At 40.6% G+C, this 288358-nt stretch overlaps 3 protein-coding genes and 1 long non-coding RNA gene across 10 annotated transcripts; 2 read left to right on the forward strand and 2 right to left on the reverse strand.

Moving 5' to 3' along the window:
* Window positions 1-467: 467 nt before the first annotated feature.
* On the reverse strand, window positions 468-23841 carry LOC137502209 (uncharacterized). The gene is made up of 2 exons (XR_011018726.1): window positions 23475-23841; window positions 468-1095 (listed from the first exon to the last, which is right to left on the reverse strand). It is a non-coding gene; the product is annotated as an uncharacterized lncRNA (long non-coding RNA).
* A 12321-nt stretch (window positions 23842-36162) lies between these two features.
* LOC136880938 (gustatory and odorant receptor 63a) lies at window positions 36163-154374 on the reverse strand. Of its 6 annotated transcripts, none has more exons than XM_067153471.2 (8): window positions 154267-154374; window positions 109238-109512; window positions 102021-102271; window positions 96206-96463; window positions 55797-56072; window positions 47451-47516; window positions 47288-47377; window positions 36163-40331 (listed from the first exon to the last, which is right to left on the reverse strand). In XM_067153471.2, exons 2-8 carry the CDS (start codon window positions 109503-109505, stop codon window positions 40248-40250), a joined length of 1293 nt encoding a protein of 430 aa, XP_067009572.2. In that variant the 5' UTR covers window positions 109506-109512; window positions 154267-154374; the 3' UTR covers window positions 36163-40247. The 6 variants fall into 6 exon arrangements, with proteins under 6 accessions (XP_067009572.2, XP_067009570.2, XP_067009571.2 ...); XM_067153469.2 differs by lacking the exon at window positions 154267-154374 and adding an exon at window positions 153963-154144; XM_067153470.2 differs by lacking the exon at window positions 154267-154374 and adding an exon at window positions 115580-115694.
* A 76890-nt stretch (window positions 154375-231264) lies between these two features.
* Window positions 231265-262382, forward strand: LOC136881218 (protein CEBPZOS). 2 transcript variants are annotated; one of them, XM_067153944.2, is made up of 4 exons: window positions 231266-231493; window positions 232064-232108; window positions 246357-246557; window positions 262244-262379. In XM_067153944.2, the coding sequence occupies exons 1-3, from the start codon at window positions 231364-231366 to the stop codon at window positions 246452-246454; spliced, it is 273 nt and encodes a 90-aa protein (XP_067010045.1). In that variant the 5' UTR covers window positions 231266-231363; the 3' UTR covers window positions 246455-246557; window positions 262244-262379. The 2 variants fall into 2 exon arrangements, with proteins under 2 accessions (XP_067010046.1, XP_067010045.1); XM_067153945.2 differs by lacking the exon at window positions 246357-246557 and having other exon boundaries at window positions 231265-231493; window positions 262244-262382.
* Window positions 262383-262517: 135 nt separating this feature from the next.
* Window positions 262518-263691, forward strand: Tbcc (Tubulin-binding cofactor C). The gene has a single exon (XM_067153943.2). It carries the CDS (start codon window positions 262520-262522, stop codon window positions 263582-263584), a length of 1065 nt encoding a protein of 354 aa, XP_067010044.2. The 5' UTR covers window positions 262518-262519; the 3' UTR covers window positions 263585-263691.
* The last annotated feature ends 24667 nt before the right edge of the window (window positions 263692-288358 follow it).

Genomic DNA, 288358 nt, shown 5'->3' on the forward strand with positions numbered 1-288358 from the left:
ATTTTAATGTTATTTTTAGTTTAAGATTGTAAATTTAATGGTCAGTTCACATTGTAACTGTAGATATGTATGCCTTTTATCCTGTCCTTTTTTCATTTATAGACTGTGGCGCAATATATGTGATGAAATCCAAGGGGGAAAAGAAACTTTCCTGTTTTTTTATTTCTAAAAGTTGGCAGCTATGTATTTAGCTGCTACTATAAACAGTCACATCGTAACAGTATTTTAATTTATGAACCCTAACTACAAATCACGCGGAGTCTCACAAGTGACGGGTATGTCACACCTACTTTTTAATGTTATGTACTGTCCCCTTTTCCGGGGTCGCTCAGTCGACGGAGCGAAAGTCCCACGGGTGGAACGTTCGCAGGGCCGATTTGGCTATATCAGGACAGTTCTTTAAAAATTTCTTTTTCGCAGGGCATAGGTGATTGGATAGGTAACACTGGCACAATGAAATATGTAACAAAATAACAATAAACATTTATTAATAACAGTCTGGACATCAGGATAAAAAACAAACAATATGAGTACACCTCTGGAATCATTCCAAAGAATATAAAAAAAAGCTTATTTACAAAATGCACTGTACATCTTGGTTTCCTTAAATTACAATTTGAGTATTTCTTGTATTCATTATGCTCAAATGTTTCTTCTCGTATCACTGTTGATTCAATATGACTGTAACATCAAACAAATTAAACTGTATTAGGGAAAATGTGTATTACAATTGGATAATAGGGTATCCAAAACATATCCATTTGCCCATAATACATCACCTTGAAATTGAGCATTCTACCCTTTTTCCAAGTAGTTCACCTCACCAAGTATAATCTCAATCACTTCCCTGTTAATTTCTTTAATTAATGATTTATTTATTTAAAATTTATTTATTTTTTTATTTATTTAAATCTATTGGATTTCTCTCTTCATTCCTATTCCACACTATAATAATAATAATATTATTACCTGGTCATCTCACGTGGGGGTTTAGTTCCAAACTGAGTACGAACTAAGCATAACCCTGCATGAGACACTGGGATGGGGCCCTCAACCCCGACACGGCGCGTCCCAATGGCTAATAGGGGAAGTCTCCTGTAGATATACAGGACAAGTGTGAATAAGACGTAGTCAAATAAGCACTCGTGGATCAACTGAGGAAACTAGAACTGTGGTCAACGGCTTCGATGGCAGAAGAGGACATATGTCTCAATGGCTGAGAGGGCGGAAGAACCAAAAATAAAATCCACCTCGCGTCTGACTCGGATCGAGCGGCGAAGTGGTCAGCGTCTGTTTACCTAGTAGGTATGGCTGTATAGTTACGTTCCAGGAACTAGCAATCCCTGGTCCTAATTCCCCAGTGGAAACACTGGACCATTCTTTGATTATAAGCTATGATGATTCGTGAGAGTAAAATCAGCATTACCCCAGGTGGTAACCAATCCACCCATCATGAGACGGCTACTGGGTATTCGGAATCTGGGGAACCCAGGCAGTCACGAACACAGAGAAAGTCGGAGTTCTCTGGCAAACTAACATCCAAAACCTTCACATACATTGGCATGTTCAATGTAAATACCTTAATCCAACCTGGTAAATTGCACAATCTTGTGACAGAACTAGATCAACAGAAAATCCAGTTACTTGCCCTGCAGGAAACAAGATTCAATGATGAGGACACAAATGATTATGGAAACTACCGGATCTTCAAGAGTAAAACGGACAGGAGAGTTGGTTAGGGAACTCCCTTACTAGGAATGGCCTTCATGGTACATAAAAGTATAGTAGGCTCAGTAAAAGAAGTCACTCCCATCAGCATCCGGCTCATGACAATGCGAATCCAATGTGCTAATAAGAAATATACAATAGTGAACGTACATGCACCCACTAACGCTGACAATAAGAAAGAACCACAAAAAACTGATGCATTCTGGGCTAAACTTGAGAAAATCATGGCGAAGATTCCAAAAGAGGATACAAAAATTTTGCTGGGCGACTGTAACGCACAAATTGGTAAAGAAAAAGAACACCAGAAAACTGTTGGCAAATTCCCCGCTCACAAATTCACTAACAAAAACGTGTTGAGACTCATTGAACTGTGTCAACAAAACAATCTTAAAATCATGTCAACTTAAAATCTCCACGGAAACAGAAGAGCTGGAGGTCTCCTGTTCCAGGTATCGGTGAATTTCAAATCGATCACATTGCCATATCTCATCCCATGCAGAGAGAGGTACACGATGTACAGGTACGCCGAGGAGCAAACGTAGATTCCGATCACTACCTAGTGAGAATAAAGGTAAAATTCACCCCGAAGAAAATTCATCATAAGAGGTCACACATACCGAAGTTTGACACGACACAGATTGGAAACACTAATCTGCAATAAGTGTGGGAAAGGGAACATGCAGGCACCTGGGAGAAATTCTGCAACAAAATCATCCAGAAAGCTCGAGAACAAATTCCCCTGAAAAAATAAATACTAAACACCCTTGGTGGAATTCTGAATGTGAACGTGCCTTGAAGGAACGAAAAGAAGCATTCCAGAAATAAAGCAGCAAGAAATCACCAGAAAACCAAACATATTTCAATGAAACCAGAAAACAAGTAGCCAAAATCATCAGGCAGGTCAAGAGAAAACACTTGAAGCAACAACTGGATTCGATTGAAGATAACTTTCGTAACTACAACGTACGAGATTTCTACAGGGAATTCGGAGGACAAGTCCGTGGGTATGCTCCTCAAAACCTGGCTTTCAAAAGATCAGATGGAAAACTTGCACTCAGTAATCAGGAAAATTGTCAGGGACTAGGAACTTTACTTCGCTGATCTCCTCAACTGTCCAGAGCCCCTTACAAGATTCCATCAAGAACCCCCAAGGCACACTTTCCCAGAATCTCCACAACCGACAGAGGAAGAAATTTGCGGCCACATCCTGAAACTTAAAAACAATAGGACCTCCGGAGAAGATGGCATCATTGCGGAACTTCTGAAAAATCTTGGACCTAACTCCCTCAAGGAACTCACTCAAATCGTTACAGATATCTGGCAATCGGAGAAATTACCTCAGGATTGGAAGTGTGCCCTCATCCACCCATTACACAAAAAGGGAGATAAGACTGACGTGAACAATTACAGGGGCATTTCTCTTCTCCAAGTGACATACAAAATTCTTTCAGCTTGCCTTTTGAAGATAACGCAGGAACAACTTGAAAAAGGTATTGGCGAATATCAAGCAGGCTTCTGCCCTGGTCGCTCGAGTGCAGAACAAATATTCAACTTGAAGGCAACTTTTAAACACACAGCATTGAGGAACAAACCGGTCATCTGCATTTTTGTTGACTTCAGGAAAGCATACGACTCAGTTGATCGACAGTCTCTCTTCGTTATTCTTGAGGAACTGGGGCTTGATTCCAAGACCCTCAACCTCATCAAGGCAACACTGACTGACACTATCTCCAAAGTTAAATTCATGGGGGAGATCTCTGAACCATTCCCGATTAAAACTGGCGTCCGACAAGGTGACGGCTTATCTCCGCTTCTTTTCAACCTCGTCCTAGACAAAGTTATCCGCGAGTGGGAGAAGGCATTGAAAGACATGGGATCCTGGCGCCCCATACGACTAGGACGACCCAAAGACGGTATTGAGATATCATGCCTCGCTTTTGCAGATGACCTTGCCATACTGACAGATGATGTAGTCACAGCCGTTAAACAAATTGAAACCCTTAGTGAATGTGCTGGAAAGGTTGGTCTACAAATTTCCTTCGAAAAGACCAAGTTCTTCTGTTCAAAACTTGACATTCAAAATTTGAACACGACATATGGGCAAATCAGCCAAGTACCACACTTCAAGTACTTGGGAGAAATACTTGAACCAACGGGAGGTGAGAAGACTGCCCAGAAAACTCGCCTACAAAAATTTCAGAAAGCCTACGGTAGTGTTCACAACATATACAATAAAAAGTGCTTGTCACGCCATGCAAAGATCCGACACTATAATACAGTAATGAAGCCCGAAGTCTTATATGTCAGTGAGACCCTTACACTAAATGGGAAAGGTGACCTAGAAAACATTTTAAAAGAAGAAAGAAGAATCCTGAGGAAAATTCTCGGCCCCCGAAAAACAGAAGATGGATATAGACTGAGATCACGCAAAGTGACAGAAGAGCTTTCCAACATTGCAGCAGACATCCGCAAAAGACGTCTGAAATTTAATGGGGACGTTCGCAGACTGCCGGCAAGTAGACTGACACACAAGATTCTCACCTACATACAACATCTAAAAAATATTCCATGGGTACTGGAAGTGAAGAAGGATCTGGAAAAAGCCCATATGGACTCAACTGATACCGCGGACAGAAACCTCTACAGGAAAAAAATTAATGGATGGAAAGTGCAACCAGAGAACGAAGTGAAAAAGAAGACTGGAGCAAAGTGGACAGAAGAACGAAAAAGGATCCACGGAGAAAGGATGAGAGCTGTTTGGCAACTCAGAAAACAGAATCGTTAGAGCTTTGCGTGATCCATTGGGCCCATACGCACATAATAATAATAATAATAATAATAATAATAATAATAAATCATTATTATTGTACAATTTTACAAAATTGTAAATCAGCAAGGATTTAAATAAGCTCCTTAATTATGCTTATTTTTATATCCTAGCTTAGCCTGTCTTGTTCCTAGTTAATTATTGGTAAAATTTTGCTCCTATTCTTGTATTTACGTTACCATTTAACCCTACTCGGTATTCTTAAAATGGTTTTCCACAATTTTATTTTATTCATTCCAATAAATTGCTTTTATAATTTATTATTCTTATGGTTCAATTTCCCCTAATTCTTTGAAGTATCAGACCTCATTCTTTTTCCCTTCTGCTTTGTGTTAAGAGAGGATGATTGCCCATGTGTACTTCCTCCTAAAACAATAATTACCACGTCTACCACTAATCCTTCTCAATTTATTTTTCTTCCAGTCTACTTTGTTCGTCATTTTTGTCACATGCACATTTCTGCTGCTTGAACGCAGTTCTTCACCTGTTTTCTTCGTATCCAGCTTTCCCTTCCTTAAAGAAGTACACTTCATACAAATGATTTTGCAGAAGTTTTCCTAATCTCTGTGTTCAAGTTGTTTATAGGAAGACAGAAAGATGACTTTGTTTACCCTGGCTTCCTCTCTCTGCTGATCCTTGTTCTGATGCTGACCTGTTGTGTTTATCTATTGTGTGCTTCCTCATGTTCCTATCTATTACTTGATCACTGCTTGTTTTACGTTCATATGCTTCCTGGTTTAAATATTTTTCTTTTTCCATAAATGCCTATTTTGCCAGGGCTAATTTTCTTTCCTCTTCCATCATGCATCTGTTGTCTTTACAGATAACAGTACTCCTTTACCTGTTCAATTTTTGACCTTGAAATGGCGTATGGCTTGTAGTGCCGGGAGTGTCCGAGGACAGGTTCGGCTCGCCAGATGCAGGTCTTTTGATTCGACACCCTTAGGCGACCTGCACGTCATGATGAGGATGAAATGATGATGAAGACAACACATACACCCAACCCCCGGGCCAGCGAAATTAACCAATTAAGGTTAAAATTCCCGACCCTGCCGGGAATCGAACTCGGGACCCCTGTGGCCAAAGGCCAGCACGCTAACCATTTAGCCATGGAGCCGGACATTTTTGACCTTGAAGAAGAGGCACAAATATGTGTACGAGCCCTGTTCCTCTCATGAACTTGAATATGACAGGAGTTTCCAGTCTTGGTGTAGAAGAGATGTTGAGAAGATGTTCTCAGTATTGTAGGTGTATGTGATATTATAAAATATAAATAAACTAGAGGACCCCTACTGCTCTGCAGCATTCATTATAAATCGGTCAGATAACTCGTCTTGATATGCCTGTCATAGTCGTACTGTTTTGCCTGCCCTTTTTAATGGTTTTATGATCATTTAATAAGAAGCGCGTTATGGTATGCCGCAGTTTGTAGTCAGAATTCATTCCATTCTGATGTTCATCATGTTTGGTAAAAATCTATCCACATATTCGCTTTTTTATCCTGCAGTTCTTAGTGCTGTGTCTTACAAGGCAATGACATTTTTAATCGCTGTTCTTCTATCTAGAATGATTGTCTTGTGAGCTCATAGGTTAGTCTCGAAGGAGCATTTCTTGCCAGGCAGAGATACATGGCCTTCACTCTTTCTAGTGTAGCTAGGTTATCCTTCGATAGGTGTTCTCAGATAATATCTAAGGCGTAGATCACGATGAGGTCTATTTGTATGTAGACTTCTTTCTCTTAGCAGCATGTAAGTTATTAGGAATGCTCTGCCATCTGTTGAATATATTTAGAAACTGGGAAAGGTTAGAGAATCAAAGAGTATCTAGCAGGTAACAGTATTTTTCTGTGATCAGAGGCTTGACAGGTAGTAATCAAACATGGCCGCATTTAATGGCATTACTAAGGATGAAAATCACATGTCACTTAGTATAGAATGTATTGCGGGTTAGGGTAAGCCTTCATCTGCAATTATTGGAGTGATGATTTAGTGATTTGATATCAGGATTATTTAAAGCTGGCTGAACTTAGAGACCATCAGTGTCTCATGATTCACCGGCAGGTAATTCCGGAGAGAATAAAACAAAAATGAAGCAAATCGGTCCAGTAGAATGGACGAGCGAATTTGCCAAATCTGTTTTTAGTAAACTCTTTTAATACATAGATAATTGTTAAGGTAATAGCGGGAATGAGTGCCTATCGCCTTTGGTCACTCGGAGGATGGTCCTTCAAAAACCCGAATAGAGGTCATGCCTCTATTCTTACAAGGCTTCACCAGACTTGCCCTATGACAATGATGATCGGGGATCTGATGAAGCCTAGCTTTAATTTGAATTATAAATTCACAGTGGTGATACCCACAAGGGAGGAGTGGGCCGCGGACGCTGGGGCCCGTCTTAAGTCTGGGGGCTGTACATGGTACACAGATGGCTCGCGGACGGAGGCGGGCACAGGCGCCGGGGTCTGGGGGCCTAAGACAAGGCTCTCCCTTCCTATGGGTAAATATGCTACTGTTTTCCAGGCTGAAGTATACGCAATACTAGCCTGTGCTTTAAATATATGGAAAATGCCTGGACACAGAAGACACATCACTATATGTAGTGATAGCCAGGCAGCGTTAAAAGCACTATGTGCAGTTAAAACAACATCAAAACTGGTTTGGGAATGCCAAAGGATGTTAGATCAGCTGTGTGAGCTTAGCTCAGTTACCTTATTATGGGTTCCTGGGCACACAGGAATCAGTGGAAATGAAGAAGCTGACAAACTAGCGAAACAGGGCTCAATGGGTTCCTTCACAGGACCAGAGCCCTTCCTGGGAGTGTCACTCCGAAGTGTGAGACTGGCAATATCCCAATGGATAAACCAGTCTCACCTAGATATTTGGAAGAGGTTAACCATAGCAAGACAGGCACGTGAACTTATCAAAGGGCCTAGTCAAAGCTATAAAAAGGTCCTAATGAATTTGAATAGGACCAGAATGAGAATGGTAGTTGGACTGTTAACAGGCCACAATACCTTACAGAGACACCTACACATCATGAAAATCACCCACGATCCGATGTGTAGAAGATGCGGTAAGGAGGAGGAGACCTCCGCGCATGTGTTATGTCAGTGCGAGGCTTTTGCAGGCACTAGACATCGATACCTGGGCTCACATTTTGTGAGCCTGGAGGACATCAGGAACGCCAAAATCCGGACACTGGTATCCTTTATAGGAGCACTAGGTCTGGACTAGGCAAACCCGTTCAAGGGGCACAAAGGGTCTTCATAGACCTACGTGTGGAGCTCTGCGAAAACAGGGCTCACCCATCTCTTATCTATCTATCTATACATAGATAATTATAATAGTAATATTGATGCATTTTCATTATCAGTGATTCTACTCATTACTGAGCATTGTGATTTAATTTCCTCCCTTAATATCACATCCCTGAGGGGGCATCACCAAGGAGAGCAGTCCTCAGCTGAAGAGGTATCTACTTGCTGTTCGTCCATATCCTCTGCCTTCTACTTTGCTTTGTAAATTGTAAATTTTCTAAATTTTGCTCTTCCTTGCTCAAAGAACTGGAGGTAGCTTTCACTCACATGCAATGTGTAGTTGTTCTGCTCTTCTCTCAGTCCATGATATTTGTAGCATCATCCATAGTCTAAGCCTCATGGTTGTACAAAAACATGGAGATCGCCAGAGATTCAAACAGATGTACCCTCATAGTTTTTTATATTGCCCAGGTCTGTCAGTTCTTGGTTTGACAATGGCTACTCTACCTAGCACAAAACATCTTTTTTAGTCTTCTATTTGCAATTTCTCGCACCACTGATGACTGAACCAAGGTATACAAAATCGCTGACAATCTGCAAGCCCTTGAAGCATCCTGTAAGTTGAGTTTGAGCTTGCCAGTCACTTGGAATTAGTCCGGTCTTTGTCATAAAAATATTTAGACTGTAATTTAGGTTAACATTTATCATTCTTATCAATAGTAACAATAATAATAGTATTGCCTCAGCTACCGTGATGCAGACCTTCAGAAGTGGTGCTGTCTGGCAATGAAAGTATAATTTTATTGGATAGGATACTAATGACCAAGTTAATTAAATTTAATGTTGTTGAGTGACACTAATGCGCCTTTAACAATGCGTCTTTAACAATGACATGGACTGCCATGATTTTTTACTGTCCAACCATATCAAGATTTTTGACCGTCCAAAAATTAACCTCAGCCGGGACTGAATCTGTGAACTTGTGATCATGAGTCGGACACAGTATCATTGACCCACTGAGGAACCAACAAGTCGGTAAGCTCTTCTTCCCTGTTAGCAATGGGAAAGTGTAAGTTGGTGATTTTCCAGCCGCCAAACGAAATTCCACTAAACTCAGCCATTAAGTGCTCTTCTGATGACGCAGATGTTACACAGTTGAGGCGATGTATATACAGGCTTTTCTTACACCTTTTGATACACTGAAAATTTCAATGAGATCACCCTCTACCTTAATGATTGCAGACTTTAATTAGCTGCCTATTAAGTACACCCAATATGGGACTTTAAATAATACTCTCTGTTCGTCCAATCCCTCTTCAGTTATTCCAGGAGGACCTATGTTAGTCACTCACAATCCAAAATAAGCTGATAATCCAAGTAGTTCACACTTTTGAAAATGAAACAAAAAGAACTCTGAAGAGAAACTTTTATCAAATATTAAGCATGGTTAAAATTTCTATCAGTATGTCTCTGGGAAAGTAATATTTAAATACGCGCATCATTATCGAGCAAGTAACGAACACAGACAAAGTGCGCTCTCTTAGCACAACAAAGTAATACAGATGCTCCATTCTTATTACAAGCATTCACATTGGCATTTTTTCTGACCAACTGCTTAACGACATTGAAATGACCTTCTTGTGCAGCCACTATGAGTGCTGTTTGGCCCTTATCGTCTTTAATTTCTATGTCGATATTGTGATTCAGAAGTAAACGGACACAACCAAATTGTCCTCTTTCAGCCGCTTCATGAAGAGCAGAGGCATTGTTGATATCTGTAACATTGACATCCGCTCCTGCATCAAGCAGGATGCGCATGCAGTCCTCGAATCCCTCCCGTGCTACCAAGTGAAGCGCTGTGCTGCCATCAGCATTCGTTGCATGAATATCAGCCCCATTATCGAGCAGCAGTTTTAGACATTTAGCATGGCCATTTAAAGAGGCTATTAAATGAGCTGTATAGCCTCGTATACAATCTTTGTTGTTTACTATAGCTCCTGACGATAACAACAACTTTACACAGTCATAAAACCCTTTACTAGCAGCAAGCTGAAGGGGTGTTACATTCTTTGTGTTGAGATCATTGACATTAGCTCCAACTTTAAGTAGTAAAGCCATGCATTCATAATGACCTTCTTCAGCAGCAGTATGCAGTGGTGTTCCCCCGAAATTTAATTCGCTCTTACATCGAGGATTTCCACCGTAAGTTAAGAGCAGCTCTAAAATTACAATATTATTTTTAAGGACAGCGATGTGAATCGGAGTGCTACCCATCATGTCTCGTTTGTTGGGATTGGCGCCTACTTTTAAGAGTCTCTCCACATTATAATTGTCTCCACAAATGACTGCTATTGCCAATGGATTGTCATTTAGTGCTGACATAGAGAACATCTCCATCTGAAAAAAATGAATATATAGTTATTAGCAAGAAAATTAACTCTGTAAAGAAACCCTCTCAGTTTCCGACTAAACATTTGGTAAAATCCTTCATTGTTTAATCCATACTATACAAGTAATAGTAATGTAAAGTATGCTCACAGGACAAAAAAATTAGTCATCCCTGGAGAAATCATTACAAGCATCATTTAATACCATGAAACTCTACCTCTGGACTTGATTTTATACCGCCTGGATTTGGTTAGGAAGCGAGTCCACGAGGTTGTGCAGGTACGTCGCATCCAGGTTAAGCTACTTGTTGAGGATTTGATCGCGCAATTCCACTAAATTGCGGGGATGCTGATGTCGGTGTTTTACCTGCTGTTCCAACCTGTCCCACAGATTCAATGAGGTTCAAGTCAGGTGACTTTGCAAGCCAACCCAGATGTAATATGGAGGGGGAAGGTTCATAAAACCATGTGCCCACCGCAATGAACTTTGCTGTTGTCGTCTTGAAAAATCGAGGCATCAATACTATACTCACCATGCAGATGTTGACTGAAAGGCAACACTTGATCATCCAGAATGTTTGAAATGATTTGTTTGGCCTTTGGTGCACTTGGTTATGTGCATCATTGGAATACAGGCAAAAGAATGATTTGTTAGACCACATTACGTTTTGCTAGTCAGCTACTCTCCACATTCAATGATTTCCAGCCCACTGAAGACGCGTAGCTTTATGCGCCTGTGTGAGCAATCTGACTGCAGCAATTCCTGTCGGGTGATTCACAAGCAGTGGAACGTGTCTTCAGACACATTACAAGCCAGATAAATACTACTATAGACAACTGAACACCCTTCCTTGCTCCACAGCTACTTAAAGAACTCTGTTGCTCTTATCTTAACATACCTTTTATTTCTACTTCATTATAAAGATTGAGCTGTTTATCGCTCCACCAGTTCATGGTCGTCAGTGAACAGCAAGACTTCAACATGCAGGTCACTCTCGACAATGAACCCATCGCTAGGATTCACCAATACCAGTATCTAGGATGTTACCTCAACCAGAAATGGGACTGCAGCCAAGAAATACGGGTCCGCATTCAACATGCGAGAAGCATCTTCATGCAGATGAAGAAACTGCTTAACAACCTCAACCTACAACTAAACCTAAGGCTCCGTCTGGTCCGTGCCTTCATCTTTCCCACGTTACTTTATGGAATGGAAGGCTGGACACTTACTCAAGCCCTCTGTAAAAGACTGGAAGCATTCGAAATGTGGGTGTACAGACGGATCCTTTGCATTTCGTGGACAGACAGAATCCAGAATTCCAAGGTGTTGGATCAACTTGAAAAGAAGGCGGAAGCTGGAATACTTCAGCCATATAATGCGGAATGATAAATACAGAATCCTGCCAGCTTGTTATACAGGGAAGGATAGAAGGATGTAGGAGTCCTGGTAGACGACGAACTCTATTGATGAAGAGCCTCATAGACTGGTATGGGTTGGACACAATGTCTCTGTTCCGTGTCGCTGCATCCGAATTCAAGATCACCATGTTGAACACCAACCTTCGCTAGAAGATGGCACATTAAGAAGAAGAAGAAGAATCGCTCCACCCTCAACAGGTTTTAGGCGCATTGACTCAGCGCTCCGGAGAGTGTAATCTTGTGTGAACTTGTGACAAGCAGCACGATACTGTGGTTTTAACAAAGGACATTCTTATAATTTTATGTTAGACTGTGAAGAGTGACATAAAGAGGCAATCATGTTTGGCCGTGCCTATGGCCATTCGGTGCGTGAAGTTGCTGGACTGGTTGGTGTTTCGCAGCGGACCGTTCAATGCGTCTACAAGTAGTGGTGTAATACATGTGGCGACAAAACAAGACGTCAGAATTTTAAATACAAAGTATGTTACAAGTGTTATTTTAATATCCACCTATTCAATACAAAGAGATCTAGTAAATTAAGAATTAAATCTTATCAAAAAAGGTTACAAGTGACATGTTTTGCCCATTTTTAGGGCATCGTCAGCCTCAAACTCAAACCTGTAAGGTGAATAATCAAGATCCTGATTGTGCTTACAAATCGTAAAAAGAGGATATTGATTGATGATTGATGTTTGTTGTTTAAAGGGGCCTAACATCGAGGTCATCGGTGCCTAATGTTATGAAATGAGATGACAAATTAAAAACCCAAAATCCTCCACTGACCAGAATTCAAACCGTGAGGACGAAGAATGAATGGATATGAATTTAAAACGACCAGTGGATCTGACACACAGTGCCTCACATGCACAGAAACTTGCACAAAACAATAGTATTACGGGCTAAGGGACTGCTTCTATAGCACGATGCTGAATCGATTATGCTTGTTGTCGAAACGGGTCCAAAATCCAGGTCATCGGCCCCTCATATTGGTATTTATCACTAGAAAAGTAGAACCATGGTATTTGTCATGTTGTAGTACTAATCAAGAGTAGCGTAGACTCGCGGTATTCCACACATTATGGTACTACTCGCAGGTAATGAAATTCGCACATGTATTACAAACCTGCTGTGTTTCGCACTAGTCCCGTGCTCAAACGCACGCACACTGCCTCTACGTGAGCATAATGCAGTAGCGATCAGTGAGACATTGATGTTTCAAGCGGACAGTGTACGTCAACATGGGTAGATGTCAGGACGTGAAGAGTGGCATAAAGAGGCAATTGTGTTTGGCCGTGCTATGGCCATTCGGTGCGTGAAGTTGACAGGCAGTGCAAACCTATGGTGTTCATCACCTAAGTGTACTTACCACAGGGACTCGTACTATCCCGTGGTGTTCCTCATACAGTGGATACTAATCTACCCATGTTGACGTACACTGTCCGCTTGAAACATCAATGTCTCGCTGATCGCTACTGCATTATGCTCACGTAGAGGCAGTATGCGTGCATTTGAGCATGGGACTAGTTTGCTGCGCCATCTGTAGAGACTTAACAATCCATCTGTGCTTGCTCACTAGGGTGATTAATTTTTTGTCCGGTGAGTCTCTGGCAATGAAAAAGATGAACCAGCAATTAATAAATTCATTTATTTCAGAAACAATACAACAAAATAATAATAATGTATTAGAGAGGAACTAGAAGGATAAACAGCTATAATAAGGGCCTATCTAAACATATCCGACTGCCAATTATCCCTGTCGTCGTGTTATCATTAGCTGACTTGTTTGCTAAATTCATTTCCTGGGAAGTTCCTTCAATTTTTCCTTACTTCCACAACCATTCTGAACTCTTCCTCCTCCTCAATCTTATTATTTCTCTGTTATAAGACAGTGATTTTTATCATTCCTTACCAAATTGCTTTAAGGGGGGGATGAAACTGGAAATGTAAGCTTTTCGTTAAAAAATCATTACAACCATAGTTATTGAATTAGTGGCATGAAACTTGGTGTGTGTATAGATAAATAATAATTGTAATAAATGAAAAAATATAATGGGAAACCTAGATGTAAGGCATGTAGATGAATATATAATATTTTACAGGTCATACCATTGCCTTCTGTCCCATCTCACAACATTATCAAGGTCATTTTGCAGTTGCTCACAATCTTGTAACTTATTTATTACTTTGTACAGAATATCATCATCTGCAAAAGGCCTTCTCTCTGATTCCAATTCTTTACACACATCATTGATATATATAAGAAAACGTAAAGGTCCAATAATACTGCCTTGAAGAATATCAATGTAGGTGTTTGAATGTCCTTCTTGGAACCTGTTTCTGCCTTAAAGTACCTATACATATTTTTCCATTGTACACTAAAATTAGTATGACTGCCAATAATGCTTGCCATTAAGTTATCCTTAGCTGACTTCTTTGCTAGATTCAATTTCCTAGTAAGTTCTGAAAGCCATAACAGGAATTCTAGTCATGCAATTCTTTTGACTTTTTTTTTTTTTTTTTTAGTGTATGAAACTATCACTACACTGTGAATACTGGAATATAATAAATTACATATGCATATTAGATTTTAATTTAAATTTTTAACTTATCATTGCAAAAATAAGGTATTTTTCATCATATTATACGCTATAGAGTAACCATTACAATTATAGTTCTGTATGTTCTACAATGTGTAATGAACAACTCCTTAAAAAAAAAAAATCATAGCTCTGGGATTTATAGTTTTAGATAAAAGGCTTCACATTCTGCAAAAAATGTATATTAGAGAAAAATGCTTTTAAAAATTTGGTCACCATATTCAAATATGTAAAATGCTTAGCCTTTTCTCAAAAAGTTATAAATCCCAGAGCTATGATTTTTTTTCAGCAGTTTAAATTTAAATTATTACACTATGCAGATTACAGAAAATATGTTTCCAAAAAATCTATTTTTGGTACCAAATTCAACACTTCCCCCCTGCCTTAAACATATCCCATAGACTGTTTACATTTTCATTTACCACTTTCCACTGATCATAATTACTTTTCAAAATCTCCATAATGCCTGTCATATCAACCATACAGTACTATCTAATATTCCTACTTTTACATGCTTCCTCTGTTACTTTTTTTTAACTACGACTAAAACAGCTTTGTGATCACTTATCAGCTGTCACTTAGTTTCTCTACAGAGCTCGTCTGGTTATAATATCAGCACCACATGTAAAATATTCTTCCCTTTAGTTGATTCCATCCCTTTCTGTTTAAATTACCTAGTACAGTCATTAAGTTCTGAGACTTGACGCCTGGAGGATAGGCACCCACAAGACTCTGTATGTTGCACACAATGCCACATTACATGGCGTACACTACACAGAACCACATCCACCCTCAAAATAGTCGCTGTTGGCCGTTATGCATGTTTGCCAACGTTGGTATAGCTGCTGGAAGCACCGTTGAAAGCAGTTGGCAGGAAGGTCCCGTATGGCTTCTCTTGTGGCCATCATGACCTCTTCGGACGACTGAAATCTGCGCCCACATAGTGCTTTCAGGGCGAGGAAAAAGGCAAGAATCGCATGGTGCGAGATCAGGTGAGTACGGAGGGTGTGGCAAAACTGTCACCTGTTGCCTTGCAAGTTCCTCTTGGGCAAGGACAAAGCGATGTGCAGGGGCGTTGTCGTGTAGCAACAGCCAGTTCTTTGTACGCCAAAGCCCAGGTTGCTTACGGCGAATTGCATCGCATAAACAGCCAAGGATCTCCTTGTAGCGGGTTTTATTTACAGTTGCACCGTCTGGGAGGAATTACATTTGAATCAAAAAACAGTTCCAGCATCACCTTGCTTTTTGACCTGTCTTGTTGTGATTTTTTCTGTCGTGGTGATGATGGCGTTTTCCAGGTGGCGGATTGTCGTTTCAGTTGCAGATCTTAAAGGAAACGCCATGTTTCGTCTCCAGTTATTATCCGGAAACACGAGACATGTTGAGGTCATCCATCAGAATTTTGTGGCAAGAACCATGGCTGGCCCCTATTGCTGCTGCGAGATCGTCTACCGCTTGGGAGTGGTTAGCACGCACCAACATTGCAACTTCTTGGATTCTGCGTTCCATTCGAACTGTTTGTGGTCAACCAGTACGCACATCATCTTCTAAACTGTCCTGTCCTTGCACAAAACATCGGTGCAACCTAAACACAACACTGCAACTCAATGCGTCCTCACCGTAAACCTGCTGCATCGTTTCAAACGTTTTGGCAGCAGTTTTGCTTAATTTCTGGCAGAACTTGATGTTTTCCCATTACTCAAACTGCGACATGTCAAGGTCCGACTGGCGCATTCAAATCACAGCCGCAACAACTGCTTTCAATGCATGGACTCAACTGTCTCTTGCAGAGACGAGAGACTGACATGGTACCATACGACGGCGCTACCTATGCGCTATAGTGCACCGCATTGCCATCATGCATTCAGTCTCAGAACTTAATGACTGTACTATGTATTTACCATTAATTTTTGTTTGTCATGCATTCACATTACCTTCCCAGTTAACATTTATGCAAATGAGATCACCTGTTACAATCACATTCTTTCTCTCTGTGTTGTTTACCACATAGCTGGTTATCTTATCAAATAATTCTGTGTGAGCATCACCATCTACAGGTCTGTTCACACCAAAAACATCAAGTTTATTATTATCTTTAGAGATGAGCTTTACAGCTAGAATTTAATCTTAAAGAGAGGGAGAGAGATTTATTAAAGAAATAAATCATCTGTCCTCCAATGAGGGTGACCATTTGGATCTGGAATACAGTTTCAATTTCAATTGAGTTTAAAAATGTGATCGTTAATGCTGTTATCTTCTTCTTTTTTTCCAGGGTTAGTGGGGGGGGGGGATGTTAGTCACGTTCTCAGGTATAGATGGAAATGAATGATTTACAGAGGGTCCCTCAGTATCTGTATTACTATTTTTTTCATAGCTTACAAATTCTTCTCTCACTAGTATGAATACTCTCCCTCTTATGAAATCCATCCTGTCTCTATGATAAACACTGCAGTTCCAGATAAATGTTTCTGCATCCATAACATCACTTCTGAGGCATTACATTATCTGGTAATATTATTCCATTTCTTTCTTTCTTTCTTTCTTTCTTTCTTTCTTTCTTTCTTTCTTTCTTTCATTTTGGCCAACTGTGGACCATGTTAATTCGATTTCAGCTGCTTCTGGGCTGTGATCTGCACCCAGTAATCCTTCATTCTTTCACTCTGCAACCTCCTCCTCTCTTCCGTCCATGGTGTTTGGGTCCGCAAACTAACTTTTTCTTGGAAACTCTTTGTGTTCTTTATTTATTTATGTATTTATTTATTTGCTTGTTTGTTTACTTATTGAAAGAATCAACAACTTCCCACAGTTACGCGTTGCTGTAATTCACCGAGTTTAGCGTACCAAGATTCAGACATTTTTACCTTACAGATATATAGTGGTATGGTTTTTAAAAATATGGAGGTCCAGACGAATGGGATTTCAGGATGTTTACAGGTCCACGTATGGTGTTGGTAACTGTACTTTCAATGCAGAACAAAACTAGCTAGCGGACCTACTTGAAGTGCCAGGGCATGTTTTCATGGCAGTATATAGTGAAGGGGAAGCTTGTGACAGATGGGATAATGAGGTACAACCACTTGCTTATGGACAAGGAATGTACTTCTCACTGACAGAGACATCCAGTAGGCAGATAAATATCACAGGAAGGAAGCGGCTCGCTCTTCATCTTGCTACCTCACAGTCTCAAGAACTAATTTTGTTCTCCAGATTTTAATAAAATTTGTACAGTAGGTCAAACTGTCGAGACACCAAACTCAGCTGATTAAACAGTGCAATGCCTGACATCAGATTGCCCTGCTCACCAATACTGTTAAAACAGAACCCATGTACTTTTAAGCAGAATATCTTGTTCTGTTCTGTTTGAGTAGTTCTGAACCAGCTACTGCTTCTAATATCCATTTCCTACTGATATCCTATTTTTAAAGGCTCTCAGTGAAAATTAGAGGTGATGGGGAAAGGTTGACTATGCCTTCTTGAAGACAACGTTTGTAAATTCAGTATTTAAGCATTTAAAGTACACACAATATTGTATTTGATTAAATACGTGAACAACTGACAGTAGGATGTGGTATGATTTAGTTGCCAAAACCTAGGCTGGTGGCGTGCTTGATGGTGCTAGTTCTTCTACTTGTTCTCCACCTGTACGGCTGTACGGTTAGGGGCGCGCAGCTGTGAGCTTGCATTCGGGAGATAGTGGGTTCGAACCCCACTGTCAGCAGCCTTGAAGATGGTTTTCCATGGTTTCCCATTTTCACACAAGGCAAATGCTGGGGCTGTACCTCAATTGAGGCCGCTTCCTTCCCACTGCTAGCCCTCTCCTATCCCATTGTCACCATAAGACCCATCTGTGTTGATGAGACGAAAAGTGGAGTGTAAAAAAAAAAGAAAAACAACTGTGTGTTCTGGTTCAAGGTAAAAAGAAATTCAGAGTCATGTGCAGATTAAGCAACACACTGTGCAAAGCCCATTTGAACTCGCCTAACAAGCAATCTGATTGACTAACTTCAGCAGCTGATGAAATGATAACGGTGCAAGATATCGAATTATTTCTTGCAAATTATTTGAGTATGACCAGCCCTCTAATGCTCATGTACCCGGTTCACGTTGTTTCCAGCCATCCTGTACATTGCTAATGAGTGGGTAAAAGCCTATAGAGGATAAGGCATCGAGGAAGACCAGAAGTATTTCTGCAGAACAAACGAGGCGGCTACGGCAGCACCGCAAACCTGAGCCTGCAATCTGACGTCTTTTGAAAACAAACATTTCCAACTCCTCGCATCATTCACCATTGTTCAGTAACATTTTTGACAATTGCTAAAAATTATGCAAATAAAAATTTTAATTAATAAATAAGCACACTGATGCTTTTACACCGTTTTATTACTTCTACGTACAACACAAAACAGAAATTTCGCATCAATAGCTCTGCAGATATACCATGTACAACCTATCATCTTGCTTTTTCGTGTTCAATTTTTTGCTAGTGATTTAACATAACAGGGAAGACTTCCGGTGACATGAAGGTGGGAAAGATAGCAAATGTAGCCTTTAATAGCTCTAGCAGTTGTTAGCTGTGGAAAACCATCTTAAGGGCTGTTAACAATGGGATTCAAACCCACCATCTCCCAAATGCAAGCCTACAGGTACGCAACCCAAAATGTGCAGCCAATTCGCTCGGATAAAAGATTACTACAGAATTTCCACGGTCATGTTTGTAACGTGTCATTTAAGAACTGAAGCCTCAAAAGTAAGGAGAGCTGACATACTTACAAATTATTACTAGAGCCCTGCGCAGATATACAAAATAGCATTCGCAAATGGTTATCCGCGGACATTATAAATATTTACCTACAGTATTTCACACCCAAGATATTGAAACAGATCTGTTAACATAATACAATAGGCTTGACAACTGGCACCACAACCCCTACAGTCACAGATTTAGGAGGGATTTTCTCTTGTGACAACTATCGACGTATCGACCTCTGTTCCTTTCTTCCACTAATTGCGGGCAAAAACCAGTTAGGCTTAGGTCAGATTTACGGCTTTATGATCTCAAGGCTCTATATACTGTATCACCATTCTCCAATACCAATGTTAAGGGACACCCAACTACAAGCAAAAGTAAGAGTATACCTGAGTGAAAATCAATAATCATCATTATTTAAAAATTAGCAGCAAAATTATCCGCACTGGCATACAGTTTGTATCCACCAAGACTCTAACTTCGCAGATATCTGCATCTGTGCAGGGCTTTAATTATAACTTCAGTCTTGAGGATTCTGAGTTTACCTCCCTAGCAAACTTTTCTTTGTTTTCCTTGACAACATTTGAGTGTCCCTTTTTTGCCTTTTGGGCTTATTGGTGTCATCCTGAGTAACAACAGACTGCTATTTATCCCCTGCTAGGTAATTTTCGCATAATTTTCTGGCATCAGTGAACCGTTCTTTAACGTGCCTTGCTTTCAAAGCATATCCACCGAGCTCAATAGCTGCAGTCCCTTACATGCGGCCAGTATCCAATAATCGGGAGATAGTGGGTTCGAACCCCACTGTTGGCAGCCCTGAGGATGGTTTTCCGTGGTTTTCCATTTGCACACCAGACTGTACCTTAATTAAGGCCACGACCGCTTCCTTCCCAGTCCTAGCCTTTTCCTGTCTCATCGTCGCCATAAGACCTATCTGTGTTGGTATGACGTAAAGCCATTAGTAAAGCATATCCACGTGCCTTATGCTGCTTTACCAGGTTCACATATTCTTTAATTATACGGTGGACTGTATATTTAGATGTGCTTGTGTGGCTGGTAAGGTGTCTTTGAGTTGGTGGATTTTCCTTCAGGACAGCAGCCTTCACCTTCTTAATGATGTCCGGAGTCCTGGAGGCTCAAATTCTCTTCTGCAGCAGTTTTCGCGAAGTTATTGTTTCTGGCGGGAAACCATTCTGATGTAATTTTGTCACATTGCCTACAGAGGACTTCCTAGTGTTGGTTTTGCCATATATCTGCAATTCGGCAGGCCATGATATGACTGTACGTGGCACTACTCTAAAATCACATTGACCAGACAGGAAAAGAAATCAACATACAGCTGCTTCCAGGAGCAGCACATGTGCTCAAGGTCACGTCCTGTGTTAAGTGGGGCAACCCTCCGTATTTCAGAAGCATTCCTATTTTCCTCTGACCGGGCAAGTTGGCCGTGCGGTTAAGGGTCCGTAGCTGTGAGCTTTCATCCGGGAGATAGTGGGTTCGAACCCCACTGTCGGCAGCCCTGAAAATGGTTTTCTGTGATTTCCCATTTTCACACCAGGCAAATGCTGGGTACAGTCTCAGCATGTCTGGTTTGAAAATGGAGAACCACGGAAAACCATCTCCAGGGATGACGACAGTGGTATTTGAACTCCTGAGTGCACCACAACTTTTCTGATGTTTGATTCTCATGTTGTTATGACAGGTTACATAAAAGCAAACTTAGTTGATTATCATGTAAGTATAGGAAAGAAACAAACAAGTCATTTTATTTGAACGGTAAGCATCCCCTCCTATAGTTGGAACAAAGATTCGTGTGAGTTTGTGCATCGTGTGTGACAGGTTCTCTCATCACGCGATCAGTGGCGGTGTTATGTTGAAGTCGAGAGGGAAATATTATCCTGTTGTAGGTGTTAGTAATTGTCTTAAGTCATGTGTGAAACATTCTCCATTTGCAGTACTGATAAACAAGTCTTCAAAAATTATGAGTCGAGGAAGAATGTTGAGTAATAAGCACTGTTACAAACTCCAACTAACTCAAATGTTAGAAGACGTATTGTATTATTCTTGCATTCATATTGCATCTGTCAGAAAGTTCTATATTAATAACAATGTTATTAGTTTTACGTCCCAATGACTACTTTTTATGGTTTTTGCAGATGCCAAGGTGCCGGAATTTTGTCTCACAGCAGTTCTTTTACATGCCAGTAAATCTACGGCTGACGTATCTGAGCACCTTCAAATACCACCGAACTGAGCCAGGATTGAACCGGCCAGCGCGATCCATTTGGCCCAGCACTCTTGTGAATATTACGTACTGACAAGTGACTGAACTAATGACTAATTTTTGTTCAGTAGTAATTTGTTTCTGTAATATACAGCTTATCATTTAATTTTTTATATTAAAAATGCATAACGCATACTTTGCGTATCATTTTAGTAATTCATTTCACTCTTACGCCCCGCAAAATTGTGGAAGATATATTTATTTTAAATGAAGTTTAATGTGAGAGAAAGCCTCACGTGCGACAACTTGTGTTGCAATACGACTACTAACCACTCATGGGTTAAACTGAAGCAGGTCTCTTCGAGGAACTGCCTCCTTCGTAAACTGGGAGGGGCTAACTGGGGCACCCATTCCCAAATGTTACGAACAACAGCACTGGCCTTATGCTATTCAGCAGGAGAATATGCGTGTCCTGTGTGGTATAAGTCAGCTCATACAAAATAGGTTGATGTTGCCTTAAACGAGAGTTACAGGTTATTTTCAGGTTGTTTGAGACCAACTCAAATCAATGAAGTGAACTATCTGGCTGGAATTGCTCCATCTGATATCAGAAGAGAAGTGGCTGCCAACAATGAAAGGAGAAACTCATCTACTATGATCTCACACCCACTCTATGGATACTGTTACAAGCAATAGTACAAAAGCACGAGTTGCCATATGGAAGGAGATAAGTACAGTAGTTAATTTGAATGGATGGAACCGAAGGAAGTGGCATTTTCTGACCAAGAGAGTTCTACATGATTGTGGCGAATTTCAAACAACACATCTCTTATGTTATCCGTTGTGCCCATCCAGATGTGCAATGAGTGATTTGACTCAAGCTAATTCAAGCGCTCTCGAAATGGTTAAGTTTTGGGCGGGAACTGTTTGAAGTCACTTAATGAACACATTTGTGCACTTGTGTCCATTTGTTTGTTTTTGTGTTTCATATTTTGTACTTCTGACATACAGTAAATAAATAAACCACCTCTATTTATCTTTGCTTATGTTTGTTCTGTTTTTCTGTACTTATCTGGCATTCTTCTTATCCTACATTTCCCATACGAGTACTCAAGGTCTGTCAAGGTGACTCCTCAATATGTATTGATGCTCGCCTCCTGCTGAAGCAGAAACAAGCTCCTCGGGGGCTGAGAAGAACTGGACTGATGAGGAGAGAGCCTATCAATTTGAAGATGTCGAGATTGTCCTCGCCTCCCATTTCTGTTGCCCCCTCTGCCCTTAGGTTCGTCCTATTGTGTGTGTTCTTTTCTTATTGCCCCTCTCTCAGATTGACCTTGTGTAAGTCAGTGCTTTTCCTGTTAAGTGTTTGTAGCAAAAGTTAATTTGAGGCTTGAATATTCTACAAAATGATTTCCTTTACAAGATTGGTTCTGGAAAATATTCAGAGCTGCAAGTGGCCTTCCAAAATCCTCAATTTCAAGTTTGTTTCCTAATGGAAGACTTGAGAAAATTTTGTTTCGTGGGGAACCATAACAATGTTACCTGCGATTGTACACACATTTTAGACTGTTACTATAACAAGTATATGTAAAAGATACTTGAATCCTGCAGAGGGCTATTTTAGAAGCTTTTGCTGGTTCACTCAGCAGAATGAACCACTCGGCTAAGCTGAATATAGCTCCCTTAGGCTCTAAGCGAAGGAAGTTCAATAACCAGCAATACGGTATCCTTCCAGATTTTACCATTAGGAAATTAAGTATGGTACCCGTACTGTACTTAGGGTGTTCTGTGAGCAACTGAATGTAAAGAGAAGGCAGGCCTCTAGTAACTGCTATTGCTAACCAGTTATGTATATAGAGTAGGGAATGATATTAAGGGACCACCCTAAGACATTCGACTCTTAACTTGGTATGCCTATTTAGTACTATTTACCTGAGGTATTCTGGCCTTGTGTGCAATAACAGAAAACAGGAGTGTTGAGTCCCGAAAATCGTACAAACCTTCGGGTCGAAGATATTGAGTGGTATTCATGTTTCTTGATAAGACTTGATACAATGCAAAAAAAAAAAAAAATTGTTTGAAGGATGAGAAGTTAGGGATTGAAATACCTAGGTAACTAACCAAGGGGGGTGTTCAATAAATTTCTAATTTCTTTGCAATCATTTAAGAAAAGGCTGCCCTAAATGCAGATCAGTAGTGGTTGAATAAATTATTAGAAAACATTCAGCATGTTCGCTCACAATATTCACAGTCTTATTGCTGATATTCGTAACCTATTTGATAACTTACTTGAATGTTGAGGAGTAGAACGGGGTAGAAATACCAGCTTCTGTCGAAGTCTTCTCAGCCTGACAGTTTGATACTTTGATTCCCTAATTGGTCAAGAATAACGGTATTCCGTAAGGTCAGGGTCTCGGCGAGGGGCTTCCCGGTTATGGCCCGTATCAAAAATCGTTATTTCTGATGTAGTATGGAATTTGTTCATCACAGTGGGCGTGGTAATAAAGAAAGAACTGTCATTGGGTAAATTCCATGAAATGAGAATATAAAACATGAAATACAGGAGAATGAAAATAATTGCATTGATTCAACAAGTTTACATTATCTTATTCGCATGATTGTACTTGATAGACGTTGAATTATTTGGACACTTCTATAAAATACAAGAAAGATGATTAATATGAATCGACACGCTCGAAGAATTACGTCGCTTTGAGTCGATTATATCCGTCTCGATTGCAAAGAGTCTTATTCATTACACCGCGGTCCCGCCATAGATCGAGCAATACCGACTACAATATGATCAGACCGTAATACATATATCGATACGTGACAAAATGACCGCCATTGATCCAAGCAGGACCGACTCAAATCCTCAGACCTTAATGCTACTCTCGATCGTTCAAAGATGGCGAATCGAGTAGCCGGAATTGTTGGAAATCTGGGTTTGTTTTGGTTTGTTGTTATCGTATGTAGTCTGTGTATTTTTATGAAAGTTGACGATAAATGTTAGGTTTTATTGTAGAATGTAATTGTACGAGTGTACCTGTATGGGTCAGTGGACACATGCGATCTGTAATTATACGCAGTAATGTGAGAATATGCTTCCAGCAAGATATAGCAGATATCTTGGATTCAGGAGGTCAAATGGACTGTATCGCGATTGGCCTGTCTAAAGCATTTGATAGGGTGGATCATAGGAGACTACTGGCAAAAATGAGTGCAATTGGACTAGACAAAAGAGTGACTGAAGGGGTTGCTATATTTCTAGAAAATAGATCTCAGAGAATTAGAGTAGGTGAAGCTTTATCTGACCCTGTAGAAATTAAGAGGTGAATTCCTCAAGGCAGTATTATCGGACCTTTATGTTTTCTTATATATACAAATGATATGAGTAAAGGAGTGGAATCGGAGGTAAGGCTTTTTGTGGATGATGTTATTCTCTATAGAGTGATAAATAAGTTACAAGATTGTGAGCAACTGCAACGTGACCTCGAAAATGTTGTGAGATGGACAGCAGGCAATGGTATGTTGATAAACGGGGTTAAAAGGCAGGTTGTGAGTTTCACAAATAGGAAAAGTCCTCTCAGTTTTAATTACTGCGTTGATGGGGTGAAAGTTCCTCTTGGGGATCATTGTAAGTATCTGGGTGTTAATATACGGAAAGATCTTCATTGGGGGTAATCACATAAATGGGATTGTAAATAAAGGGTACAGATCTCTGCACATGGTTATGAGGGTGTTTAGGGGTTGTAGTAAGGATGTAAAGGAGAGGGCATATAAGTCTCTGGTAAGACCCCAACTAGAGTATGGTTCCAGTGTACCGGACCCTCACCAGGATTACCTGATTCAAGAACTGGAAAAAAATCCAAAGAAAAGCAGCTCGATTTGTTCTGAGTGATTTCCGACAAAAGAGTAGCGTTACAAAAATGTTGCAATGTTTGGGTTGGGAAGAATTGAGAGAAAGAAGAAGAGCTGCTCGACTAAGTGGTATGTTCCGAGCTGTCAGCGGAGAGATGGCGTGGAATGACATTAGTAGACGAATAAGTTTGAATGGTGTTTATAAAAGTAGGAAAGATCACAATATGAAGATAAAGTTGGAATTCAAGAGGACAAACTGGGGCAAATATTCATTTATAGGAAGGGGAGTTAGGGATTGGAATAACTTACCAAGGAAGATGTTCCATAAATTTCAAATTTCTTTGAAATCATTTAGGAAAAGGCTAGGAAAATAACAGATAGGGAATCTGCCACCTGGGCGACTGCCCTAAATGCAGATGAGTATTGATTGATTGAATGATTGATTGATTGATTGTTTTAATCGTGTTTTCACCCAGAACGTAAGTGCACTAGGTGGACCAGGTTTTAGTCTAACTATGGCAATGCCTCTCATACAACTATTCTTAAGTTTCCTACGGAATAGAACATTAAGATAGAAATGGATTAGGAATATACATCGTGATTATTTTGAAGTCCATGGCAAAACTGTAGCATACATACATCATTTTGAGAATAAGTCTGAGGTTAGAGAAGCCATTTCTCTTCTTCCAAACTATTCGTGTTCCTCGAAAAATTTAATTTAGATAGAATATAACTGATATGTGATATTCCGTCAGTGTCTATGTGCTTCAAAGTGTCGAGTGATTTAGATGCAAGTTTATTTTACAATAATCTGTGTTTGCCTGCGGAAATGTTTGGTTGTATCTTGGAGTATAATAAAACCTATAAGTGTGACAGGTGGAGCAATCTGTATACTGTTACACAAAAGAAATAGTGACTTAGAGGGATCATCTGGTTTTGTAACGTAGGGTTTTACACTGCCAACAGCCTTCCGATTCATGTTGTGATTAACTGTTATCAAGAAAACTGTGCCGGACTGAAGCTCGTGAATGTGGTTAAATATCAATGTTTAGTCAATAGTTCCTGCATTAATGTTCTTTAATAGGTAAAAACCTATTATATCTTTAGTGTCTGAACGTTTCGTTACTTCACTGTGTGAAGTGCTGTTATGCCATATGTCAATATTATGTTAACATTACCAGGGCCGTTCGTTGGGTTAACAATCATTACGGGTGTACTTGGGCTGAGTAACTAAGACGGTTAAGGCGCTCGCCTTCTGACCCCAAGTGGCAGATTCAATCCTCGCTCAGTCCGGTGGTATTGGAAGGTGCTCAAATACGTCAGCCTCGTGTCGATAGATTTACTGGCATGTAAACGAACTACGGCAGGACTAAGTTTCGGCACTTCGACGTCTCCGAAAACCGTAACAAATGTAGTTAGTGGGACGTAATAACATTATTATTTCGGGTGTACTTCCTATTCGTTGGGTGCTGAATTTAAGAAATTGTCCACCACTTCAACAGTAAAGCAACAAAGTGTTTCACAGTTCTCATGAGAGAGAATAAATCGAGGAATTTCGTACCTTAATTAATTTTGAGTCCGCCTCTGTGGTGTAGTGGTTAGTGTGTTTAGTTGCCACCCCCGGAGGCCCGGGTTCGATTCCCGGCTCTGCCACGAAATTTGAAAAGTGGTACGAGGGCTGGAACGGGGTCCACTCCTCCTCGGGAGGTCAACTGAGTAGAGGTGGGTTCGATTCCCCTCTCAGCCATCCTGGAAGTGGTTTTCCACTTCTCCAGGCAAATGCCGGGATGGTACCTAACTTAAGGCCACGGCCACTTCCTTCCCCCTTCCTGGTCTATCCTCCAATCTTCCCATCCCCCATCAAGGCCCCTGTTCAGCATAGCACGTGAGGCCTCCTGGGCGAGGTACTGGTCATCCACCCCTGTTGTATTCCACGACCCAATGTCTCACGCTCCAGGACACTGCCCTTGAGACGGTAGACGTGGGATTCTTCGCTGAGTCCGAGGGAAAACCAAACCTGGAGGGTAAGCAGATTAAGAAAGAAAGAAAGAAAGAAATTTATTTTGAAACATTCAAAATGATGTTAGAAGTATCATTTTGACAGTTTTATCATGTTTTCCTTCTATCCAGCGAAGTGAAATGTAAGAAAAAGCGTTATTTAACGAATTGAAATTTATATATAATCAGCGTGTGTTGGTCTCTTTTCTAGTAGAATATATGTGATTCTTGTTTGCGAAGTGTTTTCATAAGTGTAAAATTGATTTTCCCTATGATATTACATTTATCATGTTAATTTACCGCCGTGTATATAATATATACGTGATATTTTCGTGTTACCCAATATCAGCAATCCGGCTACTTCGACCGCCATGTTCTTTTTATATTACGATCTGAGGATTGGAGTCGGTCTTGGTCCAAGACCAACTCCTCAGAGCTCAAGGCACGTGTCGATTAGTGACAACATGGCAGTAGGTGCGGGGCAAGCGTAGGTTTAATGTGACCGTGGATACGGGTTTAACGTAATAATTGTGAAATAGGTAATTTCACCGCCTTCATAATGTACAGGCCGTACGGTACAAAGCGCGCCAAACCCATCAGCTGATCGATTAGAGCGGCTAAACGAATGTTATGAGATGCATTTCCGAATACAATAGTGATTGCGAGCATTCTTTGTATAATTGTGGCTATTGAAAGGCAGACCTTTATTTTTAAGTTTATTGCCTGCTTGTTCTCTATATTTATCACATCAGCATTTACGTAAACAGCTCTTATCGAGATAATGAGACCACATCGTTTTTAGGTTAGGTGTATTAATTTTACGTGGTGAATAAGGTAAACTCAACGGACGTAATGCTTCTCGTGGAATTTATCCAATGAATTGTTACTGTATAGCATGTTTTTGTGGACCCGGCGAGTTGGCCCTGCGCTTAGGAGCGTGCAGCTGTGAGCTTGCCTCCGGGAAATAGTGGGTTCGAGCCCCACTGTCTGCAGTCCTGAAGATAGTTTTCCGTGGTTTCCCATTTTAACACCAGGAAAATGCTGGGGCTCTCCCTTAATTAAGGTCACGGCCACTTCCTTCCCACTCGTAGGCCTTTCCTATACTATCGCCGTTATAAGACCTACCTGTGTCGGTGCGAAAGCCAATTGTAAAAAGTTTTTGTGGAAATATACAATGTCTGACAGTAACCCAGATGATCAGTAACCAAGTTAACCTACATTTATGTTATTTTTTGGATTAGATAATTCGAGAAGGTGCGAAGGAAAAGTAGAAACCAGTCTAAAATGTAGAACTAAATGCAGTTTATAAACTCCAACCTTCTATTACATGATTACGGCATTATTATACATACACTTTAAACAATTTAAATTAAACTATTGCTGGTAGACAATATTTAGTTGTAACAAACAATGCAAATTAATTCCTTGAAGAATAGTGCCAGAAGTTCCAAGAAAAAAAACCAAGAAAGCTGCGCTCTGTGTATGATCATCTGGAGGTATGGTGGCAAAGCTTTGTTGTTTTTATTTATTTTTACGTTCATTGTCTCCATATTTTTATTAATGCACAATAATTATGAATTGTTGGGTAGATGGTGGAGTAAATCATTGACCACTTTGGTCACATGTTAAGCCTACTACTTCTAGAATTACCTAGACCTAACTTAAGAGATATGAAGCGATTACAGGTGTTAAAGCTCTCATCTGTTATATGAATACAACATTTGGGAATATTTCTTAATTATAAGGCACAGCCGTATCATGTGCTTGCATTGTGCGGGTCGGACGGAGGAAACCGTTCGCCTCTTTGCTTGACGTCATCCGAGTTACAGTACGGCCTGTATATCTCGAATGCAGTGGTATTTCGAGTCCGCGTGTGATTGTACTTCGTGACTATCAGTACTAATAAAGAGGCATTTGTGTCGCCAGTTGATTTTACGTGGAATCTTAAAATACCTGTAGGCTATTATTTCGTGTTTGAACGTACTACCGTATAGGTTATGTGTTTGTTTACCATTATGTTTCATTGTTGATGTTATAATTATTGGTGTCTTCTTTGAATGCAGTGTGCATATATTCGGCTAACATGGATCGATCGTGTTGTATACCTCACTGTAGGTCAAATTACGGAAATTCTTCGGATTTGTCCGCTCTCACCGAAGGATAAAGTCTTCGAGAGAAATGGATTCGGTGCATTGATAGCGAAAATTTTCCTGTAAATATGAAATTGTTGTGTGCATCAAACATTTTAACTCTAAGTTTATAATAATAATAATTTCATGTGGCTATTTCTAGCCGAGTGCAGCCCTTGTAAGGCAGACCCTCCGATGTGGGTGGGCGGCATCTGCCATGTGTAAGTAACTGGGTGTTGCTGTGGTGGGGGATAGCGTTGTGTGTGGTTTCCGAGTTGCAGGGATGGTGGGGATAGCACAAACCCCCCAGCTCCCGGGCCACTGGAATTAACCAATGGTGGTTAAAATCCCCGACCCGGCCGGGACCCTCTGAACCGAAGGCCTAGACGCTGACCATTCAGCCAACGAGTCGGACGTCTAAGTTTGTTGTCCGCAAATATATATTTCTCGTCGGGAATAATGAACCTATTCGCATCCCTAGCAAATATCTTAACTTGTCACTTGAGACCTACCTATTCAACAATCAGCTTTCCCATATCACATATCACTGCCACTGAGAGACGAAGAAGCGTCTAAACATTGGTGTGAATAAGTTAAGACAGATAATTTCCAATCTTTTACGACAAAAATGTGACTCCATTCAAAGTGATTGCGAAAGATTATAGTGTTCTCAAGACATACTATCGAAATTCATCGATATGAAAGTGACGAGTGTCCTAGAAGTGCACATTTATTTTACAATTATTGCTTTACTAGCAGAAAAATTTACTTTGATATTAGGATTTTAAGGACAAGACGACCTGAAGTGTGACAGACAAAATGCGGAAACTCTGATAACTCATCTTGATAGTTATGAAGACAGTAGTATTGAAATGAGTGATAGTCTTTATTTTGGAGAACTCCCTGAAAAATGAAGCCCTTGCTTTTGCCTTGTGTTAGCCTTTGTAAGTAACGATAATAATTCAATTGATGTGTGGAAGTGTGGTATTCCTTCGACAACAATTATAAAGGAGTGTGTAAAAATTCTGGCCAGTATTTTTATCAACAATTATACGAATATATCAAATGAAAAGAAAATATCAAAATAAATTGCCACGAAACTTCAAAAGGAGGGAACCAAGAGGAATTGTTTGTCGGATGTGTGTCGTGTTAGTTTTAGTCAATTTCAATATTTTGGTGAATGATGCATAATAGGCATGCTGTTATAGTGTTAATAACCGGAAAACTAATTATTTGCTTGGTGTTGTGTCAATTTATTCTTAAGTCCGTATTCATGTCTTAACTGAAATTTGTTTAAGTATTGATAAGTTGAAGTTTGTTGTAATACTTTTTTTCTTTTGCCAGTCATTCAAAGTCGCACTAACATATCAGAGGTTTTCGGCGACGTAACGATGGGAAAGTTAGTGGCCGCCCCCCCCCCAAGCATTTGTCTGGTGTGAAAATGGGAAACCACAGGACTGCCGCCTGTGTGATTCGAACCCTTCCATCTTCTGAATGCAAGCTCACAGCTACTCAGCTCTGACCACGCGACATACTCAAATGCTTTTCAAATCCGCTTAAAGCATCTTACTCTCCTAGATACCGAGCGAGTTAGCCGTGAGGTTATGGTCGCGCAGCTGGATCTACCCTCTGTTGAGGTTCCTTTTCGACCTTTGGTTCTGTTCAGATTCCATCGCTTCCATCGCTGTGTTTATATCGAGGCCTTCCTTGAGTAGTTGACGTGATTTCGCGCTGGGTTGGCCTCTTGTCTCTTTTGTGGTGGTGTTGCAATCAAAGACCTGGGCTGCGGTCTTGTGCGGCCAGTTGTTTAATTGTCCTTTTCTTCGGTTGTTAGTACGCCACACTTTTATCAATTTAACTATTACGTCCATCACATGCCGTAGCACAATTCATTGCCCGTAAGGAATATACGAGAAATAATCACTTGCCTCATTACCACAGAATCTCATTAACTCAGTCTATGAACTTCTTGGCAGATATCGCTAAAGGTCCTAGGGAAGAAAAGCACTGTACTATCTTGGGGTAAAGTGAGAATTACAACATGAAGAGAATTAAAACACTTACCTTCATAAGCTTCCTCTCGCAGGTTAAACTGGCCATCAGGATGATTGGAAGCATCATGTCTTTTTCTCTTTCGCTGCTATGGAGACGGATTCCTAAGATCCGTTGTAACTGGTTCGCAAGCTCAACAATGGTCTTCTCTGAATCTTGATCTCTGTTACTGGCAGGGATGGAAATGGGGATTCCTTTGCATACCTCTCATCCAAGAAGTTCATCCAACTCCTAAATATTGTTTAGTGATCTGTTACAACGTCAAACTGCGAGGGCTTCTGATAAGCAGATAGTCACTGGGAACAATTGGCTGGGCTTTCGAATTCACCAAATTATTTTCTCATCGTTCTCAAGATAGGAATGACCCCTTACTGGGAAAGTTACTGTTTTTTTTATCACGTCCAGTATGTTGAAGAGAAACTGGAAGAAAGTGAAGATTTTCTGTTGTCCACTATACGACTCATAGAACATAATCAGGTGCTTTATATTAGAGCAGTTGTACATGAAGCGATTCAACTTCTCTTTTCGCTTTCATGCTCCTGATACACATGAAAAACGGTCTGGGAAGTGGACAGTACGTGGACGTTATACGCAAACACAGATAAGTGTCTCTCGTAGTAGACAATTTGTTGAGATGTTAGAAACAGCCAAATTTCTCACAGTCGAAGCAAATCGCCTCAAATTCACGTTGACTTTTTGATTTCTCCTTATGTCTTATTTTTATTAAATAATATGCTTCTGTTTTGTTTAGCTTATCTCCTGCTGCTCGTTCATTCATCGCGAGAAGAATACAATGAGCTGCCCCTTCCCCTGCAGGAATGTCGATGAGCCCCTTCTTTCCCTGTACGCTCGTTCTTTCTTCAGCTCATTTCTCTGGAGGGAGCTCTTTCTTTCACAGATAGAGTTGCTTACTAGGAAGTTCAAATGAACATCAGCAGACGGAGTGTGGATGGCCTTTTTTTTTTTCTCCAAAAAATGCATTGAGCCCCTTCTTTCCCTCTAACCTTCATATGTTGGGTATTGCTTGGAAATGGCCTTCTATGGTGCTCTTCTTCGCCAGTGGACCTACTGTTTGCTTGTGTAGAGTTCCAGTATGGCCTTTGATCCACATAAGATTAAATTACTTTCCGTTTTCCTTTGCTTGGTGTTAAATAATGGCACTCAGCGCTGTGTTGATGCCGAGAAAAAAGGTGTTCGCTGCTTGTACAAGTCTGAGAAATGAGATTGCACAACGCAGCATTCCGCAGCACACGCTCCATTTAAATTGAACGTGTTGCGCACAGTATGCAACGTGCAAACTTGCTAATTTAAGCTTGCAGACCTTAGAAAACCCTGACACCGAGTTCGATAGCTGCAGTCTCTTAAATGCGGCCAGCCCTGAAGATGGTTTTCCGTGGTTTCCCATTTTCATACCGGGCTAATGCTTTATCTCTACCTTAAATAAGGTCATGGCTGCTTCCTTTCTACTCTTAGCCATTTACTGTCCCATCGTCGCCATAAGAGCTATGTGTCGATGCGATGTAAAGAAATAAAAATAACATATTTGCAACATTGTTATAGGACTGTCGTATTGGTTCTATTATGTCAGTGTACTTGTTTAGGATGGTCAAAAAACAGTGGCAAGCGCTTCACCAGTATGGCTCGCTATTGGAATTACCACTTCACCATTTGTAAATCCGACATACCTAAGAATTACAACCAGCTGAGCAATATGAAACATGTCTGATGTCGAACCTACGCTCTATGAAAATTATTTGGTTTCCTTGTTTTCCTCTGTAATAAATGTACTAGTCTTATCACCCATTATTTCGATTAGCTCGTCGCAAACACTGGAGGACAGATAAGAGGGTTTCCGTCGACCCTGGTTGCCATATTTCGCTAAGTTAAATTTTAAAGAATGTTCATACTATGCGATCAAATGTAATATTTACAAGTAGATCACATTTTGCTGAGAACGAAGGAAAGCTAACACGTGCAATGGGAAGAACGTAATCACTGATACTACTCTTTGCAGAATTTTGAACCAGTATCGTTCTTTTTTGAATTGAATTTCGAAAGAGCTGTCGATTCGACGATCTTGTGTATGTCGTGTACTGATCAGTTTGTACAAATGTACAAGGCGTTCTTCCCGTCGGAGAATTCCTAGAAACAATGAGTGCGACTTTTACTGGCCCGTCAAACAGGACGCCTCTATTTTCTTTTTACAATTTGCTTTACGTCGTACATAAACAGGACGCCTGGAAAGCAGTACGGTACACATTTCACGTGTATGGATAATACGTAAGCTGCTTTATTTTGATCTGTTCACCACTTAAATGATTTTGAAAGATAATGGAACGTGAAAAGTCTATTTTATGATCTTTATAATGCTTTCTTGAAGCCGAGAAATCACTATAAAAATTTTGACATTCAACCCGACTTCTATTACACCAAACATCCTGGACTTTGCTAGTAATGATCCATTATCATTTTCTGTTCTCTTCTTGTCTAGGTTTCAGCAAAGTAACTGGACGTCCGGTTAGATTTTTCCGTCGCTTCTCATACTCATTCTCAATAGTCTTCTTGGAGAGAAGGTCTATCACCATCACTTCGTCGACACACGCATTTGAGTGGACCTCGGTTTGATCCTCCATAGACTTGCGAGTGAAACCGAGCTGGAAAAGATTGAGAGTCTCTTTCTTTCTTTTCTTTGCGCTTCTTTAGTCTCTCTTCTTTTCGGAATTTGTTAGAAGTGACCCGTAAATGACGTGAGGAAGAGGTGATTTGAGTGATATTGGGACTGGAGATATGTACGGAGGTGACCCCAGTGGATGGAGGGTGTCATTCGTCCCGCTGTAGTCAGTTATGACCAGATGTCTCCAAGATTTTATAAGAAATTACGAAATCACAGTATTCAATTTGAGAGTGAAATATATCACACTCCTTCACTTCGTTCGTCAGCGTCATCTAACTCATTTGCAGTTTTGAGGATTGAAGAAAAATGTAGTGTTGTTGAGTGTGCTTAGTTCTGGCCGATTTATCTTCTATCCACCTTTCTTTATTTTTTCCTAAAAAGTAATGAATGTGTACATATTGACAAGGAGATTAGGCTATAATATCGCACGCAGTCGGCGAATAGCAGCACATTTCATAGGTTTACATAGTCTTGATTTTAATTCTTCTATATAAGTAAAATTACTTCTCGGGGTTGTTACTGCGCCCCCGGCAAGCGTAAAGGAAGGGTCTCTTCTGTCTGCTACTTCAGGAATCGTTTAACATCATTTTTCTGTTTCCTAAACGTGCGTAAATGGTACCGAAGCACCACATTAATTTCTATCATTCTTGTATTACTTACCTTAAGTAATTACCCTGCCATTACAAGGACCAATGGTTGAAATTACAATAAATTCCATGTTAAGAATATGTAATGTCTCCGACTGAAGTCTTTCCAGTACAGAAGGTCGTTCAGGATCTCTGGTAACGAGTTTTAAGGCCGCTGGCGGCGCTGTTATCAACTTGAGCACGTCAAAACCGGGAGTGATAATTCACTTCAGTACTGAGATCGTGTGTGTAGAGTTTCGTGGCATTAGCTGCAACGATACCGAAGCGGATTGAATCTTGCTGGGAAGGCTACATAACAGCCCTTTCTGATGCTGAATATAGCTATTTTGCAATCCAAGAGATGTGCAAGTAGATTGATTCCTTGATAAAAGAACGGGATCAGTGCTGTATTGAATAAAAAAGGCAAAGGCCGACTGGGTTTAATTTCAGAGGGGAATGAACAGGCAAATCCACGACCAGCCAGTACACCAGAAGTGGTGAGGAAAGTGAAAGCCCTTGTCTCAGTTAGTAACCCTGCCCCCGCCCGCCACCAAAGGACTATCGCATGTAAGTTGGGGATGTCTGTTTCAACAGTTAACACCATAATCAACAAGGACCTGCAATTAGAAAAGCGCCATACACGCCGAGTTCACAAGCTGTAGTCTCGTCACATTTCGGAACGTCGCACTACCGCAATAAAGTTGCATGAAGGCTATCTGGCAGGAGACAGATGGAAACATGTGGTGACATTAGACGAAGCTTATGTGTACCTTAGTGACTGTAACAAACCCCGGACGATTTACTACCGCCCTAGAGACCACACAAATTATGAATCATTGTATAAAGAATGCCACGAAAGTTTTCCAAGGGGTTTCATGATCACCACTGGATACTACAATGGCAAGCTAACCATTCGCCGTGTCGCTAATAATATGAAAGTGAACTCTACATACTATCAGCAAGTATGGGAGGGCGAAAAATCAGGTATGAGTATATCAAGATGAAGCATCCATCGTTCGGCTGGTCTGTTCTTAGAGAGAATGGAGATGGAAACGGGAATTCGTGCAATTCCTTTTACTGACATTCCGGTGAAGACACCCGATGGGTCACCCATGGACTTCTATGCATTTCGACTCCCAAAAAGGCCTTAGCAAATAGACGTCCACGCACTATCGATGGCCTCTGGAAAGCTTGTCAGGAAGAGTGGGATAAGATGAAACATGTTAGCTTTGCAGAAATGTCTGCTGCAATAGAAATTACGTTGTCAGGCTGTAGCTAGAAATGCTGGCTTTCCAACTGAGCATGATCGTTGGTAGAGACATGGCTTTCCATAAGCTATTTACTTTCAAACATCGTCCCCAGAGATCCCGAACGACCTTCTATACATTCAGCAGTGTTACAATTGATGACAATGGACTTTATGAAGGGGAGTTAGGGATTGGAATAACTTACCAAGGGAGATGTTCAATAAATTTTCAATTTCTTTTCAATAATTTAAGAAAAGGCTAGGAAAACAGCAGATAGGGTATCTGTCCTAAATGCAGATCAGTAGTGAATGTTTGAATGAACTAACATACCCTACCGGTACTTTAAAAAAGTATTTTATTAAGGAGAAAATTAAGGAATGTAGTAACCTTAAATTCTTATCAATCAACAATGAATGGAAGCGTTCAACCAGTTTCACTACAGACACATTCCTCAGATTAAGATGGAGCTCTTTACCGGTTGAGAAAATCTGAGATAAACGCTCCAATAGTACAAGTATTCACTTTGATAAAGAACTTATGGGCAGGAAACAAGTATCAACTAAGGACTGAAATGATGATGGACTAACCAGGGCTACGTTCTAGGAATAGTTTAAAGAGGACTTGTGTGTTGCAGGAAATACTCAGCAGAAAGATACAGCAGTGATTTAAAGGAAGCTCAACTAAATATTGTCTTCAGTGTTTTATAACATATGCCAGTTTCATAATATGAATAGTATTTTAAATATAAGAAAACGACGCCGGTAATAATGTGCCGTGAAGCGCATAAAAATAGTACTTTATTTATTCATACAACCAGTAAAGCACGTGCAGTACTTACCGGTACTGTCGGATTCAAAATTATTTAGACTCGAATTTAAACCTCTATAAATATTAAATCACTGGGCCGATATGAACTTAAAATACATTGAGAGTTATCTCATTTTGTTCTACGTTTAGAAGTGGTATAGAATAGTTTTTCATTGTCTAGTGCTCCAGATATTTTGATGGGATCGGAAAAAATCCAGTTTTTCGAACCTCTGTATACGCATCACCATTTTAAAAGCTCGTACAAAAGATCTTGTCGTGTGATTGTAATCAAATGTTAATATAACGTAGCCTCTAGTGTTCTTAACACGTTTCTGAAGTTATAGACTTTTATCTGTATTAATACAAAATTGTTGTTAACTTCCCGAAGGAATGGTTTATCTGTACCGAGAACTCGGATGAATTCATACTAAGCATCATTAGAAGCACTCCAATTAGTGTTTTTATAAACAAAAATACAGAAACTTGGATCGTGCGTTGATTTTATACGAACTTACAATAATAACAACATATAATAGAAAAAAGGAATGCTTGCCATTCAGTTAACACAGCAATGTTCGGCTCCACGGCTATATGGTTAGCGTTCTGGCCTTTGGTCAGAGGGGTCCCAGGTTCGATTCCCGGTATTCCGGGTCGGGAATTTTAACCATCATTGGTTAATTTCGCCGGCTCGAGGGCTGGGTGTATGTGTCGTCTTCATCATCATTTCATCCTCATCACGACGCGCAGGTCGCCTACGGGAGTCAAATCAAAAGACCTGCACCTGGCGAGCCGAACATGTCCTCAGACACTCCCGGCACTAAAAGCCATACGCCATTTCATTTCAACACAGCAATATATATTACATATTATGGTAACTTACAGGTGGTTTATCCTCACCAGGGCAGCGACGATGAATGCTACCAGTTTCTGACACACACACTGGAGCTTTTGTGGGGAGCAATTCACTGGAAACGACGAACCTGGACTTCTTTCAAAACGTGTCATGATGCTGCTACTATTGAAGAAGCACTTGGGCGGTAAGTGACTCAACGACGATACGGCCATTCATCGTGCCGCCATGACGTGACTTCAGGAACTGTACGCATAATTCTCTTTGAAGTTACCTTGTAATTACATGACGATGAGGAAGGGGAGATCTGAGTGATATAGGTAGTGGTAGATTCTACTGGAAAGAGAGGGGGAGTCTGCCAGTGAATGGAGGTTACCAGAGATCCCCCTGTCCCCAAGATTTTATAGGACACTCCGAGATACCCCGATTTTGGCGGATGATATTTTAATGTTGAAAACATTTCTTTAGCAGACAAATTAGGAGTCCCCGTACCATGAAAAATGTAAAATTAACCAATTTCCTCAATTGTGCCGAAAGTTGAAGGGCTAAAGGGCATGGAAAGTTTCAAATTATGAGCCTTGCATAGCTCTATCAAACTAAAAATACATATTTAGAAATCACTTCCGGCCTAAATGCAATTTCGGAAAAACATCCTAAATCTCTTGTTTATTTACTCGTTTCCTTTTTTATCCAAATCTTAGCCAAATTTACATAATTCTTTCTGTATTGTGCTCCTTTGTTCAGCACCCTCAGGCGTTTTTTTATTTTTTTTGAAAAATGTCCACATCGAATGCAGTTACAAGGGCTTAATTGAATCTCTGCATTGACTCACATTAGCGCTCGTACTGGTGCTTCAGTGAAACAATGCATTGACTCACATTAGCGCTTGTAACTGTAGAAAATAGCAAACTGCTAATCTCATCGACCGGATAACAAGGAAAGGATATTAATTTTTAGGAATGAATAAAAAATATATCCTCACACTTGATTATACTGTATTTTATTTACCTAAAATTCGCAGCTCATATCCCCAGGACGTTTCCAACACCAAATTGCTTGCCTGATGGGCTAGAATTGTGAATTTTGTCATAAAACACGGTATAACACAGTCTTTTTCGTTTATACGCTTTTGTATGTTCAAGATCAGGGGACATTCTGGATCACAAATATTTATTTTTCTTTTTGCACTAACACATCGAAGGTGTTCGAAGACTCAAGGCTAGGATTGGGAAGTTAGCGGCTGTGGCCTTACTTTAGGTGTAGCCTCAACAATTGCGTGGTGTGAACACGGGAATACACAGAAATCCATCTTCAGGGCTTCCGACGATGGGATTCGAACCCACATCTCCCAAACGCAAGCTCACAGCTACGGGACTGTATGCGCACAGCTAACTCGCTCGGTAAATACACTTCTAATCAAGGCGGAATTACCGTATTGATCATTATGTAAGTCTGGAATTGTTGGTGCAGACCTGCACTATTAGTGGTACAATCATTGTGTGTATGATTGAAGTTTGATTTTGAGTTCGGATGTCTAGAACGTGTCTAGCTAGATTTACATCATGCGAAATTCAATAAGACTCGAATTCTACTGCACGCTGCAGAGGAGCGCGTTATTACCTGCATTACATACCGTATTTGAGATACGGCACGAAGAACATAGATGAAGCCAAACTTTTGAACGACGAAGTGAAATTTGATCGCAGCTATAGTCAGTCTTCTTGTGTAGAAGTAATTCATCTTCGTGGTATTCATTCATTGGCGAGTATGACATTTGTCATTCCAGTCTATCAGTGTTGCCGACTATAGATTTGCCAATGCTAAAAGAGAACCACAAGCTCTGATGCAATGCTGTCACTTCCAGTCTACCAAAGCTCATTGTTGTTTTAGAACCTGGCGATCAGTTTTCCTTTGATTTTCTTAATCTTTTCAGAATGTCTTTTACCGGACTCATGCCTCCAGTATTGTTGCTGTAAATGTTGTGGGTCCCACTGGAAAAGACAATCTACCAAAAATTGTGGTAGAAGTTTAACCGATTTACGCATAACCCGGCTGCAGCAGTCTCCAGTTGTCGTAGATCCTATGCCACAGGATCGGGCTTCGAATCTGATCAAGATCATGTGATTGTTGTCGTCCATTGAGAATTCACGTTAAAAGAACTATCTTCCAAGGGACAATAACAGAAGATCCTGACACATAACAAAGGTCTACGGAGATTTGAGAGTTGCCATGGGAGCAGAATTGTCTGATCTAGGAGCTCTTAGTGAAAAACTGGCACTATGGCAGTGAGTGTGGGTTCACCGTTTTCCTCAAAAGTCGGTTATAGAGCGACGCTTTTGCTGCACTTTGACTGAGCAATCCTATCTTGAGCCTACTCTGCTCACCCCTTATGGGGAGAGGACTGGGAAAGGTCAGCCTAACCTCTATTCGACTGGACAGCAGCATCCGTATGCAATCGGAAATTAACAAAGAAAATGCGTTTTCCTACATGGAACGTTCGAACTCTGATAGACACTAACACCGACACTCAGCCGCAATGTCGAACAGCAATTGTGGCTTGTGAATTGACACTGATGTATCTACTCTGAGTGGAACTACACAGGCATTAGGGAATCATCTCAAGGAGCAAGGTGATGGATACACTTTCTTTTGGAAAGGGAGAAATACTTAATAAATTAAGCAAATGCTCCAATCTTCTCTTATATTTAGTCCTATTTTGTCCCACTAGCTCCGGAGAACACGATGCTTATAAAGGGACAATTACCGTTGAAAGTTTGACTTGATTTATATTCGCTTCCTCCGGCTCGACAACACAGCTCTAGCTGTTGGGAGAACAAGGTACATCGGTCCCCATTCTGAACTGCAGCAGCACCACTAGGTATGTCACCATAGTGGAGAAGAACTGAAATCAAAAGAACAAAGTCACAGTCAATAGACAATTCCTCTGCCGACAGTGAAATGTTTGGGAAATTGTACATGGTCTGATATTCGTAAGAAAGAACATGTCCGACTTGGCGGGAGAGAATAGAATGGCCGTTCACTTGGTTCTTATGAATTGTTAGCGTGCTTCTTGTACCACTTGATCACTTCGTAGTTACAATGCTACAATTTGAAAAAAATACTATCGATATAGAAAGAAATACCATCAGTTCGTCATGTGATCTATTACTCGTACTACTTCATCAGTCTTGTTTAGAGTGCGTAGCCGGGCTGAGTGGCTCAGACGGTTGAGGCGCTTCTGACCCCAACTTGGGAGATTCTATCCTGGCTCAGTCCAGTAGTACTTCAATATGCTCAAATACGTCAGCTTCGTGACGGTAGATTTACTGGCATGTGAAAGAACGCCTGTGGGACTAAATTCTGGCAGCTTGGCGTATCCGAAAACAGTAAAACAGGTACTTAGCGGGACGTAAAGCAAATAACATTATTACTGAGTGCGTGTGCTGTTGCTGCTACTTTTATTATTGTTGATAAGTAACATTTGATCCAACTTTTCTTAGTGGTTAACATATATTTCTGTTACCCTTGGAGTAAGACTTGATCGTAGCCTAACGTGCAAGAACCACTGTTAAAACAAAGCAGAAGGCTCCTGCACGTAATAACATAACCTCACTGGACAAAAAAACAATAGTCATCCTAGTGCGCACACACATATGGATCGTTAAGTTTGTATAGATGGCGCATCGAACGGTCCCGTGCTCAACCACACGAGCACTACCTCTACGTGAGCATACCGCAGTAATGATCAATGAGATATTGATGTTTCAAGCGGACAGTGTATGTCAACATGGGTAGATGTAAGGATGAGACAGAGTGGTAAAAAGGGGCAATCATGTTTGGTTGTGCCCATGGTAATACAGTGCGTGAAGTTGCTGGATTTGTTGGCGTTTCGCAGCGGACTGTTCAATGTGTCTACAAGCCGTGGTGTACTATACATGGGCACGAAATATGGCGTCAGAATTATGGTCGCAGAAAGATCCTGACTGAAAGGGGCCGGAGACGCGTTTCACACCTTGTGAATCAAAATTGCGGGTGATTGCTGCAGTCAGTGAGAAAAGGTCCACTCCAACCTGTTGGCGAGATAACATTGCGATGGGAACTGCATGCAAGAGGCTACGCTCACACAGGCACATACAGCTGCGAGCCTTCAATGGGACAGAAATCATCGAACATGAACGGTAGCTGACTGGCGGAACGTAATGTGGTGTGAGGGATCACGTTCTTGCCTGTATTCCAATTACGCACGTCGTTGAGTGCACCGAAGCCCAAATGAGTTATAGGCTGCCTCAGACCAACACCACTTGGCAAAGTTCAACGACAGGCTGAAATAGCTCCACCCAATTAGAAAGAAAGTAACAGCATATCATGAGAAAAACTAGGCTATTACAACTGAAAAGCACCCTCTGTCTGGATAAATTCTACCACATGCGAGACTAAACTCTCGAAACAGTTTTATCCCCAATACTCAGGTTCTTCACAAAAGGTCAGTAAAAGCCAAACATAGAACTTTGGGGAAACCAAATTACGCAGCTGCGTGTATGGTTTACAAACGGTTTCAAACATAGATGGGATGTTCCAGAGTAAATTTTCAGAAACGAGGATATTGGGCGATTCTGCACTATGTAAATGTGAATAAACCCAAACTATGAACCAGCCCTTTGGCTCCTGCAACCTGCACCCAGGAAGATTCAACTGATGGTACAGATAAATAGTGCAGTACTGGGCTGTCGTTGTGCAATTCAGTGCATCATTCTCCGATTTGGATTATATTTCATATGGTTTTCTATTGTACAAAATACGTTCCTCTTTCATGCGATGTCTTTGGTGTATCAGTGTGTTGCAATGTAGCTTGAATATTTGCACGAATAAATAAGGAAGGTTGTCGTTATAATAAGGTAATGATGACTGTTCATTGAGGGACGTACACAATTCTTCCTTAGTGCCGAGATCTTCCTTTGGCCTACATCTAAAAAAAATAGAAAATCTTTTAAAGACAATGGGCCGTAGGCATTGTATAAAAGGTTTGGAAACCCTACTGTTACTATCTGCGCACTTTTTAGCGATAGATTTGTGTACTGGTTTGATGAGTAAGGAGGGAGCGCTTCCGGTTCCGGTAGTACTGCCAACTGAATGGAAATGAAATCTGAATTGAATCGATAATATGATCGCTCGATATGAATTTTCTAAATTTTTGTTATTTTAAGCCAACAACTGTGTCACACACACACTATATAACATTATATAACATTTCCCGATGCGAATCGTATTCTTAGAGTGAATTCGATAGCTTGGCTTTGCTGTGTAAATAACAAGAGTACTAGTACGTAAAGTGTACGCCAGACGTCGCACTGCGATGCATAAGCGATTCATAGTTTGTGTTTCAAAGATTGCCAGTACGAGTCTCGAAGATTGCCGAGGTCGACCGCTTCAGCACTATGGTGTAAATCTATCGCTAAAAAGTGCGCAGATAGTACTTACCCCGGTGTTCAGAATAGTGTGACCTGACACTGTTCCAGCGTCCACAGCACGGAAAACGAGTTAACTTGTCCATTATTGTTTATTTATTTCGTATGGCATGAGGATACATTGTTACAATTTGGTTATTAACTATATTTATACATTTGAGCTCATCAATATCTGCATTGCTGCTAAAGCTGAATGTCCAGTTTTGTTAGCCAACTCACAGCTTCATCACTGGCCTCGTGGATATCCTTTATTGTCCCACTGAATCTTCGGAGTGGGCACTCTGTGACGATATGTTGAACGGTCTGAGGCACATCAGAGCAGTCGCAATAAGGATCGCTGGTAATCTTCCACTTGTGTTTCCAGAAGTTGCATCTGCCATGTTGAGTTCTGATCCGATTAAGTGATGACCAGATTTTTCTGGGTAAGTTGAAACCAGGAGGTTGCATAACTGGATCCGAAATTAGACCTAATCTGTCAGGGTTTGAAGCTGCCCACCCATAGCGCCAGGCAGTGTTAGTATGAAATTCATCTTGAACTAGCCTCTTTCCTAGTAACCAAGGTTTCCTAGATTTCAGTCTGAGATCTTCACGTAGGCAGTCTTGATGTATTGGTAGAAGAGGATTGTCACAGCATTTAACCCATTCTTTCTTCAGTGCCATTTGTCTTCGGAGATGAGGAGGTGGAATATTTGAAAGAACTGGTAACCACTCCAAAGGTGTGGATTGGATGGTTCCTGATATAGCCCCCATTGTATCGTTTAACTGAGTATCTATCATCTTTGTATGGGCACTGTTGAGCCATACTGGGCAGCACTATTCGGCTACTGGGTATACTAACGCAAGTGCTGTAGTTCGGAGGGTGGATGCAGATGGGCCCCAGCTTGTTCCTGTGAGTTTGTGCAGGATGTTATTGCGGGTTTTGATCTTGGCAGATGTTTTGCGTACATGTTCGCTGTAAGTCAAAGATCGATCCAAGGTAACGCCTAGATATTTTGGATGAGGATTGAACTTCAGTATATGACCTCTGAATTGAACCTGAGGGGCATAATTAGCTTGTCTGTTGCTCAAATGAAAGCAGCTGACCTCTGTTTTTGTTATGTTTGGTTTCAGTCGCCAGGTTTTAAAATAATTATCAATTCTGCAGAGATCTTTAGTGAGTGTGGTTTCTGCTCCAGCAAAATCACTAGACTGGGCTGCCAAACAGATGTCGTCAGCGTATATAAACTTCCTAGCATTAGTTGAAGGTAGATCTGCTGTATATACGTTGAAGAGTAATGGGGCCAATACCGATCCCTGTGGTAATCCGTCACTCAGTTTGTAAGTTTTACTTATGTTGCCATGTAGGTGTACTTCAATCATTCTATTAGCCAACATATTATTCAGCAGGGTGGCAAGCGTCTTACAAGGGATTAACTTCAGGAATTTGAGGATCATTCCTTTTCGCCAGACTGTGTCATATGCTGATGACAGATCTACGAACACTGCTACGGTCTTCTTTCGATCTTGAAATCCCCTCTCAATATGGGTGGTTAGGCCTAACACCTGGTCGGTACAGCTGCGGCTTGGTCTGAAGCCAGCTTGTTCAAGTGGTATGTGCTCTAGGATTTTGGCTGAGATTCTATCGTATATTACTCTCTCCAGTAGTTTGTAGCAGACACTTAAAAGGGCTATGGGTCTGTAATCTTCTGCATTGTCTCCACTTTTCCCTGGTTTAAGGATTGCTACTATTTTTGTTCTTTTGAGTATTGATGGTAGTTGTCCAACATGTAAGATATTGCTGTAAAATTTGGCAAGCCATTCGGTTGTTCGGGGGCCACAATGTATAAGGAATTCTGGGTATATTCCATCCAATCCGGCTGCTTTTCCTGACTTTATTTCTTTTAGCGCAGTTGAGATCTCAGCAGCTGTGAAATCAGAGGAAAACTGCTTTGGCCTGGGTTATCCTCGATTTTAGCTCTTGTTGAATTCTTTTTGACTCTTTCTTATTTGTGCCGACTGGTTTTCTTGTCAGGTTAACTAATCTGTTTGCCACCTCGTTTGGTTTTATCTTAGAGCTCTTGGGACCGAATTTGGGAGTGCTGTTGCCAAGTTTCCTTAGAAGTGACCATGCTTTTCGACTGGAATGTTGAAAACTCATATTTTCCATGAGATTGAACCATTTTTCTTTTCTAGATGAATCTAGAGACTGGATCAGTTCATCTGCAATTTCAGGGTCACTGCTGAGCATATATTCCTCGTATAGTTCTTTGCATTTTGGGTTCCATCCAGGAATATAATCCTTCCTGTATCCTCTTGGGATATGCTTTTTCGCGATGGCGGATGTTAGTTTGACAAAGCGCTCGTAATTTCCTGTTGTAGGAGGAATCCACTGTACATTATGTTCCAGTTCGCTGGTGAATTTAGACCAGTTGGCTTTGGAAAAATTCCAGCGGGGAAGTGGGACTGATCTGATGGCAGGTATTTCCAGGCCGACTTTGACAAGCACTGGTCTGTGTTGGCTTCGGGGAAAGTTGTTCAGAATTTTCCTAGTACAGTGTAGAGGTCTTCCAAGAGAGTCTTTTGATACAAAGCACAGATCAGGGTTATAGTCCTTATTCCATCTGGTAGAGTGGAAGGAGCCCTTTTCTTTGGCATCAAACAATAGAAAAAGATCTTCGGCATCAGCCCATCCGGACACATCTTGTCCCTCTTTGTTGGTATAGTTATAACCCCATTTAGTGTTCTGACTGTTAAAATCTCCAAGGATTACGGCTGGGTGCTGTATATTCAGGATGGTCTCGTTTAGGCTCCAAGGTTGACAAGGTGGTTTGTAGATGTTTACAATTTCTGTGTTTGCAATCTTTGTTTTAGAGCAAAACATGTTATCAGTATTTGTGCTTATTATTTCAGCTTCCTCTACATCATTTTTACATATGTTGCTGTTCCGTACTGTTTATGAAACGTTGCATTGAGCAGATTGTATCCGGGAATCCTACATCTGGCATAAAGCTGGTCCTGGTTTTCACAATGGGTCTCTTGCAATAGAACAATATCCACCTTGTGATCAGTCAGTATTTTTGTTAGATAGTCACTTTTTGGTCGACTTGCTCCTTCGATATTGAGCTGCAGAATGTTTAAAGTAGAATCATGATTTTCAGTGGGGCTCTGAAAAGGGCCATTTACGATTTTAATCATTTTTCTCATATTGAGTTAATGAATCCTCTGAATTGCTGGGATATCCACAAAGAAGAGTCCATTATTGTAAATAGTAATAATAATTTCGTGTGGCTATTACTAGCCGATTGCAGCCATTGTAAGTCAGACCCTCCGATGTTATTGTGGTGGGGAATAGTGTTATGTGTGGTGTGTGAGTTGCAGGGATGTTGGGGACATCACAAACACCCGGCCCCGGGCCATTGGAATTAACTAATTAAGGTTAAAATCCCCGACCCGGCCGGGAATCGAACCCGGGACCCTCTGAACCGAAGGTCAGTACGCTGACCATTCAGCCAACGAGTTGGACATTGTAAATAGTAATTTAATAAAATACGCTACCTTTCTGATCAGAAATTGCAGTGTTATGGGCCCTGACAACCTACCAGAATAAGTTAGAGGTATACTGTATAAGAGATCACGAATGCAATACCCCTCAAATTATAGGTCCTATTTCCAGAGTTAAGAGTCTGACTGTTGAGTTGGAAAGTGTTGATTTACAGATAATATACAACCGCCACCAAACATTATTATCAAGTGTAGGCTGTGTCACGCCCCTCTTGCGGACTCCCGCTTTGAATGTCATGATTCAATCTCTAAAGAATTATTATTGCATAATACTAAAGCGCACACGAGAACATGATAAAAATACTTTTAAAGTCTAACGCGAGACTAAAACTGAGTTGTAATTTTAAAGTCTAACGCGAGATTAAAACTGAGTTGTAATTTCAAATATTTCGCATTACTTTTCCTCAAAAACTAACTACGATAAACAGTTTACGTAGGAAATGTAAATCACGGCGGAAATATTTAACGCGGAACAGTTTAATTCAATCCAAGGAAGTACAAAGCATAATTACAAAACAAGTAAAACAATCCGTACATAACTCAATGACAATCACTACTACAATGCAATAATAATAATAATAATAATAATAATAATAATAATAATAATAATAATAATAATAATAACGGAATATATGACGCGAAACAGAATAATTCAATGCAGGGAAATACAAAGCATAATTACAAAACAAACAAAAGAACCAGTACATAACTCGGTGACAATCACTACTGCAATGCTAACAAAAGTAAGTAACGGAACATATGACGCGGAACAGAATAATTCAATGCAGAAAATCACAATGCTCCAGATTCTCCTTCCACTTCGTTCCTTTGCATGAAAGATGCGGTTACGTACCGAAGAAAGGAAGCCCCGGTTGACTTGAACATATCCCGCAAAGCTCATGGTTGGTGGGTTGAGCGCGATGATCTGGACCAGAGCATCCATCTGGAACATGTGACATGTGGTTCACTGGTCTGCACACAGGGAACACTATTTGTTAGGTAAACAACATTCTCACCTGCTGCTGCGTCTTCTTGTTCGCGTTCTTCAAGTCCAGTAACTGCTGCAGACATACTTCACCAACCTGGAAACAACACACACGGATAAGCTAAGAGAAAAAACTGACGGTTAGTTTTTGTTATGCTATACAGATCCCATTCGTGTTGTAGAACTATTTTCTTTAGTTTTTTCTTATATCTACTGATGAACAATCTGTTCCTCTTCGAGGTCGAGAGAATACAATGTTGACAGCACGACTCAATGTCCTGCACAATACTAGTTGTTCATGGAAACCCTTGTACACAGAACAACTGAAAGTCAAACTTTTGATGGTATAAAAGTTGCCTCTGGGTAGAAAGATGATCTAGAAGTGGGGGCGGGAACGTACATTTCCCAAAGTGGTCATCGGCAGATTTCAACAAAAATCACAGCGTTTTCGTGCGGTCAGAAACGCACACGTTGATATGTCAGAAGTTGAAAAACCAGTGGCGTATCCTGGAATCTCCACTGAGGCATGCAACTAGTAACCACGCAGTTAACACAATGTATTAAGTAAATTTCAATTCTACTCACCCTAATTACATGTAGGTGAACTCGAGCCAAAGAGTTTTACTGTAAGTTTCTGGATTGAACGTGCGTACACAATTCTTGCTTTCTGTTTTTAAATTTACGAGGGTCCGCCTCTGTGGTGCAGTAGTTAGTGTAATTAGCTGCCACCCCCGGAGGCCCGGGTTCGCTTCCCGGCTCTGCCACGAAATTTGAAAAGTGGTACTAGGGCTGGAACGGGTCCACTCAGCCTCGGGAGGTCAACTGAGTAGAGGTGGGTTCGATTCCCACCTCAGCCATCCTCGAAGTGGTTTTCCGTGGTTTCCCACTTCTCCTCCAGGCAAATGCCGCGATGGTACCTAACTTCAGGCCACGGCCGCTTCCTTCCCTCTTCCTTGTCTATCCCTTCCAATCTTCCCATCCCCCGCAAGGCCCCTGTTCAGCATAGCAGGTGAGGCAGCCTGGCCGAGGTACTGGTCATCCTCCTCAGTTGTATACCCCGACCCAGAGTCTGAAGCTCTAGGACACTGCCCTTGAGGCGGTAGAGGAGGGATCCCTCGCTGAGTCCGAGGGAAAAGCCAACCCTGGAGGGTAAGCAGATTAAGAAGAAGAAGAAGAAGAAGAAGAAATATACGAGGGAAGGTAGAGGTCTCGCGCTTTAACTATTTGCATCTTTCATCAAACGAACGGCCAGTAAATGGCTTTTCAAACTGTTTTACAATTATATCCGTTTTAGACTCATCCATCATTAATACCACATGTGCGCAAAATATAATAAAACACCGAAAACGACGAATAGCACAGGAACAGCACACACAGAATGAACTCACTAATCTGCAAAACACAATGAATTAACTCACTAGTTAGCCACAACACAAGCACTGGAGGTAAGTCACCCCAGTGGCATTGGTCAGTTTCGTCACGATGGGTTCTCGCTGGGGGGTAATCTGTGTGTCCAGTTCGCTGTAAACATGTCGACTTTCTCCAAGTTGCTAACAGATGGCAGAGGGTAGCACGGGTATGGGGTGACAAATTCTGACCAAGTTTCAATTGCAACGACGTCGTTCGGAGGGTTTCAGAACTACGTCTGCCACTGAATGCAATTTTAAGATTGAATGCCTTACGTCCGTAACTCCTCCATTTGCTGTCTCTTTCTTCCGAGAGTGGAGTAGACGGCGAGACTACACCAGCACCACACTTAATCAAGCAACGGAACTAGTACAGCTGCGCGGACCTTTTGAACTTCTGAGAGATGAAATCGTTAATATTTGACCTGAAACAACCTAAAATCGTAAATCAGACAGTTCTTTGTGTTATCATAACGCATGCAATGAATGCCTTGCATTCAAGGAGAATACGCCCCTGTGAGAAACGTTCTTTAGTCCTAATGGCGAGCCGAACGCAGCGGATATCCGACGTTACCTGAGATCGCGTATGCGCTCTGTACCGGACTTGTCCTTTATTTGTTATTCCTTTTGTTTATTGATTTTTGGAAACCTTTATGGGAGCCACGTTTTCAATGCGACGAACAATTTTGTTGATAGACATAACATAGGCTTTTTGAACTTATGCCGTGGCAGAGAGCTTTGCTCTGCGTCTTCAGAAGAAAATCTCGACTGTTCACGAGGAAGACTTCATCAAGAATGAAAGTCTGAATGTAGACGTTCTAATAGAAGTGTAAGAGGTACGTTCATTTGTCACCAGATGGCTCACCGTGCGGCACCATCAGAATCAGTCGGAAAGTGGGTCACATAACAGGTGTACACACATTATGACTGACTCAAGCATTGAATGAAACGTACGAAAACACCGAAACGAGATAACACTGGTGAAGGTCTATAAGCACGGGCCGTGAAAGCATCAATGGTAAAAATGTTGTTGATATTTTTCATTTTTTCAAAATGTTTGAGGCTTTTAACAAACATTAACTTTATAAGTGTTAGGCTCTTTTGTGTGCCGAAACTAACTTTGAGTAAATACTTTTATAAACCATCTGAAAACTTATGGTAACTGTATTACAACTGCAAAAGAAACAATTAGATTAAAATAGAACGACATGTTTCGTTCTTGAAAGAACATCAACAGATTCTATCAAACACACTCAAATATTTAGAAAGAAATATTTATGTTTATTTCTGCTTAATACTTAGGAACTTTAAATAACTTATCTTAATGATGTCCTCCTTTGTCTGTACTCCAAAATTTTAACACGCAGTCCCAGATCAAAGAATATCCCGAGACCTCTAATTTAAATCCTCACTCATTTCTCTGTTTTCAACTTTAGAATTTATGGCCCTTCAGATTTTCGTTCTAAATTTGTGATGTCACATTTACAAATTTTAATTCGGACGAAAATATTTTATTTTATACAACTGTGACACTCTTGCTATTTATATAGACTTATATGTATTGGGATCTTATGTAAACGAAGGAAGCTACAAGTGTATAAAATAAGACCTACCCCTTCGGAACGCTGCAAGCCGATGTTGATGTTAACACGTCAAAGGAGGCCTTCAACGTGCACCACGAGTTCTCTTCATCTGGATCAAGAGTAAGTGCGGTAAATCACCCAAGCAGTGGCGGTTCGATGAGAAATATTTTGTGTAGGCCCAAACTTTTTTTTCTAGGGGCTTTACGTCGCACCGACACAGATAGGTCTTATGGTGACGATGGGATAGGAAAGGCCTAGGAGTTGGAAGGAAGCGGCCGTGGCCTTAATTAAGGTACAGCCCCAGCATTTGCCTGGTGTGAAAATGGGAAACCACGGAAAACCATTTTCAGGGTTGCCGATAGTGGGATTCGAACCTACTATCTCCCGGATGCAAGCTCACAGCCGCGCGCCTCTACGCGCACGGCCAACTCGCCCGGTCCAAACTTATTTACGTGTATGTTCATCTTCGTACAAAATCAAAAGTAGTACTAGTATACTAAAGGTAAAGGCTTCCACTATTCGTAACCTCGGTACGTGATGGGGTAGAGTGGTGAGCACTACGCTCGGCCGCCTTTGCTCCAGGAATTGACCAGGTACTAATTTTTGGTGTAGGCTGAGTGAACCCCAGGGCCATATGCACCTCCGGAAGTGGAAATCTCATTTCTTAAATTTTACGACTTCCTGACGGGGATTCGAACCCACGTCCTTCCGGGCGAACCGAATACGCCTTTACCGCCTCGGCCAGGCAGCCCTCTCTAGTATACTAACAAATAATAATATCCCAGTGTAACGATATATTTATTAAACTAATAATACAAACTAAATCCAAAAACAAGTACGCTCGCTACCAGAGACGCTATTCTCAACGATATGACGTAAAGATCACAGTGACTGGAACCGTTAGTTATAGTGACCTTTGGTAATACATATATATATATATTTTCCATGGATATGTTTTGAGCTGGAAGTCTATCTGAAATTAACGTAGACTGAAAACCGACATCGTGGTAACCACGACAACCAATGTTGAGTTCGTCTTCGTCATCTTCTTCATCGCGTTATTTCCGTGTGCCAGAACACTGCCTTCTACAGGGCGGGCAAAATAAATCTGGCTCGGAAACTTTTTATAAAACTGACGCGGAATTGACCCTCGTTAATGAAGTGCCCATCACATGAAATACTGGAAACCGTGATTTCGAGGCACCAATCGGTTGCTGTTACATATCCGAGCGTGCGCATCCCGCGAGTCATTACGTGTGGGTGAGTGAGAGGAGCAGACGTGTTTAGTGACCAGTTGAGTGCAACTCAGAATGTGCTCAGTATTAAACAGCGTCGAGTGTTATGCGAAGCACCATTCGTGGAAAACCTGTGCGAAACTGTTTCCGCAGGAGTTTGGGTAGAACCTCCAGGCCATGCAAAACTTAGTGGAAAATGGCGTGAAGCGGACTCTGTAGCGAATAAAAACCGAAATCAGCCTATCCGAAAAGAGTTCGAACAGCAGAAAACATTGCTCGAGTGAAGAAAAGCGTGGAACGATGTTTTGCGAAATCTCAACGCCGTTTATCTGTGCAAGTGGAAATTAAGAGATCGTTGTGTCGAAACATGATCTAAAAGGACCTGCATCTGTACCCTTACAAATTTACTGTTGTTCATGCGTGAAAGCGTCCAGACGAACCTTCGCGTGTTGAGTTCTCCCGGAGGTTTCTGAGTGAAGTGGAATGAGGACTTTTCGATCCTCAGCTTTTCATGTCATCAGATGAACCCGTTTCCACCATCCTCTGTGATGTTCGTTAACAAGGGTGAATACCGCATCAGTGCTATTGAAAATATTTTCCGGACCTGTTTTATTTTGCCCACCCGGCAGGTACAAATGGCGCCGTGTTTTAAACAAGTTTCCGCTGTCTTTTTCAAATATTTATGTAGCGTATGGCTTTTAGTGAGCCCACCTGCTGGCCATGATCAATAAGACATCAAGTCTAAACTGACACCGCGGCTAGCCAACAAGCATATGCCCCCACTCCTTATGAACACTTGGAGATATATGGGACTGAGTCCATCACCTCTCCCACCCTACCCGCCAACATTCTGATGGTTATTTTTTTCACCATCGGGAGTCGACCCGGCTGACAACAGTGTCAAACAGCAAAGACTTGACGCCTTAACGATCATTGCCTGGTGGTATTTGCTCAGAACCAAAGAGTGCAGAATATTATTTTCTACTCTTCGATCAAAACTCCGCACTTTTTAATAGCGGTACAATACTAAAGAGCGAGATTTTAAAATAGAAAATCTGTTTTCTGGAAACGGAACAAACAGCGTACGGTTTAAAGGGCGCACCGTACACCTGGCAACCCTATTCTTCAAACTGGTAATGAAAAGAATCTCCACGGTATTCCGCTTTCAACTGGAGCCCATGTGTACTTAGGGCATTAATAAAACATCCCATTGTAGCTAATCATGTAGCTGAGTGAAGACCTCTCCTAGTCCTCCCTTCTTCACTGTCACTTGCATTGTGACCCTGCTTCCCATCCCCTATGTTTGATGATGATGATGATGCTTGTTCTTTGAAGGGACCTAACATCTAGGTCATCGGCCACTAATGGAACGAAATGTAAGGACAATTAAAATCCATAATCCTCCACTGACTAGAATTCAAAACGTGAGGACGAAGAATAAATGGATGGATATGAAGTTAAAGTGGATCCGACTCGCAATGCCCCACATTCCCAGAAACTAGCGTTAAACAATAGTATTACTGACCAAGGGACTGCTTCTAAAGCACAATACTGAATCGATGATGCTTGTAGTCTAAACAGGTCCAAAATCCAAGTCGCTAGGAAAGTAGAACTATGGTATTTGTAACGTTGCGGTACTAATCAAAAGTAGCGAAGATTCCCGGTATTCCACACATTATGGTACTCTCAGAGGTAATGTAATCCGCACATGTAACACAGACCTATGGTGTTTCGCACATTATGTCGCTATTTACAGGCGACGCAAACCAATATACGCAACGCAAACCTATGGTGTTCTTCACATAAGTGGACTAACCACCGGGACTCGCACCATCCTGTGGTGTTCCTCACATAGTGGATACTAATCATAGGCAAGGCAGAACTATGGCTCACCCATGGTGTCGCTCATATAGTGGTACAAATCACAGGTACTGTAAAATGCATCCTGAGCACACACTGTCACTGTTAATCACAAACCTATTGTGTACCTCATGTAGTGGTACTACGCGCAAGAAAAAGCGACCCATGCCGTTCCCTCCGTGGTGGTACTAATTACAAGTAGTATCATGGTTCTAACTTGACCATCCCTTCGTCGCCCCTTTTTGTTGCCTCCTACGACAGGCAGGGCACACCGTGAGTGTATTCTTCATCTGCGTCCCATACCCACAGGGGTTGTGTGTTTGGTCCGCGAGAGATATTTTATTTCCCTCAAGTCCACCGGCAAGCCGGTTAGGACCCACCTATCCGCCACCTGGGACGCGCCACGTGGGAGTATCACCTCTCCCCCTGCTACGCCAGCGTAATAGGTTCGTGGAACCTCTATGTTTAAAATAACCCTAGAAATTATGTTAACGTCCTGAAAACTTAGGGACCCAAGTCTTCCATCAAGTTTATTTTTAAGTTCCAGGAATCTATGGCCACCAAAATGAGCCCTGCTGCAACTGATTTTCCTTCTAGCATCCTTTAGATCTTTCCCACGTTCAGAGGTACAGGGTGAACCAAAACTCGACGGCAAAAATTTAGGAATGGATCCCTCACATATAGAGAAGAAAAGAAAAAAAGGTTATGGCAACATGGGTCCGGAAACGTATACTTACAGATTTATTCAAACTTTGTGACACGAATTAATGTTAGTAATAATTTACATGTCCTGTTTGCTACAAAAAGAATTCGGGACACTGGGTACAATTGTTACATAAGTAATCATGTTGTGAATGAATCTGATGTGAGTCTTAAAATGCCTAAGGTTTCACACATGATATCCGATCATCTTCGCCCTTTCCGACATCTTCAGTTTGATTAACACGTCTGGCATCTGTGATTAGTGATTGTGTTTTGCAGTCTGCTTACGTAAGTAAGTGAAGTTAAGTTAACTAGCCGTAGCCGTATGCGATTTGGTGCATAGTGTGTGTTTTTGCTGGTTAACAGTAGTTGTAGTTTGCAGGCTGCTCTGAAGTGCTCATGTACACGAACGTAGAGCTTGCGAGCATGCATTCATTACATGTATGGTTTGGCGGATGGTAATGCATTGGAGGCACGTCGCTTGTATCAGGAACGACACCCAAGGCGCAGACTGCCGGACCGAAAGACATTTGAAGAAATCCATCGCCACCTCTGTGAACACAGGAGTTTCGCTCGTCCACCAGGAACCGGGGGACGGTCAACCAGTACAACCGTTGTGGAGGAGGAAGCTGTACTCAGCGTTGTGGATGAAAGTTCCGACATCAGCACGAGGAGGTTAGGCTTGCAGAGGAATAGGCCGCACATGACGATCTGGAGACTGCTACGAGAAAACCTGTTGTATCCGTATTATCTACAGCGTGTACAATCTTTGTCTCCTGCAGAGTACCCTCCAAGAGTAATGTTCTGCCGGTGGTTCCTGCAACAATGCAGCATGACGCCTAACTTCGCAGCATCTGTGACATTCACAAGAGACGGAATACCGAATTTCCATAATCAATGATACAAATCCTCATGCAATCATCCAATCTTCTCATCAACGGAGGTTCGCCATTAGCATCTGGGCAGGCAGTGTTGGTGATTCCATGTTGGGACCCTACGTTCCTCCGAATAGGCTTACTGAACAGAACCACACGAATTTATTGCGAACTGCATTGCTAATTACATGGAAAACATGCCACTTGCATCCCATCAACAGAAGTTTTTTTATGCATGATGGTGCTCCCGCACATTTCAGTCTGCCTGCCCGTAGGTAGCTGAATACCCATTTTCCTGAGCGCTGGACAGGTAGAGGAGGAGCGATTGCTTGGCCACCACTCCTGATTTGAAGCTCCTGGATTTTTACCTGTGGGGACACGTTAAGTGCCTCGTGTATGCGACTCTTGTCCCTGATGAAGCAGCTTTACGTGAGCGCATTGTAACAACCTGTCAGGTAGTACGCAATACATCAGGCATTTTTGATGACGTACATTTCCTCTGATACATGCTCAAAGGGTTTCAGCTGCCGTTACAGACGTACGGTGTAAATGTACAAAAAGTTTGAATAAATCTCTAAGTATTCGTTTTCGGACCCATATTGCCATAACATTTTTTTCTTCTCTCTATGTGAGGAATCCATTCCTAAATTTTTGCCGTTGAGTTTTGGTACACCCTGTATATATAAATTAGTCGAATTGCTCCAACGGTCACTTACGTATTGGGAAGACTGGTGTGCAGCGTCGCAGATGACGTACAGGAATATTAAACACATGATGCTGTATGCTCCCATTCCAACGTCCTTCCAGGAGACGCCGTACTGCAGGCCGGCGAAGCAGCCGTACACACAGACGGTGACAAGGGCGGCCCAGATGACACACAACAGACAGAAGGTGTAGCCCATGAACTCCCCTGTCTGGCGGGTGAGTGATGCCAACCGAAGCCACATCCCGCGGTACTCTGCCACGTTACTGCATTCTACGAGCTGTGACTTCTGCAACACCAGATCTTACATGATGTTTACTCTATCGACACAATAAGTGTGTTCTACGATGAAAGGGAGACTCGACTGAAAGTTTACAATATGAAGATAAAGTTGGAATTCAAGAGGACACACTGGGGCAAATATTCGTTTGTACGAAGAGTTAGGGATTGGAATAATAATTTACCAAGGAAAATATTCAATTAATTTCCAAATTCTTTGCAATTATTTAAGAAAAGATTATAGATAGGGAATCTGCCAGCTGGGCGAAAGGTAATCTTTCCGAAATTGCGGCATTTTTAAAAACAATATGGTCTACTTTAAAAAGTCCTAGATGCATTAATTGTTGGCTTATTACTATGAAACTTAGTTGAATACACAAGAAAAGTTAAAGTATAGTATAATTTATAGTTTCTATGCGATCTATATATTTTTAACATTCTTCTTCTCTTGCACCCTGGTTCAATCTGTGTCGATCATATGACCTGGGCGAGCGAAAGGATGTGTTGTGTGTGTATGGAGATGTGTATTAACACAAACACGAACACCCAAATCCCGAGTTAGAGGAATTAAGCAGACACAGTAAAATCCCCATCCCTACCGGGAGTCGAACCCAAGATCCTCTGAATCAAAGGTTACATTCAGTTTAAGAACTTAGACCGCATATTTTAACAATAACATTATTATATGAGGTATTCTTTCTGAAAGTTACCAACACAAATGATGAATGCTTTGTGAGGCCTGTTCATTTGAAGGCAATTAGATTAAAACTGTGGCGCTGGGATCGTTTTGAATTGTAGAAAATGTTTACTTTCGAGTATCGGTAATTTACACTGAATGTACTTAAAAGAAAGGGTTTTTCTGTAATTCAAACTGATTCCAGAGCTTACGTAACTTATCAACGTAGAAGAAAAGATAAAGCCTCTTCACGTCCGGAGCTCCGAATAATAGAGTTTCCACAATATGGTATTCTAAACTCTCTCTCTTCGATACGTCGAAACCTGATGCAGCAACAAACGTGACGCAGCACAGCTCTATCAGCTGTCCTAACAACAAACGGTAAAAATGTCGCGTTGAAAAGATCAAAACGTTTGGAAGAAAACATTTCTTGGCGATCATAAGTGGTGTGCAATTCGCAGTTCTGGTGACGAAGTCTGATGCTTGCTTGTTGTTTAAAGGGGCCTAACATCGAGGTCATCGGCCCGTGACGAAGTCTATTGTATTTCTGCATGTTGTCATGTTATAAGGCAAATATATCAATGTTTATAGTTCGTTATACACCTGAGTAATATATTTGGGAAAATATAATTTGTTAAACACTTAAAACCCTATAAATCTGTCAAAAGTAGATAATACAATTGAGTTCTTTGTTTCAAGTGGGAAATAAATTATTCAGACATGCTATATTCTAATCGTATACTGCTGAATATTTAATCACTTGTATCTCGTTTCGACCCTTCTTTTAGTCAATAAATTCAAAAAAAAGTATCTTTCTTTCTGTTTGGAAAATCTGGTCACCTTAGTCTATACGACAGTTAAAGTTGCCGGCTAGGATAGCCTTTTGGTGTGTGATTTTTCCCATTGCGTCAGAAATTTTCTTGTTGAAAATATGCACTAATTACAAACAGGTCATTTGTTTCTAGAACAAGGAGATATCTGACAGTGTGAATATTTGGTGAGTCAGCCAATGTACACCACTGCTTTGGCCGCCCGTAATCTCCCTGCATTGCAAAGTAATGACACCTGTAGTAGCGTATTATTGTGTCCTTTGTCAAACATATATCCACTAAAATTATAATGTCGGACTGCAATATGTTGGTTGATGAAACACTTCTATATTCCACAGTATGATGGATACAATTCTTATGCCCTGATTCTTTTGAATGGCCTGGATCCTTTCTTTCGAATGGAACTAGGACTTCTTCGCGGTGATAGCATAGTCATATTAAATTTGCTTTCTTTTCCTTGGTATCTTTCAAAACGTTCAATTGACCTTGCTGAAGTTCAGTGTGCTATCAATATCTTGTTAACGGTTATCTTACTAGCTCGCTCTCGTAGAGTCATTGACGGCTATTTTTTTTATCTGAGAGGGGCTTATGATATTCATTTACTGCTGCAAAACTACTTTTCTATCATTTTCCACCACCATTTATCGCAATCCTCTATAATATGCTCTCTGAGCTCAAATACGTTCTCAACATTCAGGAATGTACGACCTCACGAGGCTTGCCTCAAAGTGATATTTTAAGCCCTACTCTTTTTACCTTCTACCGGTGACATAAACTGAGGGCTACCAAGGCTATCGGCGAAGCCCAAACCTCAATTGAGAATGATGGAATTCTAAAGTACATTATAATGTAATCATCTGACACGTTGTTCCATTTATAAAACTTGAAAGCAGTGACAAAAAACGTCACACGTATTTCTGAGAGCAAGGCATCGGAGACTAATATTGCAGCCCAGACTCTCGTCCCCCTCCCCTCGACCCACCTCGTGCGGTTTGCTGACGTATGTCCGATAGGTGCTGGGACCGGGGTGATAGCTGTGCTAGGCTTCGTTCCGTTAGATCGCCACTGCCAACTATCAGCCATGCGTTACTTATCGTATATACTTCACCTCATACTTCTGACTTAATTACATAGATAACAGAGCACTGGTATTTCACTCCCGTTTACTTCTACATCCTTGTAGAAAGACACTGCAGGGCTGCTGTTATTTTTTTATAGGTAGATCTGCTAAAATGAAATGCATTCTTTCAGGTATAGTGTTCTCTTTTGTTGCTTTCAATCGAACCCGTTATCATAGGTCGGACACCACCACTGATCTCCAGGAAGCTAATTAACCAGTGAACGATGGGCACGACCGCTGTAAAATTCAACATGTTTATTTAATATAATAATAATAATAATAATAATAATAATAATAATAATAATAATAATAATAATAATAATAATGAGAAGAAGAAGAATAGTGCATGGCATCTGTATAGACTTGGGAGTTACCTAATGAGGATAAAATGAATGGTGAAGACATCATAATGAGACAATATTAAATAGTGTGAGCCTCCCCTTTATAACCTTTTGGACTGGCCTTGCGGCCTGGAGTATTTGTGTCAATCGGCTTTTCGCCAGCATAACTTTTTTAAGTTACTGTAGACAGCGCGCCATTGTCTGGCCTTGTGTCTGGTTGCGCATAACTGCGCATGCGCCGGCCTACTACCAGAGAGACTTGCTGCTTCCTCGCGTCTGACGCGAGAGCCTGTTCGCTTGAGGCAATCATGGCGAGCGCTTGTGTAATTGTGTGTTGCGCCATGGAGTGGTGGATTACCAGAAAACCTCCTTAATTACTTCATTAACGGGGATTTTCCCCGGTGGAACCAGTTGGAGACCTCCTGCCATTTCTTCTGATCATATTTTAGCATCTATATTTCGTCTGGATACTCGGTAACAAGGTCTGATGCTGGTCGTGTGACTGCATTCTTCGTCAACAATGGCCAGGTTTGAAATTCTCACAATTTCTTCACCACCAAAGGTATGTACCAGTGTTTGAAACATTTTAAACGTCGTCCCGAAGAGGATTTTGATATTTTCGAGGATTTCAGGAAAAAATAATAATAATAATAATAACGATTTGAACTTCGTCGCTAAATTGGTACCTATTTGACGTGTGCAGTTGTGAAAATCTGAAAACCAGTTTCGGCAACTAATCACAGTAATGTGGAAGGTTCACAGTGAACTGAATTGGGATTATTAATTTAAAATTTAAATGAGTTCTTTTTGGCACTTTAAATTGTAACCTTCCTTGTGAACCAAGGTACAGTCTCCAAGGTATCGGGCTTTACTTTCTTCGGCTTTCTGTTTGCTTTCCTGTGTTTTGTTTTCCAATTCGTTTGGTATGTTTTCTTCTCCCCTCCCCCTTCTGGGGTTTTTGGTGAATTAAAATTTTCTCTTGCCTGTTTTTCTCCTTGTTTTTGGAGGCGTTGCTTTGTTTTGTGGTTACCTTGGCAACGGTTTTGTGTGGGTATTGTTGTCGGGTCTTAATGTTGTCTGGCGCATGGAGCCTGTGCGGATCTTGAATTATATATTTCTGAGTTGAGTGTATCGTTTACTGTTTTAAATGTTAATTTATTAATTTTGACCACCCTTTAAGGTTGTGTTACCATTTTCTTGCCCCGGGTGGTGTGTATTTTTACGTAAAATTCTATATGTCTTGGAAACTGTCCTTGGTGGAAACTGAACGTTTTTAATTTTGGTAATTATGAGAAGCGGCCGCGTTGAAGATCCATTTATTGAAAACTTGTTAACTGAGTATGTTTTTTAATTAATTAACTATCCGTGATCGATCACATTTTATTTCAAGGTAGTATTTATGTAAGGAAGTCAATTGGTTTTCCGTTGTTTTCTGATCACATTTTATTTCAATGTAGTATTTATGTAAGGAAGTCAATTGGTTTTCCGTTGTTTTCTGATCACATTTTATTTCAAGGTAGTATTTATGTAAGGAAGTCAATTGGTATTTCCGTTGTTTTCTGATCACATTTTATTAGGTACGGAGGTCATCCTTTTCTTTTCTTGGTTGTTTTCATAAAAATTTCAATTTATTATCTGTTAAAGAGTATTTATTTACCATTAATTGCTAATTAATAATGAATTAATTTTTCTTTTAAACCATACCTGGGTATATTCTGATTTATTTTATTTATTGTTAATTACTTTTCCACTTTTCAACTTTACGTTGAATTTATTTACATTTTGGCTTTACTTCTTAAAATAAACATAGGTTTTATCAACTTAATGATTTGGTTTGTTACCTACAATTTGCCCTTCAATTAAAATTCTTTAACTTCATTTGAGTGCTGGTTTTCATTCGCCACGTTCGGTGGAGCACTGTCACCGATTTTCTTGTGTATTTACTTCCACGGCCTTAAGTCGTCTTCCTCCTCTGCTCCCGGTAAGTGTGGTAACTACATCCTTTGTTTTTTTCTATGGTTTCTCATTTTTTGTGCTTGAACCTTTGTTGTCGTCCTTCTTGTGCCCATCATTCTCCCTCGTGTTCGCTATAACTCCCATTTTGGGGCGGACACGCTAGCAACCTTCTCACCAAGGGTCTCTATCTATCTCTCTCTCTCTCTCTCTTCCTCTCTCTCCCTGTCCTTTTCCTCTCTCTTCTACTATCACCCTGGTGGGTAAGGTTATTGACCTTCATCATCCCTAGGTCGTACCGGGGACCTAGAGGGTGGTGAACGGTGAGGACAAACACCCAGTCCCCAAGCCAGGGGAATTAACAGTGTGAAGGGGTTGAGTCTGAAAATTGAACCAGGGCTATTAGACCAAAGGCAAGCATTCTATCCATTTAGCCACAAAGCCGGACTTTAATTTGCTAAACCTTAGGCTAACATCTCCACTGATCAGTTATTAAGTATTGGCAGTAGCAGAGGCCAGGGCAGTAGCTTGCGAAGCAGCCTTGACAACACAGCAGGCTTGTCCGTTGGCTGTTTGCTGCAGCTCAACCACCGAAAAGGGGTAACCTAAGCCTAGTGGTAGCCCACGTCTGGATATCAGCATACACCACTGCCTTCTACAGTTATTTTTCATTAGATAATATTATAAGCGTCAGGCTCATTTTTATAATTTGCGGATGATCTAGTGGCAGATTTGAGTCATTCGTCCATCGACAGCATATGCAACGCCTTGAATACTACCTTACCGCAAATGGTTGACCGGCTACGAGAATATGGGTTAGAAGTGGCACATGAAAAATGCAAGGCTCTGTGTTTTTCTCGAGCCCACCTACCAACTACCCACCGTTCATCAAAATGGCTTTTCCATCCCGATAACTACAACTTCAAAATATTTAGGTATACTGTTGGATAGGAAACGGTTATGGAACGGCACATAAGCGACTTAGAGACCAAAATGTTCCCTAAAAACCCTGTTTACTTCTCTAACGGGGAGAAATAGGGGATCAGACTCCAGTACGTTATTAATTTTGTACAGGAATATCATTCGCTCTGTAGGGGATTATGGATTTATGTTTTTGGATATGGTGGCAAAAAACGACGATAGCCAAACTTGATTCAATTTAAACCCAATGTATTAAAATTATCCTGTGAGTCCTGCATTCTTCACCAAACAACGCCATACTAATTGAAGTAGCTGAATTCCGTCTCCAATTTAGAAGGAATTTTATCGCTTCTAAATACATGATTATGTTCGGTTGCGTCTCACCCCATACTTCCTAAACTAACTCTTTTATTGCGACGTTATCATGAACTGACCATCCCGGTACGCCGCTACCCGGCGCTACTTTGGGCATTCAAAACCTTTTCGAAGTTACACACCTCGATCATTCAATTGCAATCCAATTCTGAAAATCTACACACTTTTCGTGCTATTTTTTAAACACTCCGTTAATACTTCCTCCTGTGGTCACAAAAAAGCCATTTCTTCCTAGTGCCTCACCTGTTCCGCCTACAACCATTCGATTATCATGTTCCAACGATATCCATTACTTGGGTCTAGTCCTTTGCACCGATGGCTCCAAACACACGAATCCACTAGGAGTTGGAGCGACTGTAATACGCGCTGGAATTAAATACAGTATTTCCAAGTCATTGGTCCTACCATCGTCGCGTTCTCTTTCAATGCTGACGTTTTTGCCATCGACAACCTCTTTTAACAATAAAGTATTCACATTTAAAGCAAGCATACATTGCAACCGATTCCTTTAGTGCGTTACGTTAGAATGAGAGATTTGCTTTTATATCCACTTATTGGGACCTACTGTAACATTAATTTGGGTCCCCGGTCATTCAAACATCACAGGTAATTGTTAGGCCGATACCTTAGCTAACCCAGCAGCTAATGGACACGGGGTACCCATTAATTTGGCTGTACCATACACTCGTTTTTGGGACTCTTGTAAATCGCATATTTGGCAAATGTGGCAATCGGATTGGAGTGGACATGCGATGGAGAAGGGTCATCACTTGTATAAGATACTACCAACGATTTTAAAAACTTGGATTTTATTTCACTACCGATAATACACTAGACGTCATATCATCATTCGTTTCGAATAAAAATGGTGGAGTCAAACGTGTGTAAATGTGGAACAGAAATATGTACGATTATTCACATTATTTTTCGATGTCCCTTGCTCAAACCGATTCGCAAACGTATTCTAAATCCACTCCTAGTTAAAAAATTCCCTCTTCCTATTCAAATCTCTTGTCCGGTAATGGGCCCTACACCTCATATTGCTGAATCCCTCTCTATGTTTTGTCGGAAGCTAATATTATAATTTAAGGCCTCTTTCCCTATATGTTGATCAGGTCTTGTTTTGTTGCTGTAGATGGCCGCCGTGATGGATCACACTGGCGTGAAGATTAGAACTTTGTATCCCAGTGTATTTTAATCCCTAGGATTTTGTCTTCTTTGTTTCCTTTTCTCGGTACAATACATGTTATCCATGTTTATCTTATTATTCACTGCTTATATCTTTCACTCACAATTACATAACATCCTGCATAGATTTGAACCCAAGTGATAATACGATTAGCGATTGGGTATAACCAAGACTAACTACAATTACATCAGACCCTAATGCAGAAAAAAACATGGCGGACATCGGCGTGCGATATGAGAGGTTGAGGGAAAGGTTATGCATGTTTATTCCGAGTCACCTAAAGAAAATATCACAAGTCGAACCTCATGAAATGCAACTCACTAACTCAAAATATGAATAATTAAACACCATAAGTAGCGTTATCGCGTATTGTAAGTCTAAATGAAATTTCAGAGGGTAAAAACGAAGGGAGAATTATTGTATCAGTGTCAGGTTGAAACACAGAGTATAAAAATATTTCACATATGAAACTCCGGTCAGCAAATACGATATATAGATGTCAACAAAGTACATTATTAACCTTACATGAAATACTATGTAACACCACCATTAATCACAGCCCATTATGTAAAACACGCAAACAAATTTCCCCAACAAAATTTCAACCCTCCAAAATCCACCTGTATTGTTGAGTAGGTACAAGCGATATTTGTATGATAAACTTGACCGTCTAAAGCACTCGTCACCTTAAAACTCATCAGAATTGATGGCATAATTGTATTTTATATAAAAAAGAACATAATCCTCACGTTAACTCACGGGAAATGGGGTTAGTTTTAGTTTACGCATGTTCACTGTAAAACGTTAAAAATTAATTAAGTTACATCATTCTTGCACCACCGTTTAAGATTAATTTAGTCTCTAAATCATAAATCTTGGTCACGATTTTCCGGATCTTTCTGGGACTGATTTAATTTTCTTTGTAGTAAGGTACGTTGGCTGATAGGGTAAATGCTAGGATAGGCATCATTAGTTTTAACTTCGGAAGTTTGCACGGCACTGGAATTAGATCACCACCTTCTATAGGTATATGTCTTCCCTCAGAATACATTTGATTTTAAAAATGATAAAATCATTAATGCACACAACATTATTAGTCCTATGATTCGTTTCGAAGTTTTCCTTACGAATGCTCTTAACCCAATTTTGCCTTAATACTAGGTCTATTGGAAACGGGAACACTGAGCTCTTACTTACATCCAGGCACACAGCACATTGAACTATAAACATATTGCATAGGTAACTAAAAATAAAGAAAGTACTTTCGGAGAAGAACCCGAGAAACAAAATTAACCTAATCACCACCGACATTGTTGGAATAAATAAGCTCTTTGAGAACAAACAGCTTCTTACGACACTGAAGAGGATCTACAGGGTGAAGCGTAATTCACGCACTCGGGCGTCGCAGCGCGACTCCTCACATGCCAGCAATAAAAAAATGTCTCTTACAAAATTTCGTCTTGCGAGTATATCCGGCAGATAAACGACGTTGAAGAGTAGCAATCTGGCAACACTGTAACCACATGTAGGGTAACTACCTCTGTCAGAAGAAGTTAGTCGTACTGTACAGTTGGTGCAGTGGGTAGAGGTTTGGTTTAGCATGCAGGAGGTCGAGTGGTCGATCCTGGGTTGAGGCGTATGTTTTTTATTTCGTAAATGTAGACCAGGTGGTATGGTATCTGGCATCTTAATCGTCAACAGCGATTGCAGTGGGTCCTCTAGAAACCATTTGCCCTTACATTCTACGATCCTAGAAATGGACGAACAATCGTTTTCATTGGTCAGCTTTGAAAGGCGCCCTTTCCACGCCGTGGGCGTGAATTTATTCGCACCACTTCATCTACTAGATGTGAAACCTGTTTTCTTTGTACCCTCCTCCAATGGTCCCATAGATTAGTACCAACTATTATACTTGCCTCGTTCAGGTCCATTACATTTCGTTAGGGCCTTACGTTACGTTACGTTGTTTCAGCGTTACAAAATGTTGTAAATGTAGGATACATGTGACCTCAGAAACGGTGTCTTACTGTATTACAGTAGGTAATGTCAGATGGAAATTAGCAAACAAAAAATGCGCCTCAACCCGGGATCGAACCATCGACCTCCTCCATGCTAACCCAAAACTCTACCCACTTCACCAACTGTACAGTACGGCTAACTACTGCTGACTGCGGCATTTACCCTACACGTGATTACAGTGTTGCCAGATTGCTACTCTTCAACGTCGTTTTTCTGCCGGATATACTCGCAAGACGAAATTTTGTAAGAGACATTTTTTTTATTGCTAGCATGTGAGGAGTCGCGATGCAACGCCCGAGTGCGCGAATTACGCTTCACCCTGTATAATCTTCTTAAGACTATAAATAAATATCATGTACGATTAATAATATTCAAATTTCCATAAATATTTGGTAACAACACGGCTTACACAAATCAAAACAAACGCATGCTAGCACTCCAGCTGCCGCCATTATGGACAGTTTCGATAGGTCGGTTAAGGTCTGAGATATTGTAGTTCGTCTTGGTATAACCAAGACCGACTACAACATATCGGATCTTAATGCTACTATCGATTGGGAGGAAAATGGCGCCTTTGGGCGAACGTTTGAGACATGAGGTTGGTACATATCTGTGTTTAAATTCTGTTAAAGAGTGTTATTTTGATCGAGTTATTGAAGTATGAAGCATATGCTGTATTTGGTAAAATGGTAATCTATAACGGTTTATTAGTATGGTGTATTGTTGATTAAACTGCAGGAAGTTCTTGATTCACAAATATTAGCTTCTGGATTATTTATAGACTTAAGAAAAGCCTTTGACACAGTTGATCACGAGATCATGGTCAGAAAACTGGAAGGCGCAGGAGTAAGAGGTGTAGCGTTGAACTGGTCTAAGGATTATCTCAGTGATCGATCACAATTCGTCTCATATAAAAATGCTAAAAGTTTATGTCTTCTTATATCAATTGGAATTCCTCAGGGATCAGTACTGGGTCCAATTTTATTTCTAATATTTGTGAATGATATATGCTCCCTAAAAATACAAGGACAATTATCTCTTTTTGCAGATGATACAAATATTTTCTATGTTGGTACCTCTGCTAAAGAACTTGAGGTAAAAATGCAGTATGACATTAGATTACTACAAACTTAGCTTTCAAACAATAGACTATCCATTAATCTTAGCAAGACCAACTACATGATTTTTCACAAGCCCACATGTGCAACTCCTCTTGATCTTACATTAACATTCTTCGATAATCCTTTACCAAGAGTACAATTTACTAAATTTCTAGGTTTAAAAATAGATGAAATGCTTGACTGGAACGAGAAAGTTAAAACCATATGCAAAAAAAACTCCAGCAATTGGAGTGCTTCACAGACTAAGATATAAATTCAACCATAAGTTTTTAAAATCTATTTATCAGGCTCTCATTGAAAGTCACCTGACTTACATGATTCATGTTTGGGGATGTTGCAATAAGGAACTCTTTGAGAAAGTTGCCATTTTTCAAAAAAGAGCACTAAAAATACTTTTTAATTTACCACCCTTAACACCTAAAGATTATTTGTTTAAGAAATGCAGACTTCTACCACTCCACATTTTACGTGATAGAGCTTCAGCTATAATGGTATATAAAATTAAGCATAAATTGGTTCATACAAACACTATCTGTATTATAAATTCTGACATACACTCATATAACACTCGAGGAACAAAGAGAGTCCATACCGAATTTGTAAAAACTAGTATGGTTGTAACTCCTTATGGCACTACTCTGCGAAGGTGTACAATGCTCTTCCAAAACATATACAACAGGCAACAACAATTTCAAAATTTAAACAAAAAATGAAGAATCAATGGACAAAAGAAAGTGAGCAGTAAATCTTACAACCAAGTAATGTACAGTGGTATTATATATTTGTATTTATATTTGTAAGACTGTAACGTATTTAGAAATAAGCTATATTGTATTGTCAATATTTTGTAACTCTGCCAATATCTTGTATTGCGCCATAAGAGCCTCGGCTCAGGTGCCCTTTCTTGAGTAAATAATAATAATAATAATAATAATAATAATAATAATAATAATAATAATAATAATAATAATAATAATAATAATAATAATAATAATAATACCGTATATGATTGTATTTTAGTGTAAAATATTATTTATATTGCCGTGCTGTAGCTTTTCACAAAATGGGTCGTTCCTGCTGCATTCGTGGTTGTAGATCGAATTATACCGTTGCTGAAGCTTTTAAATTCCCTGAAGCTAAATCTTTACGGAAGAAATGGATAAGGAATATTCATTAGTAAAATTTGGAAGTCAAAGACCAACCTATCGTATGTGTGTATCCAAAATTTGTGGTTGGGGAAATCTCTTTCCAACCGAAAATAGTGAGTCTATTCGTTTTTGTTTTCTTATTCAGTCGGTGTAATTTCATGAAATTTGACGATAAATATCAGTTTATTTGTAGAATATAAGTGCGTGAGTGTATTCATATGGGTCAGTGGTCACTTGAATCTGTAATTTATCGGAGTCATGTGAGAATGTGTTTGTTTGGATCGTGTTGTGAACCGAATATAAATTGAATTATGACAATGCCTCTCATAAACTATTCTTTAGTTTCCTAAGGAATAAAACAGTAAGAGGGAAGTGGATTAAGAACATAAATCGTGAATATTTTTACAAAACAGTAATGTGCATATGTCATCTGAGAGTAAGTCTGAGGTTAGGGAAGACTTTTTTCGAATTCTAAATGGTGGACCTATTCGTATTCCTCGAAAAATAAATTCATTCAGATAGATGATAATTGATACAATGATGTTCTATCAGTGTTTTATGTGCTTTAAAGTGTCGCATGATTTATATTTTGCAAGAATCTGTGCTTGCCTGCGGAAACATATGGCTGGATCTTGGAGTATAGCAATCTGTTCAGTTACACAGAAGAAATAGTGACTTGCAGGGATAGCTTCGTTTGTAACGTAGGGGTTTTATTGTAATAATACCTTCCGATTCATGCTGTGGATATATGTTATCAAGCAGTCTACATCAAACTGAAGCTCGTTCATGTAGGTTAAAGACATCATTGTTTAGAGTCAATAGAGTGTTTATACTCATATTCTTCAATGGGGAAAATCCTATTATATCTTTAGTGTCTGAACGTTTCATTACTACATTTACCATCATTGTTGGAAGTGCTGCTATACCATACATCAACATATGTTTTAAGAGTTTCCGGTAAGGAAGGCTTAACATCACCAGGGCCGTTCAATGGGCTGGCGTAATCATTTTGGGTGTACTTCCCTTTCATTGAGTGCTGAACATTTGAAATTGACCACCACTTCGAAACTAAGGCAACACGTTATGTTTCATAGTTCTCATGAGAGTGAAGAAATTGAGGAATATCGCGCCTTAAATTATTTTAAACATTCAAAATGATGTTATAAATAGCATTTTAACAGTTTTATAGTGTATTACCATCTATCCAGCGAAGTGAAATCTAAGAGAAAACGTTATTTGACTAAGTGAATTTATAAATAATAGGCTTGTTGTTCTCTTTTGCTGTTTAAGTTATTTGTTCATGTATTCTAGCAGAATATGTGTGATTCTGGTTGATTATATGTGAAGAGTAGTTGTTGGTGAAGCGTTTTCATAGGTGCAACAGTGATTTTCCCTACGATGTTACATTTATCATGTTAAGTTACCACCGTTGGCAAAATATGCACATGATCTTTTCGTAATTTCTGGCGGATTGAACCAGACATTGTGTAGCTCTTTTAGCGGTATTAACACAAGTAATTTAATGTGACGCCGGGCTGAGCGGCTCAGACGGTTGAAGCTCTGGCCTTCTGACCCCAACTTGGCGGGTTTGATCGCGGCACGGTCCGGTAGTACTTGAAGGTGCTCAAATACGTCAGCCTCGTGTCGGTAGATTTACTGGCAGGTAAAAGAACTCCTGCGGGGCTAAATTCCGGCATCTCCGAAAACCATGAGTTGTATTATCGTCGAAATGAAGTTATTGCGTGCTACCCTAGCCTTCATCAGTCGGCAGCTACTGCGCCCAAGACGTCCACCATCTTGGTTTTGATATTACGGTCTGATATATTGTAGTCGGTCTTGGTATAACGCACCAGCGAAGCCCAATAAACATACGAAGAAGACGAAGAAGTTCCGCGCACATTTTTGGTGAAGTCATTTCTGATAGGCTCTGTCACATTCTACTGCCATTTATGATTGTTCGACTTTCTGTTCGCATTCTGTGGATTTCTCTGTGCTTGCGTCAGGCATGGTGTCAGAAGTATCCAATCTAATAGGCTAAGATAAGATAAGATGGCTGCCACTCTCCTGTTTTCACACTTGAAATTTCCTCAGTATAATTATATATACTGTATTGTTAGACACTATACATAACTAATATTACCGTAAGTGTAAACCTATTTCTTCTTTAGGTTAACACTGTATATTTTTAAATTCAGTGACTGTCTTTCACAAATTCGTGACCTAACTGAACACGCAATACGAACCAGTCTTTCTTCTTAAAACAATTGAAGCTGTAGGAAAAACTGAACACTGAACAGCCAATCCGAGGAACTACCAGAAAACAACTAAATTCATTTCAAGAGACTTAGTCACACACTAAAAAATGGACAGGCTTAAGAATGATATAAAGACCAAATTCCTAAAAGAATTGGCAATTCATGAAGCTAAGATACAAATACTTAAGCAAAAACAAAAGGCAGCACTTAAAGCTAGGTTGAAAATAGAAGCTGCACAAAGAAAGGTAAACTTGGCAAAGAAATTCCAAATACTTCTTGATAGGTCAAACACATCGCAATGGACTATTCCTCCCAAGACAGTTCCAAAACCACCAATAGTAAAGAAACCTCCACCTATATACATGTACAGAAGAAGTATGCAGGCCATAAAGAAGGAAAGGAAGCGACAAAAACTACGAGTAAAAACAGAAATGAAGCAGAGAATAACGTACTTGAAAGAAACGAAGAAAATTATAAATATGTTACGAAGAGGTATAAATGATCTACTTTACAAAAATCTTGAAAAACAACAACGGGATTACAAAACTTTTCATCATAAAAAGAAGAATTATTGCAAAGGTGTGAAGCGTTCTATGAAGACAGGAAGAGACCGAAAGTTTTACTGGTTCAACAACAACAAATTTGCAGCTTTCAGTAAAGGAGCTTTAGATACCCAACAACGAAACGAATGTAACTTCAGACAAATGCACCAGCAACTGAAATACAAGCTTCAAAACAGAAATTTTCTTGAAGAACACAAAGGCAAGTAAAAATCAAAGTTACAAAAGTAAATTTGAATCAAAACTCAAAAATGAAGCACAGATACAAGTGACATCTTTAGATATAAAAGAAGGGTTTCCTTTTTCTTTGCAGCGTAAAAGGACAACGTGCGAGAAACAGAATGCTAGTCATGAAATGTACAATTGTTCATTTGTACCCCAATAAATTATCAATACGCCTCGATATGCTCAAATGTTTGCGCTATTGTTTTTTGCTTTTTGTGTAATTTCGCGTTATATTGTTATAACTTCTTAAACGTGTCTTGTAATGTACATTATAGTACCGAGCGAGTTATCCGTGCGGCTAGGGGCGCGCAGCTGTGAGCTTGCATCCGGGAGATAGTGAGTTCGAACCCCACTGTCAGCAGCCCTGAAGATGGTTTTCCATGGTTTCCATCGTCGCCATAAGACCTATCTGTGACGGTGCGACGTAAAGCAAATCGTGAAAAAAAGGACAGTATAGTTCACTATATTTTACACAAAATGACTCTTCACTTAAATCGGTTAGCGCGTGTTCGCTACGCACTTTCAAAGTAACTCTGGGGGTTTAATATTGCAAATCGTAAAGCTTATGGATCTCCTCAAGAAAGCTGCAAAAGTACATTGCTAATCATACAACAATAATTTCAATAAACTATACACTCACCTGTGCAGACTGCTTATATATGAAGTCTATTCTTCTCTCTTTCATCCCCCTGTGGGTGGGAGCGACATAATAACACACACGGCCTGTCGTAAGAGGCGACTAAAAGGGACCACAAGTGCTCTCAACTTGGGAGCGTGGGTTGGCGACCACGGGACCTGCTGAGTCCTGGCATTGCTTCCGCTTCCTCGTACCTTACTTTCATCTATCCTATCCAACCTCCCTTCGTCAACTCTTGTTCTTTCCGACCCCGATGGTATTAGGTATCGAGTCTTTAATTTTCACGCCCTTCGTGGCTCTCGTCTTGCTTTGGCCGATACCTTCATTTTTCAAAGTGTTGGATCCCTTCCATTTTTCTCTCTGATTAGTGTTATGTAGAAGATGGTTGCCTAATTGTACTTCCTCTTAAAACAATAATCAGCACCACCACCACTACCACCACCATCACCACTCTCTCTTTCACTGCAGCAAATTCGTTAAAACCCACTATTGTCGCGGCCACAAAATTAGGCGGGTCAGAGATATTACTCTGTTGCCAAGGTTATGTAGCGACTGGCGAAGAAATGTCTAACTGAATACATCATTTCGGAGTGCGAGGCAAGTTGTTCTCTCTCAAGCTTCTGATGTTACTTCATACAATGTTTCGAGACAAATTATACTACAAGCTTCAGAAAAGACTGCTGATTCCAGTGGTATAACTATTTTCCATATAAACCACTTTAAATAATTATGAAAAATAAAATCTTGAACGAGTAAGTTTAAATCCGTAGAATCATGTATTGAAAATTTCAGTAAGCAGCCAAGTTTTTATTTCTTCAGCCAATAACATTTTGTCTATGGGAAAAATGTAAAAAATCGCCTGACTTATATTTTTTATCTGAAACATATTTCCGTGAGTCTTGTAATTTTCCTGGAAAATGGCCCGGAAAGCGATCATGTAAATGTCGCTAGCTGAGGCAGTTCGGGGCGCGCGCATCAGCACAGGCTGTAAATACTTTCGGATTACATATTAATCCGTATCAGTTTTGTTACATTATAAATATTTGAATACTGTATATTGTACCGAGTAATATAGGAAAAGAACTACTTTAAAGAATAGGTTTACATTAATTTACAATGAAGTAAGAATCGGTTTCTGGCTTCAAGGCAGTCACTGTCATCACTCATTTCGCTATCTGTCGAGTCGTCTTTTACACATGATGAATGGCTCCTGAATTGAAGCGCTTTTCCCAATCTGCAGCAGTCACAAGGTCGATGGCTTCTGACGTGAGTTTTTCTACGCCCTTTATTTTGAATGTCTTGTTCCTCTCTGTCACTTCTCTCTTGACTTGAGCCCAAATCAATTCACATTCACTATCCATCTTTAACTGCACTCAACAGCTGCTTGACAGGGAATGACTCGGATAAGGTGGCCTGGAGCGGATGGGCTTCAGATTGACAGCACTGCACGATCAGCGTTGCCAATCCGTGCTCAGGGGTAAGCGACTCTCGACCATCTGTCGCTTCGCCGTTCCCATATCTGACGACAGCGCAGTTTTCCTCACCCGCCTAATTTGGTGGCCGCGACAATACATCCCTGACTAATTCCTACTCAATCGAGAGCACTGCAAGAGCAGTCAGTCCTTCCTCAGTCATTATCGTACGTAAGAAAGTCTCTATCCCCTTCGTTGTTGAAAAACAACGTTCAGATCCCGATATAGTCATCGGCATTGTTACAGTGAGTTTCAGGAATTTTATGATTTCACGAAATGTGGTCCCTTAGTTATGCTGAAGCAGAAATGGAAGATGATGTACAGCACCAGACACAAATGGAAAATAAACTCTCATATACAGTATAGAATTTCCAGTTCAGTTTTAAGTTCATTTTGCTCAATAAAAGGACAAGCTTCACACACTTTATTCAACATAACAAATGAGAATTACCTTTCATAATTTTCAAAACTATCAGCATGAAACAAGTTCACCGCAAGATGATTGGTGAACTGAAAATGTTCCCTGGCCTGGAGAAAAATTCTTTCGCAAATTTCCTTGGCTGCTACCTTTTTGGAGATGCACGTATCTGCGTGTGGTGGCCTTACTGGATGGAACACTGAATCACATGCATTGGAAAGCGAGTACATTTTACTATTCCTAACTTTTGGATGACACATCAAAGTTAGAAATTGCTTTTTTAATTTCAACTGGGTCTGATATTCTCTTTTGCAACTGGTTGTATAGAATGTCAATATGTGACATTATTAAAACAAATACAGACAGCCAAAACTGAAACGTATGATGTCTTTTAAGGTGCTATCACCATGCCTGTAATATTGTTGTACCTTGTCAAGACGTTATTTCAGTTTCTTCAAGGCATTCAATGAGAGACTGTGTATTTTCATAAACTACTTCCACCTGGTCTTGAGAGAACGTGGCACTCTTATACCTACTGTGGTGTCCAAAATTGCTATTCGTTGTGGAGAGTTTGAGAAAAAATTAAATATATCACTGAGATATGAGAAATATATACGAATGTCTGTATTGTGACTAGTTATCTGAGCCAGTGTTAGATTCAAGGCATGCGCCTAGCAGTGAATACATGAAACATAATTAAAATCTTCCTTCAACAAAGCTTGAACTCCTGAATGGCTTGACTTGACTTATTTCCTGTTGGTCCCTCTGGATCATAGGGCCTTGGCGAAATTTCTCCACACAGTCCGGTTCCTGGCCATTCTCTTCACTTCACTCCAGGTCTTGTCAACCTCTGCAATTTCCTTTTCGATCGTCCTCTTCTAGGTCTTCTTGGGCCGACCTCGCTTTCTGGAGCCTTAAGGGTTCCAGTCCAGCGCTGCCCTCTCAACGGCTCCATCCGGCTTCCTTAATGTGTGTCCAATCCAGCGCCATTTCCTCTCCTTGATCCGGATGTCAATCGGCTGCTGATTGGTCATGGTCCAAAGATCTTCATTCAAGATTATGTCCGGCAATCTCACATTTGTTATGCGACGCAGACATCTATTAATGAACACCTGTAGCTGGTTATTGATCTGTTTTGTAACTTTCCACGTTTCACAGCCGTATAGAAGAATCGACTTTACATTGCTGTTGAAGAGGCGAAGCCTAGTCTTCCTGGAGATGTTTCTATTCTTCCACGTGGGGTAGAACTGGACAAACGCACCATTTGCCTTCCGGATACGGCTTTGAACATCTTCTTCTGCTCCCCCATCCATTGTAACTATACTTCCAAGGTAGAGGAAGGACTCAACTTGCTGAATTCCCTTTCCATTTACTGTCAAGCTGGTCATGACATCCAAATTAATCCTCATCTCTTTAGTCTTGCTTGTGTTGATCATGAGACCTGCACGTTCCGCTTCCTTCTGCAACCTATTCAGTTTATCTTCTATGTCCCTGTACCGCTGTGCCATAAGACAAATGTCATCTGCGAAGTCAAGATCTTCAAGCCTGTCTCTCATCCCCCATTAAACACCCCTCTTCTGTCCTCCTATTACCTTCTTCATCACACTGTCTAGGACCAGCAGGAACAGAGTGGAGAAAGAACACACCCCTGTCTCACTCCAGACTTGACGTTTATCTTTTCTGTTAGTTTCCCTTCATGAAGAACCTGACACTCATACCCCTCGTACATCTCTTTCATGATCTTGATAATTTTGATGGAATTCTGTATTCCTTGAGAGTCTTCCACACGATTCTTTGGTTTACAGAATCAAAGGCTTTCTCGAAGTCCACAAATGCGAGATAGAGGATATTCCGCCATTGCACACTCTGTTATATGATAATTCGGAGTGTATTTATAAGATCCACACAGCTGCGATGTTGCCAAAATCCCGCCTGTTCCTTTCAAAGCCTTCTTTCTATTGAATCCTTTATGCGATTCAGGATGACTCGTGACAGCACTTTGCTTGGAATGGAGAGCAAGGTGATACCCCTCCAGTTGTTGCAGTTTGTTATATCCCCTTTTTTCAGTAACTTGACTATCAGCCCCTTCTTCCAGTCAGTCGGTATTTCCTCCTCTTTCCATATCTTCTCCAGCAGTGGGTGCAGCAATTTAATTGTAGTATCAAGGTCTGCTTTCAGTATTTCCACTGGAATGTTGTCCAGACCAGGTGCCTTCCCATTTTTCATTTGTTTCAATGCTGTCCGTATCTCACCCTGGGTTGGAGGGTCAAGGCTGATGCCTGGATCCCCTTCTGCTTCTTCTTCATCTCCTCCTTGCTGCTCATTTTCTAGTCCAACATCTCTATTAAAAACCTCCGCAAAGTGTTCCCTCCATCTACTCAGCTGTTCGCACGTAGTGAGGATCACGCCTGTCTTGCTCTTCACAGGCCTAGTTTTATTAAAACCTTTCTTCGAAAGCATCTTTGTGATGACATAAAGCTCCCTTATATCCCCCTATTTGGCGCCTGTTCTGCTTTCTCTGCCTGTTCATCAATCCACTTCCTGTGATCCTTTCGCACACTCCTCTTTACTTCCCTATCTGCTATTAAATACTCAGCTTGTGTTTGAGTCTTCTGCTGTCTGGTTTTGTGTATATTTAGCTTGGTCTTTATCTCCTTCGTCTTGTCCCAGGTCTGATCAGATATCCATTCCTTCCGCAGGTAGTTTTTGTACCCGAGCTGCTTCTCACTTGTTTCCACATAGATGTTCTTTACCTCGTTTCATACAGTCTCCACATCCTTCTCTGTCTCAGGATCCAACACCTCGAATTTGATGCTAAGTTCCAGTTGAAATTGTTCCAATGTCTGCTTATTCTTTAGCTTACCAGCAGCAAACTTCTTGTGCTGAGTGATGAACTTTTCGTGGACTGCCACGATCTTTATACAAAAGTTGGCGACAACAAGATGATGGCCACTGCCAATGTCCTCTCCTCTCTTGTTCCTAACATCTTCCAAACTCCTTCTGAACCTCCTGCTCACCGCAATGTGATCAATTTGGTTTTCCGTGACTTGATCAGGAGACACCCACGTGACCTTATGATACCGCCTATGTGGGAACACCGTGCAACCTATCACCAAGTCTTGGCTGGCGCAATATTCCATAAACTTTTCCCCATTTTCATTCATCTCGCTAAGACCGTGTATACCTACGATCTGTTCCAATTCTTCGTTTTTTGAGACAACCTTCGCGTTGAAGTCTCCCATAACTATGAGAATATCCTTCTTACTGTTTTTCATTGTGGCATCTTGCAACATTTGGTAGAATTCTTCCTTTTTCTCCAAATCCGATTGTTCTGTAGGTGCATAGGATTGGATAATAGCCACATTTCTGATCTTGGTCTTGAACCTAGCAGTCAGAAGCCTACTGGAAATCAGCTTCGACTCCATAAGACTTCTCATTGCATTTCTACTGAGCAGCAACCCCACTCCATACCTGTGCTCTTCATCCTCACTACCAGAATATAGAAATGTAATTCCATCTGTTGTCTGTATCTCACCAAATCCTGGCAACCTTACCTCACTCAATCCCAGAATATTCAGCCCGTAGTTCTTCATTTCCTGTGTCACTTGTTTCAGTCTGCCTTTCTCCCTCAAGGTCCTCACATTCCAGAAACCACTTTTCGTTATCCTCTTCATGCCAAAGGTCGTCATCAGGTAATCTGCCTGGTTTTGTAATTTCGCTTCAGTTTCTATAATCAGATTATTTAAGAAGAGCGAGTGATTAACCCACTGCTTCCGAGTGCCTTGACGGGGCTGTCATCTTAAGCCTGAGGCATCAGGCTGATTTTCTGTTGGGGTTTCTTCCCTTAGTCTTTGAAGCTCCCACTTCTATTGCAAGGCAGCAGTTCCTATTCTATTTACCCAGAATAGGAGGGTTGCCCCTTCCGCCAGTTCCACCGTTCTGAAGTCCCTCTTCTCCGCCTTCACTACTATTGAGGTCTTTACCATAACCCTGGCAAGGAACACTTACATGGGACTACCAGTTGGATCAGCTGGACCAAGGTTTTTTAAAGAGGTGTTACTCCTCTATCACTCGCCCTTTGTCCTGACTTGTGACAGGCAGAGCCTAGCTTCCCAAACATTGGGTCCAGGTTGGTGGGACCTGAATGGCGACCACTCATTGAACTATATTTGCCCCATCACAGCTTTGTGAAATTATTTTACTGGAGTTGTCTATAATTCCCAGGGGCTGCTTGGCTGAGGCGGTAAAGGCGTGCTCGGTTTGCCCGGAAGGACGTGGGTTCGAATCCCCGTCAGAAAGTCGTAACATTTAAGAAATGAGATTTCCACTTCTGGAGGTACATATGGCCCTAAGGTGCACTCAACCTTCACAAAAAATGAGTACCAGGTTAATCCCTGGGGACAAATGCGCCCGGGCGTAGAGCTAACCACTTTACCCCATCACGTGCCAAGTTAACAATGGTGGAAGCCTTTACCTTCCGCTCCTCCAAGGGCCTTCATGGCCTGTACAGAGGTGACTTTGCTTTATTATAATTCCCATCAAAACATCTTTTATACACTTAGCTAATGATACTGCATCATAGTCAGAGGAGTTTTAAAAATCCAGTATATTCCTACATGTTTCCAAGAAGGAAAATTTAATATCAAAACAAATAATAACCGGGAAACTGCCGCGATATCAGTTGCTCCATCCGGAATGACGGACATGAATTTCGCTCCGGATACTTCCCCTTTTCACCCTTGGCTTTGACAATATGAAAGTGGCTGAGTTATGAGCGATGTTACTAATGCCTTTCCTTATGCAGCCAGTCCCTGCTATGAAAGATGTGAAAATGTCGCTCATCGGGTCGGTTGGTGCACGCATTTCAGTGGGTTTGGCAGACTGATATGCAATAGCAACTTCTAGTTCAGTGAGGAAAACAACGGGAAACTACCTTACTCATCAGTTCCCTAGTACGCCTCTTCAGTGACACCTAGGCCATCTATGACAGCTAATGGTGGACCTGATGAGGATCCAACCAGCTTTCGGGCTGAATAAGCAACATACAACATACGTACAAATTCATCTGTCATTTATTCAGACTCATCATAAAGAAATTTAACAAGGTAGCAAAATATTTACAAAAACGGAAGCCTTTTTGAGTCTTAGACAATAAATAGAAGATAAGTTCTTGTTATACAATTTTTAAAAATAACTAATGAAAAACCTGTCTGTGACAACATTTATGTGACGTGCTTATTTTATCTTCTGAGTGTTTTCGTCCCAAACAATAAGCATGGAAAACAAAACAGATTATTTGCAATTTCACATCCACAGAATCATTCATTTCTACACACTTCATAAGCAGTTTGGCACCACCTGTTTTTTTTTTTTTTGGTGAACCATGTTCGCTCCAAGAGTTGTTCCATGGCAAATAGGCATCCGAATGACGTGTAACTCTACTTGTTAGTGGACGTTGAGGTAATAGACGCAGTCTCAGGACAGTTCAGAAGACTGTCACCTGTGGACACAACATAACAACAGCGCTGAGCAGTATGCAAACAAGCCTCGACGAGTCATAACCACTTTTGACTGTACGTGCATAGTGATATTGCATTAGCAAAGCCTCTCTGTGAGGGCAATTGCTGACCTGGTTGTCAGGACATACAGTCGCTATCGTGTGACACAAAATGTTGAAGATCTTCCTTGAAGTGGTCGTCCGCAGTCAACAACAGCAGCTTACAACCGTTACGTGCAAATCCTGCCTCACAGGAACCCGTCAGACACCGCAACAGAAATTGCGCAATGTCTTACGGCTGGCAATTGTGTCTACACAGACAATAAGAAATCATCTCCATAGGGACCACCTACACTCAAGAGTTCCTAGGTGAGTACCTGCACGTACACCACAACACCGTGTTGCCAGGTACAGATGGACAAGGAAGCATTTGGACTGGACTCTGGAAGAATGGTGGCGGGTCCTCTTTAAGGTGCCCATACACTTGGGAGTAAATACTGGCGAGAAACTCTCGACAGCAGTTACTCACCAATGGACACAGTGCCGAGAGCAACTATCGGAAATTCCCTCGCAACTCTCCGAGAGCTAACTTGTCTCAACGTGCTTGCTAGTCGATACGTGCTCCCCGGCCCTCTCCAAATACGAACTGTGTTTGAATTGTGGCGAAGCTATCGAGAGCTTGGTTACATTTTCAGTTGCAAGATGGCTAAAAATTGGTCACCGGAGGAAAAAAAACCCTCTTAATTGAAAGGTATGAAAGTCAAGAAATTTTGTGGAATGTGAAATGTACCGATTACCATGACAGAGTGAAAAAGAAAACATAAAACTTTAGAGGAAATAGGAGTGAAGTTTTCGTATTCCGGAGCTGAAGTTGAAAGGAAACTTCACAACTTAAGGAATCAGGTAAGACTGTTTAATAAAGTTGAATTAAGAGTAAATTGTTAGTTTATATTTTATTATAATCACATCAATTTTCATGAAAATAAATATATTATAATGATTATAGCCTGGTCATTATTATAATAACAAGTACAGTATATAATATATATACAATATTTAAATTAGTAATAATGTGATGCTCTCTATTGTTAAGGTACCTCACCCCCCTGTGGGTGGGGGCGGTAGAATAACACCCACGGTATCCCCTGCCTGTCGTAACAGGCGACTAAAAGGGGCCCCAGGGGCTCTGAACTTTGGAGCGTGGGTTGGCGACCACAGGGCCCTTAGCTGAGTCCTGGCATTGCTTCCACTTACTTGTGCCAGGCTTCTCACTTTCATCTATCCTATGCTTCTCACTTTCATCTATCCTATCCGACCTCCCTTGGTCAACTCTTGTTCTTTTCCGACCCCGACGCTATTAGGTTTGCGAGGGCTAGGGAGTCTTTCATTTTCACGCCCTTTGTGGCCCTTGTCTTCCTTTGGCCGATACCTTCATTTTTCAAAGTGTCAGACCCCTTCCATTTTTCCTCTCTGATTAGTATATAAGTAATAATAATAATAACGTAAACGTTTCCACCTTTTCAATACTACAATATATTCACAAAATTACAAATTATACGGTACTAGTTTCGACCCATCTAGGGGTCATCATCAGCCGTATTGGAGCAAAGATCATTTGTGGCGAAATCCTAAGACAATGTTATTTTAAAGAATAACAAGTGAAATGAGATGTTATGGTAATAGTTAATAATACAAGGAATATACATACTAAGGTTTTTAACAAAGAATAAAGTATAAATGGGGTGTTGTAAAAATTATAATCATGGAAATCAGTAAGTTCTTGTATTGAAATGAAATATGGCTTAGGAAGAGGGCTTAAGGTGGGGCTGAAGGGTGCGGGAGAAAGTGTAATTGTCTTGGAAAAGTACCTTTGATTAAATTTAGGATTGAGTTTAGGTTGGTTGCATTATTGTTTCTGAGGAAAGTGATAAATAGATCGAAGAGTATGTTGGGTTTCTCTGAGATTTCATTGAGATTGTGACTGGCATTAAAGTATTGGTCTAGGTGTATGTAGTAATTTTCCATTATGTTCAGTAAAGGGCCCTTGTTTGCTAATACGAGGATGTCCATGTCTTGTTCAATATTGGTGAAATTATGGTTATAATCTTGCATGTGTTGGCCGATGGCTGAAAACTTGTTGTATTTTATTGCGTTAGTGTGCTCGTGGTATCTGATAATGAAGTTTCTCCCGGTTTGCCCGATGTAGGTTTTTTTACAGGTGGTACATTTGATCCTATAAACTCCTGATTTTAAAAAACTGTTCAATAAGAACATGAATGTTTTATACAATACTTCACACATCAACAAGACCAGCAGTTTTTTAAAATCAGGAGTTTATAGGATCAAATGTACCACCTGTAAAAATACCTACATCGGGCAAACCGGGAGAAACTTCATTATCAGATACCATGAGCACACTAACGCAATAAAATACAACAAGTTTTCAGCCATCGGCCAACACATGCAAGATTATAACCATAATTTCACCAATATTGAACAAGACATGGACATCCTCGTATTAGCAAACAAGGGCCCTTTACTGAACATAATGGAAAATTACTACATACACCTAGACCAATACTTTAATGCCAGTCACAATCTCAATGAAATCTCAGAGAAACCCAACATACTCTTCGATCTATTTATCACTTTCCTCAGAAACAATAATGCAACCAACCTAAACTCAATCCTAAATTTAATCAAAGGTACTTTTCCAAGACAATTACACTTTCTCCCGCACCCTTCAGCCCCACCTTAAGCCCTCTTCCTAAGCCATATTTCATTTCAATACAAGAACTTACTGATTTCCATGATTATAATTTTTACAACACCCCATTTATACTTTATTCTTTGTTAAAAACCTTAGTATGTATATTCCTTGTATTATTAACTATTACCATAACATCTCATTTCACTTGTTATTCTTTAAAATAACATTGTCTTAGGATTTCGCCACAAATGATCTTTGCTCCAATACGGCTGATGATGACCCCTAGATGGGTCGAAACTAGTACCGTATAATTTGTAATTTTGTGAATATATTGTAGTATTGAAAAGGTGGAAACGTTTACGTTATTATTATTATTACTTATATATTATTCTCAGTTCAATACGGACCAAAAACATGAAATTCATAACCATCTCTGATTAGTGTTATATAGAGGATGGTTGCCTAGTTGTACTGCCTCTTAAAACAATAATCACCACCACCACTAAGGTATCTCAAGTACTGAAAAAAATGAAAAACAGAAAGAGCGGTAGAGGGACAGATGACAACCAAAGTAGTTGGTCTTATTTCAATGCTCTGAAGTTCGTCACTCCGGGACTTATTCCCTGTTCAACACAATCAAATTTGGTAAGTTCATATTCTAAGAAGTTCCCTCTTCAACACTAGTTTCTTATTCTCTGTTGTGGGTTGCGATGTGTCTATACTGCCAGTCCACTTCACCCTCAGTAGTCATAAAATAGTTTTTAAATTCATCTCTCACATCCTTTTTTGAAGTTGTATAGTTATTTCTTTTACCCCATTCTAGCGGAAAAAGTGTATTTCCAGGGTTATCTTCATCACGCCAAACTCCAGATATCACATCTCAATTTACCGCATCTTCTGAATCAATCATTCCATTTCCTAAATAGGCTGACTCATTTACTTTCAGTAGGAGATTATGAAGGGCACATATTGACGACACAACGTCTTAAACAGTATTCAGATCCAAGAGCATAGGATTTCTTAGTACTCGAAATCTGTTTGCTAAAACTCCGAAACTGTTTTCCACAGTTCTACGGGCCCTTGACAGGTGATAATTAAAAATTCGGTTGGGTACTGGTTGATCACGAAAGGGATAAGGTTTCAAAAGATATGTTTTCATTGCAAATGCATCATCACCAAAAAGACAGTATGGCACTGACATATTTCTTCCTGGAAGTGGTTCAGAACAGGGTAAATGTAGTGCCTTTTGTTCCAATTTATCGAAAAAACTGCTGTTAGAAAGTACACTTCCATCAGAAATTCGGCCATTACAACCGCTGTCTATGTAAATAAATTTATAATTGGCATCTGCGATTGCCAACAAAACAATACTGTGCGTTCTTTGTAGTTGTAAAACAGGCTCCCACTGTTATTAGGAGCTTGTATAACTACATGCTTCCCGTCCAAAACACCCAGGCAATGAGGGAAATTCCATCGTCTTTCAAAATCTTCTGCAAATTTAAGCCACCCATTCGTGTTTTGTGGAAACTCTAAAGATAGAATAATAATCTGCTCAGTCAATGAATAACTAGGAAGATAGAATAATAATCTGCTTAGTCAATCAATGAATAACTAGGAAGATAAGCTGCCTCTGTGGATCAGTGGTAGACTGTCGGCCTCCGGATCCCAAGATAGCGGGTTCAAACCCGGCAGAGGTAGTCGGATTTTTGAAGGGCGGAAAAAAGTCCATTTGACACTCCATGTCGTACGGCAAAATTAATTAAATCTCAGCCGTAGGCGCTCAAGAGAGTTTCCTTTTACTCGGTCTGCCATCTAGTGGGCCTAGAGTAAAACGGAACGTCGAAATTGACGAGCAGACAGCCAGATGGCGTCAACTTGAAATGTCTGCGCACGCTAGCTGAGGCCATACGATTATTATTATTATTATTATTATTATTATTATTATTATTATTATTATTATTATTATTATTATTATTATTATTACTACTACTACTAGGAAAATGTATTAATACATTACTGTTATAATATTATGATAAAAGTAAATAATAATAACAATAATAATAATAAACAATAATAGTTGATAGAAAAGAGTGTGAGGGATTGTTTCAAGGAACATGTTGCACAAGGACTAAATGAAAAGGCTGAAGGAAACACAATAGAGGAAGAGTGGAGAGTCATGAAAAATGAAGTCAGTAGGGCTGCTGAAGAAATGTTAGGAAGGAAGAAAAGATCAACTAAGAATCAGTGGATGACTCAGGAGATACTAGACCTGATTGATGAATGACGAAAATACAAGAATGCTAGAAATGAAGAGGGCAGAAAAGAATACAGGCGATTAAAGAATCAAGTGGATAGAAAGTGCAAGGTAGCTAAGGAAGAATGGCTGAAGGAGAAGTGCAAGGATGTCGAAGGCTGTATGGTCCTGGGAAAGGTAGATGCTGCATACAGGAAAATCAAGGAAACCTTTGGAGAAAGGAAATCTAGGTGTATGAATATTAAGAGCTCAGATGGAAAGCCACTTCTAGGGAAAGAAGACAAAGCAGAAAGATGGCAGGAGCATATCCAACAGTTGTATCAAGGTAAAGATGTAGATAATTTGGTTCTGGAACATGAAGAGGCTGTTGATGCTGATGAAATGGGAGACCCAATTTTGAGGTCAGAGTTTGACAGAGCTGTGAGTGACCTAAATAGGAACAAGGCACCTGGAATTGATGATATTCCCTCTGAATTACTGACTGCCTTAGGAGAAACCAGCATGGCAAGGTTATTTCATTTAGTGTGCAAGACGCATGAGACAGGAGAAGTCCCATCCGATTTTCGGAAGAATGTTGTTATACCTATTCCCAAGAAAGCCGGTGCTGACAGGTGTGAAAACTACCGCACCATTAGTTTAGTATCTCATGTCTGCAAAATTTTAACACGTATTATTTACAGAAGAATGGAAAAACAAGTTGAAGCTGAGTTGGGAGAAGATCAATTTGGCTTCAGAAGAAATGTAGGAACACGTGAAGCAATCCTGACTTTACGTCTGATCTTAGAGGATCGAATCAAGAAGGACAAGCCCACGTACATGGCATTTGTAGATCTAGAAAAGGCATTCGATAATGTTGATTGGACCAAGCTATTTATGATTCTGAAGATGATAGGGATCAGATACCGAGAACGAAGAATTATCTACAATCTGTATAAAAATCAGTCTGCAGTGATAAAAATCGAGGGCTTTGAAAAAGAAGCAGCAATCCAGAAAGGAGTGAGGCAAGGCTGCAGTTTGTCCCCTCTCCTTTTCAATGTTTACACAGAACAGGCAATAAAGGAAATCAAAGAGAAATTTGGAAAGGGAATCACGGTCCAAGGAGAGGAAATCAAAACCTTGAGGTTTGCCGATGATATTGTTATTTTATCTGAGACTGCAGAAGATCTCGAGAAGTTGCTGAATGGTATGGATGAAGTCTTGGGTAAGGAGTACAAGATGAAAATAAATAAGTCCAAAACAAAAGTAATGAAGTGCAGTCGAACGAAGGCAGGTTATGTAGGAAATATTAGATTAGGAAACGAAGTCTTAAAGGAAGTAGATGAATATTGTTACTTGGGTAGTAAAATAACTAACGATGGCAGAAGTAAGGAGGACATAAAATGCAGACTAGCACAAGCAAGGAAGAGCTTTCTTAAGAAAAGAAATTTGCTTACTTCAAACATTGATATCGGAATTAAAAAGATGTTTTTGAAGACTTTCGTGTGGAGCGTGGCATTGTATGGAAGTGAAACATGGACGATAAATAGCTCAGAAAGAAAGAGAATAGAAGCTTCTGAAATGTGGTGTTACAGAAGAATGCTGAAGGTGAGATGGATAGATCGAATCACGAATGAAGAGATACTGAATCGAATTGGTGAGAGGAGATCGATTTGGCTGAATTTGACGAGAAGAAGAGATAGAATGATAGGACACATCTTAAGACACCTAGGACTTGTTCAGTTGGTTTGTGAAGGAAGTGTAGGTGGTAAGAACGGTAGGGGTAGACCAAGGTATGAATATGACAGGCAGATTAGAGCAGATGTAGGATGCAATAGTTACTAGAAATGAAAAGATTAGCACAGGATAGGGTGGATGGGAGAGCTGCATCAAACCAGTCTATGGACTGATGACTCAAACAACAACAGTTGATTTTATTGTTTTATGATTAGATTTGTTTTTAATTTGGTAATTTGGCATTTAATTTTAGGTGGAGAGTTCTTCAAATTCCAACAGAGACATACCAAAGGATGGAGAAATTTTTGAAACTTCGGAAAAGCTTTTCGAATACGAGGAGACTACTCGAAATGTAGCAAAAAGGAAAACAACTTGGAAGTCGTCTAAAAGGAAATGTGAGAAGGAAGATGACATTGCAATAAAAACTGCATTAGACATACGGGCAAAAGGAGCACCAGACGAATACGACAGATTTGGGGAATAAGTTGCTTTAGAACTACGCACTCTTTGAAATGAGTATGTTAGAAGGAAGTTGAAAAATGAAATAAGAAAAGCCATAGTTCGTGCGGCAGATGAGGATGAAGAAGCAACGTGTTCATTCTCTTCAGTGAGTGCCAGCAACAGCACTTCACCAGGATATCTCATCTCCTCCTGCATTACCACTGACTTCTGAGTCGAATTCAGCAAGAGATTATATTAATACTTTTAATTTGGCAGATCTGTAATGCAAAATTATGTACACCATATTTCTTTCCATCCTCTACGAAGTAAAAACTTATGTACAGTATGCCTAAAATTGTACTTTTCGGTTTCTTTACCTTGAATTATCAGTTGTTTTTACTAGAACTATTGTAATTACATTCACGAATAAATAAGATTACATAAGGATATTATTTCATAAGTGATTTCTTTACCTGTAAGTATTTACCTTTGAGGGCACTGTAGATAGCGGAAGCAACCTCTTTTACTATTCTTCCTATCGTACATACAGGGATACGGACAATATACCGAAGACTGCTAAAAGAATCACCTGAAAAGAATTGCATTGTATACAGTAAACAATTAGCATGAATAGAATGCACCTTGATATAAATACAAATAATTCAAATAAACTTACCTGTGGCAAAAATCTTAGAGTAACCACCACGTGATCACGCACTGATATAGCTTTTTTCATTTTAGTGCCCTTCTTGAAGATTACCAGTCCCACAGATTCGGTAATAAACTCAACTTCAGAGCTCGTCAATCAACAAAAGATTAGAAACTGCTGTGAGTCTTCCATTTGTAATTTCCGAATTAGCATATGACCGGCACCTAGAGCACTTCTCCTTTCAATCCATGGCTTAACCCAGCACCTTTTTCCTTTAGATTTTTTTACATAGAATAATCACAGCTGCTGAGACTTGTGGTGTACTAGTGTGATTACATTTCAACTACTCTCCACTCTCTACAGGTGGACAAGTGGACAGGGTGTGACGAGAACTTGTGAAAGCTATCTTGGCGAGGGACTCGCTGGGTAATCTTGATAGTTATCCCGGCCAAAATTAACTCTCAAATGGACAACAACCTGAGAGCGGATATCGAGAGTTACTCTCCCAGCTAATTTCAACTGGAAACCCACCCTTATGGATGAATGCCAAATGTGTTTGATGCCAGACAATCGTCGGGAAGGGTTTGGAGAGGGCGAGGTAACGCCAGATGAGTCCTCCATCAGGGAGGCGGATCCGTCATGTTTTGGGGTGGCTTTATGAACGGACGTCGGATGCCACTCATCGTCGTATAGGGCAATACGACTGGTACACAATATCGGAACAGAATCCTCGAGTCCATTGTTCAACCATACCGATAACATTCGGCGACAGATCAATTCTGCAAGATGACAACGCGCGCACGCACTACTCCGATATTGTGAACCTCTTCCTCAGGGAGGCCCACATCCATCGGATGGTCTGATCTGTGGTGTCTCCGGACATGAATACCATTGAACATGACTGGGATATGCTGAAACAGGCAGTACGACGACGAACAAATCTACCTCTTACCCTGGCCGACCTCCGAAGGACTGCTGCAGATGTATGGGACAGGATCGACCAGGACAGCCTCAACCGCCTTGCAGACAGTATAACACGACAGGTCCGATCATGCTTCACTGCATGGGGTGAAGTAACACCATACAGAGAGGTAGAATCAGATCCCCATGTTTGATAGGTGGACGCACGTTGCTGAAGAATAGTGTTTGTGTTGCGCCTGTCATTGATTTTTCTTTTTCATCAATCGTGTCATGCTTGACATAAAGTGTGTATGTGCATCCCGTACATTCCCTTGGGTCATCAGCAACCTAGAAACCGGGAAAACTCCAGGTGGTGCAAAAAGTTTTTGAGGTGTGTATTATATTTGGAGTGTACAGACCGGGAAAGGGTAGCACTGATACGGATTCAGAATTATTTGATAAGATAATCAGCTATGTGGGAAACGACAAGGAAAGAAATGTGATTGAAGTGGGAGATCTGAATTTACCAGATGTCAATTGGAAAGGAAATGCGAACGACAGGAAGCATGACCAACAAATGGCAAATAAGTTAATATGGGAAGGACAGCTGATTCAGAAAGTGATGAAACCAACCAGAGCAAAAAATATCCTGGATGTGGTGCTGATAAAACCAGATGAGCTCTATAGAGAAACTGAAGTAATAGATGGTATTAGTGATCATGAAATTGTTTTTGTCGTAGTTAAAAATAAATGTGATAGAAAGGAAGGTCTTAAAAGTAGGACTATTAGGCAGTACCATATGGCTGATAAAGCAGGCATGAGGCAGTTTCTAAAAAGTAACTACCGGGCGAGTTGGCCGTGCGCGTAGAGGCGCGCGGCTGTGAGCTTGCATCCGGGAGATAGTAGGTTCGAATCCCACTATCCGCAGCCCTGAAGATGGTTTTCCGTGGTTTCCCATTTTCACACCAGGCAAATGCTGGGGCTGTACCTTAATTAAGGCCACGGCCGCTTCCTTCCAACTCCTAGGCCTTTCCTATCCCATCGTCACCATAAGACCTATCTGTGTCGGTGCGACGTAAAGCCCCTACAAAAAAAAAAAAAAAAAAGAAAGTAACTATGATTGGTGGAAAATGGTAAATAAAAATGTAAACAGACTCTGGAATGGGTTTAAAGCAATTGTTGAGAAATGTGAAAGCAGTTTTGTACCTTTACGGATGGTAAGGAATGGTAAAGACCCACCTTATTATAATAGAGAAATAAAGAGACTAAGAAGGAGGTGCGACTGGAAAGAAATAGAGTTAGAAATGGCTGTGGAAGTAAGGAGAAATTGCAGGAACTTACTAGAAAACTGAATCTAGCAAAGAAGGCAGCTAAGGATAACATGATGGCAAGTATAATTGGCAGTCATACAAATTTTAGCGAAAAATGGAAGGGTATGCATAGGTATTTTAAGGCAGAAACAGGCTCCAAGAAGGACATTCCAGGAATAATTAATGAACAAGGGGAGTGTGTATGTGAGGAACTTCAAAAGGCAGAAGTATTCAGTCAGCAGTATGTAAAGATTTTTGGTTACAAGGATAATGTCCAGATAGAGGAGGAGACTAAGGCTAAAGAAGTATTGAAATTTACATATGATAACAATGACATTTACAATAAGATACAAAAGTTGAAAACTAGAAATCGGCTGGAATTGATAAGATTTCTGGGGATATACTAAAGACAATGGGTTGGGATATAGTACCATATCTGAAGTACTTATTTGATTATTGTTTGGTCAGAGGAGCTATACAAGATGAATGGAGAGTTGCTATAGTAGCCCATGTGTATAAAGGAAAGGGTGATAGACATAAAGCTGAAAATTACAGGCCAGTAAGTTTGACATGCATTGTATGTTGTAACGCTCTTTGTACTTGATAGTGTCTTTGCTTACTATCAACTTGCTAGAAATAGCGTTGTAATTGAGATTTGTTTTCAGGAGAGTGCCCTTGATCAGGATACTAGACAACAAGACATCAAAGTATTCAGAACTGGCAGTACACAAGCGCGCAGAGTGCCGAGAAGCATGCAACACGAGAATATAACAGTTCAATACATCGTGTCAACATTACCGTAAACAGTGCAATTCAGAGCTCCATACATGTGCATAAAGAAGTTAAAGGGCCGCTACCCAAGAGAATTGCCGTGGTAGGTGCACGTAAAAACAGAAGTAATAGGGGAAAGGAACTCGTGAAAGAGAATTTTGGAAAACAAGTTTGAAAATAACAAATATATTATACCAATCTCAAAGGGGTGACATATTATCTTTACATCAGAACAAATAGTATGAACCAGCATATGGCGTAATAAAAGCATTAAAGTTTGATTTTAAAACATGTAGGTGATACAAAATTTGATTACATCGTCATAATCGAATTCCTAAGCACCAGTCACTACAATCTTTGGACATATGTTCCAACACTTCAATTAGGGGAAAGAGAAAAAAGGGGGAGGGAACCTATAGATTCTGAAATCATTTTCTTTGCATTATATTACACAATACGCTAGAAGGGAGGTACATAAAATAAAGTTTCAGGCTCGTGCCAGTAGAATACAAAGTTGGTAGTGTCATACACTTGCTAGATAAGCTCACAAATTGACACAATGTTTACAATAGGACATCAAAAAATGTAACCTCATGCCAAAATATTCTAGAGATTCAGAATAGAAATAAACTAATCTCCAATCCAGGGAGTGATCCTTTTGGTAGATTAGAGAAAAAAAAAAAAAAAGGAATTCTAACAAGTGATCCCAGAAGGGATTAAAACACACATGCATGCGCAGAAGCGACAATAAAATTGAAGCTAACCGATGAACATACAAATTAAATTAGCAGACCACATCTTTTGAGCAAGCACCATTTTTAAGCAAAGTTAACAGATAGATGGGATAAGAAAATAAAACAAGGAAATAAGAAACGGAGGAATGGGATAGGATAAGGATCAAGCCGCCAAGTCCCCAGCACTAACAGACGCGATGCAAAAGTTCATCTCAGAAGGTAGGAATGTGTATGGGCTAGAATTTTAGAACAGCTGTCCAGTACACCATTTACACCACATTTTAGGAATATAAATGTCCAAAAGGCAGAACATTTGCACTGCACGAATACTCAGATGTGTCCTGAAGGGACCAAAGTTCAATTTTCATTACTACGGCGAAGCCCAAGTATAGCAAGGTAGGGCACGTTAAATGATAGAAAGAAACGGAGTCTGCTCACCCTTGACAGAAGTCCAGCACTAAGTTTATAAGTAAAATGGACACGGTCCAGCCGTGTACAGAGTTCCAGCTCCCACTGTCTTTAACAAGGTTATACCACAACTGACCTGCCGAATGAACGACACAAGGACATATATATATGCCAGAGGGGTAGATCGAGAACATACTATAGGCATGACGTCAGAGTGGATGCGCCATGCAGGCAAGCAGTGACAGCAGTAGTACAAGCAGCCGGGAAGCCGACAGTTCGTAACAGCAGACGGAGAAAAGAGCACCAATTCGAAGGGGAGAATTTTTTTTTATATAAGGTAAGCACAAACAGCTCGCAACATAATGTAAGCTTTGGGAAGGCATTCTTTCTGATTATATTAGACATGTTTGTAAAATTAATAACTGGTTCGATAGAGAGCAGTTCGGTTTTAGGAAAGGTTATTATTCCACTGAAGCTCAACTTGTAGGATTCCAGCAAGATATAGCAGATATCTTGGATTCAGGAGGTCAAATGGACTGTATCACGATTGACCTGTCTAAAGCATTTGATAGGGTGGATCATGGGAGACTACTGGCAAAACTGAGTGCAATTGGACTAGACAAAAGAGTGACTGAATGGGTTGCTATATTTCTAGAAAATAGATCTCAGAGAATTAGAGTAGGTGAAACTTTATCTGACCCTGTAATAATTAAGAGGGGAATTCCTCAAGGCAGTATTATCGGACCTTTATGTTTTCTTATATATATAAATGATATGAGTAAAGAAGTGGAATCAGAGGCAAGGCGTTTTGCGGATGATGTTATTCTCTATAGAGTAATCAATAAGTTACAAGATTGTGAACACCGGGCGAGTTGGCCGTGCGCGTAGAGGCGCGCGGCTGTGAGTTTGCATCCGGGAGATAGTAGGTTCGAATCCCACTATCGGCAGCCCTGAAGATGGTTTTCCGTGGTTTCCCATTTTCACACCAGGCAAATGCTGGGGCTGTACCTTAATTAAGGCCACGGCCGCTTCCTTCCAACTCCTAGGCCTTTCCTATCCCATCGTCGCCATAAGACCTATCTGTGTCGGTGCGACGTAAAGCCCCTAGCAAAAAAAAAAAAAAAAAAAAAAAAAAAAAAAAAAAAAAAAAAAAAAAAAAAAGATTGTGAACAACTGCAACGTGACCTCGATAATGTTGTGAGATGGGCAGCAGGCAATGGTATGTTGATAAACGGGGTTAAAAGTGAGGTTGTGAGTTTCACAAATAGGAAAAGTCCTCTTAGTTTTAATTACTGTGTTGATGGGGTGAAAGTTCCTTTTGGGGATTATTGTAAGTATCTAGGTGTTAATATAAGAAAAGATCTTCATTGAGGTAATCACATAAATGGGATTGTAAATAAAGGGTACAGATCTCTGCACATGGTTATGAGGGTGTTTAGCGGTTGTAGTAACAATGTAAAGGAGAGGGCATATAAGTCTCTGGTAAGGCCCCAACTAGAGTATGGTTCCAGTGTATGGGACCCTCACCAGGATTACCTGATTCAAGAACTGAAAAAAATCCAAAGAAAAGCAGCTCCATTTGTTTTGGGTGATTTCCGACAAAAGAGTAGCGTTACAAAAATGTTGCAATGTTTGGGTTGGGAAGAATTGGGAGAAAGAAGAAGAGCTGCTCAACTAAGTGGTATGTTACAAGTAACTATTCTCATTTTGGTTCTGTTAATTTACTACTGTTTTTTTTTTTTTTTTTTTAAGCACACTTTGGTGCAATATCGTTGTTTTAGATGTTATTGTATAATATTTTATAAAATCATTGTCCAACATTTTACCCTATAATTTATAAGATTAGAAAGACTCCATATGTATTATATTTAAGATTGATATAGGCTGATGATGCCCGTAAAGGAGGGTGAAACATGTACCATTGACTTTTATGTATTATGTATAAATTTTAACCATATGAAATAGTGGATTATATTGTATTGTATTGAACAGGTGGACTTATAAATATTGTAATAATATTTGAGACATAAGTGGTATGTTCCGAGCTGTCAGCGGAGAGATGGCGTGGAATGACGTTAGTAGATGAATAAGTTTGAGTGGCGTTTATAAAAGTAGGAAAGATCACAATATGAAGATAGTTGGAATTCAAGAGGACAAATTGGGGCAAATATTTGTTTATAGGAAGGGGAGTGAGGGATTGGAAGAACTTACGAAGGGTGATGTTCAATAAATTTCCAATTTCTTTGAAATCATTTAGGAAAAGGCTAGGAAAACAACAGATAGGGAATCTGCTGTGTGTACTGTACCTGGCAGATCCCAGGGCAACAGCCTCTGTCGGCGTTGCCACAGAGAGTTCGAAACTCTTTCACACGTCTTGGGAGCCTGTCCACATGGTGAATTACTACGCACCCCACGTCATAATTTAGCCAGATCAATGATAGCTAATGCTTTTAGAGGACAAGGTTATAATGTCTATGAAGAAGTACACGGTCTCTCCAACAGAGGAAGCAACCGACGCATTGACATTATTGCTTTTAAGCCATCCTGTTCTGAAGGTTTCATCATCGATCCAACAATTAGATTTGAGACCAACGAAAACGAGCCGGAAGAGGTCGATGCAGAAAAAAGAAGAATTTATGAAGAAACGGCGGACTTCTACAAGTGAAAATATAAGCTCTCATCCATTTCTGTAATCGGTTTGATGTTAGGTGCTCGAGGAACCATACCTACATTTTTTTGTCAACTTCTGCAATTCCTTTGGGCTAAATAGAGATTTTATCTATAACATCGCCATTACCACACTCAATAAGTCCATCATGATCTTCAAGAACCATGCTTGCAGACATCAAATAAATGTTTGACATGCCTCACTCAACTGCCTACATTTAACATCATACGATCACATTATCTATTGTATCCACATCCATTATTGTTGTGAAGGTACTTTTTGTCTTTGGGCAACCTGCAGCTGTTGCAGGAAGATTGTATAATAATAAATAAATTGATGATTTGATAAATATCTATATAGAATTTTCGTGTTACTACTTTGTTTTTGTTTTTCTAATTATTGGAAGCACTGGCGTAGGTCTACCGACAGCTTTTATTCCAATTTTGTTTTCAAGAGATAAGGATGAGAAGTTTGTCTTCATAGTAGTCCGCACGCTTTTAATATTACTAGGCGTACTCATTGATTTTAAGTTTGCTTATAACTACTTAAAAATCATACACATACCACAAACTAAAAACAACTCTACTCAGAATGTGCGCACCATCACAATACCATCAATATGAAGTCACAATCGCCAAAAACTTAATGCAACTCTAGTCAGAATAAACTCACCCTCACAACACCATCAAACATTGGAATGGAAACTGTGCCAGAATGCAGATTCCCTTTATAAATAGAAACTTTATTACTGGTTGATAAGATAATGGAAACTTGAGATTATGTCTATTAAATGACCACTTTGTTTTGGACAATACACGGTAGGGGTAGTATTCTCGATTTCGGCGGGACAAACCATACAATGTACATAATGTAGCACTTTATTAACCTGCTGTATCTACCAACAGTTCCTAACGTATTATTTAACTTTGTTGCTTAATGCCGTGGCATTATTATAGCTATACATGTCCTCTGTTATTCAAAATATTGCTCTGGCAGTTGGAACACCATACTAGACCAATAGCGGTCAGAAAGAACCTCGCAACATGGAACTTGATCTCTAGACAGATATTGGAACTCACTCTGGCCAGGTGCCTTACAAAGTTCATGCGCGTGCTCAGTGTTCTGATATTCAACACAATAAGCTGAACCAAACAAGCTATAAAAGAAGACTACTTTCCAGCTCGTTGGCTCCATGTCACGAGTTGCCTCCTGTACCCCATGCCTACCTCTGAGCAACTCGTCTTGACCTAGCTTAACCCCCCCGACCACCACCACCACCACCACCAACAACAAACTCACGCATGTCTATGGGAGTTCAGTCATGGATATGTTCCTGCATTGTTCCTGCTGTGTGATGTCAACAGCCTCAAATCACAAGTTCTTCGGACGCGTATTTCAAATGTGTTTCCGGCCAGGGGACTGAATCAATAAATATATATAACACTGTATAAGCACAGAGAATGGAGGTTCATAGCTCCAGTGCTGTGTGGGAGAAACCGCCACTGCTGGGAACCTTAGAGAAGTGCGTCGATTCCTCGTCGTAATTTAGAATATTTTCGAGAACCGTTGTTACTGGTTGACGTGTACTCTCTTGCTCTATGTAGAATATACACTAAGTGGTCAAAAGTCATGGGAAGACACTGATGTGAGGATGATAACGAGTTGCTCCCCTGCGAGCCCTCAAAATGGCAGCAATACACAAAGGCATCGATTCTACAAGGTATTGGAATCGTTCTGGAGGAATCTGAACTCGCGCATCTTGCACCACAGAGCGGTAACATGGCGTATTGTCCTGTTGAAACACGGCATCTCCATCAGGATACTCCAGGGACAGAAAGGAATGCAAATGGTCCGACAGAATGTCTACATAATGTCAGTGCTCCCTGCAGCCAAACAGCATAATTGCAACCATGAGAACGCCGCCCAGACCAGAACTAGGCCACCTCCCACCTGGACACAACCTTGTTGACACGCAGGATCCATAGCTTCATAGGGTACACACCACATTCTCACGCACCCATTAGCTCGATACAACTGGAACCAGGATTCATCGGACCATACCCCACGCCCCACTGTTCCATGGTCCGTTGCCAATGTTCGCAGGCCCATGCACGTCGTTCAGCTCTGTGTCGAGGTGTCAGCAAAGGGACATGAGCTGGTCGTCGGCTGGTGAAGCCTATGTAGTGCAGTCGTCTCCTTACAGACCTGGTAGAAATGGATTCCTGATTCCCAACATGTAACTGGGCGGTGATCTGACTCACAGTAGCCCGTCGACGTCCAGTATGGTTCTGCGGAGGCAACGTGATGTACATTCATTAAACAACTGTGGTCTTCCCGTGCGGCGGTTTATGCGGGTGGTAATATTCTGTCTGAGATATTTAAGATCCACCCTCGACACTGTTGACCTCGGAAACCCGAATTTGCGTGTAACCTCCGCAATGCTATGACCCATGTGTCCCACGTTCAAAGTCAGTTAACTCGTGACGTGTTGCCATCTTCACGACACTGGTGTCTGTGACAGACTGCTCGGCTATACCGCAGCTAGCCGCAACGCTCAGGAGTCATACACGGCATATTTTCTAATGGGAGACTCCTTCCGGTCACTTTTGGCCACTCAGTGTATGTGCTGCTTAAAACCTTCACTATGCTCATCTCGCTCAGCTTTTCAAACTGAGATCCTGATTTATAAAACTTATTCACGTAAAAGAAAAATGAGGATCATTGCTGATCTGAGCGCCATCTGCCTTTGGTTCTACCTTATCACTGTTACTACTAACGAGAATTCTTTGATTTGGAATTTCTGTTCTGTGAACTATTGCGAGACTTACCCCCGTGAAGTGGCATGTCAGAATATTCCCCACTTGGCACAGGGCAGCACAAACCAGGTACCAGAATGCTCCGTGCAGGTGGACCACACTTAGCAGGTAGCTATAGAAGGCCGTGATGAATATGGGCATCTCTGGGATCATGTACCTCTCCGACACGACCACACACGTGGAGAAGACGGGCATGATGACTGCTAGAGTCATTGCTTTCCGGCGTATGTTGAGCACCATAGGGGCGTGAATGGCGTGCTGGAACTGGATCTGCAATGAGATGTTGAAACATTACACTCCACATTGCCTTTTCTAAAAACAAGCAAGCTTTTCATCCACTTCGGCAGAATTACTTCGAATAGTGTGTGGAATAGTACTTGTAATAATCAGACCACAAATAAAGGATGAAGATGAACTGCTCGCTTTTGTCGGTTTTTCTCCACAATGTACAAAGGAACATCATCTTGCCGTTCTCGCTCATGTGGCCAGCATCTACCACACTAGTTGCTGTCATGCACGACTGCAGTGGCCAGTGTCTGTGGGACAAGTTGACTCATGTAAAAACGTATTCACTGTGATATATTCAATCACAATTAAAAACATGGACAATATTAACAAATTATGAGGTCATTACTCTCTCGTGTGTTTGAAAAATGGAGGGTGGTATCGGACGGTCAATCTTTTTAACAAGCAGTTTTTTTTGGGGGGCTGAGTGGCTCAGATGGTTAATGTGCTGGCCGTCTAACCCCAACTTGGCAGGTTTGATTCTGGCTCAGTCCGGTGGTATTTGAAGGTGCTCAAATACGACAGCCTCGTGTCGGTAAATTTACTGGCACGTAAAAGAACTCCTGCCGGACTAAATTCTGGCACCTCGGCATCTCCGAAGACCGTAAAAGTAGTTAGTGGGACATAAAGCAAATAACATTATTATTATTATTATTATTATTATTATTATTATTATTATTATTATTATTATTATTATTATTATTATTATTATTATTATTAAAGAGTTTTTTCACATTCAAAATACAAACTAATTAACGCTTAGCCATTCTGCAAATATCACACTCAATGGTGTTGAAGATTCTTGATGGACTAAACAAATATTTTGTCATAAGATCATTTAATTTACCAAAACATTTGTCCACTTGCTCCTTGTTGAAGCCTACTGCTCACTGCAAGCTAGTAGACTCAGATGTCCTCAAACGGAGATATTGGTGCCTCTTCATAAAATCATAATAAAGTCCTTTCCTGCCATGATTTTAGTTTCATTCAACCTATGTTCGACTCTCAATTCCTCAGCAAATTGATACACAAGTTTTAAAAATTCTGTTTTGCTGAGTGGCATGAGCTGGCTGTCCAGAGTGTTGATATACTGAGAATGTTCTCTAATAAATAAGTCCCACTATTCGCCGTACACACTTTTATTGGAATCTCTCTACCAGCACCTAACGTGCTTTTTGGAACAGAGAAACGTTGACTGGGCTCTATAATACTCATTTTATTATCCCAGCCACTATTCACGGCTATTATCATATTGCTTTCTTCCCATTGCCCGTGTATCTTCCCCATGTTTACCTAAAACAAAGGATAGTAATATCAGCAACCTGGAAGGAACTGCAACCTATGATGTCCGATACTACCCGAATTACTCCCTTAAACAACAGGAACTGAACAAGAACGTTTGAAAATAAACTGATGCTAAACCCGCAATATTACAGAGTAAGGAATACCGTTTCTGCTAATGCACTTAAAATTCAATACAACTTATCCTTGTTGCTGCTACTTCTTGGTAAAAATACATCCGTGCCGGCCGAAAATAAAACACCACTCATAAACGACCCTGCCTGTTGACTGAATAGGATGTACTCTCCCTTCAAACATGCAGGCGGACCTGTGAGTAACTAAACAAGTTCTGCCACATGTTGCTGTCAAAGACATCTGTGATTGTTGGACACCAGCCGCCGTCTGATACCTCCCGATCCTCCCCTACTCCTCTTAACATTTCTCTGATCGTGTGTAATACTAGAAAATCATTTATAGTTCTCAGTATATGGTACAAAACTTATCCTTAAAAGGGGCATGATAGTAGAGTGGCATTGTCTCTGACTTCTCGCCAAGGCAGCTGCTGTTAAAATTGCGGCTATCATCGCCATAAGACCTATCTGTGTCGGTGCGACTCAAAAAAGAAAAAAAGGCGGTCAACTATATGAATAGTCATTTCCCTGTGGTTTGGATTTCACGTAAAACTAGAAGATTACTTCTTTCTTTTTTGCTCTTCCTTTAATAATAGTCTGCCGGGGACTGTCAATTATCTACTTCACAGTTATGATTGTTTTCATCATCATCATCATCATCATCATCATCTGTATATTTAAAACACTGGACTGATTTTTGTTATGTTTCATTTGAGAGATCAGATGAATGGATGGATCTGGTGAGGCACTCGGATGAGAGCTTCTGGTTTGTAGATTTGCACACTGTCTTTAAAACAAATTTAATATGCAGCGCTGAAGGTTGTTTCTAATTTTCACACTAAGCAAATGTTGTACTTTAATTAAGGCCATGGCTAATTCCTCACCAATTATAGCCCTTTCCTATCCCATCGTCACCGTAAGACCTGTGGGTAGTGGTGCGACTAAAAAAAAAAATCCAGTATATCTCAGACGTGCAGCAGATTTTGTGAACTCTTTACTCTCCCCCACTCCGGTAGATGCTAAGAAAGTCACTTGATCTGGGAGCATAGTTTGTCTTCTGTTGCTGTGGCTGCAGTTTGTTGTAATTATCATCGAAACCCAAAGAATTGCATCTATACTAGGTGTTGCCATTATATCCCTCTGACAGTCGCATGTTAGCCTTGCACATCCTCATGTAACGTTCATGTCAACCCAGCAGCATAATCATCTGTTACCCAAGGGGATCGGCTTGACAACTTGGTTTACACCATTTTATATTATTTTTAATATGACCCAATTTGATTTTGATAAGGGAGTATTGGATTAACAAGGACACATTGACGTCATATCGCAACAGTGCTCAGTGGGAGTCAGTTGAGGGATGTTCCATCATTTGACGCTTTATATAATATATAACTAACATTTATTAAGTTAAAACCAGTTTTGATTCCCTTGGTATCATCATCAGTTCACAGTAAATAAATGAAAAGGATCTTAACATAATCAACATGAAATCTGCCTTTAAACACACTTAAAATGGTTGGCATGGGTTATATGACGTAAAAACACATTACAATTTAAAGAATGTCCTAGGGTCCAGGTCGCAAATAATTGTAGTATGTTTGTACAATGTTGAGCAGAGTTTTAAGATAGTCTATAAAAACTTGAAGTTGAGGAATACTATAGTTCTTATTTGTTACTGTGGGTATAAAAACATGTTAAAAATGTTCATATATTCGTAGTCGAATTGTCGAAGAAGAATTAAAAACATACATGTATATATATATCATCATTATAGACCGTATGCCTTCCAGGGTTCAGTCTGCAAGCCTCTGTGAATTTACTAAACGTCACCACAATCCTCTATTTGCCACTACTACTGTGACCTCATTTAATTCTATACCAATTATCTTTAAATCGTTAGAAACTGAATCTAACCATCATCGTCTTGGTCTCCCTCTATTTCTCTTACCCTCCATAACAGAGTCCTTCTCCTAGGTAACCTATCTCCCTCCGATTCGCCTCACATGACCACACCACCGAAGCCGGTTTATGCATACAGCTTCATTCAGGGAGTTCACTCCTAACTTAGCCTTTATCTCCTCATTCTGAGTACCCTCCTGCCATTGATTCCACCTGTTTGTACCAGCAATCATTCTCGCTACTTTCATCTCTGTTATTTCTAACTTATGAATAAGATATTCTGAGTCCACCCAGCTTTCACTGCAGTAAAGCAAAGTTGGTCTGAAAACAGATCAATGTAAAGATAGTTTTGTCCGGGAGCTGACTTCCTTCTTACAGAATATTGCTGATCACAACTGTGAGCTCACTGCATTAGCTTTACAGCACCTAGATTCAATCTCACGTACTATATTACCATCCTAGGCAGAAAACACATCCTAAATACTTGAAATTACCTACCTGTTCCAGCTTTGTTATCACCAATCTGACATTCAATTGTGCTGAATTTCTTACCTACTGACATCAATTTAGTCCTTGAGAAGTGAATTTTCATACCGTACTCATTGTACCTAATTTCAAGTTTCAAGAAATTAGATTACAGGCTTTTGGCACAATCTACCATTAAGACCAAGTCATCAGCATAGGCCAAACTGCTTACATTTCCACCTAACTGAATCCCTTCCTGCCACTTTATACCTTTCAGGAGATGATCCATGTAAACTAAGAACAACAAAGGTGAAAGATTACAGCCTTGTCTAACCCCTGTAAGTACTCTGAACCAAGAACTCATTCTACCATCAATTCTCACTGCAGCCCAATTGTTTACATAAATGCCTTTGATTGATTTTAATAATCTACCCTTAATCCCATAGTCACCCAGTAAGGTGAACATCTTTTCCCTCGGTACCCTGCCATATGCTTTCTGTAGATCTACGAAACATAAACACAACTGTCTAATCCTCTCGTAGCATTTTTCAATTACCTGGCGCATACTGAAAATCTGATCCTGACAGTCCCTCTGTGGTCTGAAACCACAGGTTTTCATGCAACTTCCTCTCAAGCACTGATCGCACCCTCCCTTCCAAGATGCCAGTGAATACTTTGCCTGGTATACTAATCAATGCTTTTTTCTTTTTTTTTTTGCTATTTGCTTTACGTTGCACTGACACAGATATGTCTTATGGCAATGATGGGATAAGAAAGGTCTAGGAATTGGAAAGAAGCAGCCGTGGCCTTAATTAAGGTACAGCCCCGGCATTTGCCTGGTGTGAAAATGGGAAACCACGGAAAACCATCTTCAGGGCTGCCGACAGTGGGGCTCGAACCCACTATCTCCCGATTACTGGATACTGGCCTCACTTAAGCGACTGCAGCTATCGAGCTCGGTACTAATCAATGAGATACCTCGATAGTTGTTGCAATTCTTCCCGTTCCGTTGCTTATAGATAGGTTCAATTACTGCTTTTGTCCAATCTGAAGGAAACTAATCCACGTGATGACACCATGCAAGTCAGAAGGGAAAGCTTAGCTATAACAAATAGCTTCAGATACTTTGGATCTTGCCTGCAGAGTGGCTGTTGAATTAACAGGGAATTGCGAGCTCGGATAAATGGAACTTGGATGCGGTGGAGTGATGTCACTGGCGTACTTTGTGCCTAAAGTCGAATATATACCAAGCCATAGTACATCCAGCTCCGCTGTGTGCTGCTGAATGCCATGGAGATGCAAATGATCCGCTGCTCGATGGGCATCTCTTTAATCCACTACATTGGGAATGACACAATTCATCAGCAAATGGGCATCGCGCCAATTATGGAGAAAATGCGGGAAAGGCGCATCTGTTGGTATGGCCATGTCCTACGTGCACCACCTGGCAGAGTTGCCAACCTCGTGTTCCACTTTAACCTCAGCGGAGTGCGCCCACCTGAAAAAAACCAACACGCTGGCTAGATGCGGTAAAAGATGATATGAGGGTTGTTGGCTTGAGACCAAACGATGTCCACGACCGTGCAAAATGGCTTTTTAAGGATTCGAAAAGAGGACCCTGCACTTGTGGGACAACGCTAGGTAGAAGATGATTGTTAGTACTGACGTTCTCAGATGGCCCTAACTAGACATTGCACTCAATTCCTTGTACGTGAATGCGTTTGCACCAACATTTATGACTTCCTGTAACAAGAGAAGCTCACCTGTAACTGTCCCCAGTTGGTGAGGTAGTCGACAACCTTGTAGGCTTCGCGCCAATGGCACGGCGCCAGTACAAGCTGAGGGAGCATGTTCACCATAAACATGATGGCAAACACCTGATCGTCGAAATGCTTGCTGTCTTTGATGATGTTATAGCGGTCAACTGTCACCAGGTATACCACAGCACCCATAGCCAGGTACACGGCCAGGGAGTAGACGAAGGCAAACGAGGCGAAACAGAATGTAGCAGCACCTGGAGAAAGGATGTACTGTATATCAGTCTTTGATCACTCTCGATTCCCTCCAGGACAAAAATTATAAATATCCCAATTCCTTCCTCACCAAAAGGAGTAGGCAAGATTTTAAAACGCCCGGCTTCAGGGTACGAAATCAGAAATAAATGGTGGAGGGAAGAAGGATCGTAGGGTTTAACTACTAGTGTTTACTTCAGGCAGTACCCGGCGGGGCAGGGGATATATAATTCCCCAGTAAGTAAATCACCCCTCCCCCCAGATCTTTTTGTTTGAATTTTGTTGTTATAAAAAGAATGATTAAAAATTGGAAAGTTATTCCACTTGTGCACTCCTTAAGTGCATATTGTCCTATTGGCTACCTATTGGGAACACATCTTCTCTAAGAAGTACAGGAGTGGTGCAAGCTCACAACACAACACACTACACTACCAACCACCACAGAAACACGCAATAGTGATTACATACCTCCATATAGGGTTGGCGTCAGGAAAGGCAACCGGCCTTAAAACAGAGCCAAATCCACATTGCGACACAGTTCGCACCCGCGACCCCACAGGTGTGGGAAAAGCGTTAGAAAAAGAAGAAGAAAGAAGAAAAATGCTGATGTTTCTATAAAAATATTCATAGTAAAGAACATTAATTTCAGTTACATGTGTTCTACATTTTTCTCACTATTATATAATGAAAGAACCCCGCCACCTCCACCGGGCAATTTAAGTGGGGAGGAACCTTTGAGAAAAATCATTGGTGGGAGGAAAACCCTCCTCTCCCCCGCACTCCACCCCGTGGTTTCACATCCTGATAATGATATTGTTCTTTACGTCCCACCAATTACTTTTGACGGTTTTTGGAGACGCCGAGGTGCCGGAATTTTGTCCCGCAGGAATTCTCTTCGTGCCCGTAAATCTTCCGATACAGGGCTGACGTATTTAAGCACTTTCAAATATCAGCGGATTGAGGTGGGATCGAACCTGCCAAGTTAGGCTCAGAAGGCCAGCACCGCAACTGCCTGAACCACTCAGTCTGGCGATTTTGCACCCTGCTGGCTCCCTTCCATAAAGCACCTTTTTCTTCTACTATACTAGAGTATGTAATATACTGTTGGCTGAAAACAGCCATAGATAATAAAGTCACAAATCGAAGTGATCGCATAATATTTGGCGCTCTGATTAAGTTAAAGGGAGCGAGGAGGGGGATGTTCATTTGTTATGTTACAGGGTATAACGAAAATTTTAGGCAAAATTTCAGAAATGATTTCTACAGATGTCGAGAATATAAGTATGTTATATAAACGTGGGCCAGGAAATGCTTATTTCTGAATTATACAACTTTACTATAGTCTGAAATTTAAACAAGCTGACACAATTTTTTACTTTGTTTAATAATTACCAAGATGTGTACACAAATGTTACATTCTTCAAATAATATGTAAAAAATATGTAATATTACTAAGAATATGTAAAAGTATGTTAAATGAAATACAGGAGGAAAGCAGGCGCACCATCTCGCCATTTAGGACCTAAGAATAATGGTATAAAAATTAACTGTCTAGCCTTTGCTGATGATATGGCACATATAGCCAAAAACATACCAGATGCACAAGAGCAACTTGATATTCTACAAGAACAAGCAGCAAAAATCGGACTTCAAATATCATACGAAGAAACTAAATATATAACTGACATCAAAAGTGTACCACAAGAACTTATCATTGGTACTAACAAAATCTTAAGGGTGAATGAATTCAAATACTTAGGTGAATGGATTACATAACAATGTAATGAAAGAAAATCCATAACTTCAAGAATTCGAAAGATGGGAACTGGTTTCCAGCTAACAAGAACCATTTACAATAAACAATGACTTTCATAGAAGAGTAAGATGCAACATTTTAATACAGTAGTTAAACCAGAAGCACTCTATGCTGTGGAAATTCTCAACCTACAACAAAAGGGATTAAAGGAACCATTAGAAATTAAAGAACAAAAAATCATGAGAAATATCTTAGGAGTCATAAACGGAACCCATTACCCTAAACCTAATAGTGAAATATACAAGCATATTTCCGAAATGACAGATGAAATTCAAATGCGAAGAATCCAATTGGCAGGGCATTTGGAACTAATGAACCCTAACAGACTTTCACATCAAATGTACAAATTTCTACAAAACAAGGCCACTAGACCAAAGTTGTACAAATTATTAGAGAAGGACGTCACTGAATTATGATCACCAAATCTACAAGATCGAAAGGAAATACAAAACTTCATGCAAACGTGGGGATTTGAGGAACAAGAAAAGAAACTTACACGATCAGCATGGTCGGAGGACCGGAGATGTGCACAATCATTGAAGATGAAGAACTACTGGGCAAAAGAAGAAGGCCAAAAACGTTGATTCCGCGTGGTCCTAGGTGACCCATTCTCAAAAAAAGAAGAAGAAACACAGGTATGACCATATCAGAATCAGAATTGTTAGACATCTTCATTTCCAGTTGTCTACAAGGAGGAGTGGAAAATGTTATTACGTAAGAATCCCAGCCCTAGTAATCACCGTAGTGGAGTATATTAGAATCACACTTGCAGGTGGGTACCTTACAATCTAAGCATTTCCTTATCAGAGGAGTTGTAATCCAATTTTTCTTATCTGCATTTGAGAAAATCTTTCTTTAAATGTTGCCATATAACTTCATCTCACCTTATCCCCAACCCTGTATCAAGAAATAGGACTAGGGGTCAGATACACACACATTCTGTATTGCACTGTGCAGTGCGTAGACCATGGAAGGTGTAGGCAAGGATTTGATTCTGTTGGGGAACTAAAAATGTTGTTTCAGAAAATTCTAAAGGATGGTATTGCAAGGTGGGCATGTGTACTGAAAACCAGTAAGCGCAATTTAAGAACTAATTTAGACGATGAAGTGATCATGGAAGAAATCGGCCAGCATAGCCATGATAACACCCCTTGACAGTCCGCAGTCTGTGTAAAATATAACGGAAAATTATGTGCCTGGATTACACTTACACTTCCACTTCCACATCTCATTTTTTCGGCTGGGTGGCGCTCTTCTCATCAGCTACTCAGTCGGCCCAAGAATAATCCATAGGCAGATGCCTCGTTGGCTGTCGCCTCCCCGCTCCACCATGTTTTATACCTGCCTTATCAAGGATGTGGACACCACTTTCGACGACCAATTCATTCGCCTCGAACTTCGCCAGTCCACGATGTTCACCGGCTCCGAAGAGGACCCAATAAACAATTTTCACCGCATGTTCTGGCCTTCTTCCTCTATCCAGATGCCATGGCAGCCCTGATCACCAATGGCGCGACCATCTACGGCAGACTGCATGAAGTGGTCCCTACTCCCGAGGACCTCAAACAGGCACGGCGCCATCATCCTAAACCCATCTCCACTGGTCATGTCCGTCACCCTCGCACACCCCAAGAGTCTCCTGCGCCCCCCACCGTCATAACATCCACACTCATCACTATTACTACTACTACCACTACCACTACCACTACCCTCATCACCTCTGCCAATACTACCCTGTTCACTTTTACTCTTAATCCTACGCCTAGCCACCTCTCCCCTATCATGTCCACACCCGTCATCTCCCTATCTGCCACTTTACCCAGTCCCCAGCAGCCCCCTACCAACCTCACAGTTGCCACTGTCGCAGCTCAGACACTCTCCCAAGGGCAAGAAGACGCCTCACCTACAGCCCAACAGCAGTTACCAACCCAGAGCTGTGTCATCCGTGGCATTGACCCTGCCATCACCGAACGGACCATACTGACTGAACTCCAACTGGCAGGCGTCCCGGCCCGTCATGCGTATTGTATATTCAACACCAACGGCCCAACATACATGATTTGCCTCGAACTCTCATCTGCAGCCGATGTAGACCGCCTGATCACCAACGGCGTCCATCTCCACGGGCGAACCTACCGAGTGGAACACTCTTGCTCCCCACCCCATATTGTACGCTCCCCTCTTCCTAACCCTCCTCACAGCCCCCCATCCGCCCTGCCACCCACCCCACCTCTGCAACCTGTCAACCTATCTGCTATGCAACCCACATACTCCTTGCCGCCTCTCCCGATATTGGACCTTCTTCGCCTTCATGCCACCTCATTAACAAACATCACAACCGCCCTCTACTATCACCTGTCGCAACACTACCCTAATTCCTCGCACTTCACATCGAACCCGCAAACTTGTCCCAGCACCATACATGTACAACTCTAATTTGTAATTCTATGTACTCCTTCTCTTTCTAGTATGCGCGCCCGAGATACGCAAACCAATGTGCATTCTTTTTCAATAAACAGGGACCTAGTGGGGGTTTAATGCTTGGGGGGTTGCAATGGCGGGTCTCTCCCCTGGGGTCCCCTTGTAGTTGCCTAACCCCTGCGCCAACTTCACGTACTTCTCCCATGATGTATGTACAACACATACTTTTCAATGTGTGCTTCGTTACTCCAAATATTTCTCCTTCTACGGTCAAAGAGCTGCTCGTTCAACTGAAGGCCCGCCTGCCACTGCGGTGGCAGGAATGAAATAACTTATTTCGCTTCACTTCGCCTGGATTAGGGCAACACTTCTCGCAACGATCGCTGATCGCACCACACGTCGCTAAGGTGGATTACTCCATACCCAACATCACTTCTTTCTTTCGGCCAGGTGACGCTGCATCTTTACTTACGCACCCAGCCGCGTCAAAAAAGCATATAGGCTGACGCCAAGTAGGAAGTCGGCCTTCCCTTCACCACCATGCCCAACTGCATCCTTCACGACATCGAGCTCACCTACTCGGGCGAAGAACTTCTCGACTACTTCCGCAAGAACAACTACCGACCGCCAACGTATCTCGGGTACAGGAAGATTGCCTTCCCACTCGTCGGTTCCTCGTTCAAGTTCCAACAGAAGAAGCTGTACAAGAACTGCTCCAAGATGGTGTGTACTTCGACCTCTCTCTACGCATCGTGTGGAACATTGCCCATCATATTTTGACAACGCTTTTGAGCCCCTCGCCGCACCCATACTACCCTAAGGACTCCCGCCTCTTCTGACATCGCTCTCTTCCTACGAACCCCCTGCACCACCACCACTTCTACCATCACAATTACCACCAACACTTCTGTCCATGCTTCCTTTACTATTACTCGAACTACGACCGTTATGCCCCATTCCTCCCCACTCATGACGTTTCCTTTCCCCATCCCACCCTCCCTTACTCAACAACATGCAACAAACCAGCAGCCAGCTGAGGAAACTGCCGCCGTTCAAGATACAGCGTGCTCACCGCCGACAAATCAGCATACCATCTACAGATGTGTTGTTTGCGGCGTGGATCCAAATCTCCGAACTGAGGTTATCGCCCACGAACTTTGCCTGGCACGGATCCTCGTGCGGAGAGCGTTCAGAATCCAAAACGCCGACGGACCCACATATCTCGTGCGCCTCCAACTTCCGACGTCTGCAGACAATTAACGCCTCATCGCTCATGGAATCCATCTCCACGGTTGCTACCATCGAGTAGAACATTCCCGCTCACCTCCCCAACCTTTGACTCGACCTACATCACCACATCAGCGTCCCTGGCCTGCCCCCCCTCCTCCTCCTCCTCCTCCTCCTCCTCTTACTCCCAATATGCGGTTTCATCCACCCTCACCCAATTACTTTTCTCCACCTCAGCCCTCATCAGACATTCTTTGCCTACTGCTCACATTCCTTCTAAACTTCTCGTCCTTCTACCACAACTTTGCACTTCACCTTTTCAACACCACCCTCGTACTCTTCTCTGAATTTTCAATCCTTGCACACATCCTCTTAAATAATAATATCCACGCGCACACCTCGTCATTCCTTACTTCGAAATACCCACCTCCTTCTTCCCTCACCTCTACCCGACCCGCCCGCATCTCTTGGCCAGAGAAAAGGCGTAACCCTCTAGGTGGCCCGCCCCACCCCTTCAGGGTGGGGAATGAAAACATTTGAGCAAGCAAGCCTGGATTACGAATATTACAAATCAGATTACAATAAAATACGAAAACATCGAACTGTATACTTTCTGGAGAGGGAATCAGAATCTGATATCTTGGATGGAATCGACATTACCCGTTGATCTCTTTTGAGAAAAACAAGTTTTGAAATCAAACAAGCCCTCACTCCAATCAAGCTGTGCTGGCAGAGAACAAGTTTATGAACATGGTTTGGATTTTGGTTTCCATCAATAAATTACTGAATGTGTGCGACATGCCATGGTGTTTTTGTTTTTTGTTTTGCAAGGTGCTTTACGTCGTACCGACACAGACATGTCTTTTGGCGACGATGGGACAGGAAATAGCTGGGAGTAAAAAGGAAGCAGCCGTGGTCTTAATTAAGGTACAGCCCCAGCATTTGTCTGGTGTGAAAATGGGAAACCACTGAAAACCATCTTTAGGGCTCCCGACAGTGGGGTTCGAAACCACTATCTCCCGAATACCGGATACTGGCCACACTTAAGTGACTGGAGCTATCGAGCTCGGTACCGTGTATCTTGAAATACACAGACCACGTATCGCCATCGTTCACTCGACTACCATGGCCTCGTTTGACGGGCAACACACCTACAAGGCACTTCACAAAATGTATTATACTACCTGAGAATTTTGTGTAAATACCTTTCTTCATAATGACAGGAATACTCGATCCTACGACACTGTTTGTTAGCCCTCTAAAAGTCCCCTTCTCTATTGTCCGGAAGGAATTAGTTAGTTAGGTCGGGGACCTCCTGGCTGAGCTAAGGCATGTGATGGCCTTTCCTCATCTGGTAGGTGATGTAGGGGGAACCCGTTTTAAGAGTAAGAGTGTGGGAGAGCTGTGTGCATAATATTCAACAATTACTTGCCATTCTCAGATATTAGAGGTACCAGATAGCTTTAATCTCTGTGAAGCAAAGGCGTCACTGATTTGTCCTCACCTTTATTCGGTTTGCTGATGGGGAACAGTCCTAGGATCCTCAGTAGGTACCAAATGGGCTTGATCTCGTCAAAGAACAGATCCGGGTTTTCGTGGTCCACTTCCGAGTACACTGAGTTGTTGAACAGCCTGTGTGGTTCCTCGTCGCGCGGTCGGACTTGCAGAACTCGGGCTCGGGAGACGTGAAACACACCCTCAGCTGGCATCTCCCCCTCCTCCTCCTCCTCCTGGGTCTCACGGTACTCCTGCTTCAGGTTGAGGAAAGACATGGGTCCACTGTAACAGCAGATCCAGGCTAAGTTCATTGACTGTGTTAGTTCCTCAGAGATTTTACCCGTGCATTAAATAAGCAGCTTACAATATGTCGTATTGAGTAGGAAAAATGGAAAATTATTCATCTCTGTATGGGGGTAATAATAACAACGAGGCATGTAACCATGTATGTACGTAACACAAATTTTGACCCACAGGTACAGAACAGCATGGAGTCAAAGTCAATTAAGGGCGACAATAATTATAATTTTAGTATATTGTTATGTTTCTTTTAATATTTGTGCAGTTTAGTTAATGTTCTTTACGTATTGTATATTTTCTAATTAGTAGTATTTGTGTTCATTGATATGTTCTCCGTAGTGTATTCATTTCTAATTAGGTTTGTTTGTTTGTTTGTCTGTTGGTGTGTTTGTTTTGGCTCAAATAGGTATGTGCCTTATATATTGTTTTTGGGTTTAAGTCCCAGTAACTACTTTTACGGGTTTCAGAGACGCCGAGGTGCAGGAATTTGTCCCACAGCAATTCTTTTACGTGCCAGTAGATCTACCGACACGAGGCTGGCGTATTTGAGCACCTTCAAATACCACCGGACTGAGCCGGGATCGAACCTGCCAAGTTGGGGTCAGAATGTCAGCGCCTCAACCGTCTGACTCACTTAGCCCGGCTTACTGTATATATTAATTGCATGTGGGTTGAATGAGAACATTCATTCATTCATGAAACTCTCTCCTAAGTTGGTGGTTATCCGTGACTGGGAAAGAGGACTTTTTTTTAAATTCATACCATTCTTTCAACCACTCATTCATCCACTCAGTCATGAATGATCCCTCCCCAGTTGGTGACTATCCGTGACTGAGTGAGAAGACTGTTTATTCATTCAGTCATGCACGAACACAATCATTAAATCATGCATCCACCAATTCATGTAGGCATTCATTCTTTCCATTCAAATATACGCTGAGTGGCCAAAAGTCACAGGAAGGGGTGTCCCATTAGAAAGTATGTCGTGTACGATCCCTGAGCTAGCTGCGGCATAGCTGAGCATTCTGTCACAGACACCAGTGTCGTGAAGATGGCAACACGTCGCGAGTTAACCGACTTTGGACGTGGGATAATCATCGGCGCACGGCGCATGGGTCATAGCATTGCGGAGATTACACGCAAATTCGGGTTCCAGAGGTCAACCGTGTCGAGGGTGGAACTTCAATATCGTTGAGAGAGCGTTACCACCCGCGTAAACCGCCCCATGGGAAGGCCACAGGTGTTTAACGAACGGACATCACGTCGCCTCCGCAGAACCATACTGGGCGCTGACGGGCTACTGTGAGCCAGATCACCGCCCAGTTGCATGTTGGGAGTCAGGAACCCATTTCAACCAGGACTGTAAGGAGGCAACTGCACGTATAGGCTTCACCAGCCGATGACCAATTCGTGTCCCTTTGCTGACACCTCGACACAGAGTTCATCGACGTGCATGGGCCCGCGAACATCGGCAATGGACCATGGGATAATGGCGGCCGATGAATACCGGTTACAGTTGTATCGAGCTGATGTGCGCGTGAGAGTGTGGCGTATGCTCCATGAAGCTATGAACCTTGCCTGTCAACAAGGTTGTGTCCAAGCGGGAGGTGGCTCAGTTCTGGTCTGGGTGGTGGTCTCATGGTCGCAATTAGGCCCCATAGTCCGCCAACAGGCAGCGCTGACAAGTGCACGTTATGTGGACATTCTTTCAGACCATCTGCACATCTCTTTCCGGCCCTAGAGTATCCTGATGGAGATGCCATGTTTCAACAGGACAATACGCCATGTCACCGCTCTTTGGCGGCAGGCAGGTGATTGGAGGAGCATTTCAGTGAAGTTACGACCATGGTTTGGCCCTCTAGATCCTCCGATCTTAATTCAATCGAGCTTTTATGGGATGCTGTTGCTGCTGGTGTACGCTCCATGAACCCTGCGCCAACTACATATGACAAATAGTGGATAGTAGTGCAAGATGTGTGGGACCAGATCCCTCCAGAACGATTCCAACACCTCGCCGTAGTGCTGCCGTTTTGAGGACTCACGGAGGAGCAAGTTGTTATTAACATCACATTCAGTGTCTTCCCATGACTTTTGGCTTCTCAGTATATGTTGTAATTGTAGTATTCCGTTAAGGTACGTGTAACAATACATGCAATAAATGCTATTCATTCATTCATTCATTCATTCTAGTTCCCCAGAGATAGACCTGTTTTATATCAGAGCTAGCCAAAACTAAACTCGTGAGGAGAGTGGCGAAATCTAGAAACAGAAAAAATGGGTTAATTTTCTCGAACAATCCGATGAAAAATGCTTTCACGAAGTCAGCGACATATTACATCACTATACAGAATGCTGAAAATATAACGAATAATCCTACGCGAAGTAATTTAACAGAAAATTAAACAATACCTTATTCACAAAATAAAGAGACGTGCCAACTTGAACATCGTTTAAGAAATGCCTTTACCAACTATTTAAAATGTGGATGGCTGCAAATCTAATTCGGCTGACTTAGTCACATTTTCGTATTTTTCTGCTGAGTGTATGTCATTCGGAACCTTAGTGTTTTGCAACAGAATTTCATGAAATTCATTACCAAGAAGCAGGAACATGTTGAGAATTAATTTTTAAATGACGATGGTTTTCATCTTGACGAGATACTTGCCTGATCAGTAAAAGCGGCCGTGATAAAAGAATTGCCAACAGAGTGATGCATCATTGCAATTTCGGTTTTTAGATGTAGTGTCATTATTGCCTTCAGTCAAAACAGACAGACAGACAGACAGACAGACAGAAGGAAACAGGACAGTTGTATGTCTCGTTAAGTTTTTCTCGGGACAACGGAACGTCTGGTGAATCATGGGCGTTATACAGTGCGCGGGGGCATGTGGAGTAGCATGGAGCTGTTTTACCTCATAAATATGGCTCGGAATTGTATGACCTAATAATTCTGGAAATATGCCCCAAAATACTGAAACATAGCATAAAAAATTGAAACAAAAAGAAATTAAAATATTGTCAAAAAATTGCATGGTTTAAAATTCTGACAGCAGAGTCCAGCAGCGAACTGTCCCCATTATTAACATTTTTCTTTTTTTTCTATATTGACAACTTACAGGTCAGGAAAACCATTTTCTTCACTTAACCACAAAATATTCGAAGGAAAGGAAATCCAAAACAACCAAACACACACAAAATCACTTGGAATTATCGGCACACGACATGTGAAGATATCCACCTCACACGGAACTGGAGGTAGTACACGATTTTGTCTATCTTGGATCAGTTATCTGCGACATGGGAAGTTGTGAGGCAGAACTAACAAGATCGATCAACTTGGGGAAAAGAAACTCGCCAGGATCAGGAAGAACAGAACTAAAACAACACCAAGAATCACCTTGTTAAACCTCTTGTTTTCTCCGTGTTTCGATAAGATTGTGAAACATGATTCTAAAGGCCAGATACAAACAACGCATCAGTGCGTTCGAGATGTGGTGTTAGTGCAGAATGTTGTGGGCTGTAAAGGAAGGAATACGTCCATCACTGAGCAACTCAACACTCGAAAACGTCTTTCTTTCTGAATCAATCAGAAAATCCTCAAATTCTCCAGACACATGATGAGAAAGAGATCGAGGAAATCCTGAGGTCTGCGGTCCGGCAGGTCTGCACTCCGACCGGCCAACCGAGCAGAGGAGGGGTGGCCACGGCTGGTCCCTGGTCCGACAGCTCTGCACTCCGACCGGCCAACCGAGCAGAGGAGGGGTTGCCACGGCTCCACCTTGCAGTGGCGTATCCTGGAATCTCCACTGAGGCATGCAACTAGTAACCATGCAGTTAACACAATGTATTAAGTAAATTTCAATTCTACTCACCCTAATTACATGTAGGTGAACTCGAGCCAAACAGTTTTACTGTAAGTTTCTGGATTGAACGTGCGTACACAATTCTTGTTTTCTCTTTTTAAATTTACGAGGGTCCGCCTCTGTGGTGTAGTAGTTAATGTAATTAGCTGCCACCCCCGGAGGCCCGGGTTCGCTTCCCGGCTCTGCCACGAAATTTGAAAAGTGGTACGAGGGCTGGAACGGGGTCCACTCAGCCTCGGGAGGTCAACTGAGTAGAGGTGGGTTCGATTCCCACCTCAGTCATCCTCAAAGTGGTTTTCCGTGGTTTCCCACTTCTCCTCCAGACAAATGCCGGGATGGTACCTAACTTCAGGCCACGGCCGCTTCCTTCCCTCTTCCTTGTCTATCCCTTCCAATCTTCCCATCCCCCGCAAGGCCCCTGTTCAGCATAGCAGGTGAGGCAGCCTGGGCGAGGTACTGGTCATCCTCCCCAGTTCCATCCCCCGACCCAGAGTCTGAAGCTCCAGGACACTGCCCTTGAGGCGGTGGAGGAGGGATCCCTCACTGAGTCCGAGGGAAAAGCCAACCCTGGAGGGTAAGCAGATTAAGAAGAAGAAGAAATTTACGAGGGAAGGTAGAGGTCTCGCGGCTTTAACTATTTGCATCTTTTCATCAAACGAACGGCCAGTAAATGGCTTTTCAAACTGATTTACAATTATATCCGTTTTAGACTCATCTATCGTTAATACCACATTGCGCAAAATATAATAAAACTCCGAAAACGACGAATAGCACAGGAACAGCACACACGGAATGAACTCACTAATCAGCAAAACACACAATGAATTAACTCACTAGATAGCCACAACTCAAGCACTGGAGATAAGTCACCCCAGTGGCATTGGTCAGTTTCGTCACGTTGGGTTCTCGCTAGGGGGTAATCTGTGTGTCCCGTTCGCTGTAAACATGTCGACTTTCTCCAAGTTGCTAACAGATGGCAGAGGGTAGCACGGGTATGGGGTGACAAATTCTGACCAAGTTTCAATTGCAGCGACATCGTTCGGAGGGTTTCAGAACTACGTCTGCCACTGAATGCAATTTTAAGATTGAATGCCTTACGTCGTTAACTCCTCCATTTGCTGTCTCTTTCTTCCGAGAGTGGAGTAGACGGCGAGACTACACCAGCACCACACGTAATCAAGCAACGGAACTAGTACAGTTGCGCGCACCTTTTGAACTTCTGAGAGATGAAATCGTTAATATTTGACCTGAAACAACCTAAAATCGTAAATCAGACAGTTCTTTGTGTTATCATAACGCATGCAATGAATGCCTTGCATTCAAGGAGAATACGCCCCTGCCACCTTGGCCCTATGCTTCTGTTATATTCGGGAGACGGAGAGGGGCTGGTCCCCACCGTCGGCTGTCCTGAGAATGGTTTTCCGTGGTTTTCCATTCTCCTGCACTGAGGTGAATGCCAGGACAAGTTCCTAATATAGGCCACGACCGGAAACCCTCTCACCTTCTCCGTACATTTTTCCAGTACAAATCTCCTGGCCTGGGAGACGGCGTCACCGTCCCCCATCAGGGGAGGAATAAAAACATTTTAGTGGTACAAGAAATCTTGAGGAATGCATCACACAAGGGAAGATGGAAGGTATAAGGCCACAGGGAAGGACGACAAAATTAAGATCACTGGTTTACCTTTTTGAGCAGACCTTAAGAAGAGCTGAAAACCATCCAGGATGGAGTCTCGACGCTTAGAAATAAGTAAAACGACTTGTGAGAATCAAACTCCTCCCAAAAGGCCAAGGCTGCAGACATGGCTTATTTCATTAGCACACTACAAAGAGTTGTTGACACATACTGTATTTGATGAAGCACGCACAAATTCATAACAGTTGCACGCTCAAGGTATCAATTTTTCAGGACAGTGATGCAGACAACGATACAAGCTGGTACCGATACATCGATATCGAGACAGACAAAATACACGTTGTGATTTGTATCATGAGACTGATAAATCCATACAAGTATCATCGTGTATGGGAGTCTTAACATCCGCTCGCATATTTTAAAACATACTATTATAACGCTCACCTGTCATGCATCTTAGAAAATGTAACCTTTTCAACTAAGACTTGTTTAACACTACCTTTGTCACGAACTCCGTAAGGGAGATCAACACACTGACTTAACACTTGTACCTGTGTCAAACGTTCCGTTGACCCCATTTAAATTAATGATTTTTTTTTTCTCGATAACGCGTCTCGACAAGTCCCCAGACTAGACCTAGACGCTATCCTTCGTATCGCTTCGTACTTCATTACCTAATGCACGGCCGCCTGTTAAACCGCACGAGATACCGCGATCGAAGAAACAAAAGCACGCTCTTAATGTGTGATGTTTTATTGCTATACGACACGCAGGAACGATGTCGCTGCGTGTCATACTGATCATACATCATTCATGAAAAAGTTAGCTCATGAAACTGCATTCAGTGAGTATATTTAATCAGCGATATTGAGAAAGTCTCGCCGAAGAACATCACCCAAACAGTAAATTTTCCACAAAAGAAGATATTTTGGGACTGTTTTACAATCACGGACCCTAAATGATTGGTTCCTCTTGATGGAATGATGAACAGCGACAAGTACATCCCAATTTTAAAGAGAAAAGCTGCCCAGAACCGAATTGTCCTTAATTATAGACACAATGACCTTACCCAAACTCATTTTACCATTAGAAAGTCAAATGTTTCAGACCTGATTTATTTTCCTTTACCTATAGTAGTTAGATATTGTTGTCAGCCATATTAAACATTCATCCTTTTGCATATTGATGTGAACAAACAGGTAAATTTAATGTTGCCATTAATGCTTTCATGGCCCGTACTTACAGATATGATATTGTATAGGCTTTTGGGCTTGTGCCGTGTCAAGAAAATAAGATGAAATTCTTAACGTTTCGCAGAAAACTGTGCTCTGCGTCCTCAGAAGAATTCTCGACTGTCCACGAGAAAGGCTTCTTGGACACGGCACAAGCCCAAAAGCCTATACAATATCCGGTAAATTTAGTTTTGTATGTAATAAAGAGGTAACAACTGCTCCTCTCGCCAATTCTTACCAACAGTGTGGATACCTATTGTTGTGATATATAATTGTAGTTAATGCTCTTATTGTTTGCGTTTGAAAGTTCACACTTGGCACGGCATGTGTTTGTAGCTGTCTGAAACTGCATTCAGTGAGTATATTTAATCAGTCATCATGGATATCAAACCAAAGAATAGAAGTAAAATTAAAACCCTCCACGAATTTAGTGATATGACTCAGATACAAATATCAGCTGAATGTAATATAAGTTTGGGTGCTGTTTGTAATATAATTAGGAGGAAAAATGAGAGTCCATTTCACCTCAAAAGAAAGGCGATGTGGCAAAAAACAGAAAACCTCGAGGAAAGATGATGCCTATCTCACCAAAACAAGCAGAATTAATCCTGGAAAGAATAGAATAAACCTGTCAGAAAACAGCTATTAACGTGCCCCATGAAGAAAAAGAGATTGGAATGGGCAACAAAATATCAGAAATTGACACAGGAAGAGTGGCGAAGGGTCCTATTCAGTGATGAAAGTAATTTTTGAAGTACAAGGTTGTAACACTTCACATGCAAGAAGAAGCGATATTGAGAAAGTCTCGCCGAAGAACATCACCCAAACAGTAAATTTTCCACAAAAGAAGATATTTTGGGACTGTTTTACATTCACGGACCCTAAATGATTGGTTCCTCTTGATGGAATGATGAACAGCGACAAGTACATCCCAATTTTAAAGAGAAAAGCTGCCCAGAACCGAAGAGATTGTTACGTCGAAAAAGTGATTTTCCAACAAAACCTCGGCCGCGTATCGAAAACAGTCAAATACTTTAAGATGAAAAATGGTTTCCAGTGATTGGACTGGCCTGGAAATTCACCCTATAGAAAATCTTTGGACAATTATCAAGAAACTGATTGAAACCGTACAACAGGGTTACAGATTCCATTCAGTATTTATTATTATTATTATTATTATTATTATTATTATTATTATTATTATTATTATTATTATTATTGTTGTTGTTGTTGTTGTTGTACCGGTTGGTACACCCATACGCCGCACATTTGAATTTTCCGCCTTAAAGTACTCCTCTACTGGAGAAACTCTGAACCTTATAAACTGAATTAATTCAACCATTTATCTGAAGATGTCACGGTGTTAATTTCGAATTGTTTTTGTTTACTAATTATCAAGAAGTGTGGACATTCTCTCACAGATGACTCTACCAAAAACTATGATCATGCACCCTGGTGCGAAGTGAAGGAACTTTTCTTGAAGATATTTTGTATTCATAGGTTGTTGTCTTTACTAAATTTCGTTCTTTCGTTGGTGGGTTGGCAATATTAATCCTTTCTTTCCGCCTGTTTTGAATATACCCAATCAGGAATTTCTGTAATTAATTTTCCTCCAATCACAGGTTTCTTCTTCATTTTAGACTTGTAACTTTTAGCCGACCAATAAACGCCTGTGGGTGTGTCTTAATTATTCATGAAAGGTCACGAATCTTCCACGAGGGTATAAAAACTGCTGATTTTCTTGTCTCCTGGCCACTTCAACATCTTGCTTAGTGTATAGAAGCATAACAGGGGGCGGGTAGCGCCTCTTTCTTCGGGCAGCAGCTCTTCAACAAGGTAATGGCCGTTTAACATATTTCTTTTTTCCTTGCTAGCTCAGCAGTTTAACCCACGGGGCAGGTCCGAAACCTGTAATATGTAACCTTTAAACTTAAAACATGTAAATCTTTTTCCATCTTTGTAAAACTTCATATATCTTTAAATGTAAATCGGGGATAGAGAGTGCTTTACCCTCTCGAGCTCCCCTTCATTTCGACTTGAGGTGGCTATGTTTTCGTAACTGATTTTCTAATCTTTCCTAATGTGTGTAAATTTTCTTATACAAGTCACCTATATAGTGTGGGAATAGCCCCTGTGTATCGGCTTAGCACCACTTAGGTTTTAACAAGCTTTCATATAGGAGTGCAAGTACTCGCCTCCATTCAATCTTGTATTTTGGGCCATTAATTTAACCCGTTTTGTTTTCCTTCCTGAGAAGGCCCAGTAGATTGGGTACGAGATACCCCTGTTTAATTCTTGTAAGTTGTTTCAAGCGATCGCAATGTATGGTATGGCCTTGAATAGGCTTGAAAGATTGAGAGCGGATCAGCTCTTTCTGGTATTTTGAAAGGTGCCTCGGGGAGGCGTGACATTTTGATTACTGGGAGCAAATGCTCCATTGTATTGAGGGAATTTCTGCCCTTTTCTAAAATATGAGGCTGTGAGCTGAGAGCTCAGATTGTTAACTTTGGGGCTCGTAGCCCAGGATTTGTCAAGACCCCTTAACTTGTACTTTCGTTTGTAAATTTACATTGTACCTGATATGTTTTGTTATTTCGCCCAGTGAAAATTGTTAAACCTTGTTGTCTATTGAAAATATAACCTTTATTTAAATTTTAAATTCATCTTTCGGACTTGTAGTTAGACCCATTCCAGCCCGCACCTTCTTTCACCTCTGCTGATCCACCAAAACACGGTAACAATTATTATTATTATTATTATTATTATTATTATTATTATTATTATTATTATTATTAATCCGATTCACTAGATTTTATATTCTGTCTTTCATCATTTAGACTGTAATAATTAGGTATCACGCATATTATATTATTTAATCATTGGATATGGGAATTTGGTTTGTTATTATTCTGTATGTTAATAAGTGAGATTTGTTGGTTTCAAATAGTCATGCTGTGGCTTGTAACTCTGACCAGATGAGCTGGCATAGTATTTTGCAATCGAGGCTATGTTTAACCGAGAATGTATTGAGCAAGTAGGTTTCCCGCTGACACATGCAGGGTAGTCATCGGTAGTCCGCGTGGGCAAGCTTATACGACACGTGACTGATGACATCAGTGCGTGGGCACTTGATTTCGACCAAGTGTCTGTATTCGCCAGCTACTGTATGTTGAGGTGGAAGGGATGACCAGAGAGTAGGGAGAGGAGTGGTCATCACGAGGTTATAAACGTCGATGCAACGGTGGTGAGAGCGATGGAAGTAGTGAAGGAAGAGTGATGGTCAGTGGTCTTAGAGTGGTGGTCAGAGCTAAGAGGTGTGTTTGAAGAGGTCTTGGAATCATCGAAGAGGACTACGAGTGGTGGTTGTATCCGAGTAGAGACTGGTACTGTGCTGATAATGAAACATAATTTACTTGTGAGGATGGACTTCACAAGGTATTTCAATAATATTTTTCAATTTCTTACAATCTATTGAGTAGACGTAACTACATTGGAGCTTACTACACTCGTACGGGGAATGTAGGTCAACTCCCGGTTACATAAGAAGATAACAGCAGACGGCTTCCGACTTCAGCTCATTGGTTTTTCCAGGAATTTCAAGTTCAACAGCGGTGTATGCAGACATCAGGTAATTAAAGCATCAGACATGTTATGCATTAATAACATGAAGAAGAATGTAATCAGCGGCGATATCATATTACTCTTCAAGTTCATGCCAATAGCTTTCTTTGTTTCGATTAAATTTTCTTTTTGATTGTAAGAGCAAATCTCACAATACATTTTTTTTTGTTAAATTGAAATACGGCAATGCTTGTTCATTGTGACGTAAATTATAGTCATAAACTCAGTTTTATTTTAATTATAATAAGTGATTCTATTTCCAAGTACAATCCCCAATTGTGGAAATGAAACCGTAATCTACCATTGTCCTGATCCATATCCCTGTATATTGCCAGATGTGTGAGCTTATCACCTAACGCCTTGAGATAATTGAGATAAGAGGCATGCTCTACCGACCTTTTTTTTTTAAAGCAACTGGCGCTCAAACAAATGTTATGTATATTGTGTGAAAGAGATGAAGGTATAAGAGTAGTGGTAGGAGTAGTCACAGGATGAGGAAAATAGACTGCACTACCAAGAAAAAGATGTTTTGTGCTATAGTGGAAGTGTGGTTTCGTGATCAAGAAATAAGGCAAATGTGTAAGAAACTCGTTGACTCTATGCCGAAATGAGTGGAAATGTTAATTAATTCTGTACAGTTGATTGTTCATGCACATTTGTGCGCAATAAAACATTTATTATTATTAATTTAATTAAAGCCAAGGGTGGACATATTAATTACTAAAACATTGTTTAATAAGAAGTAAACTTGATGATTTGTATTTCAAAAAAATTGTATCTCTGTTCATATTAATATGCACAAGACTGTATTACATGATAAGAATGTGTGTCCCATTAATCTACAAATAAAAGTGGCCGAAAAAATATTAAACAGTGAAGTGACTGAGTGGTCAAATTATATTGTGCTTATTCAATAGACCACTATGTCTTCATAATAAGTCCTTCAGGGACTCATAACTAATTGATTACATCGCAGTGCCATTCGTATGTGAACCAATACCGTATTCGCTTCATTCTGGAACTGACCGCGATATCGCCTGTGCCAGTAAACTAAGGGTCCGTTCCCAGTGCCCCTAAATCCTACCGAACTCGTGTGTTGTGCTGCTCTACTGCCTGCGTGGTGGCATATTTATACCAGGAAGTCCCCCCAATGTGGCGGGGAGATGACATCCCACCACCTCCACCATTTGACGAGTTCCCTCCTCTCCCTACCCCAGGAGCGAAACCTACTCCCCTATGTAGTCAGTCAACCCTGGAACCTTTGGCTTCATTCCAGAGATCCTCCAGCTTCTTAAATTAGTCACGAATACTGCAGCCATCCTCCTCAAGTCACTACCGCCGTCTATAGTGACAAATTGTGAACCTCAACCTTTTACGACTAAAGTTACTAAAAGCACCCCTCCACCTTTGAGTGCAAAATAGTCAAATCCCAAACCATCAGAAAGGCTACTTTCCCCGAAAAGTTTAGACGGACGGCACAATCAATCAGAAAAATGTGCCCATTCAATTAAGTAACGCTTTTTCAATTCTCATTGGGATCTACCATCCGTATGGTAGTAAGCAGTCCTCTTCAGCCAGGTGAGACAGAAGCGACTCACGCTACAACTGAACCGGAGACTGTGCCCACAACGTCACACTACCGGGACCCCGAATCGGTCCCCAGTCAAGTCTCACCTATGAAGCACCCACTTCGGTAGTTAGAAAAGCTAGCCACCCCCCTCCCCTCAGAAATTGTTTTGGACAGAGTTTCTTTTTTCGTGATACTAAATACCTTGAAGGTATTCTCAGTGGGGAGTTACGAGTAATCAATCAACGTGATTGCTTGAAATATCACAGTGATAACATCGAGGAGTACACGAAGTTGGAAATATACTTCGAAAACTCAACTGCTCCCACTACACCCATCAATTACCACACCTCAGACCATTTAAAATTATAAGAAATCTGACTGAAATCGTCGATATTGACGATGTAAAAAATGGAACTAACAGAATTAGGATATGAACCTACAGACATGCATCGGTTCTCAAAAAGAGACAACAGTAAGACATTAATTAAACTTCCAGTATTCTTGACACTCCCCCGGGGAAATTCTCGCAGGTGATTTACAGCGCGCGGTATATCTGCGGCTGTAAAGTGAAAATTGAAACGTTCAGCAGTGGTAATACTCCAGTACAGTGTCGTGAGTGCCAACGGTTAAGCTACTCAGCTAACTTTACCGAGCTCGATAGCTGCAGTCGCTTAAGTGCGGCCAGTATCCAGTATTCGGGGGATAGTGGGTTCGAACCCCACTGTCAGCAGCCCTGAAGACGGTTTTCCGTGGTTTCCAAGTTTCATACCAGGAAAATGCTCGGGCTGTACCTTAATTAAGGCCACGGTCGCTTCCTTCCCCCTCCTAACCCTTCCCTGTCCCGACGTTGCCATAAGACCTATCTGTGTCGGTGCGACGTAAAGCACCTTGCCACTCAGCGAACTATTGCTACATGCCTTTGATGTGTGTGAAGTGTGGTTCGGCACATGCACCAAATCAGTTTCCCCTTAACCCTAAGAAAAGGCGCACTGTGTAAATTGTGGTGGCGACCATCCTGCCTCCTGGAAAGATGTCAGTTTTTTTGTTAAGCAGATGGAGGCTAAAAAAACAAAAACAAAAAAACAGAAATCGCCTGCGCAACAAGGACATTTATCCAGCAAGTTAGATAAGTCATTAGTGACTTCCTTTGCGAATTCTCCTGCCTCCTCTACTCCCCGAGGTACTGTAAGTGCACAGTCTAGCTTAAGCCAGTGAGGAGGACGGACGTGTCGTGTGGCGTGCGCCTGCTGAGTGGAGTGGATTAAGAGTGAGGAAGCGGTAAGGTCAAGCGGTCGGCAAGGAGATAGATACGATGAATTGGGTAGACGTAGAGGTTATGAGGAAAGTAGTAAGAGAAGTAATACAGGAGGTATGTCCGTTTGAACAATTAAAGAAAATGCTTCAAGAACAAGGCCAGGAGCAAGAAAAGACGAGACAGTGGATCCAGGATTATATGAAGAATACGAAGGCGATGATAGAAGGCAGCGAGAAAGAACTGGTGTCACTAAGAGAGAAAATAAAAAATATGGATGAAGAGATGGTAAACCTGAAGAAAGAAATCGAATTCTGCAGACAGGAGCGCAAGAAGAAATCCATATTTATTTATGGGGTGGAGGAAGACAAGGCAGAATCTAAAGTGGACATTATTTACAAAGTGGTGGATGTTATACAAAAAAAAAAAAATGAAAATAAATTTCAGTGAGGTAGATATAGACAATGTGGAGAGAGTTGGCAAGGTGGGAGGGCACAGGCCCATAAAAGTGTCGCTGCTATCTTCATTGATGGCAGACATAGTGATAAGGAACGCTGGTAATCTACAGTGTGAGAACATTAGAATTAAGAGAGATTTCGGAAGAGAAGAGAGTAGAAATTTTAAAATTCTTAAGAAACATCTTGTGAAAGCAAAAATTCAGGGATTGAAAGCGTATATTAGTGGTCAGATACTCGTGGTGAGCGACAGGAATTGGACCCGAAAGTGGACAATATCGAAACTGAAATTAATGGATGAGAGTTTGAGGCAAGAAGAAACTAGCAGGGCTGACAGTTCGAGGCAAGAAGAAACTACCAGGGCTGATGTACATACTGTAAATGAAGGAACACTGAGTAGATGGGGTTCCTGGGAAGAGATCATGAAAAGAGCTGAAGAAAAAGTAAATGCAAGAAGGATGGAAGTAGTCAGGAATTTAATGGACGAATTAGTGTCGGAAGTCTGCGCGAGGGAAGAAAAAGAACCACAGGGGAAGACAAGCGGACAGAATCGGAGCGAGAATAATGGTTTGAGGGAGGAAGCAGAAGTAAGAAGTGCCGTGATCAAAGGGAGAAGCTTGAGTTTGAAGGACCTATGGGACAAAAAAGGAAAAATGGAAGGAATAATTACGAGAAGTAAAAAGTCAAGTAACAGTAGTAAGTAACATAGTTTGCCTATGATGGAGGACAGAAGCGTAGTTATGGTGGTGTTTGTATGTGTGTATTTACTCAAGTAATGGTGCCTGTATGTGTAGTATAATTGTAATTGAAGTGATGGTGTCTTTAGGTAGAAGATGGATAGACCAAGTGTATGGTATTTAGTCAAGTGATGGCATGACGGAGATCGTATTGGTGAGTGATTTATTAGTTAATGATAAGAGGTATATATGTAAGGATATGTGGTATGGAATTGAAGAGAATGATTGTGGAGTGCGATGGATGGATGATAAGAGAGGTAGTGAAGCTTAGAGGGTATTTATTCAAGTGAAGAATGATAAGAGGTAGATATGTATTGATGTTTAGAAGTTGGATCAGAGTTTAGATGGATGGATGATAAGAGAGGTAGCGAAGTTTAGATGGTACTTACTCAAGTAATGATGTCTATAGGTGTAGTGTAATTGTTACGAGTTTGGAGATATAAAGGAGGTTGGATGGTATCTACTGGAATTGAAGTGTTAAATATGAAAGGTGATGATAATAGATATATGATGGATGAATGATAAGAGAGGTAGCGAGGTGATAAGGTGTTTTTAAGTGTCCTGTAATTGTATGGCACTTATTCATATAATGGTGTCTTGAGATATAAGATGGATGGATTGTTGAGTTCGAAGGGCATTGTAATGGTTAAAGTAAAGAAGTGATGGTATCTGCATGTGTATGGTATGATGGATGAATGATAAGAGAGGTAGCGAGGTGATAAGGTGTTTTTATGTGTAGTGTAGTTGTTACGAGTTTGGAGATATAAAGGAGGTTGGATGGTATCTACTGGAATTGAAGTGTTAAATATGAAAGGTGATGATAATAGATATATGATGGATGAATGATAAGAGAGGTAGCGAGGTGATAAGGTGTTTTTAAGTGTACTGTAATTGTATGGCACTTATTCATATAATGGTGTCTTGAGATATAAGATGGATGGATTGTTGAGTTCGAAGGGCATTGTAATGGTTAAAGTAAAGAAGTGATGGTATCTGCATGTGTATGGTATGATGGATGAATGATAAGAGAGGTAGCGAGGTGATAAGGTGTTTTTAAGTGTACTGTAATTGTATGGTACTTATTCAAGTAATGAGACTTGAGATATAAGATGGATAGAGTGTTAAATTCGATGGATGGATGAGAAGAGGGGTAGCGAAGTCTAGATGGTATTTATTCAAGTAAAGATGGCTTAATGTGTATTATAATTGTTAAGTGAATGAGGACTGGAATTGAAGTGTTAAGTATGACGATGATGGATGAATGTTAAGAGAGGTAGCGAAGTTTAAATGGTATTGGTAAGTGATTTATTAGTTAATGGTAAATCGGCAAGCAAAGTTGGTTTTAGATGATTATTTAATTAGATTAAGCATGGTTGAATAAGATGAGCAGGAATAGATAGGTAGTGCAGTGATAAAGTTGCAACATGAGTAGAATACGTATTAGCAGAATGTGAGTGCAACGGAAGTATGGAATCAGCAACCACGAGGGAGTCAAGTAGAGGAAATGTAGTAGGAATGGAATGTGCTAAGGTTAGCGTGTATGGGGTCTGTGACATTCATAATACCGCTGAAGCATGGAATCAGCAACCCTGAGAGAGACAAGTAGAGGAAATGTAGGAGGAATGGAATGTGCAAAGGTTTGTGTGTATGTTCAGCAGGGGCATGGTGGCGAATGGATGATAAGAAAGATAGCGAAGTTTAGTGGGTATTTATTCTAGTAAAGGTGTCTTTATGATAAGAGGTAGATATGCAATGATATGTGGCATGGAAATGAAGTGAATGATTGTTGAGTTCGATGGATGGATATTAAAAGAGATAGCGAAGTTTAGAGGGTATTTTTTCAAGTGAAGGTGTATTTATGGATATTAGGAAAGATAGCGAAGTTTAGAGGGTATTTATTCAAGTGAAGGTGTATTTATGTATATTGAGACAGTATTGGTTTTGATTTATTAGTTAATGATAAGAGGTACTAGGATAGAATTAGTATAGATTTAATGTTGTAATTAGTTATAGGCTTAATTCAGATGTAGGGGGTGCCCTAGCATGTGAGCTGGTCATCCGTCCATGTTAGAGGCAGCTTAGGATAGATTAGTATAGATTTAGAACTAGTATAGATTTAATGTTGTAATTAGTTATAGGCTTAATTTAGACGTAGGGGGTGCCCTAGCATGTGAGCTGGTCATCCGTCCATGTTAGAGGCAGCTTAAGATAGATTAGTATGTTAGAGGCAGCTTAAGATAGATTAGTATGTTGTAATTAGTTATAGGCTTAATTTAGACGTAGGGGGGGCCCTAGCATGTGAGCTGGTCATCCGTCCATGTTAGAGGCAGCTTAAGATAGATTAGTATGTTAGAGGCAGCTTAAGATAGATTAGTATAGATTTAATGTTGTAATTAGTTATAGGCTTAATTTAGAGATAGGGGGTGCCCTAGCATGTGAGCCGGTCATCCGTCCATGTTAGAGGCAGCTTAACAGATTTAGCTAGGGGTGGAACCTTGCATGGTTGTCCGGTATTCCGCCTGTGTAGGGTCCACCAAGTTAGTAGTATGTAATTTGGCTTAGGCTGGACATTGTTATTTTTCTTTATAACGGATCAAATGGGTATTATTACTGTAGATCTAAAGAAAAATAATAAATCTAATCTAATCTAATCTACTGTAAGTGACCTCTCCGGTATACGAGAAAAATTTTCTTTATTATGGGAACTAAACCTCCCCAGGTTAGTTCTCATATTACGTAGAACGGCTCTTAAGCTCAGACAGTGTACCGATATATTTAGTTAAACAGAGGAACTATTTAACGCCTTCATGAGTTATTTGGCTCAGATTAGGCGACTGTCTGACTACATGTGCTTTTAATTGCGAAGGAGTGGCTGACCCAAGACTTGAGCTCGAAGCCTTCGTCTCGACGTTTTACTACTGTCGGAAACCTGTCTTAAACCCTATATAAATTTTAAACTGCATAACATGACAGTATACAGACTCGCCTAAGGGTGTAATAGCCGTATGTATTAAATCGAAGACAGTAGGTACTTTACTGCTACTTCCGTCCTCTAACATGACTATGGAATGTATCGGTGTACGAAGAGGTAAAGCGGAACCCCTCCACTACCGTATATTTACTCAAGACGTAAGAGTCCTCTGCAACCAGCAGACTTGGAATTTTTACTAAAACAAAAAGATAGGGCTCCAATAATTTTAGCCGGCGACGTCAATTCAAAGTACAAGAACTACTAATCCAAAGTGAAAAATTGTAGCTCGTTTTTAACATGATAATGCTCTGATTTACACCTCTGATGAACCCACTTACTATCCGTGGTCATCAAGGAGTAGACCAGACATTCTAGACGGTGTCCTGTGTAATAAAAATTATTACAACCCGATCGAGGTTGATGTACACAACAGAACATCAATATATAACAGAAGTGCACAGTTCATGTTAGAGCTTGGAAACAAAGATGACCGCAGCGCTCCTAGTGGTCTGACTGCTAAGTGACTATGACTGTGTCCAGGTCCTCATTTCATGGCTCACAAATTCGTGTCGCTACCGTGGAGAGTGTCGCATTCTCGCGTAATGGTTACAACCATGTACAGATTCATAGAGCCCGGCATCCCAGAGGGACAACTAAACAAAGCTCACAGAAAGAAGTGAACGGAACTGCCTACCTGCCTTGCATCCACAAGACCACAGACTGAATTGCCAGGGTCCTCCGCAAACACAATATAAAAACCGTGTTTGGCACCGTCACCAAAATTGATCACACTTTACGTAAAACCAAGGACAAATTGTCCCCACTATTACACCCTGAGGTGCACAAAATTTCCTGTACTTGCGCCAAGGTATACAATGGCTAAACATGCCGGTCAGTTGGTACTCGCATCAAAGAACACCAGAGAAATATCCGTCTCAACCAGCCAGACAAATCAGCAATAGCTGAACACACCCTAACCTCGGGTCATGAAGTCGTGTACCAAGATGATCGAGCTCTTACCCACACTAGACACTACAGGTCAAGGATTATACGGGAAGCTGTGGAAATACGTAGAAATCTTAACAATTTCAACAGGGACACTGGCTATAAATTAAGTAATACGTGGTTGCCAGCCATTAGGGATTTACGTAGGTAGTTCTCTTCCCTGTCCTTCCACGATCGTTATTTCGTGTCGGTGTTTTCCAAATTCGTGCGTTACTCATCACCAGATTTCAGGGATAACAGACCATCTTTTCCTTCAAAATTATAGATCTGTCTCACTCTTCGAGCATACACATAAATAGAGAAGGCGCTGCCGGCAGAACACGGCGCCAGGATAGAAATCAGCTGATGTTGGGCACCTGTGGTGAATAATTCTCGGGCTGTCGGCGTCAACGGGAAATTTCAAGTAATCATTGTCGATATACGAGGCATTTTCTATATAATTGTAATGTAATACTAACATATAAAAGTACATATTTTCGTAAATATGATAAATGAAGTACGCCAATTTGAAGGAATACGGAAAAATGGCCATCCATATCTTGCGTTGCTTACAGTTGTAGTCAGAGATTTGAAAAGGGGAGTAAGATATATTTTCACAGGTAAGGATTCAAATCTGTAACCGAAAAGACACTGACATGATTACATACCGTATTTAGAGAGTATAAGTAACAAAATGACTCGTACTCTTATCCCTTACATGTTTAATTGTGCCACTAAGACGGAATGAAATATTGTACATGTAGTTTAATTCTGACTTATACTGCTTAGACCAAAGGCCGAAATCCCTTCCAGGACTCACATCGTGGACTTATCGTACTTTGAACATTTTCTATATATATTTATGGACCTCAAAGCATATCCGTAAGTCGCGCACCATGACTGTGCGGCTGAGCCGGATATCCGGAGATAGAAGGTTCGAATCCCGGTCTTGACAGTGGACATCCTGAAAGTGGATTCCCTGGGTTTACCCACACTCTTTCCAGGAAACTTCCGGAGTGGTACCTTGTTTGAAGTCCTGGGGCACCTACCCTAATCCTAGACCCTAAAAAATAGTTATACACACTAAGTTATCAGACAAATTCAACAAACACCTAAGTATACCTGGATGATCGCCAATATGTCCCAAGCCCCTCAAAATGATTGACAGCATCATTTATTTAATGTAAGATGGCCGGGCTGAGTGACTCAGACTGTTGAAGGGCTGGTTCTTCTGGACCCAACTTCGCAGGTTCGATCCTGGCTCAGTCCAGTGGTATTTGAAGGTACTCAAACTCCTGTTGGACAATATTTTCAAGACACGCAGTTCCCACGTTTTCACAACATTTCTGGAGAAGAATGGTGTATGACTTACATGTAAATATTTATTTCCTGCATTGTATCATACATTTATTGACTGGCTATTTTGGTGAGTTATAGCCTACATCGCTTCCTGTTTTTCATCATATTGTAAATTATGTTACATTTTTAAGGATAGTTTTGTGAATGGTACATCTAATTAGGCTTCATTAACTCAGTTATAGTTTGATATAGCCTGAGCATTTAGAAGTGTTGAACAACTTGTGGTGTGTGTGCTTATTCGTATATGATAGTGGCTGATAGCCTAGATATTAGGCTGTTGTGTCTGCGTTCACGCACGATAGTGGCTGATAAGCCAGATATTAGGCCCTGTAAAACAATAATGATCAACGTGCATAACTGCATGGTACATCTATAAACTAAATGTGAAGGTATGTGAATAATTGTGGTGGTGGTGGTGATAGCTGTTCTTAGGGGCAGAATCTTGAGGTTATCAGCTACATTAAGTATTAGTACCTTCAAAGTTTCTTTGACGATAATTATTCTAGGTGTAATGGGTCCGACTGCGTAATTATCTACCTAGTTTCTCGACTTATAAGACATAACCAGCAAAATATCGGCATTATTAGAAATGCAGGGTATTGATATGTTTTGTCGAGTTTATCATTTCCAGAACTGTAAACATATTTTTAAAATAACTATTTTAGATAAATATTACGGAGAAAATGAAACTTATGAAATCAGAAGACAAGTAATTAAAATAGGTTAACCACGCAAGGCCTAATCACGCCACCGTATCGCTTAACTGATATGTAAACACATCCAAATATTACATACTGTATATATAGTGATACTTGACGCTTTTCATACGAAAAGGACAGGAAATATTTCAAGGGAATTGCATTTGTCACCATCTTCAATAGTTTAAATCAATTAATCATAAGGAGCATGCTTAAATCGGGATTTAAAAACACTTTGTAATGCTTTTCTTATGGAAGACCGCCTTGTTTTGCCCTACATCAGCTGATCGCTCAGAGATTGATGTTGGTGCCACGCTTGGCTGGTAGAAACATAGGGAGCGCCCTTTCTGTCTGTATGCTCGAAGATCTCACTGCTGTCCCGCATTTCAAAGATGCTTGAGAGAGTCATGTCTCTTAAGACGCAGCAATTCTCACCTCAGTGGTCGTGACGTAATACGACTGAGCAGTTCGTGTTCAGAACAAAACGTAGTGCCGCATTCCAGGTTCTACGACTGGTATAAGACATAACTGCCATGGGCATCAAGTAGCCGGTGGTACTCAAGGACATCGAGCACGCTTTTGATACAGTTTGGCACCCATTGTTGTTATATAGGTAAAATGCGCTTTGATGCCCATCAACCGCCCTACCTGAATCAAATGGTAGCCAGCTTACGGGACAGACGATCGTTCGTTGTGAGTGTAGGCGGTGAGCGCTCCTCCATTCACGGAGAAGAAGCGGGAGTACCCCACGGCAGCACACTTTCACTGGTGCTCAACGGACTCATGGTGAACGATCTTCCAAGATTACCCACGTACGTATAGCGCAATACACAGATGATGTTGCACTTTACGTTTTAGCTAAACGACATCTGAGCTTTAAATATTTATCTGAATATATGAAGCTCTTTGAAGACTGGTGCGACGTTAACCGTGTTAAAGTAAATGGGACGAAGACGGTTGTAACGACTTTTAATAGACTCAAAATAGATCCTCCGCCGTTGACTTTAAACAATACCTCCCTCCGATGGCAACCCAGGACATGATATTTGGGACTGACTCTATGTTTAGCTGAAGTTAAAAGGACACTTGCGTACTGTGAAAATTCGTACCGATGACAATAACACGAACATTTGTTCAGAGAGAAAACGAAACAATTGCGGGACACAGTTCAGCTTAAGCCACGATCGAGCGCGGACGTATAGTGTGGTGGGTCCCGGGAGTGGGAGTAGGGAGAGAGAGTGCTGAGTGCTGGAAGATTGTGTGGAGTTGCATCGACAATGATTGGTGTGGAACAATATAGAGCTACTATAGGAAGATGGCAGGGGAGAAAGAGGAAAGAAGTGAAATCAGGTGGGTGTAAAATGGAAATGGAGAATTATTGCTTTCAGCGGCGGTGGTTATGATGTTGCTATGGATTGGGGGGATCGAGCTGAACCCAGGTCCGACATCTAGTAGAAACGAGGAATGGGTAGACTTTGAAGAATTCAGAAGCTTCGTAAAAGAAGTGGTTGAAGAAGCCTGCCCCTTTGAGCAACTGAAAAATATGATTCAAGAACAAACTAGGGAGTTTGAGAAAATGAAGGTATGACGATATAACATCTCAAGTGAGGAGTAACGCCGAAGAAGTGGCAACATTGAGAGAAAAAATAGGACGATTAGAAGAGGAGACGCAGAAACTGAAAGCAGAAGTGGAGGCTAACACTTTAAATCGAAGGAAGAAGTGCCTATTTATATATGGTGTGCCGGAGGAGCGGAGAGAAGACAGAGTGCTTACAACCTATAAAGTAGTGGACTTGATGTGAAAGAACATGTAATCACCTTTTATAAGGTTTTATTAAACTTAAGACGACCAACTGGTGCATAAACAAATTCAGTGGCAACAGTAACATCTGACTAGAAAGTGTCAGAGAAAATATACAAATAAGGCAACTTTAAAGCTGGATTAAGATATGTCAAAGAGATCACACAAATAAATTATATCATTCACCCCCACCTATATAATAGTCCTTAAGGTGGGCGGGACAGCGACGGATTCTTGTGCTCCGTCTCGGTAGCTGGTCAGGAGTGGGAGACGCGGTTGGACCCCTTTCTTCTAACCTTAATGATTCAGGAGATTCCGTCTCGCATGGAGCTGGATCTGAGGATCCAGGTGAGGAGACAGGGGTCTGGTAATGTTCTGGGCTTCCATGGGAACGTTGTCCATCATTTACTCCTCCGGCATCTTCTCCCCTTTCTTCAGAAATGCCTATTGAAGTAGGCAATGGTGCCAGGTCTCTAGTCGAAACAGTAGTTTCCCTTCCATCTTGGTGTTGTATATGAGCATACTCGGGATTTGCTTCAAGAAGAGTAACTTCTTCCACGAGTGGTCCGTACTTAGATTGCCTGACATGCTTCCTTAGGAGTATTGGACCTGGAGTCAGAAGCCACGAGGGGATTGAGTGTCCATAACTGGATTTTCTCTGGTGCTTAAACATCCGCTCGTGGGGAGTTTCATTGGTAGTAGTACACAGCAGTGATTTGACGGCATGGAGGCCATCATGTACAACTTCTTCCCACTGTTGGCTATGCATTCCCCTTGATTTCAAACCTAGTTCTATAGTTTTCCACACAACTCCAACATATTTTTCTGCTTGGCCATTACCTCTTGGATTGTATGGAGTCGTTCTGCTTGTCGCCACACCAACAGCCGTGAAGAATGTCTTCAATTCCTGGGACATGAATGCTGAGCCTCGATCGGAATGAACATATGAAGGCAATCCAAATATGGAGAAAAGTTGCTTAAGTTTAGAAATGACAGTGGACGAGGTGACATATGGGCAAGGAAAGGCGAAGGGGAATCTGGAATATTCATCAACTAATATGAGGAGATAACGGTTTCTAGATTTGGATGGTAGAGGTCCCTTAAAGTCCATGTTGATGCGCTCAAAGGGAAGGGTAGCTTTGACGAGATTACCTTCATGCCTGATGAATCTAGGTTTCAATTCAGCACAAATTTTTCAAGCTGATATGACCTTCTTTACATCTTCTAGCGAATAAGGCAAGTTTCTTCGACTTAATAAAGTGATTAAGTCGTGTTATACCAGGGTGACATAAATCTTCATGGAGGATTTTCAGTTTAGGTCCGCAACACTCAATAGCCAAACAAACTCTGGAGAAGGCATCTGCAGCTTCGTTATGTTGTCCTGGTCTGTAAACTATTTCATAATCAAAACACGAGAGTTCAAGTCTCCAGCGCAATATCTTCTCATTCTTCACCTTACCAAGATGTCTAGTATCAAACATAAAGGCTACTGACTTCTGGTCAGTGATGAGTCGAAAATGTCTTCCTAGCAGGAAATGTCTCCATTTTTTCACGGATTCAATGATAGCCTGCGCTTCTTTCTCCACGGATGAATGTCGTTGTTCAGATCGTTTTGGTGTGCGAGAGAAGAACGCAATGGGGCGTCCATTTTGTGTTAGTGTTGCTCCAATTGTGTGTTCTGAAGCATCAGTCTCTACAGTGAACATAGCTTTATCATCTATAGCTGATACTAGTGCATTTTTCACATCATCTTTCAGCGCTTTGAATGCTTCAATAGCTTTGTCATTTAATGGAAAACTACCACTTGAACGGTTATGTATTTTCTGGGAGAATCTTGGGATGAAGTTGGCGAAATGAGCGAAAATGCCCATCGCTCTTCGAAGAGAAACAGTGTCAGTTGGTAATGGGAGCTCTTGTAAAGGTGTCAATCGGTCGGGATCTGGGCGAATTTCATGATTCGAGATGATATAACCCAGTAGCTTTATTGTTTTGACCGAATAAACGCTCTTCTTCTCGTTGATCGTGAATTCACACTTTTGCACGGCTTTCAGAAACTTCTTCAAATTGAAGTCGTGTTCTTCCTTGGTCTTGCCACCCACAATGATATCGTCTAGGTAAGCAGTAACCCCATTAAGTCTTTCATTTTTGATAATCGTATCTATTGTTCTTTGGAAACAAGGTACCCCATTTGTGGGGCCAAATGGAATCCGTTTGTACTGCCAAAGTTTACCGCATGCCTCGAATGCTGTGTAAGGGCGATCCTCCTCACAGATGGGGATCTGGTGATAGGCGTTTTTCAAATCAACTGAACTGAACACTTCATAATTTGCTACCTTGTTGACTATATCCTCGATACGTGGGAGTGGGTAAGCATCTAGCTCGGTATACTGATTTATTGTTCGTGAATAGTCAACTATATTACGGCGTTTGTGGTTTTCTGATTGGGTAACAAGAACCTGAGCACGACATGGAGAAAAGCTTTCTTCTATAACATCCTCATTCGAAAGTCGCTGAACTTCTTGTTCAATGAATTTGGTATCAGTTGCTGTTTGGCGTCGGGACTTTATGGCGATTGGCTTGCAACCTGGAGGTATATTTCGGAAAAGTCGAACAGGTTCGACCTTCGCGACTGTTAATCCGCAGATACTCAGAGGTTCTCTGTGACCCCCAAACTTAATCTCTACAGATGAATGACGGCCAAGTATATCATGTCCTAAAATGACGTCAGAGCAAAGGTCTGCCAAAATGTTAAGTTCAACATCTTTGTAAATGTGGTCTTCAATTTTTATATCTACAGAACAGGCTCCTTTCATTAGAGAGCTAAGCGACGTTGAAGCCATAGTAACAGTGAGGCCGCTAGCAGAAATAGGTACTTTGAGCTTTTGGACCAGCTTCTCGGAAATAAAACTTGTTGAACTGCCCGTATCAACTAGAGTGTTGGTCTTCATTCCATTCAAACGGATGGGTATTATAGCTTTAGATAAACAACCCAGTGGAGAAATAGAAGCTAAAAGTATGGTATGACAATGGCAAGATTTGTTGGAGCTTGAAGATTTTGAGCTCTTACACACCTTTGCGTAGTGGCCGATTTTTGAGCAGGCACGGCAAATGGCCTCCCTTGCTGGACAAGAGTTTCTATTGTGATAATTAAGTCCACAGAAGTAGCATTTCTTTGTTGTTGCAGCGACAACCTCGCCTGATATTTCACTACCCGCCGAGCTACATTCACGTCTTTCGCCGATTGAGTGAGATGAACGAGAGGAACGATGCTCCTGGACAGTATTGACTAAAGCAGGTCCTTGGTACTGAATGGATTGTTCCAATGCCGACTCTAAAGCCTTTGCTTTCATCGAAGCCTCCTCGAGAGTAAGATTAGGATTCTCCAATAACCTCTGACGAATGCTTGAGTCGAGAAGGCCGGCAATGAAAGCATCGCGAATACAATCGTCTCTGTCACTTCTGCCGTCACAGCTTTAAAATTACAATCCTTGCTCAGAAGCTTTAAAGACTGTATATATATCGATACAGTTTCGCCAGATAGCTGCTTCCTAGTTGCCAATTTGTGTCGGGCAAATATCTCGTTCACGGCCTTGGAAAAAATACTAACCAGGATACTAATGGCGTCATTATAAGTTTTGGCTTCATTGATATATTCGTAAACGGTAGGTGAAACATGGTTGATCAATATGCGTAATTTGTCAGCGTCACTTACTTGATACGCCAAAATGAAGTTCTTGAACGTGCTGTACCAATGTTTCCATTCTTGTTGAGCGTTACTGGATTCTGGGTCAATGCTTAAACGTTCCGGACGAAGTAATTTTTCCATTATCTTGCTTTCTTCTTAAGTTTAATAAATTGATGTGAAAGAACATGTAATCACCTTTTATAAGGTTTTATTAAACTTAAGACGACCAACTGGTGCATAAACAAATTCAGTGGCAACAGTAACATCTGACTAGAAAGTGTCAGAGAAAATATACAAATAAGGCAACTTTAAAGCTGGATTAAGACATGTCAAAGAAATCACACAAATAAATTATATCAGGACTTAATACAGGGGAAATTGAAAGTCAATTTTAGTGAAGTGGACATAGACGATGTGCAGAGAGTGGGAAGAATTAGGGGCAACAGGCCGATCAAAGTTCAACTATTTTCTACGCTGATGGCTGATGCTGTGATAGGAAATGCGGGTAATGTGCAGAGGGGAAATAAATATGGATTAAGAGAGACGTGGGAAGGGAGGCGATTAGGAATGAAAAAATACTTAGAAAGCACAGGATTCTAGCTATAAATCAGGGGCTGCGAGCAACTATCAAAGGACAAGAAGTGGTGGTGTCAGCCAGCAACTGGAAGAGAATCTGGACTGTGAATAGTTTGATGGACTTAGAAAGGAAGATAAAACAAGACGAAGAAAAAGAGAGAAGTGCTGCGATCAGTGAGGAAGAGAGGCAAAATACCAAAAGTAACAGTGTACTGTGTGAACAGAGGCAGGGAGAGGTACCAAGTGAAAATGTGACCAGAAACAGTGAAGAGGAAAGGCAGGAAAGTGAAGGCAGTGTAGTAAGGGAAGCGCAGGGCAAAAAGGCAAGGTCAGAGACAATTTGGGGGAGTCTTGACCTGAGTAGGAGCAGAGGGAGGAGCAGAAGCTTAAGGGACCTGAAGTTGGTGGCAAAGGAAGTCAACAGAGTGAAGATAGTGATGAAATGGCGGCCAAGAGAGGTGGTAGAGAAGCAGGAAGGAATAAAAAATTGACAGACATGTGGGGTACAGGTGGAAATGAAGGGGGTGTTATTACGCGAAGTAAAAAACATTAGAGTTTTGAATAGTGATGTCAGAAGCTGAAATTGGTTGTATAATGTGTAGTTTGTGGAGGGCTATTTATTGATGAAATATGTGAGTGTTGAGAGTGAGTAGAGTTGGGATTGTGGAGGTTGAAATGTGGTGATGGAGAAGTGATGTTGTAATTGGATGTATACTGAGGAGTGTGGAGAGGGAGCAGAGTCATGATTGTCGAGGTTGAAATGTGATGATGGAGAAGTGATGGTATAAGAGAGCTTGGTATGAATGAGTGAAGATAGGAGTGTGAGAGTGATGAGTTAACGATGTGTGGGTGTTGAATTACGAGTAAATTGTTAGTAAGGAATGAAGTCATAAGTGGATGTTGGTAGAGTGATGGTAGATGTGTTTGTATGGAATTTAAGAGCAAGAGGTGGTATATGTATTGTTGTTGTAGGATTTATTGATGTGTAGGTATTGGAAATAGGGGTAAGATGTTAATTTGTGGCGGAATTGTGGAGATGGAGTGGTGTGTGGTGTATTTATTGCTATAATATGGAGATCGAGAATAGATGGTAGAGGTATATCTTTTAACTATATGGTATTTTAGAGAAGTAGTACATAGGGGGTCCGCCTCTGTGGTGTAGTGGTTAGCGTGATTAGCTGCCACCCCCGGAGCCCCGGGTTCGATTCCCGGCTCTGCCACGAAATTTGAAAAGTGGTACGAGGGCTGGAACGGGGTCCACTCAGCCTCGGGAGGTCAACTGAGTAGAGGTGGGTTCGATTCCCACCTCAGCCATCCTGGAAGTGGTTTTCCGTGGTTTCCCACTTCTCCTCCAGGCGAATGCCGGGATGGTACCTAACTTAAGGCCACGGCCGCTTCCTTCCCTCTTCCTTGCCTATCCCTTCCAATCTTCCCATCCCTCCACAAGGCCCCTGTTCAGCATAGCACGTGAGGCCGCCTGGGCGAGGTACTGGTCATACTCCCCAGTTGTATCCCCGACCAAGAGTCTGAAGCTCCAGGACACTGCCCTTGAGGCGGTAGAGGTGGGATCCCTCGCTAAGTCCGAGGGAAAAACCGAACCTGGAGGGTAAACAGATGATGATGATGATGAGTACATAGGGGTCTATATGTATTTGTGAGAGTTGGGAAATTGTGGTTTTGTGGACGAGATGGCAAATTTAATGTTGAGTATGGATTGGTATTTGAATTAGATCAAGCATGGTTAAGCAAGGATGAAGCAAGGATGAAGTTGCAACAGGAGAGGAAAAATGTAAACACAGACACAGCGGGTGAGGTAAGGTTGTCTGGGCTCAGCAATCCGGAGTAGGTCAAGCAGAAGAACAATGACGGTGATGGAATGTGCCGTGTCGACAAGGACAGTTGGGTAGAAGGTGTAGTCTTGCTCCGGGATTGCATATGTGGTATTCTATGTTTATTTTTAAGTATGCGCTGGCCTTTCTTTTTGTCTTTTTTTCTTCTTTCTAGGGCTAACGGTTCCTCGAGGGAACTGACCGTGGGCCATTTGTTTGTTTATATGTCGTTTATTATGTAAGGGTGGTCGTAATGGTAAGGGCTGGGTATTTTTGAAGTGATTATTTAAGGCTGAATTTTATGCTGGAAGGTGGTGCAGGAGAAGTATAGAGAAATGATGGTGTAGATGGCAAGGAAAGAGGGACAAGGGTGAGGAGGACTCATCCGTAAGAAGTCGGGGTGGGGAAGGGCCCAAGACAAATATACTTAGGCGGGACATGACATGGAAACACTGAGGATGACTACTGGGTGACCCTATCAGAGGGAGTCACATATCCGGAGTATCCGACGGACTTCATGGCATGTCCAAGGGGTACGTTTAGAAATGGAATGGTGAGAGGGAAAACATTGTCATCTGGTTAGATCTTGGGGCCTTCAGGAGGTCTCCACGGGCAGGGCCGGTCGGGTCATCATCGGGAGGGCGGCCTTCTTCTCAGCAGGGATGATGACTCGGCCGGACAGTAGGTTTTTATGTGGTGTTCTTTTCTTTTTGTCTTTGCCTATAATCTGTGGTGTTCTTTTCTTTCTTTGTATGTATATTAACTATGTCTGTTTGTTTTAAAGTTAGTAGAAGTTTGTGTGTGTGGCTAAAGTTGAACGCTGTTATTTTTCTCATTCAACGGATCAATTTGGTATTTGTTTACTGTAATCTAGAGAAAAATAATAATAAAGAATAAAGAATTGCGGGACAAATTACGTCCCGCGCGGGACATAACATGCTGGACGGTTGGTCACACTATTGGAACTCTCTCTTGTTCAACATCGCCACAGCAGACATCACGGACACCCTACATGACACGACGGACAATACACTTATCTTACGATCATAGAAGAACTGCGTGTAACTCTGAGACAGAATTGAAAATAATGGGTGAAGGAAAATCAACTCACAATGAACCTAGGGAAGACTGTCCAAATAACATTCAGAAAAGGAAGGAAAACCCCGATGAAAGATACCCTCGCTTTAAACCTCTGGAAATTATCAACAAGTTCAGATTCTTCAGAATAACCCTGCTAAATACGATGAAGTTACTATAGTATGTATGTTCAGTCTTCAGCACTGAGGCTGGTTGGATCCTCAACATCTCCGCCATCAGCTGTCATGCATGGCCTAGGCAACACTGAAGAGGCGTACTAGGGATATGAGGAGTGAGGTAGTTTCCCGTTGCTTTCCTCACTGGGCCAGCAGTTGCTATTACATATCAGTCTGCCAAGCTCACTGAAATGCGTACACCAACCGACCCTATGAGCAACATTTTCACACCATTCATAACAGGGACTGGCTGCAGAAGGAATGGCATTACTAGTATCGCTCATACCTCAGTCACTTTCATATTGTTAAAGTCAAGGATAAGACAGAGACAGATCAAAGAAAGTAGATGTCACATAAAAGAAAGGACAGTAGCAGCTACGAGAACAATCTTCACCATACAGTATCTACCTGCTCTATAACACTAATCTCTCTCCCACAGCGACTTACGAATTGGAATTTTTCTGGTAACGAACTAACAACGAGTGACGTTGAAAAAATCATAAATGGTAAAACACGTACTATGTGATGGATAAAGTGTCTTAGTCATTCACCACTGGGGCAGTAAACGTACACGGCTAGGCTGCAATTGCGTTCGTATTCGCCTTATGATGCTCCACCGTTACTTTGAGATGCCCCCGACAAGCCGTTGGACGCCCAACATTGATGATTTTGGACTTTTTAGAAATTTTTTCAGGCCACTCGATCCACTCAAATGTATACTGGCTAATTTTAAAGCCATATATCGCGACATTTTGCGAAGGAAAGACATTTCCGCACTTCTTTGCAGCACAACTTTCTCAGACTTTTCATTTTGATTTGTTTTGCCGTATACTTGCAAGATGGTGGCGCTCCTGCATCAGCCGAGACTTACTTTATGGTAAATTTGTCCTTTCCTGTTACAATGCGATATAAAGCACTGTCGTTGAAGGTGTGGTCAAGATTTTGAGACTTGCATGTTTTCGTATCGCTCACCGGCTCAAGTAAGGTTTTGAAACTATAGACGTAGTCTGCGTCAAACGTTGAACACTTAAAATCACGCTGTTGCACTAATATTTGCACCAATATCTATCAGTAAACCGGATGACCGAGGATCCTGTCAACGCGGTAAAAGATTATACCGCGTTCAAAATATGTGTGCGGCGCTCCAACGTTGTCCGCTGGTCAGTAAATCACCATCAGCTAACCGAGCATTTGACCCTAAAGATGCAAGGATGATAATAGAGCTATGAATACGTAAGTTCTTTTGATAACCGTTGGTGAATGACGTGTTCAATTGTCACATGCGCTTCAATATGTTCATAACGTCCATTTCATGACCTTAAAGACTGCATAAAAGGAAGAAAACCGTAAGGTTTCTAAGCACGAAGTGGATGATGTTCTAGAATTGGACGACTATTATTCATCTATCACAGAGCATAATTCTCCTCATGAAGGGCATTTTATGTAGCGAGGAGACAACGAGCTATCATCTCCGATACATCACTCATGATACGTTGCGCAGTTGTGCGATGTACATTAGCGATGGCTCCAATTACTTTGTTAATGCATCAACTGCATATGTCCTTAAAGTATTTAAAAGTCTATTCATGAGTAAGTCAGGCTTATTTCGATCAGTAGAAAAGTATAACCTATCATTTATTTGGTTTACCACCAGCATACCGTTTCTCTAGACAAATTAAATCTCTCTCCAAACTTCCTGTCACCGTAATCTTGAAATGATTTCCTCTTTCCACAATTACTCCAATACTTCTTCTTCTTCTTCTTCTTGAAAGGTGTGGTTGGACTCATGTGTTATCGTCCAGTCACGAAAACATTAATTACTTAACACTGACACATGTATCACTCGTATTGTACTTTAAAAAGTAATTGATAGAAAAAAAAAGGAAAAAAAAAACATTCTATAGGAGTCACACAAGAAAACGATGATAACATATAGACAGAGGGTAAAGAGATTTATATCCTACCAAAATTATGATAAACATTTTGCAATGGAAGAGAGAGCATAAAGAGACTGTCAGAGGATTATAATATAATATGTGCTTCATCAAGAAACTGATTTATGCTGTTCACAAGATTAGGAGTTAGAGAGGATAATAAACACGAAATACTTGTGGGGAAGGGGATGCCCATGTTAAGCAAAGAGGATAGGAAGCGCTGGCGGGGAACATCAAAAGCAGGACATTGTAACAGAAGATGATTACTGTCAGTATCAGACAAGCCACAAGCACAGGAAGTTGGGGGAGGAAGATGAAAACGATTTTTATATTGGGGAGTAAGGGCATGATTAAAACGTAGACGTATAATAGATGTGATATGGCGTCGAGAGTACGTACCATAATAAAACCACGGTTTAAGAGGAATAACAGGTTGTAATTGATGATAAAAACATCCCTTTTCTCGTGACGTTTCATTCCAATCGGACTGCCAATGTTGATATGCTATATCCCGCACTTCATGAATGAGATCAGAAGGGGGGATCGCAAGAAAAAGAGAGGGGGATTGTTGTGATGCTCGTTTAGCTGCCTGATCAGCAGTCTCATTCCCCATGATACCAGAGTGACTGGGAACCCAAACTAGAGTTATATAAACACCAGAACGAGTAAGGATATATAAGAGATACTTAACGCTATATAAGTACCAATTAGGGGAAGAGAGAGGCGAGCATAAGGCATGCAGAACATTTTGTGCATCCGTGAAAATCGTAACCTTATCATAAGCATGTGACCTGATGGTAATGAGGGCTTGTCGAATAGCAAACAATTCGGCGGTAAAAACAGAAAAGGCAGAAGGGAGGGAAAACTCAGAGAGAGTATATGGTTGGGGGATATAAAAGGCTGCTCCAACGCCGTGTGCTGATTTTGATCCGTCAGTAAAAATGCTTACTTCCCTTATGTAGAGGGAAAGTCGAATACGTTTAGTTGCAAGAGGGGAAAGAGGAGTAGAATGTGTTAGACAAGAAAATGATTCAGAAGAAGATATAATTACTTGAGGACAAAAGGACTGACTGTCATAAGGGATAGAGTATAAAGGCAATGTGGGTAAACGGAGGAGCTCATCTTCTCTTGGTATAAGAGAACGAAATGCGGTATATAAAGCAGGGACACGGTTTCCACGGGGAGATTTGGAAGAATAATAAGAATGTAAAAGTCGTAGCTTGGGGATAAGCTGAGACCGGGTGACAGTAAAATGTTTGAGGACATACTTAGCGGCTATAGTCTGTCGCCGAATCTTTAAAGGCTGTTCACCGGCTTCTATTAATAAGGCATTGGTTGGTGTAGTTTTAAGTGCTCCTAAACAGACACGTAGTGCGCGGTATTGTATTGTATTTATACGTGCAAGGGTAGTAGCAGAAGCGGTGTCGATAAAAAGAGCACAATAATCTAGCAAGGATCGAATAGTTGCTCTGTAAAGGAGAATAGCTGTAACGGGGTCAGCGCCCCAACTTCGACGGGTGATCGTACGTAAAATAGAAATAAAACGATCAGTTTTACGTTGAAGAGAGACCACATAAGGAGACCATGATAATTTGTGGTCCAATATGACTCCAAGGTAGGGATGCTGATTAACAAAGGGGATAGTAAGACGATCAAGAAGGAGAGGAGAACGGTTAGGTGCTCGAGTATGGGTAAATAGGATTGCAGCACATTTGGAAGGCGAGAGTGAGAAACCATGTTCATGTAACCAGATAGCAACCTCATGAAGGACACATTCTATTTTTCTCCTACACACATCAACACTATCATGTGATACGTATAAAACATAGTCGTCTGCGTAAGCTAAAACTCGTGCGTTCTTTGTAATTATACGTTCTAAATCTCGCATATAAAGCGCAAAGAGGATACCGCTTAGTATATCACCCTGTGGGACTCCATGCGAAACGTGTCTTCCTGGAAACGGGGGGAAGGGGGATTTGAGAATGAGAGTGCGAGAAGTATATAGGCGTTCTAATAGAGAAATAAAAGCAGAGGGAAAGCCAAGCGAATCAAGGCACGACCATAATAGATGTAAAGGAACGGAATCATAAGCTCCTTGAATATCAAGAAAAACAGTAATAGTGCTATGTTTACGATGTCTAGCTAGTAGGAGATCAGTCAACAAAATATTGAGTGGATCTTGTGTGCTACGTCCTTTAAAAAAGGCATACTGATATTTAGGAAGGATCTGATGTTTCTCCATAACCCAGAGAAGACGCCGTAGTAGAATTTTTTGAAAGAGTTTCCTAACACAGGAACTTAAAACAATGCCACGATAACTTAAAGGAGAAGAGGGATCTTTTCCAGGTTTAAGAATTGGGACTAAATGAAAGTTGTTCCACTGTGCCGGTACCTGTAAGGTGAGAAGGATATTATTAAAAAGAGAAAGTAAGACAAGAAGACCGGTATGGGGTAAAAGTCGGAGCATAGTGTAAGTGATACTATCAGGACCAGGAGATGAACTACGAACTACTTGTAAAACGGACTGTAATTCGGACAGTTGGATGGGTTGAAGTAAAACAGAAAATTGGGGGGATATGGGACGGAAAGAAGAAAAGGGAGGCGGAATTGTGAAGTCAGGTGTTATAGTATATAGAAAAGAAAGAAGGACATTAGGCAGAATAATCGAATGCGCAGGATGTACAGAAGTAACACGGGTAAGTGCGCGAATGGCGTTCCAAAGGGATGTTGCAGATACGCGATGATTAAGAGAGGAGATGAAGGCCTTCCAAGACTCGCGTCTCTTTGCATTAAATATGCGTTTGATACATGCATTATGACGTTTCAATGTTAAATAATTAGCTAGTGTCATATTCTTACGATACAATTTAAATAAAGCTGTTCGCCGCAGTATTAACTTGTGACATTCGTCGTCCCACCAATGTATTTTCTGATAAGGATGGGGGCAGAGGGAGGGGATAAATTTGAATGGATGGAAAGTCTCAACATATGAGGAGAGAATGCGTAGAAGGGTAGGATAGTCTAAGGTATTGGGCGTGTATTGAAGGAAATGGGTGTGAAGGAAACTACAATACGATTGTTTATCAAAATTTCGGAAAGACCGAATATTACTGAGCTGAGAGGGTGGGGATGAGGAAAAGGGTGGTTTACAAACACCAAAAGAAATAATAATAGGGAAATGATCACTCAGATGAGTGTCACTGAGTATATGCCACACGGTATTAGGAGTCATGTGGTCATGGCAGAGCGAAAGATCAACAGAACTAGGGGGTGAACCAGGAGGGGTGAGTCGAGTTGGGGACCCGTCATTTAAAAGGGTAAAGTGATGGGATTGAGTTGCCGTAAGAAAATTTGTCCCTTTAGATGTATCTTTAGAACTACCCCAGGCAGTATGGGAACAATTAAAATCACCAAAGAGAAAAACATTGTCTATGGAATCAAATTGGGTAAGGAAGCGGGACCAGTGAGAGGTAGAGATATAAACATCAGGAGGACAATACATATTGATGAAATATATATTTCGCACGATAATACCTAAAGCAAGAGTATTTGGAATGCAATGCGTCAGAAGAAAGGGGACATATGGAATAGACTTATGAATAAAAATGGCAAGGCCTTCACTTCCATTAGTATCAAGGCGTTCGACTCGAAAATCAGGAAGATGAAAAAGGGTGTTTGCATAAAACCACGTTTCTTGTATTATAATGATGTTAGCACATGTTTCCTGAATTAACAGTTGAAGTTCATGTTTTTTATGAAAAAGACTTCTAGCGTTCCACTGCAAAACGCGTATCATATAGGGTAAGGATATGAGCGATGCGATCTCGTAGTTGATAAATTACCGGTGAAATGGGAGACTCTCCTCCCACATTCTGAAGAAGCAAGAATAAGATTTGTTGGATTTCTTGATGTACTTGGTTTCTTTGTATTAACAGTTGAGAGTCGTGGGATCGGGGCGGGTAACTAGGACCCGAAGTAGAGGGAGGTGATGCTGTGGGAAGAGAAGATGGTGTTGTAGCAGGCGGAGGAGAAGAAAATGGAACCCGGCCCGTAGAACCAGGGTCAGGGCGTACCAAGGCAAGATAACCAGTTCTATCATAACCCGGAGTCAAAGGCGGAGGGGCAGATTTCTGGATTACTTGTGTAAATTTACGTTTTCTAGAAAAATCTTGAACAGGGGAAGAAGAGACTTGTTCTGGTACCAGGGGGGGAAAATCCTGGGGGTGTTGAGACGGATGATAATGAGGGAGGGAAGTCTTGTTCTTAGCATCTTGAAATGAGATATGTTCCGTGCTCATGACCTTCTTTATCTCTTGTTGGTATTTGTGTTCCGGACAAGTTATTGCTCCCGTTGGATGTGGGCCTTTGCAATACACACATTTTGCAATTTGAGATGTACAATGATCGGTGGCGTGCTCCATTGAGCACTTTCCGCAGCGTGCTACCTGTGCACGACATTGGGCCTGTGTATGACCATATCGGAGGCATTTTCTGCAAAGAACAGGGGAAAAAATGAAAGGCTCAACATGCAAGTAGACTTGGAAAAGAGACACTTGTGTAGGCAACTTTTGGGCTCGAAAAGTAATTTTAATTGACCCAGTGGGGACATAACCAACTCCATCATTGGAAACAATGCGACGATTGAGACGTTGTACTGCTTTAACCGGTACGGTTGAAGTAAGATAAAGTCGAATGTCGTCTTCAGAAAGGTTCTTATCCACATCTCGAATAATCCCCACACGAAAAATATTAGATGACGGGATGTATGCCTTAAGATGTAGAGATGTGAGCAGAGGGTGGCACAGAAAATCGTTGGCTTGGCCCGCATTATTAAAAATTATTTGTAGGCGATTACGACCTTTACGGGAGATAGACTGGACGGGAATATTACGTTCATAAAAATGTCTCCCAAGGGCCATAGGATGGAGTTGCCCTAAATTTTTGTTTTCCAGAGATTCAACGTACACAATATAAGGTCCAAGGTGTGAATGGGAATACTGTTCACGTTCCATAGGCGGCAGTACATTGACACCATTAGAATTAGAATTTTGTGATAATTGTGAGTCTGTCAAAATTGATTGAGTTGCCAGGTTTCCAGAAGATTCGTCTTGCATCCGAACTTCTTCCTCCTGCGCAACAACTAACTTATCTCCTAACAAAAGGCTTTCACCTCCACTGGAGGCAGCCATAATAACACACGGCACTAGCACTTAAACAAGAAAAAAGAATCCTCACAACCAAATACTGAAAACACGTAGCACACGACTAAGCGTATCGTAATGTGTAAGTATTAGGTAGCGACTGGAGGCACAAAGTTCTTCAAAATATACCAGTAAATAAACTTCAAACTATTTGCTGAAGTTCAAACAACACCTCTCACGGTTGCCAAGGAAAACAATTACTCCAATACGATTTCGGTCACGATTCAGCAGATGGACAAGATAGAAAATTTATCTTCAATGCCTTCCGAAACATCGAAACGCGCCGCCATCTTAATACGTGTCTAGATTCAAACAATTTTTACCTGCATCATCTCGAGAAAAACCGACATCGATCCACGGCCAAGTATCAAGACCGACTCCAATCCTCAGACTGTAATATAAAAAAAAAAACATGGCGCCCGAAGTAGCCGGACTGTTGGTATTGGCTAACACGAAAATATCACGTACATATTATACAAACGGCGGTAATTTAACATGATAAGTGTAACATCATAGGGAAAATAACTTTTTTCACGTATGAAACCGCTTCACCAACAAGTACGCACCACACAAAATCAACTAGAATCACATCTATTCTACTAGAAAAGAGAACCACAAGCTGATTATTTAGACATTTCAAATAGTCATTTACAGTTTTTCTTAGATTTCACTTCGCTCGATAGACGAAAAATGCATGATAAAATTGTTAAAATGATATTTTATAACATCATTTTGAATGTTTCAAAATAAATTAAGGTGCGAAATTCCTCGACGTATTCATTCTCGTGAGAACTATGAAACACGATTTGTTGTCTTAGTTTTGAAGTGGTGGACAATTTCATACATTCAGCACCAAATGAAAGGGAAGTACACCCGAAATAATAGTGCTGTTGGCTTTACGTCCCACTAACTACTTTTTATGGTTTTCAGAGACGCCCGAAGTGCCAGAATTTAGTCCTGCAGTCGTTCTTTTACGTCCCAGTAAATCTACCGACACGAGACTGATGTATTTGAGCACCTTCAAATACCACCGGAGTGAGTCGGGATCGAACCTGCCAACTTGGGGTCAGATGACCAGCGCCTTAACCGTCTGAGCCACTCAGCCCAAGTATATCCGAAATGATTATGTTAACCCAATGAACGACCCTAGTAATGCTAACATAATGTTGACATATGGCATACCAGCACTTCACACAATAATGATAACCTTAGTAATAAAACGTTCAGACACTAAAGATATAGCTTAATAGGTTTTTACCCATTAAAAAACATGAGTGCAAAAACTCAGTTGACTCTAAATATTGACATTTAACCACATGGACGAGCTTCAGTTCGGTGTAGTCTGCTCGATAACAGATAACCACAACATGAATCGGAAGGTGTTGGTAGTATAAAACCCTGCGTTACAAACCCAGCTAATCCCTCCTAGTCACTAATATAACAATATCAATATTATATCTAAAAAAATTTCGAGGAACACCAATAGGTTCACCGTTTGGACTTAGAGAAAAGTCTTCCCTAACCTCAGACTTATTCTCAAAATGATGTTTGCACACTGCTGTTTTGACATCGACTTCAAAATAGTCGCGATGCATATTCCTAATCCATTTATCTCTTAATGTTTTATTCCGTAGAAAACTTAAGAATAGTTGTATGAGAGGCACTGCCATAGTTAAACCTGGTTCACAACACGATCAAAACAAACACATTCTCACATTACTGAGTACAATAAAGTACAGATCCTAAGTGTCCACTGGCTCATATAAATACACTCGCATACTTATATTTTACAAATAAACTAACATTTATCGTCAACTTTCATGAAATTACACCGACTACATACGGTAAGAACAAACCAAAACAAACCCACATTTCCAACATATCCGGCTACTCGATTCGCCATCTTTGAACGATCGAGAGTAGCATTAAGATCTGAGGTCCGATAAGCCGTCTCTTTTTCAATCTTACAATGCAGATGTAGCGGAGATACAAAATGGATTCGGAGAACGAATTTCCTTTCACGCCTGTACTGATGACTTGAGGTTAGTATCAAAAACCTAGAAGATCTACAAATATGCTGGGATCGATTGGTATCCAGGCCCAAAAGAAATACATTTCAGGCGAACGTGGATAAAACGGTCCACATGATCATCAGGAGGGGAGGCAAAGCTGCAGCCAAAGCCCAGTATTTTTACGGACAGGACCCCCTAAAAATAGTCAATGACTTCAATTACTTCAGCATAAACCTTCGAACTTCCAGGAACACTTTACGAAACATGTACAGAAGAGGGCATCGGCAGCAGTTGTAGCAATGTGTGACATTAAACTAGGCCTACTACGTAAGTTATCCCTTGATACTTCTACGAAGATGCTCAGTAGCAAAATAAGCCCAATCGCAACACACGGAGTAGAAGTCATTTAGCCCCACCTCATCAAGATAACCTAAAAGTAATTGAGAAAAATAAATTTAGAGGATTAGTAAGACAGGTATGCTAGATCGTTTCCCTGCCCGTCCTCATGATCACGTCATTAAATTAATAGGAGACTCTTTCAAATTTCTAAATCACTCACCAAGCGAAACACCCGAGGACCGCGGCTGTTATATAAAAGATAAACTGATGTGTGTTAAAGTGCGAGCTTTTCATTCCGATTATGTATTTAATACATAAACGGATTCGAATTTACCCCTGATACAGAATATCTTCAATGTAAGCAGAGACTTATTTTAGGTGAGCTTCTCTTTCCTAAAAAGTCCCTAGCTTTGATACCGGTACATACATGCAAAGGGACCAGATTTAGGTCCTGAAATGTGTAGATCTACAGGAGAGAGAGAGGAAAAAGATCCTGTGTTTTTCGAGATAAGCGTCGTCCAGATTGGTCTCCGAACTAGTCAGGGAGCCCTTCTTCATAGAGGATATACGGATGCAGACTCTTTTGGCAACCATTCCCGCCTTCCAGAGTTTGTGACCTTTACGCGACATTACAGACTGGAGAGACTACAACCTACGTCACTCGGCTTCCTTTGTCGACTGTGTACAAGGAAAACATTTCACGACCTAGACGCAGACCGTATTTGTGATTTGTGTGGGAAGAAATGTAAGCGCTATCGTGAGGAATGGGTGCGTTAAAAGACAGAGGTTATTAACGTATCTGTGTAGTTAGTATATTCCTTGTTCTCCATGCACGTTGTACACATTTTCTAGTAGCCCTATCATTGGTTTTCTGTGGTAGCCAGGCAATCTCCCTCGATCAACTTTGATCGTGGTCAATGCACCGAAATTTTGAGTCGAAAAGAGTCAAATGTGAACTTGCCGGTTGTAATAGATCACGAATGGTGCCTTCGGCTATGAGATTTGGAAAAATGAAACCGCTTTTCCCTTTGCGAAAATCAAATGGATCATAAATATTTCTTCCGGTCACGGCCATCCATCAACGGCTGCTAATTTCAGATAACAAGCAGCCATAAGACATAGCCTGCACTGTCGCTAGGTCATACTTGCATTACACATTATGTGATGCTAATTTCCGTAACGCAAATTCTCAGACGACCCCCAGTCAAAATACATATTTACGTCAAAACGGCTGCACCGAGGATGGTCTAGGAACTAGCTTAAAGGAAAAGTGGATGCTTCTGTCATCTACAGGACTCTACGCTGAATTTCTAGAGAGAAAAGAAACTGACTAAAGCTTCTACATCGCTGATGCCATGCTGGAGAGAAACTATACCAAGGAGAGCCAGGAACAAAGACACGTCCTGCCACGCTACGCCATGCACGATGTTTACAAGATACGCACAGACTATCATAACCCCGTGAGTGATGCCTACGTGATTTGTATGGTCACATATGTCAGATAACTTCTAATGCCCATTCGGGTGATAATTTCCTATTAACAAGAAACATTCAGGGAGAACAATACCATTTAGCTGAAGAGAGCATATGCGCCATCTTCAGCAAACTTTCCATTTAAATATGTCTCTAAGAATGTTGTCAGTTTTTGTCTTATGAAGCGGAAACGGAAATAAAGAGATATTGCAACTATGTACTGTATGATTACATTCTCATATCGATCCTTACTGCATCCGTATCGTGCCAAACCAAAAATATCATAAATACTTCCGTTGTTTCTTCTTAATAAGAGTTACAGGCTGGAATTCACTCGACTACTGGTGAGAATTTCACAGACCTTTTACTTTCATTTAGCTACTCACCGTTACAAAGTAAAACAATAATCACCATCACCATTCAAATATTCTGCTTGTATGTACTTAACATTTTTCGAAACATGCTACTGATCTTACGTGTTTTACGCGAACAAGTGAGACTTATGAGCAGTCCTTAATTAAAAGGACTGAGATCATGTACTTCCCACACCACTACAGAAAATTGGTATCTGCTATAAATATGATGAACAGCAATCTCAAAAATACATCGGAGAGATGGAAAATATATCAGTAAGTAACATTAGTGACACGTTAGGTTGCAATCCAATATTACAGGGTGGGGTGTGTGTTCCATTGAAAATTATGAATTTCAATAGCACTTCCCACCATTATCAATATTTTGAACAACTAATTACTATTTTCAGACCACATCTGACACATTAGGTTATGGTCTACCGTCGGTTACTGTTCCCGATTGTCCTTTAGGACTGCAGTGAAACCTCGTTAATACGCGCACATTTAATACATCATCCCGCACAATAAGAGCTTTTTTCCTCTTCATGCATATAATTCACATGTAACGCTTGAATCATACCTATTACACTTAATTCGTGGAAGATTTTAATTCATTTAGACGGATGACAGGAAGGAAAGTTAAATATTCGTTGCTTGTTCTAGCTAGGATCATTAATCTATAAAGCATTCACTTCCTAACTTGTTGATTTTGAAAAGTATATTCCCGTTATCTCCGTTCTCTAAGCCTATACCTTCTCTCGAAAACATTCTTTAGTTCTGGAAAATTTGCTTGCTAGTTTCATGTTGTACTTGGTCTATTGAAGTGAGCGGGTGTGATTAAAATGAGTGTTGATCGAAACTCACTTTCTTTGTCGGTTGAATTAGAAATCTAAAGTAAGCATGATGAAAACACCGTTTTTAATCAGAAAAAACTCGCTGGTTCATTGGGTATCCCATAATGAACATTAAGATGATGCATGATGGCAAGCATAATTGGCAGTCATACAAATATTAATGAAGAATGGAAAGGTATGTATAGGTATTTCAAGGCAGAAACAGGTTCCAAGAAGGACGTTCCAGGAATAATTAATGCTAGTTTTTTGCTATTTGCTTTACGTCGCAACGACACAGATATGTCTTATGGCGACGATGGGAGAGCAAAAGGCTAGGAGGTGGAAGGAAGCGGCCTTAATCAAGGTACAGCCCCGGCATTTGCCTGGTGTGAAAATGGGAAACCACGGAAAACCATCTTCAGGGCTGCCGACAGTGGGGCTCGAACTCACTATCTCCAGATTACTGGATACTGGCCGCACTTAAGCGACTGCAGGTATCGAGCCCGGTGAATAATTAATGAACAATGGGAGTGTGTATGCGAGGATCTTCAAAAGGCCGAAGTATTCAGTCAGCAGTGTGTGAAGATTGTTGGTTACTAGGATAATGTCCAGATAGAGGAGGAGACTAATGCTAAAGAAGTATTAAAATTTACATATGATAGCAATGACATTTACAATAAGATACAAAAGATGAAAAGTAGAAAAGCGGCTGGAAATGGGTTGGGATATAGTACCATATCTGAAGTACGTATTTGATTATAGTTTGGTTGAATGAGCTATACCAAATGAGTGGAGAGTTGCTATAGTAACCCCTGTGTATAAAGGAAAGGGTGATAGACATAAAGCCGAAAATTACAGGCCAGTAAGTTGGACATGCGTTGCATGTAAGTTTTGAGAAGGCATTCTTTCTGATTATATTAGAAAAATGAAGGAAATGTGTATGGCCTTTATTGCCGGGATATCCCAGGAAGGGTTCGGCTCGCCAGATGCAGGTCTTTCTATTTGACTCCCGTAGGCGACCTGCGCGTCGTGATGAGGATGGAATGATGATGAAGACAACACACACACCAAGCCCCCGTGCCATTGAAATTAACCAATTAAGGTTAAAATCCCCGACCCGGCCGGGAATCGAACCCGGGACCCTGTGAACCGAAGACCAGTACGCTGACCGTTCAGCCAACGAGTCGGACTATTATATTAGACATGTTTGCGAAATTAATAACTGGTTCGATAGAAGGCAGTTCGGTTTTAGGAAAGGTTATTCCAATGAAGCTCAACAAGTATAATTCCAGCAAGATATAGCAGATATCTTGGATTCAGGAGGTCAAATGGACTGTATCGCGATTGACCTGTCTAAAGCATTTGATAGGGTGGATCATGGGAGACTACTGGTAAAAATGAGTGCAATTGGACTAGACAAAAAAGTGACTGAATGGGTTGCTATATTTCTAGAAAATAGATCTCAGAGAATTAGAGTAGGCGAAGCTTTATCTGACCCTGTAATAATTAAGAGGGGAATTCCTCAAGGCAGTATTATTGGACCTTTATGTTTTCTTATCTATAGAAATGATATGAGTAAAGGAGTGGAATCAGAGGTAAGGCTTTTTGCGGATGATGTTATTCTCTATAGAGTAATAAATAAGTTACAAGATTGTGAGCAACTGCAACGTGACCTCGATAATGTTGTAAGATGGACAGCAGGCAATGGTATGTTGATAAACGGGGTTAAAAGTCAGGTTGTGAGTTTCACAAATAGGAAAAGTCCTCTCAGTTTTAATTACTGCGTTGATGGGGTGAAAGTTCCTTTTGGGGATCATTGTAAGTATCTAGGTGTTAATATAAGGAAAGATCTTCATTGGGGTAATCACATAAATGGGATTGTAAATAAAGGGTACAGATCTCTGCACATGGCTATGAGGGTGTTTAGGGGTTGTAGTAAGGATGTAAAGGAGAGTGCATATAAGTCTCTGGTAAGACCCCAACTAGAGTATGGTTCCAGTGTATGGGACCCTTACCAGGATTACCTGATTCAAAAACTGGAAATTATCCAAAGAAAAGCAGCTCGATTTTTTCTGGGTGATTTCCGACAAAAGAGTAGCGTTACAAAAATGTTGCGGAGTTTGGGATGGGAAGACTTGGAAGAAACGAGACGAGCTGCTCGGCTAAGTGGTATGTTCCGAGCTGTCAGCGGAGAGATGGCGTGGAATGACATTAGTAGGCGAATAAGTTTGAGTGGCGTCTTTAAAAGTAGGAAAGATCACAATATGAAGATAAAGTTGGAATTCAAGAGGACAAACTGGGGCAAATATTCATTTACAGGAAGAGGAGTTAGGGATTGGAATAACTTACCAAGGGAGATGATCAATAAATTTCCTATTTCTTTGAAACCATAAGAAAAGGCTAGGAAAACAACAGATAGGGAATCTGCCACCTGGGCGACTGCCCTAAATGCAGATCAGTATTGATTGTTTTTGATTTTTTAAGAAAAATAATAAAGAATCGCGATTCAATCACAACTGCGTCGTTGGCAGGATGCAAGTGGAAGAAACAAGAGGACTTGGAATCTATATATATTTTTTGTTGAATGGTTTCATCAGTCCAGAACTCAACAATACTGTTAAGAATAAAACACTCTAATTTAATCGAGGATGACCCAATTATTATACGCATACAAAATTATATTCGACAATGAATGACAACACTAATTAATGGCCATTTACAAAAGTCACTTGTCCTCATAGCGGGTGACCGCATGGCAGTCTTTACCTGAAACGGGTGAACATTCCGTAATCTTGATTTACACGTTTCACCTTTCACTCTGCATCGCTTCGCAAGCACCAACGTCACTTCACACACCAGCTCCATGCAGATAAGTTTGAACACACGTCTATCGACTATCTCAACGCACAACTGCTGTCCACTTGGCTCGGCTCCAGACACTGAACTCTTAGCTCACGACTCGTACTGACTAATCAACACTCACCACAATAATACACATAAAAACAACTGCACGAACTTAACTACCGCCGAACTGCCTGTTCACGGCAAACCTGCTTTTATATATATATACCTGGTGGTGAAGTAGTATCACCGGGGTGCAGCCGAAATAGGAGCGTTGTAGCTTCGCCTTTCACAAAATCCACGGAGACACCAGACAAAAACCACAACCGAAGCAGAGACCATCACATGCCCTTAGACCAGCCGGGAGCTCCTCTCTCATCCCTTCCAGGAAAACCAAGCGGGACTTCAGGGGCTGACAGTCGAATGACTTCGTTTCTGTTCTAGTGCATGTTCAGCTATACACGATCCCAGTTCAATCAATCAATCAATCAATCAATCAATCAATCAATCAATCAATCAATCAATCAATCAATCAATCAATCAATCAATCAATCAATCAATCAATCAATCACTACTGGTATGCATTTAGGGCAGTCGCCCAGGTGGCAGATTCCTATCTGTTATTTTCCTAGCCTTTTCTTGAACGATTTCATAGAATTTGAATATTTCTTGATCATCTCCCTTGGTAATATATTCCAATCCCTAACTCCCCTCCCTACAAACGAATATTTGCCCCGATTTGTCCTCTTGAATTCCAACTTCATATTGTGATATTTCCTACTTTTAAATAAGCTACACCACTCAAACTTATTCGTCTGCTAATGCCATTCCACGCCATCTCTCCACTGACAGCTCGGAACATGATGCGCAGTTAAAACGCGATCCATGTAAGAAATTTTTACCGCATAAATTGTGAACCACATCTGGAGGTGATGGTGCTAATTATTGTTCTACGGGAAGTACAACTAAATAACCATCATCTATTATTTCTAATCATCACCAAGCGAGTTGGCCGTGCGGTTAGGGTCCCGTAGCTGAGAGTTGCATTCGGGAGATAGTGGGTTCGAATCCTGTCGTCGGCAGCTCTGGAGACAGTTTTCCGTGGTTTCCCATTTTCACACCAGGCAAATGCTGGGATTGTACATTAAATAAGGCCACAGCCGCTTCCTTTCCCATCCTTGCGTCGCCACAAACCTTCAATGTGTTAGTGCGATATTAAACCACTAGAAAAACAAAACAAAAATATCAGAAGAGAGCAAATTCTTGTGTCAGAAACATAAACATACCACACCATAACCGAACCTATTGTCTTGACTATATTCCTAGAAATCTTATCAAGTCTAGTAGCTTTTCAAGCTGTATCTTTTAGTAAACAACGTATCATATGTAAATTTCAGTACTTGACCAATATTTGTGAACTCCTCTACCTGGACATTATCCTTATATCCAACTATCTTTACATAGCCTACTGCTGACTAAATACTTCTGCCTTCCGTAAGTCCTCACCTGTACACTCCTCTTATGCATTAGTGATCCCTGGAATGCTCTTCTTGGAATCTGTTTGTGCCTTTAGTACCTAAACATACCCTTAAATTTTTCACTCAAATTCACATGAATGCCAGTTTTTCTTGCCATCATGTTATTTTAAGCTAAAAAATCAGAGTTCAGCAGGAGGAATGTCGAGGAGGACATAGAGGAACAGAAACTATTCTTTAACAGGAAGAAGTAGCGAGCGCTTGTACACCACAATCGGGAACCTGGAGCTGGAAAATGATGATGATAGTTTTAGCTGATTTTTTTGCTATATTCAACTTACTAGGAAGTTCCTTCCAACTCAACATACTTCCACACCTATTCCTAACTCTATTTCTTTCCAACCTGCACCTCATTAGTCTCTTTACTTCTCTGTTATAATAAATTGGTCTTTTTCAAGCTTACAACCTTTAAAGGTACATACCTATTTTCACACTCCTCAACAATTGCTTTAAACCCATCCCGTAGGCTTTTTTTTTTTTTTTTTTTTTTTTTTTTTTTTTTTTTTTTTATTCATCATTTTCAACGATCATAATTACTTTTCGTATAAAGTCCCTTATGCCACTCTTATCAGCCATATAGTGTTGTCTAATAATCCTGGTTTTCAACGATTTATTTTTTGACTGTGACAAAAAAAAAGATTTATAATCACTAATACCAGTTTATCTATAGAAATTATCTGATTTTATCCGGACCACGTTTGCAATATGTTTCCCTCTAATCGGTTCCGTTACTTTCTGAATCAGTTGACCTTCCCAGATTAAGTTATTTACTTTTTTTTTTTTTTTTTTTTTTTTTTGTTATGCTTTCTGTTATATGCATTACCTTCACAATTAACATTTGGAAAATGAGATCGTCGCTACAATGACGTTCCTTTCTGTGACATTCCTCACATTCCTTATTAACTTATCAATTAACTATGCATCAGCGCCACCCTTACCAGGTCTGTACATCCCCAAAACATCAAGTTTTTTTTACCTTTAGAGATAAGACTTACAAGCCCAACTGGTGGCCATGATCGTTAAAGCGTCAAGTCTATGTGGTCTCTGTGGTTAGCCGGTTCCATTCCCATCAGAATGTTGACCAGCTGGGTAGAGAGGAGGTGGTGTACAATTTCTCATCACTAGATTGCGTGCCAAAAGCCTGGATTCAATTCCGAACCTCTCCGCAGTGCTCATATGGAGTGAGGACATATGACGCTGTTGATGGCGATTTGTCCTCGGATGGAGACGTTAAGCCCTAAGAAGACCTCTTTGTCCTATTCGACAGGAGTAGGCTATGTACCGGCACCTGGTGTCACCCTTTCCCTTCCTACTACCATACATCACGTCATTCATTTCATCTCATTAACTCCTTTGATGAAGTTGACGTCAGGAAGGCCGTCCGGCCGTAAAACTCGCTAAGAAGAGAAATCTCAATTCATACCCAACCCTGTAAAGAAACAGGACAAGGATTCCCGATTACGAAATGTGCCACGCCTATAATTTCATGTTTCTCCTCCTTCACTTTTTCATCGTAGCTTACAAATCCTCTTTCAGCAGAATGAATAGTCCCCTTCCTACCGTTCCTTCCTGTTCCTAGGATAAAGCTTCCAGTTCTGTGAGAAAATTTTCGCGTCCATAATATCACTTTTTAGCCATGATTCAACTCTATTACAATATCTGGTAACTTACATATCCATTAAATTACTTCATTATGTATCTTACTCTACAACACTAATACAGTTTAACACTAACAACTTTATCATCCTTATTGGGTTTCGACCTTCCTGTATTTTGATTACCGCTTCCTACTCCAGCCCATTTGCCTGAATGCCCCTTCCAATAACCCTTCTAAATTATACAGCCGGAACTTAGGCATACCATAGCGGGTCAAGTTAAGGCAGCCATTACGATATACAAATCTCACTCCTAATTTCCGACATACCCACTCCATAGTCTCATTTAAGTTACCCATCACCCTCCAGTCAGTATCCTTTCTACACAGTATTCCACTGATAACCTTCTCCGCTCCAACAATTGATAATCAGCTCTTCCTATCAGTCCTCAGTTTCAATGTCCCCTGTATTGCATCAAGGTCAATGTCAGCATTGAAGACCTCTGTAGCAAGAACTGCTTCACACAATAATTCGCCTTACATAGGCTGTGCGCTGTGTACACCAGGGCTGTTCGTAAAAGCCAGTCCTAGATTTCAGAACTTTTTTCTATTTCAGAATAGCCATAAGAACTCCATAGCTAAACGGAAATATTTCCCGTCCTTACCACTGAAAATTATTGTATCTATTCTAGATAATTAATTACTGAAAATATTGTGTGAACTGGTAGGTTACTTAGAAGTCTGTTGCCAATAATGTATGTTAATTTGGTGTCATTCTGTTGGGTTAAAATAACCCCTGTACTTCATCCTCTGCCCCCTGTCCTTGGAGAAAGCTCTCATTCTATCTGCTGTTCTTCAGTCCTATTTTTCTCATTTTCTTAATTATTTTGTGGTTTACTCTGTCAATTTGTCAAGAATACTCAAATTTTTATCTAATGAAGTTTGCCGGGTTTTGCAATGAAGTCTTTGCATGTTTCAGGAGACTATCTGCACTTTGAAGGACGTGATGCTTCACAAGCGTACGAGCTGTCCTGGAGCTCACGAAAATGGGGTATGAAACCGGAGGCATGTTGAGACTTAAAAAAAGTTATGATGGCAAGGAAACTAAAAGCGTACCACAAAATAATACTACCCCTATAATATACACTCTGCCTGGAAAGCAAGACAACGAAACGAAGGTGAGTCGCAATAAACTTGTACAAAGAACGGAAAGAATGAGTGAAACGTCTTCTGGGGTATCGTCTGGAACACTGTGGTGGGTGATCGCAGCTTTAATAGTGCTCAATGTACTGCTGATAGCAACCTGCGTGTATCTGCTCTACCGCAGTAAGATTATGAACAAGGACGAGGGATCGACTGGAGATAGCAGAACTACCGGTACAGCTACATTGGACAGTATGAGCACCACGGAGGAGAGGGGATATTCGGCACGAGACCGGAGCACAGCGAGTGAAGACTCTTAATGAATAGTTCTGGTACTCTCTGAGAATTATCAAGTAGCTATGGTAATCTGTGAAAACACACACTCTGCGGACTATGACCTAGCTGTAACAAACTGTGAAAATTCCCTAAGGATTAGAACTTGATGCGATAAATTGTGAACATTCTCTAAGGATTATGAACTATGAATATTCTCTGAGTATTATGAACGAGCTATGATTATCTGTGAACATTCTCTGAGAATTATGAACTGTCTATCTGTGGAGACACTCTGATAATTATGAACTAGCTGAGATTATCTGGACATTCTCTAGGGATTATGAACTATCTATGCTTATCTTTAAACGTTCTCTGAGTCCAACTCGTTGGCTGAACGGTCAGCGTACTGGCCTTCGGTTCAGAGGGTCCCGGGTTCGATTCCCGGCCGGGTTGGGGATTTTAACCTTAATTGGTTAATTCCAATGGCACGGGGGCTGGGCGTATGTGTTGTCTTCATCATCATTTCATCCTCATCACGACGCGCAGGTCGCCTACGGGAGTCAAATAGAAAGACCTGCACCTGGCGAGCCGAACCCGTCCTGGGATATCCCGGCACTAAAAGCCATACGAGATTTCATTTTTCAACATTCTCTGAAGATTATGCACTATTATTATCTGCGAACAAACTCTGAGGATTATGAACTTCTTCTTCTTATTCTTCTTCTTCTTCTTATGATAAACTGTGAAAAATTCTGATAGACATGTGTTTCACGTTCCATGTGCAACACAATGGTATGATCACAGATAATGAATTGATCATAATGGGCCGATCGCAGAAACGGCATTTAGACGATGTCTACGGTTAAACAATGCTTAAGTATGGCTGCCGCATTGCAGAGACGTTATTTATCACTTAGACACTGTCTAAAACCGATGTTCAACCGGTCATGTTTAAACACTGCCGAGAGCACTGTTTAACCTCAAATGACAGGAGTTAATCACAGTCAGAGGTTATGTACCGTGAAATATGTAATTTGTATTATCATGTTGAGACGATTTCGGGAAGAAAGGTTAGTCCGACGGCCTCTCTGTGGGTCGCCCGCTGCTAAATCGCAGCAATTCGTTTAACATGCACGGACAGATAATCATAAAATAAGGTTTCGCTTTACGAGAGACTTGTTTCTTGAGACTGACAAAGTGACAGTCCGGTAACTGTCAACTTGAATACAATTCTTAGCAATTGATATATTTTATTATATACATGGGATAATTTCCATGGAATTATAGGTCACTTCGACTACATACATATCAGAATTACGTGTCCCGATCGTCTGAGGGCTGTCATATACATCAACCGGGAGAGATTCACTTTTATTTACTGCCAAGTAAACAGACATACCGGTAATAGTGAAAACTAAAAAGTAGGTTGTATGGGATTTTTATATATATAATCGCATAGGTTTTCGGCAACTGTCAGATAGGAAAAAGCAAGTGGTGGTGATTATCGTTTAAAGAGGACTGGGGAAGAAGAGCCGTGGCCATAATAACAGCCCTAGTATTTGCCTGGTGTAAAAATAGGGAACTACGGAAAACAATCTTCACGGCTGCCGATGATGCGTTTCGAATCTACGATCTCCAGAATGCAAGCTACATCTATATGGCCCGTACAACACACTCGGTTACACATTACTATTGCTTCATCTTCTCTTCGTCGAAGCTACTGTATTTGTGAGTAAATTACATTCACTGTAACAACGCTATAATGAAAGCTACACTTCTCCGTACGATGGCGTGTCGCTTTAGTGTCGATAATATTATGAGATTTAATTTGCACCGAAAGCGATACTCTTATCTGCGGGCAAGTCATGCTCAGCCATATTTGAGTAATGTGTAGGAAGACAAACAGCTGACTGGCGTTCGGCGCGCGCACCGACGAATTTCATTGGTTACGACAAGCAAAGAGTTGCATGAAAGATACTTCTGTCTCCATTTTCAAACCAAAATTGAAACTTTAAGGGATGTCTAGTTAAACATCGACTGAACATTGTTTATGCAATGGAAGATCGTGAATGATTTAGACGTTATTTAGGTAGACGATGTCTAAGACTTAAAACTAGTCATCGTTTCTGCAATCGGCCCATTGTGTACCTGGGTGGCATTATTATTATTATTACGTATCTCCCTCTGTGGATAAGTGGTAGCATGTCGGCCTTCGAATTCAAAGATCGCGGGTTGAAAACTGGCAGATGTGGTCGGATGTTTAAAGGGCGGAAATAAGTCATTTTGTACTCAATATCGCATGTTGTTTTCTTTCCTTAATGGAAGTTTTATTGACCACCTAATTAATACAATATTTTTTTACTAGGACTAGTTTCGGCCGATGTAAACGGTCATCTTCAGCTATTGTTAGCAAGTTAGTTTAAAGAAGGACATAGTGTCATTAAAATAGAAATAGAACTGAATCATAAAATGTGATCACAAACATGATCGGAGAAACACACATATGTACACAATTAAAATATTCAGTATGGTCCATACACATTTTTTATCTTGATGAACACTTGTTAATTAAAATTGACATTAATCTATCATTGTCCGTTGATGCTCATAAAAGAAGATTAAGTTGTGAGCATGCATATAAGAAGGCGAGGACATTATAATACACTCCTCGTGAACACTAAAACTGCTGTGTTAAATTGATCACAGTGTTGAGCATTAATAATGAGTTTCAACTATATATCTGAGATAGCTTTCACCAACATATAATGCCAGGCCGCCACAAGTGCTACAATACTTAATGCGCAAGCACTCCACAGTCCGTCGATCAGCCACTTTCCACGAACATAACAAGACTACGCTCCACGAACGTTTGAAGTCCAGTCCATTGCAGCCGTGTCACTCCAGTACCGTGTATCAGCACCACTTCCTTCCCGTACAGTGTGTCAGTTGTCGTTCCTTCATACAGTGTAACCTTGGTTCCCGCCGTACGATCAACCTTTATAGACATCAGCATTCCCCTTCCTCTCACATAATACGTCTGAATTGGTCCCTGCCAGCCAATCATGAGTGATGCTCTCGTCAAGACCATGCCCTGAACTCATACTTGGTCCCAAGAAATAAACAGACGTTGGCGTATATCATATGACTCATAGAACTTTCCTAGTACAATAATATCAACAAACACATCTCATCAGACACTGGGATGTCCGCATGAGTCATCCAAATTACCAGAGTCCAATATAGCAATGATTTCCCACTCGTGCAAAACAAATTACTCATACCTACATATGTGAATATCTCCCAGCTTACAAATATAAATTACAAAATATACAAATGAAATACAGATAATAATAATAATTTGTGGAGCGGACACGAAATGTCACGAGAGGTGAAATTAATTGCTTATACGTATTTTTAAGTGTTCTTAGTGGGATATATAGTTCAGTACTTCAACAGTCTGAGGTCATTATTCTTGTCCTGCCGATAAGAGAATATTTAACGGCTAATTAGATCGTGCATGTGTGTGGAGTGAATACGCTCGGAGAATTTGATAAGAATGGATAACAACAATCTATAAACCAACATAGCACGTACTCACTCTGACATTCCTTATTTTTCTGTTCAACACGTACATTTTAAATAGATTAGATCATTATGACTCTAGAGAATGTCTTCAGGGCGACTTGGAATCAATTTTTCATTTCGTTCATAAATATAGGGACACAGTGTCATAGCGGCTGAACAGTTCCAGAGAGACTCACCAAGGTTACACTGAATTTTGTAGGACTTCATAGAACAAGCCATCTCCATATAGTCCAAGAAGACCCTGCTTCCTCTACCTCAGCACCAAGTTAGCCGACTTTGTCCCCAGGATTAACGTGTTATTCATTTTTGTTGAAGGCTGAGTGAACCTTAAGGCCATGTGCCTCTCCAGAAGTATATTCTAGTTTCTATTTCTTTACTTCCTTGCGGTTAATAGAACCCACGCCCTTGTGGATCAAACTAGACTGCCTTTACCGCCTCGCCAAGGCGGCCCCTATATAGGACAAGCTACAAAGGAAATTAAAGACTGATTTGGAAAAGGGATCGCAGTTCAAGGAGACGAAATCGATGTTCTGAGATTTGCCAATGATATTGTTATTTTATCAGAGTCTGCAGAAAACCTAGATCAACTGCTGGATGGTAGCCATTTGAAAGAGTCAGAGGAATACAAGAAGGAAATTATAAGATCCAAAACAAAGAGTAATAGAATGCACCCGAACAAAGTCAGGTGATGTAGAAAATATCATATTAGGAAATGATGTCTTAAAGTAGATGAATACTGCTACTTGGGTAGCAGAAGTAAGAACGACATAAAGTACAGACTTGCACGAACATGGAACGCCATTCTTCATGAAAGAGAATAGAAAATGTACGAGTATAATGAAATGTCACAGAAGAATGCAGCCAATCAGAAGCCAGGCTTAATTGCTCAGACGGTCAGAAGCGCTGGCTTTTTAATCTCAAGTTGCCAGGTTCGATCCTGGCTCGGTCCGGTGGTATCTGGAGATGCTTAAACACGCCAGTCTCACTGTGGTAGATCAATCAATCAATACTGATCTGCATTTAGGGCAGTCGCCCAGGTGGCAGATTCCCTATTTGTTGTTTTCCTAGCCTTTTCCTAAATGATTTCAAAGAAATTGGAAATTTATTGAACATCTCTCTGGATTTACTGGCACGTAAGAGAACTCTTGTGGGACAACATTCTGGCACATCGGCTTCTTCAAAATCCTTCAAAGTGCTTAGATTGACGTAAACCCATTATTCTTTTTTCTTTTTTCTGGCGAGTCCTAGTATTTGCAGTGGCACTATGTCTTCTGGTGTGGGCTAGAACAAATTTGTTACTTACTTACTCACTCACTCACTCACTCACTCTGTTTACCCTCCAGGGTTGGTTTTTTCCTTCGGACGCAGCAAGGGAACCCACCTATATCGCCTCAAGGGCAGTGTCCTGGAGCATGAGACACTGGTTTTGGGGATACAACTTGGAAGGAGGACCAGCACCTCGCCCAGGCGGCCTCACTTGCTATGCTGAACAGGGGCCTTGTGGAGGGGGGGGGGGAGATTGGAAGGGATAGACAAGGAAGAGGGAAGGAAGCGGCCATGGCCTTAAGTAAGGTACGATCCCGGCATTTGTCTGGAGGAGAGGTGGGAAACCACGGAAAACTACTTCTAGGATGGCTGAGGTGGTAATCGAACTCTCCACTACTCAGCTCACCTCCCGAGGCTGAGTGGACCTCGTCCCAGCCCTCGCACACTTTGCAAATGTCGTGGCAGAGCCGGGAGTCGAACCCGGGCCTCCGGGGGTGGCAGCTAATTACGCTAACCACTACACCACAGAGGTGGACATCCTTGACTTTGGCGATATGAAAGTACCGTACTGAGGTATGAGCGATGCTAGTCATGCCATTCCTTATGCAGCCAGTCCCTGCTATGAATGGTGTGAAAATGTTGCGCATTAGGGTCAGCTGGTGCATAAATTTCAGTGGGTTTGGCAGACTAATATGTAACAAAAACTTCTGGCTCGGTTGGGAAAGCAACGGGAAACTACCGCACTCCTCATTTCCGTAGTATGCCTCTTTAGTGATGCCTAGGCTGTCTATAACAGCTGATGTCGGAGCTGATGAGGTGGGGCGACAAGACGAAAGACTGAAAGTGAGAGCATACATTTCCGAGATTTGATGCGACAAGACTGAAAGTGTGGACTACTGTATCTTCCGTCTTGTCGTTCAGCTTCTTTGTTTTCTGACAGATAGTCCTAGTCCGAGTAATGTTGTCTGTATCACGTAACGTTAACAAGTACCGGTATGACATTTATTGTCTGATCTCCACCAGTGTTCTCGGGAATTTCTGTGTGAATGTATAGAGCTGTATCGCAGTTGCTTGCAGCAAATGAAAAGCAAGGATTGTAGTGACCATCATAAAAAGAGGCCAGGACTGAAAAATGAAAAGAGGTAGATATATCAGCCAACAAACCACTTACCAAAAAAAAAGTAAGGCGCCCCTAAATTCAGCAATTTGCTGTAATTCTCCACACCCATCCTCAATTAATTACTCCAGTCTCTTGCTCCATCAAGTACTTCTAGTAGTAGTTTCACATGAGAACATTTCTTTCTTCAACAGCCATTCTCTGGTTAATCTCGGTCTACATTTCTTTATACTTCTTCACTCACTTTGTTTTACAGTGCAAACAGCATAGATAGACTACAGAATAATTCCTCCATGGTGGGTGCTGTGGAACAGATGGGTTAGTTGAAGGAGGGTTTTTTAAAAATTTGCTTTGCGTCGCACCGACACAGGTCTTATGGCGACGATGGGATATGAAAGACCTAGGAGTGGGAAGGAAGTGGCCGTCGCCCTAATTAAGTACAGCTCCATTGCCTGGTGTGTAAATGGGAAACCACGGAAAACCATCTTCAGAGCTACCGATAGTGGGATTCGAAGCCACTATCTCCCGGATGCAAGCTCACAGCTGCGCGCCCCTAACCGAGCAGGCAACTCCGCCTTGCCGAACGACTTGCATATATATATATTGGTATTCATCTCATTAAATCCTTTAATGATGCTGACGTCAGGAGGACATCCTGTCGTAAACTGAGAAAGATTCATATACCTTGATACCCGACTCCATAAAGAGACGGGGCAAGAGCTGGGCATACAAAACTTCGCAAATTGGACATGACATAAGGTTCTGATGTTTTCATGTGTTAAGATAAAGCCTCGTAGATTGATGACTTGGACACGAAGTTAGTATCAAAACTTTAGATTTCCAAATAACCTGAGAATGAATTAATACAGATGCCTCGTATATCTACTTTATTTTATATCATTTTGAGTTTTTTAATTATTTGCATCACCGAGTTCGATAGCTGCAGTTGCTTAAGTGCGGCCAGTATCCAGTAATCGGGAGATAGTGGGTTCGAGCCCTACTGTCGGCAGCCCTGAAGATGGTTTTCCGTGGTTTCCCATTTTCTCATCAGGCAAATGCCGGGGCTGTACCTTAATTAAGGCCACGACCGCTTCCTTCCACTTCCTAGGCCTTTCCTATCCCATCGTTGCCGTAAGAGATATCTGTGTCGGTGCGACGTAAAGCAAATTGCAAAAAATGATTTGCATCACAATAGTTTCCTATGTATTTTTACAATGGTATTTATTATTTTTTGAATTCTTATCGAAGAGTTACGTTCTATCAACAATTTTATCCTTCCTAAAAACTTCTCACTTCTTGAGATAATATACAGTGTTTCAGATTAACAGCGATGATCAGTTTTTTCACTACTGTTGACCTATCTTTAGTGTCTGAACGTTTCATTACTAAGTTTACCGTCATTGTGTGAGCTGCTGCTAGGCCATAATTACGTCAACATATGTTTTAAGAGTTTCCAGAAAGGAAAGCTTAGCATTGCCAGGGCCAGTCATTGGGTTAGCATAATAATTTAGGGTGTATTTTCCTTTCATTAGGTACTGAACATTTGAAAGTGTCCACCACTTCGAAATTAAGTCAACAAGTTTTGTTTTAGACATGATACTGTATAAGCTTTTGGGCTTATGCCGTGTCAAGAAAATAAGGTGAAATTCTTTACGTTTCGCAGAGAACTGCGCTCTGCGTCATCAGAAGAAAATCTCGACTGTCCACGAGAAAGGCGTCTTTATAATTCTCATGTCAGTGAAAAAATTGAGGAATTTCGCACATGAGGCTAAATTATTTTTAAACATTTAAAATGATGTTATAAATATCATTTTAACGGTTTTATAATATATTTCCACCTATCCAGCGATATAAAATCGAAGAGAAAACGTTATTTGACTAAGTGAAATTTCGAAATAAACAGGTCGGTGTTCTCTTTTGCTGCGGAGCTGTCCATCTGTTCTAGTAAAATATAATTATATGATTCTAGTTGATTGTATGTGTTGTTCGCAAAGCGTTTTCATACGTTCAACAGTGATTTTTCCCTATGATGTTGCATTTATCATGTTAAATTACCGCCGTAGGTAGCCTGTTATATGTACGTGATATTTTCATGTTAGCCAATACCAGCAGTCCGCCTTCTTCGGTCGCCATGATCTTTTAATATTACGGTTTGAAAATTGGAGTCGGTCTTGTACTGTTTGTAGTGCGAGAAAGTTTCAAGAATCTGTTGAAAATGAGTGAATTCGGACACTCCTATATAGATACAGCTGCGAAAGCATGTTTATGTTGAATACTTTTTAATGTAGACCAATATGTATTTTCTGTGACAAATTACTATGCACTGTTTCATTTTCCTTTGAGAGAAAACAAAATTTTAGCAGATAATTTTATTTTTCTGTGCGTATTTTACAAGAAAAATGTACGATTATTATGGCAGAATTACGCGAAACTGCCTGCCATGCTGGTTATAATTTAAAAGTTCTTGTGGTGCTGTCTGAAAATCAATTCTGTACATTATTTTAATAAGCATTCTGGAGACGTTCATCGGAAGTACAAACTATTGTGCATGAGCCGCACACGGGAATTTTGCTTTGAACGTCACTTCTTTTCAGATCAAACAGAAACTATAAATTAAGTTTTAATTAACTTATTTCATCTCCTCCTCCTCCTGTCCCTTATGATTTAGTCTGCACGAAATAAGAAATATTAAGAAAACTGTTCCCCTTCGGAAGTTAACGGAGACTGTAATAAAGTTGTTGCTGTTCTTCTATGTAGGAAAAAGACCTCTCTCTCTCTCTCTCTCTCTCTCTCTCTCTCTCTCTCTCTGTGAGAGAACACGCAATACAGAGTGCGCACAAAGTCCGTATACAACTACTCGTTACTAATTTCTGTTATCACTTAGCTTCGATTGTTGAAAGAATGGCTGATACAAGTGATTATACGATTGAGGAAAGTTTGCTGGCCGCTGTGTGTATTTATGAGAATAAAACTAGTGACAAATCAATTAAAAATATGAGGTGCGATTACGTTGCACGGTTTGTGAAAGCAGCACCAGCAAAGAAGATGTTGTTAGCGTGCGAAAATAAAGTCTTTTTAACGGGCAGTGCTCGTGACGCGCCGAGAAGTGGAAGACCACCACCAGACTTGAACTTTGTGCTGACGTGGAAAAATCTATCGAACAATCTCCGGTCAAATCCACACGGAAAGGTGCGTCAGAGTTGGGGATACCAGAATTAACCCTGAGGAAACACATCAAAGTGGATCTGAAAATGAGATGTTGGCGTCCATTGAGTGTCAGTGAATTATCAGATGATGATGTGGAGAGACGTGTTGATGCTTTTGGTCGGATGCTGCAACAATTCCAAACAATGACCCAGAAGGCAGAAGTCATGTTCACTGTCGAATATGTGATTTATCGCAGCTCCCGTAGCCGCAATGTTTACTTTTGGGGGAAAGGAAATCCCCAAGTTTTCAAGAAATCGAGCGAAACCCACCTCACGTCACGATTTGGCCCGTAATGTTTTATCGTTCTGGTAATCAGAACTATTGGGAAATATCCCGGTGGCATTGATCATTTACAGTAGTGTAATAATAAAGTTGAAAGCATAATTGCCCAACAACAACAACAGAGTACAAGAAGTAATTCCATGACTATAAAATATTACAAGAAATACTACTAGTTTAACATTCTAAATCCAGCATCATATATATATATTCGCACACAACTTATATGTGATGGGCAGTTCGCGAAGCGTTTTCATAGGTGCAACAATGATTTTCCTTATGATGTTAAATTACTGTCGTTGTTATCGTATGTACAGGACATTTTCGTGCTAGCCAATACGAACAGTCCAACTACTTCGGCTGCCATGTTGTTTTAATATTACGGTGTGAGTACTGGAGTCAGTCTTGCTACAAGGGTTATCTCCAGGGGGCTGCGACTGCGGTGTTCTTAGATGACCTGGGTGATCTGTGGTGGTGATTAATGTTTTAAGGGGAAGAACATCATCTCTTAAACACTAACCAGAGGATAAAAGGAAGATATCAGCCAAAGAAAGGGAAGAGCCATTCAGGGTGTAACTCCCTAGGCCTCGCAAACCTAAAGCTGCTGGGATTGCAAGAAAACAAGACGAAAGAAGATCGTATAGCGGCCAGACTCAGCTGTGGGGGCGATCCCTGCCTGTGTAAGAGGTGAATGAAAGGGGACCCCTGGGAACATGAGTTGAGGACCACGGGGTCCAGTCTCCTCAACCCTGGCCCTCTCTCGACCTCCACCCCTATGCAGTCTTCCATTTTCACACTTTCCGTGGCTTTTCCCAGATACCTTCATTCTTGGAAGTGCGAAATATGTACATAAAATGTACCCCGTTTCTCTGCGGGGTCGGGTATGAGGTGAGATGAATCTGTCGTGGCGGGTTTTTATAACCGGATGCCCCTCCTGACGTCAACCTCATCAGAGGAGTTAATGAGATGAATTGAATGGCGTGATATCTGATAGTAGGAAGGGAGAGGGCGAAACCCGGTGCCGGCACGTAGCCTACTCCTGTCAGAATAGCAACAAGGGGTCTGCTCAAGGCTTGACGTCGCCCTCCGACAGACGAATCACCATCTTTAGCGTCATGTGCCCTCACTCCATACGAACACTGCGGAGAGGTTTGGAGTTTAATCCGGGCTTTTGGCACGCAATATACTGATTAGAAATTGTATATCACCACCTCCTCTACCCTGCCGGCCAACATTCTGATGGTGAAATTTTTTTCGACCAACGGGACTCGAACCGGCTAACCTCGGTGTCAGACCGTTTAGACTTCAGCTCCTTAACGATCATGGCCACCAGGCGTGCTATATATACATAAAATGTAGCAACATCTGTGAAATATGTAATATTCTGAAAACAGTTAATTAAAATTTACCTTTCATAAAATACGCAATACACAATGCACTAAATTTATGAAGATGTTCGTATTTCTTTGTATTATGATTTATGGTTATAATATGATACAATAGTTTTTAAATACCTCTATATTTTTTGACAATAAGATTGTCCCGGGAGGTACACCCCAACGCCGCGCATTTAAATCTAGCGGCAAATAACTCTTCTAGTGGAGAAACCGTGAAATTGAAACTAGACCAACTTATAAATTTACTCAGAAGATGTCACCACTAAAATATGATATAATTTTGTTATTATGCAGTTTCCGGCACCGACTGTATTTCTACTTGTTTTGTTCGCATTCATCAAAAGTTTGGACTTTCTTCCATAGATGTCACTACAAGAAAAACCATGATCATGCATCCTGGTGTGAAGTGAAAGAACTTTTGATTTAACAAAGTTTTGTATTAATAAGTTTTTTTATTAATTGATGTTCATTTATTTTTGGGTTGACAATATTTATCTTTTCCTTCCACCAGTTTTTAATCCAGCCAATCCGAAATTTCTGTAATTAATTTTCCACCTATCACAGGCTTCTTCTCCGATTCTGAGTGTCACTTTTGTACCCAACCAATAAAATTCTGTGGGTGTGTCTTAATCTTTCATTAATGATCTCTAACTTTCCCCGAGGGTTTATAAACTGCGGCTTTTCGCGTCTCTTGGCCATTTGATCGTCATCTAAGTGTATGTGTCAAGCAGGAGGCGGGCGGCGCCTCTTTCATCAGGCAGCAGTTCAGCGACAAGGTAAGGGCCACATAACATCTTTATTTCTTGGTAGCTCCGCAGTTTAACCTGAGGGAAAGGTCCGAATCATTATCTATGTAACCTAGTTTTCCTAAAAATGTAACTTTCTGGAGGCGAATGTAAAAACTTCATAAATTCTTTAACTGTAAATCGGGGATAGAGAGTGATGTGCCCTCTCGAGCTCCCCTTCATATTGGTTTGAGGTGACTACGTTTGGTAACTGGTTTTCTTCCTTTCCGTAATGTTCTAATCTATTCTTATACGAGTCACCTCCATAGTTTGGGAATAGCCCGTTTCATTGGCCTAGTGCCCTTTAGGTTTTAAGTGTTCTTATCTAGGAGTGCAAGGCATCCACCTCCATCCATTTTGTGTTCGGGCCATTTATTTAACCGTTTTTTTTCCTTTGACATGAAGGCCCAGTAGGTTGGGTATTAAATACCCCTGTATAATCATTTTCCTATTGTAAGTTGTGCCTTCAGAGGCCAGAATTTGTAAGTTGATGTTGCCTTGAGTAGGCTTGGCAAGCTGAGAGCCTGTTAGCTCTTTTTAAAAGTTTGGTAAGATTAATGAATGACTCTTAAAGGCTAGATGTTGTATTTCGGGAGCAAGTGCTCCGTGAATTATGGGATTTCTGCCCTTGGAACACATTTGTGTTCGTTTGTAAATTTGAGTTGGGAGCTCAAAAATTGTAAAACTAGGGGCTTGAAGCCCAAGAGTGTTAAAGTTCTGAAATCTTGGATTTTTCTATTTTGTACCTTAAATGTCATTGTTATCTCACTAAGTGAAAATTTGTTAATTTTGTTGTTTTTCAAAAATATAACCTTCAGTTTACGTTTTAAATTCAATTCTTGACATTGTAGTTAGACCCATTCACCCCGGCACCTTCTTTCACCTCTGCGTTCCATGCGAAACCCCGGAACAAAGATAATTTATATAGTCTACTGTTTTCTAATTTCGACAGTATTAAATAGTCAAATTAAAGGCATAATCAAAATACTTAAAAAATGTAAAAACAATGTTATGCACTGTAAATCGTGGAGTATATTACACAATGTATCGTATCTAATTTCCTGTAGCACTTCTGCTCTGAAAATGAAACAGTTACGAAATGAAGTTAATACATAATCTGTCTTTAAACACCAATTAAGTAACACCAATAGTACGGTAAATGCTGATCGTGTTGCGCAGTGTCACCGAGTACTTCTCCATGTCTTCCAATGTGATTGTTTGGCGCTGATCCGATAACATTTTCTTGTACCTACAACGAAGAAAACTAGCTGGTTGGAACATATTCCGGGGCTCTTCTTGTTCACCACTAATGACCTTGCAAATACATAGAGAGCTTGAATAATCTAGATTTCGTGTCAAGACAGCGTGGAGTTTCTTAGAAACTTGGAACAAAGAAAGGCACCAGCCATCCCAGATTCTGTTGTATGGAGTCGAGGCACTCGGCTCTACTGTATTTCACAGACAAAGGGTTAGAAATCCCAAGTTTAAAGAAATTTTTAAACCAACTTTCGCAAGTGAAATATATACTGTAGGAGATGAAAATCCGAAAATTAAACGAGATGACACAATTTTTTTAATATTCTTTTGAATAATTACTTAGATATATACAAAAATTTTACATTCTTCACATAATATTACTAAGAACATGTAAAATGAAACACAGGTATAACCATATTAGAACCACAACTTGAACTCGCATCCGGGAGACACTGGGTTCGAACCCTACTGTCGGCAACCCTGAAAATGGTTTTCCGTGGTTTCCCATTTTAACACCAAACAAATGCTGGGGCTGTAACTTAATCAAGGCCACGGCCGCTTCCTTCCCACTCCTAGGCCTTTCCTATCCCATCGTCGCCATAAGACCTGTCTGTGTCGGTGCGACGTAAAGCAAATTGTAAAAAAAAAACATACAACTCGCCGACATTTTTCATTTTCAGCTGTCCACAACTAAATGAAAGAAATGTGTAATTAGATAAGAATCCGCTCCCTAATCATGAGTTATAGACCTCCATGTGCACTGTAATTGCAACAGATGAACTGATAGGTCACTTCCCAGAAGTGTATGACACGTCCCTGTGCTGTGCACGCGAGAGCGCTCGACAAGGTGACTCCGTCTCGTCAACTATAGGCCTGCTATGAGGACACTTCATGATTATTATTATTATTATTTTACAATGTGCTATATGTCGCATCGACACAGATAGGTCTTATGGCGACGATATGATAGGAAATGACTAGGACTGAGAAGGAAGCGGCCGTGCCTTAATTAAGATACAGCTCCAGTATTTGCCTGATGTGAAAACGGGAAACCACGGAAAACCAGCTTCAGAGCTGCTGACATTGGGGTTCTAACCCACTATCTCCCGGATGCAAGCTCACAGTTGCCCGCGCCGTAACCGCACGGCCAACGCGCCCGTCACTTCATTATTGCGGGGAGAACATTCTTTTGTCGTTGCTTGACAGGCCCTTACGTATTCCTTTCCTTCTTTCACGCAAGGATTGTCTCTACAGTCCTTGTCAATATAACGCTTCGTTAGCTGAGAACATTTGTGTTGATTTTTTCTTTAAGGAAAGGGTGTATTTTCTTAGGATAGCTTGAAGGACTGAAAAAGAAATATTTCTGGCATAGGTGGTTTCGAAAGGTGGCACCAGTTACGTGACCAATAAACAATTTTTCTCCACTATCTGACACAAAAGAATTATTTTTTGGGGGAGGAGAAAAATAATTACGTCCCACTAACTATATATTGCGGTTTCCGGAGTCGCCGAGGTGCCGGAATGTTGTCCGGCAGCGATTCTATAACGTGCCAGTAAATCTACCGACACAAGGCTGGCGTATTTGAGCACCTTCATATACTACTGGACTAAACCAGGATCGAATCTGCCAAGTTGGGGTCAGAAGACCAGCGCTCTATTGTCCGGCATTAACAACAAATTATACTGTTAACAATTTTTAACATAATTAGAGCAGTTTATAAGTTATAAAAAAGGTATGGCAGGCTGTACTATATTACATCTATCGTGTAGTATAATTAAATATGTCCAGCTCCTTCGCTTAATGATCACCGTAGTGGCCTTCGGTTGAAAGGGTCCCGGGTTCCATTTCCGGCTGAGTCGGTGATTTTAATCTTGGCCCGTGAATTGGGGAGTTGTGTTCTAACATCCCTGTAACTCACACATCACACACAACACTAGTCTTAACCACAAAAACACGAAGTTTCCTATGCACAGCAGATACCACCCTCCTTCGTAGGAGGGTCTGTCTTACAAGGGCTGTACCGGTCTAGCAGAAGCCACAGGAAGTTACACTATTAGAAATAATAAACGAGTTTTTTTACGTCGCACCGACGACAATGGGACAGGAAACGGTTAGGAGTGGGAAGGAAGCGGCCGTGACGTTAAGGTACAGCCCTAGCATTTGCCTGCTGTGAAAATGAGACACCACGGAAAACCAAGAAATGCCTCTCCACAGTCACATCACCTACTTGTATTCTCCCTTGGTCTGATTTTAAAGATTAGGACCATGCCGCCTTTGCAGATCTCCTTTAAAATAAAAGGAACCCACTATCTTCCGAATGCAAGCTCACAGCTGCGCGCCCTTAACTGCACGGCCAACTCGCTCGGTACGAATGCCGGGAGTGTCCAAGGACATGTTCGGCTTGTCTGGAGCAGGTCTTTCTATTTGACGGCCTTGGTAGCCTGCACACCTGTATGTCGGATAATTATGATAATGAAATAGAGGGTAAACCCCGGTGTCCGTACATAGCCTACTCCTGTCGAATAACACTAAGGGGTCTGCTCAAGGCTTAACGTCCCCATCCGACGGACGAATCACCATCAACAGCGTCATATGCCCTCACTTCATATGAGCACTGCGGAGAGGTTTGGAATTGAAGCCAGGCTTTTGGCACGCAATCTAGTGATTATAAATTATATACCACCACCTCTGCTAACCTGCCGGCCAATATTCTGATGGTGAAATATTTTTCGAATCGGCTAATCACACTGTCAGACCATAGACTTGACGCCTTCGAAGTCGTGGACACCGGGTGGACTAAAACTCAAAATACAGATCCCGTTTGACTGACTGGCGAATGAATCCAGATTTTAGTGAATTAATTGCAAATATAAAAGGAATGCAATGAAAGGAAAATCTGATAATTTATTATTTGTTTACTTACCGAGCTCGATAGCTGCAGTCGCTTAAGTGCGGCCAGTATCCAGTATTCGAGAGATAGTGGGTTCGAATCCCACTATCGGCAGCCCTGAAAACGGTTTTCCGTGGTTTCCGATTTTCACACCAGGGAAATGCTGGGAAGGTACCTTAATTAAGGCCACTGCCACTTCCTTCCCACTCCTAGCACTTTCCTATCCCATCGTCGCCATAAGGCCTTTCTGTGTCGATGCGACGTAAAGCAACATGTAAAAATAAAACAAAGTTTACTTCGGCCTACAATGCATACAGTATAGGCCTTATACATAATTTTGAACTTTTTAAGGTAAGTCTGTTTTATTATTCTTACCAATAAATACACAGTATAAAATGAAATCAACGCAGCAAACGCGTGTAGGTAGTTGCTTTATCAAAAGGACAGCGTATTTTCCAAATGTTGCCACGAAATACATTACAGTACTACTTTTTACATACCTTTGTCATATAATGATTTTTGTTAAGTAACTAATGTTACCTTATTAACTTATATATGCGCAGTAGCGGCGAGAAAATACTACATTTTGATTCCATTTTATCCGGCTGAAACTAGGAATTATATGAATTATTAAAACAAGCAATGTATACAAGCCTTGTTTTCTTACCACCTAATTATTTCCTCTTATCCTTAGTTATTGACAAAATGTTTAGTGGAAACACACACAAAATGTCGTTCGTCGCGGCTAACCGATTTGCATAGCACCACAGCAAGTATTCATTAAGTGATCCTTTTATTTTAAAAGGCGGTATGGTCCTAACCTTTAAAATCAGACCAAGGGAGAATACAAGTAGGTGATGTGACTGTGGAAAGGCATTTCTTGGTTAAAAAAAAAAAACTCTACATATATTACAGACACCTGACTTAAGACATTATGAAACATATAAACCTTGCATGTGCTCTGAGGAAGGGTAGCAGGGATATATTTCTCTTGCCAAATTCATGAACGTTGAGGTATGATTCCCCCGTCTGGCATTCTCTTTAATGTCTATTAGTTTTTTAGTGCGAAGTCAAATGCTAAAAGATTTTTAATTGTATAATCACGCCGTACTTCTATTTAAGGCGACACTCCTGAGATAAACAGATATTTTTACCTTATGCATGGATTTTCACGAAACTTTGTGGGAATGTCGCCTACATAAATGTAGAGTATCACGAACGTTTCTTTCATATACAATTAAAGTTTTCCAATTTTTTTATTTTTTGAAATTTTAAATCTTTTATTCATGAAATTTAATTAACATGTTAATGGAAGTTTGTAATTAGGTAGATAATACTTCTTTAAAAAGCACCACGTATCGATTACAATTAGCGGAAAAAATTAAAGTTCAAGTGACGTTTTCTTCCTGATTCATTACCTAAAAGTCACCAGAACCTTATGTTTTCCCTTACTTTTCTTTCTTAGGAGCTTCTGTACGAATACTGGTAACTCTGGAAGCTTGTCTCTCCTTCTCCTAAAACGGAAAATTATTCACCTGCATTTTGCTTTTCACAATGCAACTTTACCTGAGTCGTAGTTATGGGGATTGCAGTTTCTGTCACATCATGATTGTTGGCTATAGGTGCAGGATTTAACATGGCTTGAAGTTGATGTGACACTTTCTTGATGATATCAATCTGATTCCGATAACATTTCATGACCTTTTGTCCAAGACCGATTCCAATCCTCAGACCTTAATGCTACTCTCGATCGTTCAAAGATGGCGAATCGAGTAGCCGGAATTGTTAGAAATCTGGGTTTGTTTTGGTTTATTGTTATCGTATGTAGTCTGTGTAATTTTATGAAAGTTGACGATAAATGTTAGTTTCTTTGCAGAATATAAGTATGCGAGTGTATTTATATGAGTCAGTGGACACATACGATCTGTAATTACACTTAGTAATGTGAGAATGTACTTGTTTTGATCGTGTTTTTACCCATTAAAGAACATTTGTGCACTAGGTGGACCACGTTTTAGTATAATAATAATAATGTTATTTGTTTTACGTCCCACTAACTACTTTTTGAGGTCTTCGGAGACGCCGAGGTGCCGGAATTTAGTCCCGCAGTTCTTTTACATGCCAGTAAATCTACCGACACGGGGCTGTCGTATTTGAGCACCTTCAAATACCACCGGACTGAGCCAGGATCGAACCTGCCAAGTTGGGGCTAGAAGGCCAGCGCCTTAACCGTCTGAGCCACTCAGCCCGGCCGTTTTAGTATAACTATGGCAATGCCTCTCATACAGATATTCTTAAGTTTCCTACGGAATAAAACATTAAGGTAGAAATGGATTAGGAATATACATCGTGATTATTTTGAAGTCCATGACAAAACTGTAGCGTGTGTACATCATTTTGAGAATAAGTCTGAGGTTAGGGAAGCCATTTCTCTACTTCCAAACTATTCGTGTTCTTCGAAAAATATTAATTTAGGTAGAATATAATTGATATTGTGTTATTCCGTCAATGCCTATGTGGTTCAAAGTGTCGAGTGATTTAGATGCAAATTTATTTTACAATAATCTGTGCTTTGCCTGCGGAAATGTTTGGCTGGATCATGGAGTATAACAAAACTTATAAGTGTGACAGTTGGAGCAAGCTGTATACTGTTACACAGAAGAAATAGTGACTTAGAGGGATTAGCTGGGCTTGTAACGTAGGGTTTTACACTACCAACACCTTCCGATGCATGCTGTGGTTATCTATGATCAAGCAGACTGCGCCGAACTGAAGCTCGAGTATGTGTTTAAATATCAATGTTTAGTCAATAGAGTTTTTGCACACATGTTCTTTAATGGGTAAAAACCTATTATATCTTTAGTGTCTGAACGTTTCATTACTAAGGTAACTGTCATTGTGTGAAGTGCTGTTATGCAATATGTCAAAATTATGGTTCATTGGGTTAACATAATCATTTCGGGTGTACTTGAGCTGAGTGACTCAGACGGTCAAAGCGCTGGCCTTCTGACCCCAAGTTGGCAGATTCGATCCTGACTCAGTCCGCAGGTATTTGAAGGTGCTCAAATACGTCAGCCTCGTGTCGGTTGATTTACTGGCATGTAAAAGAACTACTGCAGGACTAAGATTGGGCACTTCGACGTCTCCGAAAATCGTAACAAATGTAGTTAGTGGGACGTAAAGCCAATAACATTATTATTTCGGGTGTACTTCCTATTCGTTGCGAGCTGAATTTAAGAAATTGTCCACCACTTCAAAACTAAGGCAACACATTTTGTTTACAGTTCTCACGAGAGCGAATAAATCGAGGAATTTCGTACCTAAATTTATTTTGAAACATTCAAAATGATGTCAGAAGTATAATTTTAACAGTTTTATCATGTATTTTCATCTATCCAGCGAAGTGAAATCTAAGAAAAAGCGTTATTTGACGAATTGAAATTTCAAAATAATCAGCTTGTTGGTCTCTTTTCTAGTGGAATATATGTGATACATGTTGGCGAAGCGTTTTCATACGTGTAAAAGTGATTTTCCCTATGATGTTACATTTATCATGTTAATTTACCGCCGTTTATATAATATGTATGTGATATTTTCGTGTTAGCCAATACCAGCAATTCGGCTACTTCGGCCGCTATGTTTTTTTATATTACGGTCTGAGGATTGGAGTCGGTCTTGTTTTGTCCCTGGTTTCTTCAATGGAGCCTGCTTTCGGTAATAGCTGATCCCCATCTCTTTCCTATCAGAAGTTTAGCAATTCGTCGTTTAGCTAAGGTTAATTTATGTTTACGCATATTGTTTATTCCCTTGGATACAAGCTAAAATTATTACACCAAACTAGGCTATTTTTCAACAATAATATTATCTTGATATGGAACCACAAGAGGTTACTTGCCCACGAACTGCACAAACGTAAACAGACTGGCTACCACCACAGAAATCACAACAAAAAATACAAGAATAACAAAACTTATAGTTGTCGGCACTACTGTAGTGCCATCAGAAATACCAATACAATGTTGCTCAATGACAGTCGAGTTAGTCCATAACAGGCTTTATAAATTCATTCAGAAATATCGTAGATCGTACAGCTGGATTCTGTATAAATAAATCGTGGTGGTGAGGAAGGGGGGGGGGGGGGGGCTGTTGGCCCATCCCATGGATGCGTAATTCCAAAGAACAAGCATATTTGATTGAATGGAAACATGACAATGGCATCATTACCTAACAAAGCAGTTCAGCAGATGCCACGCCAATTTCTACTGTACCGAGCTCGATGGCTGCAGTCGCTTAAGTGCGGCCACTATCCAGTATTCGGGAGTGAGTGGGTTTGAATCCCACTGTCGGCAGCCCTGAAGATGGTTTTCTGTGGTTTCCCATTTTCACACCAGGCAAATGCTGGGGCTGTACCTTAATTAAGGCCACGGCCGCTTCCTTCCCAGTCCTGCCCTTTCCTGTCCCATCGTCGCCATAAGACCTATCTGTGTCGGTGCGACGTAAAGCCAATAGCAAAAAAAAAAAAAAAAAAAAAAAACTCTACGGTGTGCAGACTGGCAAACAAAGCATTATTAACGTGATAAATTGTTTGTTCAACGGAGTAACCTTGTGACAAGGAAGAATAAGCTCAATCCTTTCAATTTCAGTAATAAAAAAATCGTTAAAATGACCAAAATATCGATTTTTATCTCCGGAATATCGCCTTAATTGCAATGCGTGTGTAATATTGTTCCTTTGGTGAAAGTTTCATTGTAGAGAATGGAATCAAAATCTCAAAAAATATAGCGACTTAAGTTGGTAGACTGTCAACCTTTATGTCTCTATCGAAATTCGCTCAAGAGCATAAAATAACTTACCATTGTGTAGCTTTTTCAGTTTTGATATATATTCTACCAATGTCTAATTTCCAATCGCCGCTACTGTACATGCAAGCCGATTACAGTCTCTGATGAAATTTGTAAACTTATATAATACGTTTTCTGTATTATAAACAAGAGAATTAAGAGTAACAATTGTGAAACAAAAATAAACATAATAAAGAACAAACATTATAATAACAAAAGACAAAGGGTTTCGAACCTGGATCCGTAAAATGTGATTCCCGCGCCTTAGAACTGCGCTGTCGTAAGACACATTCGTAGCGTTTCATAATAACTACTTGACAGGACTCCATTTTCAATAATCGTGAATCTGTGGGGGTGGGAAGGTATGGGCACCCTAAACTAAACCATTAGAAGTGTCCTGTCATCTCTCCAGGGTGCAAATAAATCGGTAACATACAGAGTGTTGTACCAAAGTTGCGGGTGGTGGAGGCCTTAACTTCCGCTCCTCCAGGTGCCTTCATAGCTTTGCTTTTACCTCTTGGATAGACAGCGCATGTTGAGCAGCAGCGCGCTACCGTGTGTGTGGCACCTGACTACGTTGAGGGTAGTGATTATGTCGAAAACGTCCAGGTTTGATGAAGTACCTGCTTGGTATAAACGTGTTCATTTAGTCTTCTAGTGTTAGATCTACTTCATTATGATGGATTACTTTATCAATAGAGCTAGTACATGGTACGTATGAACTTTGTGAATTGATATGAATAAAACAGATGCTAAAATATGGCATGTACGCGTTCGTTGAACATCAATATCATATGTAAGATACCTAGCAGTATAATATTATGGCTCTACTTGCATGTTTATTGTTCAGAATATTCTTTACGAGCGTGGACTTGACGCTCTTTTAAGGGAAATAAGTATTGTTCATTGCAAATTGATTTTATACACACAAACCACGAAATAATAGTTTAGTGAAAGGAACCATATTCCCTTGATGAAGTCAATCCCATATACGATGCAGTCGGAGATCAAAGGTTGCAATCGGTAGGGGAAATAATCACGAACAGAATGATTGCAACATGAAGACTTCCAATGTTGTAGGTGTTTCAGGGGCGAATTTATCATGCTACAAATTGTGATTGTCCCATACAATAATATGTTAAGTTCATTACGAAGTCATTCGTGTGCACATTCTGGACATGCGGTATGGTATCTGCTGTCTGTCCTGAGAGATAACTAAAAGGGGAAACCCATAGAAAATCTCAACTTGCAAGTGTCGTTTGCCTCCCAAGGAGATCAGAGCTGAGTCCGACATTGTTTGCACTTCCTTTCTCAGACTCTTCGTTTCATCTTTCCTATCGACCTTCCATGGTCAACTCTTGTTCTTTTCCGACCCGATAGTATTAGGTTTCCGAGGCCTAGGGAGTATTTTTAATATTTATTTATTTATTCAGTTATTTATTTGATCGAATAGCACTTTTACAGAGCATGTTAAATCTATACAGTTCGGTTCGTTGTCTGAATGATCAGCGCAGTTAATCTCCTATTCAGAGGGCTCCGGTTTCGATCCCGGTCGGGTTGAGGATTTAAACTGCGTATTGTTAATGCCTCCGGTTAGGAGAGAGTGTTCGTTTTAACACATTTCACTCGATCTACACACAACATACCAATCACCATAGAAACACACAATAGTGAATAGTTCCTTTTACATAGGGCTGGCATCATGAAGGGTATCCGGATGAAAAACTGGGCTAAATCAATATGACACCAATAAATTGGGATAAAGGCCAGGAGAAAGAAGATATGTTAAAGGCTAATATTACTCTAGTGTCCATTATTTTGATGAGAGAGTCTGGCAACCCTGTCAGGAAAAGTAACGGCTGCCGGTTTCTGGAATTCGGACGGACTCCTACTTGTGGATATTGTGGGTCAGGCAACCATCATTAATTGCGATGTGAATGACCACACTTGACTAATTCGCGTTCGACCACGGCAACATAGGCAGGATGACTTGCTGTTGCACAGTAACACTTGACTACGCATCAGTCATGAGTTCCGTCCGAGCAGTGGCCGGAGCAGATCGACCGGTTACACAGCGCTCCGTGTGAAGTCAAACAGCCAAGTGTTAGAGTATCGTACCACTTAGTGACGTTTGAACACTTACAATAGTTAACTAGTGAAAGTGTAAACAATACTCGTAAGAAAAACAATGCAACAAATCAGGAAGAATACGCTGAAATGTACATTTCAACGCTGAAATGTACATTTCAACAGAATCAAACTCGTCCATCTGCAGTCGAAATTCATGTATGGATATCAGAGACATTGAAGGTCAACATGGATCAGCTGGAAGCTCTACAACTGGATGCTACCACAAACTCAGTATATATAAAGGTAATCTCACGAAATATATTAGATAGGTTGCTGAATAACTATGCTGGACAAAGTAGTGTTTCCTTGTTTAATGGTGAACGGGTTCCAGTGAAAATAACTGAAGTCGGTGTAGAGGCTACGAGAGTCGGACTTTTTAACATTCCTCCAGAAATTCCTAACGAAAAAATCGGTACCCATTTCTCCAAGTATGGTAGTGTAAAAGGGTCGCGGATGAATATTGGTCCCAACACTACAAACTCCCTGTAGCTAATGGAATAAGGCAAGTTCAAATTGAATTAAAACGACAAATCCCATCCTTTATTACTGTAGAAGGGTTTCGCGGTTAAGTTATCTACGACAGACAAGAAAAGAAGTGCGTGATATATAATGCCCCCGATCACCTCCGTAGTGCATGTCCACGGCGCTCATACCCCACGAGGCGCCCGGAAACACTTCGTACGACTTGTCAACCACTATCCCCATCGGTAGTTCAATCCACTAATAGCCAAGACGAACAGCAGAGACAACTAGATAATGCAGACTTCCCTCCGTTATCGAATACGCCATTAAAATATAACCACAACACGGAGAAAGTTGCATTAAACACCCCAGATACGAGCGAGTCACAACACAGCACAGAGCCGGTTAGCCAGTCCCAGGCGCTAGAAAGTAAACAAAGCTCTGAGGCACTGCGGCCGCTCACGTAGGCAAACATGTCCCGGGACCAGGAATTAAAGCCTGAATCACAACAAAATAATTAAGATCAGAATGAACAGATACACCTACAAACAACAAGTAGTTCTGATGTTAGCCAACAGGACATTATTTATATGAATACGGAACTTCGTACTAGGCAAGATATTGCGAACACACAGATAGATGACGAACACACAAGTGACATGTCAACTCAGTCTAGTGAAGATTCCCTGCAGAACATCTCCGATAGGATACGTAAAGAGCTAACCCTTGATATCCCACTATACTCTCCAACAGGAGAGACTGGTGAACTTAAGGCGCCTCTGAATCGATGGTTAGAGGATGTAGACAACGTCGAAGAGAAAGAGTCGGACAACACAGGGAGGGAGATCAGTAACTCGCCTTCTGTCGCAAATCCCCTTCCGGTGAAGAACCCCTCTAAACTAAAAACAGCACGGTCCTCCAAAGAGGCCACACGTAAGGCAACGCAGCCATACATAAGCCCCAAGGACCCAAGATTAAAAAAGTAGACACTTCTCAGGTTGTTCAGGTGATCGAAGGACCCCATATTAAAAAAGTAGACACTTCTCAGGTTGTTCAGGTGATCAATGCTGCACATGGGACATATACTAACCACTTTTGTTATTATGGCAATGTTATTAACGTATACGATAATGACACTGAATATAAAGTGTATACAAACTTTAAATAAGCTACTGCTACTAAAACAACTCATCCGAGACCAGGACATTGATATTGCTCTACTACAGGAAGTTGCCTCAATCGATCTGCAGCCCATTCCTGACTACGAAACTCTTGTGAATGTAAATGAGAATAAACGAGTTACCGCTATATTCATTGGACAGCATCCCATACACTGACCCTATCTTTCTCTTGAACGCGCGAGGGATCAGCATACGTGTTAGAGATCTACTGATTGTTAATGTCTATGCACCTTCAGGTTCGCAGGCCAGATCTGAAAAACGACAGTTTTTTTACAATAGATATCCTTCCTCTTATTCAACAGTTCCAAGATAACATGATACTTGGGGGCGATTTTAATGTCGTTCTGTCAGTGAAAGACCAAACTGGTTCTTATCAAAGTTGTCCAGCTTTGGCTGCTTTGATACAAGGACTACAACTAAAAGATACTTGGGAACTCAAAAGGTCGCCATCTGCCGCATACACTTATTTCTACAACACAGGAGCCTCCCGATTAGATCGAATTTATGTCAGCAATAATTTGCAGGGAGAAATACGCGAAGTGGATGTATGTCCTGCAGAATTTTCTAATCATTGTGCATATGTATGCAAATTACGGCAACCACCTCTAGGCCCAGCCCGTGGAAGAGGCTCGTGGAAACTAAATCAAGCTATCTTACTAAATGCAGAGTTACAAGAACAATTTTCCACAGAATGGCAACGATGGGGACGACAAATAAACCGATATAACGACACCTTGGACTGGTGGCTGTTATATGCGAAACCCCGAGTTATGAAATTCATGAAGGCGGCCTTTTCAGTTCCCAAGTATCTTTTAGTTGTAGTCCTTGTATCAAAGCAGCCAAAGCTGGACAACTTTGATAAGAACCAGTTTGGTCTTTCACTGACAGAACGACATTAAAGGCTCCCAGCGCCATCGCATGTATAGGCATACAACTGACTTTTACTATCAATGTTTACGTCAGCTATATGCAGAAGACCCTACCAACCCCATAATTTATCGCAGAATAAAACAAGTAAGGGCCCAGTTGCTGGCATTGCACCGGAGGTACCAAGAAGGACTAAAAATACGCGCCCGAGACAATCAATGTAATAGTGAGGAAACGCTTTCAGTTTATCATCTAATCCGAGCATGTCGTAGGGGGCGACAGAAATGCATTCAAAAACTTACTAACTCTGAAGGAAGGACGATCCAAAAGCACTCACAAATTTCAGACACCATTATACGCTCCTTTGAAAACTTGTACGGGGATGACTCCAATACACCTGTGGATCACCAAGACCGGTTTTTTGACGGCATACGAGGACGAGTACGGCCTCACAATCAAGACAACTTATGCATGTTGTTAACAGAAGGAGAAGTGTACCAAGCTATCATAACAAGCGCGTCAAATAGATCTCCTGGGATAGATGGAATGGGAAAAGAATTCTATGCCGTGCTGTGGTCGGTCATCAAGAATGAACTCATTGACGCTTTAAACAATACTCTTGAACCGGGAAGGAATACTGATCGGATGAAAGAAGGTGTAATAGTACTCGTTCCAAAAATGCCGCATCCCAAGACTACGGCGGACTATCGTCCCATAACTCTTTTAAATTTCGATTACAAGATACTCACCCGATGTCTGAAACGTAGACTTAGCGCTTTTGTTGAGGACGCAACATTCAGTCATCAATCCGATGCAGTCCAAGGACGTAGTACGGTATCCTTAATACTGTCTGTGACATTCGAGACACAATAAGCAAATCATTGACGGAAAATCAACGTCGACAGCTCATTTCACTGGATTTTGACCATGCTTTTGATAGAGTAAATCACAAATATCTGCTGGAGGTATTTAAAGCTCTGGGTTTCAACGCCCAATTTGCGTCAATAATTGAGAAAATAGTAATTGGTGGGACATCCAGGATTAATGTGAATGGCTACCTAACTGGTGCAATCAGAATTGGGAGAGGAGTTCGGCAGGGTTGTCCTTTATCTATGGTAATGTTTATCTCGTTAGAACCCTTTATTAGTAATTTAAAGGGCACATTCACAACAGGAACCTTGGATATATTTGTTTATGCTGATGATGTCACTCTGATTTTCGACCACAACACAGATTTCCAACAGCTACTCACGCAACTAGAGATTTACGGTCACTATTCTGGAGCAGTTCTGAACATTCAGAAGACCAATACCATGCTGATAGGTAATAAAAGTAGAGAGTACAGAGATCTTCTGCCCTGGATGAATGTAACAAGAGGAAATAAAGATATGAGTGACATTTTTCAATAGCGTGCCGAAGATGATTCAGAAGAACTGGTCCCATGCCCTCACCACTGTGAAAGGCGTTCTACAACAAGCTAAGTATAAATTACAACTCCTGCAGCACAGAATACAGTATGTACACATATATGCGCTTAGCAAAATCTGGTATATAAGCCAAATATTGCCTATGCGACGACTGATAGGCATTCGGATAGCTTCAGCAATAGGATGGTACTCTGGCAGGGTGCCATATTCCGGATCAGTAGAGCTACACTTTCACTAGCTCGATCTGAAGGAGGACCCTCTCTTGTTGACGTGCATACAAAAACCAAAGCGCTCTTCCTTAAACGAAATTTGCAATTTATGCAATCACCTGGACACCCCACATCAAAAATGTTTCTAAAGCAATGGTTCAACCCCAGTGAAAGTAGTAATCCACCGGCAGTGTATGATATCAATCACCACGCGCCGCATGCAAGATACTTAAGATGTGAACTGAGTTATTTCCCCGAGACCTCCTCACATATACAGAAATAACAACGAAGAAGTTGTACAACCATATGCTCCGACAACAATATCAAGCCCCTACCATCATGAAGACGGCGCTGATTGTCAACTGGTACCATGTCTGGAGGAATGCATCCAATCGTGCAGTTCCCGAAACACCTCGGGACACATGGTACAGGGTAATCCATGATAACATTCCCACGAATAGTAAGCTACACCGCATCCACATGAAAGAAAGCGATTTGTGCACGTTCTGTAGGAACTGTAGTGATACCATACATCACAGACTTGCTCAGTGTGAAATCATCCAAAAGGAGTGGAGAAAATTTAGGGGGCTATTACAAACCGTTATAAATCAGTCAGACGTCTACATTGCATCTGACTGGTTAATACGTCCCACTTTCAGGTTGAGGCCATCTGAATTGAACAGTGCAGTAGTGCTGCTACTAGGTGTTATGTGCCACAGCGTGTTACACACTAAAAGTCCTGGTAGTGAAGAAGATATCTTCTCGGATATGAGTGTCTGGATACGGAACGCTCTTACTTGTCCAACGAAAAGGAAGTGCCTCGGGAATTATGCCAGTAAACTAGCTGGCCTATGTTAACCTAATGCAGTGCGGTTCCACGAACTGGGCGCTCCGGCATACAGTGTGAACGTGAAAAAGGAATGGACGAAAGGAACAGTGAATCTATTGAATGTGCTTACTTGTTTGAAATTAGTGTGGAACTTTAAAAACAAAAAGTCTTTTGATTTTTCTGGTTGGTTATTGTTCAATTACTACTTTGTTGTTTGTCAATTTACAGGTATAAATATTATTTTAAGTTCAAAACACTGCAAAAAAATATATAACAGCGTCATATTATATTTAGTTCACGAATTTCAGGCAACAGGAAGTTTCAAACATGGTTTTGATTGTATTTTTCTCTTTCTTTCTTTTCTGTGTTCATTTTGTTAAACGATTGGAAAGTACTATCCATGTATTAACTGTTGTTTGTAAATAAATCAGTTTGAAAAATTAAAAACAAAACAAAAAAGTCAGAAAACCAAGGACGTTGTCCAAAACATTGCCACATCCGCCGTACAGCCATAATTTGGCACCCGCTATTTACCATCTCTTGGCTAAACTGGGAGACTCGCGTCATAGTCAAGTTCAGGAGTCTAGTAAATGGTAGAACTTGAATACGCGCCACGTGAGCTTTATAACATTAAGTTATAAGGAAGCAGAAATGATGCAAATCTTATGTGAATTCCTTTTAGAGAAAGGTGCTCATTGCGATGTCCAGAGATCCACCAGGCCGTACCCCAGAAATACATTTACTTTTATAACCTAATTAAATGGAACACGCGCCATTCTCCATTGCTCAAGTAGCTTCTAGCATTGCTATTGGCTGACATATAATCGGATATGACGTCATTCCCAGCAATGAAGAGAAATACGTTCCGTTATCAACCCGCACAGAATAAAAATACAAGTAAGTAGAGCCCATCTTTGAACATCCAGGCCAATCTCTGTCACGAAAACAGGAGCCAGGGCCACACTCCTTTCCAGAAGCTTTTTTGTATGGCCACACCACGTAGGCCTACTGTCCACACGGCAAGAAAAATATTTAATTTAGCCTTTTTGTTTCACATAACAGTGTGTGCCAGAGATGCTCATCTGGGCGCCCGTTGAGCCCGTTCACTATCTCAGATTAAAGTGTAACATTGTAAATATATCTACGAAATATATGTAGTATGTCATCAAATAAATAACCTAACTGAAGTTATTCCCGGTAAGCATGACTGAATTGTTGGTGAGTTGGTGAGATAAGAAAACCAAGCAATCACAAGCGATAGATTAAATTCTTCTAAAGCACCTCTTAAAATTGTACGGTAATTAATTACGTACATTACAAAAATATTTGAGGTTGTAGGCCTAACTATTTATCGTATTCGGTCAAAATACATAAACTGCAATGAACATCTTATTTCTCATAACGTAAACTGAAAATGACTTGGATATCTGCCCTCTTTCTTTCATTATTTTTTGCCTCCATTTCAAACTCTGGTTTCGCCACAGTGATAGAGAGTGACGGGGAGAACTTCGCCCAACCTTCATGGCCTGTGACGTAGCGACAACGTAACTATGACTGAATAGCATACGCTCATCGCCTGCCCGCCCGCTTACAGTGCTGTGCGCCCAGCGTGAGCACCTCTGGTGTACACCAATCATCATGTCCCTAGTTTCTAAGTAGACAGGTTGGCAGCCTTGTGCACCGCGCAGTCACGTCATCCGCGAGAAAGAAACGAACGACACTAATACCGCGCTAGATGTTGGCGATGCAAATGGTGATCCATAGTACTAATGTTGCGCGGCACAAGGTAAAATATTGCCAAGAAATATTTCTAAAATGAAATATCCCTTTTCACTTTTTTTTTTGGGGGGGGGGGGGGACAACTCCTGTATCATCTCTGGCAACATGCAACTTCTACAATAATCAGACATGAAAAAAATAGTAAAATATCTTTTAACAGAGACAAGACGTGACGTGACTTTCATGAACACATACGCGAAGTGGAATGTATAAACGAATAACTTACTTGTAATGCTTTTTAGCTTCCATCTTTGGTTCCTAATGTTGTGCAATGTCGTTCTTTTGCGTCGAATCCTCCTACAATACTATTATGGTCCTAGTGAAGTAGGACCTACACTGATGTCATGGCACGACTCAAGAGCATCCTCATACAGACGTTATAGTACGTAACAATGGCTTTTTGTTGAGTATATGGGACTAACAATCTGTCTGTTTTCCAGTTAATACAACAGGCACCACCATTAGTTATCACTTGTTTAAACAATCTTGGAGACGTAGGGAAAAGCTATTCATTCCCGGTAAAGACAGGCTGGCACAGAAGAAGAAAAATATCAGGTGTCTCGCTTGTAGAACAAAAAAATGTTTGCGCTCTGAAATAATTGCAACATTCCATTTTAGCTAAGAACTACTGGAAAAGTGCATAGAGATGCAGCGTGGTCGGAAACAACGTGAATGAGCGTTATAGGATTGGTGACAATGATAATTTGAGAAAAAAGTTGGGTATCTTGCGCAGTTGTAATTTTATAGCCGCTGAAGTTGGCCAACCAGATCACTTCGCGTCCGAATTTAAACGGGCTTTATGAGGTGATATTGCTAAATCTGTACGTGGCTTATTACCGGCTTGAGAGCGCCAGTAAAATAAATTTATTTCTCCAGGGAAGGAGAACACGTAGCCTACCTCTGTGCTGATAGGATCGTCCCACAGCAAGCACACAACGGTGACACCCACGATGTGTTTGTGTTTGATGCTCATTTCTCGGCATCGCTCTCAAGCCGGTCCAAGCCACGTGCAGATTTAGCAACACCGCCTCACAAAATCCACTCGTGAAGTGATCTGATTGGCTAACTTCAGCAGCTGATAAAACGACTAAGGCGCAAGATCAGTATGACCAACCCTCTAAAGCTCATATACCCGGTTCACGTTGTTTCCGACACACTGTATTCACCATTCCATGTTGAGAAAACAGTATTGCTCTTCTGACAACAGGATTGACATATCTAACAACTCTGCTCAACAGCATCACGGGGAAACAGGGGTCCCGGGTTTGTTTCCCGGCAGGGTCGGGAATTTTAACCATCATTACTTAATTTCGCTGGCACGCAGTGGCGGCTCGTTTGAGAGGCGCTAAGGCGCGCGCCCCCCACGGGGTTCCATTAAATTAGGGAATCTTAAATGTTAACAAGGGAAATATTTTACTATTATTATCAAGGGCGCGAGTTGTACTGTACTGCGGCCCGATGCGCTGCTGGCCCTGCGCAGGAGGGCGCTCTCTCATAGCGGACCAAATACTCCGAGTTTCGCTCGACTGGCCTTGAGGGAGCCAATCAGAGGCACAGTAGAGATGTGCTGTTCTAACGGAGATTCCGGCGCGTTTCTGCCGCGGCCTATCGTTGTAGCCAAACTACACGAAACATTGCTGATTTGATTTCTATTTAACAGGGGTCAGTTTGTGCCATTTCTATCCCAAAACTAGGAACTATTTTACTGACGCACTTACCTGAGTTAAATGTGCCGGTATATATTTAAAATAGTCTTGTAATTTTTAGGATTATTAACTAACGAAACGAGTAACGACTGTAACTACTGTCTCCTCGCACTTGACTCATGTTGGCGATACCCACTGGAGAGCGCGATGTTTAGCTGTGTGATGATGAATGATCTCGTGAGGTGACTGTGACGAGGTGAAATTAGGAGAAAGGTTATGACTTATATGTAGGCGTAGTGTTATGTGTGCACTTCGTACGGTATGATTACCGTCGAACATATTAAAGAACTAACACTAACGTTTTCTTCTCTTTCTATCGAAAAGAAAGTCGCACTGAAGGAGTGTGGTAGGCCTACACCAGACTTCTCGTTGAAAAAACCGGAGACCAAGGAAAATGAAAATAGGGCTTTTCAAAGACAAATTAATTCTCCTGACGTATATAACAAGAACGCGCGGATATGTGGAAGTGATATCTCAGAAACCTTTTATTGCATTCCTTGCCTGCTATTCTCCCTTTCTAGGAAAGGAGATAAATGGATCACCATACGGGTGATATCAATAGTACCATGGACTCTGAAATGCTTGGTAATGTCAATGTCGTGTCTTGTTTGAGTGATCACTACAGTGAAACTATTCGTAAACATAATTCGATCGTGGACAAGAACAGTCAAATGTTAATAATAATAATAATAATAATAATAATAATAATAATAATAATAATAATAATACCACAAACAAAAGCGGACATGAAGAACGCACAAATTCAACCCGAAGACATTTTGAATCGAAATATATATAGAAAGAAAATTGACAAGTGGGAAGTTACTCCAGAGAATGAAGTACCAAAAAGATCAGGTACCGAGTGGACGGAAGAAAGGAAGAGGATCATTAGTGAACAGATGAAAGCATCCTGGATCCTCCGTGAACGAAATCATAAATAAAGCTTCGTGTGTTCCGAAAGGGACCATTCACGAATAATAATAATAATAATAATAATAATAATAATAATAATAATAATAATAATAATAATAATAATAATAATAATAATAATAATAATTGCATATGCGTTGCACCGTAAAGTGTTCGAAGTGTGTATTTTGATAACATGGTTTGAAGAACTTGAGATATATTATGGAATTATGAAACTAAGGCGCGCCCCCCACTGCTGATATCCACGAGCCGCCACTGCTGGCACGGGAACTGGGTGTATGTGTCATCTCCATCATCATTTCATCCTCATCACGACGCGCAGGTCATCTAGGGAGTCAAATCAAAAGACATGCACTTGGCGAGTCGAATATGTCCTCGGATACTCCCGGCACTAAAAACCATATGTCATTTCATTTCATTGGCAGGTAAATTGTTGAAACTCAGTATTTAAGTTCAAGATAAAGGCGGAAAAAACTAAGTTGAAAATTATTTTTATGAACTCAAGGGAACTGAGGGTTTAGAGGGGGCTCATTTTGGTATTCACAGCATAACTAGAAAAAGGTGGCACATACGTAGGCGAAACTCAGTATTTAAGCGCAGGACAAAAGAAGGAATTAAGCTGGAAATTATATTCGTGAACTCTAGGGGATTACTGGCGGGGGTGGGGGGGTGGGGGTTAACAGGGCTCATTTTGATGTACACAGCATTACGAGAAAACGGCCGATCATAAATTTGTGAAACTTGGCTTTTAAGTTCCAGATAAAAGGGGGGCAGAACGTAAGCTGCAAATTACACACAGTTCACTTTTGTTTCTTCCTCAGCCTCATCCATGAAGTAAATAAATCACTACCGGGCGAGTTGGCCGTGCGGTTAGGGGCGCGCAGCTGAGCTTGCATCCGGGAGTTCGTGGGTTCGAACCCCACTGTCGGCAGCCCGGAAGATGGTTTTCCGTGGTTTCCCATTTTCACACTAGGTCAATGCTGGGGCTGTACCTTAATTAAGGCCACGGCCGCTTCCTTCCCATTCCTAGGACTTTCCTAATCCCTCGTCGCCATAAGACCTTTCTGTGTCGGTGCGACGTAAAGCAAAAAAAAGAAAATCACTGTATTAATATTAGGCTGGGGTAATTAATCGTATAACACTCACTCAACACAAGATAAGTACGCACTGATAAAGACGAAAATCATACGGAACACATACATAGACGACTTCTCCACAAAAGTAATAAGCTACCAGGATTCACAGAGTAACGAATTACGCGTTACCCGTACCAGAGCGACATAAGGCAAACGAAGAAAGGCAACCAAGTGATGCTTGTTCTCACAATTCTGCTCACTGCCTGCGAATGTATTTATGAAATAGAAAAGCTTCAGGCCCCGTTCACAGTGCTAATGTAACCGTAAACTTAACGACGTAACGTAATGTAACCGTAAAATGAACGTACAATTTGTAGTATTCACAGTGGAGGAATGTAACATGAATATATAGAGCACATAGCAGCCAATAAAAATACTGTCACATTATTTAGCACGGGAGTCGGGTTTTAGGCTATCTCGCAGATTTATATTTTAATACCTCGATGGAATCAAACAACGTGCTAGCAGAATTCATATGACTCCAAACATCTCTTGCTTTGCTCCTGGGGGCTGTGTACCTGAAAAGACGAACTAAACAACGGTGCAGAAAATGGGTTCATCCCTTGAATCAAAGAAGGTTATCTCAGGACGATTTCGATGGTCTACCACAAGAAATGATCCTCATAATTTCGTTTTGTACATGCGGATGAAACCTGCACTGTTTGACACTATCTTACGATTTGTGTCCACTTTTCTAATAAAAAGAAGTTTAAGGTCTGCTTTACCGACATCTATGCGCCTAGCTATCACACTCCGATGAAATGTTTTGGTTCGATATCGTTTTCGTAAACTAGTAATTTGTCATAATGTTAAGAAATATACAGGGACAGTGTTTTATCTATGACGGGGATTGTCACTCGCCCGGTAACCAGCGCTGCAAGCTTGTGTCCCCGCATTTACCGTCAGATTTCATTGCTACAGCATATTTATTTCCACGTATTCTCTTTCGGTACAGCGTCTTTTTAATTATTTTTCGTTTTATCATACATACAGACAAGAATTGTTTTGAAAGAGAATTACAAGTGTTTCGTCGAAAGAAGTCATTATATCGCGCACAAAATGCAATGTTTACGTCTGTTCTGATTGGCTGGTTCTTAAACTTAACGTAAAATTAACCGCAAGAGCTTGGAGTTTGCAAATCCTTAATTTTACGGATTCGCAGTTAAGTTTATGTCGTCGCATTGTGAATGGTTCCATCAAATAACATGGCCGCAAACTTCTAAGTTAACAGTAATTTTAAGTTTAGGTTACGTTACGTTTGTATTGTGAATGGGGCTTCAGTAATTATTTTAATAACGCACGGGCAAAAATGTCTCGCCCCCTTTTCTTTCTTTCATACAACAGTATAAAGTGCATTACAATATTCCCTAATCACGAGGAATTATGGGCGTCTCAGAAGGGGTGTGCTCGCTCCTTGTAGGTCCTTAAGAGCAGTGTTGTTTTCTTAACATGGAATGGTCTATAGAAAAAACAAGAAAACAGCATACGTGAATAAGTAAAATAGTTCTGTATATACTAATATAAGAACAGTGGTAAAGTATGTAGTGTTCCAATAACGCAACACAGTGATTTCCAAAACTTCGACTGCAGCTAGGAACTACCTTAACGAAGAACGCGTAGCTCAACAATCAGTGACTGCTGCAAATGACCTTCGCAATTTCATTAATTCGATATTATTTCTGTGTATAGGGGGTGGTACTCTTCCAGCCCCGACAACATAAAGCCATGTGCTGCTCCAGAAGTGGAAATCACATTTATTTTATTTGACTTTCTGACGGGGAATAGAACCCATATCCTTCTGGGTGAATAGAGCATTCGTTTACCGCCCCTGCCATAACTTATACTGAAATAGAAGAAAGTGTATCGTATACTCCGAACACAACTTTACTTTCATTCATCAGCCACAGGTCTAGAACTAGGAAGTCATTTGTTTGGTTTGATGTATCCTCCTCAGTGAGAAGTGGTTAATTCTGAATTCTACTTCAAAGGCTGCATTCACTTAATTGATTCATGCTATGATTGTTATGATTAAGAACATCTCCAGACGTAAAACGGTCAGTTCTAAATTGCAAAATATTAACATCTGAATTTTAGTTTTAAAAAAATGCATGGTGGGAGTAAAACGTTTCATATTTCTTGCTTTTAAAATTTATCAAAACAAGATAGTGGGAAGCTGTAGAGTAAGTGTCTACTCTAGTGAAGCCACTCAAACTCTTCCAGGAACTCAATTGTCAAGAATTACGTGGTGCTGACTGCACCGCGCACGAACGAGTCATGGAATATGAAATACGTCGCTCCACAATAATAGGGTATACTCGATTGTGATTGTGGAGCAGAACGACGATATTACTCATATGATGCGATAGTGACCAAATCGATTACAATGGTCTGGTAAGGGCTTCTTCTTTTTACACTGAACGCCTCAGATATTCAACGGTAACATTTGGTTTACATGGTTATGTATATGTATGCATTTTAAATATAATAGTAGATCGTTTCTGAATACCATTCGATAAATAACTCAATGATGAAGTGAATGGAGGATCCAAATATGTGAAAACCAGCCGTTAAACTAACAACCGATCAACTGTAAGAAAATAAGGAGTCACTTTGTCCTACACCACTACAGATACATGATGAACAATTCTAAGTGTGAAGAAAACTAAAAGAAAGCAAGCGTCCGTTTCAGTTGTGATGTGACTGCAACGTAGTCCGAACTCGCAATTCATGTGTGCTGATACCGCAAGAAGGAACGCTGAACGCAAGATGATTTTCTCTCTACAACAGAGAGCACAATCACGAGAACACAGTTGACCTGCTAGACAGCGTACTACAACCAACGCGCTTGTAACAGTATGGCTACAGTGTAGCGCTGATCGTTTCAAGGTAAAGTCCAAGGACTTACAATCAATACTATAACCTTTGAACACGATCATGATGACTGAGTGATGTAAATTAATTATGCTGTCTTCGCAAAAGACAACTTGTCATTAAAAACTGTAGCGTATACTTTGAGGCCGTTCATTACGTGGGGATGAAAACATAATTATGAAAAGAGTACACAATTTTCCCTAGATCTAAAAATCCAGTTATATCTTCTACTGTGTAATCAAAGGATATCCAATGACATGCCATATGGCTAACTTCGATAGGTTGTAACCTGACAAACCCCGGTCAGATATTATTTTATTATTATTATTATTATTATTTATTCATGTGCATATTTCAATTATGTGTGTATTTAGCCGTCGCGGCTTAGTAACTCTTTTTGGAACTCTCGTTATTATGGATACTCTCTATATTTTATTTGGGACTAGTGTGTTTCGATCACTCAGTTTATCTCCCGGTTGTGTACGTGACGAGTCTCCGAGCGGGGGTTTACGTGTTGGCGGAGCTGAGGTGGAAAATTCCAGGAACTGGGCTATTTTAAGATGCTGTTGTGTTGGCTTGGGCTAGTGTGGTGCAAGCACGCGTCTGTAGTTGGAAGTTGCAGCTTGCAGTGTGCAGAGGTGATACTGGTGGTAATCTGAGAGGTGTTTTGTACGAGTTGTGGGAAGATGTCCCATGCCATGTTGGGAGTTCGAGATCTGCTGTTGAAGGAACCAGGGAGAAAGATGCTGGAGTGTAACAACATTCTATGGTTATGAATGTTAGCCATATATAATTCTACGGAGAGTCTACGTAAGGTAACGTGTTGGGCCTTTTCAAACTATACCAATGCCATCAGCAAAGTGGAGTCCATTCTTGAAAAATGAGTCATGACTGCGTGTGAATATTTTGCGTTGCGGAATAAACTGAGTACCAGTTATTGAGAGAGAGTTATTTCATAAATTAAGACATTTATTATTTATATCAATATTCTCTTTATTTTGTTATATATGTTCAAGGGTGTATCACGACGAGCTCTGCTCGGATTTCTAGGTAAATACAGGTTTAATTGACTAAGTAAATTGTATGAGATTAATATATATTCTGTTTAATTGCTATGGGTGGGGGAAATTACCAGATGGACTCCTTTTCCAATATTAATTTTTTAGGTATCAAGTGATTCAGATCTCCTTGTCACAAGGCAACGACCCTGAAGATGAGTTTCAACAGCCGGCAAAGTTTAAGAATTATTTATTTGTATATTTATGGCTCCCAAATTCCATTAGTCATTATTATTTATATTTATATTTAAAAGAGAGATTTCAAGGTCTGCTAAGTTTGAAGAATGTAGCTGTTCGTTAGATATAAAAAAGTATTTTTTAACCTGTGAAAAAAATGTACATCAACAGTGCAATGAAATTAGTCAACACCCACTTCTGATGAAGAGTGATGAGGAGCGTAGCCCCAAACGAGAAAAAAGCGAGTTATTTTATATAGCTACAAATACAGTACAATATCATTGTGGTTGCTCTTTGCTGGCGGAACCTAGTGTTTACAGTGCACCTTAACATAAATAATATATTTAATTAATTAATGTTATTGGCTTTACGACTCATTAACTACTTTTACGGTTTTCGGAGACGCATACCTTAACATCAAACTAAACACAAAATTAACGATGTATTCAAGCTCTCTGCTACTGGGGCGAAACACCCAAGGAGCTTCAATACGTAAGTATTCTGAATCGATGCAATTAAATTATGGTTTCCTTCTTGGAACCTCATTTGTGAAACAATGCTAATGTCCAAATGCCCCCCCCCCCTCGGTCGGAACACCCAAAGGCACTCCTGGCCGAAATGTTTGCCCCATCCTAAAAATTATTTTAGCATATTTGTCATTTGATTTTGTTCCTTAAAAGCCCTCTAAACACACACAAAATACGACTTAATATACCCTACAGGGCATAAGCAACAATGCATAAACGAACTTACCTGCTTACCTGTTACTAAATAACTGCACCAGCCTAGCTGCAAGTGGCAGACTGTCGATGTCTGGGCTCTTGCGACGAGAGTATGGGGTTAGGAAAATTTACTCTATTACTTTAATTACGAAATGAGGAACTCAGTTATAATTCATCATTTTACTAGACAAAGCGTATTCGATTAATCAGATAAACAAGAATTTTTCTTATTACAATCTCTCCATTACAATGGATCGCACTCGTAGTGCGAAGACAACTACGGCTAAAATAAACCTACCACTACAGCTACTGTATATCTCTCCCTACCACGCATTGAAGTATGCATATGGATGCGAACTCATGTCCATTAAGCAATCATTGTATTTACAAGATAGACTAACACTACTAATTCCTTAGTGCCAAGATATCATATGTAGAATACATATCTACTGACAAGAAAGTAAAAAAAAAAAAGATAGAATCGCTGTCACAAATACGTCTTTGCCTGAAAAAGAAAGAATCCCTTATAACCTAGCCTTTTAAAAATGGCTACGGCTCCCCGCCGTGCAGGGCTGGGACGATAACCTCCTCGTCTCGCCAGTAAAGCCTCCCCTCGCTACAAAAAAAAAAAAAAAATGTAAACACGGCAGCCAGTGGCCCCGTGGCCTGATTTCGTGCGCTCAGAACTAACTTCACAAAAGGGCTTTTATCCCCGTCTACTCGTGACAAACTAATAGCCACATAACGAGTGAGGAATCACTTCTCATTCAATATATCCAACTCAACTAACAGACCGCCATGGGCCTCATTTATACCATATAAAGTACTTTGCCCTATTATTCCCATAAAACATCACCGTCAATCCATATGACGTGTTCCTGGTAACCTTCAGGTCTAAGATTCAAGCCCTTGCTTGGCAGAGTAAAACGGAGTCGCAAATCATAACGACACGAAACCTATCTGTGCCAATGCGACTTAAAGCAAACTGTAAAAAATAATAAGTCCTCTGCAAACTTTTTATGTGATACCCTTCTTCTGAAGCATAAAATTTCTTGTCCCCCCTTCATTCTTTCTTCCTTCCTTCCTTTTTACTACTCATTAGAATGTACCTCAAATAGACTCACGAACATTATTATTATTATTATTATTATTATTATTATTATTCACATTAAATTTATTTTTAAGACACCGTCGAGAGCAACGTCGAAGGAATTCTCACGATTACCATGTATTAATGATGTAGGCTATAAGTTATTGTTTCAAAATAGTAACTCACAGGAGGGTATTTTCGCGGTGGTGGCGATTGTTTCAAGGATAAAATTACACGATTTCTGCCCACCACTAAGTCTCTCGCACTTCGTTCTTTAGACGAAAGTTGATCGGGGCTGTATTGGCGTTCCCTTTTTCTTTCAAGAGTTTGCCCAGTTTTTTTTTGCGCGGGAAAGGGGCGGTACTTCTCGGGGAATGTACTGGTAATAATGCTTTTTTTTACGTCCCACAAAATACTTGTACGGTTTTCGGAGAAGCCGAGGTGCCGGAATTTTGTCCCACAAGAGTTATTTTGTGTATCAGTAAATCTACCGACACGGAGCTGACCTATTTGAGCACCTTCAGATGTCATCGGACTGAGCCAGGATCGAACCTGCCAAGTTGGACTGAGAAAGCCTGCGCCTTAACCGTCTGAGCCACTCAGCTCGACTCCAGTGGAATGATATGGACCCCCATGCTGCCAAAGAACAAGGTACAGACTTAATTCGCTTCATAGAAACATCTCTCGTAATCCACATCTCCAACAGCTTCCTTATCGTCCGGCCGCCCGCTACTGGTACTGGCACATTTGACAATGTTACAGTCGGAGTGCACAAAAAATGGTCATCGCAGAAGATTGTTTTCTTTCAAAATCCTTTTCTTCGAAACTGGATGAACATAATTATTGTATTCTGCAGCTGGATTCTAAGTTTATCACTTCCGTTAGCGGTTACCCACCGTTTACGAATATCCTTGCATTGCGAAAATGTGTAAAATGAATTATTTGGCTGTCGTCCATTTCTTGTACACAAGTCGTAGTTTTCATACGGGGCGTGTAAGCATTCTGTAAACTACGTGCGTGAACTCATTGTAACATCGGTGTAAAACTGTAGGTGAGAGGTGAGACGCAACATATACTGTAATAAACGATACCGTACTGACAAAATCACGGAAGTTCCATGCAAACCGCTAAGGTAGCTGCGAGGGCCCTTCGGGAACTCTGAAATGCAGTGGCAAAAGGGGCTCTGGTTAAGACGCAGCAGGTCGTTGTGCACGTTAGGTACCAAAATGGGTTACGGTGTATTTTTTTTTTTTTAAAGCACTGTACATTTAAATCTTATAGCAATATTGTATGGTATTTCTTGAAGTGATTCCACATACTGTATGAGTTGATTATATGTGTAAGTACAGAAGATATTATGAATAGAATTTTGTAAATAATATAAATTTATTAAGGACGAGCTGTGTGTTTAATGACTGTATAATACTCTATTTTAGGAAAAATGTCTTCTTTTCTTTTTAACTTAAAATGTAGTTGTTGAGAATAATGTATTTTTGTTTTATCATTTCCCATCTTTATTTGCAAATAAAATATTTTGATTTTGAATGCCGGGCCGGTTCCTATTCATGGGCAACAGCATATTCCTAATTTTAACGTTATTTGTTTTACATCCTACTAACTAAATTTTTATGGTTTTCGGAAATTCCGAGGTGCCGGAATTTTGTCCCGCAGGAGTTATTTTTCGTGCAGGTAAATCTACCGACACATATTTGATTCAAATACCACCGGGCTGAGCCAGGATCCGTTGAGCTCGGAAGGCAAGCGCTCTAACGTCCGAGGTAGGTACTCATCGCGGCACGACAGATTCCTTTCACCTCTTTCCCAATTTCGTTCACCATCATTCATCCCATCTTCATTAGTTCCTCAACAGAGGTTGGCGTCGGGAAGGGCATCCGGCCATTAAAGCATGCCATAAAATTCATTCCACCTTATCCCCGACACCGTAACACAAAAACGGGGCTAAGGGGGAGACAAGCACAAAATCGCAGAACTCTGGAATAGGAAATTAGGCCAACTTACGTTAAATTGTTCATTGCCTACACTTGAAATGTAAAAGTATTTTAAACATTTTTTTTTTTTTTTTTTACAAGTTGCTTTACGTCACTCCGACACAGACAGGTCTTACGGCGGCGATGGGACAGGAAAGGGCTAGGAGTGGGAAGGAAGCGGCCGTGGCCTTAATTAAGGTACAGCCCCAGCATTCGCCTGGTGTGAACATGGGAAACCACGGAAAACCATCTTCAAGGCTGCCGACAGTGGGATTCGAACCCACTATCTCCCGAATACTGGATACTGGCCACACTTAAGCGACTGCAGCTATCGAGCTCGGTACAAAATTAATTACCGACAATGCATTTAACAACCCATCCCGGAGTATAGACTATGTATGGTACTGTATTCCCAGCGCTGTAGTCCCAAAATGTTCAGAGGGTACGGTATACTCTAAGTCAGGGTATGACAAATAACAAGATGCCACACCACTCTGGTGTTAAAAATTTGTGGCTTCCAGCTAGTTACATCAAAATTCCCTCAGGTTGGCATAAAACACGCATAGCCTATATTAGACACTTTATGATAAAGAAGAAATCCATATCTTAATGCACTACTTTGACAACCTTAATTCGCTCACACAATAGTTTCCTACTATTCTAGCTATTTATTTTAAGAAAAACACTCCAAAGTGCCTCTTGTAATTTGCAATCACACATTTCACTGCAAGAAACTATTGGATTGGTGTTCGTTGCAGTACGGTGGTTTTGGAGCCACATCTTCGTATATTTCTCGGGCGTTAATCAGTCATCTGGTGAGGAATTTTAATGTATGAACATTAGGCGCGATACGTATGCAACGAACAGTGATGAGTTTAAATAAATGAAAGAAAACCTACAACCTGTTTTCCAGTCAATGATCGGGTCAGGGATCGCAAGACCGGGCGAGTTGGCCGTGCGGTTAGGGGCGCGCAGCTGTGAGCTTGCATCCAGGAGATAGTGGGTTCGAGCCCCACTGTCGGCAGCCCTGAATATGATTTTCTGTGGTTTCTCATTTTCACACCAGGCTGGGGGTACCTTAATTAAGGCCACGGCCGCTTCCTTCCCACTCCTATCCCATCGTCGCCATAAGACCTATCTGTGTCGGTGCGACGTAAAACCAAAAGAAAAAAAAAGGGGATGGGAAGAATGAAGCCCCCAACTTGCAGCGAGGATAGGAATTGTGCCAAAGTCTGTCGCACTCCTCTGGGGCAATGATTAATGACTGACAGATGAAATGGAAATTATACTGGAGAGTGTTGCTGGAATGAAAGATGACAGGGAAAACCGGAGTATCCGGAGAAAAATCTCACATGGAGTGACCGGGATTTGAACCACGGTATCCAGCGGTCAGCCACGGAGGCTTCGTTAAATAAATGATAGCTAATAACGTTATTCGTCAAGCTGAACCTTCGATGCGTAGCTGGAGATTTAAAACAGAATGGCGAAATTAAAAAGAAAATAAACCAAAGTAGAAGACATACTCAAGAAATCAGAAGTGTGGGCATTCCCAAGAATCTGCACTGCGATTTAGCCCTCTTGGCCATTAAAGGCTCCGCCCAAATTGTTAGATATCACATCTATAGTACGGCATACGTGAAGGATTAACTCCAGAAAAACTCTTCATGGTTACACATACATTCAATATTCAAATGTTATGGTATACTTTGTCAGATTTAGGCAGCCTGTCATTGTAGGAAGTACAAATAAATTATATATCCAATGTGTGGAGATAAGCAGAGGGCATATAGCGTATACTTTGACTACAGACCTGGAAATTCCATATTGCAACCACAGTGAACATCGCAGCTATTATAATTAGATAGCCACAATTGCGTGGATTTCAGCGAATTCCAAACGCTGCATCTGATAATTATTTTCTTGAAACTGGGTTATCATAAAATGCAACGCATAAACAGAATTCTCGCGCAGAAATGAAATGGACACAAGCAATACCGGCAATATCTACGAAATCCATAGCCGCCCTTCAACAAGAGTAGTACACTGCTTTGATGTATGCCATGCATCTAATTAAACTGCCTACACACTGTAGCTGAGGCTATAATATGAGTATTTAAAAGTATCTTTGACGAAAGCAGGATTTAGAAATTAAATGGTAATGTTGATATTTTTAAAAGATTGCTTAGAAGACGAAGCACAGCTTCTGCTCGCTTTGCAGTAGCCAGAATTGAAAATCACAACGGAATGACAGCAAAATCATAATGAATTCTAGAATACATTGAATATTAAATGAAAACGACTATGGAGATCATTATTGTGATCGCTTATGAACAATAACTGGAGTAGGAATTACGTTTTCATACCTAAAAAGATGACATGTTAGGAGCATTAATAAGACACAAGCTGCTTCCACCTGGTACGAAGTTCGTCAAGATCAAAGAATACAGTATGTACAGTAGGTGATAACTGGCGGGACAACCAAACCACCTTCACAAAGCGTGGATGAGGGGTTTCGTTTAGAATTCGAATATTTTCAAAAACTCTATTAATTCGTAGTACTGACAACACATTGAGAGAAGTAATGGTTAATTTAATTATATATTATGTTTATTTTAATATAGAACTGATGTGTGTGGCATCGACAGGTCTAATAGCACTATTTGGGTAAATCAACCGCCTTCAATAAAACGCGGGCGGAAGGTTTCGTTCAATAGATTTAAAATATTTTCAAAAAACAATAATGAATTAATTCATAGTGCTCACCACACATTGATAGAAGTAATAGCTAATTTCATTATATATTATGTTTATATTTTAATACAGAACTGATAACGTGGACTCTTTTAATAAGTAATGCAATCTCTAAAGTATTTCAGATTTGGATAAATGGCGCCGTTTCTAACACTTCAAAATATCAGTAAATTTGAAAGGATTCCTAAAGAAAGGGGATTTAAGAAACCAATTTTAGATGCCGATGATTTATAAATTATTCACGGAGGGTTTAAAAGGCGAAACACATACTTTTATCATTTACCAACTTGTAATACTTTGCAGGTTCTATCTATAGCACTGAAAATCGCTTCACAGTCAACACCATAAACCGATAATAATTAACTGAATATTGCGCTTTGAAAATAACTAGGCCTATTATTATTATCGTAATCACTGGTTAACAATGTGAATTGTCCATACCTGAAAGAGGGAACGTCAGGAGTACTGCTTGTTAACACATGCTGGTTCCTCGGTAGCTGTTAACGTTCTGACCAGGCCCGGGTGTTGCGGGTGTTCTGTGTCACCAACAGGGTTGGTCTACCAGCCTTCGCAAAGCGCAACTGGCGTCTTCTTTGTAAAATAAATAAATCTATATATATAAAATAAGAGTTTTGTCTGTACATTGCTCAGAATTTGAAAATAATGGTATTTCTGTATCGGTCATGTCCATAGTAACATGAAAATGCACTTTTTACTTTTCCGTAATTTCTGTCTGTCTGTCTGTCTGTCTATTTGTCTGTCTGTCTGTATGTATGTATGTATGTATGTACACGCATCACGAGAAAACGGTTGAAGAGAATTTAATGAAAATCGGTATGTGAAGTCAGGGGATGAGCCTCTACAATCTAGGCTATAAATCATTTTACTCACGCTGAGTAATATGGTAGTTTAGGGGAAGGCCTAAAATTGAATTCTCAACCATTTATGTTATTAGTGGTCTAATGAAAATCGGTATGTGAAGTCGGGGGATGAGCCTCTACAATCTAGGCTATAAATCATTTTACTGACGCTGAGTGAAATGGTAGTTTAGGGGAAGGCCTAAAATTTAATTCTCAACTATTTATGTTATTAGTGGTCGTATTTTAAAGAAAATGAGTATGCAAAGTTGGGGAATAAGTTGCTACAATCTAGGCTATCAATAATTGTATTCACGCTGAGAAAAATGGTAGTTTAGGGGAAGGCCTAAAATATAATTCTCAAATATTGTTGTTATTAGTAGTCCTATCTTGATGAAAATCGGTATGCAAAGTCAGGAAATAAGTCGGTATAGTCTAGGCTGTAAATTATTTTATTCACGCTGAGTGAAATGGTAGTTTAGGGGAAGGCCTAAAATGTAATTCTCAAATATTTCTTATTAGAGTTGTAATCGATGAATGCTACATAACTAGGGTTATATAGTATTAAATTTCCTATTATTCATGTCTTATACATTGTTACCGTACTGGCTACGATCACAAAGATATTCATGATTTTGGATTTTTGTTACTAAGTCCATATCAGCGCCGAGTAACCAGAAATGGGTAAACAGTATTTAATGAAAATAGGTATGTAAAGTCGGAGAATAAGAAACTACAGTTTATGGTATAAAATATTTTACAAATCACAGAGTCGAAAGAAAACTAAATGTGAAGGCCTACAATATAGACAGTTCATAACATTGATCAACAATAACATTACATTGACCATTGTTTGTCGTGATGTGCTTTGTGTCATCTGTTGCCCTTCATCTCCGGTAGATTGGATTACTGCTGCGTACAGAGTATTTTTTATTTGATTTACGTCGCACCGACATAGATAGGTTTTATGGCGACGATGTGATAGGAAAGGGCTAGGAGTGTCTTAGGCCTTAATTAAGGTACAGGCCCAGCATTTGACTGGTGTGAAAGTGGGAAACCACGGAATATCATCATCAGCGCTGCCGACAATGGGGTTTGCATCCACTATCTCTCGGATGCAAGCTCACAGCTGTGCACCGCTAACCACACGGTCAACTCGCCCAGTCGTACAGAGTGTAACAGCCTGCCTGAATATTGATGGGAAGTAGCTGGGGAGTTAGATAACTTTCTTCTTTAGCATGACGTTCCCCTGGTTTATAAATGTTCTGATTCTACTGGTATGTAACACACTGGATCATTATAGCATTTGGGCTATTCAATCCCTACCCTGAGGCACTGATTGGAATGAACAGTGTGTATATTTAGCGGAATAATGGAAGATGAGTGTTCATGGCAATCTGCGGCCTGATCATCCCAGCTCTGGAACTTTGGACTGTTAGATTGGCACCGCAATCAAACCGCAGAACTGTTCGTTAAAAGTGATAAAACATGCGGCTTTCCATTTGATCGAGTATTTTATATGATAGCATTGCTTTTAATCGCTACATTCATACTTACGTTTTTGTAATGACCTATGTTGATTTCAGGTTAAGAAAACCACAAAGTCAGTCTTTCTGAGAATCCCGTAGCGAAGCACGGGTACATCAGCTAGTATATATATATATCTAACCAAACCAAACCCCATGGCACTACAGCCCTTGAAGGGCCTTGGCCTACCAAGCGACCGCTGCTCAGCCCGAAGGCCTGCAGATTACGATGTGTCATGTGGTCAGCACGACGAATCCTCTCGGCCGTTATTCTTGGCTTTCTAGACCGGGGCCGCTATCTCACCGTCAGATAGCTTCTCAATTCTAATCACGTAGGCTGAGTGGACCTCGAACCAGCCCTCAGGTCCAGGTAAAAATCCCTGACCTGGCCAGGAATCGAACCCGGGGCCTCCGGGTAAGAGGCAGGGACGCTACCCCTACACCACGGGGGCCGGCATATATATATCTATATATATAAAATAAGAGTTTTGTCTGTACATTGCTCAGAATTTGAAAATAATGGTATTTCTGTATCGGTCATGCCCATAGTAACAAGAAAATGCACTTTTTACTTTTCCGTAATTTCTGTCTGTCTGTCTGTCTGTCTGTCTGTCTGTCTGTCTGTCTGTCTGTCTGTCTGTCTGTCTGTCTGTCTGTATGTATGTACACGCATCACGAGAAAACGGTTGAAGAGAATTCAATGAAAAATCGGTATGTGAAGTCAGGGGATGAGCCTCTACAATCTAGGCTATAGATAATTTTACTCACGCTGAGTGAAATGGTAGTTTAGGGGAAGGCCTAAAATTGAATTCTCAACTATTTATGTTATTAGTGGTCTAATGAAAATCGGTATGTGAAGTCGGGGGATGAGCCTCTACAATCTAGGCTATAAATCATTTTACTGACGCTGAGTGAAATGGTAGTTTAGGGGAAGGCCTAAAATTGAATTCTCAACTATTTATGTTATTAGTGGTCGTATTTTAAAGAAAATGGGTATGCAAAGTTGGGAAATAAATTTCTACAATCTAAGCTGTCAATAATTGTATTCACGCTGAGAAAAATGGTAGTTTAGGGGAAGGCCTAAAAATTAATTCTCAAATATTGTTGTCATTAATAGTCCTATCTTGATGAAAATCGGTATGCAAAGTCAGGAAATAAGTCGCTATAGTCTAGGCTGTAAATTATTTTATTCACGCTGAGTGAAATGGTAGTTTAGGGGAAGGCCTAAAATGTAATTCTCAAATATTTCTTATTAGAGGTGTAAACGATGAATGCTACATAACTAAGGTTGTATAGTATTAAATTTCCTATTATTCATGTCTTATACATTGTTACCGTACTGGCTATGATCACAAAGATATTCATGAATTTGGATTTTTGTTACTAAGTCCATATCAGCGCCGAGTAACGAGAAAATGGGTAAACAGTATTTAATGAAAATCGGTATGTATAGTCGGAGAATAAGAAACTACAGTTTACGGCATAAAATATTTTACAAATCACAGAGTCGAAAGAAAACTAAATGTGTAGGCCTACAATATAGAAATCTCATAACACTGATCAACAATAACGTTACATTGATCATTGTTTGTCGTGATGTGCTTTGTGTCTTCTGTTGCCCCTCATCTCCGGTAGATAGAATTACTGCTGCGTACCGAGTACTTTTTACTTGATTTACGTCGCACCGTCATAGATAGGTTTTATGGCGACAATGGGATAGGAAAGGGCTAGGAGTGTCTTAGGCCTTAATTAAGGTACAGGCCCAGCATTTGACTGGTGTGAAAGTGGGAAACTACGGAATACCATCTTCAGCGCTGCCGACAATAGGGTTCGAATCCACTATTTCTCGGATGCAAGCTCACAGCTGCGCACCGCTAACCACACGGTCAACTCGCCCAGTCGTACAGAGTGTAACAGCCTGCCTGAACATTGATGGGAAGTAGCTGGGGAGTTAGATAACTTTCTTCTTTAGCATGCCATTCCTCTGGTTTATAAATTTTCTGATACTACTGGTACGTAACACACTGGATCATCATAGCATTCGGGCTATTCAATCCCTACTCTGAGGCACTGATTGGAATTAACAGTGTGCATATTAAGCGGAATAATGGCAGATGAGTGTTCATGGCAATCTGCGGCCTGGTCATCCCAGCTCTGGAACTTTGGACTATTAGATTGGTACCGCAATCTAACCGCAACACTGTTAGTTAAAAGTGATAAAACGTGCGGCTTTCCATTTGATTGAGTGTTTTATATGATAGCATTGCTTTTAATCGCTACATTCCTACTTACGTTTTTGTAATGACCTATGTTGATTTCAGTTAGGAAAACCACAAAGTCAGTCTTTCTGAGAATCCCGTAGCGAAGCACGGGTACATCAGCTAGTTGTATATATAGTATGCAAACACCGACACACTACCGTGTAAGAAAAACAACAAGCATTGTCGTTTTTTATGGTGAATTAACGTCGCATTAGCATATCGAAGGTTTTCTGCGATGTAACGGTAGGAAAGTGTTATGACTGGGAAGGAAGTGGCCCCTCAGCATTTGCCTGGCGTCCCATTTAGCCTCTTGGAGTGGCAGCGATTGCCGACGTTAGGGAAGTAATGTGTGTGAGAGAGAGACAGCGTAACACATGAACTGGCCGGCCACCCTCCTGTATCTGCTTCCTGCCGCTACTCCTGTCTATGCCGTGCTTAAATGAGCAAACTCTGACACCCCAAAACAGGTACTAAATACAGTATACATCTCGATGCCTCCGAAAACCGTAAAGAAGTAGTTAATGGGATGTAAAGCCAAAAGCATTATTATTATTAGTATTAATCTTCCCATCCCTCCACAAGGCCCCTGATCAGCATAGCAGGTGAGGCCGCCTGGGAGAGGTACTGGTCCTTCTCCCCAGTTATATCCCCCGACCCAAAGTCTTACGCTCCAGGACACTGCCCTTGAGGCGGTAGAGGTGGGATCCCTCGCTGAGTCCGTGAGAAAAACCAACTCTGGGGAGTAAACGGATTAAGAAAGAAAGAAAGAAAGAAAGAAAGAAAGATGCTCTACGTTCATTTTCTGTAGTCCTTGTAAATCCAAGGAGAATTGTGTTACCAATTCCTATTTCCCCTTCCCCATTTATTTCATGCGATTGCCGTTATTCGTCTCCACTTTACTATAGATAACGGATTATCTTCAAGGCGCTCATATTCATTAGTGAAAACATTCTAGAACATTCCATCACGCATATACAGTAGCCTATATAGTTTGTAACTATTATCTTAAAACGAAAAATTTAGACAAGAATTTTAAATTATGTTAATATTTAATGATAGTGATGGCGGGAACATTCTGCCTCCAAACTTGAAATTAATTTCCTACGCAGCAATAGTAAATGAGTCTAGTTTCAAATAAAGATAAATTATACAGTTAAATCTCTTTGTTCTAGTACTGTATATTTGCATACACTTATTACTGTACTTAGAATTCATTTATTGTTTACTAGCTGATGTACCCGTGCTTCGCTACGGGATTCTCAGAAAGACTGACTTTGTGGTTTTCTTAACCTGAAATCAACATAGGTCATTACAAAAACGTAAGTATGAATGTAGCGATTAAAAGCAATGCTATCATATAAAATACTCGATCAAATGGAAAGCCGCATGTTTTATCACTTTTAACGAACAGTTCTGCGGTTTGATTGCGGTGCCAATCTAACAGTCCAAAGTTCCAGAGCTGGGATGATCAGGCCGCAGATTGCCATGAACACTCATCTTCCATTATTCCGCTAAATATACACACTGTTCATTCCAATCAGTGCCTCAGGGTAGGGATTGAATAGCCCAAATGCTATAATGATCCAGTGTGTTACATACCAGTAGAATCAGAACATTTATAAACCAGGGGAACGTCATGCTAAAGAAGAAAGTTATCTAACTCCCCAGCTACTTCCCATCAATATTCAGGCAGGCTGTTACACTCTGTACGACTGGGCGAGTTGACCGTGTGGTTAGCGGTGCACAGCTGTGAGCTTGCATCCGAGAGATAGTGGATGCAAACCCCATTGTCGGCAGCGCTGATGATGATATTCCGTGGTTTCCCACTTTCACACCAGTCAAATGCTGGGCCTGTACCTTAATTAAGGCCTAAGACACTCCTAGCCCTTTCCTATCACATCGTCGCCATAAAACCTATCTATGTCGGTGCGACGTAAATCAAATAAAAAATACTCTGTACGCAGCAGTAATCCTATCTACCGGAGATGAAGGGCAACAGATGACACAAAGCACATCACGACAAACAATGGTCAATGTAATGTTATTGTTGATCAATGTTATGAACTGTCTATATTGTAGGCCTTCACATTTAGTTTTCTTTCGACTCTGTGATTTGTAAAATATTTTATACCATAAACTGTAGTTTCTTATTCTCCGACTTTACATACCTATTTTCATTAAATACTGTTTACCCATTTCTGGTTACTCGGCGCTGATATGGACTTAGTAACAAAAATCCAAAATCATGAATATCTTTGTGATCGTAGCCAGTACGGTAACAATGTATAAGACATGAATAATAGGAAATTTATTACTATATAACCCTAGTTATGTAGCATTCATCGATTACAACTCTAATAAGAAATATTTGAGAATTACATTTTAGGCCTTCCCCTAAACTACCATTTCACTCAGCGTGAATAAAATAATTTACAGCCTAGACTATACCGACTTATTTCCTGACTTTGCATACCGATTTTCATCAAGATAGGACTACTAATAGCAACAATATTTGAGAATTATATTTTAGGCCTTCCCCTAAACTACCATTTTTCTCAGCGTGAATACAATTATTGATAGCCTAGATTGTAGCAACTTATTCCCCAACTTTGCATACTCATTTTCTTTAAAATACGACCACTAATAACATAAATAGTTGAGAATTAAATTTTAGGCCTTCCCCTAAACTACCATTTCACTCAGCGTCAGTAAAATGATTTATAGCCTAGATTGTAGAGGCTCATCCCCCGACTTCACATACCGATTTTCATTAGACCACTAATAACATAAATGGTTGAGAATTCAATTTTAGGCCTTCCCCTAAACTACCATATTACTCAGCGTGAGTAAAATGATTTATAGCCTAGATTGTAGAGGCTCATCCCCTGACTTCACATACCGATTTTCATTAAATTCTCTTCAACCGTTTTCTCGTGATGCGTGTACATACATACAGACAGACAGACAGACAGACAAACAGATAGACAGAAATTACGGAAAAGTAAAAAGTGCATTTTCATGTTACTATGGACATGACCGATACAGAAATACCATTATTTTCAAATTCTGAGCAATGTACAGACAAAACTCTTATTTTATATATATAGATATAGGTACGCAGGACCGCGTATGTGTTGCTTGAACGAGCAAACTTTGACACCCCAAAACAGGTGCTAAATATACGACTGAGCATCTAATTTTAATATGGCCGAATGGAACATTCCTACTGGATTCGTTGTACCAATTCTCAATCAGATCGGAGTTTAGCAGATGGAAGGGTTTCCTTGTTAATTAAACAGCTCGTCTCCTTTCTCTCAAGTCTTCCCAGATCAAACTTTGCAACATTTTCTAACGCTACGGTACTCTTTTGTCGCAAATCACCCAGAACAAATCGAGCTGCTTTTCTTTGGATTTCTTTCCAGTTCTCGAATCAAGTAATCCTGGTGTGGATTCAGGGGCGTAGCCAGGGGGGGGGTTACTGGGGGTTAGAACCCCCCCCCCCCCCCATTGAACTTTCACAAAAATAAAATAAATAGAAACTGACAGTAAACAATAAACTTCTTTTATGTGATCAAGATAAACTCCCTGCAATCTACTGCTTGTTGAGAGAGTTTGCCACCCTACCTGTCACCACTGCAGCCAGTGAGAGATCATTTTCAACATTAAGACGCCTTAAAACCTACCTCAGAAATACCACAAGTGAAGGTCGACTCAACGGGTTGGCTCCCTTGAACATTCACAGAGACACAGTTGTAAAACCAACAGATGTGTTAAATTTATTTTCTAGGAAGCCTCGAAAATTAGATTTTAGATTGTAAACTGAACATACCGTTTGAGATAAAACTGCTGACCTCGATCATATTATTCTTGTTCTGTATTTTAAAGTAAGAATTTTGTAGTGTATTGCAATCTGAATATCACATACAGTAATTCACTCTTGTATCAGTATCCTTATGACAGTCATGCATGCGCGTACCAGACACGCACAAGCACAAGCACTTTCATTATGTTATATCTTAATTTTGTAACTGTAACCCCTCCCCATTGGCCGATCCTGGCTACGCTACTGTGTGGATTCCATATATTGGAACCATACTTTAGTTCACGGGTGTCAAAGCTTGCCGCCGTAAGCGCAAGTGCCTGTGCTAGAAATACACACGATAACAAGGACGCAAGTCTCTTCCTCTCAGTCCGCTTGTACTTCTCCACGTTGCTGACTCTGTTACCTGTTTTGGTCTACAAGTACTGGTTGAAACATGTAGCTGCATGGGCTGTGGCGTAACACTTTGACACAGTAATTTGTTAGTGTTTTTTGTGTACTTCTGTATCAATACCAGTAGCAGCAATGAAGTGGGGCAAGGAGTTGAGGCAGTCGCCCCCACACCCCACACACACTTTTTGGAGAAAATATTACATTTCTATTTCATTTTGGCCGGCTGAAACGAGGAATTACAGGGATCATTAAAAACAGCATTTTGTACAAGCCCTGTTATCTTATCAGCTAACACTTTATTTTCTTTAATTATTAACACAATTATTAGCGGAAATACGCACAAAATGTCGTTCGTCGCGGCTAACCGATTTGTATAGCGCCACAGCAAGTAGTGGAGACTTTGCATGTGCTGTGAGGAAGGGTAGCAGGGGTATGTCTTTTTGCCAAGGTCATGGACACCACTGTATTTGTGGACACAGGTATGGTTCACCCGCTTGCCGCGCGCATTCGTCAGTCTGGCAGTCTCTTTAGTAGTGATGGGCTAGCGACGGAATCGAGTAGAATCGAGTAATGTGCTCTTAGAATCGGTATTACTCGACTCCAGACTCGAGTCCAAGCATACTGGTGTCGCTATCTGTGGACATGCCTTAGAACTAAAATCTACTGTACTGGAGTGCACGGCATTCAGGGTCACCCACAGAGTATTTTTGTGGTGTGGAGTGCAATATGTCTGCTGATGATGATGATTGATGTTGTTCAGTCATCGGTCGTCAATAATTCGATTGTTATGATTATTATTATCATCATCATAGGCCCTAAAGGTTGTGACTTACTAACAAACTGTGAGCTGTTTAGCTAGAACAGAATGACGTTCTGTCCGCTGATTTGCTGCGTGAACGTACGTCACATTCTGGACGCCTCATCTTAATACCCGACATTATATCTGCCGAAAGTATGATGTACATATAAACTGCTGTAATTCACCTGTTCCCCCGGACGATTGTAGGCTTTGGCGCGGTTAGCAATAGGCTATGGTTACAATAAATCTGTCATACTACCGATCATATTAGCACATCTACGCCCGTGTATATGCATAATGGCTACATGAGATATAATTTACCAGTAGCGAAGCAATACAATGTGTGCAGAAATACCGTCTATAGTCTACAAATAGCACATGTTTAAAATACACTAATTACAACATACATACCGTGACAGGGATTTGAAATAATAATAATAATAATAATAATAATAATAATAATAATAATAATAATAATAATAATAATAATAATAATAATAATAATAATAATAATAATAATAATAACAATAATAATAATATAACTTTTACGTCCAAGTACGTACATTTGTATGGTTTTCGGGGATGCCGAGGTACCGCATTTAGTCCCCCGGGAGATTTTTTACGTCCCAATAATTCTACCGACACTAGGTTGACGTATTTGAGCACCTTCAAATACTACCGGAATAAACCAGTATCGAACCGGCCAAGTTGGGCTATGAAGGCCAGATAAGCTATATTATCAATATTAGAATAGATGGCATATTCAGTGAAGTGTGTGCGAGACGCCGTAAACGGATATTTTCATATCTTATTATGCGTATTAAGTGGCATTATTATCGTTCTCAAGTAATTATCAAATTTAGGTTATTCCTTTTGCGCATTCATTCAGTTTTTTCATATCGTACCGCGCTGTCGCAATCCCATAAACCCTCGGCGACCGCTTGTACGCATGCTTCATCCATCTACGAGCCGGCGAGTGAGCGCACGTGTGACGTCATGCTATCATCGAGCCTTCGCAAGCGAAGCGAGTCCGAGCCTGGACTCGAAAGAATCGAGTACCGCGATTCCAGGCATCACTCGCGCACATCACTACTCTTTAGTGTCTGTTAGTTTCTTACTGTGTAGTCAAATACTAAATGATTTTAATTGTATAATCACACCGTATTTCTTTTTAATTGTAATAAATGTGTAATACTGTTCCTTTGATGAAAGTTTTATTGTATAGTATTGAATCAAAATCTAAAAAAAAAAACTATTATTACCGCACTTAAATTGCTTAACTGTCAAACAAAACCCCATGGCACTACAGCCCTTGAAGGGCCTTGACCTACCAAGCGACCGCTGCTCAGCCCGAAGGCCTGCAGATTGCGAGGTGTCGTGTGGTCAGCACGACGATTCCTCTCGGCCGTTATTCTTGGCTTTCGAGACCGGCTAAACTGTCAACCTATCTGAAAAATTGGCAAAACAAACGAATTACAGACAGCGCCCCCTAAAACTTTATTTATGTAGATATTAACACCTACATACCCACAATGATCCACATAAGGAGCTTTCACCCCCTCAAAACAGTAATTTAAGTTGAGAGGGCTTTTCCTCACAACTTGATTTTTTACCCCGTTTATCATCATTACCTGCTGTCCATCACAGCAATTTTACTGATTACTTCTTGGAAAAGTAATTTGTAACTGTAATTGAGTAAAATATTTCTCAGGTAATTGTAATTCATCCCGGTTCTTTCCTGTACTTCTCCCATCACTGGGTATATTATGGTGTTTCTAGAAAGCAGTTTGTCTTCTGGTAGGAGCTAGAAAATTTATCTGTCCCAGTCTCATCCTTGGCTTGGACAATATGAAAGTGACTGAGGTATGAGCGGTACTAGTAATGTCATTCCTTAGTAGTCAGTCTCTGTTATGTATGGTATGAAAATGCCGCTCATAGAATCGCTTGGTGCGTGATTTTGAGAGGGCAGACTGATATGCAATAGCAACTTCTGGCTCGATGAAGAAAGTAACGGGAAACTATGTCACTTCGCATGTCCCTAGAATGCCCCTTCATTGACGCATAGGTCGTTTATGACAGCTGATGGCGAAGTTGTTGAGGAACAAACCAGCCTTCGGGCTGAGTACCAAACATGAAGGCGTAATAGTAACTATTTCACATTCATCTGATGAGATTTCTGAAATTGTCAGTTCTTACCAACTAGTAGCTACTCCCTCTTCTTCCGTTTTTTGCTCATATCTGGAGTTGCGGGTGCGAACAGTGTCGCACATGTGGAGTTGGCCCTGTTTTACGACCGGATGCACTTCCTGGAGCCAATCCAGTGTTGACGAATGTAATCACTATTGCGTGTTTCTGTGGTGGGTGATAGTGTGGTGTGTGAAGATGAAAAGGAGTGTGTTGGTACGAACACAAACACCCAGTCCCCATGCCAGAAGAATTGATCAGACGCGATTAAAATCCCGGACCCGACTGGGAATGGAATTCGGGACTCTCTGAACCGAAGGTATCAACACTGACCTTTCAGCCAAGGAGTTGGACACCATCTACTAGCTACTAGCGGGACGAAATCCGAAACACCCATGGTATCTCCTGTCTGTCCTTAAAAGGCGACTAAAACGGGTACAAGAGCGGGTTGGCGACTACGATTCCCTTAGCTGAGTATGACATTGCTTCCACTTCCTTGTATCAGGATTCTCACCCTCATCTTTCCTATCCGACCTCTCTTGGTCAACACTTGTTCTTTTCCGATCCCAACGGTATTAGAGCACTCGAGACCCAGGGAGTCTTTCATTTTCACGCCCCTCGTGGGCCTTCTCTTTCTTTTGCCGATACCTTCATTATTTGAAATGTCAGACCTCTTTAATTTTTAACATGGATATGTTCGGGGGCTGAGGGGGTGGGGGGGATGTCTATCTGGAACTAGCGTCATCTTCACACTGTGTGGTTTCTTCCTGTAACTAAGAGCTTGAAAAATGAATCAAGCGAACACCGTTCTACTACTCAGTCCAGAATTAAATCCTTCAGTTGACCAGAAAACTAACCCAGGGGCTAAGAATAAGAGACATGCATGCACCACAGGTCTTGCTAATAATAATAATAATAATAATAATAATAATAATAATAATAATAATAATAATAATAATAATAATAATAATAATAATAACAGTGCCCGGTCAGCTTACGTGGGGGTTTAGCTCTGAATTTAGTAAGAGCTAGGCATAACCCTGCGTAAGACACTGGTGTGGGGGCCCTCAACCCCGACACGGTGCGTCCCAATGGCTGTTAGGGGAAGCTCCTGTAGATATGCAGGACAGGTGCGAATAAGGCTTCGCCAAATAAGCACCCGCGGATCAACTGAAGTGTCAGGAAAAATGGTCAACGGCTTCAACGGCAGAAGAGGACATATCCCAATGGCAGAGAGGGCGGAAGAACCGACCCAAACCCACTTTGCGTCTGACTTGCAGCAAGCGGCAAAGTGGTCAGTGTCTGTCTCCAATGGAGCGGCTGAACATCACATCACCTGGCTGTAGGTTATAAAAAGCAAAAATCAACTATGAAGAGTTCTAAAACTGTGCCTCGGAAAATGCCGCTGACTGGGGTACGCCAGGGCATCTCTGGAGCCACCGCTAGAGATGACAGCATGCGAGCCGGTGGTGGTGGGAGCGTAAGCTGCTGGCCTCCCATCGGGTCACCCGAACAAGCTACAGTAGCTCAAGATGATCATGGCGGAACACAAGAACCTGATTATCATACCGCACCTGGTGCGAGTGCTTTTGTGCCAAGTACGACCTCTCGTATCAGTAAGCCCAAAAAAGCGCATTAAATGGAACAATGATATGAATGAATTTATCATGCAGGCATATCTTCGAATAACTCGTCTTGAAACTGAAATTGCAGGATATAGGCAACAACTACACACAGCCTTTACAAATCAGTATGCAACAATGAAAGTTACTGAACAGCGCATTGCAGATCAACGAAGATCAATCATCAAGAACAATTTGATCCCGGGTCCTGTTCTTAGTAGAATCAGACAAGAAGTAACACAAGAACTCTTTCCACATCTTGAAAGTACCGAGTCTGACTCAACGGTTAACAGTCCACCTGATACTGATATAACAGTACATGCAAGTACACCCGAAGTGATACTTTCATATAACTCTGACCTCCATGACAAGACACATGTTGAATTCTACAAGGCCCTGCTAGAATATTCTGGTACCGATCCTACACAACGACCCATACTGCCAAGGCAGCAATCATCCAAAAAGTTTGGAAAAATCATTGAAGATCTTAATTCGAAAGTCTTGCCAGAATATCTGAAAGAGCATCAGACGTTCCCTGAAGTACATACTGCTATATACTGTGCAGCACTTGCCGCAGTACGACTGAACAATGGAAAGCCAGTTTTGCCTAACAATAAGTCTGTCAAGAAAAAATTGAGAGAACCACCTTGGTCAAAGCGCCTGAAAGAACGCATCATCCAAATCCGCCAGGACGTAAATCGCCTGCAGCAATACAAGAATGGAGTAAGAGAGAAACGCCTAAATAAGAAAATTATTCGAATTCTGAAAATCAATTCAAGGCAGAGTCTGGAGGAACCTGGAAGCACAGTACTACAAGAAACCCTCGAAACCATGAAGCAAAAGTTGGCCCCATTATACAAGCGCCTCAAAAGGTACCAAAACACTACAGAGAGAAAATCACAGAACGCGATGTTCAAAAGAAATGAGAAACAGTTCTACAACAATCTGAACGAGAGAACACAAGATGCAGCACAAGATGGAAATACGCCCAGCGAAGAAAAAATTCACAGCTATTGGTCGGGAGTATGGTCGAACCCAATAGAGCACAATGCGGAAGCCCATTGGATCAGTGAACTGAAAGATAGAACTAATGAAGTGAAGCATGTGGCAACCAAGGCTGTTGAGATCGGAGAAATACAACAGAGCATCAAGAAACTGCAGAATTGGAAGGCCCCAGGCATTGATCGTATTCACAATTATTACTACAAGAAATTTACATGTACTCATTTCCTTCTGACTCAACATTTCCAGAATTTTTTAGACAACCCGGCAACATTCCCAGTTTTCCTGTGCACTGGCATCACATATCTGAAACCAAAGGATGAAAATCTGCAAAATCCAGCGAAGTATCGGCCTATAACATGTCTATCTACTCTATATAAGATATTTACATTTATAATAGCCAACATAATTCTGAAACACTGCGTGGAAAACCACATCATTGCCGAGGAGCAAACGGGTTGCAAGAAGAATACCAAGGGGTGCAAGGAACAACTGATTATCGACACTGTGGTCCTGGAACAAGCACACCATAAATCCAGGAACCTATACACGTGCTTCATTGACTACCAAAAGGCCTTTGATTCAGTACCACACACTTGGCTCATACATGTTCTGGAACTATATAAAGTTTACCCCTCAATCATTCACTTCCTGAAGACGGTAATGGCAGACTGGAACACCTCACTTCACGTTTCTCTAAGAAACTGCAGTGTTGCAACAAGACCCATACCAATACGACGAGGGATCTTCCAAGGGGACTCACTGAGTCCATTATGGTTCTGCATGGCATTAAATCCACTATTCTACCTACTGAACACAAATGGGTATGGATTTAGCATTAAGAATAAGCGAGAAGAGCTATTCAAAATCAGCCACCTACTCTATATGGATGACATTAAGCTGTATGCCTCTACCAAACCCCATCTCCAACATCTCTTCTCAATTACCAAGACGTTTTCTTCAGATATAGGCATGCGGTTTGGATTGGACAAATGCAGAACCCAAACTGTCATCAGAGGATCCTACTCAGCACAAGGGACACCTTCGAGTTTAAGCGACGAATCCATACAACAGCTGGAGGAAGAAGAAATGTACAAATACCTCGGTTTTCATCAGAGCACTCGTATGAAACATGCCGACATCAAGAGAAATGTCACGCAGCAATATATAACACGTCTCAACAAGGTACTATCATCAAAACTGAGAGCTAAACATCTTACCAAAGCAGTCAATACGTATGCCGTACCACTGCTCACATACTCCTTTGGTATCATAAAATGGACCCAAACAGAACTCCAGCAGTTACAAACGAAAACAGCAGTTTCACTCACCCGGTACCATTTGCACCATCCTAAATCTGCAACTGAACGTCTTACACTCCCAAGATCAGAAGGTGGTAGGGGCTTCTTATCCATTGTCAATTTACATAGCAATCTGATATCAAGTCTAAGAGAATATTTCCACTCGAGAGCTGATACATCATGTCTTCATCATGCTGTTTGCAGAGCTGATATAAACTATACACCTCTCAATCTGTCGTCACCAGAAATGCCTGTTTCTACCCCACCTACAAAAGAGATGAATATGGCCATGTGGAAGCAAAAACCTATTCACGGGAAATACCCCCATGAATTGGATCAGCCTCATATCGAAAAACCTGCGTCGCACGCTTGGCTGACCTACTCCGGTCTTTTCCCAGAAACAGAAGGATTTGTTCTGGCCATTCCAACATCAAGTAATTGCTACCGCAGATTTATCATGAAGGATCCAACAGTTGTCTCAGACAACTGCCGCCGCTGTTCCAGAACTACAGAGAGCATACAGCACATCATCTCTGGTTGCCCACCGACATGATCAGGTAGCAAAAATCATTCACCTGAAACTTTCTGTAAAATGTGGATTTCTTCAGTCATCAACTGCATATTGGAAATATACACCTCCACCCATTCTCGAAAACTCTTCATATAAACTACAATGGAACCGAGAAGTCATAACCGATGTCACGCTCAGCAACAATAGGCCAGATATTATTCTAATCGACAAATCAAAAAGATCCGCATCCCTTATAGAAATTGCTTGTCCAAATACCTCCAATCTGCAAACAACAATAGCCACAAAGATATCAAAATACACAGAACTGGCAATAGAAATACAACGCCTGTGGAAACTAGAATCAGTCACCGCAGTTCCAATAGTAATATCATGTACCGGTGTTATTCCAAAATGCTTGCACAGCTCTCTGGCCGCATTAAACCTGCATCATCACACATACGTAGAACTACAGAAAGCCACCCTCCTGAGCACTTGCCATATTGTGAGGAAGTTCCTAGGAACGACTTTTCCTCTGACTCACGCCAAAGAGCATGAATATCCAGGCAGCAGTTCCAGTAATACTGAAGAACAGATTCCCAAAACGGGGACATAAGAAGTCTGAAGTTGTTTGTATTTATTGTCTCACAGAAGACAGGAAGGAAGATAGGACTCCCTCAAACAATGTACAGGTTACAGTAGGTGTACAAGAGGGAGGGGAAGGAAAGGGAGGAGTTGTAGAAGACAGGTGGTCTAATGTTCTAAGGGGAAGGAGATTGCAGGCTAAGGGCTCTATTCAGGATCAGAATTCAGGACAGGTGTCTGTGCGAAATCGGTACGAGTCACTCCAGGTAGAACAACAGAGGGAAGATGAGGGACAGGGAACTGTTGGTGAGATGTGTGGAAGTAGGAGGAAGGGAAAAGGTAGGAAAGGAAAACGTAGAGTAGAGGATAGGAAAATACAGGTGGAACAGGGTCATGGGAAGGAGAAAATGGAGGAGGAAGTAACTTCTGCAGCTATCAGGAAAGATAGGGCTGACCAGGAGGGGAGGGGATCAAATGAGGTGGGTAGGGTTGAGGCTCTGGTCATGGGGGATTCCATCGTTAGACACGTGGGGAAAGTGTGTGGAGGAAAGGATACCAGGGTAGAGTGTTATCCAGGAATTAGGTTGAGGCAGATGTTGAGGAAAGTAGAAGAGAGGGAGGAGGGGAAGGAGAAGGTGGTAGTGTTTCACGTTGGTACCAACAACGTAAGGCAAGCTGATATAAGTACCAACATAGTTGGAGATGTGTGGGATCTGGTAAATGCAGCACGGGTGAAGTTTAAGAAAGCGGAGATTATTATTAGTGGAATACTGTGTAGAAGGGATACTGACTGGAGGGTGATTGGGGATTTAAATGAGACTATGGAGTGGGTATGTGGGAAACTGGGAGTGAAATTTCTAGATCCTAATGGGTGGGTAGGAGATAGGGATCTGCGCTCAGATGGCCTTCATTTAAACCGCAGTGGTACATATAAGTTAGGAAATTTGTTTGGAAGGGTAATACGGAGGTACATTCAGGGAAACGGGATGGCCTAGGGAGCGGTGATAAGAGAACAGGGAACTGGAAATCAAGTAGGGATGACATAAAATCGTTAGTGTTGAACTGTAGAAGTATTGTAAGGAAAGGAATGGAATTAAGTAATTTAATAGATATATATTTACCAGATATTGTAATAGGAGTTGAATCATGGCTGAGAAATGATATAATGGATGCAGAAATTTTCTCACGGCACTGGAGTGTGTATCGTAGAGATAGGATAGGAATGGTGCGAGGGGGAGTGTTCATTCTGGTGAAAGAAGAATTTGTAAGCTACGAAAAAGTTAAAGATGAGACACATGAAATTCTAGGTGTAAGACTCGTTTCTAAAGATAATAGGCAACTTGATATATTTGGAGTGTACAGATCGGGAAAGGGTAGCACTGACGCGGATTCGGAATTATTTGATAGGATAGTCAGCTATGTGGGAAACGACATGGAAAGAAATGTGATTGTAGCGGGAGATCTGAATTTGCCAGATGTCAATTGGGAAGGAAATGCGAACGACAGGAAGCATGACCAACAAATGGCAAATAAGTTAATATGGGAAGGACAGCTGATTCAGAAAGTGATGGAACCAACCAGAGGGAAAAATATCCTGGATGTGGTGCTGATAAAACCAGATGAGCTCTATAGGGAAACTGAAGTAATAGATGGTATTAGTGATCATGAAGCTGTTTTTGTGGTAGTTTAAAATAAATGTGATAGAAAGGAAGGTCTTAAAAGTAGGACTGTTAAGCAGTACCATATGGCTGATAAAGCAGGTATGAGGCAGTTTCTAAAATGTAATTATGATCGGTGGAAAACGGTAAATAAAAATGTAAACAGACTCTGGGATGGGTTTAAAGAAATTGTTGAGGAATGCGAAAACAGGTTTGTACCATTAAGGGTGGTAAGGAATGGTAAAGACCCACCTTATTATAATAGAGAAATAAAGAGACTAAGAAGGAGGTGCAGACTGGAAAGAAATAGAGTTAGAAATGGCTGTGGAAGTAAGGAGAAATTGAAGGAGCTTACTAGAAAATTGAATCTAGCAAAGAAGGCAGCTAAGGATAACATGATGGCAAGCATAATTGGCAGTCAAACGAATTTTAGCAAAAAATTGAAGGGTATGTATAGGTATTTTAAGGCAGAAACAGGTTCCAAGAAGGACATTCCAGGAATAATTAATGAACAAGGGGAGTGTGTATGTGAGGATCTTCAAAAGGCAGAAGTATTCAGTCAGCAGTATGTAAAGATTGTTGGTTACAAGGAATATGTCGAGATAGAGGAGGAGACTAAGGCCAAAGAAGTAATGAAATTTACATATGATAACAATGACATTTACAATAAGATGCAAAAGTTGAAAACTAGAAAAGCGGCTGGAATTGATCAGATTTCTGGAGATATACTAAAGACAATGGGTTGGGATATAGTACCATATCTGAAGTACTTATTTGATTATTGTTTGGTCGGAGGAGCTATACCAGATGGATGGAGAGTTGCTATTGTTGCCCCTGTGTATAAAGGAAAGGGCGATAGGCATAAAGCTGAAAATTACAGGCCAGTAAGTTTGACATGCATTGTATGCAAGCTTTGGGAAGGCATTCTTTCTGATTATATTAGACATGTTTGCGAAATTAATAACTGGTTCGATAGAAGGCAATTCGGTTTTAGGAAGGGTTATTCCACTGAAGCTCAACTTGTAGGATTCCAGCAAGATATAGCAGATATCTTGGATTCTGGAGGTCAAATGGACTGTATCGCGATTGACCTGTCTAAAGCATTTGATAGGGTGGATCATGGGAGACTACTGGCAAAAATGAGTGCAATAGGACTAGACAAAAGAAAGACTGAACGGGTTGCTATATTTCTAGAAAACAGATCTCAGAGAATTAGGGTAGGTGAAGCTTTATCTGACCCTGTAATAATTAAGAGGGGAATTCCTCAAGGCAGTATTATCGGACCTTTATGTTTTCTTATATATATAAATGATATGAGTAAAGGAGTGGAATCGGAGGTAAGGCTTTTTGCGGATGATGTTATTCTCTATAGAGTGATAAATAAGTTACAAGATTGTGAGCAACTGCAGCGTGACGTCGAAAATGTTGTGAGATGGACAGCAGGCAATGGTATGATGATAAACGGGGTTAAAAGTCAGGTGGTGAGTTTCACAAATAGGAAAAGTCCTCTCAGTTTTAATTACTGCGTTGATGGGGTGAAAGTTCCTTTTGGGGATCATTGTAAGTATCTAGGTGTTAATATAAGGAAAGATCTTCATTGGGGTAATCACATAAATGGGATTGTAAATAAAGGGTACCGATCTCTGCACATGGTTATGAGGGTGGTTAGGGGTTGTAGTATGGATGTAAAGGAGAGGGCATATAAGTCTCTGGTAAGACCCCAACTAGAGTATGGTTCCAGTGTATGGGACCCTCACCAGGATTACCTGATTCAAGAACTGGAAAAAATCCAAAGAAAAGCAGCTCGATTTGTTCTGGGTGGTTTCCGACAAAAGAGTAGCGTTACAAAAATATTGCAATGTTTGGGTTGGGAAGAATTGAGAGAAAGAAGAAGAGCTGCTCGACTAAGTGGTATGTTCCGAGCTGTCAGCGGAGAGTTGGCGTGGAATGACATTAGTAGACGAATAAGTTTGAATGGCATTTATAAAAGTAGGAAAGATCACAATATGAATATAAAGTTGGAATTCAAGAGGACAAACTGGGGCAAATATTCATTTATAGGAAGGGGAGTTAGGGATTGGAATAACTTACCAAGGGAGACGTTCAATAAATTTCCAATTTCTTTGAAATCATTTCGGAAAAGGCTAGGAAAGCAACAGATAGGGAATCCGCCACCTGGGCGACTGCCCTAAATGCAAATCAGTATTGATTGATTGATTGATTGAAATGTATATGTTGTAATTATTTCTGTTGTAAATATCTGTACATATATGTACCTCTAGTTTCATAATCAAGAGGGTGACTCCTTGCTTAGGCCGAGTCAGCCCATTATGTTACCGGCACAAGCCGAGCCTTTCTAAATTGATACAAATAATAATAATAATAATAATAATAATAATAATAATAATAATAATAATAATAATTAGAGGACCCGTACTGCTCCGCAGCATTCGTTATACTGTAAATAGGTCAGATAACTCGTCTTGATATGCCTATCGTTGTCATATTGTTTTGCCTGCCCTTATGAACATTTAATAAGAAGCGCGTTATGGTATGCCGCAGTTCGTAGTCAGAATTCATCCATTCTAACGTCATCATGCCGCCTGTTTGGTAAAATTCAATCCATATTTATTCGCTTTTTAATCCTGCAGTTCTTAATGTAAAGCTTGTATTGTGTCGTAGAAGGCAATGGGATTTTTAATCGCAGTTCTTCTACATAGAACGGATGTCTTGTGAGCTCATAGGTTAGTCTTGAAGGAGCGTTTTTGCCATGCAGAGAACTTCTTTAAGGCTGAAAAAATAGTGGAGCGGGGAGCAAAGCAGAGAGTAGAGCAGCGAGCAAAGCAGCGAAATCATACACATGTTTGCAAGTGGGAGCTTGCATAGTGCAGCGGAGAGCAGAGCGTCACTTTTATCACGAGGAGAGAGCAAAGCGGGCGTTCAAAATAATTTGATTTCGCTGCTTTGCTCGCTGCTCTTACCTTGGATCCAACATGGATATCGATCAATTAATTAGTGCTGTTTATATTCGTAATGGTCTGTGGGGCTAAAAGGACGCACAACACCACAATCGCTTTGTTTTAGATAAGCTTTGGGATGAAGTTGCTGCAGAAATGAAAACAAGTATGTAGATATACTAAATTACTGTAGTAGTTTTTAGATGATTTTACACGTGCCATAAATTTAAGGAATCTGGGCAAACTTGACTAATTCCAATATAATAAGCTTTTATTACTTGTTCTACTTGGTATGTTAGTTAAAAATTCGTAACATCTCAAATCGTCCGGTAATAACTGGTAGTTTTATTTTTTTCATCCGAGAGCGAGGTTGTGGAATCTTTGTTCCCATTACAGAATATGTACTGTATTACCGTAACTGGTTTTTGAGATATCAGTGTAAAGTGTATTGACATTTTGCGCCTATAGGAGATGAGGTGAGTTTTGTTAGGGCAGGTCCCTAACTATGCTAATGTTTAAACTATCGCGTACCGGGCGAGTTGGCCGTGCGCGTAGAGGCGCGCGGCTGTGAGCTTGCATCCGGGAGATAGTAGGTTCGTATCCCACTATCGGCAGCCCTGAAAATGGTTTTCCGTGGTTTCCCATTTTCACACCAGGCAAATGCTGGGGCTGTACCTTAATTAAGGCCACGGCCGCTTCCTTCCAACTCCTAGGCCTTTCCTATCCCATCGTCGCCATAAGACCTATCTGTGTCGGTGCGACGTAAAGCCCCTAGCAAAAAAAAAACTATCGCGTTGCGAAGCGGCATTTCTACGGGACTTCTCGTAAGCCGGTTGACCGTAGCAATAGCTGGCTTTCCGCTGTAGTTAAATCGTTCGTTGTCCTCATTCCGAAGTTGTGCAGCCCTCCTCAGGTACACCGTCAAAGGAGATGAGATGCATGTACTGTTTTAAAACACATACCGGCCCTCTTGCCATCTTACATTTTTGGCTTATGAGAATAATCCGGGCTTTCGAGGGCGGCAGCTACGGACGTGGCCTGTAGTAAAGGTTTAATAATATATTTTAGAATAACATTTAAATGGTATTTAGCCTGCGTTTGCCTTTTTCGGTACCGGTAATCGTTTTGTATTGAGACGCTGCGTGTGTGGAGACACATTCAGGCTTCCCGGATAATATTTCTCACCAGAATGTTTCGTTACTGACTTATATATGCACGAGGAAACGTAGGAATGTATTTTGTGATTTAATACTCTGACTAGCCCTAAACAACTGAAGACTAAAATCAACTCATTCCGAGAATATCTAGGACAGCTAATCTAATATTTCTCACCAGGCTCTTTCGTCACTGGGTTATTGGGTGCACATTACAACTTCTACTGGTACTGGTATCTCCGTTTTGCATCACATGCCAGATTTTAATGCAGAATTTTCCAGCATAAACAACTCGTCCATTATTCACTACCTGACTGCGAAGTCTGTTGGCGCGCACTGCTCGTTGCTTTGCCCTCCGCTTCACTATGACCACCAACCTCCTTCATCGGCGCGTTGATAATAAAATGCTTTGCTCGCTGCTCTGCTCTCTGCTTTACTCCCCGCTTCACTATGTTTTCTTCAGCCTTAAGATACATGGCCTTCACTCTTTCTAGTGTCGAAACAGGTGTTCCCAGACAATGTCTAGGGCGTATGTCATGATGGGGTCTGTTTGTTCGCAGACGTTTTTTCCTGTTAGCAGCATGTAAGTTATTAGGAACACACTACCATCTGTTGAATATATTTGGAAGCTGGGAAAAGTTAGATAATCAAAGATAACAGCGAATAGTATTCTTCCGTGATCAGAGGAAGTATTATATATAGGCCTACTATCTGGCTTGACAGGTAGTAATCAAACATGGCTGCAAGCAATGACATTACTAACGATGACAATCACATATATCAGAATATTAATGAAAGTGTTAGTCGCCTACCAACCTGCTAAATACAGAATGTATTGGGGTTTAGGGTAACCCTTCGCCTCCAATTATTGGAGTGATCATTTAAGGATTTGATTTTATAATTATTCAATGTTGGCTGAACTTAGAGACCTATCAATGTCTCATGATTCACCGGCAGGTAATTCCGGAGAGAAGTAAACAAAAATTAAGCAAATCTGTCCACTAGAACAGTCGGACTGATTTGCCAAACCTGTTCTTAGCAAACTCTTTTAATAATAATAATAATAATAATAATAATAATAATAATAATAATAATAATAATAATAATAATAATAATAATAATGAGGAAAGGGTTTTAAGGTGCAAAGTATTGTCATAAAAGGGGGAAAAGTAGTTCTGAAAATATATACAAAAAGGTGTTGATGAAATCATGTTATTAAGCTTTAAACCAGTCACATGAACTTTCCTTATCCCATTTACTGGATTCGAATAATTAATAAACTTGTTGTACTGGTTTGCACTCAACATTTCAATGTTTTTGACAGTAAGTCGCTGCCGCTTTGAGCTCGGTAGATTCTTAAATATAGAGAGAGATATACTCCGCTCGACATCTTCAGAAACTAATGGAGCATATCTTGTCAGCACTCGTAAAGGAGGTTTATTCAAATTTAAATCGAATTTGTCTGTAGCAAATCCATCAACGTTCTCCCTAAGACCCATCAACTTCTTCCAAACTCTGAATCGCATCAGGCAACGACTTGTAGCCATGCAATACAAAAAGTTCCAATTCTAGGTTGCTCTAGGTCTTTGTTGTTGAGTAAATGTTGGGCCTGCCTGATGACTTCTGCGTCCGTTGAGTCTAGGGCACAAATGAAGCATTCGATTTTATCAAAGTTTTCGCCCAAACCGCGTTGAAGAGAAAAGCGATTCTGTCTAATCTTTTAAAAACGCAGATAAAAATAGGGGGGATAGATGTTGAAGCATGAAATACACTAGTGTCCAAAAGTTAAGCATAATCACTAAACGAGGCCATACCGCCTGACAGGAATGTCAGACGGATTGCTGAACAAACGAAAGCTGACTCACACCATATGTCACACGACTTGTCAAAAAATAAACTGTGTCAGGAAGGTTCTGATAGCTAAAGTACACCTTTGACAACAACTAACAAAACTTGGCAATGTCTTCCACAATAAAATATGCTGTTGATAGGGTGTATGGTTACCCCTTACGGCCACACACGCTTCGCAGCGACGTGGCATGCTCTCTATCAGATGGTCCAAGAGCTCTTGTGGCAGTCAATCCCATTCCTCCGAAAGGGCAATGCGAAGGTCTTGGAAGGTCCTTGGTGGAGGCTGACGGGATGCAATCCGCCTCCCCAATGCATCCCAGGCATGTTCTATAGGATTCAGATCCTCAGACCTCGCTGGCCAGTCCATGCGATGAATGTCTTCCCCAGCCAGAAATTCATCTACCAGAACAGCGCGGTGCGGTCGGGCATTATCGTCCATTAAGAGGAAGTCTGGACCAACCGCACCTCTGAAGAGTCGAACATGTGGTCTCAGTACCTCATCTCCGAGCGTTAAGTGTTCCTCGGACCACCGATGAAGATGTGCAGGTCCGTACGGCCATTCAATATGATGCCGCACCACAGCATGACGCCACCACTACCATACTAGTCCCGTTCCACGATGTTCCTGTGGTTGTATCGGCTACCCGGTTCGCTCCAGATTAATGTGCGACGGGAATCGTTCTGCAAACTGAAGCGGGATTCGTCTGTGAACGCCGGCCTGAGTGGCTCAGACGGTTAAGGCGCTGGCCTTCTGACCCCAACTTGGCAGGTTCGATCCTGGCTCAGTCTGGTGGTATTTGAAGGTGCTCAAATACGTCAGCCTCGTGTCGGTAGATTTACTGGCACGTAAAAGAACTCCTGCGGGACTAAATTCCGGCACCTCGGCTTCTCCGAAAACCGTAAAAGAGTAGTTAATGGGACGTAAAACAAATAGCATTATTATTATCGTCTGTGAAGAGCACATGCCTCCATTCATTCATGATCCAGTTTCGATGTTGGCGGCTCCACACTAAACGGGCCCGTCTCTGTGCTGGAGTGAGCGAGATGCACACCGCTGGACGTCGGGCAAACACCCCTGCTGTTCTGAGCCTCCGGTACACAGTTTGCCGGGAAACGGCAACCCCTGAGACGGCTGCAAGCTCCGCCGACAATATTGTCTTGCAGGAGCACTCCGATTTCGTCGGGTGGTTAAGGCCAGATATCGGTCCTGCTGTGGGGTGGTTACCCTTGGTCGACCTGGTTCTGGCCTACGACTAACATCTCCTGTGTCTCGAAATCGTCTCCAAAGCCTGGAAATGACACTTTGTGGCACATTCAAGGTTACGGCGACTTCAGTCTGTGTCTGGCCTGCTTCCAGGCGGCCGAGTATTCTATCCTGCAAAACGGGGTCCAAATGACGTCGTTGTGTCATTATGTTGCCACGATGACTACGAGGCTACACTCCGCACACTATAACAGGGCAAACACGACTTAGGGAATATGGGGCGCAGGCAATGGCTGTGTTTATCTTGCGGTCACGCCGCTAGTCAAAGCAGCGAACACTCTTTTCCTATACAGAGCGAACACGTAAAGTTGGCAGGTGCATATGTCGTGCTATCAAATACAGTAGAGACAATACACGACACTTACGGATTTCGCCTTGCTAAAATGGGAGACAATTCGACGGTGGCGCTCCTAGTGACTTGACCTGAACAAATCGCGCTAAATTCAAATATCAATGGAAATGTATATACGGAAATGGATAAATAAATTACGTCTAGAAAGAAAGTGGTATTGAGATATTAACTTCGAAGTTGCTAAAGCAATTCTGGATAAATGAATGAAGAATTATTTAAAAGGTTATTATTCAAAGACTGAAATTAGACATATAAACAAGGTGTGAAATGGCTTGATCTTCCATTTATGCATTACTTTTTTAGCTTTAGCATACCTGCCTGAAATCTTACGGTTGGATTTGTCTTTTTTCCTCATTTGAAAACATTGTATTATCACATTAAGACATTTGTCAATAAAAATATCGGCACATTCCTTACACATATGATGCAATGAATTAACATTTAATAGCTGGACAATTTTCCTCTTAACATGAAACCTACTAACAGAAAGAAAATCTATAAAATCTCGGCTTTAATCTGAGAAGAGGGATAAAAGAAAGAAAAGTTTGAAAATGTTGTCGATAGTGATGCTTTGAGGAATATTTACGTACAATTAGAGTAAAAATGTAACATACCCTTGGCTGTATAGTCGAGGAGTTTTAAAGTCGCTGGCCTGGAAATGATCTGAACAGATCTTATAATTCTTATAAGAGCGTAACGTCCCTTCTTTCTTGTACACTTTATCCAAATCGCTTCTGTGACATTTCAAAACCCACAGTTCACACCTACAACAACACATCGGTATTGAAGGTTAACTGCTGCACTACACAATCAAATATGCGTATTATATTTTAAGCCCGTTAAAATATGGGTCGAGCAGGTCAGAAGATTATGAAGTACTATAAAAATCACTGTCACTGGAAGAATATATATGCAAACACAATATTACTTACATGTTCTTGTCACGAGGGAACCTGAAGAACGACCGCGCATTTTTCTCTACTTCGTAATTACTGCAGCCAAACACAGCACATACCTTTCCCCTCATGTTGAGAGGAGATATCAAGGAATGACACACGCTACTATTTAATTATGCCAACTCACTGAAAACGCATAAATAACACCAAAAACGTCACACAAAAATACACGTGCTCTTATGACAGAATCAGTACCGTTCAGGTCTATCCGCTAGAGTGAGCTCCAATAGCTGTCCCTCGATATCTCGCTCAGTGTCGTGTATTGTCTCTACTGTATTTGGTGCTATTTGCGGTCTATTTCCTGTTGCCCTGCTTACTCGCAACTTATGTTTCACTTTTGGACACTAGTGTAGAAGGGAAAAGGTGGCAACATGTGGTAATTTTACAAAAAAAAAAAAAAAAAAAAAGAGGGCGGGGGGTTAAAAGGTGCAACAAATTGTGTTTATTTCGCTTCATTTCATACCCCCCAAACACATATACGACACATCTGTATGAAAGTAGCTATATTTTTGGTAAGGTGCTTCACCTTAAAATCCTTTCGCTAATAATAATATTTACGAGGTCTAAACTGTATTTCTTTTTTCTTTTTTGCTTTACGTCGCAACGACACATTACTACATTTAAGATCCCCGTTTACATGTAGTATTTGAATATCGTATTGAATCCGCCAGGCAACATCGACGTATACAGACGATGCAGAATTGTAGTCAAATCGATATCACCTCTTAGAATTTAAAAACGCCAAATGAAGTAGAAGCCTAGGAGATAACTTTCAACTTTGAAAGTATGTGTGGTATTCCAAATGTACGGTAATTGGTGCAATAGATAGAACACACATTCCATATTTACCCCTCCCCCCCCCCCCCCCCCAACAGAACGTTATGGTGATTTTCTTAATCGCCAGGGCTGGCCGTCTTATAATATGATTGCAGTTGCTGATCATTTATACGGGTAAATATATTTACTGGCTTATTATATTTGTTATTTCGGCTGAACTTTAATTATGATAATTTTTGGCAGAACAAACATGGAGTGTGTGCGCAGTCGTTTTCAATACGATCTCAGTACGATCCGCGTTTACATGGAACTCAATTCGAACTGAGTACGATACGATCGCAGATTTTACCGTATCGACCTTGAGACTCAATCCGAACTGAGTCCCCGTTTACATAGCTTTTTCAATACGGGAAGTGTACTCAGATCAAATAGGTTCTACTACGGTTGGGGGCACATGGGACTGGTGTGATCTCTGCGCCAGATGTCCTAAGTATATTTTTCCTCCACGTATGTACTGATATACCTTTCACAAACAAAAACCAGTTAGCCAAAAACTCCACAGCTATGGCCCAAGAGCTACTCGATCAGCTGACGCCCCATTTATCTTACCATACATTACAGAGTAGGAACTGAAATAACTTCTTTCGGTTCGGTTCAAACTTCAAAGGGAAGGGGGAAAAAATGCAGTCATCAAGTCACCATATCTCTGCAATGCAGTATTTTTCAACCTCAGAACGGATAACTTCCCCCTCAGTCTTCAACTGTAGTCTTCTAAAATTATTTTCGAAGTTATACAACCACTGCTGGGGAAACAGAAATAAGAACGAAAATAAAAATAAAGTAAAAATAGATATAAAGGAGGATTGTTATACGCCTAATGTTTATTATGTTGGTAGGACACAGAGAAAAGTTGGCATTAAACTTACTTAGAGAAAAAGAAGGTCGGAAAACAGTAGGATGGGCGTGAAGACACATCTGTTTATTTCGGCCCTTTCAAAATTCTGTATGAAATTATGTTGAAGAAACGCCCCAAGTCAACGGTCCTGAAATACGTACGTACAGGAGCGAAGATTGCTTTTGTTGCTGAAGCTGTCATCTTTGCTCTTTCATACGGTGTATGGTATCGTCTGAATACATCTCGCGGTAAGTAGGCGGTGAAAAGTCCGATCGAAATGATAGAATCGACTAAGTGACTGGACTATTTCCAAGAACAGAGCTATTTGGATATTGTTCTGATAAGAAACTATGAATACTACTACTTTAATGTCTGATTTCTTTACTTAAATGGAATATGGAATTATATTTTTATTTTAGAGGTCAGATTGCTATTTAAGGTCATGTCTCATGAAACTAACTTCGCCCACATCAGTTCCGATGAGTAAGGTTAAAGGTAGTTTGGTTATACAATTGGTTGTTCCTGTGAATAAATGATACGGTAGTTTGGTTGGGTAATTAGTTATTCCTCTGAATAAATATGAGATATAGTGATGTATTGTATGATCATATAGCTTTAATTACTGTGGAGTTCGATGTTACTTCTACAGCTTCGAAGACTTTTCCGAGTGTTGACATATTTCAAGAATATAACTGTATAAATGCTCTGTATTTTCTTCCTCTAGAAATATTTCTAGCTTTGAGAACTGTGCAGTAGTTATTTATGTGTATTGAAACTTTCAAGTCACAGTAACATTATTTTCTTTTTACCTTTTCTAGATTTTCGTTTCTACATGCACAACAATTTCAATTGGGTATTGGATGGTGAGTAACGTCATTTTTATTCGAGTTACGAAGCATTTGATTTCATTTAATTTTTCAAACTTTCTTATTACTTTAAGAATATTGCAACCATCAGTCATTACAGCATTTAATGCTTATTTGTGCATGGTATGGGAATTCACCTTAGTGCAAAGATATATAATAATAATAATAATAATAATAATAATAATAATACAAGACCTAGGCATGTTAATTCACTAGAGTTTTAATAATAATAATAATAATAATAATAATAATAATAATAATAATAATATAATTGCACACAAAGGTGCAAGAACAGAATTTACCATTCACATTTCACTGTACTCTGTGATGGAGATCGTTCTTTGTTGGCACAAAGTTATGTGGTACCTTTCTCACACACAATGGCACAGGCTGCACACGCAAGTTTCATCTGGCTCATGGAAGTGAATCTTTACACAAATCTTGTGGTGGTAACCATGTACTGCTAACCTGTTCAGTATGTGGCAGAACTTTTGATGTAGTCTTGTCCAGGTTCGGTCTATCATTCAGGGTACCTGTTTTCTAGGAAAACAGGGAAAGCACAGGGAAATTGCTTGTCATGTCACAATTAAGCTTTCTGTGTAAGACTTCTAAGACTGGAACCAAACAGAATGATGAGCAAGACTGATGTGTAGAATAATACATCACTGAAAGTCAGTGTTAAAAATCTAAATTTATCTTGACAATACAATAAAAAGTTACCGTACTTAATCTATATCAGTCAAATGCTCTTAACTTTTCAATGTCCCTTTTAAAATGTTTGTGGGTCACTGTAGTCACGTCCTAGTTCGTGGACCATGGGCAACGGTTGAGTGGCCTAGTAAGTGGTCCTGAGAGTCGGGATACCAGTTGCTTTGGAATGGGAGTGGGCATCTCGGACATATTCTGAGTCATGGCCCTCCTTGTGCTCAGGCGGCTAGGACTATACAATTCACCGGTGGTCCATAACCCGTTAGAGGAGAGATCCTCACTTGGACTATGTGCAAGCAGGGTAGCATCCTGCTTCATGAATTTACTGAGCTCAGAACATTTTAAGCAAGCCTCCGACCTATGTGAGTAACAGAGTCCCACTCCCATTTGACAGGTGAGGGACTTCTTGGAAACAACTTGGCGAACGAAATGGAATTCGATGGGGAGCTATCAATATTAATGGGGCTTATGGAAGAAAGAAAGTAGAACTGGCTGAGTCAGCAAAGAGGATGCATCTGGATGTACTAGGAGTAAGTGGTAAGTGATATTGGGGTAAGGGGAGATAACGAGGAAGAGATAGGAGATTATAAAGTGTACTTGACAGGTGTTAGAAAGGGAAGGGCACAGTCTGGGGTTGGGCTCTTGATCAGGAATACCATTGCACGCAACATAGTTTCTGTTAGGCACGTAAATGAGTGAATGATGTGGGTAGATTTGTCAGTTGGAGGAATTAGGACTAGAATTGTGTCCATGTATTCACCATGTGAGGGTGCAGATGAGGATGAAGTTGACAAGTTTTATGAAGCATTGAGTGACATCGTGGTCAGGGTCAACAACAAGGATAGAATAGTGCTAATGGGCGATTTCAATGCGAGAGTTTGGAATAGAACTGAAGGATACGAAAGGGTGATTGGTAAATGTGGGGAAGATATGGAAGCTAATGGGAATGGGAAGCGTTTGCTGAGTTCTGTGCTAGTATGGGTTTAGCTGTTACGAATACATTCTTCAAGCATAAGGCTATTCACCGCTACACATGGGAGGCTAGGGGTACCAGATCCATAATAGACTATATCTTAACAGACTTCAAATTCAGGAAATTTGTTAGGAATGTACGAGTTTTCTGCGGATTTTTCAATGATACAGACCACTATCTCATCTGTAGTGAACTAAGTATCTCTAGGCCTAGGGTAGAGAAAGTGAAATCTGTCTGCAAACGAATAAGGGTAGAAAATCTCCAGGATGAGGAAATTAGACAGAAGTACATGGATATGATTAGTGAGAAGTTTCAAACGGTAGACAGTCAGCAGGTTCAGGATATAGAAAGTGGATGGGTGGCATACAGGGATGCTGTAGTAGAAACAGCAAGAGAATGCCTAGGAACATCTCTGTGTAAAGATGGGAAGAGGCGAACATCTTGGTGGAATGATGAAGTGAGAGCAGCTTGTAAATGTAAAAAGAAGGCTTATCAAAAATGGCTTCAAACAAGGGCCGAGGCAGACAGGGATTTGTACGTAGATGAAAGAAACAGAGCGAAACAAATAGTTGTTGAATCCAAAAAGAAGGCGTGGGAAGATTTTGGTAACAACCTGGAAAGGCTAGGTCAAGCAGCAGGGAAACCTTTCTGGACAGTAATAAAGAATCTTAGGAAGGGAGGGGAAAAGGAAATGAACAGTGTTTTGAGTAATTCAGGTGAACTCATAATAGATCCCAGGGAATCACTGGAGAGGTGGAGGGAATATTTTAAACGTCTTCTCAATGTAAAAGGAAATCATCCTGGTGTTGCAAACAGCCAAGCTCATGGGGAGGAGGAAAATGATGTTGGTGAAATTATGCTTGAGGAAGTGGAAAGGATGGTAAATAAACTCCATTGTCATAAAGCAGCAGGGATAGATGAAATTAGACCTGAAATGGTGAAGTATAGTGGGAAGGCAGGGATGAAATGGCTTCCTAGAGTAGTAAAATTAGCATGGAGTGTTGGTAAGGTACCTTCAGATTGGACAAAAGCAGTAATTGCCCCTATCTATAAGCAAGGGAACAGGAAGGATTGCAACAACTATCGATGTATCTCATTGATTAGTATACCAGGCAAAGTATTCACTGGCATCTTGGAAGGGAGAGTGCGATCAGTCGTTGAGAGGCAGTTGGATGAAAACCAGTGTGGTTTCAGACCACAGAGAGGCTGTCAGGATCAGATTTTCAGTATGCGCCAGGTAATTGAAAAATGCTACGAGAGGAATAGGCAGTTGTGTTTATGTTTCGTAGATCTAGAGAAAGCATATGACAGAGTACCGAGGGAAAAGATGTTCGCCATACTGGGGGACTATGGAATTAGAGGTAGATTATTAAAATAAATCAAAGGCATTTATGTTGACAATTGAGCTTCAGTGAGAATTGATGGTAGAATGAGTTCTTGGTTCAGGGTACTCACAGGGGTTAGACAAGGCTGTAATCTTTTACCTTTGCTGTTCGTAGTTTACATGGATCATCTGCTGAAAGGTATAAAATGGCAGGGAGGGATTCAGTTAGGTGGAAATGTAGTAAGCAGTCTGGCCTATGCTGACGACTTGGTCTTAATGGCAGATTGTGCCGAAAGCCTGCAGTGTAATATCTTGGAACTTGAAAATAGGTGCAATGAGTATGGTATGAAAATTAGCCTCTCGAAGACTAAATTGATGTCAGTAGGTAAGAAATTCAACAGAATAGAATGTCAGATTGATGATACAAAGCTAGAACAGGTCGATAATTTCAAGTGGGTTGTGTGTTTTCCCAGGATGGTAATGTGAGATTGAATCAAGGTGTCGTAAAGCTAATGCAGTGAGCTCGCAGTTGCGATCAACAGTATTCTGTAAGAAGGAAGTCAGCTCCCAGACGAAACTATCTTTACATCGGTCTGTTTTCAGACGAACTTTGCTTTATGGGAGCGAAAGCTGAGTGGACTCAGGATATCTTATTCATAAGTTAGAAGTAACAGACATGAAAGTAGCAAGAATGATTGCTGGTACAAACGGGTGGGAACAATGGCAGGATGGTACTCGGAATGAGGAGATAAGGGCTAATTTAGGAATGAACTCGGTGGATAAAGCTGTAGGCATAAACCGGCTTCGGTGGTGGGGTCGTGAGGCGAATGGAGGAGGATAGGTTACCTAGGAGAATAATGGACTCTGCTATGGAGGGTAAGAGAAGTAGAGGTAAACCAAGACGATGATGATGGTTAGACTCAGTTTCTAACGATTTAAAGATAAGAGGTATAGAACTAAATGAGGCCACATTACTAGTTGCAAATCGAGGATTGTGGCGACGTTTAGTAAATTCACAGGCTTGCAGACTGAACGCTGAAAGGCATAACAGTCTATAATGATAATGTATGTATGTATGTATGTATGTTTTAAAATGCCCAGTGTTATAAAACCTACCCATGTAGGCTAGTTTATATATGTAGAGGTGATTATTATTATTATTATTATTATTATTATTATTATTATTATTATTATTATTATTGATTGCCCATATTTACGAATTGTGCCTCACTTTTAAGGAAAAAATTATTATAGAAAAGCAAAATTATCACAGCAAGATTCTACAAAGAAAGGAATGTGTCAGTGGTGCTTTTTGTATGCACAGTAGTTGACCAGCATATGTATTTAAACACCACTTCATTTGCTATAGGACTTGGGATCTTATTCCTGAGTTTTAGAATACTAATCCATATGCTTCTGTTTAGAAACTAGCACTCTTACTCATGCCAATAGCAACAATAAGGTCGCCGATGAGCACAGGTGTTACTTTGAAGAGCGATTGACTGATGGCTCGCGGTGATTAATGTAGTTCATTTTTGTTGGTGTAGAGTCTCTGGGATTACTGCTAACCCACTTCACAGAGTGGCACTTGATGACAAGGTGTAAGTTACTTGAATTACGAGACATTTATTTCAGGTTCTCTTGAACCACCGCCATCTCGATCCTCCTATACTGCCTGCTCTATGGGAGGCATTTTGTGAATAAGCTGTGACACAAATTCTCCACTAGAGGACAGGCATAGACACACGAATTTCTCAATGCGTTATTATGACGACAGCCTACAAAACGTTATGCAGTATAGTTATACGTTCACTTAAGTTCGTAAATTACATCGGTAATATTAAATATCAGTAAAATTACCTGTACGAAGTCGCAGTTGGCCTCTTTGTCACAATTTAAAGATTTTTCCTGGACGAAGGCTCGGAGTGATACACCGGGTGGTTAAGATTTTGTGTTCTGGCCAACACAATATTAGTTAATAGAGGTCTTAAGAACTTACTGTAGTTTGCTGATATTCTTTGACCTCACACTGTAACAGAACACATTCTGAAAGGGAAGAAGTAGCAAGTCCTCGTATTATGCTCATAATTTTGAAGGACTTCTGACAGCAGGACATAGCAGCTACTACAGTCTCCTGCACATGCTTCATCAGAGCAACAAAACAAGGTTTTGGGTATCAAAGTCCCCCTTTGTCCTGATACATAAACCCCAAACCCCATGGCACTACAGCCCTTGAAGGGCCTTAGCCTACCAAGCGACCGCTGCTCAGCCCGAAGGCCTGCAGATTACGAGGAGTCGTGTGGTCAGCACGACAAATTCTCGTGGTCGTTATGCTTGGCTTTCTAGACCGGGGCCGCTATGTCACTATCAGATAGCTCCTCAATTCTAATCACGTAGGCTGAATGGACCTCGAACCAGCCCTCAGGTCCAGGTAAAAATCCCTCCGGTTCCTGATGCATAAACAGTTCCATTTATTGGTGTCGAAGTTCTAGGCAGGGAGATGTTGCTGACGGAAATGTCACACTTCGTCCTCTCTTCAACAATACGAACAAAGTACCCGCGAATTAGAGTTTGATTTTCTGTTTCTAGATTGATTGTCACATTATCATTTGGATATTTGAGGTGGTCTAAAATGTCTAAACATGAAGGCCTTTTTTTGTGATTGTCCGTCACAATTCTTATCACAGGGTATCCACTATTCTCCACGGCTTTAATCACTTTCTGAAATTAGGTGTAAAGGGTACAGAGACGAGAGTAATCCGAGCATATCAAACTCCTTCCTTTATTAGGACCTTGCCCTAGATGTAGCCGACATCCACTTTCTCTTAATTCCCCTCCAGATGGTATTTTTTGGAATCGTATCACGTCGGGCTGCAAACCACCTTCACGAGATTTGTGAAATGGTACACAACAGTTGAATATTTTGAGGGAAAAGTCTGAAGTTTCAGTTTTTTTTATAAAAACTTGCAAGGACGAAAGGAAACAAGTACACTTTAAAAGAACTTTGAAAATAGCTATAGGCATAATGATTAATTCATTTCACAGTTCTATACAAAATATCACTTGTACAAATGGGAGTGGACAGGCACGTTTACTCAATGAATGAAATAACTCAGCTTTTTGTGCACATACATGCATCAATAACACAATGCAACACCCACCCTGACCGAGAAGATTGTGCATCTACTACTGCATTCATATAGCGACTTGGAGAAATATTGGTATTCGCGCCTTCCTATGTTAAAGTAGTGGCATAGAGCAGGCATTATAGGAGGATCGAGACGGCGGTGTTTTGAACATACGTACCAGTACAAGCCGTTGTAAGTTTTCATGCAAAATATGTTTAAAGATGATGATTCCAGAGTATGGCAAACTTATCTAGTGTCACTCTGAAGAACCATGTCCCACTAAATTTAATGCTGGGAAAACTGGAATATTCCAGGGAAAAGACAGGGGAAATAGATTAAGGTTACTAGTGGGCACCCTGTCATTGCATCTGTAGCAAAAAATTCTGACCATATTTCTCACCTTTTTTTCTCCCTTTCCTCTATTTTCTTGGTCGCATCGGTGGATTGTAGCTTACAGTGTATCTGTAAAGAAAGTCTCTCTAGTGAGCTCATAGACGAGTCTTGAGAGCATGGATCAGGATAGGTCTAAGGCTGCTTTCAAGTAACAAGCTTTTATATTTTCTTTTATGGTTAAGTCTTTTGTTGTCAATTTTAACCAACTGTGCACTAGTCCGTAGGTTAAGATTGGCTTGATCTTTGCATTGAAGAGAGCCAGAGAATTTTACAATTCTGTAAACTGAAGAAACAATGTCTGTATCACAGAAACTGGTTGAACCATTGTATTGCTATTGTATTAGCCTCCTGCCCGTTATCTACTGTTGTAATAAATTGAGAAGCCTTAACATTGGACAGATATGTTTCACTTGATTAAATTATTAAAGGGTGATAATTAGACAGCAGATTTTTGGCAGAGGGCCTGTTCCACCCCACCACCCCACCGCACCCTCCTCTCCCACAGTATATATATTAGATCATGGTTTCGTATTTATATCTTTCATACACATTGAGACCTCAATTAAAGGCATTTATAACACCTAAAATTGCTTATTTCACTTTTACTGTCTGTTTTTGCCTTGCTGTGTATTTTTGGCCATAAAGAGCTTTTTTAACATTTTCCACAAGAGTTTACGTGATTTCTTATTGATAGCGTAAGGTTCTGGCACTGGTAACAAGCTTGCTGTATTAAAAATGAAGGAATGGACTGTAAGACTGTGGTGATTATAAATATGTATTACAAATGTGGAGAATATTTAAATAATTATTCCTCAACTTCAGAAGTTTTTGTGACCATTGTCACCTCGATATCTGCTGTTTACTGTCCCCAGTCAGCTCCTGCTTGTTTGGTCTTTCACCCTGCCACAAGGTCACAGCTGTACCGTTGGGTTTACACTTTTGAACAACAAGCGACTTTGTACGTTCTGAAACAGACTTAATGTAGTCCTTTCCCCAACGTTTCTTAAACCTGCTAAGCCAGTACGATTAACAAGTCTTTCCTACCCCATTGTTAACAGCATTCCTTCTTTTGTCGCCAACTTTTAAAACTTCACCAGAATTCCACTCTTGGCGCCTTACTTCTGTTTAATTTTCCTTTTGATCTCGAAGTGTACACACCAGTGAAACAAACTATATTGAAAATGCTACGAATGACGACATCCAGATCTTCAATTCGACATTGGCTTCAAGAATTACACATCGGATGGCAGCATTTTCTGTTAAGCTTTCAATAAAGAGTTTAGTAAAGTAACATTATTACTGTTATTATTCAGACTTGTGCCTTCCACCTCAAAAATAAAATGGCAAACAGAACTCTCAAAATCACTTGGGAAGGAACCACATTAGAACATTGCAGCACACCAAAATATCTTGGAGTTACCCTTGATCGTGCTCTAACTTACCAGAAACATTGCTCGAACACCAAGCAAAAAGTGGCAGCCAGAAACAATATTATAAGGAAGATAACAGGTACTACCTGGGGGGCACATCCCAATACTGTGAGAACCTCTTCCATTGCTCTATGTTACTCTGCAGCGGAATATGCATCCCCAGTATGGTACAAGTCAAGTCATGCCAGGAAGGTAGATGTTGCTCTAAACGATACCTGTCGCATCATTACCGGCTGTCTAAAACCAACTCCGTTGAACAAATTGTATAGTCTTGCTGGTATTGCCCCTCCTGATATCCGTTGAGAGGTTGCAGCAAAAAACGAGAGGAAGAAGGCGGAAACTTCTGAAGCTCACCCTCTGTATGGATACAGGCCAGTTACTTCAAGACTCAAATCAAGGAAAAGTTTCCTCAGAACAACAGAGGCTCTTAATGGGACACCTCAGCAATCCCGAACTGATATGTGGCGCGCAAGCTGCACTCGCTCCGAAGAATGGTTGACACCAAGTGAAGAATTACCACCTGGTCACATGGAGAAATGGAGTACCTGGAGATCACTGAACAGATTACGGGCAGGCGTGACTAGATGTAAAAGCAACCTGCAGAAGTGGGGTTTCAACATCGAGTCGTCATTGTGTGAGTGTGGTGCAATCCAGACGACGTCTCATTTGTTGCAGTGTAGTAAGTGCCCTAAAACATGCACAGTACAAGATCTACTTCAGGCAACAGAAAATGCACTGGATGTCGCCAATTTCTGGGCAAAAGTAGTATAGACCTTTGTTTTTTGATAAGTGTGACTTTGTATATAATGTATATAATTCAGTAAGAGTATATATGTATATGTATTTATAGTATTAATGCTTCTGATACAACTTAACTTTATAATTTAAAATGATTGCATGAATTCCACACGAGTAGGCCTGGATATCTAGACGAGTTTTTAAGTATACTGAAATTAATCACTCGCTATAAAAACGGGAGTGAATTGTAATAAAAATTTAAAAACTACTTTTCAGGCGTCCTGTGTCCAGTGAGGAAAAAAAGCAGTCTCGCACAACATACTTTACATAAAGACAGTGTGGAACAAGAAACTAAAATGAAGTACAGTCTACTGATGCAGGCATCAGGGACTTCATTAAAAAATTAATTTAATAGTAATTAATGTTTTGCTGTTATAGCAGCAAATATCCTATTCAAAGCCATGCAAAATGTAGAATTCAGAAATTTCTTTGAAAAGTACTGCCACCAAACAACCCTTCAGAGTCAACAAGTTCACTGCAAGCTGCATAGGAAGATGCTGTTTCTAGGATAAAGGAAGATCTTGAGGATGTGCACTTTTGGATTTAAATCTGTTGATGAAACAACACAGTCTTCGTTGTTACATTGCCAACTTAATTGCAGGAAAGCTTAATCCTGATGGACCCTGTAGAGCTCACCTGATATTCACCAGACAGACAGTAGCTCATTTTCTAAACAATGGGCTAAAAATTAAAAATCTTGATGACAAAGTGCTTAAAGCTATTACAGATGCTGCTTCATACATGATGCCTGCTATGCAAACTCTTAAGGTATTTTCCCCGTTCTTGTCCTCGTGACATGTTTAGCTCATGGTGTCACCCGAGAAGTGGACCAGATCAGATCACAATTTCTGATGTAAGTAAATTTACCTCTTTAGTCAGTCTTTTTGGAAGCTCCATCAAGAGCGCAGACACTTCCAGATGTTCCTCTCCTTCCACAACCTGTTCTCACTCATGAGGGAACATTGCTGAAGAATACTGTTGGCTGTTGAACATTTTAGGAAATCAGACGACTTCTATCCACTTTCAAGGATGATGCAGTTTGTGTTATGGAACCTAAGGCAATTGTGGAAGACTAGTGTTCAGAATGACGTAGTGTATATTAAGGTCCACTTTACTTTCGTAAAATTATTTCCAGCATACAATCTACCAAAACATTGTAGGAAGGTTTTCTTTTCAGAAGAGTTTCTTGTATTATTAGAGTTAATAATTTACTGATACATAGGATTCACTTCAAACATGACATTAAATCTAAATCTGAAAACCATGGTCAAGAATTTACATTTTTTCTCAAAGCAGTTTTGTATCATCTTACTTAAAACACCACTAGTGGAAGAAGAGGAGTTGGGATTGATGACAAGAGTTTTGTCTATTTGAAGACAACAATATATATATGTTTTTCTCAACTTCTCGTGTACTTGAAGTGATTGTTACTAGAAGTGATTCCTATTTCATTATTTTAGTTGTGGTATCTCTGCAGTATAATCATTGCCTACATTGTGTTCATATTTGCTGTAGGTGTATGATTAAATTCCACCATGTGGTAAAAATTCCTGGCTGAACAAAATGGCAACCAAACAGTGAATGTTAGCACAGTGAAATTGAGGGATTTCAACAGTGACTACAACCTGAAAGGCAAGCCATGCATTCTCACACGTCCTACACAGATGTGATGCCAAGCTATGGAGAAGGGCCGATGACCTAGATGTTAGGCCCCTTTAAACAACAAGCATCAGCAAGATATGGAGAGCTTTCTGATCAGCTATCCTCGTATTTCATGAATTGTGATCCAAGAACTGGGTACAGAGCTGAATTTCAACTTCACTGTTATAGAAATTATGTTGACTATAAATATTGAATTTTCACGACCACATTGTACTCGAAATAGACTTTCAACTTATTAGGTTGTGTTTGAGGTGTTGACTGTATTGGAATATTCGGACGTTTGCACCAGGGCAGTGTGTGTGGATGTGGAGTTTATTCTTGTTCTTTTTGTGTGTTTGTTTATCCTGTTCTCTTTTCTCTGTTGCTCTCTCAACTTGTAAGATCTTCAGTTGTAGTAATATACAGAAAGATAAGAACATGAAGGGAACATAGAATAAACACAATGAGAGGTTTGGGAAGAGCGAGCAGTAGAAAGATGGGACAAGAACAGACATGAAAACAAAATAGGACAAAGACACACTGCTATCTGCAAATAGATAAGCTCTCTTTTCATCAATCCTAATTCTTCAACATCTGTTTCGTCTCATCCCACAAGGAACTCACTTCTACTTCCTAGCTTCATCAGGAGGGCAGGCTTCAACACTCATGGAGGGGTTATCTTGACAGATCTTCAGTTTTAATGTGGGAAGTACAGAATGTAAAAGGTTGTATTGCAGATAGGCAAAAGATGGGTTAGAAGTTCAACACTGTGCAGCCGGCTCAGATGGTCACAATTCAGTAGACAGGACAGGCGATGTGGGTGCATTTATCCTACATTACACAGAAAAAACATTGGACAACAGTGCATTCTATATTCCAGACAGGATAAAAGTTGGATTACAAATGCACAGGAAGCAAAGTGACAGTGACAAGGCCATTTGTTGGACAATAAGCAAAGGAGGTCTGGGGGGCATAAGCCCTTAGGTTAGAGCCGTATCCCCTGACACAAACAGAAGCCAGTGATCTGCTTTGGATAGGCTGTGGGTCTGGTTTGATCATACATTAGGTCCAGTGAGTGACAAGACCCTTGGTCCACTTCACACTACACAGTTGAATAGATCTCATCAAGGATTCAGTGATCTCATCCTGCATACCCCTGTGACAATTTTCAACTGGACACCTTTATTATTTTTAGGAACATTTAGTTTACTAGTCCACCTAGTCAGTACACCTCACTTTTCAATTGAAAATAGTTTATTCTTAAATTATTTACGCATAATATGGTACATGTGTAGTCTTCTTTTGAAGACCACCTCAGCAATAGCGTCTTAATAAAATATCTAATTAAAACAGTGGATTACATTAACGGTAACCCATGCCACAAATTGTAAAAATAAATTCACACACAACTTAAATATTTCTTACGGCTTAATGAAATAGCATATGGCTTTTGGTGCCGGGAGTGTCTGAGGACATGTTTGGCTCGCCAGATGCAGGTTTTTTTATTTGAGGTCCATATGTGACCTGCGCATCGTGATGAGGATTAAATGATGATGAAGACGACACGTACGCCCAGCACCCGTGCCGGCAAAATTAACCAATGATGGTTAAAATTCCTGACCCTGCCAGGAATCGAACCCAGGACCCCTGTAACCAAAGGCCAGCATGCTAACCATTTAGCCATGGAGCCGGACTTAACACTACAACTTAACAGGAGAGTGAGTGGTATAATGCAATACCATCACATACAAATTCACAGGTAACTTAAATATTTGTGGTGCCATATCACTATGATTTACAGTAGATTGATGCCCGGTTTCTTCAACTCTGTATTATATTTTACTTAACAAATGTTGTCTAAGATTTGTTTTTAATTTAACACTTTGGTTAATAGTCTCCTGACCGAGCTCGATAGCTGCAGTCGCTTAAGTGCGGCCAGTATCCAGTATTCGGGAGATAGTAGGTTCGAATCCTACTGTCGGCAGCCCTGAAAATGGTTTTCCGTGTTTTCCCATTTTCACACCAGGCAAATGCTGGGGCTGTACCTTAATTAAGGCCACGGCCGCTTCCTTCCCACTCCTAGCCCTTCCCTGACCCATCGTCGCCATAAGACCTATCTGTGTCGATGCGACGTAAAGCAACTAAAAAAAAAAAAAAAAATAATCTCCTGTTTCATGGGAACATTTACAACATTTGTGACAAGGTAATTGTCGGAGACAAATGAGTGCGTTTCTGTGGTATTTCTGAATGCTGTTAACAGTGAGCACCTTTTGTTTCTTTACATAAAGCACCCAGAGCAGAGTATTGGAATTGTATTTTTTGTCATACGTGGTTTAGGTTATTGTGTGTTAGGGTTAGCAGAGAGTTTGAATAGGTAAACATGAGCAAAAAAAAAAAGCGTTATTACAATGATAAGAGACTAACATTGTTATAGATTTGATTTGGAAGTATGCAAATTTAATATATTCTTATGAGTGCAATCTAGAGTTCCTACAATGCTGGCAAAATGAGATAATTGATGCAAGTCTTGAAGGATTTTCAGGCATTCTTTTACTGCAGGGAAAACTAATGCTGCAATGGCAGCAGAAACTCTTTGCACAATTCTACACGCTCTTGCCTAGCACACATGAATATAGTCGCCTACAGTTATCTGGAAAGAGTCCCAGGGTATCTAAGTCTATAAGCAGCAGCTACATTGAAGACACTGATAAGTCTCTGTCTTTGGGAAACTCCAACCTAGTTTCAATTTCTTCTAGTACCTTGTTCAGTATGGCTTTGCAAAATTTAAAATCTTTGTAGAAAACTTTCTTCTGACAGCTCTAAAACACTCTTCATAGAGCAGTAAAGCTTTAAATATATGTCTTCTAGATATGCCATTTTGACATTTTAACAGCTGTTAAGAGATATCCTATAACACAAGTATTAACAATTTATTCGTGTTAATTCTTGATGAAGCGGTCATTTTGTTAAATTGTGTGTTAAGTCTACTTTAACAGCAGTGTTAACACTTATTGTTCAATGAAGAAACTGGGCATGAGCTTAACATTTAAATAGGACACCATCACATAGAAATTTACACAAAATTTTCCAGATACTGGTTTCTATTCTTGAAGCATTTTACAGAAAAGGCTCTAAGATAGCTGCAGGTAATGCATTCCAGTTATCCTTGGTCATCCCCTTGTTTTCTTTCCTGAAGAGGGCCGGGCTGAGTGGCTCAGACGGTTAAGGCGCTGGCCTTCTAACCCCAACTTGGCAGGTTCGATCCTGGCTCAGTCCGGTGATATTTGAAGGTGCTCAAATACGACAGCCTCGTGTCGGTAGATTTACTGGCACGTAAAAGAACTCCTGCAGGACTAAATTCCGGCACCTCGGCGTCTCCGAAGACCGTAAAAAGTAGTTAGTGGGACGTAAAGCAAATAACATTATTATTCTTCCTGAAGATCTTGCCTTTGAATAGGGGCTGTGTGCATTATCATTCTTTTACAGCTATGTTGGGTCAATGGTCATTCAATGAAATAGTCTAATCTCCTTTGAAGACAATTGTGTATCATATAGAGCAACAATTAAATGTCACCCTATCACCACCTGATGCTTAAGTATAAGCTCTAAAACACATTTTGGAATACAAATTAATACAAATGGTGACTTGTAACAGTTTTAATTATTTAATAATGAAATTCTGTTTAGCCTGTGATGTTCTAACAAACCAACAGACATACTAAAACTGAACTGAACCTATTTTCGACCCCTGTGTTCCTAATCTGAGATTAAGACAAAGTAAGGGAAAGTTTGAAGTATACAGAAAAAATTATAATTTTATTTATATAGACGTTTGTTATTTTTCTCCCAGGTTACTACAAAATAGGAGAGTACATGTCCTCTAGCAACATCCGACAGATGGATATGGCTGTCTGGACCAAGGACAGACAGATTTCACAAGACTCTTAAGAGAATGGCTACAGGCAAGACCATACTCTACTGTGTGGGATTTGGAACATTCAGTTACGCACTACTGAAAATTGTTACGCCTGATGAGGACAAATTAAGAAAGGTACGTTTTTGCAAGACATGAACAAGTAGAAAGGTGATTCTATCAGATTTCCTTAAAAATGAAGTTGATAGTTTACTGAGATCGTCACCAACTTCTCACCTAGTGGTTGACATTCCCATCGTGTGTCAGTAAGGGACATGCAGCTGTGAGCTTGCATTCGGGAGATAGTGGGTTTGAACCCCACTGTCGGCAGGCCTGAAGATGGTTTTCTGTGGTTTTCCATTTTCATACAAAGCAAATTCTGGGGCTGTACTTTAAGGCCATGGCAGCTTCCCACTCCTAGACCTTTCCTGTCCTATCATTGTCATAAGCCTATCTGTGTCGATGCGACGTAAAGCAACTTGTAAAAAAAAAAGCCCTAAATTTTGTTCTTTTAAAAAATTCTTCACCTGATCATCTTTACTTAATTTGGATGGATAATTAAGGCTAGATGTCCTTCCTCATGTCATTTTATTTTTAAAGTGAAAATTTTGCCCTAGAACTCTCTTGATTTCAAACCTTAGCTCTTAGTTTGGAGAGCCAGCAATATCCCAGTGCTAATCTCACTCCTCGTCTAAGTTTTGCTCTTTAAGATAATTATATATTTTTAAATGTGTCCTAGTCTTAAGTTACAAGAAATTTGTATGAAGATGACCTTATATTAATAAATATTTGTGCTCTTTATTTTTTTGTCATAATGATGGAATATAGAATTACTTAATGGAAGTCTATATACAATTTTTAACTCCAGATTTTATACAATTTCAAGTATATTTGCCTAAAAGATAATCATTTTCCTGTATTGCGATACAGCTAGGGTGAGGCAAATGTGGTTCCTCTGCTTTCTGCATTTTTTCTTATTTTTTATGCTATTCTTAACCAGATCCATGTAGCATTATCTTGATCTTGCTTTCATTTCTCACTCTATCTGTCTTTGTCTTCTGTAAGATACTTCTCAGGGGACGTTAGCCAGGTGCCATTATCACTGGTTTGGAGGTTTGAATCCCGGCCGCTAGATGCAAGATTTTAAAAATAAAGTTGCGTCCCTGTCACTTGGATTGCAGCTAAAATTGGAGTCTCGTCGAGCTCGATAGTTGCTGTTGCATAAGTGCGGCCAGTATCCACTATTTGGGAGATAGTGGGTTCGGAAGCCCTGAAGATGGTTTTCCATGGTTTCCCATTTTCACACCAGGCAAATGCCGGGGCTGTACCCTAATTAAGGCCACGGCCGCTTCCTTCCCAGTCCTAGCCCTTTCCTCTTCCATCGTGGGCATAAGACCTATCTGTGTCGGTGCAACATAAAGCAACTTGTAAAAAAAAAAAATAATTAAAAAATGGAGTCCATTGACTATGATATGATTTCAACTGTTGTGTAAGTCTTTTAAGATACTTCTCAGAAATTTTATTTTCATCCTGGACAGGAATCAGCTAAATTTGGCATAATAATTATGTAATACTTCTTGTGTGTTATTTCTTTAGCCTTCATTGATATTTCTTCAATAATAGATTCTGTTCTCTGTTTGCCATGATTGTTTCTTGCTGTGACAGCAAGTTACATGCTCCTAGTGTTAACTCATGGTCTCCTCACCAGATGTGCTAGAACTTTATACACTTTCGTCTACATGCCGAGAGATACAGCTAGACCATAACTTGGGGGAAGATGTTGAAATGTCATCTTTTTTCCCCCTCTGCATTAGTCAGTAGTATGGAAATTCATTCCATGATATAACAAACCATAATAACACATTTTTATATTGCATTATTTTGCATTTTTTGCCGATTTGGGATGATCACTCATTATGCCAACTTTCTAGAAGGTTTGAGGTCAGTATATAGCATTTTGAAGAATGTTTAAGTCAAAATATTTTTTTTTAAATTTATGCATTTTTATGATATATGTAGAATTTGATCGTATAGCACAGTATTGTGAGAAACCCACAATACTAATGCCTATGTGTTAGATATCAAACAAAAGGTCTTCATCTCAAGATTACTAAGAAAATATTTCATTCATTAATTTGCAAAAAAAATAATTTATTTGAATAATACGATGCTTTCGCCTTTGCAGTTAACTGTATGCACTGGCAAATGACTCTATGAAAGTTGTCTCCGCTGATATTTCTATGTCAGCCTGGTAGAGGGTTCTGTGAAAGTTGTCTTTGCAGATCTTTCTTAGTCCGATATATGGCTCTCTGAAATCATGTTATCACCAGAATGTAAGTTGTTGCTTTGTGTTGGTTCTAATAAGCAAGAAACACATAGGTTGTTGGAGAAACAGAAAGAAATCCGCCTCAGGTTATTAAGTATTTTAAAAAGTCCTTTGTTTGATTCGAATAGTTGTTTATTCACAAATTACGATGCTTGGGTGTTTCATTAACTGCACTTGCCGGTAGATGACCGCATGAGTCTCTCTCTCTCTCTCTCTCTCTCTGTGAGATGGTGGTTTTGTTTGTAGTTCCTTCAGTGCATACAACTAACTTTGCTTACCTATCTCATAGTCCTCACCTAACAGAAACCAATTTATTGATTTTGTTCATTTTTAGCAGTCAGGGACACACTTAAATGGTTGCATATTTTCTCCTTGGTACCAAATGAACTACTGTTTTTGGATAAATAAGAACGTCAGGAGTTTCCTGTTTTATTCCACAGCACCATTATGCATATTTGATTATTTCTTCATTGCAAAAGCGCCATTGCGTTAAATTTAGAATGCAGTGACGGAAGGACGTATTATTGGTAACTAGATATTCTGTGCCTGCCCTGTGCGCATGCGCACCCATGCTCTCTCCTCAATTTTTTTAAAAGCATTTTCTTAATTTTTTTTTTTTTTGTAAAATATAAAATGAGTTATTGTCCTAGGAGAGGGTGCCCAAGATGATGTGCTGTTTTACGAAGCACTTTAGGTGTCAGAGCTCGAATTAGGGATCAAGTTAATACTTTCCGCAATAGGAAAGAAATCCATTGACTCGGAACACTATTTAGAATGAATTCTCCATTGAATTATGCAGGGAAGGTTTATTAAATGAAATCTGTATACACTGCTGAGCAAGACATTTCGTTGCAGAAATGGTAAATGGACATTAATTCATATTGACACAATGGTTTGGTTTATTTTTCACAATCTCAAGTAAACTATGTACTTTAAGGGATGATGCCACATGATAATTATTTCATGAACCATATAAGACATTATAATAGTACAGTGTCCTTTGCATCCTTCTCTGCTAACCATACCCATTCTATCAAATCAAAAGCCAGAGGAGTGGATGATATCCCTATAACTTTCTTACACAACATTATTGGTGCTGTTTTACCAATTATTACCCACATTTTCAACTACTGCCTTAAAAACGGAACCTTTCCTTCACTATGGAAACTAGCTAATGTTATCCCTGTGCCTAAGAAACCCGACCCCTCCCTACCATCCGACTACAGACTAATTTCTATCTTACCAGCGATTTCCAAAGCACTCGAGCGTCTGGTTCACGAGCAGGTGTTGGAATACTTAAACAACCATTCTCTCCTAGACCCACTGCAATCTGGCTTCAAGAAGGGACACAGCACAGCAACTGCCCTGCTCAAAGTGACTGATGACATACGGCACGCAATGGACCAAAGACTAGTGACAATACTTACTCTCCTCGATTTCAGTAGCGCATTTGACACTATAAACATCCAGACTCTATTAAACAAGATGCAATCTTACTACTTCGATCAACGAACTATTAATTTCTTTTCATCGTACCTCAAAAATCGCGCGCAACGAATTATAACCCTTGATCAAACCTCTCACTGGCGAACCAGGAAGGAAGGCACGCCGCAGGGTAGTGTTTTAGGCCCATTGCTCTTTATTTTGTATATAAACGACATTTCCTCTAATTTAAAGAATTGTAGCTACCATCTTTTTGCGGACGACTTACAAATTTACTGTCACTGTAAGACCTCTGATTTGCCGCATGCCATAGCAGGCATCAATGCTGACCTTCAGCGACTTAACGCTTACTCCTTGAAAAATTCCCTCCTCCTTAATCCCTCCAAGACGCAAGCAATCATTATTGGCTCTCAAAAATTGTTGGTCACACTAAGATACGAAACTATTCCTTCAGTTATACTGAATGGTAGAGTTATCCCATTCAGCCAAACTGTGAGAAATCTAGGAGTGACAATGAACGAAACTTTAAATTGGTCTGAATATATTAAGAATGTGTGTAAAAAAATATTTTCGATACTTCATTCGGTTAAAAGAAACAGCGATATTTTACCTTGTATTGTGAGAGTCAAACTCATACAAACGCTAGTGCTTCCCGTCCTCGACTACTGTGACGTCATTCTGGTAGATGCAACAAAAGAGCAGACTTCGAAACTTCAGCGAGCGCTTAATTGTTGCCTTAGATTTATATACAGTCTGAGTTATGATACACATGTCACCCCATACTATCACACTATTTCATGGCTAAAACCTGACAAACGACGGATGTATCACATACTGATACAGATATACAGACTGCTCTCTGAAGACAGACCACTATACATTTCATCCCAGCTTAAGTATTTGTCCTCCTTTCACTGCAGTAATACCCGCTCTGGTTCCTCCCTTTCTATTCCTGTTCACCGCTCCTCCATGTACAACAACTCCTTTGTTGTGGCGGGTTCTAGACTTTGGAATTCCCTGCCTGTCAGTGTCAGAAATTCCACTTCATTACTTAAATTTAAGACTGCTTGCCGAGACTACCTGCTGAATGCAGCTGACTAACTTGTATGACTGGAAAGAATGAATGATCGTATGAATGTGAATTAGAAAAGTGTAAGGTATTTTTGTGTAGGTTATCATTTTATTATATAATATGTACTCAAACTCTGCTCTCAATGATGTGTACAGTGGTTAAGTGTAAGAGAGGGCCAAGAGCCCTAACTTCGCCACCTATAAAGGCATGATAGATAAATAAATAAATAAATAAATACCCACATTCCAGAATTAGGTCCTTACTGTTTTAAGATTCAGGGGATGATTTGTTGATACATTTCAGATTTATTGCCTACTGAAAATTACCAAGCATTATACGGCCAGCTTTGTGTGATAGATTCAAGTCTTAATGGTAATTCTAAATTCCCATGGAGGGAATTAGATATTTTTCCACCAATAGAGCATATCAAAAATCAGATCAAAAATTAGATGTTGGCTTTTCAGGCGTTTGCTCTATTAACCAGCATTTCGTCTTAGGTCTGACACTAGACTTGCACTGTGTCTTGCAAACAGAATTTGTTGTGAAAATTGTATAAATTCCTCTCTTAATCCAGAAACAATTGAGATACTCCCAACAGTTTGCTAAATAACCCAGACGATAACATCATATCATAATGCTGGCAAAGAAGTGAGACAAGACATAAGTTTGCAGCTATTGCTGTGGTTAAATTTGCTATATATCTTTCAGGAACAAGTAAACTGACAGCATCTGTAGGTGACAAAGGAAGGGTAAGGAAAGGATTTATACCTGTGAGTCTTGTTTCCAAGATATGTCCAGGAGCACAATACAGAACTGTGATAATTAGGAGAAAGTATTTCCTAACGTGTCTCAAAACCCAAGGAATGCACCAGCCATCATCCCCGCCCCTACAGCTAGTCATTAACCCCCACGTACCTCAAGACCTAGAACAAATGGAAACGAGAAGGAATTGGAAACGACAGTTATAACTTTCTGCTTCAGTACTGAATTATCCTCCCAAGTAGTTCTGTGCAACAAACCATCACAAAGGTTTTTTTTTTTCTTTTTTCAGTTTGCTTTACATCATACCGACACATAGGTCTTATATAATATACATAAAAATATTTTATTTTACTACCACCTATTCAGTACAATTTAAAATGTTAACTTATGAGTTAAATGTTAAAATATAAGTCAATATCAAAACCTCAATTTTACCAGGTACCTGGTTAAAAATTATTCTAAACTATGTTGCAAAATGACATATGTTAAAGTAAAATTTACATTTCATCACAAACAATGTTTCTAAATTAATTAAAACTTGAATACGATAACGAATACTTGTACAAAAATTCACTTGAAAAAGGTGTCATGTGATTAAAAATAGCAATATTGATGGCTTGAAGCTGTAGTCGATATTTGATATGGATGAAGATTTATATGTTAATACAAAATGGTAGAGAGGGTAAAAAGCGAATGCGGTGTTCAGTACGAAATGGTGAGGAAAAGCATTCCAATACTGTGCCGATGTCGTAGTATTTGACCTTGCATAAAATCAGCTTCATGGTCCGTATCGCACTTCAATAGATTCACAATTAAGTATTTATTTATTTTCCACCTAGTCGATACAATGATTGCTTAATGCAATTTAATGGTTAAAAGTGGTACATGTTTCGTATATTATCAACATCTTCAGCCACAAAACACTGTTTAGATGAAAAATATATAAATTGACAAAGTAATGCTTTAGAGGAAGTGTCCTTAAAATTAACATAAGATTGTTGATATGGATGAAGATTTACATGTTAATACAAAATGATAAGAGTGATTGTTATCAATCGTATGTTAATTTTAAGGACACTTCCTCTAAAGCATTACTTTGTCAATTTATATATTTTTCATCTAAACAGTGTTATGTGGCTGAAGATGTTGATAATATACGAAACATGTACCACTTTTAACCATTAAATTGCATTAAGCAATCATTGTATCGACTAAGTGGAAAATAAATAAATACTTTATTGTGAATGTATTTGACCTTGGCGCTTTTTACTCGATACAGTGTATGTAAGTTTAGTCAACAAGTTCTCAAGTTTGTTTGTGGTTAATGTCTAGCCCAGAAAAATGTTGCATTCACGTTGCAGTTCAACAGATTACTTATAGTTGGACTAATCTATTGTAGGCCGAACTGTGTAAGTTTAAGTAGAACAATAAAAGTTTGATTTCCACCTATTCAATATTTTACAAGCAATTATAAAATTAGGATCTCATCCTTATTTTATTGCTAAATTATTAAAAACATAGGACATGTTTCGTTCAATTATTGAACATCTTCAGCTACATACATTTTTAACAAGGTCAAAATCGGTAATACTATTCTAATAACCTGCAACTTATTGTTTACTGCTAACAGATTTAATCATAATAACTATTAAAATACTTTTGAATATAAAACATTATATATTACGTCGTCATTGTTTAAACAATATTACTATTTGTAGTGTTTGATATTTAAATTCTTGTTCTAAATTTGAATACAATGTCACAAGTTAGTCAGATATAAATACATTTACAATCTTTTGAAGTTGTTGAATATCTTAAAACTATCAGTTGGATACACATTAAAATCTTTTTGTTACTATTGGCGCGAGCATTACCACATCTTGTACTTTATGAACACAAAATCTTGGTAATCTCTCAAAACAGTTGAGTTTGGGTGTGACTAATAATCTTTTCATCCATAAATTAACAAAATGAAGCACACTGCTGATTATTATTTATTAATTTGTCGTATTTTAAATCTTTAACGTCCAATTGTTCAAATTCACGACTTGCTTTTAAACTTTACCGGTGTGGAGCAATTCTTCAAAAGTTTATCATGAACTCTGTCAAATGATGACAGTCCAGTTATGATGATAAGCAATTAGTAGCTTACTTGAATTTTACGAAAGTAAGTTTGTTGACATCTCTGTAACAGGAAAATAATTTTGTTAAATAATGTTAGATGGTATTAAAAGTTGAAGAAGCTAATGTTGAAGGATCAGCACTTACCCTTTCTACTTCTGCCTGTATTTACATTAGTGCACTCAACTGTTTGACGACTACTTGTGCTCCTCGTGTTGTATGTGTGTCTCCGTATCTGCGGGGCATTGTGAGGGGAGGTAACAGAGGGCGGCGTTCTAGCGAATGACGTGATTCTTGGAGGGGAATGTTCAGAATTTGTGTGGAGGGGTGTTTGTATATTTGTAGATTGACTGTTATTGTTATTCAGGATAAAATTGTTTGTCAGTTTTGTATTATTGAGTTTGAATGTTTGTATTAACTTCGGAATTTGTTCCATTAATGGGTTTTTGATTTCTGTTTCGTCGTTCAGCTTTTTATCTTCATTGAAGTATTTGTCATCATATGCAAGAAAAAGGAACCATTTTACCACAATAGAAAAGGATTTAAAAATAATCAGAAAGATCGATAAAGGAAAATTAATGAATGAGCTAGAGAACATACATATTTACCTAGACAAATACTTCAATAAAGATAAAAACCTGAACGACGAAACAGAAATCAAAAACCCATTAATGGAACAAATTCCGAAGTTAATACAAACATTCAAACTCAATAATACAAAACTGACAAACAATTTTATCCTGAATAACAATAACAGTCAATCTACGAATATACAAACACCCCTCCACACAAATTCTGAACATTCCCCTCCAAGAATCACGTCATTCGCTAGAACGCCGCCCTCTGTTACCTCCCCTCACAATGCCCCGCAGATACGGAGACACACATACAACACGAGGAGCACAAGTAGTTGTCAAACAGTTGAGTGCACTAATGTAAATACAGGCAGAAGTAGAAAGGGTAAGTGCTGATCCTTCAACATTAGCTTCTTCAACTTTTAATACCATCTAACATTATTTAACGAAATTATTTTCCTGTTACAGAGATGTCAACAAACTTACTTTCGTAAAATTAGAGTAAGCTACTAATTGCTTATCATAACTGGACTGTCACCATTTGAGAGAGTTAATGATAAACTTTTGAAGAATTGCTCCACACCGGTAAAGTTTAAAAGCAAGTCGTGAATTTGAACAATTGGACGTTAAAGATTTAAAATACGACAAATTAATAAATAATAATCAGCAGTGTGCTTCATTTTGTTAATTTATGGATGAAAATATTATTAGTCACACCCAAACTCAACTGTTTTGAGAGAGCACCAAGATTTTGTGTTCATAAAGTACAAGATGTGGTAATGCTCGCGCCAATAGTAGCAAAAAGATTTTAATGTGTATCCAACTGATAGTTTTAAGATATTCAACAACTTCAAAAGATTGTAAATGTATTTATATCTGACTAACTTGTGACATTGTATTCAAATTTAGAACAAGAATTTAAAATATCAAACACTACAAATAGTAATATTGTTTAAACAATGACGACGTAATATATAATGTTTTATATTCAAAAGTATTTTAATAGTTATTATGATTAAATCTGTTAGCAGTAAACAATAAGTTGCAGGTTATTAGAATAGTATTACCGATTTTGACCTTGTTAAAAATGTATGTAGCTGAAGATGTTCAATAATTGAACGAAACATGTCCTATGTTTTTAATAATTTAGCAATAAAATAAGGATGAGATCCTAATTTTATAATTGCTTGTAAAATATTGAATAGGTGGAAATCAAACTTTTATTGTTCTACTTTAACTGAATTTCAGTATGGAAAAATGAGGATAGTATCATGCAACTGTGTAAGTTTGCCGAAGTAACAATAGACCATCCCTCGCCGTTGTGCTCTTTCTTGATTAATGGTGTAATATGACGCGAAGAGAGCGATGATGTTTATTGCTACAAATTGGACACGATGTTGAGTAATGGAATTGATATCTTGAAGAGGATTGTTGAATAGTCATTATCTTCATTTGACTGACAAATTTTATGTTGAATGTAAGCTTCTGTTGTTGAGGAATATTGTTGATGGTTAATGGTTGAATGGGGGTTGTCGAACTGTGGTACAATATCTTGTCAGTGTTAAGTTCTTTAATGTTGTTGGGCTAATGTTACTTCGGCAAACTCGCACAGTTTGGCCTACAATAGATTAGTCCAACTATAAGTAATCTGTTGAACTGCAACATGAATGCAACATTTTTCTGGGCTAGACATAAACCACAGACAAACTTTAGAACTTGTTGAATAATCTTACCTACACTGTATCGAGTAAAATGCGCCAAGGTCAAATACTAAGACATCGGCACAGTATTGGAATACTTTTCCTCACCATTTCGTACTTAAAATCGCATTCGCTTTTGTATTTTGTATTAACATGTAAATCTTCATCCATATCAAACATCGACTACGGCTTTAAGCCATCAATATTGCTATTTTTAATCACGACACCTTTTTCAAGTGAATTTTTGTACAAGTATTCGTTATCGTATTCAAGTTTTAATTAATTTAGAAATATTGTTTGTGATGAACTGTAAATTTTGCTTTAACATATGTCATTTTGCAACATATTTTAGAATAATTTTTAACCAGGTACCTGGTAAAATTGAGGTTTTGATATTGACTGAGGATGCCCCATAAGAAGGGGCGAAACATGTCTCAATTTATATTTTAACAATGTTTTAACTCATATTGAATTGAATAGGTGGTAGTAAAATAAAGTATTTTTTACGTATATTATGATACTTTTAATACCGACCTACAGTGATTTGCATTACTTGTAAACATAGGTATTATGCTGACAATGGGATAGGAAAGGGCTAGCAGTTGGAAGGAAGTGACCATTGCTTTAATTAAGACACACAGACCCAGCATTTGCCTTTTGTGAAAATGGAAAAATCACGTAAGACCCACTATCTCCCGAATGCAAGGTGGTAGCTGTCGTGACCCAAACCACGCAGCCACTTGCTCGGTATCACAAAGTTTGTTTTTAATTCAGCTAGTGAATGAATTTAGAAAAGACGTATATACTACAGATGGACGTGTTTTATTTTGTAAATTGTGCTGTGGTAAAGTGCAGAAAGGATGTTCGTTATACAACAGCACATTAAACGAAAAAACATTGGAAAGCCGTAACAAGTGCGAAGAACAAGTTCCCAGATTATTCGGGGGGCAAAGTACTACATCCAGCAAATTATTTTATTTATTGATGTCTTTATTTGTGGCGAAGTGTCCATATTTATATACACTTTCAAGTAAATTACGAGATAATTATTTCTGTAAAAACAAGAGCTGAGCAGTGAATAGAACAGGGATGTATTTATTGTAAAATCTTTGTTACACAGTCCCAGAATTCGGTTTGGTCAAATATTTTAAAGTCAATTTTTTTCTTATTTTATATTATTTTTACATATATTTAAAGGCATATTGATCATCTTCAGTGATTTTTTTAAATTTTCTTTTTAGGTCAACAACATCCTTCCCCTAATGATAACTATGGTAATGCTCGGTTTTTAAATAATTTTAAGATTAGAGATGTGGAACTAAACAAAGCATAGAGTTAGTTGCAAATAAAGGATTGTGGTGGCATATCGTTAATTTACAGAGGCCTGCTGATTAACGTTGCAAGGCTTAATGGTCTATGATTGATGTATGTATGTAATTTACTAACTTATTGCTTCTAGCATATTGAAGATTTTTGTACAGTTGTCATATTTGAAATTCATGTTATCTTTGCTAGCTTCAGTGAGTCATCAGTGCACAGTTTGTATTTATTTAAAAACATTTTATGTATTGTAAAGTGATTTTTTTCAAATATTTTGTAATATAACACCAATAGTATGAAACTTGCAACAGATGGGAGCGACAAAATAATAACCTCTTTTAACACCCCTATGTGATCTGGCTGGTAGCAGCATGTAAGGGGCCCTGACTAGTTACAGTGAAATCCTTAACGGTGGCTTTGACATGTTAAATAACCAATTAGCTGGGAAAATTTCTGCATATGTTGTCTTTTTAAAAATCTGCATCATCTACATTTCATTTCCTTATTTGTATCAGTTTTTGTCCTTCACATATTTAGTGCCTTTTCCCCCTCCTGCATTCTTAAAATCTCTATGTATGAAAACGTATTTATGTCTGTAAGTTTTTAAATATTAATCTGATATGCGGTTTGTATACTCGACAGGACGAACAACGGCCTGTGTTGGGTTTAGTTTAGTTTTTTTCGGTTTGTTACAGCATAACGGGAAACAGATTGGGGGATTTTCTTGAGATTGGTGTTTTAAGTTTAGGATAGGGGTGCGTGGTTTCTTAGCTATAAGACTTCAGAGACTTCAGAGAGGACCTAAAGCATAAAACTCTCTCTTATTGGTTCTTATTTCTGGAACTGGTGGGAGCTAGACGAGGGAAATGGATAATTCCAAACTAGTACTTTCACGCAAAGCCAGTAATAGGGAGAGGGTGTCACCTACATGCCTCAGAATCCCAGCAACAGTGTTAGAGGTGCCCAGATATGTAATCATGCACAGGCTAAGTGATAGTTCCATCAACGGTGGGTACAACTGTTAACTGTGTGGAGATCATCCTGGCAACATCTCAAAGGCTTCGTATATATGTAATTACCATTTTGAATATCAGCCAGATAACTGTACTTGTCAGAGGGGGGGGGGGGGGGGGGGGGATGAAAGGAGCATATGTAATAGGATGAACACAATGGCAGATCAGTATGGGAAGAGAGAGCAACAGAAACAAAAGAAGAGGACAAACATGGAAACACAAAATTACGAGGACAATCTCCATATCTTCCTATACTGCCATCCTCAAATAGATAGGCTCTTTCCTCATCGATCGCAGTTCTTCTACATCCATCTCGTCTCGGCCCCCAACGAGCTCGTTTCTGCTTCCCAGTTTCATCAGGGGGCAGTGACTGAAGACGGCAGTTTGTGAAGATGTGGAAATTGTCCTTGTTTGTCCTTGTCTTCTATTTCTGTTGCTCTCTCTCTTCACACTGACCTGGCATTGTGTCTATCCTATTACATGTGTTCTTTTCATATTCCTCTCACCCCACCTCTCTCTCTCTGGCTTGATTTGACACGTATTTGTTTCTTCCCTATACTCAAGTTGTACTTGGTTTATAAATAGAAATGAAAGGGAAGAAGAGGAGAGAGGAAAATCTGAACTCAAAGATAACCAAATGCGCTAGTATCTCCAGTCCCAGGGGTTCTCAACTTGGGAGTGTGGGTTGGCGACCGCAGGACCCTTAGCAGAGTCCTGGTGCAGTATTGCTTTCACTTGTGCGAGGCTCCCCACTTTCATCTATCCTGTTCGACCTCCCTTCGTCAACTCTTGTTCTTTTCTGACCCTAATGGTATTAGAGCATTTGAGGCCTAAGGATTCTTTCATTTTCATGCCCTTCGTGCCCTTGTCTTTCTTCAGCTGATACCTTCATTTCTTGAAGTATTGGATCCCTTGAATTTTCTCTCTCTGCTTAGTGTTAATAGAGGGTAATTACCCAATTGTACTTCCTCATAAAACCTTAATCACAGTTTTGCAAAAAAAAAAAAAAAAATATAGTCATAATCTAAATATGTGTGTTACTAATGCTGTGTCAAACCCTAGTGTCGGCAGCCCTGAAGATGGTTTTCCATGGTTTCCCATTTTCACACCAGGCATATGCTGGAGATGTATCTTAATTAAGGCCACGGATGCTTCCTTCCCACTCGTAGCCCTTGTCTATCCCATCATCACAATAAGACCTACCTGTGTCAGTGTGACATAAAAACAGTTTGTTTAAAAAAACTAATTCTGTGGGGAAATGTTTGTGCTAGTGGAGTATAGTTATATATTTCATTCTATATTACTGTTTAACTGTGTAAATCTGTTGAAAGTTTCATGTTTGAGTTTGAGGGTTATTGTATTCTCTGTTGGCATATCCAAAGACTATAAATATATAGTTAGACACAAAACCTATAACTTTTTTTAATACTTATTTTCCGAGTGAACAGTTTGTCATCCACCGTGGTTCGATCGTTCTGTGTTAACGAACGTTGATGATCAGCATTTTTCAGCAGTGTGTACGTCTACTGCAATCCAAAGGTTCAGTATCCATCATCTTCTCTTCTACAACTTCATCTGTTTGTACAGTGTTCCTCTCTTTCATCTTGTTAACTTACAATTCCATTTCTGCTATAGCATTGTCTATTTCAGCTGCATCTCCTATCTGTTGGGCATCTTCTTTTGTGTCAGTACTGCTTGATCTTACATTTTAATAACTGATATACCCAGTCTCCATTAGTTTTAGTTCCACAAACTCCTGTTATACTATACCTGTAATCTGCCTGTTTTTAGTCCTCATGTTTCCCATAATTCACGTATTGCCTGCTGATGCTCTTATCAGAGTTCTCATTTCTGTCCTGCAATTTTTTCATTATCTGCTAATTCTATGCAGATGTCATTGATGGCTTAGCAAACCAATCGTGGCATGAAACATGCGGCTGCATTGATTGAACTTAATTTCTCTTTTTCCTGTCTCCAATGTTCATGTTCAAATTGTGCAGCAGCTGAAATGGCTGTGTGCCAGCAAGTACAACCTTATGCAATGGCACACAGAGTAATTGGATCAGTGTTTATGCTCCTCAAGGTCTTCTTGAGTTAAACCTTATAGTATTTCAGAAGGGCACCTACCTGTATCAAGTTCACTATAGTTTGTCAAGGAAGTCTTATCATCCCTCATATATTGGACATGCAGTCCGAGTTGATGACCAATAATGGTAGTCTCTTTACTGTTCATTTTTGCCATTTCAAGAACTGTTTTATTTGGTATGTAGTCATTCCATTTGTTGTTCATAATGGATCTCCGCTTCTGTTGGTGGGAGTGTTTCTTGATATCACAGCAATATAGAGTACGGGTTTCACATCCATAATAAAGCAAGGTGGACGTGACAACTGTTCATTATACCACTAGTTTGGTGTATATTCTTAGATCTTTATTCAGGAAGACCTGATGTGTGAGACGTCCAGAAGCTACTTCAGCAGCACAAATTCTGTTCTCAAAGTCTTCCTCCGATGAACAGTTGGTTGAAAGAATACTTCCTAGATAGACTTGTTCTAGAAGAATATTGAAGATTTTTCCAGAGGAATATTGAAGACGGGAAGGCAGTTCCAGGAACTGGCTATGCAAACACGTTCGTTTCTGGAATGTTGATGGTCAGGCTAAATTATGCAAATACCCTACTGAAGCAGTTTACTGACTGTTGCAACCCACCAGATGTATGAGCTGGAGAAGCAATGTCATCTGCATAATGCAGTTCATTTACACGAATGAGACCTCAAAGATAGCTGTGGAAGATGTTTAATATCACTAATGCTTCGTATAGCTGTGATGTTGTTCTTAGATATTTTTATTGGTTATTAATTCGTAGCTTTTGTCCTTTACATAGAATATAATCATGCTTCGATAATTTTCTTCCCCTCCTGAACAGAGGTCTCAGTTCAGTGAAGCTTATGTCTTTGAATCCCCTCCTGAAAACACCCCATTCAGTTTTGTTTGCATTAAGGTCCATTTCATTTTCCTCTGCCCACTCCATGATTAAGTCCATGGCAACTTGTACTTCCTCTTTACTCTCAGAAGCAGAAGCCATGTATATGTATGTGTTAACCTTCTGTGTTTGCTTCTTGATTTCTTGGATTGCATCATTTGTGAAGATATTAAACAGTAGAGAACTTAATGGGTCTCCCTGTAATACCCCATTTATCTGCCGAATCCACCTTGATGTGCAGCGATTGTCACTTATTTTAATATAGTTCTCCAGTAATCTACTGAATCAAAAGCCTTTGAGTAGTCAATAAATATTACATACATTTAACTGTCTTTTATTGTTTCTCTGTGAAAGCAGCATATCGGTCATATAAACATAATTTTTATGCATACAGCTGGAACCTTCAGTGATCAAGCTATCTAACTATTGTAGTAAAGTATCTTCAGTGTCCTGCATATGTGCTTATCTGGGGATATTCTTGCCATAACCCATTGAATTCTTTCTCTTTTAGGAACTCCCAGAAGGACAACCTTACTATAGAGACGAAGCTTTGAGGAAACGTCAAGCCATAGTGGATGTTCTTAGTGGAGCAGCTGGAGCTCGTGAGCCAATGTATCGGCAGACAAAAGAACAGATTGATGCTTCACGTGATCAGTTCCTGAGTGGACCTGGAAAGTCATAAATTTTGATCAAAGTTCCTAAAAATATAGTGCAGGACTAGTGTAACATAGTATCTGAAGACTATTTAGGTTTCTTCTTTTGAGTGTATTGCGAACAAACAGTATATATGCCTAACGAATATCAAAAAATTATAGTTAATATGGAGAAGATGGGTTTCGAGGACTCTCACGATGTGTCCCACATCTCGGAACGACTGAAGCGGCGAGAGAAAGAGCGGCAGCAGCTCGTCGTGAAGAGAAAGGAGGAGAGGGAGCAGAGCTCCGCAAGTGTTGAGCAGGTGAGTTACTTCCTGGAGACATTCGCAACGAAGCAAAGAGAGATTGAAGATATTTTGGAGAAGGCAGCATCTGGAAATGCCGATAGAAGTGAACTGACCCATATTTTTGAAACAGCCAATAAAGATCTTCAAACGTTACAGCATTTTGTGTCCACCTCCACTCACTTTCTAAGAGTGTATGATATTAGAAAAGCTCAGGAAGCAATCCAGATATTACAGCAGAAAATGCAGGAGTTAGAAGAAAAGTTGTTACCAAAAAAGAAGTTTGGATTTAAAGTTCGTAAATCTTCTACTCACGAGAAAGGCAGTTTTAATCAGAAGATTGAAGATACTGTCGACTCTTCTAACAGTCCAGGAAAATTACCTCTTTCTAAAGTTTTATCTGGACTTAGTGATAATATTTGTGGGTACTCAAGTCGAGTGGGAGAAACGCTCTCCCTGTCACACGATGTGATATTCAAGAAGGATGTTGTTCTATCAGGATTAGAGGGCTGCACTGTAGAACTGACAGGAGCTCCCAGCACACTTCACATGTCAACTTTACGTAATTGTCGTATCATGTCTGGTCCTGTAGCAACCTCCATCTTTGTAGACGATTGCACCAACTGCACCTTTATACTAGCATGTCAACAGCTTCGTGTACACAACACAAAACATTGCGATTTTTATCTTCATGTCACAAGTAGGGCTATCATTGAAGACACTACAGAAGTTAGATTTGCACCTTATAACTGGAAATATGAAAATATTTCTCAGCACTTTCAATTGGCTGGTCTAGATATGAATAGGAACAATTGGGACCTTGTGGATGATTTCAACTGGCTTGCCAGTGATAAGCCATCTCCTAATTGGCACATTATGAAAGAAGATGAACAGAACATTGAGTGGGCTTAAAGTAAATCTCATTTTTAGATATATTAAGAGCTCTAGCTATGATATGTTTAATGTAACATTTTGCGTATTATATTGCTGCTATTAAATACAGTGCAAAGTTATCATTTTCTGCTGGTTTTGGTTCTTTCCTTGTTTTAAAAATTGTATCCAGTGAGAAGACTTACACATTTTTTTAAATTATTTTTTTAAAATGAAAATGACAAGCTCTGGAAAGAATTCATATGTGGGTAAGAACATCTCTTACCCATTACCATGAATCAGGGACCACTAAGAGTGCTCTGAAACTCTTAAAACACTATCGTAATGAAAAGGAACCAACAAGTGCAAATCAAGCCATACAGTATATCAGGGCCTCTCAAACGCCCAAAATCTCACGCGTGCAAACCAAGGCGCACAGTGTATCGGTCTGACTCTGCTTTGTTTGGACCAGCATTTTGTCTCGGGGCTACTCGACTAACTTCAGCTAAGCTTCGCTCAACTCTGCTCGGGTGGTGGGGCACTGCAGAGTGAGTGAGGAAAGGGGAACCAGGTGGAGCGAGTGAGGCAGGCGTAGGGAAAGAGAGAGAGAGAGAGAGAGAGAGAGAGAGAGAGAGAGAGAGCACTATTGCTGCAAATCAGGGAGTGGGAATCTCCACTCTGGGTCGTCTTTTGCACCTTGTACTCTGAGAGGCCCTGCCGTATATAGAAAGATAGGAACATACACTGACTGACAGTGACAATGCAACACCAAGGAGGAGTGGTTCGAAAGGGATGAAAGTTGGGGAAAAAAACAGAGACGGCAGGACGAATAATTGATGTTTATTTCAAACCGACATGCAGGTTACACAATGCGCACGGCATCGACTCAGTAGGATGTAGGACCACCGCGAGCGGCGATGCACGCAGAAACACGTCGAGGTACAGAGTCAATAAGAGTGCGGATGGTGTCCTGAGGGATGGTTCTCCATTCTCTGTCAACCATTTGCCACAGTTGGTCGTCCGTATGAGGCTGGGGCAGAGTTTGCAAACGGCATCCAATGAGATCCCACACGTGTTCGATTGGTGAGAGATCCGGAGAGTACGCTGGCCACGGAAGCATCTGTACACCTCGTAGAGCCTGTTGGGAGATGCGAGCAGTGTGTGGGCGGGCATTATCCTGCTGAAACAGAGCATTGGGCAGCCCCTGAAGGTACGGGAGTGCCACCGGCCGCAGCACATGCTGCACGTAGCGGTGGGCATTTAACGTGCCTTGAATACGCACTAGAGGTGACGTGGAATCATACGCAATAGCCCCCCCAAACCATGATGCCGTGTTGTCTAGCGGTAGGGCGCTCCACAGTTACTGCCGGATTTGACCTTTCTCCACGCCGACGCCACACTCGTCTGCGGTGACTATCACTGACAGAACAGAAGCGTGACTCATCGGAGAACACGACGTTCCGCCATTCCCTCATCCACGTCGCTCTAGCCCGGCACCATGCCAGGCGTGCACGTCTATGCTGTGGAGTCAATGGTAGTCTACTGAGCAGACGCCGGGAGTGCAGGCCTCCTTCAACCAATCGACGGGAAATTGTTCTGGTCGATATTGGAACAGCCAGGGTGTCTTGCACATGCTGAAGAATGGCGGTTGACGTGGCGTGCGGGGCTGCCACCGCTTGGTGGCGGATGCGCCGATCCTCGCGTGCTGACGTCATTCGGGCTGCGCCTGGACCCCTCGCACGTGCCACATGTCCCTGCGCCAACCATCTTCGCCACAGGCGCTGCACCGTGGACACATCCCTATGGGTATCGGCTGCGATTTGACGAAGCGACCAACCTGCCCTTCTCAGCCCGATCACCATACCCCTCGTAAAGTCGTCTGTCTGCTGGAAATGCCTCCGTTGACGGCGGCCTGGCATTCTTAGCTATACACGTGTCCTGTGGCACACGACAACACGTTCTACAATGACTGTCGGCTGAGAAATCACGGTACGAAGTGGGCCATTCGACAACGCCGTGTCCCATTTATCGTTCGCTACGTGCGCAGCACAGCGGCGCATTTCACATCATGAGCATACCTCAGTGACGTCAGTCTACCCTGCAATTGGCATAAAGTTCTGACCACTCCTTCTTGGTGTTGCATTTGCTCTGTCAGTCAGTGTATATTAGGACGAACACTATGGCAGATCAGTGTTGGAAGAGGAAGCAACATCTTCATGTACTGCAGTCTTTGAATAGCTAGGTTCCTCCTCCTCATCCATGCCACTTTTTCTACACCTATCCTTTGTCCGCCTCCGACGAGTTCATTTCTGCGTGCCAGATTCATCAGGAGGGCAGGCATCAACGCTCATTGATGGGTCATCTTGACTGATTTTGTTCTTGGTGGTGGAAGTGTAGGATAAGAAGAGAACCAGATAAACATACAATAACGGGAGAAACATAAGATAAATAAGATGGATAAAAATTGAAGAACACAGGACAAACGTGAAAGGTGAGAAGGATCCCAATAGTAGCAGAAAATAAAGATGGCAGTATATGATTATGTGGAGATCGTCCCTTATCCTTTTGTGTTCTTATGTTTTTCCTCATCTTTTCATTGTTCATTCTTCCTGCACAGACTTGCCATTGTGTTCGTCCTGTTGTGTGTTCTTCTTCTTGTTCCTATCTCTCTATATATTTTGATTTGACACTTGCTTGTTCCTTTCTAATACTTGATTATAATCAGATCTGTTTCTCCTTTTGTGTCCCGTGTCTAAATGTTTTACCACCTGTATGTTTCTTGATCGGGGATAGCTGTACAACAGGGCAATTTCAAAATTAAGACATATGTAAGCTCATCTTATCCTAAGATAAATAGTGTAAAAATTACTATCAATTTGATGTTACCGTACGATACCCCTCATTGTAGGGCAGCTATCCCTTGTGGATTTTCTCTCTTCTTCCCTTCTTCTGTATTTTTCATACACATGCAGTTATCACACCACTTTTGGATTGTGAAAGGTTCTGTGAATAATTTTGGTAAAACCGTTGTGAACTGTGCAGCCTGATGCAATGTACCGAGTATACATACTCGGAGCGATGCCTGTTCGAGCTTGTTCTACTACAAGGTATAATAGTTTATTCAGTTTCCTTTCTCTCCAGTGTTATCTACCGTATTTCCTTGCGTAATTTGTATAATTTACACATCCCAATATTTTTGGGCCCAAAGTAGAGAAAAAGAAATGTTCACGTATTTGACGCACCCACTTCTTCAAACATTCATCACGCAGTTCCTGATGCGTTTCAAAATAAAGATCTCAACTACTCAGGTAGCAGCATTCCTATTGTGAAATCGGGCATTCTATGCTGTTATCAGCCGGTAGGAAATGCCACTGCACTAGTTCACCGATGAATCAGCACAGAAGTGACTAGTGACGCGCTATTCCAGTCTGATACAAACTTATTTTAAGTGTATTTTGGGAACAGGACATGCATTTTCTGTGATCTCAGAATTGTTTGTTAGTCCACAGTGAGCAAGAATTTGAGTAATACTGCATCATATAAACTTGCGGTGATCAATTACGCCGAAACATGCGGGCATAGGTCAGTGGGCCACAAATATTCAGAGTCCGAATGCAACGTGCGCTACCGCACTAACAGAGAAGTCCACTTCAAGCGACCAACAAATCTCTCAAAGCATTTTGTGGACCAAAAGGCGGCAAGTTTCCGAAAGTAGAGGAGGATCTGCTTAAATATATGATTTTGTTTCGCAGCGTTGAATATGCAGTTTCGCATGAAATGCTGTATTTTAAAGGACAAGAAATAGCCGTTGCACATGGAATCTGTATCTTGGATTTGAAGGTTAGCCGAGGCGGGATGATAACTTTTCTGAAGAGAGATGGACTTTCTCTTCGACGAAGAACAACTTTATGCCAAAAAATGACGAATGATTTTAACCAAAAAGTAATTGATTTTCATCACTTTGTCATTGAGAAGCTAAAAGAGAAGGAATATTTGCTCTCCCAAATAGAAACCACAGACCAGGCGCCATTCAGTTTCCATATGCCACAAAGTCGAACAGTCGATAAGAAGGGGGCATCAAATGTTATCGTACACATTACCGGAAGTGAAAACGATGTATTGCAATGCTTGCTGCAACAGGTGATGGCAGAAAGTTTGCACCTTACGTTGTTCTAAAACGAAGGCAGAAAGTTTACATCTTACGTTGTTCTAAAACGAAAAACAATGCCTGAAGTAAAATTTCCTTGAGGGATCAACGTTCATATCAAAGAAAAAGGGTGGATGGACACGTCACTTGTACAGGATTGGATACGAAGGATTTGGGGAAATCTATCACGGTCCGTCCTTCGATGCCCGACCTTTCTCATGTTGGACAGTTTTCATTTTTGCCAGTATATCAGTACGCACTTAGATGAATTGTACTTTAATTATTTCATGTTTATTTCACTTCAGGTCGTATTGCCAGCTCGTAACAGGAAGAATATTTTTCTAGTGTTGATACTTCAAACCCACATGTACAACTTAAAGGATGTACCCTACTTCACTTTTCAGAAAGAAAACCTCACGTCGGAATTTTGCGCTGAATGACGATAACCAAGGATGAGTTGAACCAATTGTGGGTGTATTATATTTGATGCCCCTTTTAAGTGTAAATGAATCATCAATCATTTTTTAAATATCTGAAATCCTTGAATAATTTACACATCCAAAGTTTTTGCCTCTATTTTTCGTAAAAAATGTGCGTTAATTAAGCGAGAAAATACAGTATTTACAATATATGGTAAGCAAATGAAAGATTTAAAAAAAGCTCGTAGCACCATTAATGCCGGGCTGACTCAGATGGTTGAGGCGCTGACCTTCTAACACCAGCTTGGCAGGTACAATCCTGGCTCAGTCCGGTGGTATTTGAAGGTGCTCAAGTTCGTCAGCCTCGTGTCAGTATACATACTAGCACGTAAAAACTGCAGAACTAAATTCCAGCACCTCGGTGTCTCCGAAAACAATCGAAAAGTAGTTAATGGGATATAAAAACAATAGCATTATTAAGGTGAGTGTAACCTGCTTGTGGAAGTTTATTGAACAGTATGAGAGTTTGCAAGAATAGCCTCCGTGGCTCAGGCGGCAGCACGCCAGCCTCTCACCGCTGGATACCGTGGTTCAAATCCCGGTCACTCCATGTGAGATTTGTGCTGGACAAAGCGGAGGTGGGACAGGTTTTCCTCCGGATACTCCTGTTTTCCCTGTCATCTTTCATTCCAGCAACACTCTCCATTAACATTTCATCTGTCAGTCATTTATCATTGTCCCAGAGGAGTGCGACAGGCTTCGGCAACTGGCACGTTTCCTAGATGGGGGCTTCATTCATTCCATTCCTGACCCGGTTGAATGACTGGAAACAGGCTGTGGATTTTCATGAGAGTTTGTAAGACATTCTTGAAGTTAAAGTTAGGTTTCCCAAACTCCAATATGCTTGGAAGAGATTTCAGGTTCAGCTAGAAATACTTGACTCGGATGCTGCAAAACATGACACTGAAAGGGATTAATTTGAATCTTGTTTTTTATTCTGTTAATATTGCCATGCTGCATGCAATCAAAGAATATGAAGCAAATATGTTGCAACAAGTAATTTAAGGTGCCTTCTGCTAATTCTTCACGACATTGACAAAAATCAAACTGCCTACAGTACATTTGCAGGTCAGTATGACCATTGGACAAGATTTTTGATTGTTCAGCTCTATGTTTAATGAGAATGATTCATTATTCAACATTCGGAAATATTTACTTTTCTTACTAAAGGCCTTTATTTAACCACCTAATCAATACACAATTCTTCATTGAATAGTACTAGTTTTGGCCGATATGACTGTTATCTTCAGCTGTTCACAACAAGACATAGTTTGGTAAGGGCACCTAGTAACATTCCAAATATCTTAGTAAACTGAGCTGGATAACTGCAGTCGCTTAAGTGCGGCCAGTGTCCAGTATTCGGGAGATAGTGGGTTCGAACACCATTGTTGGCAGCCCTGAAGATGGGTTTTCTGTGGTTTCCCATTTTCACACCAGGCAATTTTCTTCTGAACGTTTTTAATGAAGTACTTTCATTGACTGTTGTTACATATATTATCCTTCAATCTAAGACCCTAGACATTGCATATTGCACCAGAGAAGTGAATTATTTAGAAACAAAAGTATCTATGATGCGAAACAGTGGATTTGATAACATCTCGGATAGAACAGAAGAGAAATTTGATCCACTAAGGAAGAGAATAAAGGATGAAACTTCATTTTCGGTTAAAGATGAGTATAGGAGGGTTTACCTGGAAATACATGATATTATTCTAGCACAGTTAAAATATCACTTTTATTCATTAGGAGATCTGTACTTCACTGAAATGCTTGATTGTAAGAAATTTTCATTTTTTTCCTGAAGAGCAATTCAGTAAATTGATTGAAGTTTATGGAAAATATTTTGATATAGTACGACTTATATCCGAATTGAGGGCAATGCTCGCTTCTGAACACTTCAAAGATAAGACTGTGGCTCAAATCCAGAAATTCCTATTGACCAGTGGTCTCCTCAGCGGTCTTCCCGAGCTTTATAAGTTGTGCATATTGATTACTATTATTCCCGCTACATCATCTGTAGAACGCTCTTTCTCGGCCCTAAAGCGAATAAAATTTTTCGTCCGCAATTCTCAAAGTCAAAGTCGTCTCTCTGCATTAGGAATGATGTCTGTAGAGAAAGATCTTCTTGTTAAGATGAAAACACGTGAGGACTTATACAGTGACGTCACCGAGGAATTTCGCAAAAAGAATCTAGGTTCGAGTTCACCTACATGTAATTAGGGTGAGTAGAATTGAAATTTACTTAATACATTGTGTTACTAGTTGCATGCCTCAGTGGAGATTCCAGGATACGCCACTGGATAAAAGGCATCCTGTCCTTGTAATTTAAATATTACCATCCAATGCTGATAAGACCAATCACAATGAAAGTGATGAAAGCTAATGCAATACCATAAAATTCCATTAGGTTTTTTTGTTTTCGTTAAGTTATATTAATTGTATCACGGTACTTCAGCAGTTTGGTTCTGCAGGGTCTTTTTTTTAGCTGGCTCCGCAGCACCACTCAGAGCAATATATATCTCGGCAAATGAGTCAAATATATATTTATCTCCATAAATATGTAGTCATGTGTTCATTTTAAAGGTTAGTACAGCATAGGGTGGAATGGAGGATGCATCAAACCAGTTTATGGACTGATGACTCAAACGACGATTTTGTGAAAAAGGGATTTTAAATAATCCATTACAAGTGATTTCCACCTGTACCAAACCAATGCTTTGGACTGTTTCCTTTGTATCATTGAATTTGCAATAAATAGAGGACAATGAATTGGTGGTGGAGGGTTATTCTGCATTCAATATTTAAGTGTTATGGTATACTTTGTCAGATTTAGAAAGCCTATCATTGTAGGAAGTACAAATACATTATTTCTTCATTGCAGTGCAGTAAGAATTGAGAATTATTAGGCTTCCAGGAAATCAAGGTGGATTATACCTTTCTTGAAAAGTCTTTGAAGCACTGGCGGCGATAAGGACCCTGCAGACCCCGCGAGGCCGGGGGCCCATGACTGTTTCTTAATTCAGTAGCTGAAGAGTGATTTTACATATTGATAAAGCTACAGCACACAACACAGTATTATTTGTATTACAGAGGGTTATTCCAAACTGCCTGTGGATCCGTGGTAGAGTGTCGGCCTCCGGATCCCAAGATAGCGGGTTCAAACCCGGCAGAGGTAGTCGGATTTTTGAAGGGCGGAAAAAAGTCCATTCGACACTCCATGTCGTACGATGTCGGCATGTAAAAGAACTCTGGTGATACATTTAGTATTTACCCGACAAAATTAATTAAATCTCAGCCATAGACGCCCAAGAGAGATCCGGTAAACCGGAACGTCGAAATTGACGAGCAGACAGCCAGATGGCGTCAAATCGAAATGTCTGCAAACGGTAGCTGAGGCCATACGATTATTATTATATTATTATTCCAAACTTGAGCCATCGTAGTGCAGAGCTTCTCTCGTCAATAGGAGTAGCCTACGGTAGTTATTTCTGAAAGAATGAGGGGTTTCTCAACCTGTTCCAATAATAACCATGCCTAGCTGCCACTCGCAACAAAAACAAGGCTTTTGAACTAATTAGTAGTGATGGGCAACGCTCTCGCTCGATATTCTCGAGACCGATTCTCCTGTGTTGCAATCTGTGCCCACGTCCCAGAAACTACGAGTGTAAACTTTATAGTATACCATAAGCAGTTATTGCGTGAAATAACGTTTTCATATGGAAACGTGTGAGTCGATACATTTTGCCAAAAGCCTGGAAAAGTACTGCATGTTCAACTATGAACCCCTTAATACCATTAATGAAAATGAAAACAGAATGTCAATATCTTAAACTGTTCACGACTTATTTTAGGTGGACATCTTAGCTGAATAATCCCGTATATTTGTGAATAACTGCAGATAGGATGTACCTACACCTACCTGGATAGAAGAGGCGCGCATTATTCGAACTTGAGACGGGGCAAGATGTGCGTGGCTGCATATGCAACCTCCAATACACACGAGTGGAACGTGTAATCTAAAATGCCCGATTTGCTTTCGACAGTGCAACGCTCTCGAGACCGATTCTTCTGCGCTGCGCTGCGAGCTGTGCGACGTCTCAGTAACTACGAGCGTAAGCTTGATAATATATCATCAGCAGTTCTCATTTGGAAACGTGTGTGCCGATAAATTTTGTCAAAATCCTGGTAAAGTACTGCATGTTGAACTATGAGCCCCTTAATACCATTAACGAAAGTGAAAACAGAATGCCATTACATTAAATGGTTCAAGAGTTATTTCAGGTGGACATATTAGCTCAATAACCCTTACGTTATAATTTGTTAATAACTGTAGATAGGACGTACACCTGCCTAAATACCTCGCAATTGTCAGCAGGGTAGCTTCTTGTGGTACAGAGCAAGCCGGAGGTGTTCTGTTACAATTGAAGACCTGAGTGCAAGAACAAGCTAATAACCAAATGTTAAGTTCTGAGAAAAACGGGAAAAACATTGAAAACTATATAAATCCTATAATTCATTAAATATTTCAGTTTAATGTGAAAGTATATATGAATATACACTACTATTTCAATTTTTAACCCACTACTCTATTTAGAAATAATAAAAAAACGAGAAAATGTGTGATGGAATTATCCATATCTTGCACTCAGATGTTTTAAGGAATGTAAAAACGGGAATAGAAATTGGAGAATGAATGCCATTACATGTTTTAATGTTTAAATGATGAAATATTGAATTTTAAAAGGTCAGTGCATGACATACATAATAAGTATTACGAAAAATATGATTGAAAACCGTTTTTAGAACTCGTGGCATGATGCCTCACTTTCAGAGCCATATTCTTCATCCTCGCGTTCACATCTGAGATCAGAATACCATTTCATGTGTACAGGGGGAATATACTTCTGTGCCAATTTCATCACATCTCTGTACTTCTTGTTATTCAAAGGCAGTGGAGTTTGGTACAACTTGGCGGGATGCAATATTGGAGTACGTTTCGTCTTGAACAGACAAAATTTTGTATGAACAAAAGTGTTTTGACCAGCAGAAACAGACAGCTCTCTCCCTTCATAAAAAAAATTATAGTACCTACTTATTCTGAATGATTCGGTACCATTCTTTATTATTTTCTTAAAATGTGACACCAAGTGATGTTTAAAATCAAATACCATGTCCTGGTGTACTTTCCCACAGCAAATTTTTGGGAAGCAGATGAAACAATATCGTGCCATTCCTGAGGGACAAACACATACTCTTTCTTGCGTTTTAGCTTCTCAATCTGTGCGAAGGTACGATCACAGGGCATGAACGAATGTCCACGTTCTGGAAAATGGTGATATATTTTGACCAATCTGCCCGAAGCCGCTAGTGTACTTAAGTACTGAACCATCAAAATATTCTTGTTTTGCCCTGCACAGTTGTCAGTAAAAATGTGCAGTGTTTTAATTTCATGCGGAATGTAGTTCTTTACATAATGGTTCTACACCTATTTCTTCATCCTCATCTTCACTCTCAGTTTCATTGTTTCTAGCAGCAAGCTTCTTCTTCCTTCTCCACTTCATGCTGAAATCAGGGTGCCTTCCGCAACAAAAATATATTGCATTGTTGTGTGTTCAATGCTCCTACAAAATATATGTCTAAAACTAATATTTATTTAAAGTTAACCTTTGAATATTATGTGAGATTATTAAGCCCATGAGATATTCATCCTGAACATTCTTCTCACTCATTTCGTTGAAATTCCTAAGAATTCGTTCTTTAATATCTTTGGAGAACTTGGCTGTACATTTTCTTTTACAAAAAAAATCTGGAGCAACTGTCTTTGCAGGCACAAGTTTTTCCCTGTTGTTGATATATATTCTTCTCCATTCAACATATTTCGTTTCCTAACATTCCTTTGCCAATTATATTCCTTTCTTGTCCTTTTCTTACTCTTTACCGGAGAAGAATCAGTAGAACTTGGTAGCGGTATCTAAAAATTACAATCATTTATAAAAGCATAAAGTGTGGGTTTCAAACTTCCACATTTATTTGAATATAACATTTTAGTCTAAAATATTGTTGTATAATACAATGTAACATTAAACTGAATATTCTGTAATATACATTCTATACATTTAGCACTAAAATACAGCTCTTAATGTAACCTACCTCTGATTTAAAGCTTGCATTTGCAGCACTAAATAACTCACTGCATTCAGCCACCTTCCTTACTCTTCTTCAGCACGAGGGCAACTGAGAGCAAGAACTGGATAATTCCGGTTATTATCCAAGTCTTGCACTCAGAAAGGAACCAGTTGAAACTTAAAGGCCATCTAGCGAGAAAAATAGGCACTTTCTGAAATTAACTGCTATAGTAACTGATAGAGGGCAGTTAAGGCTACAAATAGAAGTCAAAAGCTAATTTTCGCTAAATGTGGTCATTATCTAGTTCTTTCACTCATGTCTTCAATTGGTGGTGGTGATTATTTTTAAGAGGAAGTACAACTAGGCAACCATCCTCTATACAACACTAATCAGAGAGAAAAAATGGAACGGATCCGACACTTCGAAAAGTGAAGGTGTCTGCCAAAGGAAGACGAGGGCCACGAAGGGCGTGAAAATTAAAAACGCCCTACGCCTCGAGTGCTGTAACACCGTCGGTGTCGGAAAAGAACAAAAGTTGACAGAGGAAGGTCGGACAGGATAGATGAAAGTGAGAAGCCTGGCAACAAGTAAGTGGAAGCAATTTCATGACTCAGTTGAGGGCCCTGTGGTCGCCAACCCACGCTCCCAAGTTAGGAGCCAATTTTAGTCGCCTATTATGAGAGGCAGGGGATACCGTGGGTATTGTTATACCGCCCCCACCCACAGGGTTTTTTTTCGGTGACGATTCCCCTTCACAGATATTACGCGGTTTTAAGCAGAAGCGGCGATTGGGAATTAGAAGTGAGGGGGTAAAAAACTGCACAGACAACAAGAAGCACCCGGGATTGTGGGATAATGCGACGGTAGGGAGTACATAAAAGTGAAAAAGAAATCTACAAATTGGTAAGTTTTTGAAGCTCTCTGTGCGAATTTCGACAGAGAGGTAACAGACGAACTTAAGTGCAATAATAAGAGGTTTTTTTACCGAGCTCGATAGCTGCAGTCGCTTAAGTGCGACAAGTATCCAGTATTCGGGAGATAGTGGGTTCGAACCCCACTGTCGGCAGCCCTGAAGATGGTTTTCCGTGGTTTCCCATTTTCACACCAGGCAAATGCCGGGGCTGTACCTTAATTAAGGCCACGGCCGCTTCCTTCCCAGTCCTAGCCCTTCCCTGCCCCATCGTCGCCATAAGACCTATCTGTGTCGGTGCGACGTAAAGCCAATAGCAAAAGAAAAAGAGGTTTTTTTTAAGATTTCGATTCAATACTATACAATAAAACTTTCATCAAAGGAACAATTACACATGCATTACAATCTAACAGAAGTAGGGCGTGTTGAAACAATTAAAATCATTTATTAATTGACTACATTAAGATACTGACAGTCACTAAACAGACTGTCAGACTGATGTATGCTTCACGGCAAGCGGGTGAATCATACCTCAGTGTCAGTAACTTTGGCAAGTAAAAGACTGCTACCCTTCCCCACAGCACATACAAACGCAAAGTCTTCACTACTTGCTGTGGCGCTATGCAAATCGGTTAGCCGCGAGAAACGACATTTTGTGCCAAAACGTTTGTAATAGTTTAAAAAAAATAGTCAGAGCTGAAAAGACAACAGGGCTTGAATAAATTGCTTTAAAAATAATTACCAGTTTTAGCCGGCTAAAACGGAATAAGAATGCAATGTTTTCTCCACAAAGTGCAACTGCCTCCTCCCTGTTGCCGCTACTGTTTTCAAGTGCCGGATCATCCCAGAAGCATTTCTGCTGATGTATTTTACTCCTTTTGAATAAACAACACAGCTGCATGTGCTATGTGGCATCTCTTCAAAATAACGTACATCCATGACTTACGTTGCCTTTCGGACATCGCCTTAAAGTTGTCGCGTACAATTAGACACAATTGCGCATTGCACCGTCATAAACCGAAGTACCTAATTATGATGCGAATACTCTATGACATTGTAAGGAATTATTTCCTTCGTCACCAAAATTTCGGTAAACAAAAATAGTGGTCGTATGATATTGAATGTGGGGTCTGATAACGATGCACACCTACCTGTCGAAAGAACTGGAGGAAACTCACCCATTTTAGATTACACGTTCCACTCATGCGTAATTGTGGTTGCATATGCAGCAAGGCGCATCTTGTTCCATCTCGAGTTCGAATAATGCACGTCTCTAGTGTCCAGGTAGGGATACCTACAGTAGCCGTCAGTTTTGTACTTAGCCTGCTCATTCGTGTACTCACTGCTGCATACAATGCCAGAATGCTTATCCTTTATAATTTTGTTATACTGCGTCGAAGTAGACCTCGGTAGAAATTAAACAAATGAACGACCTAGCCGCTTTTTGACACGTATTGACGGCATGAAGAAGGCCCGTGCTTGGCTATTCGCATACTCGGCACAAACAACATTAAGCTCAGGCTACCTGTAGGTAGTGATGGGCAACGCTCTTGCTCGAGACTCTCGAGACTGACGTAACAGATCTCGAGACTCTCGCAAGAATCTCGAGACCGATCCTCCTGTAGTGTAAGCTGTGCGACTTACCAAGTAACTACGACTGTAAACTTGATAGTATGTCAATGGCAGTTATTGCGTGAAGTAGCTTTCCCAAATGAAAACGCGTGAGCCAATGCATTTTGTCAAAAGCCTGGAGAAGTACTGCATGTTCAACTATGAACCCCTTAATAACATTAACGAAAGTGAAAAGCGAATTTCAGTATCTTAAACTGTTCACGGCTCATTTGAGGTGGACATCTTAGCTGAATAACCCTGCATAATTTGTGAATAACCTTAGATAGGATGTACACCTACTTGGATACTAGAGGCGTGTATTATTCGAACCTGAGACGGGGTAGATGTGCCTTGCTGCATATGCAACCCCCATTACACATGAGTGGAACGTGTAATCTAAAATGCCCGACTTTGCTCCAATTCTTTCAGCAGGGTTGATGGGCAACGTTCTCGAGATCGATTTTCGTGTGCTGCGAGCTGTGCGACGCGATATTTCAGTAACTACGAGTGTAGTTATCAGCAGTTCTCATATGGAAACGTGTGTGACGATAAATTTTGTCAAAAGCCCAGGGAAGCACTGCATGTTGAACTATGAGCTCCTTAATACCATTAACGAAAGTGAAGACAAAATGCCAGTATCTTAAACTGTTCACGAGTTATTTCAGGTGGACTTCTTAGCTGAATAACCTGTTTCATTTGTTAATTAAACTGTTATTAGGATGTAAACCTACCTGGATGCCTCACAGTCGTTGTCGGCAGATTACCGTCTTGTGATTCAGACCGGGCCAGAGGTGCTCTGTGACTATTCCTCTTGATTTATATTATATGTTTTTAAGTGTCGGATCATCCCAGAAGTATTTTTGCCCACGTATTTTATAAACAACAAAGCGGGCTGTGCTCTGTGGCATCTTTTGAAAATAACCGACATCCACGACTTAGTTGCATTTCGAACTTCGTCTTCAAGTTATCGCGTACAACTAGACACAATTACACAGTCATATACCGAAGTACCTAATTATTATTATTAACAAATACATCGCAAATGGGAATATCCCGTTGACAATGGTCACTTAATGTAATGCGATAATAAGCAGCATACTGATGTGGGCAAGTTTTCCTTCGTCAACAGGACCATAAGGGATTGGAATAAATTACCTGCAGCAGTCTTTGATAGATTCTCTTCCGGAATCAAATCGTTTAAGACGATGATTAGTGTTAGTGTAAAGTGAAAAGTAAAAGCTGTAAACGACTGACACTGAATTTGTGATTTTCTGCTGGATTTAGAATGTTAAACTAGTAGTATTTCTTCTAATATTTTCTCTCCATGGAATTGCTTGTTATACCCTTGTTGTAGTTGTTGGGTGATAATGTTTTAACTTTAATATCACTTGTAGTGTTTTTTCTATTTGCTTTACGTCGCACCGACACAAATAGGTCTTATGGCGACGAATGGATAGGAAAGGAGGAATGGGAGGAAGCGGCCGTGGCCTTAATTAAGGCACAGCCCCAGCATTTGCCTGGTGTGAAAATGGGAAACCACGGAAAACCATCTTCAGGGCTGCCGACAGTGGGGTTCGAACCCACTATCTCCCGAATACTGGATACTGGCCGCACTTAAGCGACTGCAGCTATCGAGCTCGGTACTTGTAGTGTTAAGCTAGTCGTAAGTTCAACCGGTCCTATAGTATTGTAAGCCATACTGTTAAGTAAAGGAAATACTTAAGTTGTGTGTGAATTTGTGTATAATGATGTTGGATTTAGAAAGTTAAATTAATAGTATTTCTTGTCATATTTCCTTTCGTTGTTGTTGTCGTTATAGTTATAGGGTGATGATGGTTTAACTTCACTTTATTATCACTTGTAATGTCAAGCAAGTAGAAAGCTCAACCTATAGTATTGTAAGCGGTGGTGTTAAGCACTGGAAATACTGAATTTGTTTATGATGATGCCGGATTTAAAATGTTAAATTAACAGTACTTCTTGTAATATTTCCTTTCCATGCAATTGCTTGTTGTACTCTTGTTGTTGGGTAATTATGCTAACTTTACATATGACACGAATAGAGTAGGAATTATTTCCTTCGTCACCAAAATATCAGTAAACACAAACAGTCGTCATAATATGATATTGAATGTGGGGTCTGATAACGATGTACACCTACCTGTCGAAAGAAATGGAGCGAACTCAAGTATTTTAGGTTACACATTCCACTCATGCGTAATGGTTGTTGCATGTGCAGCAGGGCGCATCTTGCCTCGTCTCGAATTCGAAAAATGCACGCCTCTAGTATCCAGGTAGGTGTACCTACAGTAGCCGTCAGTTTCTGTACTTAGCCTATTCATTCGTGTACTTACCACTGCATACAAGCCAGGATGCATATCCTTTATAATTACGTTATGTTTGTCCAGCCCTTGTCCCGTTTCCCTACGGGGTCGGGTATGAGGTGAGATGAATTTGTCGTGGCGGTTTTTTATGACCGGATGCCCTTCCTGACGTCAACCTCATCAGAGGAGTTAATGAGAGATGAAATGAATGACGTGATATATGATAGTAGGGAGAGGGTGAAAACCCGGTGCCGGCACATAGCCTACTCCTGTCGAATAGCACCAAGGGGTCTGCTCAAGGCTTAACGTCCCCATCCGACGGACGAATCACCATCAACAGCGTCATATGCCCTCACTCCATATGAGCACTGCGGAGAGGTTTGGAATTTAATCCAGGCTTTTGGCACGCAATCTAGTGATTAGAAATTGTATACCACCACCTCCCCTACCCTGCCGGCCAACATTCTGATGGTGAAAATTTTTTCGACCAACGGGACTCGAACCGGCTAACCTCGGTGTTAGACCGTTTTAGACTTCAGCGCCTTAACGATCATGGCCACCGGGCGGGCTTATCCTTTATAATTACGTTATACTGCGTCAAAATAGACCTCGCTAGAAATGAGAGGAATGAACGCCCTAGTCGCTTGTTGACACGTATTTTCGGAATGGAGAAGGTGCGTGGTTTGCTATTTGCATACTCGGCGAAAACAACGCTCTCGAGATCTCTCGAAATTTCTCGCGAGAAATAGTGTCTGTGCTAGTCTCGGGAAATCTTGAGATCTGGTCTCAGACTGCCCATCACTAGTCGAACGGGTAGCTTCTTGTGGTGCAGACCGGGCCGTAGATGTTCTGTGACGATTCCTCCTCATTGATATTATGCGTTTGTAAGTGCCGGATCATCCCAGAAGTATTTATGCCGACGTACTTTACTTCTTTTGAACAAGCAACACAGCGGGCTGTGCAATGTGACATCTCTTTAAAATAACCGACATCCACGACTTACGTTGCGTTTCGTACATCGTCTTCAAGTTGTCGCGTACAACTAGTACAATTTCACATTGCTTAGTTAAGAATTAATTAATCATTGCACTACTGTATATAGTGAGTTGACAATGGCTCTGATTCTTCGCGTATTTATTTTAACGAGCGGGATAGCCATGGAATCAATCTCTGCGTTCGGGAGACGAATGGGTTCGAACCCCACCGTCGGTCGGCTGCCATGAAAACCGTTTTCTAAGATTTCCCATTTTCACCTGCAGGCAAGAGTCGGGACAGTTCCTAGTCATAGGACACAGCCGAATTCTTCCACCTCCTTACCCATATTCATTCAGCATCATTCATTTCATCTTAATTAACTGAGGTTGGTGTCGCGAAAGGCCGCTAGTCGAGAATTTAAACTCTGGTTTACCCGTAACGGACATTTTTACTACTACTACTACTACTACTGTCCGACTCGTTGGCTGAATGGTCAGCGTACTGGCCTCCGGTTCAGAGGGTCCCGGGTTCGATTCCCGGCTGAGTCGGGGATTTTAACCTTCATTGGTTTATTCCAATGGCCCGGGGCTGGGTGTTTGTGCTGTCCCCAACATCCCTGCAACTCACACACCACATTTAACACTATCCTCCACCACAATAACACGCAGTTACCTACACATTGCAGATGCCGCCCACCCTCATCGGAGGGTCTGCCTTACAAGGGCTGCACTCGGCTAGAAATAGCCATACGAAATTAAAAAACCGTCATATATCGAAGTACCTAATTATGACGGGAATACTCTATAACATTGTAAGGAATTATTTCCTTCGTCACCAAAATATCGGTAAACACAAGCAGTGGTCATATGTTATTGAATGTAGGGGTCTACTAACGATGTGCACTTATATGTCGAAAGAATTGGAGCAAACTGAAGCACTTGAGATTACACATTCCACTCATGCGTAATGGTGGTTGCATATGCAGCAAGGCCCATCTTGCCTCGTCTCGAGTTCGAATAATGCACGCCTCTAGTATCCAGGTACGTGTACCTACAGTAGCCGTCAGTTTCTGTACTTAAACCACTCATTCGTGTACCTACCAGTACATAGGCCCTACAATACCAGAATGCGTATCCTTTATAATTTTGTTATGCTGCGTCAAAATAGACCTCGGTAAAAATGAACGCCCTAGTCGCTTGTTGACACGTATTTACGAATTTGAGAAGGCCCGCGGTTGGCTAATCGCATACTCGGCACAAACAATATTCAGCTCCGACTACCTGTAGGCCTACGACATGGTGCTCGACGCACAATGAGGGGACAACGCTCTCGAGATCTCTCGAAATTTGTTGTGAGAAATAGTGCCTGCGCTAGTCTCGAGAAATCCCGAGAAATCTCGAGACCTAGTCTCAGACTGCCCATCACTACCTGTAGGCCTACGACACGCTGCTCGCCACACAATGCGGGGACAACGCTCTCGAGATCTCTCGAAATTTCTCGCGAGAAATAGTGTCTGCGCTATTCTCCAGAAATTTCGAGAAATCTCGAGACCTCGTCTCAGACTGCCCATCACTACTAATTAGCCAGTTGTGTGAACCAAGAAGTCAGAGAAGGTGCGATAACAAAGACACCCTCCTTATATAAACTTTAAATACGGTACCGGTATTGAAGTCTCGAGCTTGTTTATAACAGATGATATAACTGACTCTTTGAAGTGAATCATTATTTGGCATTAAACATCAAGCGCAATGAAAAAATTTAATATAGTTTGTGTTTATATACTCAATCACTTAATAATATATTTAGCTATGTAAGCAGGGATTTTGGATACTTGAAATCAAAATACGGCACAAATGTACGATCGAGGAAATCAACGGGCTCGTATTCTACAAGTTATAAACTTCGTTTCAAAATGATACGCTTGTTATTATGTTGACATAATAGTGAAATTTATTAACGCATACCTTAACATTTATACACAGACTGAAACTTAGAGTACCAAGCTAGATCGCCGCGCGGTTTGGGTCATGTAGCTATGAGCTAGTATTTTAGAGACGATAGGTTCTGAACCCTCTGTCGGCAGCCCTAAAGATGGTTTTCCGCAATTTCCCATTTTACATCAGGCAAATACTAGGGCTGTAGCCTATTTTAAGGCCACAGTCGATTCCAGTCATAGCCCCTATGTATGGGACAGTACCGTATTCGTGCTAAATGTCTGCGACCCGGACAGTTCCTATCCGGGACGGCAATTATCCCATATTTTGAACCTTGAGGGAAATACGCCAGTGTTTCCACCTCTGATAAGTATCAAGAGCTGTTTTTCTTTCTTTCAAAGAGGATAGATTTCTTCACTTCTTGGTTTTTTAAATCTGGTGTGAGTTCGTAGAATTTTAAAATTGCTTTTTATTTCATTTTATTGTTTGCAGTTCTTGGGTTGTCCAACCTAGCCATTAAGACGCGTAATAGCGGATAACTACGTAAGATAGCCCGAGTCCACCACATGTTCGTGTGAAATTGTCAGCTATGAGTTATACTGTATTAAGTTCTGTTGAATTGATTAGGTCTGAGCTGTTCATTTCTGCAAATGTTTCTTCAATTCCATACAAAGATTTTTATGAAATTGCTAAGAATGACAAAAATCTGTCAACAGCACTTAGAGAAGTGAAAATATATTAAAATTGTAAGAACTGGCATGAATAATTAAATACACACAATTTTCCTATTTGTTTTACGCTGCACCGAGAGAAGTCTAACAGTGACGATGGGACAGGGAAGGGCTAGGAGTTGGAAGGAAGCGGCCATCGCCTTAATTAAGGTACAGCCCCAGCATTTGCCTGGTGTGAAAATGGGAAACCACAGAAAACCATTTTCAGGGCTGCGGACAGTGGGGTTCGAACCTACTATCTCCCGAATACTGGATACTGGCCGCACTTAAGCGACTGCAGCTATCGAGCTCGGTTTCATAAAATTACACCGACTGCATACGATAACAACAAACCAAAACAAACCCACATTTCCAACAATACCGGCTATTCGATTCGCCATTTTTGAACGATTGAGAGTAGCATTAAGGATTGGAGTCGGTCCTGCTTCAAGTAACCGTCACTATCGATCTACTTGTTTAAATTAACAATTATAAATCACCAATTATAAGTGAATACCCTAGAAATCCTTTGAAACTGAAGTAAGCATAGCAGTAGATTTCCAAGGATGAGTTCGATCGGTTGGTGAACCCCTGAGTCTCAAAACTCGACAAGTTACATAGAACGAGCTACTTGAAAATCACTGTTAAATTGAAAATCCTCTATATCCACCACCAGTTACTTTCAAAAGCCTCTATGTGTATCAACCAAAGAGAAATTCCAGATATATTGAGGAATAAGAATGACGTCACTTGTTTAGCAGTCCTGCCAACTCTTGCGATCTTCTCTTAACTGGAGATTTCCGTATACCAATGGACCCGAATGAAGACAAAACAATATGATTGTCAGAGGATAATTTGAACGTACTCACGGGGATTTTGATTAAAGTAAAAGGACAAGTTATCCGTTCTTTCTACCTCGGACAGGAGAATTCTAAAGTAGTATGTTGGCAATATGCGTTACTCTGATAATAGGTGGATTCCTAGTGCATTAAGGAGAAAGCGATTTGTTGTCCATTTCCTTGGCATAATTTATTGAAAAATGAGGGACGGAACTTTTCTTGCTGCTAAAGCAACTCCAGGAAGAGGGCGAGAAAGATTGCGGCAGGTGGATATTTGGAACAGGTCTAGGGAAAAGCGAAAAAGTTGAGTAATGAATATTGAATTTTCACGACCGCATTGTAATCGAAACAGACTTTCAACGTATTAGGTCGTGTTACGTACATGTAGTACGTGTTGAAGGGATGTTAAGTACAGAACAAAAATGGCCAGCCGGACACCAGTGGGATCCGAACCCATAACCTCCCGATTTCGCGCCGGTTGCTCTACCAATTGAGCTATGGTGGCCTAAGCCATCTTTGTTCTGTTTGAAAGGATCTGAGCTACAGGTCTGGCACTGCTGCTAGCACACTGTAGAGTGCGTTTAAGTCTCCCGTTGTGGGGCATGTCAATGAATATTGAATTTTCACGACCGCATTGTAATCGAAACAGACTTTCAACGTATTAGGTCGTGTTACGTACATGTAGTACGTGTTGAAGGGACAACGAGAATCTAAAAGACACTTTACAGTTGCAAGCACCTTAATGGACCAATTCAATAAATGTTTGGAAACGTGTAGAATCCCAGAGAGCTGGAGGACGTCCTACATGAAAATCTTATATAAGGGAAAAGGAGAACCTGATGATGAAAACTCGTATAGAGGGATAGCGTTAGAGAACAACATCATGAAAGTATATACAAAAATAATTAATTAAAAACTTAAGGAATTAATAGATGATCATCTTCCAGAGGAACAATTCGGGTTGATGAAAGGCAGAGGAACTTGCTGAACAGATCAAAGTTAATGAGAAAATTAGACGGTATGATTGGAGCAGACAATTAACTTAAGATTGTAATAAATAACCTTCTAGCCTACAACAGTGTGAGAATAGATGATGGGGTATCACTCTCTTCCCCCATCACTCAAACAAACGGTGTGTTACAAGGAGACACCATTAGCCCTACGCTTTTTAACGTAGCTACAACAGACATCACAAGAATAACAGATAATATATCGACAGTGCTTTATGCCTACGCAGGTGACATGATAATAGGATCGAGAAACAGAGAAGACCTTCAGATCGCGGTAGATAGAATACAAGAATGGGCCGAAACAAACGACTTCCAGGTTAACAAGGACGAGGAGGTCTGTATGGTTTTCAGAAAAGAAGGAAGAATAGCAGCGACAGATAGATTTCATATGCAGGGGTAGACTTGACTACAGTAAATAAGTTTCGTTACATCGGAATCACTCTACAAACGTCAGGATCTTCATTCAAAATACATGCGAGGGAAAGAGCAGCAGCAGCAATAAGAGGAATTTACGATATACAAGACCCAATTAAAACATCAATAGGCTCGGCAATGAAACGTTTTCATGCAAAGATACTACGCATTCTGACATATGGTATAGATTTAATCTGGGACAAATTATCAACATCAGATCTAACTACCCTTGGAAAAGTGAAAGCTACCTTTCTGAAAAGAATATTAGGTATTTCTAAGACATCTCCATCTAGACTAGCTTATGAGTTAGCTCAGGAGTTTTTCCTTATCGAGGACCTTAGATATCTTTCTGTACCATCGACATCTCAAGCCATTGCTCACCTAAATCTGAGGCTAAGCAAAGGAGAAGAAATCTGGCAGAGACTGGATGGGCCCAAATAAGAACATGCGCAGTGCTATCAACAGGCTGGCTGTACACGGATTTCATCATAAGCTATGTGTAAAAGAGATATATCACGATCCAAGCGACGAATGCGTGTGCAAATTATGTGGGAAAATATGTGAACGATACCACCAAAGAGGATAGAATAGAATAGAGATGAAACTCAATGATAAATTTCGGTTCCAAGCCACTTGGCGCTAGTAGTTTTAGTCTCTTTTCCGAGATAGCGCCACAGTGTGCATTCTGGTGCAATACCTTAGTATCACTATCAACAGATAGCGCGGAGAATTAACATCCGGCGCAGTGACGCACATCCGGTTATGCTTAAAGCCCCCTCCCTTCCCCTGTCACCCTCCCCCCCGCCCCCTTCGATGATTAGAATGCAGTTCTACTATTTCCATGCCCAATACATTGTAATTCATATATTTTTATTTCCACGTACTTACTACGTTGTAAATAATGATCTGATACCCCTAGTTCGTATGGCATACTATGTTATTGAGAACATAACAACACACCTCAAAGCAGCTTTAATTTCAAATGAATGATTGACACATTAACACAAAGCTGATATTATAGCAAATAAGAAGTCCCTTCGAAAGCAAGACAGCAGAGCACACCATATGCAAGAGAATGGGGTATCACATCAATATCCAAGTACCACATGAAAATAAAAATAACAGAATTAAATGCACTGAGACAGGAAATATATAGAACTACATTAATAGAACCATTCAGCTTTCAGCCCCTGATGTGTACTCAAACAGGATATACAGGATTTCAGGAGGACTAGCGAAGATATATTTCAAATAAACAAGCACAAGGAACTAAGATTTACATCACAAGCACATGAGCACTTGGAATTCAAACAACACAAATACTGTTACTGTACCATCATGGGAACTATCGATTAGAATCGATATAAGTTCGAACAAGGTTAATCGATTGGGTAAAGTCGAATTCGATGCAATTCAGCAATATTATCTCTACAATGCTTGACGTTTTATGACTAATTAATTTGTGAGAAGTGCCCACTGATTGAGGTTAGACTTGAAATACTTTAAATACTTCACTTCGAGACAAACTGCCATTAATTATTAACATCGCTCATTTCATGCTTACTTGCGTGCCATCTACAGAACGTAGACATAACTATTTACACGTCATGAATGACGTCCAGCGCCATCTAGAAAAAGAGACTGAAACTACCTGAAGCTAGCTCAGATTGGAACCAAAAGCCCTATTAGAGTTTCACCCCCCTGGATACCACTTCAATAAGTGTAGTAAAAGGGAAAAGACCTTACATGAATCTTAGCCTAGGCCTACAAGGAATACAAAGCCTGCTCACTCGCAGTGCTCTCTTCAGAAACAATGTCCGCCTGGCAGTGCGCGTCTTGACCACTGCAGCGCTAGTATACCACCTCACATCAGCCCTCACTAGCATTGCTAACGGGAGTTAAAACCAGCACAAATTTACCTCTACACTATACTTCCTGTCTATTATATACGTTACTGAGCGGAATGAAGTAGAAAATAATAAATGTTCGCCTTTTACCCCTAGGAGTTCAATTCGGCTGTGGATTTTCATTTCAGATAACACACATAACTGTTGAAATTTATGTCTGGCATTTCAAAGGATATAGGCCTAAGGTCTGCACTGGATATTTTTACTACCGCACCGTAGATTTTCAGTGAAAAGGAACGACTTTAATCATTTTCCTTGATATTTTCTTCTCATAAATTGCTTTTGTTCTCAAAAAGTATTCTCGGCGATACTCATCTCTCATGCCATTAGCGTAGTTAGTGACAGAGGGACGCAGCAACTTCTGCAGTATTATTCTGCTTAGTTCTCAGGATGATCACTTATCCCACACTGTAGAATAGGATTTTTAGCAACATGGTGCAACAGTATTTCGGTTGATGTTTGTGATATTTTTGGACTGCCCAGCGTTACCGATATCGTTACTTGCCCCAGTTTCATCAGCAGTGAAACAAAACTTGGCTTTGGATACCTGAGACCATCTCTGTCTTTGAATGTATTAATGACGTTAGTGGAGATGGACTCTGGATACAACTAATTTTATCAGCACACTCTTGACATAGCATGTGATCTTCAACAACTCTTACCAAATACCCTCCAATATATGCCATAGAAACGCATGGTGCTCCTTCGGCTTCCTTTTCGATGCTTTCCAGTTGTGTTTGAAAATTTCTCGCTAATTCAGGATTCGTTGCTGCCGGTTCATCCGCGTGTGCGATTTGTTCACTAACTAACGGTTGCAAAAGTTGGAAAAGACACACTTTTTTTTATTTTGTTCCGAAAAAAGAAGAAAACCATTTAGAAGCTTATAGGAAATCATTTATTCCCTTTCTGGTTATTTTTCACGAAAAACTGAAATGTAAAAATTAACTACAAATATATTATGTCACTTTATGTTCCACAACTATTCCTCTCTTCCTCCTGCATAGACGAGCACATTAACTTACGCTCCGTGATAAGAATGAGCAGCTGCACTCTTCTAATATTCCAAGGTTCAAATCACAGTTTCGACACTGGCAATTCTCAATGTGAGTTTCATGTAGAGTATACCACGGAAAATAATGAAAGTTTGAGAGAGCCTTCAAGTCCTGGGGCACCTACTCCAATATTTGTGCCAAATACGATGGTCATGAGACCCAAGGAGTCTGGCATTGATTATACCTTCCCAAATAATACGCTAATGTTGACGGATCATGTAACTACTAAATATTTTCATTCCTCCCCTGAAGAGGGAGGCGGGCTTCCTAGACGGTGACACTGTCTCTCGGGCCAGGAGATTTATATCGAAGATAATATTATTATCATCAGAACAGGAGCAATAATAATAAGTAACCTAAATTTTGCCGTCACATGAT

The sequence above is a fragment of the Anabrus simplex genome, chromosome 9 (genome assembly GCF_040414725.1).
Source record: "Anabrus simplex isolate iqAnaSimp1 chromosome 9, ASM4041472v1, whole genome shotgun sequence".
NCBI classification, from domain to species: Eukaryota; Metazoa; Arthropoda; class Insecta; order Orthoptera; family Tettigoniidae; genus Anabrus; species Anabrus simplex.

What these genes read in the sequence shown, in the direction of transcription:
- LOC136881218 (XM_067153944.2), top strand. Translation starts at nt 231,364, where the DNA reads ATGTTGAAGAAACGCCCCAAGTCAACGGTCCTGAAATACGTACGTACA. An exon ending in TCGTCTGAATACATCTCGCG is followed by an intron (nt 231,494 to 232,063) that starts GTAAGTAGGCGG and finishes TACCTTTTCTAG; the next exon opens with ATTTTCGTTTCTACATGCAC. An exon ending in TTTCAATTGGGTATTGGATG is followed by an intron (nt 232,109 to 246,356) that starts GTGAGTAACGTC and finishes TTTTTCTCCCAG; the next exon opens with GTTACTACAAAATAGGAGAG.
- Tbcc (XM_067153943.2), top strand. Translation starts at nt 262,520, where the DNA reads ATGCCTAACGAATATCAAAAAATTATAGTTAATATGGAGAAGATGGGT.
- LOC136880938 (XM_067153469.2), bottom strand. An exon ending in CATCAGCAAACCGAATAAAG is followed by an intron (nt 102,272 to 109,237) that starts GTGAGGACAAAT and finishes TCCTTTCTCCAG; the next exon opens with GTGCTGCTACATTCTGTTTC. An exon ending in ACAAGAAGACGCAGCAGCAG is followed by an intron (nt 47,378 to 47,450) that starts GTGAGAATGTTG and finishes CACATGTTCCAG; the next exon opens with ATGGATGCTCTGGTCCAGAT.